The 211,408-nt window shown below is 38.6% G+C and overlaps 4 protein-coding genes across 11 annotated transcripts; all 4 read right to left on the minus strand.

The window, feature by feature from the left end:
- Positions 1-1,546: 1,546 nt before the first annotated feature.
- fbxo22 (F-box protein 22) lies at positions 1,547-10,809 on the minus strand. The gene is made up of 7 exons (XM_066701845.1): positions 10,623-10,809; positions 9,527-9,665; positions 8,946-9,033; positions 6,931-7,026; positions 5,246-5,398; positions 4,692-4,857; positions 1,547-4,284 (listed from the first exon to the last, which is right to left on the minus strand). The coding sequence occupies exons 1-7, from the start codon at positions 10,751-10,753 to the stop codon at positions 3,897-3,899; spliced, it is 1,161 nt and encodes a 386-aa protein (XP_066557942.1). The 5' UTR covers positions 10,754-10,809; the 3' UTR covers positions 1,547-3,896.
- A 2,104-nt stretch (positions 10,810-12,913) lies between these two features.
- lactb (lactamase, beta) lies at positions 12,914-25,388 on the minus strand. Its single transcript, XM_066701847.1, has 6 exons — positions 24,921-25,388; positions 21,235-21,301; positions 19,356-19,546; positions 18,741-19,086; positions 15,455-15,620; positions 12,914-15,280 (listed from the first exon to the last, which is right to left on the minus strand). The coding sequence occupies exons 1-6, from the start codon at positions 25,281-25,283 to the stop codon at positions 14,758-14,760; spliced, it is 1,656 nt and encodes a 551-aa protein (XP_066557944.1). The 5' UTR covers positions 25,284-25,388; the 3' UTR covers positions 12,914-14,757.
- Positions 25,389-30,699: 5,311 nt separating this feature from the next.
- On the minus strand, positions 30,700-48,961 carry tpm1 (tropomyosin 1 (alpha)). 7 transcript variants are annotated; one of them, XM_066701848.1, is made up of 10 exons: positions 48,740-48,960; positions 47,780-47,905; positions 42,177-42,310; positions 40,870-40,987; positions 40,431-40,501; positions 39,490-39,565; positions 38,863-38,925; positions 38,681-38,750; positions 37,816-37,894; positions 36,207-36,428 (listed from the first exon to the last, which is right to left on the minus strand). In XM_066701848.1, the coding sequence occupies exons 1-10, from the start codon at positions 48,851-48,853 to the stop codon at positions 36,425-36,427; spliced, it is 855 nt and encodes a 284-aa protein (XP_066557945.1). In that variant the 5' UTR covers positions 48,854-48,960; the 3' UTR covers positions 36,207-36,424. The 7 variants fall into 7 exon arrangements, with proteins under 7 accessions (XP_066557950.1, XP_066557949.1, XP_066557952.1 ...); XM_066701850.1 differs by lacking the exon at positions 47,780-47,905 and adding an exon at positions 48,076-48,201; XM_066701853.1 differs by lacking the exons at positions 36,207-36,428; positions 37,816-37,894; positions 47,780-47,905 and adding exons at positions 30,700-31,741; positions 48,076-48,201 and having other exon boundaries at positions 48,740-48,961.
- A 24,937-nt stretch (positions 48,962-73,898) lies between these two features.
- On the minus strand, positions 73,899-204,028 carry LOC136748257 (talin-2). Of its 2 annotated transcripts, none has more exons than XM_066701857.1 (58): positions 203,890-204,028; positions 160,586-160,634; positions 137,325-137,499; positions 136,207-136,304; positions 135,499-135,628; positions 134,497-134,649; positions 132,243-132,385; positions 129,680-129,807; positions 129,269-129,332; positions 128,796-128,900; positions 126,081-126,236; positions 124,369-124,470; positions 124,048-124,124; positions 121,880-122,060; positions 121,417-121,530; positions 120,788-120,896; positions 119,801-120,009; positions 118,771-118,869; positions 118,134-118,301; positions 117,183-117,477; positions 115,358-115,524; positions 111,033-111,161; positions 108,647-108,760; positions 108,037-108,150; positions 107,618-107,752; positions 107,045-107,173; positions 106,491-106,593; positions 104,916-105,124; positions 103,484-103,603; positions 103,016-103,213; positions 102,219-102,358; positions 101,598-101,691; positions 100,606-100,695; positions 100,364-100,486; positions 99,465-99,608; positions 98,765-98,926; positions 98,023-98,163; positions 97,504-97,685; positions 96,273-96,405; positions 95,905-96,006; positions 95,432-95,602; positions 94,851-94,997; positions 93,636-93,737; positions 93,381-93,500; positions 92,264-92,410; positions 90,033-90,199; positions 89,603-89,786; positions 89,308-89,433; positions 87,767-87,883; positions 87,061-87,246; positions 85,759-85,866; positions 85,435-85,540; positions 84,332-84,456; positions 79,841-79,966; positions 79,288-79,350; positions 78,771-78,953; positions 78,307-78,432; positions 73,899-77,773 (listed from the first exon to the last, which is right to left on the minus strand). In XM_066701857.1, exons 3-58 carry the CDS (start codon positions 137,458-137,460, stop codon positions 77,645-77,647), a joined length of 7,629 nt encoding a protein of 2,542 aa, XP_066557954.1. In that variant the 5' UTR covers positions 137,461-137,499; positions 160,586-160,634; positions 203,890-204,028; the 3' UTR covers positions 73,899-77,644. The 2 variants fall into 2 exon arrangements, with proteins under 2 accessions (XP_066557954.1, XP_066557953.1); XM_066701856.1 differs by having other exon boundaries at positions 117,174-117,477.
- Between the last annotated feature and the right edge of the window lie 7,380 nt (positions 204,029-211,408).

Consider the following 211,408-nt stretch of genomic DNA (forward strand, 5'->3'; position numbering starts at 1 on the left):
TCACAAATCTTTTCTTTCCAACTTAAAATACTATCTAGGTTGTGAACAAGCATCTAGAAATATAATACAATAAAAATAAGAATAATAATACAAATAATGGTTTAGAACTGGGGGTAAAAAAAAGTGTAACGTCTTCACAAAAGCAAACATTTTCTTTAGCAGCAGTAATGGTATTGTCTCTTCCAATGTTAAACTGAACAGGATTGATCAATAAACTGTGCAGCCTCCCCGGCAGGAAGACAGATATTCATCCTGCGCTTCGTTCCGCATGTCAGGAGAGTCGTGTGGCTAACTAGGCATGACTGATCTACGGTGAGGGTTACAACTGCGTCCCTGCTCGTGTAGCGAGACAGAGGAGCTAAAAGCAAGCATAGGTGAGACAGGCACGAAGCAAGGCCTGTCACTGGGACACACAACCAATATACCAGGCAAGGCCAACCGTACACACTTTATCAAGCCCACCAAGTAGGATCTTTGCAAGATAACAAGACTGAACAAGGGGAGGGTACAAATCAGGCTCTTTCCAACTAATGAAGAATAAAGAGAAGCACTTCAACCTAGACTTCTACCCCCCCCACCCCCATATCCATCCGAGACTATATAAAATAAAAAGATGAGCCCTTATTCATACAACTTTCAGCAGTCCTTTAACCACACCACACCCCACACAAAGGAACTACGAACTCCTAGGGTTACAAACTAAAAGGGAAATCACGTTCACTTATTTTAATAACTGTTGAATTAGCATATGTGTGCCACTTATCAGAGGAAAGAAACATAACTGGGTATTAACAGTGTGGTAGTAAAAGTTTTAAGAATGAGGCCCTGTGTCTTTCTAAAAGGACGTATGGCAGAGAGTGTTTAGGCAGGGGTGGCTGTCTGTCACCCTGCGATGCTCCAGTTCAGAAGCTGAAGGGCGACTGAAGTGTTGACAAAAATCTTCAAGTGACGACCCCATGGGCTTCCAGCAAACAACAGCCTGCTCAATGCACTCCAGGGAAAGGGAGAATGGGAGTGATAACTCCCAATAACTGGGCTCAAATCCAGTAGGCCACAAGCTGACCTTTGTACATATCTATCAATATAGAAATGACAGTATACAGAATACTGGGGATACTTCAAAACACAAAGGTAACAGAACTTGAAGTTATTACATTGGTAAACTAAAGCAGACATTTTCCATAAAGCATAGATTTGTCCATGCTCCCCCAGACACCTCCTTTAAAATAGATACGTTTTGGACCAACACGACAACAGCCCCTCAAAATAGAGGCCAGGACAAGTTTGATTTCTTTGTGGAAAGCAGGCACTGGTAGACTGGCAGATGCCAAGCAATGTAAAATAGTTGCAAGCCACTCATGGGAAAAGTCAAAGCTTGGAACATTATGCCCGACAGCATATAAAGCGACAGACATAAAACAAATTATATAGCAACACATTGTTGCGCAGGGCACAGGCTAGACAGGATTATTGCAAAAATGATTGTTGTAATAAGGCTGTTAAGTACACAACAATAATTCAGAACATAGAAAAGGTAGCACTTCACTTGAGTTATTACAAGCCACTTTATTAGAACCAGATGGATTTAAATGCAACAGTACCACAATAATAGGATATTAATTGCATGTGTTAACATGGTGTACATAAAAGTCTGCATGTTGGGTAATAGATCATATTTCTGTCATCTATACACACACACACACTCAAAACCGCAAAATGTAAAAGGTTAACAGACTATAAAAAGCTCTTACTACCAGATCCAACCCTTGATTGGCAGGACAAACATATAATTCCAGTCAAAATTACAAGAACATTATTACCACAGCAGTGCATAGCAAATAGATTTATAGCCAATTTAACAAAAACAGAGGATACTGCAACAAGCATAACCCATAATTCCAAAGCAAACACTGCAGCTCTTAAAATCACACTTGAAACACTAGACAGTTACACTCAGTTTGAAGTACCTCAATATCTGTCATAATAAATGTATCGAAGGGCACAAAAACCAAATCCTGCTTTGGTTTCTCTTACTGTGGAAAAGAACTCCCGTTCTCAAGTTTGCACAAGTGAACTCCTGCCAAGTATGCAGAGGGATAGTCATGTTCCCATTCCCTTCAAGAGATATCAGTGCCTTGACAAGTCAGAGCGTTTCTGTTTGATGCAAACACTTGGACCAAAACCACCATCTTCGCTTCTTTCGGAAACGCTCCAACTGCAAGGCACCCGTCTCAGAGGCTGCTTGTCTTGAAGTGATATTTTAGGAAAAGATCTGTCAAGAGCCATCTGTGCAAGTTTTCAGGACAGACTCAACAGACTTAAAAGGATGTGCAAAAGCTACAGGGGAGTTTCAAAAACTTAATGATTAAAGGAGAATAATCAATGATAATAGGGTGGAAAAACAAGACGACAATGATGACAAAAGCTCACCAGCTCTTACAATACCAGCTCACACTTGAGCCGAATAAAAGTCAGAATCAAACTTGAGTTTTGAGGGACATCAAATGCACGTTTCTCACTGCTGAAACCAGTAATTGTGCAAATATAGGACACATACAAATAAATAAAATGAAGCCTAATGAATTAATCTCTTTTTATAAGCATGCAACATATGAAATACCGAACAGGCATCTACTGCAAGGAAACTAAAATGTGAAAAGTTGCAATATACAAAAAAGGACATAGGGAAACATTATTCCCTTTTATCTTAAGTCTGTTAAAATTGGCAGTTGAAGCATTTTGCCCTAGGGAATGAATATTTTGGCTGAGAAATTATGAAATATTTACAACTATTGGTCAGGGATGCAGTCTGTAGCAACTGTGAGTCTATTTTGTTCAATGAGTCAAGTTCCCTTAACTTACATTTCTAAGCTTATGGGCCACAAACCACACATTTTTATCCTCAATGTATTTATGCACAAGGCCTTGCATGAACTTGCTGACAACTAGCTGGTGCAGTTAAAACTAGTAGTTAATTGCAGAATATCAGATATTATCCAAACTGGTTAAAGGAGGGATGAACGTAAAGGTTATTCGATCTTAGACTGAAGACTAAGTTTTGTATCCCCACAACTCTAACTTCCTTACATCATTATTCTCATTAATTAGCTTCACTCCAGAGATGCGGGGTGTCAACATACATCTGCCTTTAAAGAACCACAGGGAAGAGTGCAAAACACTAAATACAAATAAATACGCAAAACCTATTTAAACATTTGTGAGAGCCACATATACTGTGGTGTACATATAAAACAGACAGTGAGATAAACATTTAAAAAAACAAAACGAACACTATGAAAATGCTTCCCAAGCAATCCATGTCCCCAGTTGTCTTAAACTGAATCGATGTGCCCTTCAAGGTTTTGATTTCAGTAAACATCAAACCACACTATTCTGCAAAGGCCAGACAAGCCAAAGCAACAAAAGATATACACCGCAGTTGTTACTTGGAGGAATCTTGGTATAAGCACCACTTGTAATATAGCATTAGTCAAAACTGTGAAACAGATTAATAAAATAAAAATATTTCTACTTGGGTCCACCTGACTGGTTGACCCCCTTACTACGACAGATGCAATACACCACAATTACTGTGATTTAATTCTACTTTAGTTTTGGACTTTGTTATGCGCTAAATCATCTCTAATCAATCTGTGCTATAAGATTAGTCTTTAAAAACATTTTTAGAGCACTTCAGAAGACCTCAGGCACAGTAAAAACATAAAACTGAAGGGAATAACAGTACTAGGGATCTCACACAGTATAGTTGATCCACACATCTAATTTTTGGAATGACTTTAAAAAAAAAAAAAAAAGTATCTGTCTAGGTAATTTGCAATGATTTCATGTGTCTCCCGTTCTACCTCCAGGACAGAAGCCACCTCTTAAAGAAACAGCTATCCTAAATGCACCAGGGTCATCACTGTGGTGTAACCGTGCTGCAGGCTGTCAGTGTCGGTCAGTGAGTAGTTCTCAGTCACAATGTGGTCGCAGCCGATCTCTCCGTTGCCGAAGAAGCCGAACAGGGGGATGTTGGGGAAGACCTTGCGGAAGGCATCGGCCTCCACATTGTGCTTGCCATTGTAGTAGTTGTGGCCGCGGCCCACACAGGCAAACATGAAGGCCACGGTGTTCCTCTCAGGGAGGCCGGCTGATTTCAGGCGCTGCACTGCTGCCTCGGCAGACTTCTCGGTGCTCACATCCTGGTCCAGCAGGACTGACGCCCCTTGGATCCTCGGCCCACTCAGCGCCAGGCCCACCACTCCGTATGAGCCTGGGGAGCAGCTATCGAAACACAGACAGACGCAGAGAAGGGACAATGGTGCATCACAACCTCATCAAGTCTGCTACCCTGCTGCCACAAAATACATTACTCCCGACAGTGTTTATTTTTGGAGGTAGAGTTCATGATCTTTATTTTTATTTATTTTTAAATGGAATTATGTTCACAACCTCAGCAAGATTTCAAACCTTTTTGTAAAAATCTTCCCCTTCATGAACCTAGTGGCAACACTAATCCTGGTGTTATCAAGAGCAGATTTCCAGAAAGAACACTGGCAAAGTTAAGCAAACCTGGAGTAATCACAATAGATTTCTTTATACCAGTCACAACACTAGTCACTTTATTTTTATTTTTTATTCTCAGAGAAACATTTAAAATTAAACGTGTGTAAACCAGGACTGTCACCTACCATTCTGGGGAGGGGGAGAACACATTTTCCACATGGCCGCCTGCAATTAGGATTTTGGCTTGTGCCAGAGGCGCCAGGACCTCAGTCAGAAAGCGTGCTGCTCCTGACTTGAAGGCCTCATAGCCAAACAAGAGAACCACCCGCAGGTCTGGGTTATTAACAAGCCCTGCAGACAAATGAAATGCATGCAAGCAGACATCAGAAACCAGGAACATGGGAACAGACACCCTATTTACCACCACTGGCCTCCTCTCTTACTTCTCTAAATGTGTTATTTGGCTCCCATGCAAGATGCTTAAAAGGAAGTTGGAAGCTTGCATCAAAACACTGCCCACTGCCCATGTAACCATGTAATAATCAATTTCAAATACTTCTCTATATTAACACTAATGTGAAAATAATTATCACAATTAAAAACAGATTAGACCCAGCATGAGTGTCGTTAAGATTGAAAATGGTGAATTGTAACCAGCCAGTGAATGAGGCCCTTTACCCTTCATCAGGACCAGGCATTTACGAGGCATTTAATAGATATGGAGTGAAGGAACACTGACCCGCTTCTTCAAGAGACGTCTTGGTGAGGCTTTGCTTGCAGAAATGGAAGGGGCGGATATTTATTCCCTCCATGTTTGGGAACATGAGCGCAAAGCCCGCCTCTCCCTCTTGGAACTCCTTGGGTTGGGCAGAATGAGATCCTGTCGGCGTTACTGGAAAAGCAAGAGGACAGATCAATTTCAATCGGTATACTTTCATTGAATTAAGTCACTCAATTAAAATGATTTGGTCTTCCAATAACCCTGCAGTATCAGATTTCTTTTATATGAAAGTATTTTTTTATTTTAGAAAACTGAACACATTTTATTCAACCAGGATTTCTGATTAGCATGTTAACTAAAGCTTTTTCCTTCATCTTCTCCAGATGATTTGGACTTAATTGCTGTTAAATGTCTTGTTGAACTCTTCTGCCTTTAGAACCACTTGAAATGATTTATTTTCTTGTTTATTTTATCAAGGGTGTGTTTTAAATAATGCATATAGCCCTGCAAGTATAGAGATAATACAATGGCTCCAATTTAAAGATAAAAGTGAGATTGAACATCAACAAGAGAACACAATGTTTCAGATGCAGCATTTGTTATCAAGCCTGTGACCCTGACAGAACTGAATTTTCTTTCCTGTATCTTTAAAGCCAATCTGTGTCTCTCCAGACACCAAAACATCACCAATTATTTATCATCCGGATACAGACATAACAGTACACTGTGAATACAAGTGAATCCACATTATCCAGAAGGTATGTGCTTGTACAGTGTCAAGGTTTTTTTTTGAGGGAAGCAATTACTCGATAATAGATCTGATCTTGGGTTTCCAAAAAAAATAAAAAATAATAATAATAATAATAATTTACTTCATTATTACTAGAGAACATAACACAAATTAGCTGTAACCCTAACAGTAAAAGGAAACGGGGGAAGAAAAAAAAAATCGTATAATTCTGTATTGATATTTTTGGAAAGAGGTGTTTTGCGTCCGTCAACCCATTATATATAGGTATTGCTATAAGGATGTGTGATTGCAACCAACAAGTCTTCACAAATTATTCATATCATTAAAAAGGTATGTGCTCTCTAAATCTTTCTGAAGGACAATTTGCCAGAAGACCCAGACTGATCCTCACACTAGGCTGTGAAGGGTGGAGATTCATCTGCAGAAGACTGAGCAGACAGGTGACTTGTCCTTCTTAGATGCAGTTGAGTGAGCTGGTAAAGATTCAAGTGTTGCATTTCCAATGTTTTTAAATCACAGAGTGTTTTTGGTCATGGGGATACTCTGGAGAAAGTGCATCATCAAAACATTTTAGGCATAGGTTAATAATTATTTAGAAAAATATTTGTATTGGCCTGCTGTGATTTTATGAGTGTGGGTCTACAATTTAATTGGAACAAGGAAAGATAATACTGAGAGAAAGCTCTTTCCCAGTATAAATTGTAATAATCAGAGGAGTTATGTGTTTAGAAACTTAAAACTGTTGTTTGGATCAGTGCTTGCAAGTCTCATTTTAGCCACATATTGACACTATATATTGATGCAAAAAATCTAAACAATACTAATTTCAAGTATTTGGATGGTTCAGATATTTGTCCTAATTTGACCTGCATCTGGCATATTAAAATTAAGTATATAAATGGATGGATGTAATCAATGAATCAAAATAAAATACATTGATGCCTGTTCTTACACACAATCCCTGGAGCAGTGATCCCCAGCACCTCACATCCTTTAGGAAGCAGCTTTCTAAGCTCAGTGGCGGCCGTGGAGCTACATGCTGTTCTGGCTGTGGGAGACAGACACAAATAAATAACAGCAAGAATCCGTTTGCAGATGACCACAATTCAAGATACATCAAGATGTTTTATTAATCAGTTTAGTGCTGATCTGAAAATAAAATAAATTAAATACCAAAGACATTTTAATAAAGGAAAGATTCTGAAGCCTTTTCATTACGTTTCTGATTTACAAACTTTTACTCTATGCTAAATGAATACCACAACATTATCCACATCTAAAATGAAACCTGTGATTTAATTATTCTAAAGGAAAGATTATGTTCTTAAACAGCATTTACATTGCATTGGGTTAACAATTATAAATAATATAAAGCAGGACAACAGTCAAATAAGGGTACCTTGAGAAATAAAACATAAGACACAAAATTCACAAATCCTTATAGTGACAAATCTGGGTTATCAGCAGCTATTTACAAAACATTACATGGCTTTAATGTCAGAGATCAACCCCCGTTGATATATAAACATTTAACAACACACAGCTCTTGGGTTGAATTATCCAGCTGGTAATTTGTTCCACTTAAAACAGTTTTGCAATTTTATCTGGAGAAAATAAAGTTTTATACAGAGAACTGTACTACATAAAGAGTTTTTCCTGTCATGAACCAGGAAATGTGCATTATTATAATACATGGAAAAAGAAAACATAAATAAAAAGATACATTTTAATCAATCTAAGCAGGCAAAGAACTGACCACTGAAGCAACTGATAGGAAACAAAAGCTTGACTACATATGAGCCTACAGTAAGCTTTCCCTTGCGGTTTGCGAACCTTGCAGTTTAATATTCCATCCGCAGGCACAGGAAAGGTACAAGCTGTCGTATGCGAGTACTTTAAGCCTGCACAGAGGGGAGTGTGATAATAACCCTTGTTCCACAGCAAGGCCAAGTGTACCTGAGCGAGGGGGATAGTCAAGGAGAGATCTCAATCTGTCATCACAGATTGCACACATTCAAATATAGCCAGGCAGAAGCATATCTCGCCAAGTTTTAACTATTGCTTTGCTGAAATGAGTTTACTTCTGATTTTGTGTGATCGAGCAAAGGCTTTGCTAAATGGTAAAAACAAAACATATAAAAGGCATAGAGATGTGTGCAGATTGATTCCAACACTGCTGGATTTCCCATTTGTTTGACCTTGGCTCACACACTTCATTCACTGGATATGAGTTTAAAGGTTATTCAGTTTCAGTTCAGATTGAGAAACGTGACAGACTAAAATACTGTGCACAACACAATCAAATGAAAGAACCGGTGAGGTGACATAGTGAGGTTCTACATTACTGGCTAGTTTCACACTAGTCTAGTCATTTATATAACCGTAAGTATTTTATTAATATCAAAAGGAAAATACATTTTAAAAGGTATTTTGTATTTTAGGTCCTAACAAATGTATAACATACACTTCAGCTGTGTACCAAAAACAAAAACAGAGGAATTATGCCGAGGGATGTGTGCATCTGGGTACCATGTTGGGGAGTTGCAGACACCACCCCCCTGTGCATCAGATCGCCGCTGGTGGGGACGGGGACGAGGACGACAGAGTTAGCAAAAGCTGTAACACAGGGCTTAGGGCCACTACTCTGTTTCCCAAATAAAACAATCATCTAGCACTCTAGTCTGGTGGGCTGTCTCGTAGTCATTGGGGAGGGGGGACATTCTCCAGTCCAGGGTTAGTAATAAAAAAACAGTTCTCAAACAAAGCAGGGGCCATTGGTAAATCGATTTCTTCTCACACAGGTCACTTCCTGTGGGGTGTCGCGTAGTGAGAAAGCGGTGATTGACCATATTCCTTCAGTTAGGGGATCAATTTCAGAAAATGACAGCTTAGCTGGAACACAAACAGGCAGGTCAGTGGGAGCCCAGGACCAGGGATGAAATCCACTGGTCTAAACTGATGTCTTACCTTTTTTCTGCCTATTGGGGCAGTGCTGCCCGTTGAAGGTTTCACTGTCTGCCATTAGCAGGACCGTCTGGGGCAGCAAGAACACTTTCTAAAAGAGCAGGATGTACACCATGAATATATTATACAATGTACAGTGCCTCTCAAAAGTATTCACCCCCCTTGGACATTTCCACATTTCACTGTGTTACATGAAATCAGATTACTGTGATTACTTATGCATTCAATTAGGTTTTTGTTTTTTTTGGCTGTAATTAATTTAGAACACTTTGCAGATTATATTTTTCTCTTTGACATTTTCTGTTGATCAGTGGCAAAAACTCCTGATTAAACCCATTCTGATTTCATGTTGTAACACAATGAAATGTGGAAAAGTCCAAGTGAATACTTTTGAGAGCCACTGTAGCCTACTCTGTTGTTTTGTAAAGTGTTTTTGCAACAACTGTAAATCGCCCTGTGTAAAGGCCTCTGCTAATAAATAAAACGTCTAAAACAATCAATTCCTTGAGTCAAAAAACCTAATGATGTTCAAAGATTTCTTATCATTTGGAAATGATCACAGAAAGACGACTTTTAGGGATTACCTCCACTTCTTCCTTCATAGTCTTGCACAGAGCATGGCCGCCTCCGCCGAAGCTGGCCGAGCCCGTGGCGGAGACCCAGGCCATCCTCTGCTGCGTCCTCAGGACCCGGCGGGCGCATTCCTTCCACAGGCGGCACACACTGCGGGCGGAGGGGCGGAGCACAGTCAGCACTGCAGCCACATGCGCACCATCGACTAGAGCTCATTTTATTGTACAACACACACCGACCTAACCAGTGACTCTCCATATCGACAAACTAGCTGCCCATCACCACGCCATGCCTATCCAACTGCGCTCCATTCTGAATCAAAGCTCGCTTTAACTGGTTAAGACAGATCTTCCCAATTCCAACTGGAGATAAAATGCAACCCACTGCAGCACGCAGCGAGGGCTTTATTATACTAGAGAAGGGATTGTTAATGTGGGAATAAATGACAAGCCAAGCTATGACAAAGAAGTCTCAGGTGTTTCAAAGACGGTTGTTGCAGGATTGTGTACCAATAACCGAATAAGCTTTGCTCTGTGGATGATAAACAAGTTCGGGTGTAAAATCGAAAGTAACAGTGCATGCTTTGCTGATGTGTGCGTGGGGTCTTAAACACACACACATTATATATATATATATATATATATATATATAAACGTCAGAAAACAACAACCCACACAAAATCAGACATTTCTGTCGTTCGTTGAAAATGGGTTCAGCAACACATGTTTCTCTGCCCGGGCAAGAGGAAACTATTACAAAAATTACTACTTCCGTATTGGGCTAAAAACAAACTCGAGTGACAACTGACAGGAATTACTACAAAACAGAGCAGTGTCGCCTGCTAAACACTGCAGCCCAATGAATTAAACATGATAATTAACACACACGAAACTCCACATGAGCAAAAACAGTCCGACAGCTTTCAACTACTGGCTTTAATATATTCAATACGTTGAACAGCAATCTATAAAGATTAACAACAGGCGACATGGAGACGACACGCAAGATTACTAATAATGTGCCGAATCGGAGCTTTTCAATGAAACACAGTAAACTATGTTGCTTTGGCTAAACAAAAAAAAACATGAAGCAAATGTCTGAACTTACCAAGCGATGCGGAGCAGCGACTTGGTCGGGACGAAAGTCAGAATCCTCTCCACCACCTCGGCTACATTGCTAAGTATGTACCCAGCTTTGCTTTCTGATGCTGGGTTAACAAAATCAACATTTACATCCATGGTTCCCAAAACACTTCCCCGAATCACTGACCTCTCAACTTCAGCGCATGACCCGGAAGTAAACAGTCGCTAACTGATTGTCAAGTTCCTCTATCTTTGGTATTTGTGAGCAGATTTCCTTGACACACCAATTGCTTACTGCCACCTAGCGGCCAGATCTACATCCCCCCTCCAAGCCAATCTGTAACCATTTTTTTTTGCATCTTTCTTGTTTACAGCGTTTACATATACCGTATATTAATTTAAAAAACAGCATCACATGTTTTTATTAATTTATTTCTCACTGTATATTTGCTGTATAAAGCTGTATATTTGCATTGCTGTTAATTGTAGTGATTACAGTATATTGACAGTATATTGGAGGACAGCTAGAACCATTAGATTTATCAAGATAGCATTAATAGCAGCTAATACGTGTTTTGCCCTCTGTTGGAAAAAACGATAACCCCCCTGGCGTACCTATGTGGATCGGAGAACTTTCTTCATATGTCCGCATTGTCCCCAGATTCTGTATAACCTTAAAAAGAAACCAAAAAGAATTTGAAAAATTTGAAGAGGTATGGGGTGGATATATTGATTTCCTTATTTTTCCTTCTTATATAAATGCCACATAGTAGAATCCCCAGCCTGTTGCTATATTTAGTCATCTCCATCGCCATCTCTTCTGATTCCCTTTGCAATCAGAAGATGTCCAGCAGTGCCATCAGCTCAGAATTGGCAGAAAACAGTGGGACCCTGGTACACCCATCTACTGTCTGGAGAAGTCTGGTCAGAAGTGGCCTTCATGGAAGACTTGCGGCCAAAAAGCCATACATACCTCTGACGTGGCAACAAGGCCAAGCAACTCAACTATGCTGATGACTGATGAGTCTGATGAGCCATACACGAATGAGTATCTGCAGGCAACAGTGAAGTATGGTGGAGGTTCCTTGCAAGTTTGGGGCTGCATTTCTGCAAATGGAGTTGGGGATTTGGTCAGAATTAATGGTCTCCTCAATGCTGAGAAGTACAGGCATATACTTATCCATCACACAATCAGGAAGGCATCTGATTGTCCCCAAATTTATTCTGCAGCATGACAACAACCCCAAACATACAGCGGAAGTCATTAAGTATCTTCAGCATAAAGAAGAACAAGGAGTCCTGGAAGTGATGGTGTGGCCCCCACAGAGCTCTGATCTCAACATCATAGAGTCTGTCTGGGATTACATGAAGAGAGAGAAGCAACTGAGGCTGCCTAAATCCACAGAAGAACTGTGGTTAGTTCTCCAAGATGTTTGGGCCAACCTACCTGCCGAGTTCCTTCAAAAACTGTGTGCAAGTGAACCTAGAAGAATTGCTGCTGTTTTGAAGACAAAGGGTGGTCACACCAAATATGGATTTGATTTAGATTTTTCTTTGTTCACTCACTTTGCATTTAGTTAATTGATAAATATAATCTATGTCTATTTTGGAAAGCATTCTTACTTTACAGCATTTTTTCACACCTGCCTAAAACTTGCACGGTACTTTGTGTGTATATACTCTGTATATGTCTACTGCATTGTATGTGTTCTAAAAGAAAAACTCAATAAACATAATGTTCACCTGATGACAAAACCTTTTTCCACATCGCAGCTTGGTCACTTATGTTTTCAGATTATACTTTTTGAGTAACAGGTGCTTTCTTGCCAGTCTCCCATAGTGTTATGCAGAGCTCTTGATATGGTTGACTGGTGTGCCATGACCCCACTCTAAGCCACTGAACTCTGTAGCTCCTTCAAAGAGATTGTTGGCTTCTCTGTGGCTTCTCACAAGTCCTTCTTGTTTGAGCACTGAGTTTTGTGGGACGGCCTTTTCTAGGCAGTGCCTGGGTGGTGTGATGCAGCTTCCACTTCCCAATTATTAATCCAGCTGTGCTCAGTGCGATATCCAAACACTTGGATATTATTTTGTACCCATTTCCTAATCTATGCTTTTGTATTTATTTGTATTGTTTAACTTCCGTAGAATGCTCTTTGTTCTTCAGATTCACAGCCTAACCAATGATCCTTCAACAGTGAGGTTTTTAATGCAGAAAATGTGACGGTAATGTTACTGGTTCCCAGGTGGAGGACAATGGTAAAGTAACTGTGTAAACTGGGAGCTTCCACAGCACAGAGGTTGAATACTTATGCAAGGAAAATTATTCAGTTATTTTTATTTTCATTACAAATATTTCTCAACATAAAACCAATATCATGTTACAAAAATTGATTCTGAGATTCAATGTTATAAAATATCAAACAATAAAATTTCAATTTATCATTTGTAATTCTATATGAGAGAAGTGGTCAGTGGTCTTAATACTTTTGCAAGGCAGGTACATATAAAATATATATGTACAGCTCTGGAAACAATTAAAGAGAGCACTCCAAGTTCAGAAATCAATGTTAAGTGGTCTCTTAATTTTTCTCAGAGCTGTATGTATGTATGTATATATATATATATATATATATGCACAGTAATGACAGTAAGTCATTATATGCCATTCTGTCATATAATTGCAGTAGATTATGGTTACACCTTTTTATAATTTCCCAACTGCCACACCATTACTTATGTCCACATACAATACTTGTGAATGCAACTTTACATTGCTGGATTCCAATACTGTGTTTCCAGACTGTACCTACAATGTCTGTAATGGTTAATATATTTATATTGCCTTAGACACTAAAAGCCACAATTCTAAGGCTGTATGCAAGAATCACAAAAATCCCATAATGCAGTTATACACTTGAAAATAAAAGCTATTTTATGATTAAAATACTGCAGATCTTAAATCAAATTGAAAGAGCTTCACATTCAACTGAAGATATTCAAACATAACGCACTAATACAGATTCTGAAAAAATCTTGATTGATTTATGTATTTCATTGTTACTGTACTGTTACATTTCACACAGCAATTAATTATACTTTACAAAATATGGCATTGAAATGTGTCAGCACATAATCTGGGAAAAGTATTCATATATTGCAGCTAAAATAAGTTGTTTGTGGGGAATTATTACAATGGAAAATTCATACAATTAACGTGGCAAAGTTTACTTTGGACTGTTACTTTTGATTCAGTTTACATATTTAATTGGATCTGACTGCGTGTTGCGATTCTTATAGAAACCATATTGAGAGCTACAACATGAAGGAGTTTGTTGGTAAACCGCGAAAGCAAAATTAAAATTAGCAGAGCTGACAAACTGATAATTTAAATCCAATAAATCCAATGCAATAACTTTCAATAACAGCTTTCATAACAGTTTCAGGGGGAGTTCCTTCAAGGCTGTTGTCTGTCTGACCTCTCTCATAGCTGCTGGAGAAATTTAAACTAAAAGTGTTTCCACTGTGTCGTTGTTTTTAGGATGACATTGCTCTAGTAACCTGTGATGTCAGATGGACAGAAGAGAACATTTACTCCAAGCTGACATCTTGAACGTGAGAGCAGTAGACTTGTGGGTTACAAAAACTAATTTGAATGTCAAGAAATGGAAAGAAAAAATACAGGGTTCTGGCCTAAACAGATTAATAAACATTTGGCGATTTATACATTTCAAAACACTGCAATGTGTGCTTTAAAGTTATCAGTCTTTAACATGACTGTGTGACCATGTACAGATGAGCATGCATGGTTGTATACATTCTTTCAATGAGCACATCATGTTTAAACAAAGAGCTTGGGGTAAAATCCCATCTGGTTAGCACCTCAGAGATCATACTGTAGTATTATCAAAAGGATAAAAGTTTAGTTCAAACAATTGCATTGTTGGCAAAAACACAAAACAACACCAAGTCATCTCACCACCAGCTCTCCATTACTCCACAACTTTTCAAATGTATTTCTCTCTATTGGTAGTGTAAAGACATGAAAATAACAAGGAGAGGAACATCCTTCTCCTCTAAGAAAAACGTGTGATTGTAAAATATTACATCTGCTCTCATTTCAACGTCAAATCATTTTCAGTGACTGTGCGTCTCCCTCTGTGTCAGGTGCTCCTGGCTCTCTCAAACTCCAGCGCAATCTTCAGGGCTGTGCCATTGAGGCCAACAGACTGCATGTTGCAGATGATCGTTACCACCACCCCCTGTGGAGGGGTTGATGTCTCCATCTCGGTCTGAACCAGATCACTTGGTAACAGTAACAGGACACTGCTGGCCCCTACTGCGCCCCCTGTGTGTGAAACATAGTGGCGTCGCTTTCTACACAGCCCAAACTGCTGCTGCTTCTCCACCACTAGCCAGCCCATTGCGTACTGTCCATCCTTGTCCCAGGAACCCTCAGTTCTCTCCACAGGAGTCCACATGGTTTGAACCGTCTCTGGTTTGAGGTAGCCTGGCAGGAGGCCTCTGCTGTCCTTAAGCTGTGCCATTTGGTAGCTGTACAGCATGGCATTGCCGAACACCAGCAGGTCACCCACAGTAGACAGAAAGCCACCCCCTGCCCATTTGTAGGAGTTGTCCACATAAGGGCAGTTCACAATACGGCCTTTTTTATTGAAATGGTAAAACCTGCAATGATGATAGAGAAAGGTAGCCATTGTTAGATTGTTGTTAATTTTTTGGTTGAGATGCTATTTTTGGAACTTAGAAAAATATACATTTTCAAATGGATTGTTTATTTATAATAAATGGTGCTAACCATGTAACTGCGCTTCTGTGGCTGAGGTTCATTAAGATCATTACCTTGAGCGGTTGTATATAATGGGGTCGTTCTTGTCTGGCACAGTATTGAGCATGCCTATCTCCCGGAACATCTTCATCATGCAATCCAGGAAGGGCTGCCCTGCCATTCTCTCCACCACCGCACTGAGCAGGGTGAAGGCATGGGTGGAGTACAGGAACGTGCTGCCTGGAGACACAGGTGGTACATACTGCTTCAGCCCTGCACTGCAGCTTTACACACACATTGAAAATAAATCCAGCTAATATACAGCATGTCATGAACTTCCCCAAAGCACAAGGGTGTCAAAAACATTTTCAACAAATGATGGAAGTCTGTGAGCTCCAGATAGCTCCTGATAGCAAAAAATATATAGGAGACATGTTCAGCAACCAAACAATCATGACAGACATTTTAAGTATGCTAGTTAGAAACCAAGGTAACCCAGCTATTCCTTTATACAACCTACACTTGTAGAGCAGGTAACATTATTCTCTCAATTTCTCTCCATTTACATAGAGGAAATGATTTTTAGAACACAGTTTCTGAATATTTACAAGTTAACAGAGGGAAATTATCTTCCTTCTGCTCCAATGTTTGCATTAAAACCACATACGTTCATTCAAATTTGCAAAGTACTGAAATAGCCACTCCCTGATTATGTACTTGTCATCATGTCTTTTCCCTCTTCTGACCCTCTCATCCCATCACGCATCTCTTCCTGATTGTCTGCCATTTCCGCCTGGATGCACTCTCACCACCTCAAGCTCAACCTCTCCAAATCAGATCTCCTCTATCTCCCCCACTCTTCCTCACCTTCTGCTGACCTCCCTATCTCGATCCCCCGCATTCAGTTCAAGACTTTGACCCTCATCTACCGCTGTCTTGACCACACTGCACCAAGCTACCTTCAGTCACTCGTCTCTCCGTACATCCCCTCCAGACCACTGCGCTCCTACAGTGCCAGAAGACTAACTCTGCCTCCTCTCCACTCTCCTTCCTCCAGAGCCGCTCCTTCTCATCCCTGAACCTAAATGGTGGAACGACCTGCCCACCGAAGTCAAAACAGCAGAGTCCTGGACCTCATTGCGGCGCTTACTCAAGACGCATCTCTTCCGACAGCACTTGCAATATTAGTCCTCTATCCCTGCTAGATAGCACTTCACAGTTCTTATTATGCTCCTTGCATTCTTGATTGTTTTCCTCCTTGCTCCCTTTCCCGTAGCCCTCGTCTGTAACCCTACATCTTGACAGCACTTAGCTTTCACCGTCCAGGATGTAGGAAATCTCTTACTGTACTTGTGTAAATTGTAAATTGGAATTTGTAAAATGTATTATTTTGAATTGCTATGTTTTAGCTAAGTTGAATTGTAATGATTGATGCCTTGTACTTCTCTGTATTTTTGCACTTTGTTTGCACTTATGTTGTAAGTCGCCCTGGATAAGGGCGTCTGCCAAGAAATAAAAATAATAATAATAATAATAATAATAATAATAATAATAATAATAATAATAATAATAATAATAATAATAATAATCAAGTTAAAGAGATTATAAAAAATACAAAGTAGCATTTCTTAAAGGAAAATAAACCATAAAATAATAAGGTCTCCTTTCCTGTACAGCAATATGACAAAGAGGCCACCTAAGTTTTGGGTCACTTAGAAATGTAATTGTTTTCGAAAGAAATGCAATTTTTTTGTCAATTAAAATAACATCAAATTGATCAGAAATACAGTGTAGACATTGTTAATGTTGTAAATGACTATTGTAGCTGGAAACTGCTGATTTGTAATGGAATATCTACATAGGCGTACAGAGGCCCATTATCAGCAACCATCAGTCCTGTGTTCCAATGGCACGTTGTGTTTGCTAATCCAAGTTTATCATTTTAAATTGATCATTAGAAAACCCTTTTGCAATTATGTTAGTACAGCAGAAAACTTTTGTGCTGATTAAAGAAGCAATAAAACTGGCCTTCTTTAGACTAGTTGAGTATCTGGAGCATCAGCAATTGTGGGTTCAATTACAGGCTCAAAATGGCCAGAAACAAAGAACGTTCTTCTGAAACTCGTCAGTCTATTATTGTTCTGAAAAATGAAGGCTATTCCATGCGAGAAATTGCCAAAAAACTGAAGATCTCATACAACGCTGTGTACTACTCCCTTCACAGAACAGCACAAACTGGCTCTAACCAGAATAGAAAGAGGAGTGGGAGGCCCCGGTGCACAACTGAGCAAGAGGACAAATACATTAGAGTGTCTAGTTTGAGAAACAGACACATCACAGGTCCTCAACTGGCAGCTTCATTAAACAGTACCCGCAAAACACCAGTCTCAACGTCAACAGTGAAGAGGCAACTCCGGGATACTGGCCTTCTAGGCAGAGTTGCAAAGAAAAAGCCGTATCTCAGACTGGCCAATAAAAAGAAAAGATTAAGACGGGCAAAAGAACACAGACACTGGACAGAGGAAGATTGGAAAAAAGGGTTGTGGACTGACAAATCTAAGTTTGACGTGTTTGGATCACAAAGAAGAACATTCGTGAGATGTAGACCAAATGAAAAGATGCTGGAGGAGTGCTTGACGCCATCTGTCAAGCTTGGTGGAGGCAATGTGATGGTCTGGGGGTGCTTTGGTGGTAGTAAAGTGGGAGATTTGTAAAGGCTAAAAGGGATCTTGAAGAAGGAAGGCTATCACTCCATTTTGCAATGCCATGCCATATCCTGTTGACGGCGCTTGATTGGAGCCAATTTCCTCCTACAACAGGACAATGACCCAAAGCACAGCTCCAAATTATGCAAGAACTATTTAGGGAAGAAGCAGTCAGCTGGTATTCTGTCTATATTGGAGTGGCCAGCACAGTCAACCCTATTGAGCTGTTGTGGGAGCAGCTTGACTGCATGGTACGTAAGAAGTGCCCATCAAGCCAATCCAACTTGTGGGAGGTGCTTCAGGAAGCATGGGGTGAAATCTCTTCAGATTACCTCAACAAATTGACAATTTACAAGAATTCCAAAGGTCTGCAAGGCTGTAATTGCTGCAAATGGAGGATTCTTTGACAAAAGCAAAGTTTAAAGGATACAATTATTATTTCAATTAAAAATTATTATTTCTAACCTTGTCAATGACTATATTTCCTATTCATTTTGCTATATTTCCTATTCAAACTCATTTCATGTATGTTTTCATGGAATAAAGGAGATTTCTAAGTGACCCCAAACTTCTGAACAATAGTGTATATATAAACTTTCATATGCCACTTAATTCGTATCGATTCCTAAATTTATAAATATCCGAGCTTACTCACCTGGTCTGAAAATCAGTGGGTCATTTTTGAACAGGTCCAGAGCCTGGATGACGCTGTCAAACGTGTCTTTCAGATAGTACTCTTCCTGCTCAAATTCCTTTTTCTTGGTAGTTGTGTGCTTTGGGTCTTTACTCTTTGAGCTGCTGTTGTCAGTTTTTGATCTTGTGATGCTGGTTTTGCTCTGGTTATCTAGAGCATGACTCTCCTGACTCCCTGAGAGCTTCTTTTCAGCTGCAGCTTTGTGTCTGTTTTCTTTCTCTTTTTCCTCTTTCACTTTCTTTGCATCCTTCTCATAGTGTCGAATACCACTCAGGTGGGATAATAACAACCGTGTTGTAATTGTAACCTGAAATATAGAATGAGAAAATGCACATCATTTTTGGGAACTTCTAAATTCCTATTTATCATGGCACTTGTGCACTGGTACAATAACCTTCCGGGAGAATTGGGGAAAATTAATGCAACTTTAATAATTCCTTGATCTAGTATCAGTAAATAAATAAAGCAATATTACTCTTGACAAAGTTTGCTAGTGCTTCACCAATGGGGATAGCATCACTGAATTCAAAAGTTAAGAATCAGCAGATCTGTGACATCCACCCATTATTGACTTACAGGCTCTCCCTCAAACTCCTTCTCTGGGAATTCCGGGACGTATGTCTGCACTGGCACGTCGAGATCTAGCTTGCCCTCTTCCCAGAGCCGGGCGAGTGCTGTTGCGGTGAGGGGTTTGCTGATGCTGGCGATTCGCATGATTGTGTCTGCACTGCAGGGCACGCGGTTCTCCAGGTCTGCATAGCCCAGCCCTGAAGTGCAAACAGGAACACAGATCCCATGTTATCCTGCTCTAGTATTCATTCTACTTTCCATTCCCTCCAAGACAACAAACACAAACTTAAATAAACCCTTTTTAAAAGCAAACACACTCACCTAAAGGATTATTAGGAACACCATACTAATACTGTGTTTGACCCCCTTTCGCCTTCAGAACTGCCTTAATTCTACGTGGCATTGATTCAACAAGGTGCTGAAAGCATTCTTTAGAAATGTTGGCCCATATTGATAGGATAGCATCTTGCAGTTGATGGAGATTTGTGGGATGCACATCCAGGGCACGAAGCTCCCGTTCCACCACATCCCAAAGATGCTCTATTGGGTTGAGATCTGGTGACTGTGGGGGCCAGTTTAGTACAGTGAACTCATTGTCATGTTCAAGAAACCAATTTGAAATGATTCGACCTTTGTGACATGGTGCATTATCCTGCTGGAAGTAGCCATCAGAAATAATGCTCAGGTAGGCCGTGGCATTTAAACGATGCCCAATTGGCACTAAGGGGCCTAAAGTGTGCCAAGAAAAATCCCCCACACCATTACACCACCACCACCAGCCTGCACAGTGGTAACAAGGCATGATGGATCCATGTTCTCATTCTGTTTACGCCAAATTCTGACTCTACCATCTGAATGTCTCAACAGAAATCGAGACTCATCAGACCAGGCAACATTTTTCCAGTCTTCAACTGTCCAATTTTGGTGAGCTTGTGCAAATTGTAGCCTCTTTTTCCTATTTGTAGTGGAGATGAGTGGTACCCGGTGGGGTCTTCTGCTGTTGTAGCCCATCCGCCTCAAGGTTGTACGTGTTGTGGCTTCACAAATGCTTTGCTGCATACCTCGGTTGTAACGAGTGGTTATTTCAGTCAAAGTTGCTCTTCTATCAGCTTGAATCAGTCGGCCCATTCTCCTCTGACCTCTAGCATCAACAAGGCATTTTCGCCCACAGGACTGCCGCATACTGGATGTTTTTCCCTTTTCACACCATTCTTTGTAAACCCTAGAAATGGTTGTGTGTGAAAATCCCAGTAACTGAGCAGATTGTGAAATACTCAGACCGGCCCGTCTGGCACCAACAACCATGCCACGCTCAAAATTGCTTAAATCACCTTTCTTTCCCATTCAGACATTCAGTTTGGAGTTCAGGAGATTGTCTTGACCAGGACCACACCCCTAAATGCATTGAAGCAACTGCCATGTGATTGGTTGGTTAGATAATTGCATTAATGAGAAATTGAACAGGTATTCCTAATAATCCTTTAGGTGAGTGTATATACAACCAGAAATAGCAATAATGATTATATATTATTATACATGACATATAAGTAGTAAAAACAGCAATGACGATGATGATGACAAAAATAAATACAAGGAGTAGTGTTTAGGGCTCTGGAGTGGAAGGTCATGAGTTCAATTCCAGGTGGGGGACACTGCTATTGTACCCCTGACCAAGATACTGTACTGAGATTGCTCTAGTAAAAACCCAGCTGAATAAATGTTTAATTGTATGTAAAAATAATGTGATACATTGTTACAATTGTAAGAAGCCCTGGATAAGGGTGTCTGCTAAGAAATGTAATAATAGCAATAATAAAAATAGTAATACAAAAATTAGTCAAGTATTACATTGAAGGATAAACTCTCATTCTCTCACAGTACTCACCTTCAGCCCAGACCTGCGTCCCATCCACAGACACCCCAACAACTATCCCCGGAGCGGCCACTTCATCCTGCAGAACACAGAGGGCAGAGCAGTGATGGCACTTACCCTAACACTATACATATACAGTTAGGTCCATAAATATTTGGACAGTGACACAACTGTCATCATTTTGGCTCTGTACACCACCACAATGGATTTGAAAGGAAACAATCAAGATGTGCTTTAAGTGTAGACTTTCATCTTTATTTGAGGGTAGTTACATCCAAATTGGGTGTAATTCCAACACCATTCAGCCGATTTGGATATACAGTGCCTTGCAAAAGTATTCATCCCCCTTGGCATTTTTTCTATTTTGTTGCATTACAACCTGTAATTTAAATGGATTTTGTATTTGTACTTCACGGAATGGACATACACAACATTTTCCAAATTGGTGAAGTGAAATGAAAAAAATAACTTGTTTTAAAACATTCTAAACAAATACAAAAAACGGAAAAGTGGTGCATAATTCATTAAATGAAGTCTACCTGTGTGCAATCTGTGTCAGATGATCGTCACATGATCTCAGTATATATACACCTGTTCTGAAAGGGCTCAGAGTCTGCAACACCACCGAGCAAGTGGTACCATGTAGACCAAGGAGCTCTCCAAACAGGTCAGGGACAAAGTTGTGGAGAAGTACAGATCAGGGTTGGGTTATAAAAACATATCTGAAGCTGAACATCCCACAGAGCACCATTAAATCCATTATTAAAAAAACTGAAAGAATATGGCACCACAACAAACCTGCCAAGAGAGGGCCGCCCACCAAAACTCACAGACCAGGCGAGGAGGACATTAATCAGAGAGGCAACATAGAGACCAAAGATAACCCTGAAGGAGCTGCAAAGCTCCACAACTGAGATTGGAGTATCTGTCCATAGGACCACTTTAAGCCGTACACAACACAGAGCTGGGCTTTACGGAAGATTGGCCAGAAAAAAGCAATTGCTTAAAGAAAAAAATAAGCAAAAAAGTTTGTTTGCCAAAAGGCATGTGGGAGACTCCCCAGACATATGGAAGAAGGTACTCTGGTCAGATAAGACTAAAATTGAGGTTTTTGGCCATCAAGGAAAACACTATGTCTGGCACAAACCCAACACCGAGAACACCATCCCCACAGTGAAGCATGGTGGTGGCAGCATCATGCTGCGGGGATGTTTTTCATCAGTAGGGACTGGGAAACTGGTCAGAACTGAAGGAATGATGGGTGGTGCTAAATACAGGGAAATTCTTGAGGGAAACCTGTTTCAGTCTTCCAGAGATTTGAGACTGGGACGGAGGTACACCTTCCAGCAGGACAATGACCATAAGCATACTGCTAAAGCAACGCTCAAGTGGTTTAAGGGGAACATTTAAATGTCTTGCAATGGCCTAGTCAAAGACCACACCTCAATCCAATTGAGAATCTGTGGTGTGACTTACAGATTGCAGTACACCAGCAGAACCCATCCAACATGAAGGAGCTGGAGCAGTTTTGCCTTGAAGAATTGGCAAAAATCCCAGTGGCTAGATGTGCCAAGCTTACAGTGAGGGAAAAAAGTATTTGATCCCCTGCTGATTTTGTATGTTTGCCCACTGACAAAGAAATGATCAGTCTATAATTGTAATGGTAGGTGTATTTTAACAGTGAGAGACAGAATAACAAAAAAAAAGAAAAACGCATTTCAAAAGTTATAAATTGATTTGCATGTTAATGAGGGAAATAAGTATTTGACCCCTTCGACTTTGTACTTGGTGGCAAAACCCTTGTTGGCAATCACAGAGGTCAGATGTTTCTTGTAGTTGGCCACCAGGTTTGCACACATCTCAGGAGGGATTTTGTCCCACTCCTCTTTGCAGATCCTCTCCAAGTCATTAAGGTTTCGAGGCTGACGTTTGGCAACTCGAACCTTCAGCTCCCTCCACAGATTTTCTATGGGATTAAGGTCTGGAGATTGGCTAGGCCACTCCAGGACCTTAATGTGCTTCTTCTTGAGCCACTCCTTTGTTGCCTTGACTGTGTGTTTTGGGTCATTGTCATGCTGGAATACCCATCCACGACCCATTTTCAATGCCCTGGCTGAGGGAAGGAAGTTCTCACCCAAGATTTGATGGTACATGGCCCCGTCCATCGTCCCTTTGATGCGGGGCAATTGTCCTGTCCCCTTAGCAGAAAAACACCCCCAAAGCATAATGTTTCCACCTCCATGTTTGACGGTGGGGATGGTGTTCTTGGGGTCATTCCTCCTCCTCCAAACACGGTGAGTTGAGTTGATGCCAAAGAGCTTAATTTTGATCTCATCTGACCACAACACTTTCACCCAGTTCTCCTCTGAATCACTCAGACGTTCATTGGCAAACTTCAGACGGGCCTGTACATGTGCTTTCTTGAGCAGGGGGACCTTGCGGGCGCTGCAGGATTTCAGTCCTTTACGGCGTAGTGTGTTACCAATTGTTTTCTTGGTGACTATGGTCCCAGCTGCCTTGAGATCATTAACAAGATCCTCCCGTGTAGTTCTGGGCCGATTCCTCACCGTTCTCATGATCATTGAAACTCCACAAGGTGAGATCTTGTATGGAGCCCCAGACCGAGGGAGACTGACAGTTATTTTGTGTTTCTTCCCTTTGCGAATAATCGCACCAACTGTTGTCACCTTCTCACCAAGCTGCTTGGCGATGGTCTTGTAGCCCATTCCAGCCTTGTGTAGGTCTACAATCTTGTCCCTGACATCCTTGGACAGCTCTTTGGTCTTGACCATGGTGGAGAGTTTGGAATCTGATTGATTGATTGCTTCTGTGGACAGGTGTCTTTGATACAGGTAACGAGCTGAGATTAGGAGAGTCCCTTTAAGAGAGTACTCCTAATCTCAGCTCGTTACCTGTATAAAAGACACCTGGGAGCCAGAAATCTTGCTGATTGATAGGGGATCAAATACTTATTTCACTCATTAACAAGCAAATCAATTTATAACTTTTTTGAAATGCGTTTTTCTGGATTTTTTTGTTGTTATTCTGTCTCTCACTGTTAAAATACACCTACCATTAAAATGACAGACTGATCATTTCTTTGTCAGTGGGCAAACGTACAAAATCAGCAGGGGATCAAATACTTTTTCCCCTCACTGTATAGAGACATACCCCAAGAGACTTGCAGCTGTAATTGCTGCAAAAGGTGTCTCTACAAAGTACTGACTTTGTGGGGGTGAATAGTTATGCACACTCAAGTGCCATTTTAATTCCAGGTTGTAAGTCAACAAAGTAGGAAAAATGCCAAGGGGGGTGAATACTTTCCCAAGGCACTGTAACTACCCTCAATAAAATAAAATATAGAGTGGAAGGAATCAGTGAATTTGAATAAGAATGCTAGAAATATTTGCCAGGGGCACAGCATACGAGTTTATAAATCGATATTGCTCAAACCTTAGTCAAGGTGTAAACCAGGGCTGCAAACGCACTGGAACAGTTTTAGTTGTTCTGTACCAGCTGGAAACTTAAAATATGATGTATTATTGAATGTATCCCAATTATCCATGCGATGTTGCATAAACATGTCTTAATGAAGCCCAGCAAGACCGGATCAAACTGATTCTACAGCAATCCCTGTGGAGGATGGTTCAATTATAATTTATTCTTCTCTGCAACACAAATACTATCAATACCTGTACCTTTATCCTTTGAAGCAGATCTCGGCTGTTCTGCACCGCAGAAGCGTAGCCCCCGATCAGCGGCGAACTTTCAGCCTCGTAAACGTTGTCTTTAATTCCCAACGCGAAAACCAAACCCACACCCAGCCCCCAAATCCAAACCCTAGATCCCGTTGTGTTCAAAAACTGAGGACGACCCAAACGCCACCTGAAGGACCGGTTCTGTTGGAACAAGGGGGATCCCCCTGACAGCCGGCTGCAGCGGGGGTAAGCTTGAGTTGTTCCTGTCCAAAGAGACGACGAGTGCACTTTCTGTACACAGCATTGCTTACACCTGCCCATGCAGTATATATCCTTCAGTTTGCAACAGATAAACCGTGACATTGCGGACGGACAGTGGAGGGGAAATAATCTTGGAAAACGGCGCAGAACACAGCTGGCTTCAGCCCCACTGCTGCACCTTCCTCAACTGTGACAGGGACAAGGGCCGACTCGTCAGGCAGCAATAATCCATCTCCGTCCCAGGCATCACAGGGTGAACGCAGAGATTTGATTATGAATTTGACAATCATGTGAACCACAGTATAGAAAAAAGTCAATAACCCTAGAGCCTCATTTTGGTTTTATATTTACTGAAAGTTGCATAGAAATGTAACCTTGCACCCACACCCATTTTTTGAAATGATGACTTAGTGCAACTTTAGTGCAATATATTAGTGCAGCACTGCCGTAAAAAGTTATTCCACTATTGCAAAACGTAAAACAAACAAACAATCTTTACAATTGACTCCAACACATTGTAACAAAGTGACGTAAAGAATGCAAAAATGAGTTGAGACAGACGTGCATTACATTTAACTTTTTCCACTCATGAAGTGAAATGCACTCATTTTAAAGAAACGCCAGGGGGACACATTAAGGCGCTGTGTATGCCGCACATGCATATGCAACTACCACTAGAAACGTGTCATGTCAAAGACTATCCTCAAGATGTCACTCGTTGACTACCAAGCCTCCTTGTCTGGAGACACTCTGAAACGTAAATACAATTAGATTATATATATGCATACATACAACCCCTCACCCAAACACACACACACACACACACACACACACACACACTAATAAAATAATTTGGACTGATTAACTCTGTTTGTCCCAAAGGTTTGAGGGAATCCCTCTATGTGATATACAGTGTACAATAACATTTGTTAGGCTTCTGTTTATAACACTCATCTGTTTTCATTTGATAATGAGTGGCACACAGCAGTACAGTTCTGCCAAAGTGCTCTTACTAAACTGTGCAGCTTAGCAGTAAAAGCTGAAGGCCTAGCTCCCAGTTTAGGAGCCCCTTTGATAGCTTATATGTTTTGCATTTACAGTGCTAGTAGAAATGAGTGTACATCTCTGCCTGTGCTGCGTACTGTACAGGTATATTGTATGTAAAGTTGGGAGCTAATGAACATTATTAAATTATTAGCAAATCGTATTTAAAGAAAAATGGCTCCCCTTTGCACACTAACCCATGTGTGTATGAAAGCCACTGTTTATTTGTTATTCAAATTGCTGTTTTTCCCATAAATAGACTTAGCTTTAGTCATTGCACAGATGGAATTCGACCTTTTTCATGGCAAGGTTATTCATTGCAGAAAGATAACTTGCATTTAAGTATTAATCGAAACAATTGACTAAAACGTGGTTTGAAAATTCTCGCAGGATTTTAAGGCATATCATCTTGTCATACTGATATTAATAAAAATATATTTAATTACACATTGAACTTGAGGTCTTTTGTAGATGGAATTGATGGTGTTTCGTCTCATTTGTAACCACTGTTCTTGGAGTCTGTTATAGATGATCTCTCTTCTGGAATGAAAGTGAATAAGAAAGCAAAAACCACATTCTCTCCCTGCACTGCAGAATAAATAACGAACAGCTGTCTCCTGGTATTGGGCATTTGTCCCAATACTTTTGGTAATACAGTGTTAATGGCAACTATCCAGTCCTTTAATTATGGGTTTCAATCACTACAGACCTCACACATGATACGATCTGGTATAATCTCAGGGTAGTACGTCATATAAAGCGAAACAAAGAGCTGTTTTATATTGTCACCTAGCAAGACGCACATGTAGAATTCCATTGGCATTCTGGGGTGAAATCTAGAAGATATTCTAAATGATATACCTTCATCACTATCAAATATCCACAGAGACTCTTTCCTTGTTTTCTTTGATCTGACAAGAAAGACAAGAAAACCTGCCGGGACACGGAGAGCAGTGGTTTGGATTCCAATTCTCTGAAAACAAGTTGAGGAATCCTGACGTCTCTGCCATGATGAAAAAGCTCAAACTAAATGGCACTTACAGTTTTGGAGTTATCAGTAAATCTCTGTTTACAGGTGATGTCAAATGCTTGGTAATCCCACACTGTCATGGGTTTATGCTTTTGTTATTATAGATAACCTTGCTTTTCACCTCGAGTCCATCCCTTTAAAGACTTAATATTTCCCTTCTGAAATACAGTTAGCTCACATGCAATACATGTGCACAGTAAACACATGCTCGAACCCTGAACATTGCTACTGTGACTGCAGAATACACCTGGCTGACGGAAATTTCTGTTATAAATAAATGACATTTTTATTACAATTCTTATTGGCATTTTTTGTATGAACTAAACATTTGAGCAAATAAAAGCAGCACTCTGAGATTATGACAAGGGATGTTAGTAATATCTTTCAGTGATTCTCCATGGACCATGCCTCCATGCCAAGAGTGTGCATCTTGCAGAGTACAGCCATCATCACAAATGAAAGCCTTTGAAGCACATAAGCAGCCTATTCTTTCTTGTCACCTCCGTCCCCCACTATCAGTGAGAGCTGAGATGTGTTTGAGTGTGAACGCACTTGAAAGGTCATTTAAAAAGCTCTTGCATGCAAATGGCTCTAATCCCCCCCTTTCAAAAACGAGAGCAGTGAAATAAATCATACAAAAAAAACTTTCTAGTTATCTTTATTGTTTTATATGTTATTATTCAACACAAAAATAGGAAATGGGAAATAAATAAGACTATACAGTAGTAAACATTTACAGTAGTAAACATTTATGCCTGTTTGCTTTAAAAGATTGCTGGCGTGAATTCATTTAAATAAGGACAGGCCTTTTTAGTTTCACCTCCAAATTAATCTAGACCTTGCTCTTAAATCATGTGTCTGGCAACTGTTTACATACTAGTTCTGTGACTATACTGTGCACTTCAGCTTTGTTTCACTTGGAAACTACTGTATACATGAAGATAAACATTGTGAAAAAAAAAAGTTCACTACAGAACTAGTTTGATGTCCCACCTTTCTGTGGAAAATATCAAAGCAGTTTAGAAAAAGTACAAATTCTTCATTTCTAAATTTACACTTGGCATATACCATAGCAAATAAAGGTATACAAAAACTACGCCAAGCATGTCAAAATTATTATTATGTATTATTTTTGTAATCCTCCATACCATAAAGCAAGCAGCTTTCAGACAGACATTACATCAAATAAACTTTACAGCAGATAGCACTGAAGTGTTGGTGTGTCCTTGAACACAGGCCTTCATCCAATCTTAACTATAAACAGCGAGTATGTGGATGAGTATCTTGTCTGGTGAACTTGTCTTAAATCTTTGTTAGCTCTGCTTTCTTTATTTGAAAATAATTACAAGTTTAAATCTTAGTATTTAGTAGTACCCAACTTATGTATTTCTGTCTCAGGAGTTCAATCCAAAAATCACAATTGCAGAAGAATGACATTGTAAGGCTTTATACACTGCCAGAATTTGTGTTATAATAGGTTTCACAGATTAGTCCAGGACTAGTGTTTATCTGGGTCTGTGAAACCAGCCCTTTAATGTAATAAAACCAAATTTGGCATTCATCCCCCCTCCAGTGGTTGTGTGATATTGTTTAATGATTCACACCATTTTCAATACATAAAGGGACTATAAAATAAGAATCTCTCTTGATTCTAGCACTCCAATCTAGAAACATTTGCATGGGTTTGCAATTACAGTGTTACATATTGGTAAAATGTCAATAAGGGTTATATATAGCTGTATAAAATACTCTAAAGTTTAAGGTGCATTCTAAGCATCACACTGAAGACTCCAGAAATTAAATTCACATCGTACTGTGGATTTTATACAGAAAGAGTTTGGAATTGCTTCATACATTAACAGCGAAACAGACTGACACTAAAACACAGGTGAGTGGTTTCACAGACTTCGATTAGCACTAGTCTTGAATTACCCTACCTTAAATAACATTTGATAGTCCAAGCCAAGAATTTTTCTGTATATAAACCAAAGTATGATGTGCTTTTAATTGATGTAGTCTTTGCACTCATTCAGTGTGATGCTTTGAATGCACCTTTAAATTTAGTGTATTTTATACAGCTTTTCATAACCCTTTTTGACAATTTAACATATGTACCACTGCAATTGCAAACCCAACTCTGTAACTAGCTTCTTCAGACTACAGTAGTAAGGATGGAATTTGCTCTTACACATTTTATTTCTAACACACATTTTTACAGTTGTAGTACAAATTCTGCACACCCTCGATTTGCAAGCGTTGGTGATTAATTATGTCTTACCTTAGTTCAGCTGGAATCTTTTGTTTTCTCTAGGCTGAATCAGTGTACAACAAACTCTGAAAACATATAACTGATAAAGAAGTATACTGTAATGGAAAATATTTTGTCAACTAATTAAATCCCTGAATCAGATAGTTTCAATTCAAGGGTGTGAATACTTTCAACTATCTGTATTTTAATCATGCTTTCAAATATTCTTCACAGAGACAAAACAATACCCCCCATCAATGTTTTATGCAACTTGTGAGACAAACTGCTTGTATGTTTAAGTCCCTTTCCCCCAGAAAAGGTATAATCTTTTGAGATTGTGTTCATATCTTATTCAGATCAATTAAAAGAATTCACAAATAAAAAAAATCAGAAACCAAACAATACAAGTTCAGTAGAAAGCATGACTAGATTGTTTCTAAAAGGCCAAGAGTTTTATTCTGGCTTTTAAACCCTGATCCAGTGAGCTGAAGTAATCCATAAGCACACTCGTGACAGACATTTTTCCAGCCCTTGAAAGCTAGGCCTTAGCAAGCACAAGCAAATTGGAAATGTAATAATGTTGCCTCCTGGGCACTTTGCCATTTGCCCTACAGCACTAAGCATTTAGCTGAAAGTCTGTTTCCTGTAATATGAAATTGTTTGTAAAGTATTTGGATGTTCCAAGGGCTAAAAGTTCATGTGACCAAATTCACCATGTATAATTACCCAATTAACACATTGGGGGAGGGGGGGCTGGTCATTAACATTTTAATTGAAGTTTGTTAACCCTTCCTTTGGATGAAAACTTGTGATCATACAATAGTGCAAAATAAAGCAATGGGCAAATTAAGCAATTATAGAGGCCACTTCTGTGCCCCTATACTACAGATCACCCTCACAAACTTCTAATTAATGCTACTGTGATCATACAATTTTTTGTGATTTCTCATTATTGGGCAAACAAATGTATTGAGAAGAGAAGGATTTAAAATTACACTTTAAAATGTTAACCATGATGTTTACACTTACAAAAAAGGTGCCTGATCAGCTTTATATTCAATGTCATGAAACCATGAACTGCTGGAATGTAAATTTTACAATAGATTTCTATGGTCTTCAAATGGGGAAGTCATAGAAGTGCATCTTTTGGATTTCATGTAGGACTTAAAAACAAAAACAAACACATTCTACAAAACTTCAAAAAACGGTGAGGTTTTATTTTATATTTATTACATTTATACATTTTATATAAGGTTTATATTTAAAACCTCTCAAAATAAAGTGTAAAATAAGTGAGGCACTACCAAATTGATGTCCATAATGAAACCAAAGTCAATAATTTTCCCCCAAGGTAAAATTATTGAACTTTTGAACCTTAGGTTTAAACATAAAAACAAAATATGCATTTTTTAAGCTAAATGCTGTCATACATTTTGTAATGAGTTTCAGGTTTAAAATTTAAAAAAAAAAAAAATGTACTGGAGTGTGAATCCCTTTCTAACCTTAACTAAATATTGGCACTCAGCTATTCAGAAAATAGCCAATGTAAAAAAATATTTCATTCGTATTGCATATGCAATGTAAAAATTATCTGAAGCTTTACATGTTCTTTTCATTCACAGTAGCACCAGTATACACATGAACGGTTTTCTCCAATGTATACACACACAAAACAGAGACATACAAAAAAAAAAGCTTTTACAAAACCTTGGCTTTCATCAGGAATTGGCTTCAAAGCAGACATGCACATCTTGACAGCAACATTGAGACAAATTTACAAAGGAAAATTCATATTGTAAAACTAGCGATATACAAAACAAATCGGAATGTACCATTCTGGATTGATGAATAGAATTATTTTATTTAGAATTTTTTTTTTTCCATGCGATGACTTCTCAAAACTCCTTACAAAATGTAGACATCATTAAAATTAGAAAATCAGTTCGTATCAATACTAGTGTTTCTTGTATTCGGCTTGCCAAGGAGCAGTTGGTCCTATCCCCAGGCTTGTTCCTTCGTTGAGCTCCAATGAAAGCAGGACGGTGCAAATGTAAAGCTTCTTATGGTTATTTCTTTTCCAGCAAGGAGATAGGGAATGGAGGGAGGGTCATGGCAAGCGAGGTGCAAGTAAAAAGGTGGGCATAAAACAAGCCTTTCACATGTTATTTAGTTCCAGTAGAGTCTGATCCAACATCTGGTGCATATTGAGGTTTTCTTCCTTAGCATGTGCAAGTTTCTCTGTTAGAGTACCAAATAAAAATATTAAAATCAGGACAGATCACCTCTGACAAGAGTCAACATCACACAGCACAAGCTTTCAGTCAGGTTTAAGAGCACCACACTCCACAGCACGGTCTTTAACTATCCACAGAGTCATGAAAAACTACAGATAACCTCGACAAAAATAAAACAAATTAAACACACAGCCATAGTCTAGTTCATTACACTGTACAGTGAAATCCTGCATGCAAGCATTATTGAAGCAGAACATATTTGCAATTGCAACAAAATCCAAATCTGTTCTAGTGCAGTCACAGTCTTCTATACAGTATGAAATGCACTGGACTTTTCAATTTCACTTAAAAGGTTAAGATTCAGGCATGCATTAAATTACTTGTAAAATATACATGTATACATTTACATATTATTTTGGGGGGAGGGGATTGGTAACCCTCGTTCTTAAGAACACATTACAGTGACCATCCCCACCTCTTAAATATGTCATTTTTGGTTAGTTATGTTAAATGTAACTCCTGCATTAATTCTTTGCATCCAAGAAACAATATGCATGTTTTTCTTGCACACCACTAGCCACACTTCAGAAGCATTACAATGGTAAATGGTTAAAAAAAAAAAAAAAAAAAAAAAAACCAGACTACATTCAATCCTCATTTAAGGCCAGCCTTAGTTCATTAGTAAGAAGGCGGTTTTTCTCAAGTTGTTGGTAGAGGCGATCTGGACAGTCGGAAAGCAGGTTAAGGAAAACGGAGAGAGAGAGAGAGAAAGAGAAAACAGTGCAGTGTTAAGCATAGAAAAAGAAGGGAACAAAAAAATGCCAATGCGGTTAGGATTTCACTCAGAAAACGCACATCAGTTTATACTGTACCTTTTTCACATACAGTAGGGGAAGCAGTCCACTCAAGTGTGATTGGTTAAACAAGTCTGACCTTTGCAGTTCCGAGTTTCATAGGCAATTTGTAAAGAGGGAATTGTGGAACCAAACTGGACTCTCCCAAGATGATGTCACTAATTTGCTTTGGCAGCAGATGTGCCATTCCTTGTGTGCAACCGTTTAGGTTATTAAACGTTTTTTTCTCCTTACTTGAACAGATCACCCTGAGAAAGTAATCGGATTAACAGTTGGACCAGGGAGTGGCAGTCGCTAATTACCCAGGAATCCTTTTTCAGATTGAAGCTTGTGAAATATTCAGAGCTAGCAGATATTTGCATTCAACCATTATAGTTGAGAGTTGAGATCATGATGTAATGCCAAGTCATGAGGAATATTCCAATACGAAAACTGGTTCTGGTATTGCCTACATAATAACACACGCACGTTGTGGTATATACATTATGTGTTTTTCCCAATTTAGCACTTTTTGCTTTTTATTAGAACAATGATAATGATGAAAGCCAACATAGTATAGATTAGTCCTGTTGAAGCAGACTGCAGTACTCTAAAGAAACCTCAAAAATATTAAGAAAATACTGCATCTTTAGTTAAATTCTCAATCTGACTACAATACATCTCATTGTACCACTTCCCCGTTTATAATGCCATTTCCCCTTAGCTCACCCTTCCCCAAAATAGAAAACTATTTCAAAATGTATTTTAACTCATCTCTTCACAATTGGTTTTACTGCATTTGAAAAGTGCCAGTATGTTTATTCTACAAGCTAAGGAACAGTCTACTAATGACTAGTGCTATTTTTGCAACCTGGAGTCAGAAAACTGAGTTATGGTAAGGCCTATAAAAAAAAATCTCCCTTTAACCATAATGTCTTGCAGCAACAGGTTATGTAAAGTATAACATCTGTACTTTAACAGAAGTTGCAAAAGTTGCAGGGCTGTTCAATAAAATACTGAATCAATTTTTATTCAGCACCTTTTTGTTTCGAGTAGTATGGATTATTAGGTATGCTTCTGGATAATGTAGTGCTTTTTAAATGTATATGAAATATCAATAGTTGCCTTGGTATTACACACTTTTAGTTAGTGGTTGAGCTGTACTTTAGCTTCCTGGGAGTATATACTTTTGGTATTGGACACATCTAAACTTAAGGAAGAAAAACAAATGTACTTCAGAAGTAGTCACTACACACACCATGGTATGCCAAAAGGTGATTAGTCATTTTAGCCTGCTGACTGCTTTAATCTGAATTGTAGTACTGTGCTTAGATGAATGAACAACTGTACTATAGTTAATGGTTTTAGCCGACATATTGGCACAGCCAAAAAAACAAAACCTGCATTCTGAATGAAGTATGAAAGTATTACAAGACTATCTGTACAACGTTAAAAACACATAGCAAGTGAAACCTCAAGATAGTATAACTGTTAACCATCTCATTCGGACAGTAAGAGCCAGTTTAAATTAAGCAATAGACTTCTCTGGGGTTTACAACTGCACCACTGTACTTATCTGCTATAATATACTGAGGGGAAGATAATTCAATATGACTATAGTCACTTACAGAAGGATATGAATATCAAGTTAAGGGAAAAAATGTACATTTTAAATTGAATGTCCTGTCTTAAGTATTACGAAATGCAAGACATTATACCCTGCAATTGTCAATCAACTATAAATATTAGAAGGCCATGAATTAAATGAAATACCCAGATGAAAGTAGAAAACCTTCCTTTTTCTGGAGTTACAATGTATGCAAGAAAGTACCTACAATACAGCAGGTAACGGTATATAATCCTAAAGTAGGATTCAAGAACAGATTGAAAATGCTTTGTACTACATTTGATCATACTACAATCATGCGATTCCAATGCTTGCCAGAGATTTGAGCCGCTTATATGCAAATACACTTTCACACCTAATGTGAATTGATCAGTCAACCTGTACAGGCCAAAAGGTTGCAGACTGGTGACTGAAGTGCTCCGATTTATAATCCAAAACCCATTTGAGTTTGACCAAATCATGAAAGGACTAATCACGGATGCAACGTTTGGTATTTAAATATGAATTGGCTGTCTAATTAAAGGTTTGTCTGCATGTACAAACTACATTTTATATAGAATACAATGGTCAACCCCTTCCTGACATGAAGTGATCTTGTGGATAATGTAACTTTTTAAGTTTCATCTTAATTTGTTTACAATTTGTTTCGTAACAGTGCTGATAAGCAGCAGGACACATTGAGTTGTAGTTACCATGGCTGCCATTACTTGGGGGAGGAGGAAGTTATCCAGAACTGGTAGCCAATACATTGTCAGATTGCTCTTATTCCAAAGAACTCCATTCACATTTAAATAAATAAAACTTTATAAAATATTGATGGGAAAGCCTTGATGCAAGCCTATAATTGTAGACAATGCTGCATTATCTGCTGAGCAACACTGAAAGCCATCAGTCATCTTTGACTCGCATGATATTAAAAATCTATGCGCATTTTAGAACTAAACGTTTGGTCATGACACAATATGATCAAATTAATATTAAAAACAGTTTCCCAGTTTGTATCAAGATCATTGCATTTTTTTGGATTCTGGGATGCAAATTTGCATTATTTATAAATGTGCAAATACATCAGTCATAACTGCTACCCTCCACAGTTTCACCTGAGACTACTCTGCTGATGTCATAGACCTTGATCTCTAGAAGCTTTGCAATGAACATTTTGAACACAAATCCTACTTTTCTTTCAATTACATTGAGCATTTTGGGAAAGTTCTGCACTCTAGTGTTGGAGAGGCCAACCATGTTCCCGGAGAGCTGCAATCCTGCAGGTTTAATAGATCTCTCAATCATAAAATCATTGGATACGCATGAAAATGTTGACCAAGTCATTAAGACCAAATATGGCCAGATGAAGCAATTAATCTGAATAAAACAAAATAATGCACTGTGGCCCCACAGGACCAGGGTTGGTCATCCCTGCTCTAGTGGTTCATTTAATCTGTAGTAGAGAATAAGGAAGATCAATCGTTTTTACTTACGGATTACCAAAAATATAAATTTGCATTCAGGGTGTCCAGAATTCAGGTCACTCCTGGAAATAGTGACCTGTGACATCAGCAGATCAGTACAGTGGAACTCCGCATTTACATATTTATAAGCAATACCACATTGCTCTTCAGTAACTGAAATGTTGCAGTTAAAAGGCTATTTAAAAAAAAAAAAAACTGACAGCCTGAAACAGGTTATGAAATCTGACATGTTCCTGGGTTATCACTCAGTTTCACACTGAGCCAAATGTCAAATGCAAACAAACTGGAATTCTACAGCGCCTGGCTGCCCAGGGGGCAACAATATTCAAATGGACTTCCTTGATGGCTGATCACTTGTACTACACGCAATGCAAGTCAATATACTGGTATTGTAAATGGCTGACAAAAATAAAAGAAAAAGGTCCCTCAAGAGTCAGAAAGCGGCGCTTAGCTTTATTAAAGCCACTCGACAATAAATTAAGCACATAGAATTAACAAAAACAAAACTAAAAGGAAATGGAAAGAAAGGTATAGCTTACATAGATGGAAGGAAGTTTATTTTACATAGAGCAAATGAATTCAAAGGTTCTGTACAAGAGATGGAATACATGACAATGGCGGCCAAGTTCTGACACTGGGTGTTAAAATGAGGAAAAGCAAAGACAGAAGGGTTAAGAAATTGAGAAATGCTGGAGAGCGCAGAATGAAGGCTACTCAGCCGGCAGGAGACGTCTTTGTTGCGATGCAGAGTAAACAATTTATCTGTTTGAAAACAAAAGGGTAGATAGAGCATGATGGAATAGCAGAGGAAAAACCAAATGCAAAAAAAAAAAAAGAGCAAGCAAGCAAGCAAATCACGCAACAGAACCAAGGTGGATGACAGCTACATATATCGTATAGGCCACCAATACTGTAACCTCTTTTCAAATCATAGACTACAGATTTGTACTGGACCAATCTTTAAAAACGCAAGTCACTCATTCATTCATTGTTCAATGAATTGTGAAGAGCACTGTTTCCTCCTCTACATACAAAACTATCACAGTCTATAAATAAAAATTAAGATTACAATTTACTCCTCTATGGATCATGGACAATCATGCCACTTTCCAGAAAACGGTGCTCATCAGACTTCATAAGAAAGGATTAAATTCACCAATTCAAGATCCACTATTCTATTGGTTAGGAGTTGGTTGATGTACAGAGTTCACACAAGTCAAAAAGGAAAACATGACCCATTCAACAAGAACACATAGTGAACTACATTCACCCTGAATTCTGGACTATTCAGGGTTGAAGTAGGAATAGGTTAGTAGGAAAGACACCACAACCTAATTCTGAACAACCGTGACACGAGGAAAAACCGGAGAAACACCACACTCAAAAACAAAAACCCAGGGAGACATTTATTGAAAATTATTTTCTTATGTCCACACAGCATACACTGATGGACTACTGCAGTAGCTCGAAGCATGCATTGTGAGGGACGGTCAAATTTATCTAAAGGGGTAAAAATATAAAATGGGAATTCGATGCGTTAGTGAAAATACACTTCAAACTGTTCCAAAACAAGTCCGAAAATGAAGTCCATGTCTAAATTATGTTTATACAAGGAATGGATCTGAAGCCTGGAGTCAGATTAATTGAATCAGTATCCTTGAGCCAATTGAGTTACAGAATACAGCTTGCCTTTTCACAGTACAGATAGATATTCATTAAGAAATACTTTTCTGCAGGAGTGTGAAAATTACGGTTATGGGTTTAGCATCAGGGAAACAATGGTCTCCATGGCAGCAACTGGATGTAGGTAAACAATGGGGCCCAATCTGAGGTATTACTTAGTTTTATTATGCTATATGCCACACAGCACTAATGCAGAGAATTGGATACGATGAAACAATTTTGTAATCATTAAGACACCTAAGGAAGTTGAGCCTTTTAATACCACAACCCAAGAGACTCGTCCATTTCATATTGTATAAACAGAAGATGCAGATGACTTGAGGATAAACAGGGTGTAGGGAGGAGAGCTAAGGGGAAGAGTAGGGGTTAATGAAAGGGTTACCAGAATGAGGGAGGGAAGAGGGACTAGTGGCCAGGGGGAAGGGGGAAGGGTACAGGCACAAGCAGACAATAGATCGAGATTTACATTGAAGTCATGTCGTTGAGAGCGTGGTCCAGCTCCTCGCTGATGGCTTTGTACTTCAGTTTCTGGGCATACAACTCATCTATTGAGTGGGGGGTTGCAGTGCAAGGCGGAGAGGTGGAAGTGCAGGGAGATGAAGAGGGAGGAAAGATCAGGGGGATGGCGTGTGGAACGAGAGAGCACCCAGTCCGACAGCAAGAAAGGCGACAGACAACCCAACATGAAAGTAGAGAAAAAGGAAAGAAATGACAACAAAAAGGGTAAACCAGTTAACGAGGAAAAAAAAGTGACAGATGAGATCACCAAATGGACAGAAGTCACCAGTTCGGTATTGTGTCACCTGTGCCAGTACTAGATATTATGCAACTGCAAGCCTACCCATCTCACTTTTGTACATTACAATCCTGATCAAACAGACTATGCACTCTATACAGGTTTGCACGGCAACACTATTTACTGCATTACACATTAATATCACTGGATACTACAAATTCACCTTTCCAGATTTAACCTGCAAACACTCTTCCCTCACATCGCAATACAACAATGCCATACCATGGAGATTAAGGAGCCTTTTACCAGAATACAACAGAGGTAATTCTGTCTATATTGAGATTAAGTACAATACAACTGCTACAAAGAAAAGATGAAGTGAATATGGGGAAGCTGCAAAGTGAGTTATTTAGGAGCAAAGGACAGTAAAGGTAAAGCAAATAAAGAACTGGCCTTTTCGTCTAGGCTGCTTGAAGATGCAGCTCGAACAATCCGGTGTGCATTTATGATGGACCCATATGGTGGCAGACTGCTTTAAAACAAGTGTACAGGTATTTGACTGGACTGAAGAGTGGACAAACTGGTAAAGTCATACCTTCCAGGTCATCAATGGTCTTCTCAAGCTTGGCTACTGATCTCTCAGCAAACTCAGCACGAGTCTCAGCCTGCAAGGGAAAGGGGATGCCAAGTCAGTCTTTCAACTCTCAAGAGCATCACAAAATGGGCAAGAAGTATAGACAGGAAGAGCCGTATTTCAGGCTGCTGCTCAGCACTTACCTCCTTCAGTTTGTCAGTGAGGACCTTGATCTCCTCTTCATACTTGTCTTCCTTCTGTGAGTACTGTAGACAGACAGGAGGACACATGCAAGCCAGTCATCAAACCACTGGCCAACAACCCTGAGCAGAGGATATTTTGCCTATTGGCTTTCAAAAACAATGCCATTTGACACCAACTTACACCCCCAGGCCACCTCCCCAGCCCTGCTTTATTCGCATGTCATTAAAAACAGGATGGGCCCTTCCAAACAACATCACTTGAAATGTAGAATTTGTTTTCTTATATCTGCATTACCAGAATATTGAACACATTTCACTCTGAATCTAAATTCTAAATATTCCTTGTTGTAATAACCATAATTATTGGGGACCAAAAATGCAATCCTTCATTTGGAACTAGAACTGAAGTTACAAGTCCTACAGAAATATCATAAATCAAAGATCATATGAACTGCAGGGATGTGGAAGACTTAATACTTAAGCCATAATAGCCATGTGTATGGAGGCAAAATGCTTGTGGAATTGAACTAACGATCAATTACTTGATATTGACATATACAGCCGGACCAAATGAATAAACTTTTGCAGGGACACGTGCAAAACCTTCCAAGTTGGTCACAGACCTACCTTCTCAGCCTGTGCCTCCAGTGACTTCAGGTTGTTGGTCACAGTTTTCAACTCTTCCTCAAGCTCAGCACATTTGCTGGTGTTTTAGACACAGGGTGGGGACGGAGGAAAGGGATTGGATGAAGGGAGGGAGACGGACAAAAGGGGTCCGTGTAGAGGGAAGTTGTGGAAAGAGACCAGACACCGAAGAAAACAGAAGCAAGACGGGGACAGCAAAAAGGGGGGGGGGGGGGGGGGGGGGGGGAGAAAAACAATGAATAAAAAGATACAGGGAACCAGAAGGAAGGGCCGCAAAGTAGCAAAACAGTAGGATTGCACTGGAAAACCGAACCAAAAGACTAAATACCTTTGGGACTATTAACCAAACCCAATTTCTCTTTACATTTGAATTGACTTTGGTTTATTTGAAGCACTTCATTATAGGGCCACTGTGTACCAATTGGAACTAACCTGTATTAAACGAACAGCAATCCTACTGAAATCAGAGCAACTTTGAGGCCTATGTCCATGTAGAGATTATTGCAAAGAGTGAAACGGCTCAAGGAGAAAGCGGGAAGAAAGTGGAGAAGACGCATTCAGCAAAGTGAATGGCTGTGGGGGCCATTCAGTCAAACAAATGGGAAGGGTTAGTTATAGTACCTTTGCTTCTGCAGCCACTAAAGATTTTAAGCTGTGGTCCAAAAGTCTCAGCTCTTCTTCTGATTGCCGTACCCGCCTGTTAGTGAATGTCAGGCGTGCAAGGCCATTCAAGAGAACAAAGAAAGACATGCAATTAAAAACATACATGCACTGTAGGAGGAAAGGTTTGCCGCTTCAATTGCGTTATATCATGTCATTAGCTTTAGAAAAGACAGTGGATATTGTTTCACTGAGAAAGATTTAGACATGCGTGTTAATACAGCCAAACAGCATTCTCATTTAGTGAAAGGCAGACCGCTTACCCTTCTGACAGCTCGGCACGCTCCTCAGTACGCTCCAGATCACCCTCAATGATCACCAGCTTACGTGCAACCTTTGGTTAAAGCAAAAGAACAAACATTAGGATATCCCAGTGAAGCATCAATCACCTTAACCTGCCCGTTTAAACTACTCTGAACTGAACTGGAATGGAAAGCGATTAAAACTCTAGTCGAATGGCAGTGAAAATGTACTGCAACTGAACATAAATGCACACAACAGACCTCACAATACAGATCAATAGGCTACATAAATTATGGCTTACCGAAGAAGTGATTTATCAGAAGAGATGCAAGGATACATACATGGAAAAACATATTGATGTGGTTTGCCTGAATTGTAGCATTTTCAAATATAGTGGGAGGATAGTCTTAAGCTTTTCTGACAAGAGAAGTTAATTTATCCTTTCTCCCTCAAACTTGCCTCTTCATATTTGCGGTCAGCCTCCTCAGCAATGTGCTTGGCTTCCTTCAGCTGGATCTCCTGCAGCTCCATCTTCTCCTCATCCTTCAGGGCCCTGTTCTCAATGACCTTCATGCCTCTGACAAGGAAATGGGCAGGAACCACACATTAGCATCAGATCGGAGACTAAGGATTGCTGTAGAAGCACACGCGCATACAACGACCCCTAATCCAGGCCACGTACCCTTGCATTTCAGAGCATTCTGAAGGATACGGTTCAAGGTCAAGTAACTACATAGAGCACAGGAAGTTGGACTGGTAACCAACATTTCAGTAGTTGCCCCCATTGAATTACAAAGGAGAACGTTCAAAACACTTTAGAACAGAGAGGGTCTTGAGTAATGTAAAACAGAAATGAGACGTCTAAATAGATTTTGGTAATGCATAATAAAACTGAAAAATCATAAAATCGGTGTTAAAAGGGTCAAATTCACTATGTTTAGACACAGACAGCTCTACACAGCAAGCCTGTTTATGGAAGAAACAAAGGAGTAAACACACAGGGTCAGCCCTACTGAATCACAATTTATTCAGAGTCTTGTTGTTCCTCCAAACAATCTCCTTTTGTTGATGTCTGTAAATAGCATCACTATGGTGCGGATTGAAAGCTGCCCTTTAGTTTCTACTAGAATTACCCAGAACTTCATGATCCTTAAAATAAAGGCTACTTCACAGATCATTTGAATTACAGCTGGTCTTGAACAGAAGTTCAGACTTGCAATGCATCTCTCTCTCTCGATCTCTCTCTCTCTCTCTTGATCTCTCTCGATCTCTCTCTCGATCTCTTGATCTCATGCAAAACCACAAGACTTTCGCATTCTGACACGCATGACTTAAAATGCCCCTCATTCGGTTCCGTTTTCCACTAGGTTTTCTGTACAGCAACAGCGCTGCACATAAGCCTTGGTCTGTCAGTAAAAAGCTGACATTCAAGATACGAGTCGTCTTGTCCGATTAGAAAAATGTCATCGTTGGTCTCATCGTTTCGTTTATGGTTTTGCGTCGTGCACGACAGCTAGGGGGGAAGTGGCAGCATGTGTTTGAACCGAAACCTCTCACTGAATATCGCACTTCAGTAAACTGGTGAGCAAAGAGACGCCCACGGCAGCCACAGTGAAGAGACGACACTACCACAGAGCACTGCAGCTCCGACACGGTCAGCTGGCAAACATGGCACTGTACTGAGACTCACAGAGCTGCAGCACACTCCGACACTGCACCCCCCACTCCCCGGAGACCGGTGCTGTAGGCCTGTACACACTACCCACCTCTCGCTCTCATCAGCAGCCTTCTCGGCCTCCTCCAGCTTCTGCAGCGCTGTTGCCAGACGCTCCTGTGCACGATCCAACTCCTCCTCAACCAGCTGGATACGTCTGTTCAGGGAAGCTACATCACCCTCAGCCTAGGCCAAACAAACAAGAGACCAGCACATCAAACTGCTGCACATTTACAGACAAACACACACACACAATACAGTACACAACACAGATGGGAGAGGATGGTTGCCTATGTAAATCATATACATATACAAAGCTTCCCATGCTGGATCTGCCAACCTATCTTCATGGGAAGGGATTAATAATGATCTGGTTACAGCTGTGATATGCTTAACTCTACTCTCAGAGCTAAGTTTAGAGTAATAAATACTATACAAATCATCCAAACTATGAAACTATATCAAGAAGAATGCATTTAATAGCATCAGGGTGTTAAAGTGCATGTAGAAAGCCATGTCTCTTTGCCCCTCAATGCAGCCTGGTCGGTTATTTATACTACAGAGCAGGGTGGAGGCCCTGGAGATTTTATTAAGCTGCAAACAGACCCGCATGTTCTGTGCAATGGCAACAATGCTAATGGACTCAAATGGGCAGCTCCCTGGTCCTGATTATGAGACCCCTGAGGAAATATTAATGTGAAACTGGCTGTCAATTAATGGAGCATAGTCTGAAGCTACTGTGAGATCTACAGACTTGGACACATTAAGGTGGAAAAAAGAACACAAAATATGACCTACTACTTGGAGTTCTCCAAAATTGAATTACAGAGAAGCAGCGTGTGTAGTCTTGGGCCTGAATCACTGACTAGTTCCCATAAAAAGCTTTTGATCATTATTTATTTACGCATTTGTCCAAGTGAACACCTATTAATGCTTTTACTTTTCGTTCTCCAGACAAAAGGTCTATCCAGCCATTCAATTCTTAATGCATGCGTTTTTTACATATATGCAAAGGTACACTAGCCCTTTTAGAATTATTTAAATGCATCATACACCAAACTGGAGATTGACTTCTTCCACTAAAATAAAATAAGATGTACCGGTTCTGACACACTGATATTTGCCTTTAAATTGTCTTGGTGTATAAAAATATAAAAGTGTAAGCCAAAGCAGCTTCAGATGTCCAACCATCCAATGAAAATTATAACCACATGCATTATATAATGCACATTGACCTTAAATTAAAGAAAGGAATTTCAGACTTTTGTTCTACTGAATTCAAGAAAGCCCACAAAATGTTGTCTTCCTCCTTCTCTAGTAATTTTTTACAGATGTAGCTCACAGAATGAACAAATTAGAAAGATTTTACTTTTTCGAGGGGCAGGGGGCTTCTGGTTAATCCTAATGGTTGTTATGCAGAACTGACAGTTTGAGTATTTGATCTCTGCTCAAACTTCCCTTGTGCCTCTGCACAGCTACAGCAGTGATAAGTGCTAACAGAAACATTTGACAATGAACAAGCAACATTTTGTTTCCCAGGAGGCGCCGACCTGTGTGTGTAGCACACTGAGGCAGTATTTGGTCAGCTCTACGCTGCTCGTCAGCTACGCATTTCACAGTGCAAAGTCCACAAGTCTCTATAAACAGATATGGGGAACCACAAACGAGTTCCGTTTTAGAGAAAGGAGTGGTGTTAGGCCATAGTTTTTATAAGTCGTTTGCTCTACACGCAGTTCCCCCAGCCAGGCAGAACAGTAATTATAACTTTTTATATTCATTATAACTTATAAAGCTTGTCACCTTCTTTTCAACCTCTGGATTATTTGTAGTTCACAGTGCTGGGAAAGGAAAAAAAAGCATCCTACTAGCACATGAAGTGCAAGCTTGTATTTCCTGTCTCACTGACTGCTGCTTAATCTGAAAGAGCTGGCTGAGCGTCCCGGCTCTAACCATGCAACACTGCTTTGCTAAACACTTATTGCCCTTATAAGGTAAAGAAAAAGACATTAAGTGACAGCCCTTCTCTTCACAGATAGTATTTTTGTGCATCACAAGTCTCCTGACTCGGGCTACTAATCAATCAATGGTGCCCATTAACCCTTCCCTAATGCCTAAGCCTTAGTGCAGGAACTTGCTTATTAGACTAAGTATTTATGATAGTTGAACTTGCAAATTAGATTAATTTTCATGGAACAGACCGATGTGTCAAGACATTGGGCCCTTTAAAATTCTTTCTAGGCCCCATACTGCTCTAACAGATTCCAGCTGGAAATGGTTTGATGAAGTGAAATAGATCTCATTGTTTGATGCTGCAACACATTGGATATTTACAAGGAAATCAATTTGACCCAGACCATTTCAAATGTTCTTATGGATGCATCGGCCTATACCATATTGAAGTTTTAATCTTGCACCTTTATGATAGGAAAGTCGAGCCTCCTTCAATACACTATCAAGGTTAAAAGGGAATTCTTAAATTACGCTTTAAAACCGTGTTCAGGAAATCATGGATTATATCGGCTTAAAAATAACCTGAAACTGATGCATCAAGAATTTTAGGCAGCATATAAAACAATTAGGCTAAATAGTAATCCTACTATCGTCACAGATCTACATCCGTTTTAAAATGTTGTCTGTATCGAGATTCGTGGAACGGATGTTTTCAGCTCAACCACGAGAAATAACCATCTGTGAGAAGTGCCAACTGAACTTGTAGGTCGGAATGATTTTTGTATGTAGAAGATGACAGGCATCTTGGATTTCACACTACGAGCCCGTCGGTGCAAGTCTCCCCTCAATGGTGCAACGAGGAAGAGAGCGGAATAAAGGAGCCGCGCAACACGGTTTCTTACAGAGGCAATAGGCCGCTACAGTAGCGCTGCACCTGTGACAACTCAATGGTTTCTAGGCGGGCAGTTAAATCTGTGATTACTCACGGTGTGCAAAACGTATTCCCTGGCAGTATGTCTGGATTTCTCATCCACTAACATCGCAGGTGTAAATGCACGGCAGGTTAGTAAACGAATCCGAGCTGACGCGCTACATTATTTTACTGGATAAGGGCGCCTGCTAAGAAATCAATATTATTAGAATAATAATTATTATTAATACATCAAGGCCGATATAAACACAATGACAAACGATCTAGGAAATAAAACGTGAAAAACGGAAGCTTGCATCTTAAATAATAGACTTCAATACAGGTCACACCGGCCTCTCAGACAATCAGATTTTGGTAATTGAACTTAAAGCTTACAGACTCCCTGGCTTTTCTCTCCACGTCCAGTTCTCTCTGTAGTCTTTCTGCTTTCTCTTCAGCACCGTCTGCCTGCTCTTGCAAGCATCTTATTTTCCTTTTGACTGCTTCCAGCGACGTTAACCCCGACATGATTTGCGATGCTTAAATATGTTGGTTTCAGTAGGTTGCTTAAACCCGAGCCCCAGCGTGTAGTATAACGCAGTGCTGGTGTGCCGCACTAGAGAGACGCGCAGCGACGTCTGCGCCGAGCCCCGGAAGTAACCTTGTTTTTATAGCCAAGCATCACACCAGCCTGTAAGACAATGGAAACCCTTTGTTTTTTTCGGACCGTTTATTTCCTTAGCTAGCAGCATTGAGAACAAATGCATGGGGTGATGTCATCTTCAATTGCCAAAAGAGAGTCTCGGTATTGTCACACAAGTGGGCACGCCTAGATTGGTTATTAACATTCCAGCGGCGCATTCCTAAGGTATGAGTTTAAATCGAGCGCCGCCTGCTGGTACAACTGGGACAATGCAGAAGGGTTCAGAGGCAGCGAGTGAGACGCTGCAGTGAGGATATATAGAGACGTCACTCGGGGTATCTACCATCACAGCTCACCCTGTATTACAAAATTAATCCATTGCATGTGATTCAATTAAAATTCGTAGGACGAGGACAATGTATTAGAATTGTGCATTGCTTAACTTAGTTTGCAAAACAACCTAGCCTACATATGTGAAAAATCTGCAGTTGGGTTTCTTATGCAAACTTCTAACTTACTAGGAATAGCTGGCGAATATCATTAAGAGGATATATATATATATATATATTAAATCCCTCCAACTACCGGAAATATGTATTAAGCTAGATTAATATGTTTGAAATAAAATGTCAATTATAGTCCCGTTGGTGCTGAAGTTTGCCATCTGGAATGTATTATTTCAGTGTAGCTTCAAAGGCAATAATCTAATATGCAGGTATGATTTTCGGACTACAGTTGTTTCTTATTTTTAACAAGACACAATACATTAGTGACTACATTTAATGGTTCTCAGTATGAGTGGCCTGCGAAATGAACAATGACCAATTTACTGCATTCACGAAGGAATTAAAACCACTGAAGGTTAGACAAAGTGGGAGCCAAATGGTGCATATCCTATGTGTAATTTGTAAATTGTTCTTTTGCATTTTTTTTCTAAAATGATTTTTTTTTAAAGCTTACATACTAATATAGCAACTGAAGCAGAGAGCTCGGTGAGCTGAGTTGCTGCAGCGCGTCCTCTTGCGTCTATCATCGGATATATGTATATAAATAGTTGGCATAGTTTTCCTTTTATGGAGTATGCGCTTCCAAACTATGTCTCACCCTGCACGTCTAAATATAATTGGCCAGTGATTATTGCAAGGATCTGAAGCTGCATTGTCCTAATTCGTAGCACAAACAAGAATCAGCAATACTGTGTTAAATGCAGCGCAGGCCGAGACGAAAATGATTCCTGCCTTGATTTGTGCTGCTAGGAAATCCCCCCAAAATGCAATAAAACTTTGAATGGCAGTGGAATAAATTAATTATAATGGGGTCATTTGCTTCAAAATAATAGCAGTCATAGTAAATTGACACCTGCTAACTAAACTCAAAGAGTTATATGTTATAGCTGTTTAATTTAGAGTGGCAAAATGTTGCAAATGTCCACAGTCGGGACTTTAATAAGCTGTAGAGCGTATCGGGGGCAGAACCCAAACTAGCGAGCTCAAACTTGACCATATAAAGCACTGAGCTATATTTAACCACCGGCTTGCACTCCGGAAAGAGTGCAGATGTTGCACATTTTATCTTCAGATTTGATTCTCTATTTCTGAGGTTGATTTTTTTTTTTTTTTAGAAGTAGTATGTACAAAAGTCAAAGGCTTTCGAGTATCCGTTTGCAAAATAAATACATAACGCGAACAGATTCAAAGCATCCTTGAAATAAATTTAGTAAAAGTTAGGTTTATCCAATGTGCTCTGTGATACACATGACAAATATACAAAATGACAGCATCTGTTTGTTTTTTTTACTTCTGTAGCTTATGTGCCAATATTGGGGACTTTTATTATTATTATTATTATTATTATTATTATTATTATTATTGAATTATCATCAATAATAATAATAAAACATGCATTGGTATTTGGCATACAGTAGCCTACAATCTAGAATCCAATATTAAGAAAAAGGTACAGGTAGACTAATACCCATCTCCACATTCATGGATGTTTCGACTTACAGTTTCGTTTTCCTGTGGCTAACAGAGATGAGCATTGAAACACTAAGGCTCAGGTACACTGTCATCTCATATCTAGAGAGCTTTGAAGTGAAGCTGTGCTGGAAAGGAGAGCAGTGGTGCATTGCGTGGGACCCCCCTGTACTTACATCGGTAGCTTTCTTCTCGGCCAATTCCAGTTTCTCCTGGGCATCTTTAAGGGCCTCGGAGTACTTGTCCAACTCATCCTCGGTGGACTTGAGTTTCTTCTGCAGAGCTACCAGCTCATCCTCGAGCTGATGTGTTTAGGGGGTCATTTCAGAGAGGTGGTGTGCAGCAGGAAACAGAGTGCGTGAGGGCGCACAGGAGCGCCGAGGCACAGGCAGACAGACAGACAGACAGACAGACAGACAGACAGAGAAAGGGAGATGAGAAGTTAGGAAGAGCTGCACCGGGAGACACATACCTTTGTGGCGACTTCTTCAGCGCTCAGCAGTTTCTCTTCAGCCACTTGGAACTCCTCATGCAGTTTATCTCTATCGTCTTCGGTAATTCGCAATTTCTTTTCCAATTGACTTATTTCATCCTCTAACTATATATGTATGTAAAACGAGAGGTTGGTTTAAATGGCCATACATGCACATCTCATTTTTACTGTAACATACAATTATCCGATCACTTTACACTAATAAAAAATATGCAAACATAGGTACTTTTATGTACTCATTGAAACATGCACATTTTCCGTATTCATGAACACTAAACTCTTTAAACAGCAATTTCATTTACACTATGTAGACCATGCATTATAATTACCCTTTAAAATACAACGGTTAAACCAATGCGTACAGGAACGTCCCAACAATAATGTATCTGATTAAATGCGTCTCCATTCTTAAATCCCTCCAATATATTCCCAGCATGAGAGAGTGAATGTGTGTCATATTCACACGGTCTGATTAGGGTCCTTATTATGGACGATCTTCTGGGAAACGTGCTATTAATCCATATCGCAGAGGTGATCCGTTAAGCCCTGTCTCACTGCACTGAAACAGTGACACTGGCATTTCGGGCAAATCTATTGCTTTTATTTTCCTCCCCACTAAAAAAAAAAAAAAAAAAAAGCAGACCTGTTTGCTCCTGTCCTCGGCTGCCTTCTTGTCTGCTTCAGCTTGCTCAGCTCTGTCCAAGGCGTTTTCCTTGTCGAGCTTGAGCATCTGCATCTTCTTCTTGATGGCATCCATGGCTGTTTATTGTGTGTGGCCGAACAAAATGCTCCAAAAGAAACTGAACTGAAGGAGAGATGGCTTAGAGCGACCGTGCCGAACCGAACGCCAAGCTGGAGTGCAAGCTCTTTCTGCCTGCACCCTCTCAAATATGTACTTTCGCAGGGGGGTGAATGAATTCCTTTGGACACCCAATACTTTTTTGGAAACGGTTTCTTCTGGTCCCTTCCCCGTGCCCTATCTTTTTTATGGATCTGTCAGGCGATTCGCTGTTCCCAAACATTTGACCATTGATATGACTATATATGGGATCTGATGGGCAAGCAGGCAACCCCCACTAAGACGTCTGTTCCTATTTCTAACACTGGAAAAAGTTGAAGCGCACAAGAGACCTTGCCTCGGGAAGACAGTGAAGCGCCGGAGGAAGAAGCAAATGTTTCCCAGAAGGATATAACATTACAGACTCCCTTCACTCAGCTTGTGTTTGGATAATGAGGCAAATAAAGGTGCACAAAACATGGACACAGTTTCAGATGAGCATGAGTGGCAACAAAATATTTGTTTCAGTTTGATACATGTAGCCGATCGTTATCAACATAAGTGTCTACAACATGCTTAATTGTAATCCAAAAGCCTGATGCCTTGAAAAGTGGTTTCATACAGATCTTAATTGTTTTATTGTCTATTATGTATTCAATAATTAAAATGATCTTTAAAGTAGTATTGCTTTATTGAACTATTTCAATTATGCGTTTTTTTTTTTTTTTGTCATTTCCAGTTAGAGTCATTTAATCCCTCTGCAAAAAATGCAACACAAATCAAAATTCATAGTGAGTGATAAGTGGTGCAACGGGGTATAAGTGATTAAATCCCTTCTTAAATTATTGTACTCTAGAGAGGTGCTATATTAGCCATGGTCGAGAGTGCTGTGATGCATGGCTGTCAGGGAAAGAATCATGTTAGCAGCCCCTCGGAGGGTTGTTCTTAATCTGTACAACATAAGATATGGTTGTATTCCTATGATGGTATATCATTAAGCTTGTCAAACTTCTCTGGTAGTTCATAAGTACCTGTGGGATCTATCAAATTCGTCTCTCTGGGAGAAACAAGTGCTTCAGTATTTCAACAGTCCCCCGTTCTCTGACAGCTATAAGAGGGACATCACGAAACAGCTGTCGCACATGCACACAACTGACACAATACAAGCCAAGTCACCAAACGCTACCTAATAGATGCACATGGTTTATTTAGCTCTCGATCCTATATGTCCTTTATTTAAAATAGCCACTATATATTTTTTGTATACATATTCATTAAGAACACTTCCTACGTTGTTTTGCACTGTAGGGGTGCACTATATAATTTATCTGCAATTTATTTTTACCCCCAAAATGTGCTTCTCCCCATTTTGTTTCCCTTAATGTTGGTCTGGATTTTACTTGTTCCTGTTTTAAAATGGTTCAACAATTACTGAAATCCATTGTCTCAGTGCTTGGTGGGAGGTTGTTGTTCGAACATGGATCGTTGCTCCTCAGCTCTCCAGGTCTCATTTCATCCTTCCCGCTTCTTGGAGTTCCTCCCTGTTTGAGGTATTTTTAGGATGGCCTTCCACTAAGTGCACCTGCCTTGATCTGTAAGTTCCAGCACAGACAACACACCAAGTGGCCAGGCCCTGACACCATGAGATAAGTCCCTAAAATAATCCCACAGAAGCCCCATTTACTTTCCCACTGGGGTTGGACCTTTGTGTTTATTCTCCATTGGTTTGTTTATTAAGGTGAATTCAGCACAAAAAGTGTGTCTCGTGAGCAGTGTAAATCCATCAATGAGTTTAGTGCTTCCCTACCATACCGTATTTAAATGTATTTATTTCTCAGGATTTCACAAATGATATCTTGTTTTTAGCCAAATGTATTAGGACAAAAGACAAATATCCAAATATACAATTAGATGTAAGCCTATCCTTGGCCTTCATGACTGCTGCAGTCCTTTTGGTAGAGAGCTAGAAGAAAATATAATAAGATGATATGACACAGTCTGTTTTGCCCTTACAGCTGTAAGCTATATCCCAGAACTGTCCTTTAGCACTGATGTCCGGACTCTGGTAGGCAATGAAATACCCTTATAAGAGATTACTTAAGTATGCCATGGCTAAACATTGTAAAGTGTGGGAAAGCTAAGTGAGCACACAGTGTTATTGGAAGCCATGACACAAACCATGGAAAACCACAAGAAGGTAAAGTACATGCATGGTAAAACCTTGGTTAACCATGGTTAACATTCACAATATAAGTATAAACACAAATGTCTTTGATCCACCATATTACATTCCAAGCTTTTAGTAATTGTATGAACTCTATGACAACAGATGTGCAAAGCAACAACAACAACAAAAATAAATAAGTGAAGAGTTACATATACCTAAGAATACCAAGATTAATTTGCATTGAGTGGTAAGTTTTATTGAAATATTCTGATGTGGTATATAGAACATCTGCATGTGGAAAATGTGCACGTTGGCCTCTAGACAGGACCCAAATGTTATAGGACAGAATACCTTTAGAAAGTATAGTATACAATGCAAATCCAATAAAAGGAAAGTCTGGCGGTAAAGTAAACTAATAAATCTGCCCTGAAAATTATTACAGTCCAATGACTACAAGCAGATACAAATTGGGTTAGATAGTTGGATGTTTTGATTGAAATCATATGGAAAGTGATCTGTTCCTTATAGACAAAGATGCTGGGCTGTATAAATTAGGGTCAAGTGTAGAACCTGAACCATTTTCTATAGGCTTGCATATATAAATAAAATACTAAAGCATGCTGGGTGCTTGCCCAGGAAAGCTGTGTAATAATGGTTACCTATTAAAAGAATTGCAGAGTTTCTATCACAAACTGAAAACAAAACAAGAACTGGTGCAGTGTTTCGTGCAGACTGGGGCATTTCAACTGATACCAGACTCAGTCAGGCTTAAACTGAACCAGCCATCAAATATTTGATATCCTTAGCGCTTAAACTTCCTTTCATCCTGGTAAAACTATTTAGCAAGTTCAAACAAGAAGATAATACACATCAAGATTGGAAAGGGGATTCTTTACAAACGGAATAAAAACAGAGAAATTGTATCCTACAGAAGACCTGGCGGTATATTTTATTTTGTAATTTATTATAATATTTTTTTTCAATTTCTTGCAAACCATTTTGTTTCTATGGAGTGGCAGGCTACTCTTTATTTCTGTAACATGAACCTCACTTCACAGCTCCTGATTGTCTCTATTTTAATTCAAGAATGCCCAGATCAGATGTGAGGGGGTTGCATTGGTATTTATGGAATGAAAATAGCCTCAATTGTGGGATATCAGTAAATGTTTTGATTTAACATATTGCAAATGTAAAAATAGACTTGGACTCAATAAGAATGGCTTTGAAGTAAAATAAAACCTTAATTAATTTTTTTGATGGTCTAGACAGAAGTTCTTGTTTCTCCACAATACACAGACAAGCAGAGTATACTAAATGATTTTTCTTTCAATAGAAAAGCAAACATATCCCATAAGAACATGTGATTTTAAATTATTCAAATATCACAAGTGATTAAAGAATAAGTGTTATTAATTAATTTTAAATATCACCTCTTTAAAACACAGCTTAAAAATTCAACTTTCAATTCTGCATTTAAAAAAGGGGATGCTGTAAATCAAAACTTTGACCTATTCATTAATAGAAAACTATAATCCTATAGTTTCCTGTAGAGTAGATGAAAGAAGCATCTGACAAACAACAAAGTTCTCCACTGATACATTAGGAGGTGGGTCAAAACATTTCTTTATGCTGGGTTAGAATTGTCATACAGTCAACCTCAAAAGGTGCAGTTTCTAATAAGTGTATTGTCTAAAAATAAAACTAGAGAACATGGAAGAAATTGTATCTATGTCCAGCAGAAGTTCAGTAAAATATAAGCATTTTTAAACTTTTGATCAGCAAATCTGAAAGCATGATTCCACATTATGAGCTTAAGAACACCTGTGGAATAATATTCTGTACTTAATTCAATCAAATGGCTGAGCAGTAGAAGAATGGGCTTGGCTCATAGCTTCCAATTTTAAAAGTTCCCAGTTCAGACTTCTGATGACAGCCTTCCCTTTTCTGTTATTCGCTTGGTTTGATTTAAATCAGTTAGTTTTCTGTGTAGGTCAGCTTTTTTATTTTTTATTTTTCAGTTTGAGCATTACACAAGACGTTTCTGTCTCACCCGCTGAAATTAAATTAACTATCAGCTGCAAATCTGAAGAGGCATAATTAGGAGTTTGCCAGAAATTAGAGCATGCAGATTGAATGTGATAATTATACCCTGCAGTACATGTCTGTAGGAAAAGTAAGACGATTCAAGTTACCTAAACTGAGAGAAAAGAGACCGCAGCGCCCCCCACCCCCAGAACAGTCCTGCAGATGATGTGGTTGTGAGAGCAACGTTCTGCAGAGAAATTGTACAGTAAAGAATGTCATCTATTCTTCAAAATTACATTTTATTGAAAAGTACACCAATAATATTAAGTTCCAATAAGGAACACAAACATGAAATGTGTCATATAATGTCTTAGTCATACATATTAATATCAATATATGTATCAGTACTCTAAAGAAGTTACATTGCGACAATGTGACTTTTTAAAACTTGTTGAGCAGATGGCCTTAAAATGAACTACTGTTCAGTGACATGTATGTGTAAGTACATGAAATGAGCACATTGAGACCTGTAATAATTGCTTTGCACACTTCTTGTTTACAAATGTAGTATTAATAGTAATGGCTGCCATTTTCACTAAAGCTGTTAGTCATTAAAGTATTACATTTGGAATGATCAACCTTTCTCTCCAGATTGCTGTCACTCTTCGTAGATTGGTCCTTCTCCAGCCCCGGCGAGGCACAAGATGCTTCACATATACTGAGATCATTGTGGCTCAACTCAGAATTAATAGCATTCCAGTACATATAAATAATAGATACATGCCAGACACTGAGTAAATAGCCTCTCTAAAGTGGAAAACTGGAGTTACTTTGCTGAAGTCTGAGCAGGACTGAGAAAGGAAACAGCACTACTGTACCATATATTTTTTAAATCTTCAAACCAGAAAGCTATAATTACAGACGTACAGTGCTTTAGAATTAACCAGTCTCTGGAGTGAAAAAAACACTATAGAAATATTTTTAAATACTTGTAAAAAGTTTAAAAAAAAAAAATGAAAAAACAAACTTTATAATTATGACATGTTAGGGTTTCCAATAATAAGGGTACATTTTCTGTCTGCCCAGCTCTAGATTTGGTTTCCTCCCTTTTCAGTCTCTCTCAGCTTAATGGAGATCTGACATCTATCAGGTCCCCAGATCAGGTCACGGCTTCCTGTGTTTATGGAATGTCTGTTAAAACATCATGGTTAGCTTGGAGAGATCTCTGTCCGTTTTGTTGTTGTTTCCAACATCATCTCAAGGGAAACCAGCCCTGTGACTCTGTTTTCATTTTGAATATTTTCAGGCTTCCCCCGTGGCTTTGGTGGGTCTTCTACATTGTGGAATGGCTTAAAGAATATATTTATAATGACCATGTTGATTTTGCTTGAGAAAAGAAAGAGTATTGAAAGTCAGAAATGCTAGTATTTACACTTTTCATAAGTTTCCATAGCAGTTTATATCATAGGCATGTCTTTTCATTGCTTATTAACAGTAAAAAGTATTTCACCTTCTTTCACGCGTTTTAGTGCCTATGACATTGAAATTAGCTTTTGTAAGCCTATTACGAGGTTGGCTGAGGAATTTTAATAGAATTCCATGTACTGCTACTTTGGGTTTTTATTGTTTGTGTATCTGGAGAGAAAATAATTAAATATGTATTTTAAATTGTGGTGTACAATGCATACATTATTATTTTAGTTTACCGGAGTCAGGGATCTTGGCTATTCCGTAGATAAAGCTAGTATATCAGGCCTTTAGTTATCTAAACACACCAGTTTTGTGTATGAAATGGTATCACAAGTAATGCACTACGTCTATTAGCTACAATGATTGCGAGTCATCCAATCACAGCTGTTAACCTCTTACAGTTCTTGAAGTGCCCACTTTTTCAATTTTCAGAGCTCATGAAAGTGTTGGCTGAATGGATCTCTACCTGTTACTTCCCTGACACGAGTCTACCTTTGAAATCTGGTCAGAAGGCCGTTGTGTAGCTGCAGCTCACATCACATCTGTTGAACACAGTGAGAAGCAGCACTCACTAAGCAACAGCAGGAGGGAATTTCATGTTACAACATATCTGTCAGCTGTAAACGTATACTAAATCAATATACAAGTTCCTTTCTTAAAAAATGTTTTATAAAACCAAAGAACTCCCAGGGAAAAATTATCAAAATAAATAATGACATGAATGAATTAATGAATAATAATTTAATTGAAAACATATGAAACAAATCAGTCTGATTAAAGCTTACATTTTTCAGAACGTGTTGTAAGTGGATGTTCAGCAGTAGTTGGCTGCAGGGCCAAGTACTTAATTAAATGAGCACTTGGGATTTCTCGGAGAGTTTTGCTGGTACACAGAAAACAACCTGTTCTTTGGGAGTTCTGAGGAATTTGTTTGCATTTGTTAAACTATGTACCTTTGAGGCCCAACGCTTTGCCAACATAGAAAAATAAGTAAATACACTGAAATGCATTTGCTTCTGTTTTTTTATTTTTATTTGCATTAATAATCGTAATCCTTCCACTGTTCAGTCATATATGATTTGGTTATTTACAAGGTTTACAACATAATTCATATGCAATACTACACTCACCTAAAGGATTATTAGGAACACCATACTAATACTGTGTTTGACCCCCTTTCGCCTTCAGAACTGCCTTAATTCTACGTGGCATTGATTCAACACGGTGCTGAAAGCATTCTTTAGAAATGTTGGCCCATATTGATAGGATAGCATCTTGCAGTTGATGGAGATTTGTGGGATGCACATCCAGGGCACGAAGCTCCCGTTCCACCACATCCCAAAGATGCTCTATTGGGTTGAGATCTGGTGACTGTGGGGGCCAGTTTAGTACAGTGAACTCATTGTCATGTTCAAGAAACCAATTTGAAATGATTCGACCTTTGTGACATGGTGCATTATCCTGCTGGAAGTAGCCATCAGAGGATGGGAACATGGTGGTCATGAAGGGATGGACATGGTCAGAAACAATGCTCAGGTAGGCCGTGGCATTTAAACGATGCCCAATTGGCACTAAGGGGCCTAAAGTGTGCCAAGAAAACATCCCCCACACCATTACACCACCACCACCAGCCTGCACAGTGGTAACAAGGCATGATGGATCCATGTTCTCATTCTGTTTACGCCAAATTCTGACTCTACCATCTGAATGTCTCAACAGAAATCGAGACTCATCAGACCAGGCAACATTTTTCCAGTCTTCAACTGTCCAATTTTGGTGAGCTTGTGCAAATTGTAGCCTCTTTTTCCTATTTGTAGTGGAGATGAGTGGTACCCGGTGGGGTCTTCTGCTGTTGTAGCCCATCCGCCTCAAGGTTGTACGTGTTGTGGCTTCACAAATGCTTTGCTGCATACCTCGGTTGTAACGAGTGGTTATTTCAGTCAAAGTTGCTCTTCTATCAGCTTGAATCAGTCGGCCCATTCTCCTCTGACCTCTAGCATCAACAAGGCATTTTCGCCCACAGGACTGCCGCATACTGGATGTTTTTCCCTTTTCACACCATTCTTTGTAAACCCTAGAAATGGTTGTGTGTGACAATCCCAGTAACTGAGCAGATTGTGAAATACTCAGACCGGCCCGTCTGGCACCAACAACCATGCCACGCTCAAAATTGCTTAAATCACCTTTCTTTCCCATTCAGACATTCAGTTTGGAGTTCAGGAGATTGTCTTGACCAGGACCACACCCCTAAATGCATTGAAGCAACTGCCATGTGATTGGTTGGTTAGATAATTGCATTAATGAGAAATTGAACAGGTGTTCCTAATAATCCTTTAGGTGAGTGTATATCTGCAACATTATACCGCAATACATAAATATTTTTGTAAGGATACAAAGAGGAAATCTGAAACAGTACGAGTATTATTATAAATGTAGTGGAGCATGAAAGGTTTTAATCCACAGCTCTGTGGTTAATGAAATGGCTAGTAAAACCTGGGGTGAAATCTGAAATATTTAATGTTTGGTTTTACTTAAGAGGCTCCAGCATTTTATCCCACTCTGCCACCCATAGTGTGTAGGTTCATGTGGCAGAGATAGAGAAAACTTCAACAATTGAAGAGTGCTTATAAAACAATCAGTTTTGGAGATCTGGACCATAAACTCCAAAACCTACCATCGGCCCTGGATATGGTACTGCTCTGTTACACTGAGCACAGCTAGTGGGATGTGGAGCTAGGCAGTATAGTGGAACCATTAAATCTATCTTACACATCCACATATTTAAACTGCGGTAACACATAGCTCTCTGATTGTCTGCTTTTCCCTTGGCCCAGTGTATTCTAAGTCTGCAAGCCACGTCTAGGAGAGGGGGAAGGCACCTTGAACACCGTGTTAATGAGACCTGAGGATTATGCTTGGAATTTTTATTTATATCCCCTAAAGAGCGAAGCACATGCTTAAATGTTTTTGTAAGGCAGCTGCAAGGCTCTCCCAGCACGCTCACACTCTCTCTGTAGGCAGGGCAGCGCTCTGCTCCGGAGTCATTTGCTACCGAAATAAGAGATTTAATGGCTTTTAAAGTTTGCATTCTACACCCAGGGTATTTTCATTCATCCGCAGTGAGTAAGCCATCATCAGCTATGTGTTCAGAGCTTGTTTTTTTTTTCTTCTAACTTTCTCTATGTATTGGTACGCTGAATCGTCTCTGTCAGGGATGGATCCCCTTCTAAGTCTTCTCATTTAATGCACTTCACCTGGCTGGGAGAGTCAGAGCGAAGTGTTGGAGGGCTCCCTTCAAATACCATCTGCTGTTTTCTGCCGACACTGGGCAGATATATATATAGCCCCAGAAGACCTGCACTGGCTATATGAGGATCAGAGAGCACCATGCATGGGCATATTAATTTATGACAGCAAATGGGGAGAGTGGCTCAAGCTGCAACCTTAGCCCTTTGAAACACGAGTGCCTCTCCTTTAACTTTTTTTTTCCTCCAGTCTCTGTACTGGCAAGACAATACATTGTTACAGGATTTCTGTAACAAATTGAGTTGAAATTCCGACAAATCCAATTGTTTCATTTTTAATGTCTGTGTCAGTAATAATAACTTGCACATTTCAAATTTAATTTGAGTACCATTTATTTTAATAAAGCATGAAATATACTCAGTGAAGGAAATTGTGAACAGTATTACTGCCTTAATATGTAATCTTACGCCTGTCTAAACAGTGCATGGTTTATTTGCCTTCTTCAATTGAAATTGGATGTCATGCAGGTTTCTTTTATTTAATCTTAAAATGGTAATGTTATAAAAAAGGCATTAACAAATTAAAAAAATATGGATTACTGTAATTTGTACACCTGGGGGGTATATTTAATGTACAGTAAATCTGTATATGCATATACTAACATATTTATTATCAGTTTTAAATGCCTTAAAATCTGACAGGGAGACATGAATGTCCACAGTATGTATTTAACCTGTAATCAATACTGATCTATAATTAGCACATCGGAACCCAACATATATGTTTATTTTTTCCTTTCTAAAATTACAATAGTCAGTAGTTTTCACGCTTTTCTTCTGAGTTTCAACATCTCCCAAATGGGGGTGTTCCGGACATGGTTTGTATATATATTTAGTATGTTCCAGTTACGCTAAATGTAAACTAGATTTTCTGTTTTACAGTTTTAATGTAAATTAAGCAGGAATTGGAAAACAAAAAGTCCTTGGCAAGGTTTACTAAACACAAAACATAAACATGTAGAATTAAGCTGCAGATCCACAATGCATCTTGTGTAGATCACTGCAGTGTTTTATAGGTGATAGCCATTCCTATTCTATTATATGTCACACACTGTTTCATATGGTCTGTCACACAGAACCCTTTTCACAATACTGTAATCTTTAAGGGCTGAACAATAATGACTTAATGACAGCCTGTTTTATTTAAATGTATGGGTATACTGTATTACCAGAAGTACTGGACAACAGACCAAATACCAAAAGACAGCTGTTCACAATGAAATTAATAGTGCTATAAGCCCACTCTTGGCTTTAAAGGCTTCTGCAATCCATTTTGATAAATGGCTGGTAAAGCACTATGGCATTTCTCCTGCAGCAGCACAGTTTCCAGTACAGCAAGATAACCCGGCCTTATGCAAGTTTACTTTGGTAAATTAGCCACAGAATTTGAACACTTTTAACGTTGTTAAACAATAGTTTCTTATAGCTTCAACATACTATGTTTAACTACACTGGACCATGGCAGTAGCATGATGTACCAGGATAATTGTACATGTTTTGCATGTTTACCATATTACACCATTGTATTAGTTCTACAGCATGTTAAAGCACAGCAAAGACATGTGAAACCATAGGAAACTATTCTACAACTATGGTAAAACCCCAGCAAATCCATGTTTTAAGTGCAAAAAACCCATATTCAAATGAAAAGGATAAACTTGCATAATGGGAGGTTTTGTTTATGGTCTCTTTCTAATTTGTCTTTTTCTGTTCTGGTTCTAGTGTTGTTCTGTGGGATTGAGGTCAAACCTCTGAGCAGGCCAGGAGCTGTTGTGTGTGCAGCTACACATATCCCATTAGTGCTCAGAGTGCAATGTTGTCCAGCATGCACCATTCATACTGGTGGTCATGGTGCCCTTCAGAAATACCAACCTGTACATGAACTGTGGTACAATATCTATTTACAGAGGAGGGAAAAAACGTTGACTGTTAATATAGTACAGCATAGTATATAAAACGTTATATTTCTATTACAGGTTTGAGAAAGGTCTGCTGGCTCTCATCCCCCATCCCTCTGTGCCAGTGGTACAAAATAAACACCCTGCATTGCATTCTGTGAGCTGAGGTATTCTTTATGTGAGCTGGCTGTTAATACAAAGGGATATACTGTGTTAACACTTGAGTTGTGTGCTGGCTGGTGCTGAAGTGAGAAGTCAGGAACGATTCCAGATACTGAATGAAAGCTTGATACCTTGTATGGCTAAAGTCAGTCAAAGCTGAATGCTAAATTGCTGCCATTCTGAGCCCACCTTGCACCCATTGCATTGTCATGACTGTAGAAGTAAGCAATTCATCTAACCGTAGGAAGCAGTGCCAATTTCCACATTACAGTCCAGTTTAATCAATGCATGGACTGATGACTAAGTCCTGAGTTATCGATTTGGTCTCTCCACCAATGGACCTGCTGAGTGTAAGGTTTGTTTTCCGCTTATTTGACCAGGCTTCCCACAATTCAGGGAGCATTATGTTCCCTAGTTGTTACTATGTCTAAATTTCTCAATGAAATTTGAAGTGCCTCATAACTGTGACACTCATTTACATAGTTTTCGGCATGTCATTTAAGACTAAGATCCTTAATTTGCTTTTGGTGCAGTATAAATTCTAGCCGAAATCCTGACAGGCAATGACAATGATAAAAACAACAACACAAAGCACATGAGGGCAGGAGTACTCAGATAGCATTAAGAAAAATGTAGTGAACAGTGTTTATGAATATTTATTTTACGAATATTTAAAAATACAGTACAATACAAGATGATAACCGACTATCTTGTGTTATCAGAGAATGGCACAATTGTTTTTTTTTGCATACCATTATAGAGTTCTACTGTCAAGTTATAATTACTTAAAAGGAATCTTACTGAATTCTCAAGTAACTGTTTCCAGTCACAATACACAAAGATTAAAATTAACCAATGGCTACAGTATTAATTGGAGACATGTTCAGCCGATTCCAAGATCATCTATATATCTCACTAGCTTACAAAGATTATTCCCTCCTGGCTGCTGCCTATATCATTGTCTAAGGTTTCTTTTTTTTGGACCTTTAGTTTCTCTTGCGCATGTACAACATATTATGATAAATGCCAGTAACAGAAGTGGGGAGGAAGTTTGGTGTGAAGTTTGTTTACTTTTTCTGTCAGCTGAGTGAGGGCTACAGCCATAATGAGAACCATTTCTGAAAACTACACGGCTCCTCCCCGATATGTTTGCTTTTGTTTTGGTAACACACAGCTGTGGAAACATGGCCAAATGATTTCAGGTGTGTCTGATGCAGTTTTCTTTCCACTGTTGGTAAAGGAGCTGGTTAACCCTGACAAACACTGTTCACTGACTGCTATTTAATTAGTGCTTAATCAGAGGGTTTTCATTCTTTAGACCTCTAATGTGGCTATGAAATTAAGGGCTGCCTCCTAGCCTCCTGATCACGAGACATTTTTAGACAGAACAGAATTTTCAAGTGGCCCTGAAACTGAATTTAATTAATGCATAAATTGAACGTTAAAGATTTGTTAATTGGATATTGGTGGCTACTTACCTTGTAGTGTCTGACAATCCAATAGGCATTGACGAATTCAACAAAATAAAAAACAGCCTGAACATATATATATTTACTCCTTTATCTGAATAATTCCATAATTCTGGTGAGTCTAGATTAGGGTAGCCTACATTATTCAATATGAGATAAAACACAATGTCAAAAATATGGATAATTGCTAATGACCAAGGATGAAAATGAAAAGTTACATTTTCAAAAGTCTTTTTACTTTCTCACATGTGTAACTGACTATTGTATTTTCTGGACCCAGGTAGAAGTTTAATTTACACATCCATTTATTTCAGATTCTGGGCAAATGTATGTGTAAACCATGTGGGAACCGTAGTCATTACCAATCATTTCACAGAAGAGAAATTGCATTTGCTTACTGTTGCTATATCTAGTATCATACATTTATCCTCAAAATTGGACGTGAAACAACAGCAGAATATCTGTGGTGTGTGGACTTTTCCTTTCTTGCTTTGCCTGGCAGCTTCATTTTCAACAGCCAGGCAGGCTCCTTTATGATTGAGATAAAAGATTCCTTGCCAGCATCTGAATTATTTCATTTCTCTCTATGATGTTTCTTTTTCAGAGAATGGACTTCCCTTAAATGCATTATCTCTGATTTACTCCTGTAGAAAACAACTGATACCCGTGATCTTGTTGAGTTCTTTATAAGGCTTATCAAAGGGATTTTTTCTTTGTGTGTGGGCAAATATCTGAGATTTTTCAAATTGTGATTTATTGTTCTCTTTTTTATTCCACAAAATATACTCACAAATTGCAAGACCTTTTAGGATCAAAGACATTTTAAGAAATCTGTAGTGTACCCTATACATGCTAGAACGTGATGTTCTAGTTAAGAATGTATCTTTCGATTCATGGATAACAGCTTATCGGAATTACTACAGATAAAATGTAAGATTTTTTGTTCTATGTACATGTTTCACTTACTATTACACCTATAAAAGCTTTTAAACATCTCACAAAATAAACCACAAATGCAGCTTATAAATAAATTGCAGTAAAGCAGATGTCCTTTCTTATAGACACCCAAAGTACCCTATTTGTCATTAAAAACTTCAAAGGCAATTCATTTTATTTAATCAAAATTAAGCAAATTAAATAGTACCTTCATATTTGGGATCATATCAAAATTAAATTTCAAGAAAGATTCTAGACCCCACATATCCCTTCAGACAGTATTTTAATTTCACATCTCTTACCTGCTGACTCAAAGCTGCATTGCTGGTCTCAGTGCCCTGAGCCCAGAGCTGATTTAAATTGAGTTGCTATAGTTATGCGTACAAAACATGCTTCCCAGAGACAACAATGTCAATAATGCCTGTTACTTCAGTGACAGTGATCAATTGCTCTCTGTGAGAAGAATGCCATTCAGATAGTAACGTATATTGTATTGGCTCCAACCCATTTCATGTTAAACAAACCCTTTGAAGCTACTGCATTAAATGTCCTTTATCTGAATAACTGAGTTTGCCTGCATCAGAGGCATTAAAGTAGGCTACTTTGGCATTCTTTTTCAGGCAGTGACTGTGTGAGAAATGTGTAATACAGTCATGAGACACTAGTACCAAACTGAAATAGGCACAGAAGATACTGTATTATTATTATTATTATTATTATTATTATTATTATTATTATTATTATTATTATTATTATTATTATTACTAATATCGATACAACCCCCTGCCATACATAAAATACAATTGAAATATAATTACAGATAAATAAAATAAAATAAGAATAAAATTTTCCTATACAAATATAATGGTAACATTTTATATTTTGGTGTCATTAATACATTTTTAATAAATAGTTTATGAAACAGTAAGGAACCATTGGTACCATGTGGTACCAAGATAATTTAGGTTGGGTTGGCCATTACTCAGAGCTATCAGCTGTCACTTCATACTATTCCCATGAATAATGTGAGCTCAGTTACATTGATCCAACATGGTCAAACAAACCAGCAGTTGTTTATTATTTTAGAAACTTGCAGATGTGAACAATTATTGCACAACAAACCTGTGACCTGTTACTGATTACTTTGTTAACCAAACACCCAGACCGAGTGATGCCAACATTAGCCAAACAGTTGCTGGATTCTGCTTTCAAAGCGACTGATCCCTTATATGCTTTACTGGGTATTTAACCAGCCACCTCTTGGCCACTAACCTGTTATATCTGAAGGATGTTAAATCATTTCAGTTCATGTAATGGTCTACTTTCACTCTCTTATGAAAGATGAACTACAATCAATTGGGCAGATGTACGTGAGTCTTCAAAAGGATACTATTTATTCTTCTAGTTCTTAATGTCACCAAGTTCAAATTTTCCTTGGATTCACACATACACTATCTAGCAGTTCTTCCATATTTGGTGTCTCTGTGTGATGAGATGCACACTAGATGAAGTTTGAGAGGCCCTTTGTAAATATTTATTGTAAGTAAGTATAGTATTTTCCATTTCACAGGCCAATAAAATGGTTTCTTATGCACTTAAAAAAAAAAAACATCAGTTGTCTAATCACTTTATACTTCTTAGAAATTTTAGAAATTTAAATGTATTTATTTTATATGGACTTATAAGGACTTTAATATGGACTTGAAATAATTATAATTATTATTTTAATTAAAAAACACATCACAACTTAGGGCTAAACATTGACCTACCCACAAATTGCAAACCTGTGTGCTATTGTGTTTAAATTGACTGTCATAATCTACTTTCTACTACTTATGAATCAAAACACATTAGTCTGTAGTTTGGAAGGTCAAAGTTTTGATTTGTTCTATCCCTTAATGTGCTATTAAACGGCTGTGTGATGTATTATATGTCAATTCTGCAATAACAATAATATACTCACACTCTTACGACCGCAGTCAAGGTGCAAAGAATAAATCAGTAATCCAGAACTGTATATTTTATTTTTACTTTACTTAACTTCTGACCAGTCCAAATGTGGTTCAGTTTTAATCTGCTTTATTTGTGTTTTTAAATGCATTCCTTCCACAGGGGTTGGGAAATTTCTTTTAAATCACCGGCAATCACAAAAAACACCAGTTGACAGAAAGGGCAAGCGATTTTTCTGCCTCTAGTAATGAACATCCAAAAATCCTTTTCACTCTGACTGTCACCAGCTGTTTCAATGGACAAAGGATTTCTGAGCAATCTGGAGAGAGTGTTTATAGCAAGTCAGTCTGATTACAGGTTTGCTCTTGCCTTGTGTCTATTCATATCATGAACAATGGGCAGTGACCGTGGTCTTATTGGCCCACAGGTGCCATTCGGTCAGCCTCAGTCTAGAGTAATACAGGTAAAGGTGTTACTTTATTTCCAACAGACAAACCAATGATGATTCATAAACAACTGACTGTTTGGTCACGATCAGCTCATGAGAAATGTTAGGTCGTGGCGTCATAGACAACAGCACATGAGGACCCTGGTTAATCCTTCCAGGCTGTCGTGTTTATAGATAAGCACCTGATTGCATCACTCGTGTCATTTTCTCTCGCTGAGGTACGCTTACCTCCGGGGAAGAGGATCACTCCCTCCTGAAGATGAAAGGAGTGAAAGAGTGGTTGTGATTTCAGCCTCCTTCTCCAAAATTGACCTCATCTGTGTATTAGTCATCATGACAAAGAGGAGTACACAGTACAGTAGCTGAACTATGACCTGAATGACTGGAAAATGCAGTTTTGTTTTCAGTTGATTCATGTCCTGTACTAAATTGAATATATAATTATATGATTATATAATTCTTAAACACTCTTAAACACTTTTTAAATAACTCCCAAAGTACTTTACGTATTTATGAACACTGCCCAGAAAGTCTTCTGTATTGAATGCCCTGTAAAATACTCCTTGAGATTCTTATGACAGTAAGGGAGAAAGCCTACTGCATGGGAAGCTACCATTGTGGTTTTTTAAGTGTGTCTTTTTCCTGTTTTTTTTTTTTAAACTAATTGGAAATCTTCCTTCCCAGACTTAGAAAGGGAACTCTCGGCATTATATTACACTGCAGACATCTCATATCCCATAGGCCTCAGCACAATTCAAATTGCACGGGGCTTTGCCAATATACAGTGCAGTCTGAAACACACCCCACCATCCACACTTCCCCTGCCGCCTCTCAGGAATCAGTGTCAAGTACTGCTCAAAAATTTGTGATCACACAGTTAGAGGGCATAACAACAATGTAGGAAATATTTAGTTAGTTATTTATTAATTTTCATTTCTCCATTTTAAACATGAGAACAGCTGTGCCAATATAATTCACGGCACCTCCTCGTTTTTAAACCAGGATCTGTCCAAAATTAGCCACGGGTACAGCACAGGCTCAATATAGCTCGGCACTCAGTGCTGACTCAGAAATGCCAGCTCTCCCTTACACTTCACTGACAGTGGCTGCTTAAAGTGTCCCTGCTTGAGAAAGGCTATGAAGTGAGCTTGAGGATACACTAAGGCTTGAGTGTGATGAAAAATCAGGGTGCATCAATGATCCATTTAAAGACAAACGTTTCTGGTCCATAAATATAGCTTTTATTCAAGGCTGTTTTTGTTTTTTATTACATTTCCATTTTTACATTTTTGTTTAGATTTGTAATAAACATTTTACAGCTTGCAGAGAACATTTGTTTCAGGATTATTAAAGAGTGCTTGTAAATATTAACACACACACGCACACACGAAACACACCATCCAGTTTCTGGTAAGAAATTTGTGATTGGCAGAGGCATTGGATTTTTTTTATTTTATCTGGGCCAAAATGGGTAATTTTAAACAGGAAATATCTGCTCCTGTGGTCAGACAAACACTGTCAATGTTGTGTGTTTCAATGTTGTCTTTCTGAAGAGATCCTTCAAATCTTATTAAACTAACTAAGGCAGAATGTTGCAATGTCTTTTAATTGTAAAATGGGCAGAGGTTTTGGATTCAAGCAAGATCTCTTTTTAAATTGTTTTGTTTGTTTTTAAAAAACATAACTTAAACTTTTTGACTGAATGAGAGTATTTCATCTGTGGCAATGCAACATTTTCTAAGAGCATTACATTAATTTGCTCTGACTCTGCTTTGACAAAGGAAATGAAATCTTGTTATCTAATCTTCCCACACCCTGCTTTTGGAGCAGCCTATGTCTTAGTGAACTGTTTTAGTGTTATAATACTGCAACTGAACCACAGAAGTCTCTTATACTACCAGAACATTTTTATTTTTTCGAGAACAAGACATGTATTATTTTCATATTTGTATTTCCTGTTTGCATAATATAAGCAACACTTCTTTAGTATTTAGCTTTTGAATTCTTTCCGTTATTCCAGGAGCATAGTCTGGTGGTTTGCCCTGAAATTAGAGAAAGGATCTTTTGTTTCCTACCACAGCAGCACATATATTCAAATATATATATCAAATATTTTGATAAAACCCTGGCGTTTATTCAAGACACTAGTTTTGTTAGACAAAGGCTAGGAGTGAAATGACTTGCAGGGTGATAAGAGGAATGGTACACTTTGTCTGCTTTCAGTGCCTCATCATACTTAAATGCATCCCACAAAGAATGGGCTTTCGACAGCACTGTGCTCTACTAATACAAAAAAACAATCATAATTCCAGCATGGTTCACATTTACAGGAGTTGTAAGAAATACTCCTAATTGGAGCAGTGCCATCTTTATCCGAACTGTTCTCTGCATGATTGTCCCCACGAGCTCTCCACAGTTATTCAGGCTAGACTCTTAAACTTTCTCAAATTCTTCTGAGGAAAGTATGGAATAGTCTTTTGTATAAAAGGCTCCATACTTGAGGAACTCTGTGCCATAGTCCCCAACACTGAAACCTCCTGAACTCCTTTTAAACCACATGTAAATCACATTTCAAAGCATATTTGTTTATTCAAAGGCTTTTAATTAGTAATTATATTGTGCAATCTGTTTCTTTTTGTAGAGTTGCTCTGCTCCAGCTCTTTGAAGTGGCCTCTGTGTTATAGCTCTGCAGGAATGTATGCTGTACTGTATTTTTATTGTACTGTCTGTATTGCACTGCACTGTATTCATGTTGCAGGCAGAGAAGTGGTCTGTGATATCTGGATAAAGACCTTTGACTCTTACAGGCCTTTTCTTTTGAGAGTTGCCAAATGACCACAGTGAAGTGGTATTACAAACAACCTCCAATCCCTGCTCAACATCATTCCCACTGAATTCCTCCTCTGACCGTGACCTCTGGATCAGCTGTATGTCCCGTTCAGTGCCTTATTTAAAGGAAAGGGAACAAGAGGTGAAGATGGATTGTTTTGAAAGCTAGGCAAGGACAACCTTTTCTGTGATTTATTTGTTTTTTCCATGTTAATGTTGATATAATCGGATGATGTACTATATAATTCAAGACTCAGGGGTATTCTTGAACTATTGACCCTGAGCTCAAGTCTAACTGAGGCCTTCGTAAGTTTGGTTAACATTCTCAGCCTTTGATGATGCAAGGATTACACATTCTGAAACCTGTCTAGACAATGGTATTCAGAGAAGTCAGGGTAATTAAATAATAATAAAAAAAAGCTCAGTGAAGCACAGAAATGAGACAATTCTGTAGTCTGTGAAAAAGCTGAATGAGCAATGTCAAGCTGTGTCAACTCAACCAATGGCTTCCACACATTATTTTCTTTATTTTGAAGACAGTTGCTGTACTGACATTAGTCCTTAATATCTCAGGGGTGCTTTGGAAATGTAACAAGGCACAAGTCAAAAAATTATGAACCAGCCCAGCATGAGGTGTCACTAGCGTTACCAAGCAGGGCGAAGTGCTGACATAATTAAGGAAGGGGTTTGCTCTTCTCCTCAGGATGATATTTCTCTTCATTCCTGGGTGGCTTTAGAAAGAACTGAATGTGTCTCTCATTGAAAGCCGTTGATGGAGAAGTTATAAAACCATGGACAATTAACAAACTTCACATTTTCATATAATTATTATTTTAATATGGTTAAAACATAGAGATGGAAATGGTAGCCTATGCTTAAATAATGTAATAACTGAGGTGAGGAAAAAGAGAGATATTACATACCCATCAAATGAAGGCATGATCTGTGCCATCTCAAACAGGGGCATGATTACTCTTTAAAAGTACATTAAGATGGATGACATCAGCCAGTGAGCAGGGCAACCTCCCCGTTCATCTACCTAAAATAGTCATGTATATCACAGAGGATGGCAACGTGCTGCTCGGGTCTATTAATGCTTGTCATGATGGTTTATGTTAGAGTGCAAGGGTGTTCACAGTAGAATTCACTTTGTCTATACCAGCTCGGGGGACTGATCTTACAAAGGCTTATAGATGTCATTCCTTGGCAGAGAATGTACTGCTATAAGTGGATTTTTGATGACCTCATTATGATTTTTTTCACTAAGAGAAGCCTTATTTAGTCACCATGCTGACAATCCATTGGAATTTTACTACTTGTGTCTCTCATAGCATTAAAGAGCCATTGACACAGTGCTGGTCAGAGCGGTGCTGCACAGCGTTCTCTTACACCCACAATGGGATGGGAGATTCCTGTCTCTTATGGAATTGCTCAGCTGAAGAACACAGCACCCCCATTTTAAGGAAAATTCAATGCAGGTTGATGTAGGCATACCAGCTGTAAAAACATTTCCTGAATGCATGAACACGAAGGCAGTGTCTGCTTGAGCACACATGCAAAAGATTTAATAAGCTTTCTTTTTTTCCCTGCAGTTGTTTCTTTGCCCTTAAGGATTTCAGAATGTGTCGGGACGTTTTCCTGCTTAAAACCCTCCAATGGGCCACTTTAAGGGAAAGGAGATTTTTTTTACATGCAATTTCATATACATTTCACCACCACATTTTTTTTCTGAATAGTTCAGCTAACTTGGAAAATGTGAGTGTATCCACATATTATGATGCTTAGTCTAGCACTAATTCTAGGCTATAACAAACCATACATTTATACTTGAATGTATAGCAATATTACCATATTCCCTGTGTTGGTATTACTAGTTTTATGCAGATTGTAATATGGTTAAGGGACATTATACAGCTTTCCTGCAACTTCAGACATCAATGTGATAGTGTCAATCCCTTCCCTATTCGGCATGTCTAGTTTTCACTTCCTAGGTCAGAGGTTATAGTCTAAATAACTGTCCTTATTTCGACTAGAATTAAAAGTAATTCAGCAATAGTTTCTTTGACTTAAACATGTAATGTATTAATTTATAATTGTGAAGATTAAACCAATAAATATTGATATGACAATAGTGGAATCTCAAGAAAAATCTTAACTTGCAGGTTATATTTTAAGCAGGCAGCCACTGTGTTATTTTATCCAAGTAATGCATTCTAGCAACAAGGAAAACATCTGACTTCCTTCAAATCTATTTCCCTATCTTAATTAATCGATTTCAAATCGTATTTATTTTTTCTTGCCATGAAGGCCACCTGAAAGGGCAATAAAACTTTGTGTGCTCATAAAATACATTGTTTGTAAAGCGTCCCTGGGAAGGGAAGGAAAAAAGCAACAACAAAAACATAATATCAGAATGATCCAGCCCATTCGCCCAAACTGTGTCTCTAGAGAATTCTATAGGAATGATCTTTTCAGGAGTTTCAGAGGGGTTTGTTATGCCAAAGGGCATTAGAAAAAGCTGAATTCCAGCTTGAAAGATCCTTCTTCCTCTCCTCTTGGCATTTCTTCCACACATTCCATCTCTCTTTCTCAAATTGCCGTGTGTTATGTATAAATAGGTCCACAACTGGCACCAGATACTTGATGGTTTAGTACAAAAATTAATGAGAAAAAAATATGATGCTATCTGAACTCATTCCAGTCTCAGCCCATACTTATTTTGGATGGGTTTGCTGTAGAAATATCTGCACAAACCAGACAAGAAAGAGATTCTCGCAGACACTTTGGTATTCTTTGAACTTAAAGAGAGGAGAGAGAGAGAGAGAGAGAGAGAGAAAGTGGGGTTTCATAAATGTCAATCCATGTGTATCTTCAGCTGTTCAAGAAACATTCTTATATTTTTTTCTACCTTCTGTGTTCTGAAATCTGATTTCTAAACTAATAAAATGTAATAATGAGACGAATGTGGATTTGTGTGGGATGCGTCTCTTCTAACTAAGGAAAAGCTATATTTTTTAAGTTTGGAGAAAGTTGGTGACTTCAGAAAGACTGCAGGCTTGTGGACACACCCTTTGCATTAATGCAATCTGAAATATTGAAAGTCAATGGACTAAATTATTTATGGGGTCATGTTGACTTGCTAAAGATAAATACAATTTATACGTAAATTGACCTTCTGTTAAATTAGGCGTCTGTTACATAACTGGATGTGATGTTTTTCTGTCGAGGTCAGTACCCTTATTTTCCATGCCAAGCAACAAACCAACAATTATTTCCCGCTAAATAAGAGAAGTTTAAAACAAGTTATTGCTATAATCCTAATTTCTTGATAATATAAATCATCTGGATGTGCATGCTATGGGTTTACAGTGACTCCATAGGCACTGTGCTTGAACAAGTCGTGATTACATTTGCCCCGTATGTGAGTTTCTTAATACTGCAATCCATTGTAACCTCATAAAAATGACACGGAAAAAACAACACAACATTTTCAGGATTCTCATTAACTATGACCTTTATTCTTAAAACAATGTGGCACATCCTCTTTGAAAGACCCTATACAATCTCATGTGTTTTAACTTGTTCTTTTACTTAGCAATACAGCCATATAATTCCTGTGGTTACACATACAAATGTGCCAGAGAAATTCAGCAGTACAGGGCGTCTACAAATGGTCTGCCTCCTCTTTCACTAACCACAGCCCCACGTTTCCATACTGGCAAATTTTATGGATGCAGTAATTATGAGAGCTAAGGGTTTGGTAAAGTATATAACATCCTTTTAATAATAAGTAATAAAAAAATAGATTATAGAAGTAGGGAAGCATAATTCATTTCCCACTTAATGATCCACAATAAAGTTTACATACAACTTGTCTGTTGCAGAAAACTAACACACCTAGATGTTTTCCCTAATACTATGCTGTAATTTTCTGGAATGTTTTTACTCTCCTCTCAGCCTTATATGCTGCCTGACATTCAATAACAGCACCAGTAGTTTTGCACATACAAGTACATTTAGTAGGTGTGCAGGAGCAAGGCCCACCCCTTTGTTTAATACAGTGACTCCTTTAATGGTTTGTGTACTCTATTAAAATAGTAGGTAAAACAAAGCTCCAATAGGCATAAAGGGTTAGTTTTATCAATGATCTTAAAACATTATTGAAGGCATTGATCAGTTGGTTCTGTTTTGGGTTTGTTATGACCAACACCAATAAATGCTGTTTGTTTTGGACACTGCTGCCTTCTTAAGATCTGTTCAAACCTTCGTAACACCTTCCCGCACGGCCTACCACAGAACAGTGTTAAAGTAATTGTTTGACTGGCATTATTATTATCCTGTTAATATGAATATTAAGCAAAGAGATTAAGCTATAGTCTATACTCCTGAGCAGTGTGTCTTTTCTCTTTCGTTTCATTTGAATCAATAAGAAAAATCATATATTTTCAAAGAAATCAGAACCAGGCTCGAGGGATTAAGCAGGCCTTTGCCCAAATGTGTGGAAATGCCAAGATATTATTTTAACACATTTTGAAAGGGTGAAGCCCAGGGGTATGTTTACAGTTGTTGTAAAATGTCCCATAAGTTTCACAGTCAAGCAGGCTCAGAGCTGAATTTGTATTAATTTGATATTTTTTTCTATGAATAAGATCACAGAGGTCCCCTTGTTAAGGTGCAGCTGTTTTCAATACGTTACAGAGCAGGGTGGATGGGAGGGCTTCAGACTGCAAATACGTTGGTAAAATAAGAAAAAAAAAAACTTGTAAGGTTTGAATATTGATTGCAGTCATTTACAATCTGTTGTGACTTTGTTTTGATTAGAAAACATTCTTAAAAATATGTATTTTACAATTTAAAGAAAATGTACCACCTCCCCAGCAAATAAAAGAGTTGATATAATTCATGCCATTTACTATAAAAGCTAATAAAACAAAGTGTGGCCAGTGGTGACCACAAAACAAAGACAACAGACTTGCCATTGCACTGACATTGTACTAGTCTTTTACAGTAGTTCCAGTAACCATCTAGAAGTTTAATAATTCAGTTTAAATATATTCCATATGGACAGAATTTGAACTTGATGGTAGATTCTACGGTTTCTATATCAAGTGTTTTTATTTTATTTTTTTACTTAAATTCCATGGATATCACGTAACAATAATGGTCCTGTAATCTACCATTCATTCATGCAGAGGGTCCTGGATGGTGTTTTTTTTTTTTTACTTAAAAGCCAAAAAACAATCATACATTTTTATTTGCTGATAAGAGATGGCATTCCAGTGAACACATGGCTTTAGTTTCACATCCTGCTCGGCTGCCAAGGGGCTTCCAGTGGCAGGTCTGTGAGCTACTGTGAAATGCCCAAATATGGTCTTCATTAAAACAGTAAAAGGGTTGGTCTTTTCCCCTTTGCCCACCTTTATATTACAGACTAGGCAGGTACAGGACTATTCAGCCAGCACACGGGTTGTGACCCTGATTGGGTCTCGGTCTTCTACAGACAATTCCTATACATCAGTTTTCTGTTTGGCATGTCCACTGAGAAAACAGACAATGAACATTTATTTTTGTATGTGCTACTCAGAAAAACAAAGCCCACTGCATTATACAAAGCCCAAATCCTGAAAGCCCACTTTTTCAGAATGTCTTTGTTAGAAAGGAACCACAGATTTCATCGTTTGGTTTTGTTTCTGTGATGTGGACAGTTCTGCCTGGTTGCATTGAACTCCATTGAAGATCTTAATGGACATTTGCCTCCCCTTTAAAGAAAGGTTTTGCATAAAACTAATGGTTTAAGGGCTGGCTTTGGTATATTGGGAAGAAGTACAGATCTCCATATTAGGACATCAAAGGAGCCCTGTGTTCTTGAGTCTGCTATGCACACTAGTTCTCAGACTATTCCTGTAGTGTTTTAAAAGTGTTATACTGACACCTGCTGGAGTGAATGCAATTGATCTTTTCATCCCCTTTGTTCTAGTTTCTCTTCTTGCTTTTGCAGTTTTGCTCTCTACAGGGCAATTTTGAATTATTCCTAAATACAGAAGTCTTAACTACATTTTGAGTAGTGTCACTGCCCAGGAAAACATGCCCATTAAATGTAGTTGTCTGTTCCCATAATCAAAGTGTTCTTGCTAAGTTCCAGGTGACCAAAACATACAACACAGTACAGCTGCTTTATCAGGGTTGTGTTTTCCTTTTGTTTTAATGTAGATTCACTGAAAAGTAGAAGAGTTGCATTGAGCACATACTGAGATTAAATGGAAATGATTCATCACAAGTGAAGAAAGACAGATGATGGCATTTAACAAAATGGCAGTTAAAGAACAATGAGATACACAAGAAAATAAAGCAAATCACAATGGATATATACTTTGAAATCCTTTATTTTCAATGAATACAAAAAAATATTTTTTGTGGCCAGATAAATAGTATACATATAGCATCACTTAGTGTCTGTTTTCTTGTAGTTTATTTATTCTTGCGTTTTAATTCTTTAGAGTCCGCAAAACCAAACCAATTAAAATAAATGGTAGGATATTTTTTCAGCTCCAGTAAAATACAATCACACTAAATTGTGTCGACAGATTTATATTTTAATATCTTCATTACATTTATTTAAAAATCAATAAACAAAAAAAACAAAAATCATAGTGGTTTAAAAGAGAAAACAAATAAGAAAAAGTTCAGTCCCATTTTGGAGATTAACCAGTCACATACAACTGATATGACAACGGCATAGACTTCACGGTCATTATTCTAAAGCATCTTGGCACATGCTCATGGAATGCAGTACAAAAAAGGTGTTGTTTATATATATGCATTTAATAATATATATTTATATATATATATGTTTGATATATATTTTGTATACACCACCACATCTTATTCAAACGAAATTCACTTCTCTGCCTTGCAAGGCAACCACAGTTTTTTAAAAAGGCAGGTAACTAGGGATGCTCATATGTAATTGTGAGAAAAGTGTTGTCAAGTGGCCAACCATGAGAGTCAAGCCAAGAAGGCTGTGGAGAATCCAATTCATCCCTTTAGCAAGGACTTTATGGGTCTGCGAGAGATATTGGTTTAGCAGAAGAGGGGCTGTAAGTGCTACAGACTAAGGCACTAATAAGCTACACAGAACAGATGGAGAGGAGGAGGTTACAAAAGCAAATATTAAAATGAAATAAAATGACCCAGTGTTAAAAAGCTAAGCAGCATTTTGTGGCTCGATTTTTCAAAACAACAACATAACCTACCCATGACTATAAGCAATTTTCATTTTTTGCTGAAACGCAACAGTAGCGTGAACAGAAACAATCTCCACAAATGGAGCTTGATCTTCCTTGTGTGCAGTGCTTCAAAAACATAAAATGATAAATCAGTGCATCCTACAGTGTTTGCAGTGTTAAAAATAAAATCTCAGTCATTTGTTTTTTCTAACAGAGCCATGCACATACAGTAGTAGAAGTAACATTTCTTGTACTATAAAATACTTCAACAGAGGCCTTCTCAGAACTGTATTCTACAGATGTGTTTAGAGACACTTAGTTCTCCTAGACAATGGGTGGAAAAAAGCACTGAATTGTAAAACACCAGTATAAGGTTCCTAAAGAAAGTAGTACTGAAAACAATAAGAAATATAACATCCACGTCAATTCTGAGGTGTACCCTCTTCTCAGCATTTCAAAACCATGTCATAACAAAAAACAGTATTAAACCCTTCCATGTATATTGTAAATTATATTTCCTAACCCTCCACCCTCTCCTCTTCCTAAACAAAGGTAGAAAAGACTGCTCCTGGCTGCTCCAGACATCTGGCATCTACAAACTAGTTAAGCCACTGTGCTTCATTGTTGATTTTCTGTTGAATGAGACTGAAAACGATAGAAAAAATAAAAATATACATATGCATATAGAAAATGAAGAAAAAGACCCGCACTGTAAATACACTCCCATATCAAGAGTCTAAGAGACTCGCACAGAGCACCATTTGATTTCCAGAGTAACACAGAAAAGCAACTAACATAGTGGGACCCAGATAACACTGTTGTAAAAATGCTAAATATCCTTGATTTTCTTCACTCCTGACTGCTACCAAACAGACTCCACAGCAGCTCTCTGAACACCCTGCCCGTGTGGAAATAAGGCCAAATCCAGCATGAAGGGGTTTGCAAAATGGAAGAACTTGGCTGCAGTAAGAATCTGGAAACACTTCAAGACTCACTACCTTACTAACAATAAAGAGCAATTGCCTTAATGTTTGCAGATCATTAGTAGTAGATACAGCAATAATAATAATACATGTAAGGAATTCTTCAGTTGCATCTACTTGGGAAAACATTTATTTATTTATTATATAAGTTTACATATTTTATTTTTTTAAACGTAACTGTACATTTTTTGCTTTCTACCTAGAGTTTATTATTTAGCTAAGCTAACTGTTAAGTGGTCTACATTGCCTCCCTGATATGTTCTGTATGTGCAGTGCATGCAAGGCAATGGGAGGTGCTGTGTGGTATCTTTGGGAAGCAAAAGTCATTTAATCTAAACTATATATGTCAAGCCTGCTTCCAGGTACACTGTGATTGTTAGTTGTATTGCATGGCATAGTAAGTACATACTTTAGAACATATATGGCTCAATAAGCACTGCAGAAGGTAGATGAAATGGGAACAGAATTTGCTGTTCACTCCACTAATCTTATACAGCACACATGTTTTTAACTGTAAGGGCACTGCCACAAAGATGAGTGAATTACAGGGATTGATACAATGATGTAAAGTTCCCAGTACAGCAACTAGCCTATTCTTCAGACATCTAAAGCTGCAGAATTCATCAAAACAGTTGCGAAATGCTAAAAAATCTCAGTATGATCCCACTTATTAAGCTAAGGTTGAACAGCGGTTACTTATAAACGAAGTCTGATTAGTCAATAATAGTACTGCCCAGCTAAGGAAGGTAAGAGTTCAATCTAAGCAATTCATATGTTTTCTAATGCATTCTTAAGCTTAATGAAGATGTATCATTAATGTTTTCTTTATTAAATGCATGTTTGTGGATGAAAAGAGTAAAACTCTTTCCCAAAAGAGTGCTGTGGTATTTTATTATGTTGCATTGTGATGATGCTAAAGCAGGTCTGTATATTTATTTCAAGCATCCAAATGAAATGGGGGGAAAAAGCATTTGCACACACAATTTAAGTATATTCAAATACTGTAGTCTGCTGTACAACACCACAGAGAACAACACTGCATTATAGAGGTCTACATAAAATTCAGATGTATTTTTTTCTTCTTAATAAATCCAGTATCAGAAAATTAATATTGCCAGTCTTTGAAGGATACCTAGGATTTCCCATGTAAAACACAAGTAGAACACTCCTGATGTAACGCCATACCCATAAAAAGCTCAAAATACCAAATTTGTCAAGCTCTGCTAAAGCTATGCATAAAGTAAGTACTTGTGTGTATGTGTGCACATATATATATGTCCCCAGAAGATTTCTCTTCAACTGTTTCTCCTTTATTTTATTGAGAAAAAAACATGAGAAATTAAAGACCAGCTATATTTATTTATTTTTAATCCCCAGATATTTTATAACATTTAAAAAGTTTAATGCATCTATACTGAATATGACAGGTTAAAAAGGTAGGTAGGTACTAGTGTGGTAGTAGTTATAGGGGTTTTGGGACAAATTATATTTATATACTTTTTTTTTTTTTTTAATCAAAAGATTGCAAGAGCTTCACCACTTACACAACATACCCAGTTCTTATATATAGATGAAAAATTCTAGTCAAGCCAAAGGCAACCATGATTTTTTTTTTTTCATAAAAAAAAAAAAACGTATTAATGGCCCTTGTACGGCTCACTGTGTAACGTGATGTCACTCACAATCTTGGCTTGCAAAAGAAGAGAGGATGGCCTGATGTAAAAAGAGAAGAGGCTAGGGTGTGTGCCAAGATGTTTGAGCAGGACAGCTCCATTCCTGTCCCGTGGTATCCTTCGCACACAAATACACACAAACACTCCCTGACTGTCGGCTGTTGTACCAGTAACAGCTACACTGCTACGCTGTCCCTTTTTCAAAAGGGAAAGAAACAAACGCCAGCCTTCAGTTCTCATCCTCCCTCAGCTCTGTGGGGAGGAACTTGTACTGCTGCTGCCGGATCTGGGCCAGTTTCTTGCGCGCCTCCTCCAGCTCTCGCTCCTTCCTCAGCATCTCCTCCTGGGCAGCGATGATCTGTAACAGAGAGTCAGGGTTACTCTCCTCTCCCGCAGAGCCTGTACCCTGCACAGCCCTTGTTCATCCAGCACACAGCTCATCATGGGTACTCTCTTTAGCTATGCCACACTATCATCATTACCCGCACCCCCCCACACTTCTCATGTCCTGTAAAATTTCAGTTACTCCTCTTGGGTTCTGTACAGTGAGGTACCAGACAGTGGTAGCACGCCCTGACACGTCAACCATCAAATTTCAATAATGACACGACCACCCTTAATCTTTACAGAATGCAAACATCTACAGGATTTATGCAGATGAAGTGATAGAAAGACAGGAAGGTTTTGGCAAAAGATAATAACCTTCCTGTAAAGTGGATCGCCAAACTATGAGAATGGCTCAAAACATTTTAATTTTAATTAAACATTTCGTTCAGAATAAGAGGATGCTGTAAACCACAACATTAAAAGCAATGAGCAAACTGATATGCTTCTATTAGTGATGTATAATATACTTTTGAAATGGGACTAGATAATAAAAATAAGTCATACCTGAGCGATTCCACCGACAAATTTGGTTTTGACCACAACGTCATCGTCGTCCGCCTTATCGAAGGCTGCTTTCTGAGCCGCTCGCACCAGGTTATCAGATGCTCGTTTGACAGCATTCCCAGCAGCCTTTGAGAACAGGATCACACATTAATGCCACTGAGCTATAGTGAAGTACTCTACTGCTTCTCATAGTTCAATAATGTACATGTCAACGGATCTTAACAGATTACACATAAGCATGCTTGGGCCCTCAGCAGGAATGGTAGGAGAAGGAGTAAGGTTGACCTCAGTATGAGAGGTAGGTTATCTTCTTGACACCAGAAAAAGTTTTGCAAACCGCCTCGCCAAAGTACTCATATTTCAGACAGCTTTACTCAAATATACTGGCTTCCAGGACACATATAGATAAAGAATTGAAGACAAATACACCTCTGTTTATCAGATGGGCATCATTCGAGTCCTACCTGTAGTCTCCTCATAGCCTCAGAGTCCTGGTCTGCTTTTACTTTGCAGGCAACCAGGAGCTGTGCTGTCGATGCTGCCACCTGTTTGGCAGAAGAAATGAGCTTCTCCTCACTGGCATGGCCCTGGACGGAGGCATTGGCAGCCTCACAGAGGTTGCTGGTAGCAGCTGCCACCATACGGGCCTGAGAAAACAGAGAAAATTATGAGTATTAAAGGCATTGACAGTCCCAGTGCCATATAGCCCTACAGAGCTCATATTAAGTTTAGAGCACTATTTAAAGGAAACATGCGTCTGAATGTTGGTTCATGTGTCACAGAGAGGCCACCAACATTGAAAAATGCAGATGTCCATGTTGTTTACTAAAGTGTGCCCCCATTTCCATTTCTAACTGTTGTTGTCAAAATATTTTAAAACAACAAATATCCGAGCACAGTTCAAGAAGAACCCCAAAAGAAAGATATTTCTGCCAATACTTTGCCATACACACCTCTTACAGACAAATGGGAGGTACTCACCGCTGAGATAAGCCCTTGGGACCACTGTCCATCATCTATAGCGTTGGCAGGAATAGACCCAACCTGGGGAGAAATGGTAGTTTTGTTACCACACGTCTTTGCTACTAAACACCACGTGTTGTGTCATTTAAGACTTCCCCCCACATCAGATGTTAGGTTTTTGATGGATATATTTTTCCAAAAATGTCATATACAGTCCTACTGTTGTCATACTTCTCAAGCCTTCCATCCTATGGGTCCAAGCAGTCTTTGAGGTCACAGCATTCTTCCACAGAACAAAATGGAGCTGAACTAGAGAAATCTGCATGGGGTGTACTGATAATAAATATCTACTATGATGCTGCAACTCATGAATCTTGCCAGAAAGTAATTAGCTGTGGAAGAAAAACAAATCCGTCTTCCGTTCTGGACCAAAAAGGATAGGCAGTGAGTCACAGAAGGTTATTTTTAGTGTCCATCTTGGTAGAGGTCAAACTCTACTTGGTTTCGCGGCTCAGACACACCACAGGATGTGCCAGCAAAGCCAAGTTCGATTCAGCCTCCCTCCACTTACCTTGCCCTGTGCCACCAGCTCTCTCTGTGCCGCGGAGGCTGATTTCACCAGGGCACTGGTTGCGGCTGCGATGGATTTGGCAGCTTCCAGGATCTGCTCTTCGAAATCCAGGTTTTCATCTGCTTGCTGTGAGCAAAATAAAACCATCAGTTCCAATACAGCAATGAACATGGAAAATAAAACATCGTCCATATGGTTTTTGAGGGAATTCAAAATATCTATTGAAATGCTGCTCGCAATATCAGTCTATGCCAAATTAGCTCCATATTTCAACATTCATTAAAACAATAAATGTGCTAAGTGGTATCAATTCATGACAGGATATTCAGTATGAATATGGTGTTGCTGCTAAAAACAGAAAAACATACACACACTAAAAAAAGAAAAAGCACAACAAGGTTGCCTGGGGAGGCCAAGATAACGCAAATTGCAGGAATTAGAACACCTAAGACTACCAATCAGCAAATTCAATTAACAGCTTGCATCCAAGAAAATCCTGCTGCTTATGGGACAGATGTAAGACCCAGCTTGCTTTCCCAAAGATGCATGATTGTGGGTTCAAACTAAAATATTATGTGAAGATAACAATTCACACAATATTCCAAGGTACAGAGACTGATTATATCTATCTCTATCCATCATCAGTCTCTGTTTCCACTTTTTATTTAAAGTGTACCTTATATTATATAAACAAATACAAAAATAAATGCATAAATACATAATCACACACACTAATAAAGCTTTTACAATTTTAATTCAAAGCACAGGAAAATTATTGCTATTCACAGTCAAGAGTCTGAAGTATGGATGTATACTTTGTATGTTTAAATAACTGTACTTCTGCATATTTGTAATTCTTAAATTATACTTTGTATTAATGCTTAATTTGAAATTTGTATTGCTGCACCTTTGTAATGCTTCTATAACCTTTAAGTCGCCCTGGATATGGGCATCTGCCAATAAATCAATACATAAATAATAAAGTACAGCACTCTGGCTTGTACATTCTTCTGTGCTCTGTCTCTCATGTTTGTAAATAGAGTGTTAATGCTTTGCTGCATTAAAATAAGCTAATTGAGTTATTAAATATAGGTTTATAGTGTGGGCATAGGGTTGCCAACAACAGAGGTGTGTGTTCCTGTAGTTTGTAAGATCACAATATGGTAGATGACAACTGAGCTATCCTACACATTCATTCCGTGACTATCAAGCCTTAAACGGTGTCTTGTACATTCTGCTGGTTTCCATATACATCTAGCACTGCCGGCAGACTGACTTACAAGACAGCCCCCACACCCAATAAAACCAAAAATAAATCTTGTAGCAACACTCTTAATTGTACTATTGTGGTAGACAAAATAATGGCCTCCCCTCATTTGTACATCACATGGTGATACAACTGCACTAGTTTCACCTCAGTGATGCCACTGTTAGAATGTTTAAATATTGATTTGAATATAAACACACTCAAAATACACTCACCTAAAGGATTATTAGGAACACCATACTAATACTGTGTTTGACCCCCTTTCGCCTTCAGAACTGCCTTAATTCTACGTGGCATTGATTCAACAAGGTGCTGAAAGCATTCTTTAGAAATGTTGGCCCATATTGATAGGATAGCATCTTGCAGTTGATGGAGATTTGTGGGATGCACATCCAGGGCACGAAGCTCCCGTTCCACCACATCCCAAAGATGCTCTATTGGGTTGAGATCTGGTGACTGTGGGGGCCAGTTTAGTACAGTGAACTCATTGTCATGTTCAAGAAACCAATTTGAAATGATTCGACCTTTGTGACATGGTGCATTATCCTGCTGGAAGTAGCCATCAGAGGATGGGTACATGGTGGTCATAAAGGGATGGACATGGTCAGAAACAATGCTCAGGTAGGCCGTGGCATTTCAACGATGCCCAATTGGCACTAAAGGGCCTAAAGTGTGCCAAGAAAACATCCCCCACACCATTACACCACCACCACCAGCCTGCACAGTGGTAACAAGGCATGATGGATCCATGTTCTCATTCTGTTTACGCCAAATTCTGACTCTACCATCTGAATGTCTCAAGAGAAATCGAGACTCATCAGACCAGGCAACATTTTTCCAGTCTTCAACTGTCCAAGTTTGGTGAGCTTGTGCAAATTGTAGCCTCTTTTTCCTATTTGTAGTGGAGATGAGTGGTACCCGGTGGGGTCTTCTGCTGTTGTAGCCCATCCGCCTCAAGGTTGTACTTGTTGTGGCTTCACAAATGCTTTGCTGCATACCTCGGTTGTAACGAGTGGTTATTTCAGTCAAAGTTGCTCTTCTATCAGCTTGAATCAGTCGGCCCATTCTCCTCTGACCTCTAGCATCAACAAGGCATTTTCGCCCACAGGACTGCCGCATACTGGATGTTTTTCCCTTTTCACACCATTCTTTGTAAACCCTAGAAATGGTTGTGCATGAAAATCCCAGTAACTGAGCAGATTGTGAAATACTCAGACCGGCCCGTCTGGCACCAACAACCATGCCACGCTCAAAATTGCTTAAATCACCTTTCTTTCCCATTCAGACATTCAGTTTGGAGTTCAGGAGATTGTCTTGACCAGGACCACACCCCTAAATGCATTGAAGCAACTGCCATGTGATTGGTTGGTTAGATAATTGCATTAATGAGAAATTGAACAGGTGTTCCTAATAATCCTTTAGGTGAGTGTATAAACCATCATTAACTACATAGTCTGATAATTGCATCCCTCATACAGCTGTACACAATGGTGACACCTTGTGGAGATCTGAGGAACATACTGTGAGGGTTTAACCTGGAATTCAACCCTGTTGCTGCTTTAACTAGGAAATGCTACTAACTGTGCATGTCCCAAAAATCATTACTCAACAGGCCATGGACTGCTGTACTGGATCAGAAGGGGTTTATACATCACAATTTGTTGCATGTAAAGTGGTCACTGCTACATATGCATTTGTTATTCCAACAACTGTCTGCTGATGCCAATGGTGTATATACCTCCTAAGGATATAAAACTTGTAATATGAAAAACTCCTGCAGGAAGGACTCCGAAACAACATATGGTTCATGCAGGACCATTAAAACACGCCTTTGCAGGGATCAAAAAAACAAAACAAATGCAATAGGCCAACACAATGACTAAAACATTTACTCGCATTCCTAAAGCAGCTGTGACGAACACACAAACATCCATGGGACAGTTTACAACAGTACACACAAAGTACATGTGTCTGGAGACAGGGCGGGACACTGTAGGAATATGTTTGATATATAGTTGGATTGAATAACAACCTAATATATCAAACATATCAGACAGAGCCCTGCAGAGAAGGCTTCCAGGTTTAAAATCGTCTCAAAAGAACAACAGTGGAACATGCTGCTACCTCTGGAACACACAGCTAGGAGGAGAGGGGAAGACGGCAGACCAGGGGAGGGGATTTAGGGACATAGGAAAAGGGTGTGTGTGGGTGTGTGGGGGGTGGGGGTCTCCCTGACTTTGTGGATTGTGTTACTGATACAGGTCACTAAAGGTATCTGAATAGCCTCTGTGTTACAGACTAACTTTTCTGCCACTGATAAAAATATCTATACGCAAAAACATAATATAAATCAAGGTTAATTTGACCCTCTCAAGTGTCTTAGTCTAGGTTTGCTTTAGAGACAGGGAAGGGTACAGTAAATTCTAACAGGGCAATATATAAATAAACAAATAAATAAATAAATAAATGCCATGAAGCTCAACAATATAAAAACAACCTTGAAAAACAACCAAAAGCTCCCCAGAGAAAACAGGATGAGATTTTATTTTTTGCTCCAAGGACATCCTGAACTGGGACTTTAGGAGGGGAAAGAGGAACAAAAAAAAAAAAGGGAAGGCCAACGACTGGAACAGATGTGGGGGGTGCATGAAAACTTAAAATTTCTGTCTTTAACCTTACTTATGCAAACTAGACAAAGAAAAATCCTGAATGGTCCAATCTGGTTTTGAACATTTCCTTTTCAAAACTTGAACATTACACCACTTGTGCCAGACCCCACCCCCTTTTTACATTACATTACTAAAAAAAAAAATATATATATATTGCGTTAACTAATCGAGCTGAGCTCAGCATCCCAGTCAACAATTATAAATGCATCACCTCCATTATATAACACTGACTGCAGTGTCAACTAGCACAGTATTAACGGTCATCACACAGACAAACAACCATCATCTCTCCTTCCTAATCCATTACAGCACTTATACAATAGGTGCATAGCTTAAGCAGACAATTGTCAATATTTTTACCGCCCGCTTTGCCATACCACTCCCAAATGAAGAGTATTAAAAAGACACCTTCATCATGACTTATGTCCATGTTTGTTTGTTTTTTGCTCGTTTCAGCAGCTTCCGAGTGCCTACAAAAGCTGTCTAGAAAATGTGCTTTGCAAATGCATCCAGAAGTCAAGCACGGAAGAGCAGGATATTGTGCCGGCCTCATACCTTGGGCTTAGCTCTGGGTTTGAGCTGTTCCAACTTCTTCGCCGCAGCCTCGATGGACGCTGCCGCCCCCAGCAACTCGGTCTCAGCGATGACGGTGGGGTCTTCAGGATCCACCCATTCATTACCTTAAAGTATCCCAGAATAACAATGAGAACCACTCGTCTGACAAGAGCTCCACTTCATTACTATGCATGCACCACCAAACCTCCAAAAAGAACATGAGGAACAGAACAGAATAATACACATAACGAAAACGCAAAGCGACCAGTGGATCCACAAGAATCACCACTGCACTCTCATGCTACAGGTCCATGTCTTCCCATGTGTGACTAATGCTCAGATGCTTCCTTTTCATCCCCTCTTCACCCAGCATTTGAAAAAGTAAGTATTAAAAACACATTGCTTAATGGATTATATCCACTCCTTGCAGAGCTTAAAGTGGCATTTAAGTGTGACTATTATGAACAGCTTGTAAAAACAGATGGAATGGTTGTTTTTACAGATTATGTGGTGCCCCAGGGAACTAGAATTCTCCCCCCCCCACATGCACTCATCCTCGTTCCTCCCTCCGTTAATGAAAGGTGATGTATGTGAATATGAGACGCATATCAACTTACCTCCATCTGAGGCAAAAGAAAAACAACATACATTACTGTAGTAAAATACTGTATAGCAATATTGGATTATTGATGGAGATTACATTTAAAATGGATGAATTTACAGCAAAACAAATATCACCACCCAGGCTTCCAAGAAAGCCTCCAAAAATAGTAGTCTCTGAACACATAATGAATGTGATTTTAATTGAAAACTGTTTCACATTATCCTAAAGTTCTGGATTTCAAAAACCATGGTCAAGCAGGCATTCATGGTTTCTTACATCCACCGAGAATTAGTTTCACAATAAAAGCGAAAATGTGAATGAAAAGAAGAAAGCTTTTGTTGTTAATGGAAACCATTCTCTGAATATGAGACGCTAGACAAAAGCAGACATTTCTTAGGCTCTAAAGATCCATTAGTACTTTCAGGGGGTCCGAATCCTACTGTAAGGGTTATTAGCCTCGGAAAGCCCCTCGGCAGCACAGCGATACTCTTGCCCTCACCTTTCATGGCCTCCGCAGCCTGAATGAGCTCGGTGACCGCCCCCGCCACACGCTTCGAGAACTGTGCCAGCTGCTGCTTCAGCTCAGGGGTGGGTTTCTGAAGAACCTGCCGTGACAGAAAATAAAAAATAAAATCAATACATTCAACACATTTTAAAACATCAAGCAAATGTTGCACAATCTACCATACAGATTATTTTAATATTTAATATTTAAGTTTAAAAAGTTCTGTACCATATAACTTTTACACTATGGAACATTTCTAGTGTTACTGTGAATAGATCTCAGCTCAAATTCAAAACTAAAGGTGTGGTACCAGCCTACCAGTAACACATGTTCCAGGAGGTCAATGTATCCCGAGGTACATTCTGTTCCAAAACGAAGGGCCCGGATTCGCACATCTTCACTGACCTCCTGGTGATGGGCAGCTTGCTGAAAGTAGACACATCAACAGAACCATTGATTTCCATTCAAATTTCGTTATATAACAAAGGGATGCATGTTTTGTATTTCTTAAGTTTTTTCCTTCAATAAAGTGCATCCATAGTGTGTGTGTGTATATATATATATCAATATCAAAGTTTAAATCAATGGAAACCACCATCAGATTGTGCAAGAGCTCATTTATTTTTTGTTCTTCTATTTTATTGTGAGCAAAACCACTGTACTGCATAGCCAAGTCAAACACTTCTGACAGGAATGAAGTACGGCAGCTGAGGCACAGAGCAGAATCTGTATTCACTACAGTGGAATTCAATCTGACAAGTGAGGCAGAATTTTGGGGATTTATAAGGAATTTGGTTTTGGCTCCTTACCAACTGTTTAAGGGAGGCTGCCATTTTTACATAGCTGGGACAGGTTAGACAGAGAAGAGTGTTATTTATTTAGTCGGGGAGATGTGAAAGCAAAAACAAAAGACCTTAAAGTTAATGACAAATTCGGAAAAAGAAACAACTATAAATACACAAAGGATGAGTAGAACAGCCTCAGTACAATGAATAACCACTGCCCTCGAGTTAGAGCTGTGTATTTGACACAAAGTGCAATTCAGCACTTTCGAAGAGCAAGTTAGTGTTATCTCTCAGCACTTGTGTCTTCATCCATATAAACAACATCACCTTGTTTTAGGTAATTTTTTTTGTATTTGTGATTAGGCCAATGCAAACTCTTAAGATGTCAGTTTGCATTTGCACAGATTGGGTGTCCTTTAGGCTACTGTCTGATGTCGCTCACAGCTGATGGAGCAATGGCAACTTGAACATGATTCCATTAGACTTGCAAGTTGAAAATCTTGTCAGGATGTGAAAGATTAAAAGCAAAATTACATACACATTATTGAAACGAGCAGGCAGCGATTACTGAAGTTCGTCCAATTACACTGAATTGCATTCGTCCTACTTTATGACATTTAGAAGTATGAATGTTTTGAGAATTCACACTGTTACCCTATTACTAGACTGGAATAAAAATCAAGAAATTTCTGCCTGATTCTATTTGTACAAACCCAGAAGTCACTGACTAATACTATGTTCAGCGTTTTATGTTATTCAGTGCATGTCCATGAAAACCTAAAATGAAGTGTATGTGCGTGCATGCGAGCAGTAGACTTCACAGATTGATTCCTACCTTACAGGACATCAGCATGTCTGAAATGGCTTTGCGGCTCAGGTTTGCGGTTGAGATAACGTCCTCTTGCCGTGCAGAGTTGCCTGCCGCCACTGCTTTGGCTGTTGCTGTAGTGATGCCCTTTGTCATGCGGATGAACTCTTCCGGTGTGGAAATTCTCTCTGGCACCTCCTTGGACTGGAACACCTGTGAAGAGAAAAGTGTCAGTTCAGTGAATCAGCTGTTTTGTTCATGAAAGACAGATCTTTGTATAGTATGAGGGACACTCACTTGCCATAAATGTAAGTGGTCAGCAGAAGCCTAAATTCGCTTACAGTTTAAAATAGAGAGATTTTAGCCATACTCGCCGGACTCAAAACTTTGGGAACTGTAAAAGCAATTAATTCCTTGTCCATTTGGATACTGTGATTGTGACGGATCTAAACTCTCCTGTGAAGGGACACTGATAAAGAACAGGAGGATGTTGTCAATAGGGGCAGGCGGATAAAGATTGGTGTGCGTCTCTGCCACACAAACCCTGAAGCTGCTGCAGCAGAGGCCAGTCAGCCAGTGTCAGGTACTTCACAGCATTTTAAAAGGGTAAATGAAGTTTGTATAGATCCCTGGTGGAGCACAAAATGTGGCAGCTGAACAAACAGAAAGCCGCTTTTTATCGTGCCAGGCCTTGATTAATCTGTGAAGGCGCCGCACACTCTCGGCATATTACCGTCAACTCTTGTTTGATGCACTCAATGGTGGCCTCCAGTGCTCTTGTTCCGCGAGTGGCTTCATCCTCCACAGCTTTCACCGTCTTCAAAAGAGACGTGACGTTCGTCACCATTACCTGCAATGAAAATTGGAAAAACAAGGCTGTCTTTGTCATCAGTCAGAATATAATCATGTGAGGCTGCAAGGTAATCAGGAGAAGTGGCTTCACAGGTCACACAGTCTGCCTGTCAACAGTGCTATGCAAAGCTGAGGATTCACAATAAACTCTCTATAATGGGGCACTAGGTGTGGACAATTTGCACTGTGGGTCTTTTTTCAGGAGGGAAGCCATTGTGAAACAAGTGAGAAATCTCTTGTTTACCATTACCATTTTAACCGTTGCAGAATAATTCTAAACTCAGCAGAAATGTAAAGCATTTTAAGATGCAAGCAATTTCGACTGTCAAATGTTTTGTCATCGGGGAGATTGGACACAAAGAAAGCCACTCGAAACATATCAAAGAAACCAAAGCATTCAAGGATCTCAACAGGGCTCACATCTGCCCGCACCACATGTGCGAAGAAAGGAAAACAATCCAAAAGTGTGGTTATGTGAATGGGGTAATGATTAAAATGAAACTGTTAAAGAAAAGTCTACTTCACTGCAGCTAAATTCGCATGCAGGGTATAACACGGGGAATTTGCTCCACTTACTCTAAAGGTACAGAGCTGAAAAATCATTTATTTGTAGTGAGATTAGAAACGTGCATGTGAAATGTATTTATTAATGTACTATAGGACAAAGGTTTTGGTATGCACACCCCATGCCATATTCTATCTGCTCACCACAACGCCTTTAATGTTCATATCTGAAATAGGAGGAATCCCGCATCCTGTGGCCATGTTTCTGGTGCCTTTGTATAACTAGAGGCAGATTATATTATTGCAAAGAACTATTTTTTTATTTTTATATACAGGAATCATAAATTTTAATTTACTTTAAGTTCTGATTAAGTGAACAACAAGTTTACAAAAATGGAAACAGATTCTGTAAATCCTCCAGCATGCACTCTGCTATGAACCATCAGCTACCGGACCTGAAAATTGAGCCTTCTGCTGTTTCTGTGCACTCTATGCACTCTATGTTTGAGAGGAAATCCTTATACATTGAATTCCAACTGACTATGGAACCGCATCAGTTAGGCTTAGGTTAGGTAAACCTTTTTAAAGTGATATTAATCTGCTGACATCCTTCATAAAACACTTTGACTCCTGGAGTGAGAGAAATACAAAGTCAAATAAAAAACAGGACAGTTATAGATTCTTGCCAACACCTCATTCCCATGTCTCTCACAGGAGGCAAATAGAGTGAAGCGCTATTTAAAATTGCAAAATGGGAAATCTGTGATGCGTTACAAGTCCACTTCTTCGCCGTACTTCTGAGCTGCTGGCTCCTACCGAGACATCAATATCAACCAGAAAACGTGGTTCCCAAACTCTCTGCAGGTTTTGATGAATGAAGCAACTCAAATATTGCCATCTGTGCACAGTATGCGGTACCTTGGCAGCACTCTTCAGCTGATACATGGATGGGTCGTCTGCAGGCTTGCCGGCAGCACACTTTGTGGCACCGATCAGTTCGGCCAGAGCTTTGGCTACATCTTTCACAGCGTTAATCAGCACGACCTGGAAAAGAGTCAAACCACTAACAATTCGAAAATCTAATGCAAAATTCATAAGCAAAGGAACAAGTATGTGCAGTGATGTCAGGGAAAAGACAAATGAACAAAAAACAAATAAAAACAAATCTTGTTTCATCTGTAAATACAAAATAATTACCCTGACCCCGTTATACCTGTGTTTCGGGGTCGTCAGAGCCAATACTAGCAGCCCCCAGCTTTACCACGTCGGTCAGCTGAGTGATTGTCTTGGCGGAAGACTGGGCTGCCTGGGCCAGTTTGTCCTGACTGGAAGCTGCGCCGGACACCAGCATCTTTGTGTCCTCCACCAACGCCTTGGCAGTCTTCAGTATATTCTCTCTGTTTGAACAAGGTACATGTTCAGGACAAACCTATCGTTCACTGCCCTGAAAGTACAACTAAATGTGTGCTCTGTCTTTAGATTTGTATCTGATCATTAACAGAAGTTCACATTTAGTTTGGGGTTGTCTCTGCTTTGTGTGATAGCATGCGCAGTGTATGTTGGGAGTTTCATTATCAAAAGGGAAAATGTGCATGACAAGCTTGTGTTCCCAGGGTGCTTTGGGCTTCCTTTGATGTTCTCACCTGTGGTCAGCAAACGACTCCTCATTCTCTGCATTGAGCGTGCCTGCTGAGGCGAACATGATGGTGGTGTCCAGGTCAGCGATGATCCCAGAGACGGCGCTGGCGGCCGTTATGCAGGCCTGTGTGCCTTTGTTCCCAGCCTGCAGCGCGGACAGAACCATGGACACCTGTAGAACAAAATGGAAGAGCATAAACCCTCCTGAAGACCCATGGATCCCCCACATTAAGAGCAAAGAAAGCAACTTTCCCCAAAGCCTTCTCTTATAGAGCCTTAGATGGAGTGCCTCTTCCATGAAGTTCCCATCCCAAGACACCATTACACATTACATGTTATATAAATATAAATATGGTGGTTTTAGGACACCATTCTATTTCGCAACATGTGGGCAATCATGTCTTGGGCTTCTTGCCATAATTAAAAGCTACCCTTTCTTTAAAGCTACCCTGGTCTTTAGAGATGGGTAAAATTAGATTATATTATTGTCATGGTGTTAGATTGGGGGATTAAGGTGTATTATGTAGACAATAAAAATGTGTTATGAATCTTTAGACCCTGCAAAGTTAAAATGTATGAATACCATAAGCACCAAGATGGTGAAAATCAACAGCTCATGGTACACAGAAAAATCAATTAGACATCACAATTAAATGGAACCCGAAGGCACAGAGATGAAGGGGGGGGGGGAATTAAGAGTGAATACTCAGAGAAAAACCCTGAATGCGGATGGCTGTTAAAGACTGTTATAAAAACATATTTTGTGAATTGGTGAAACAAAGCATTACAGATGGACTATAGAAAAGCACCATGTCACTCTGACAACCGTCTGCAGTCTCTCAGAAATGAATGAATTGCAATGAAAAATACATTAAAACGAGCTTCAAGGTTCAGTTCTCCTTACACATAAAGCCACAAATTATTCATATCTAGAACAAGCCGACAATGAAGGAAACCAGAAAGCAGAACTAAGCGAGGGAAATGCAAATCCTGCTAATTGAGAACTAGCAAAGTCATCAAAGCTGGCATGCCTCGGAGAGAACATTTGGGTTCAGATTGCGATACAGTGCAAGAAATATGTTGCTTCTACTATTAAAATATTTTCAGGGAGGCAAAAAAAAAAAAAAAAAACAATTTCTAACTGTCTTGCTTCCTGGATGTTGTCATAAATGTAGAAAAGGTTGATACACATTTAGGAAAATATTAAGAAAATATAAATATACAGGGAAGGTGGTAATAGTATCATTTTCTTAATTCCACTTAATTGCCTACTACCCAATTAAAGCACAAACAAACAAAAAGATACATGGAGCACTTTACTTCCAGTTTTCTAGTGGCATTTTGGCATCCTACTTTAAGAAAATGTTTCCTTCCTCAGAATTCAAACTTCCTTTCGGTATACATGTTTAACACAGACCTGAATATTTTCAGTTGAAAAGGTTAAGTCTCGGATTTCACCAGTGGTGTCAAGTGGGTCCAGCAGCTATTCCATATCCTCCTCCTCTCAGCACAAGAAATACTTTACTTAAATAAGAGGGGATATCGAGGAGGGTAAGACCATGAAATACAAATGTAAACATCAGGACAAAGACCTTTTCTCTCAGACCACATGGAAAATTACTATAAATTTGTCTTTTTTTTTTTTTGCCATGTTTAAAATTCATCAGCATCTTTATTTCCCAAGCTCACTCCATTTCCCTACATTTCAAAGCGATTGACCTCAGCTAGCCCTTCCATCTGGACCCACTTTCGTAAGAGACCCTGGCAAATGGATGAAAAGACATAGGAACTGCTACTGAGTGACCTTTACAAACCCAAATACTCTACAAAACACAGATTAAAGCACAAATCGTATATCTATACCAAACAGTTCTGAAACGATGCTCCTTTTCAATCTGAAACCCAAGTAAACGAGTGTGGTTCATGGATTTTATGATTTCGTTATTCTGTTTTTGGTTAGTAAGAACACGAGCACAAGCATGAGCACAACAGAACACAGTATTCATTTAGTGTCAGTAAACAATTCTCTCAATACTACCATTCACAGTCATTTTCATAGTCACATGATGGTTTGTTTCAAAATGTAAAAAGGCCAAGCTGGCTGATCGGATTCTAATGTCGACCACAATGACCCATAACAATCTCTCTGCACAGAAAAGGAAAGCATCAACATATGTGACCAGCTTGCTTGGGGTCTCGGCCATAATAATATTGCAAACAGGGATTGTTGGCCTACCTTTTCAGTTACAGCACGGGCACATTCAATGAGCTCTCTCTTGGTGAAGCTGTCTGTGGGGGTGATCTGCAGGGCCCCTGCTTTCTGAACCAGGAAGATACAGCCGTGCCCCAATTCTTGCACACGTGTCTTGATCTGGAATCCGATCTGAAACGACAACAACACACAAAAGTGAATTCTTAATCAAGTTTTTGCATCCCCTATTTTTTTGGGGTGTTTGGTACTTAAGAACTGATAAGTGTGCAGCCTCAATACATTGAGGTCAGATACTGGTGTGGGGAAACGAAATATCCACAATTTAAGCTACAATGGATGAAATATGCAGACATTCTTTCCAGGATAACTTATTTTGCTTTTTAAAAGACTAAGCAAACACAGGTGCATGGACCAACTGCCTTTATTGCAGATCTGGTACCACAATGTGCAGTATTTCAAGAAACAATCTCTTCATTCTGGATTTAAATTCATGGGTGGGTGCGAATTCATTGCCACTCTTATTTTCCGCTTCTGGGCTTGAAAGTATAGAGTCACCATGGTAACAAGGCATTAAAGCAGTCTTATGTAAAGTGAATTGACAACAGCTTGTGGATACTGGACTGCAAATTTTCACACAGTCGATCATGGAATCCATTCCATCATCACCAACTTAAAACAGCCACCGCCAGTGTTAGCTGAGTCACCAGGGAGCTGCACCAGGCTGTGAAATCATTGTTAAATTTAGAGCAAAGAACAGCAGTCTGAAATGGGACACTTGAAGAAGCTGCAATAATATAATCTCACTGCATAAATTCTAGCCAAGGTCATTCTTTCAACAGCTGGACTTGGAGCTTCCTGATAATTTAAATCACATCCCTCAAGAATGTAAAAGTCATGTCTGTGTTTGTGCTAAAGGAAGGAATGTTGACCAGACAGAGAACTGGATATCAAACATGAGAGGTCTCCATGAGAATGAGAGAAAAAGTTGAGCAGAAAAGCTGAACAAAGACCACTGCACTGCCTGAGGTGCACAGGTAAACAAAGAGGGACCCTCTGGAAGCGCAGTCTGCAGACTGGTGTCATGACCAGATATGCTGCCAAGATCCAGTGCCATTTTTGTGAATGACAACTGGCTCCTCACCTCTTCAGGTTCTGCAGTGGCTGCAGCCAGGCGGCCCTGGTGGGCCAAGTGTCCGTAGTCACAGGTCACCTGAGAAGCCAGGCCCCCCAGCTCCTCTGGACTGGTCACAGACTTCGTCATCTGGAAAAGAACAAGACTCTCACTGGAAAAACGGTTCTTCTATTTTCGAATTCCACATATTTTCCCCACAGGAGTTAAATCAGAATTTTTTCAAAATCCAAGGGTCATTAACATTATAACAATTGTCTTTCTTACCATCTCCTGCGCAGTAACTGCAATGGCCTTGGAATACTTCACCATTGTTGTTTGATAATCCACAAACGAACCTTCTGGTTCTGGAGGTGTTCCTTCATCTAACTAGGAAAAACAAATACCAATAAAGAACATGTTGTCCCTAGCTCTGCTATCTGCTGCCAAGGCAGGCAGAGGAGATGCAAAGTCACAGTTAAATAGCTGAGTGTCTGATAGTATTTATGTTGGCGTATTTCTGGTAGCTGAATTATATTTTGGATAGTTTACTATTTAAGTTCACTATAAGTTCTTAAAGGCATATATGCTGATTTTATACAGTAATTGCTGAAAAATTTAAAATACAAAATTCATTTTTTTTACAACATAAAATCAGAACATTAAATTAAAGTTGATTTACATTGAAGGACATATCTGTAAGTATTTCCAAACACAAAGTCGTGCACTATTTTGGATGCATACAAACTACTTTTTTGTCGCTAATGCAGGATTTCGAAGAATCAAGGGACACCGCTGTTCTATGATATGAAAGTACTCTATTTGATAAAATCATATTTTCAATATGTGGTATTAAGAAATGTTTCCTGTTCTAAATTTCAAGTAACATATTGGCTTGGGAGTCAGCCAGTTCACAATCTGTGAATACTAAGAAATACTGTGTGTGTGTGTATGTATATATATATATATATCACAACATTGGCTATATGATCCCAAAAGTATCTTAATTGACATTGCGTTTATGTTGAAGTTAAGAACCCAAAGCACTATGCTTTGCACACTTTAATTCATAATCTTGACCTGATGCAGAGGAATAAAGTCTGATATGTATGGCTCCAGACACGTTTTAACAAACAATTGAGAGTACTAGGACTCAGGAGTCATTTCTAATGGTTTTGCATCTGCCTGCTAAGCAACAAAACCTACCACTGCATATTAAAATGCAAGATTCAAGACTCTGAACAAAAAGATAAATTTTCCAACCTTGTAAAAATTATAATTTGATTGAACAGAAACAGTGACACCTGGTATATTTGGAAAAGATGCCAGATATACAGCATATGGAAATTAAGTCAACCTAAACAAAGAAAGTGATTTAGCCTCATGCACCATGAAATCCTAGTACAGAGAGTGATCTTTGAGAGCAATAAAAGAGCAAAAAGCTAATTTTCCTCTGATTTGCTCACGATCAAACAATCCACTAACCCTGCCACCTTTACTCACTCTGCCCATGGCCTCAGCTATGGAGTCCACCATTCCGCCAACCATTCCAACTTCACTGGCTGCTTCGTTCAGGGTGACCATGATGTCATCAACTGCCTCCTTCATCAACTGGGCAGCTTCAGCGATGGCATCGTGAGTGTGGGCCGCCTAGTCAACAACACAAAATACAGCCCCTGAACCACAAAGCGACCCAAGACATTGTTACCTTATTGGCTAATAAGAAAGAATGTCAGATTTCCACCTTGACTAGACCGATGCACATGAATCGAGTGTGAACAATTTATATGAAAAGCTGCACAGAAGTATAAAGACTAAGACAACAGATATTGAAAATACTGGAATTCCAATCCATTCCATTGGGCTGCAGGATTTTGGCTAACTTTTCCTATTTTGATTAACCATTAATTCATCCAGTTATAGAACAAGCAGATGGATTTGAAAGTCTGGAATTTGAACATCCCTGACCTAGAACATCCGTACCCATCAGGGAATCGTTCTGCTTTAGTGCCATTACCCTGTTGGCTCAGACACTCAGTGCAAGTGGTATTACTCTTTTATTGCATGCCCAAATGGCACAGTACCTTTGGGTTTCCCCCTCCTTCTTTTGCTGCATAAAGCATCTGCAGGGCGGACTCAGCCAGGGTTTTGGTCTGGTCCAGCACAGTCATCTGCTGCTGGTGATCCAGGAGCTTTGATGCAACACCCACAGATGCCAGAATGAGTGGCTCAAAATAGCTAGCCAGCTGAGTGACCTGGGAAACACAGTCACATGTACACTTCTCAAATCTGCAGTATACATCATCTACATTGAATACACACAATGAAAATTCACACAGTAACACAATGGGAAAACTGAGCTTATATGGCTTAGGCTTTTATATTATAATGTTTTTCTTGCATTCACACGGCTACAAAAACACTTTTGGATATTAGCAAACTGAATATTCATGGGTCTTTAAAAAGTTAATATATTCCATAAGTTTCCATTAGATCACAGAGCATGTGTAAGTTATACAAACAGCATGTCATTTGTTCTTGTGCGGTTGAACGGTACCTTGTGTCCTAGCTGGGCAGCTTCTCCTCTGGCTGCTGTAGATATGGGGTCAATGAGATGCCCAATCTCCTGCACTGCTGATGTCAGTTGATCTTGCAAAGCCTTATGGGAAGGTATATTGTTCAGACTTACGGTAAAGGCAATAGAGTATAGATATTGGGTATTGAAGTATTAATCATTTTTAGGTAGGGGCAGCAAATTACATGTATAATCAGTGTTCTTCATTTACACAAGAGACTGCAATATTCAAAATGTCATGGTTAAAAATAGACTAAGCAAATTCACCAAGTGTAAGTCATAAACAGAACAAACTACCAACAGGAATGGTAAAGTAACAGTAGACAGGGGGGTTGTGAAGGTGCACTTACCTCCAGGGAGATGTCATCCCTCGTCTGGAGGTTCTGGCTGACGGCCGCAAGGGAAGCCTGCTCGATGTCGCGGATGCACTTGTTTATGTTGTCGATTGAGTAGTCGCATTCTCTTTGCCCTGGAGCTTTGTCCCTGAGAGAAGATGTGAGATGATGACAGGACGATGCATGGTGTGTACTGGTGGTATTCAAACACTGTATAGACACTGACATTAATTCCAATCCATCACGTCTTTGTTGAAACTCCTTTCACCTCTTTTTTCATTGAAAATTAAAATATAGTTGAGCAAAAGTGGGAAACACATGAGAGTTGTCTGGGTGGAAAACAGGTTTGCAGATGGGCAGTCCGGTCCACGTTCTGCAGTTGCTTTAAAGGTTTTTGAAGTTTGGGAGAGGAGGGGTTCATCTGTAATAGCTCAATAAGACACTAGTAAAAGACAGCTTGTACAGAACGTGTCCGATATTACATCCATATATAAAAGACAACAGCGTGGAGCTGATCACCTGTGTCTTTTAAACATCTGGAAGCAAAGCATAAATCCATCTCAGATTGCCAGTGAGAACAATGTCCCTGGATTCGGGCCAGGTGGGATGTTTATCGATGTTGTGATGATACTCTGAGGCCCCATTCATACAGAGCCAATATGGCAAGTCAGAGTTTCTACTGAGGCAACATATTTTGTGGTATAGAACAGGCATAGAAAATGCAGACATTATACTAACCACTAAAGCTGCTGATAACATCACCACTTTTCAGCTTCAACATGACAAGGTTAGAGACACTCAAAGCGCAGGTATGCATACCAATACATTATTTCAATTAAGCATACTTAAAGCGGTGGGGTTCAGCATGTACAAAGAGAAGCGGATAATTCAATGACATCATTTAGTGGCTAGCTCCTCTGCTTTGAGAACAATAGACAGCCACCCACAGGACTGTTCCATTCCACTCACAAACAGTGTGGACACTGTCACTTCCTTACGATTCTCAGGTTGTTCCACAGAGTCCCACTTGTTCAACATAGAAGCCAACAAATACAGCCAAGTGATCAGTTATAGGGCTGGATTAAATCAAAACTTTGACCCACGCACTACAAAGCACACTACAGACCTGTACTTCATAGCATTTACATTTATGAGTAGAAAAAATAATCACCTTACAAAAAAGTATTACACCTTATGGCTTGCAGCAGCGTAATCAGTGTTAACACAATAGCTTCAGCACACTGACCTGATGGATGTGATGAGGCTCTTGATGGAGTCTGACACGGTGCGAGAGTGGCCTGCCAGTATAGACCAGGTTGGGGGGTCCTTTGGGTTGATGACCAGGGAGCGCGCAGTCATGATGAGGTTTCCCGAGCTGTCTAGCATGGCTCTGGCAGACTGCAGGATCGGCTCCTGGGCTGCAGACCCCTGTAGGCAGAGTGAAAAACAGGCTAGAATTCCTTTGCCTTGAATTGAAATGTTGAAAACACTGCAGATGATTCAAGTAGTAAGTAGTGGCCCATTGAATCGTTGCATTGTTTTATGCACTTCCATAATAAAAACAAAAACATGCAAAAAAAGCGATTAATGATTTTTTTTTAAACTGTGATAAAAAGTCCCTTCACCAGTAAAATACAAAAGGAAACTGAAAACTATGAGTCCTTGTTAATTGTAGTCACTGTAGACTTACCTTCTTCTATGGAGACCTGGATACAATATTGAGAATGTCATAATTTCTGAACACTTCCCTGCTGGATAAAAGTACCTCATTACTGATCTGTGCAGGAATACTCGCGAACTCCGGATTGGAAGCAAATGCTGTCAGGTTTTCCACAGCTTCGATCAGGGGAGCAGTGGCAACTCGACACTTGTCGCGGTTCTCTTCTGAGAAATCCCCATCCAGAGCCTAAAGAAACCAAAACCCATGACACACCACTTCTGTTTTCATTTGCCTCCCAGAAAAGAGAACAGACATGAAGATGTGAATTTAATATAAAATATAGTACAGTTGAAGTATATAACTGCTTTCCAAATAAGTAAATAAAATTACCTGTTGGAAACAGTATTTATACATTTTGGCCATCCATCCCAGTGCAAAATGCTCAGGGAGAGACTAATCTGGTTTCTTGATTTACAATTCAGACTGAGCAGATACCCAAAGCCCACCTTATTAACAAGAGATCTGAAGAATGACCGACTCAAGCAGTTTTCAGGTCAGCTATACAACTTTTAAATCAAACTAGATTAGACACGGATCTAAAGAAGGTTAGTTGGGATAGCGTGGGAAATGGTGCATCATGGATCCATATGAATATTTTAAAGACTGCTAAGCACCAACAAATCAAAACATGGATGTTGTAAGTGGTATAATGTCACTGGTGTGTTCATTTTATAAACACCATGGTTTGCAGACAAAATTATGAAACAATTCAGACTGTTCTGTACAGAAAAAAAAGCAGATTCCCTTGCACAAAAATAAAATCAGACTTTCATGAAGGACTAATTACCTTGATTGTTTTTACGAGGTTGGCAGTGCTGTTTGCAACCTCCTTAGCAGACTGTACAAAATGTCTTTTGGCTACAGGATTGGCGGTTTTTGATGAGGCAAGGCGACAAGCATTGCACAAAGCAGAAGTGTGCTTTGCTACAATTGTGGCTGCAGACAACACCTGCCAAGGTAATAAACACATTGAAATGCAATTAACCACATTGTCTCACAATACATTACTTGCACTCAGATAGAAATCTGAATTTGGTAGGTTATAGGTCAATTGATTTAGAGGACACCTACTATCCCCAAAGAATGAAAAAGGAGAAACAAATAGCTACAGCTATTTACATTTTTTTTTCTGACCATTATACATAAAACTAGCACTGCATCTCTTAAACATTCCAGTAAAGAATAAAACAACCTTTAGTTAATTCAACTCTTCATTCTTTTGCATGTTTGCTGTTCAGAGAAAGTATAGGACTGCAGTATATACAGATTGCTGTGGTTAACCAAACTACACCTTGCACTGTCTTTGGTATTAGATTCCCTGTGTTCAGCCATTTGCAGTAGGATTCTGCCAGATGCTGTAGTTTCTTGGACCAATCTAGTGTTTTGAAGCTACAAGGAACTTCTTGGTGAGGTGCAATGCAATGGTATCAGTGAGTCTAGTTCCCTTTGCATTAATGTGCAGCCACATGAATAAGTAACATACTGACCTGGGAGGGGCTGCTTGCAGGATCCACCAGATTCTGACAGGCCATCTGAATGGCTTGATTGGCACGCGCAAACTGGATAGGGTCCACTAGGCCTTGGTGACCTGCCTGACTGTTGGGATCAGACACACCAACCAGATATGAAGCCTGAAAGAAGCAAAGGAGACAGATTAAAATTTGTCCTGCAACATATTATTTTAACAATGCCATTGGTATCTTGGGCAGTATAAACCACTGTATAAACTACTGTATAAACAACCATATGCTCTTTCCCACACATTGGCAGAGCCTCGTCTGACACACAACTGATTTTGTGCGCAGTATAAGAAAGATAAATCAACACATCAGCTCATCAATACATGTGCCTGATCATTTCGCACATGGATTAAGTCAGATAGGTAATCATATAGGAATATATTAGAAAAGTTACACAAATTGTTTTATACAACTACATGACATGACAGGGACTGATTCAAATGATAAGAACAAAGGCAATGTCTAGTAACATAAGCCCATAAAGGCCACTACCCTTAGTACATGTTGGGCCCTATAGTCTAGTGATCTTGATTTAAATCCAGGCTTTGACCATTCACACAGTTGGATTTGAAAGTTCTGGGTTAGAATAGGCAGATTGTGGTAAAAGAGAAACCCCAGTTGCTGGTTAGGTGCCTTTGAGATTGCAGTGTTATCTGAATATCTGTCTGTTCTCATGACAGAGCATGAGTATATTATCTGCAGTTTGTGTTGGTAAACGGGTTGTAAAAGTGGGCAGAGTTAATTAAGAATAGCAACTTCCAAACTAGGGAGCAGTACACTAAAGTAAATTAAACGTACAAAAAATAAATGCAGATCTGGGATTGCATTTGAAGAGCTCATCCCTTCCAAAATGAGCCCAGCCTCACCTGTCCGGCTGCTTCTGTCAGCCCACAGAGAGCTTTGGAAGCAACACTGACGCAATCTCCAAAGGCTGGCAAGTCGCCAGTCTTACAGTTCTGAGAAATTCCTGCCATGGACTCTCCCAGGACCTGTGCAAAGGGAAAAAATAAGGCCCAGGAATCTACAGTGTAAATTATAATGTATAACATCAAGGGGGGGGGGTGGAATCCCATCCCATGTCCATGATATTTTCTTTGCATGTCATTACCTTGGAATTCTCCATCACACTTTCGATGCAGTCGAAGTAGGAGAGATCACTGACTGGCTCGTTAGGATTATCCAGCATTCCCTTCACCGCCTACACAGGAGATGAGGTAAAGTGCAGAAATCACACACTGCTACTGAATAATGCGAGAGAGGGGAAACGTTTTACGTTGATACTAAAATTCACAACAGCGCTTGTGTACAGTCAGCAATTATTCAAGCAGTGCCACATTCCTCGTTTTATTTCCAAATTTGATTTGAAACAATGACTGTTTCAGAAAAACTGCAGCACCCTTCATTGTTACCAAGGATGCAAAATATTTTCATTAAAAGAACCCAGCTGAAGCTACAATCATGAACTCTGCTGTGGGTGCATATGAGATTTACTGTATTTGGCCAAGAACTTCAATATAGAGAGTGGTCTACAAATGTTGCCTTTTTAAAGTACATTCCATATTTCTGCCACATCTGGCAACTCTCTTCAGGGTTAGGGGCATGCTTGATGATGGAAAAACAGCTAACGGACCATTTACTGTAAACCATGCAGTCAGGTGATGATCTTTTAGGAAGTGTTACTGAACACCAGGGAGTAGGGAGGTGATCAGTGAGTACAGGGTCTGACACATTATGTACAGAACACTGTTCAAACAAATTAGATTGTAGTCACATAACTAACTAGGTTGCCATGGCACTATCAGTAAGGCAATCAGCTTAAAAAACAAACTATATGCAAGAAGGTCATTAGAATATTGGGGCAGCTGTTTTTGGAATAATGTAATATTGGTTATGCAAGTACGAATAATGTTTAGTTCTAGATATTGGCCTGACACTGATGTATACACAAATCTGGACCAGTTTACAGAACTATTTACATACCACCCATGTGATCTGTAAATATGTCTGAAAATTGAATTCACAGATCTTTGATTAAACTGGAAAGGCCAAATGTGTAGACAGATCGACAAGTATAGACCATAACTAAAAGACATACAGTACCTCCAGTTCTCGCAGAGCATTATCACACTCCTTCTGCCCAGGTGCCTGCTGGGTACACAGGGTGATTAACTGGTTAATGCTCTCCGTCACCGCTCTGAAAAACAAGGGCAATAATAGGACTGAAAGAGACTTCAGGGCTGCTTCTCCAACGCAACACGGGCAAGACGTGTAAGGCAATGTTCCACTCAGTTTGTGTGAATAAACTTCAACCAGCACTTAAGTCTCCCCTTTTGTCTCCAGAGCAAACCATCAGCTTCAATGTGCACACATATTGAACAACCACCTTTCTGTACGATGCAGTAAACAAGTGTGGCACCTTTATGTCTAATGGGATTACAATGCATCCATGTTGTTAACAGTTAAATGCGGAGGCTTAAAACAAGGTCACAAATTCTAGTATGTAATATAACCAAGAGTTAAATCATAACAAAAGGTTTAATGATATTGTCTGGAAAGGTGTAACAATGCAATAATCAAGAATTAATCCACAATTTCTCTACACACACTTTGTAACATGCATCTATCCATTAAAAAGATTTGTATGCATGCTGAAAAGTGTAAACGGTTTCCAGAAGCATACAAAAAGGTGAAGCATTAACATGAATTATTTAGGATTCTTACCTTGCCGCAGCTGCCAAGAGATTCTTGGCATTGGGCGCTCCGGGATCCACCGAGAGGGACTTGGCAGCCAAAAGCAGCTTGCTGGAAGCCATGGAAATGTTCTTGAGATTGCCAATGACCTGGATCTGGTCCTGCTTGCACTAAGATGACCAAACCCAACAATATGAATTGAAACAATACATTTATTCCTACGACTTGATGCAGAATGGACATTGATACGGGAACACTAGCATTTTCCTTCCAACCTGCTCCTACAATGGTGACACCAGCCCCTTCACTTAATTTTAAGCAAGCACGTGGTTTAGAGCTCCGTCAAAACAAGTCACACGCTACAAAACAGCATTTTTTATCTAGAATAGTTTTGTTGACAAATCAGTCCTTTTATGAAGGAGGATCTGTCTTCAGCCATAGCACAGTCGTCCCATTCATCTGAGCTGGCCAGATGTGCAACTGATTCCCCCTCTTCTGTTATTCTGTGCCAATCCATTGTTTCCTTCACCATCCCTGCCATCACCTGCAGCAACTTTGGTTGCGACTCTCGTACCACAAAATCCCATCCCTTCACAATACTCATTATACATCAGAACACGAGAAATAAATCCCTTTGAAGGTATGTAGAACCAATTGTGTCTGAATCGGTGTTAAAAATGTGTAATCAACAGTCACATCGGAAAATACAGTGAATATTGGATGAATTAAAATTCACTCGTGTGGTCTACTTATTGTACTGATTTACATACAGATTAAATATGTATATTTTTTATTGAACAAACATCTGTAACTGGCCATTGGATTACCTGTGTCTGGCCAGCCATTTCAATCCCAGCATCCAGGAACTCATCAAAGTCCTCGCTGAACTTTCCAGAAGCGACAGCCAGCTGGCTGCTCGTGCCCCGCGACGCGTGGACCACCTCCCCAGCCGAGTGGTTGAGGTCTGCTGCAGCCTGGTTCAGCTCACTCTGGGCTTCCTGGAAGGACTTGGTGCTTGGAGGAAGCTAAAGGATAAGGGAGACAGAAAGCATACAGTCTTCATATTGGTCTGAGCAACTGTCAAAACCAAAATGAGACAATTTGTTTTTCAAAACAGAGGAGGCATAACAGTGCAGGGTTTAAGAAAAAAAAAAAAGGATAATTTTGAATTTGAACTTTTTGTGAATCATACATTTTGTTATAGGTTTAATAATTTCTGGGAACCGATTTCTTTCATTTATGCCACAAAGGAACATATATCAGAACTAGGTTGTGGCTGCAGTTGCCCAACTCACAGAATCCACCAGGAGTTTCTTGCTGGCTTCTCCAATGCTCTTCAGCGCCATGTCTACATCCTTCTGGCCGGGCAGACAGTTCACACAATTGTTCAGGGAGTGGGACACTGCCTTCGCCACCTGCAAGTCAAAAGAAGTGAACATCAATCTTCACAGCTCTTCAACAGCACACGCGTGTCACCCTTGCGGTGTTTCCTTATTCACGACTGCATAAAATGAATGTTTGAAAGTCAAGTTTGGGAATTCAATCACAAACATAACTTCCAATAGTCAGATATTACAGTCTTTCATCAAGAAGGCATTTCCATAATATACAATGTTTTGTACAAGTTTGGTCTTGAAGCAGGGACTCCAAGGGCAGTATTTTTATTTTTTGTACACTGCACACTAGATAGCATCAAGTGATGATATAGTATAGCACCACCTGGAATTATGCTCCTGCTGGTTATCAGTCAATCTCAAGTTGTAGGGTGGGAGTGATCCAATATCTATTCAAAAGTATGCAGGTTCTCGTCCATTCTTAATTATTTGGATTTTACATTTCGAATGTAATAATCTGTGGATTATTTTATATCCCAGTAATTATTTAGGTAGTGGTATTAGGGGAAACAAATAATGTAATCAAACAGAAATATAAAGCTATGATATACAACAATTCTCAATTGATTCCATTACAGTCTTATATAAAACCTAAGAGACATTTCAAAGCATCTAATTTTAGAAAACATCAGGAAAGGCATAGCATTGTATTACATTTTACATATCATTGGTTATGTACATGGTAGATTTGCTTATTTTTGTTTTGAATCCACAAATCAAAGAGACCAGACTGGGTTGAATTTATTTTCTTCCGTTGAATCAATTTGATATGACTTGTAAACCTGACTTAAAAAAATATAATAAAATGAGAAGAAACTAAAATAACAATGGGAGTGCTATATTTCAATGCTACATATGAAAGTAAATAATTTGTATATGGCTTATATAAACACTCATGAATAACTGAGCAATACAATCCAAATCTAATTAACAGGATAGGGATAAATTCTACTAATGAATCAGCAACAAAATGGCCACAAGTGGGTCATGGTCTCCAAACTGAATTATAAGAATACATCTTAGAGCAAAATTAAAGTTTAAAATGCAAATTAACAAAAGCAGATTCAAGCAACTGATGCTCGTAATTTACACTTCTGTTACAAACATATGCCACCCAATATGTTTATTTCCCTAAAGGCCTGCAACGAAACAGGAACTTTGATGCTGCATTAATGAAACCCTGAAAAATGTCAGAGAACCTTTGAGGATACAGGAACTGGAACCGTATGAGCAAAATGAGAAAAATAACTATAACACGAGGGAGGCATTTAACAGTGGACCACAAAGAAGTGTGTTTGTGGGGAAGGACATTTCTCTGGTCAGTTTTCCTTACCTGTGCCAGTCTTTGCTGGCTCTCTGCGTCACCAGGGGAGACCAGGGCCTGCTTGGCCTCATGTATCAGCATGGCAGAGCCCTCCATCACATCCCTGGCTGAATCCAACATGGCAGCTGCTGACTGGGGGTCTGTGTTGGAGGCTGCTACACCACGGGCCGCCTGGGCTAGTGTCTTGAGGGCCTGGGCGGTCTCTCTGGCCGCAACACCTGCACAGGCATTTAAAACGTGATAAAAAAAAACTGAAGATGAAACAGAAAAACAGAACTTTTCATCATCATTAAATACATTTACTGAAAAGCGAGGGTTTTTCCTACATGCCAAGTAAGACAAGTCCTCAGATTCTGAATTCAAAAGGTATAAAGAAAAATGGAGAAGAAAAATAATTCATAAAGAGGATTTCAGTTTTGCATATCATCTCCAACCCTGAATAGATCAAGGGAGAATTCACTAATGTTGACTTTTATAATAACAGAGGTCCATATCAATAATTAGGGAGGAGAGCCAGGTGAGCCAGGCGAAATGGACATGCGTGTTAATGAGTGATATTTAAAAAGAAGCCGTATTGACTTAGAATAAAAGAAAGGCTTTTGTTCCTGATGGGTTGAGGGATGGGCGGAAAGAAAGGAAACCTGTCTAAAATGACAATACTGTTTTGCTACGCCGTTTGATGCCTTTGTAAGCAGAATATCAAGGTAAAAAAAAGAATTAAAGAGCAGCTTTTTTCCGAGGAGTGAGTCTGATAGTAAAATGAGGCCCCACTGGGGATGTGACCTTTCTATACAATATAAAAAGCTGGGATTAATGAGATGGAAAAATAGTACCTTAGGCTTTAGTGCAAGTCTGTACTGCCAGATACAGGGAACATTGTATTGGTGGGGATTTGTTCAGTGAAACTTATACTTTTTTTTAATTTTATTATTATAATGACGTTATTGACAAAAATTGCAGACTGTTAGACGATCATACTGAGGTTTCATTTAACATCCATAATGACATGGCTCCAGCCAAAGCAGGAAGTATTTGTGATGTCTGAATGATAAGTCAATTGTCATGGCAACACTGCCTTATATTAAATGTGTGCTTTCTCCCTATTTAGCAGCTTAGCCTAATTAAGAGTGGGTAATATTCACCTTCTGCACCAAACAGCTGTAATGTAAGGCCACAGAATACAGGCATGGAACCTGTTCCAACATCCTCCTTCTATTAAACCGGTTAATTTACTTCAAACAGGCTGTCAGCATTCCTGGCTTTTACATAGCTCAACGAGAAAAATGTTTAGGAGAGAATAATGAGATTCAGTCATCATTTTTTTTTTTTTTTATTTTGTACATTGAAAGTTTTTTCCAAAAACAGGCAAGCTGCAGGAGGAAACGTACCTAAAAATAATGAAAGTTGGTGTCGACACATTGTGAGTGGGCATCATGCTTTGTAAACACTATTGCTCATGTCTACCACATCTTGCTAAAAAGTCGCACACCAGTAGATGCAATTCCAAAACCAAAAATAAATAATTCCTCACTCTAAAGGGGTGGGTGTAACACAGGGAGTGTTATGCAGCACACAGTACAGTACCTGTATAGTGCTCGTTGCCTTGTGCAGCACAAGTCAGTAGCTGGGCCATTGATGAGCCGACCGCTTTGGATGTGCTCCCCAGATCCTGGGCACACTTCTCCAGCTGTAAAACACACACAGACCTCTCTCACCAGACGAAAACCTCTCCATGACATTCTTCATATTTCAGGCTTTTAGAATAATGCACTGAGACGTTAAAACAGGCATTGTGAACATTCAGGTTCAGTTTCTTTTCAGTCACCTTGGGGTTTCCACCTTAAGGCACAAAAAGATTAAACTCAACATGAGATCAGCAGACCTATATCGGCATTAAAGTTGAAGTTAGCATAATATATAATATAGGCATTACTATAATGTATTTCTTGTTAAGATGAATAACCACCTACCTCAATGAATCGGATAGTGGGTTAAGTGTTTTGTGATGCATGTAATCCAAACAGTAACCGTAATTGTAAGATAACATGACTGAAGCATCAGGTATGGCTGCCAACAACAACAATTATATAAAAAAAAAAAATAATAATAATAATAATAATAATAATAAAGACACTAACCGATTCTCCTGGGAGAGGTTTAAGCTGTCCGTCCATGGCAGCCATCTTGGCATCTTGAAGTTCATTCTTCAGTGTCTGGACCGCAGTGAGAGCTGAGTCGATTTCCATAGGTCCACAGGCCTCATGGGCCTACAAGACGAATACAAAAACAAACAAAAACTTTATCTTCATTCTTGTTCTTTAAGCTTTATAAGCCTAGGAGAACAGGTGCATCATACAATCAGTGAGAACAAATTATTTGAAAAATGTGTTTGTTGATTCTGTCTGGTATTAATTTTTCCTAGAAATGATGCAAAGCTTGTAAGATTTAATTTAAATCCTTTTCTATCCTGACAGCCACTCTGTTGACATCCTGCCTGTAATCTCTCAGTAAATAATCTGATAAACACTAGGGAGTGAAGAAAAAACAACAATACAACCAGGCATTTGTGGGAAATCTACTTTTCAGATTAGTTTGCTTCTGTGCACTTTTTTTTTAAATAAGGCAAACCACATAAACGGCATGTTAAAGCAACCAGACTACTTGTGGTCAGTCTCTACACTGCCCCCAGTCTGCAAGCTCAGCTCCAGTACCTTCTGTGCGGCCGTCCTCAGTTCAGCCAGGCTGGTGGCCAGGTTTTTGGCGCACTGTCCCAATTGCATGGCTGCTGCCTGGTCAGTTACAGTCGGGACTGCAGATTTTGCGGTTGTCACCATTCTACTCCCCGGCTTTAAGGAGAGCGGAAACAAAATAAAACCAATTGCAAACATATTTCCATAGCTGTGTTGAGTTTAAATCTGCTTTTCACAGAGAAGATATTTGCAAGCATAAATACATATAATACATCTGTGTGTATTTTAGCTCCAGAGTGCAATTACAGAGACAAAGAGCAGCAATCAGAGATTTATATAGGGAGGCAGGGATATTTTTATGCATCACGCTATGAGCACCATACTTTTGAATACAGATGGTCTGAGCCGTGCTGTGAGCTCCACCACAGTGGGGCCAATACCTGTAAAAAGTTTTGGCTGGCAATAATGAGAGCGAGCTGGGAAGTGAGGTCCTCTGCCTGGGCCTGGCTCCCTCTCACTCCCTGGACCAGCTGTGGAATGTGGTCCGCAACAGCCTGCAAAGTCACAAAACACAGCTGGTGGGCTTTACGGTAACTCTGAATTATTGTTCTCTCACACACATACTCATTGATAATTTGTAAAAAAAACAAAACAAAAAAAACAGAAGTTGCATGGGCTTTCTATATTTATCGGAGTAAAAATGACTAAGCTCTGAATTTGATGACACTTCATGGCACGTCATTGGCACAGCTGGTTTGGAAGCCATGTCTGTTAGGGTGTTATAAAGTAATTTGCATGGAAAATGTTGAAAACTGAAATGACATGGTTCTGAATACTTAATTTTAAAATCTAGCAAATGTATAAAACTGCCTTCCCATGTTCATTAGTTCCTCAAGTCTGTAGAAAATTCCACTTATTTATTCTTATTAGGCTATGGTTGATGAAATTCTAAAATCCAGGTTCTTTCATTTAGATATGCAGTCATACTTCATACCCGAGTTCAACAGTTCAATAGCTCAAGGAGTGGACAATAGTGCATGTTTATAGTACCTTACAGCTCTGCACAAGTTGCTGGTGAGCAGCAGTGTTCTTGTTGGATGCTGCTGCATTCTGGGATGCAGCGATAGTCTGGGTGGCAGCTGCGGCAGCCTGCTTCGCTGCATTCTGAGGGGGGAGAATAAACATAAAGGCACTTATTTAATCAATAGACAGCAGCATACCATAAGACTTTCATTGGCAAAACAACAACAAAAAAATCATATACCTTAAGAAACCATTGAAGGCCTGGCTAAAAAGGTGTCTTTTGTTGGCTCAGCATTTTCCAGTCTAACTGTGCTGTGCTAAGCTGAAGGATGATTTTTTTTTTTTTTTTTTTGGGAGGGGGTTGAATGAAAAGAGAGTCTCATAGCTCAATGTCCACACGACATATTCAAGAGTAAGTTGCAAGGTAAAATACATTCATGACATATCAAATTGGACATGCTTTTAAGAAATAAAATCCACATTAAAAATGACTGCCAATCTGCAAAGTATGCTCTTCAGAACTGCTGACACGAGTAGACCACTAACTGCATTCTTTCACAGAGCTTTGAGGAAGAAAAAGAGGGAAAAAAAGGAATTCCATGTTCTGTGGGTGGAGGGGCTGCGTAGGAAAACGAGTATCAACAACAGAAATAGCTTTGTCCTGTGGTGATGGAAAAACAAAGCTTCAGTTGCAGATTTTGAGAGCAGCAGTGGAGAATTGGCCATGTTAAAAGATTTTCAAAACAGTAGAATGTTTTTTGGTGTTTTTTTCTTAAGCTGTTGCTTGAACCACCATAAACAAGATCTACTTTAAAAAAAAAAAAAAAAAAAACCTCAAAGCCCAGAAGCAAAAAAATAAAATAGCAACTGCATAATCACTTACTGTCAGGAAAACAACAGATTCAATTTAGCTTTAAAAGCTTGTGGAGATGAGAATTTGGTGAGAAAAAAAATGAGCCATCATATAACAATTCTCATTTCTGTTCTCAGTGATTTATTAAGGCCAGAGACACTGGCATTCCCATAGCCTAGAGATACTACATAGAGGAATGAGCCTTTACCAATACTCTGGCCTGGAACAGTAAATGCACAGTGACTAGGACACACTAGCACACTGGCAACCAAAATCAACAGCTGGTTCATGGACTCCCTCTGAGAAAAGCTGCTTCCCAGACCATTAGTAAATCACCCCACACCATGTTATGAACAAGAGCAAGACCAGAACAACGGGCAAATAAAAGCAGCTTAGTTCCAACCAATTGGGAAATGCATTCCGCAAACCTCATCTATACCAACCTAATGGATTTACAGTCTATGGCAGGGCTGGGCAATTGCAGTCCCTGATGGCAACAGTTTTCATTCCACTGCAGGCCTACATTACTTAAGTGAAATTATTTATTTGAGGAAGAATTCAAATGACCCGCTTTTTTCCAAGATATTAAATCAGCTGTTAATTGAAAGGTACACATAAAATGCATAAAACCCCAGCCCTTGAGAACTCCACTGGAGTCTAAGGTGTAACTCACTATTTAAGTAATTCAGTTTATGTATAACTACTTTATGATCCGTTTTCTATTTTAATAGTGAAGAGCAGCGATGTTTAAACATTTGGGACCATAGCATTTCAGCCCATTATATTGCCTTCACACCATCAACACGGAAGTGGTAAGTCTGTTCTGATCACAGAGTAGCTAGTACCTAGTTTTGCCTTTCTGGTCCTAATAGATCATACAGTCTTGTAACAGTTAGCAGTAATGTCATCTTATTCAAAACATACAGGCCCACAGACATGTATACAGTGACCTGTGCGTTAGTCACTGGTGGTCACAAACTAACATAACAGCCATACCCATGCAATTAGCTGGAGCAAGACCCGTCATTTCAAAACATTTAAAATCTTGCGCTGCAAGTCAGTGCGATCAGTGATGAAAGACTACCACTACTTAATTTTTTTTATTTGAAAACAGTAATTAAGTTTGAACAAACACGAAGCACATACAATTGGCAAATAAAGTAGAAGTCGACTTCAATTGAGACCATGCACCCTTGAGGCTCTAAACAAATGGCTAGCCATGACAGATCATGTGGTGAACGAGGCAGACTGTGGGTGTGAACAGCAGCTGCAGTTTGTATCTGTGAAAAATGATGTACGCTCCAGTGACACCAATCAGACATTTTTTTTTTTTTTTTTTTTTCCTGTAGCCTCCGCATTCATCTTCAATTAATCCTGGTTTCTCATGACACTGTCCCAAATGGATAACACCAGCATGCTCATATCACCCGTCAAACCTGATACCCCACCTTTAAAATGACCAACAGCTTAAGCGATGTGGTCAAATAAAAATAAAATCTGACAGGTTATACCGTATCGTACATGACATGGCACACGATTCTGTGCTCCAGCTCCACTCACCTCCAGTCTATTGATCAGCTTCTTCTTGATGGCGTTCTGGGCGGCAGCGTTGGTGGCGACTCTCAGCCCTTCGGCCGCCTCTCTCAACCTCTGCTGCTGGTCCTCGTTCTCCGGATTGGCAGCGGCCCCCTGTGCACACAAACAGGCCGCTCGTCCTTAGTCTCAGTAATAGCAGCGGTGTACACATCCAGAAACTCATGGAACTACAGTGGTAGGACAGCCTCTGTGGACTGAGGAAACACTGCAGCATCAGGTAATCTGTTTGTTTTAATTTCTGGGTTTTACTTTTTTTGGATGAGCACTGGGGTTTATATACACTGATCAGCCATAACATTATGACCACTGACAGGTGAAGTGAATAACACTGATAACCTTGTCATCATGGCACCTGTCTGTGGGTGGGATATATTAGGCAGCAAGTGAACATTTTGTCCTCAAAGTTGATGTGAATAGAAGCAGGAAAAATGGGCAAGCGTAAGGATCTGAGCAACTTTGACAAGGGCCATATTGGGATGGCTAGACAACTGGGTCAGAGCATCTAAAAAAAAAAAAAAAAAAAAAAAAAAAAAAGTGTTCCCGGTCTGCAGTGGTCAGTACCTATCAATAGTGGTCCAAGGAAGGAAAAGCGGTGAACTGGCGACAGGGTCATGGGCGGCCAAGGCTCACTGATGCACGTGGGGAGCGAAGGCTGGCCCGTGTGGTCTGATCCAACAGACGAGCTACTGTAGCTCAAATTGCTGAAAAAGTGAATGCTGGTTCTGATAGAAAGGTGTCAACACACAGTGCATCGCAGTTTGTTGCGTATGGGGCTGCATAGCCGCAGACCAGTCAGGGTGCCCATGCTGACCCCTGTCCACTGCCGAAAGCGCCTACAATGGGCACGTGAGCATCAGACCTGGACCACGGCCTCCAAGGTGTTGACTTGGCCTCCAAATTCCCCAGATCTCAATCCAATCGAGCATCTGTGGGATGTGCTGGACAAACAAGTCCGATCCATGGAGGCCCCACCTCGCAACTTACAGGACTTAAAGGATCTGCTGCTAATGTCTTGGTGCCAGATACCACAGCACACCTTCAGAGGTCTAGTGGAGTCCATGCCATGACGGGACAGGGCTGTTTTGGCAGCAAAAGGGGGACCTACACAATATTAGGCATGTGGTCAATGTTATGGCTGATCGGTGTATATTTTGAATAATTCTTAGTCAACTTAGTTGACTTACTTAGTCAACACTGCTGACAAATGACAATGTTCCTATATTTTTTTTCTTCATTTATTTTGCATATATAAAAGATCCATAAGTAGAAAACCAATACCATTAATAGGGTCACAGAACCTACTGATATTTATTTGTGTGTGTTTTTTTTTTTTGTTTTTTGTTTTTTAATATGGATATAGGGCTAAGCTGGGTAATTGACAGTTAACGTAGCCAGGACCTTATCAGCAAAAGGAATGAGCACAACATTTGAATGCATTGCATTTAAAGCTTTCAGGTGATGCACAGCACAAATTAATATTAATGAGTGCATGTGCTGCCTGCATACCTTTTTGCATATATTAATGGCATTGTTGAACACACAATGATGTATTGCCTTTGTGAGGTAGCCTATTGCAAGGAAAAACACTATGGATGCCCTTGTCAATTATAAAGACAAACACATTATACTGCAGCTAATAGTACAGTGACTATATATTAGGCATCTTAAGAAATGGGGCAAATATCTGATTCTTTTCTTAGGTTAAATGATAATTGCTATAGAAATGTAACCCTTCTAGAGAACCCACAATGAGGCAACAGATCCAGAGTAAAGTTTGTATGTTTGTGTATTAACTATAAAAATATGTTCAGAGTATTAATGCAACCCCAAGGGGCTGCTGCACTTCAAATATAAAGCAAGTCAAACCTGTTAAGTGCTTTGGGTGCCTGTGTGAATAGCTCTATGCAAGTGTAAGGTATTATTATTTGTTTCAAGACTTATATGAATTTTATTCCAATGCAGGGATAAGTGATGGCTTATACCATGGATACTTTGAGACTGAATAGGATTTACATATTCCCCCAAAATTGAAATAAATTAAGGTATAGAGTGGCCATTAAATCTTTGTTGAATTGATAGCTGCTTAATTACCTTTTTTTTTTTAACAACTTTTTCCATTTCAATCTATTCATCACATGTACCTCTTCATATATAAAACTTGCTATTCCTCTAATATCATCCTAATTTGCACTGCTTATTAAATAATCAGCTGTTCATTGTTGCTTTTACAGATTAACACATTAGATTGGCAGTCAGTGCAAATTAGGGTTATACATTAATAAAGACAATGCCACTTGCAAATGTTTAAATATTGATAACTGTAAATGCTCTATTATATGCTCACAATCCTAGAAGACTTGTGTGGGCATGCCCCCACATAGCAAATTAAGTAGTACTATCCATTTACCAAAGGTTAATGTTTACAAAGGTAAAGGTGACAAATTCTCTCATCTTTCAAAATAATTCATATTTAATCTTAAGACTCCAAATTCACAAAATCTGATAGTGGAAAAAGGGACGGTAAGGCAAATAACCTAAATCCACAACAAATATTTACACATGCCGACGATGACATGCCAGAAACCATGTGGGGGAGACGCGTGAGACACTGAAAAGTCAGCGACAACATTTCATTGCTAGCTGCTGCCAATTTCCTGTCCCAATTCAACAGCAAGTCAGAATTAATGATACTGCTGAACTGCTGCCGGAAACGTCAAATCCACACAATGCTGAATACATAAATAAATACAACATGGCAGAGATGGCAATTTGCAATTAGAAACTACAACCTTTCTCAACTGATTTTAAATAGTATATAAAATGGATTTGCAACATGTTCACTAACACTAAAATAACCAATTTCACTTGCAAAAGCATTAAATGCTCTGGAAAAGAAAACCAGGATTGCTCTCAAGGTGCTGTAGGATTATTACATCCCAACACTGAAACAATGTCAACTCCCTTAGCACCACCAAGGAAACGCATTTCATTTTCAACTATGTTCGCTAAAAGCAAAGAGGCATAAAATATTGTCTGCTTTTTGACAGTTACCAAGGAAACCATCGACACAGCATCCTTGTATCCCTTAATAAAGCCAGCGATGTCGTGATTAATGTGTCACAGATCTAAAGCGTCTAACAAGCGATCAGCTATCTTTTCATTTGCCTCGGTATTTCATATTAATAATATCCTAGTAATTTATACTTGTTGGAGATGGTGAAAGGTGATTAGGAGTAATTTGTGTTGTTTAATATACACCCCCCCCACCAAAGAAAAAAAATAAAAAAAATTTAAAAAATGAACAAAATGTAGTGGTGTGAGCTTTTCTACATAAGCTGAATGTTAAATATTTGTTATTATTTAAGCCTGTTAAATAAGAAGAATAATAAGTCTGTTTTGTCATGTGACTCAGACTTGACTACTGTGCTTAATGCAGACTATTTCATAACCTCAAATCTAAAACAAATTCATTTGAAAGAATAGTGAATAGCCGTCTATTATAGACTACAAGTTCAAAAGAATACTTCAATTTGCAGTGTTGTTTGAACAACCGCCTCCTAAATCATAAGTTACTCAAACCCAGAACAATTAAATCTCTCTGGAAAAAGGTTCAAGACAAACAAGAGGGAGAAAAAAGTGAAGAGATTATCTTCTTCCATTATACATGCATGCATGTAGTTTTACAATTAAGTTATTGTGATGCATCTTAAACTCAATGGCTCACGAGGTTTACACTATGGAGGGCCATTTCAAACAGATCCAGATTTCAAAAGCTCGACTGAGGCTGCAGGAACACCATTTGTCACATGTTTCAAATAAGCTGAACGAGTGAGATTTCAGTGAAACAGTTCCTCTACAAGACACAGACCTTCCCCATTCAGCTGTTCAAAGGCAATGCTTTCTCAGGGATGTCAGTTCTTTTTTCACTGGTGCATACATTGAAAAGGTCACCTTGCTTTGGGAGAAAACAACAGACTGTGCATCACTTCAAATTCTGCAAAGGATTCTTGAGTGGAACATTCAGAGGTCCCTAGAAGGAGGTTTACAATGCTGTCATCTGAAACAATTTCCATTGTCTGAAAAAACAGAGCACGAGGGGTCTCAATCAAGTTAGTTTTATAGGTGATGCCATATCAACAAGGGCCCAAAAAGACATGGGAACATCTTTTTTATTGATGAATAAAGCATATTTCTTGTTCAATTAATGGAAGCCCAGGTCCTTGAGGGCTGAAGTGAATACAGGAGTTAGTTCCCAGTAAATCTAGGTTTCTAACACTGGATCACATTACCTTTGCGGCTTCCACCATTCGGGCTGTAGCATCTGCCAGGAGTTTAGCGGCAGCAAGTAGTTTCTTTGAGTTGTCCACATCTATTTCAGCCTCAGCATCCGATCTCATGGCGTTCACTAAATCAGAGGTGGCCTGGGCCAGGACTCGAGCTTGCCGTACCATTTCCCCTACACATGCAAGCAGAAATTGGGAACTTAATCCAACGTCTGACATTACACTTTCACTTCAGTAGCAAGAAAGGGGAGGAAAGAAATACACGTACTGTTCAGAATATATGTTTGGTATCAATTCACAATCATCTGGCATACTGTTTGTCAGTGGCAGAGGAAGGTGGCTGTGCATCTGAAGGTTTGGACTGAAGACCAGCTCTCCTCCAGTGTAATTTTAGATTAGCACATCAATTAAATAAGATTTCTAAAATGCACTGAAGCATTTCCTAAACTAAGTCACACTTTAAATTGGAGAGAGGCCACTACATTTTTTTCTTCTTCCCATTCCACATTTTCACCCATTTCATTCATGGTCATGTATAATGAAAATGTAATGTTAATTAATTAAACTGGGACCAGAAATTTTCTGTTTTGGATAAAAATAAAAATCAACAAACAGATTTATTAATTGATCAAGTGTTCTATTCTATAGTAAGGGATTACATAGATATGCAGTTTGAAATAGTCGTTCTTACCTGGAATCTCTCATCCATCTCGCTCTCACAATGTGTGTAAACATTTAGCATTAGACATATGCATGGTATATATTGGCATCTTTTCTCTAGCAAGCACTAATTTTATAGATTTTAGATTTTGTTTTAGAAATGTATACATTCTTAGGGTTAATTCATGAAGACCTAAAACTATGATTAAGTTAACTTTTTAGGGTTTTAATATATTCAAAAAGAGGTTCTGTTCTGTAAAAGTGTCTATAATTTTGAAAGATTTTATATACATAACAGAGTGTTTTTATAATCTTTTCAAATGGGTACCAGTGAGAAAAATATGCAATATTTCACAGCAGTCTGTATTGCTATGTGTATCCTAAAGAAAAAACAAACTTATATTGATTCTCCTTTTTTCTCCCCTTTTAAACACTGAACTATAATATCAGCAAATCAAAACTGTCAAACATGTCAAAAAATTGTAGCAGGCAGAGCTTCAATTCTTTCATGTCAGTTGGTAGTATGATTGTTTGCTTTGAATCAAATCGAATGTGACAGGTGTCTCTGGAACGTGTAGATGCGTCTTATCGCTGCCAATCCCTGTCAAAACTCCCCAAGATGTGAATCCTCCACAATAACAGAAGCCTAGAGTCTGAATCAATCTAAAAAAGTAAGTTCCCCCAAACCGCTCCACGTCTATCTTCAACAGTGCTTTTAAGAGTTTCAAATAAATACAGACCAGACATAAGTAATAAGATGCTGCAGTGTGGAAAGAACAGGTTTATTCTGCAACTGTGCAGAGTTCTGGCACAATGCGAGTTTTACTTTATGGAGTTGTAATTGCTTGACCATCAGCCCCAGGCCTGCAGAGCCAGTTCAGTTTTAAGGTCACCCAAAATCCACAGTTAATAAGAACTGAGGATCAGTTAATTAGTGATTCATTAAGGAAGTCACTTATTCAATTAAGGGAAGAGGGCTCATGAGTCAGACAGGTGTTTGTTTCAATGGTCTCCAACCGACTGAATTTACCAAAACACCTGCTAAAATGATCAGAATTTATTAATCAAGGAGTCAGTGGGATGACCGTGTGATCTGCCCCATTGACCCTGTTTTTGCACATCCTGCAGCCCCACAAATTAGATAGTAGGTCGTGATCCTCACCCCACTCACCTGCGTCTCCCATGGAGCTGAAGATGCTCTCAGTGACCGTCATGATGGTGTCGGTGGCCTGGTCGTAGCGGCCTATGGGCTCCCCACGGCTGGCGTAGTGCCGGACGTGCTGCAGCAGGTCGCTTAGGGCCTGGCCCACCACGCTGGCAGCCGCGCTCACCTGCTTCAGGAGCTCTCCATCGTCAGTGGCGGACTGGCAGGCCTTGACACAGCCCTCCACCGAGCGGTCCACCAGCTTGCCCGCCTCGATCAACTGCTCCTGGCACACGGGCGAGCTGATGGTGGGGCTCACCACCTGAAGACACACCGAGAGAACCATCAGGGGCAGGTGGGAAATGAGGCCCGGTGGGTTAAGATTTATGATACAGGTTTAAAGTCACAATATTCAAATTTCAAATGTGTCACAGATGCCCATCTGCCACAGGCTTAGAATAGACACACTTTGGCTTCTCTTAAATTTTCTAGCTTTCAAAAGTCAGAGAGGGGTGATAGGGAAAGATATCTCTTATGTAAGGTGAATTAGGAATTATTGACAAAACAAAACAAAATGCTGTGTGTACTTAAATTGTAAATCAGTGGTGTTAGTTTTATTAGATTCATTCTCTTATTAAGCCCAATGGGGCATCAGGAATAAAATACTTATTCTTCAAACAAAACACCAGTGCATATCACACACAACTTCTGATCAAAAACAGCTTACTGATTAAAAATGCTTAGAAATGGAACATATTTATCAAATGATCTCAAAGCGAGCTGGCACTTGAGTTCACTGGCTAAATTCCAATATGATAATGATCAAATCCTACCCATATGTACTCTGAGGAACTGAAGAGTTTCATACCATTCTAATCTAATACACCTGTTTTTCTTTGAGCGTATGTTTATGCGCTATAGCACTGATCTTGGCTATACTGGTGTGGGTATCAGGTAGACCTGTAGTGGCATACGTACCTTAGCACAGGCGACCAGCTGTGAGGTGGAGAGGGCGCACTGCGTGGCAGCTGCAATCACTCGGTTCTGCAGGACGGTATCCTCAGCCACCTGTGCTACGTTCTTGGCCTTCAAGACCAGCATGGCAGCTGCATTGGCCACTGCTTTAGCTAAACTCATCAAAATATCCTGAAATGCACAAATGCCCGGCCATGGGGGAGATTAGATGAGCACCTAATGAGCCAAATCAAGAGTTAGTCAAGTCCACTTTAGTGTCAGTCTCTATCTTATGGTCAACAAGGAGCACTGACAACTTCCATAAATAAGGAATAGTTCAGAAGATGCAAATAGGATAGATGTGATTAAAAGAAACCAAGGGATTGTATATATAGCAAACCCCTGGTAATATCAGTAAAGCACAAAACTTAAATCAACACTATTTGGCCCTCATTGTGGACATAGGCTTTGACTTGGAAATTCAGATTCAAAAGAAGGCAAAGCCAATAAACAGGGGAAATAATGAAAATGTAATGTTAATTATTTAAACAGGGACCAGAAAGTTTCCGTCTTGGATAAAAATAACAAATCAACAAACAGATTTATTAATTGATCAAGTGTTCTATTCTATAGTAAGGGATTACAAAATAATCATTCTTACCTGGAATCTCTCATCCGTCTCGCTCTCACCGATGTGTCGGAGCAGGTCTCCACTGGCCTGTCCAATACTGCCCGCCGCTGTGAGCACTGTCTGGCGAGGCTGGGGGATGAAAACAGTTACAGCCTCAAACCAGGGCTAATGAAGAGAAGCACTGGAGTGGCAGTCAAAGGTTTACCTACCCCTGTTCAACCAACTGGAGTCTGTACAGTTTTCCCTAGCTGAAATCAGTGCTCCATAACATGTAACTGATAAATAGGTGTGGATTAATGAACAATGTAGATTTCACTTAATGAAGCAGCAATTAAGTGTTTCAAATGAAGTGTGTGAATCCTTTTAGCTACAACTGTATGATTATTTCCTGCTAAAGAAACTGGATATTAGAACAATACAATTATTGAATAAAACAAAAAGGGGGGTGGGGGGATGAAAATAAAACTGATATGGCATATAAAACCATTTTGGTACATATTTGTGTAATATGTTCCGAATTTTATATTGCTAATTCCCAACTGTTTCCTCCAGTTCGCTGCTGATTACATTGGTATGGTTTTGTCAAGATATGCCTTAAGATGTTGGTTTTTAAAAGCAGCAAAGGAATATAACTCAACTGTGAGAATCCTTTGGGACATACATTTTCAAATTTCACCAAGTACTTGCATCCAAAAGATAAAGTCCTGTGGTTGTCTCAATTAGAGGACCAAGTCTGACAAAGGCTCTGTGTGTGCTAAAAGGTACCGCACAAACTCCACATGAAGCAATTGGAATACATCAGACACTCTGAGAAGCACGTCAGCTAGAGATAGTGTGTTATGCCAGGAACAACCACAGGGGCTCAATTTATATTCTTTACTTAAGTCTTTTAAAGTCAAAACATTGGTTTGCATAAAATATTCTGGAGTTGAAAGCTTAGCAGATTACCCTGTATATGTATGTGTGGTGGGGGAAACTGCCATTGTGAGGGACAAGCATCATTCTTTTGGGGTTTGAAAGTCAAAGCATTTCAAGGAACCAGCCCACCCCCATGTCTCACCTCTCCTGATGCAGGCTCCACAGCTTTAAGCAGGTCTGACACTGCGCCAGCCAAGGTCCGCGCCGCACGCATTAGGTCCTGCCCGCTGCCCACCTCATCCTCCATCAGAGCTGCGAGCAGCTTCACCCCCTTGGACATCTCAGTCAGGTTGGAGGAGATAGTAGTGATGGCACAGCCCACAGCAGTGTAGTCCGTATCTGCCGGGTCACCTACCAGATAAACAAATCCAGGGTTAGCCCTGTCCTACGGAGTCTTTCTGAGGGTACGCGATGGCAGCAATCCCTGTAGGACATCTTGGTAACACATAACTGCATCGAAAGTAGTTAGAGCCATCCTAAGGAATGAACAGCCATCTTTTGAAAGTTAATATAACTGTGCCTAATTCCTAGTATACCACTATTAGATCTTAATCTGCACACATATACTGTTCTCATACTGTTCTGCATGTTTGTTTTAAATACACAGTTACTGCAGGTATGTAGATTTGATGTTCATGGAATAAATGTTCAAACAATGGAAAACGCTTATATATTCCTACATTGGTGTCCATCATAAAACAGACAGTGCCAGTTTTAAGATAAAATAGAAGAGAAACCAGGAATTCAATAGATGTGTATGCAAATGTTAAAGGCTCCATTAAACACGCTAATTAAGCATCTTGGGAAGACGTGGAGGATGACATAACTGGTCAATACCAGCAAGAGAAGAGGAGCAGGGCATCTCAGCAAGACATCAGCTATGCCAGCCCCAGTACCAGTCACTTTGTAGAACCATCATCTTCAAAGACAATATTAAACTTGCAACTTATACACAACATCCTGCAGTTTTTATTTATTTTGTATGAAGTGAAAACCATTAAGTCAAATGTATAGTCCATCAGTTCTCAAATATCATTGCAGCACATACATTAATAAGCACTGCAACTTTTCATCATAATGTTACAGTGTGGTTTATTGCAGACGACTCGTAAGAGTTCAAGGAGCTCACCCGCTGTAAGGTTGACTACGGAGGCCGTTCCCGCTGTGATCGCATCGACCTGGGAGTGAATCTCGTGTTTTGACTCATCCACTTTGTTCTGAATCCAAACCCTTGATGCCTTGAAATATAGAAAGACAAGACAATATGAATGAGATCTCAAAGGGATCAAAATGAAATACCTCACTGGGGATTTATTAGGCATCCTTTATTGTTAACACAGTCATTGCTTCCCTGTATTCCTCCGACTTTGAATACTTAAGCATTAATGGCCCTCATTGTCTGTTTCGTTGTAGGCAATTTCCCCAATAACAAGAGCAAAGTCTATATTATTTCCAATGAAATTTATTATTGAAATTATGATCTGCCCTACAAAACACTAATGATATTAACCCATCACATAAGGGGCATTTTACTTTATATAACTATATCAAACCTTTGTTTATTTTGTATAGTAAATGCATTGTATTGTTCCATATATGCCTTTGTATTATTAACGGCAAGATGTCTTGGATAAAGGTGTCAATCTAATGAATGAAAGCATAAAGTATTAACCAGTGCAATACTTGCAACATTTTGTGAAAAGGACTGGGGAAACTGGACATCTTATACAGCACGACACTCATGCACTGTGGACTCACCATGTCCTGTCCCAGAGGTGGGAGGTCATCCACTTCACTGAGGTCGGACTGGGCCTGCTGAACTGCCTGCATACTGGTGTTGATGGTTCCCATTAGAGCTTGCTGTGCTGAGCTCTGATATTAGAAACACCAACAAGACAAAGATCACCAGTACTGTATTCACTTGGTCACATAGTACTGCATCTTATGTGGACAAATAAAGTCACATCACCTTTTCAATCTTCTGAAATTCTGATCAAGTCCACCCTGGTTCAAAGAAAGTGAATACACTCTAAGCATCCACATTAATCTTCCTAAGAGTACATTCGCATGTGCATGCCAAAGAGCTTATTTGCTTCAGTGGACCCTTTTCCATAACCACTTCCTACAAACATTTTGAAAGTAAAGCTCCTTATTGAATGGTTTTCAAAAACAGCAGCTTGACTTGTGGGCTTCATTATGGTATTGAAGGGCTTCTGCTCACCAGTGGTGGCATGTGCCCTCTGTGCATCTGACCGGTCATGATTTGTTGCTGAGCAGAGGGCATGCTGCCCATGTTGAAGGTCTCTGGCCCACTGGATCCTGAGCGCATGACGGCTGGCAGCGCTACACACCCGTGCTCCACTCTGCCCACACGGTTAAACTGCTGCTGCAAGATGGTTGACCTGCAGGGAGGACAGAGGCTTGTAAAAGAACACAGACGGGTTTCTACTCCCTAGAGTTTAAGTCTAAGGGTTCCCATGTGTGGAACTGGAGGGATCCAAGCAGGATGGGTTTCTGCACATGAACGCTTTAAGACAAACTAATTTAATTCAGTAAAAAAAACAGACCAATTATGTAATTAAAAAATAGGGGGTGGTGATTTGGGCAACCCTGGTTTAAGTGAACTACAAAGTCCAAAATAACATAAGGCATTCATTAACATTGCTGCACAATATGGGGTTATTCACTCTTTTCACTTCCTGACAAAATATCAAATTGCTTTCATGTCTAATGAAAGATATCTTACAGCAAAGGTTCGAAGAAAAACTTGAGATAATACGTCAAACATAATCAAACCTTACTATTGCAAGTAAAGTAAAGTAATTTATTTAAGAAACATGGAATCAAATGGAATTGTATTGAGAGTTTTATAATAAGACTATACATTATTAAGCAATTCCCTGGGGAAAGTGTATGGATCTTTTACATTTTTGCTATTTTTAAACAAATATAGTTTTATGTATTTATTTAAGTTGAGGAGAAATGTGTGAATATTAAACTAACAATTATTTAATTGTTATAAAAACAATAACAAAAATGTAGCAATGATAATTTGATTAAATATTGTTGGTTTTCTGAAAAATACATTGGACAGGAATCCAGTATTGTTTCAGAAAAGTGCAGTGAAAGCAGAAACCTCTCTTTAAAAAACAAAAGCATGCAGTCTTCAGCCCCTCTGCTAAAATAACCAATTGCTTTGGACTTTATTTAAGCAAGGAAAACAAAACAGTCCATGAAGCCAACAATGCCACACTGGAGTTTCTGTCCAGAGGGGCTGCGGGTAAAACAGGACTTTCAGACTTGTTCCAGATTATGCATGTTGAAAAACACATCTAATTAAAGCCTGCTGTGTAAAGCACTTTTGACTTGAGTGCCAAGACAACCCCATGATCTATAAGGCACGCAGCTATGATATCTAATATTAATCACAGAGCTCCTAGTGCGGCAGCTGCTGCTTTCAGGCTTTGTTTTAAAGGATGGCAGAGCGGATATCCTCTAAGGCCAGGCTGCTTGGCCCACCCAAACAAGACAGACAGCAGCTGCTAGAAATGACTGTAAAACCATCATGTGGTTTTACAATTTCAGATATGTATTAATAAGATCACATTTTTAATTATTAGGATTTTTTATTATTTTTTGCATATGGTTGTTACAATAATACTGCTCTCTCACCCTGGGCACAACGTTTGGCAGAGCTCCTAACTAAGTTAATCTGGGAAAGCAATATCAATAGAGGCCACTCTGCAAAATAGCTTCCTTCATTTAAGGATTGCTACCTGCAGGTATATTCTTTCAATGTGCACACAATAAGAGAGGTTCAATTTAATATTGTTCCTGTAGAAATGTACTTAGTCATATTCATAAATGATCTTTTGTAAATCCATTATACGTGATCAGAAATTAATGAGATTAGTCTAATCCTTCACACTTGCAGTAAAAAAAAAAAAAAAAAATTATATATATATATATATATATACATATACATATACATACATAAAAAAAAAAAAAAAAAAATGGTAATGTGATTTTTTTTTTTTTTTTCTAGTTTCCATCTGGTTTAAACTTTAATGCAGTTTAAGGCAGGGATCTTCAAACTGCTAAACAAAATGGCAGACCAACAGAAGGAGGTGACTGTTTGAGGGAGTACATTGCCTTAACGGTCTAATGCAACAAGGGCCCAACACAAGTCAAACAGATTGAAACATTTTTACAGGAAGGTGACACCACTGTTGCAATTAGTTAAGCTTTAAAGACACCGACATGTCTCAATAAAGAGAACAGAATGGGGGCTTTTGTCAGCACCGTTATCTATACGCTGAGGTGTTTGAATAGGATTGTGTTGGGCCTAGTCGGCTGTAAACTGGGGAGGATGTCTGGAGAAGCTCTTACTTCTTTGGAGATACAGATTCTTCTAACATGGTGGATTCTTCATCTCCCTCCAAGCCAAACCGGTCCTTACTTTGTTTCTGTCGAATAAGGAACACAAGTTACAACACCGATTCCTCCTATTCTATAGCAAAGTTAAGCACCAGATCTCGATTTCTTTACATTCATCAAATATATTGCAGGGTCATATTCATACCTGATTTACAAACACTCTAAAGGCATCTTTTACAATTAAACACAGTTCATTGTACAATCATGCTTAACGCCCTTTTCAAATGTTTACTCCACATGCTTATTCATAGTCTCGGCATTAATGGTGCTTGCCTTTTTAAGGATGATGTCAATGTATCCAGCAATGAGTTGTGAAATCTGTTCACCTTCTGTGGTCTGGACTGAGTAGTAACTTTCCTGATATTCCCCAAAATCCTGCAGAATGAAAGCATTTTTCAGGCATATTAGAAAACAAATTGCTCAACATAGACAATGCGCAAATTCCTTAATTTAAATATGTATTCAGCAGTGGAACTCTCTCCCATCTGTGTAACTGAAGGAGAAATGTATGCATTTGAAATAATGAGGTCCTGTTATTCAGTGAATAGCTTTTCCACATTGAGTGAGATTATCTGGAAAAATGAACGACGAAGTATGGCTTTTTGAAGATCCAGTGAAGTAGCAATCTGTAAAAGCATGTTCTGATAAAAGAAAAATGTACAAGGGCATATAGAAGCAACAACAAACTGAAACATTCATCATCTATCCTAACTTCAATAAATAAACGTCTGAAATACATAAATAAGAGGAAAAAGTTAAATGATTAAAAAGTAATAGAATCACAAGTGTAATGAGCCCATATTACCGATATCTTTGTTTATGGTTTTGTTGCATTTACAGTAGGGCGTCGTCAAATAGTTTAAAGCAAATGCATCGGTATCACTTCCAAGAATATAAAATTAAGTATTTAGTGGAGAATATAAATTTGTAGGTGTCAGAGAGGAAGTTATGCTTCCTTTTGTGCTACATTAACATTCCTAATGTTGCTTTGTGCCAGGCCTGAACATAGAATAAATAAACCACCTCTTCCTCCGCCAACATACTGAAAAACAGAATCTATGCGGATGGAAGATTGAAGTAAAACACTTTGATGGGAGGCCGAGACACACTCCATATATATCCACAAAGAGCAGTGGGAGATCTTTACGTTTAGAGAATAAGGTTATACCTTTGAAAAGTCTTTATAAAAATATATCAATACGCAAGTACAATTTTGATGCAGTGTATCAGCAAAATTACCACTTATCCGATAAGCGTATTTAAACTTAATTTTGGATGTTCGTCTTTCCATACGCTTCTCAGGGAGGTCACTTAAAATATCTGCCTTCATCATCAATATAGCCTTTTCCGTTTTCCAGTTCTTGTCGTCTTGTTCACTTCCCAACATTGTGATCGTAAATTTGTCAGATTCATAAAAAAATATATATTATTATTATTATTATTATTATTATTAAAAACAACTGAAGGAAAGTGCAGATAAAGCATTAAGTAGGCCGCAGCCAAAAGAACACAAGTCTAACTTCAAAGGGCTTGTCTTTATGAAAATGAAAGGAGGTGCTCAGCTCAGTTCTTTAGCAAGTGGTTCTACAAGGAGATTTTGTTATTAGCGCTAATTAGGTATCAATGATTTAACAAAGAATTTCACTAGAGCATAGACCCCCTCTCCCTTCTATGCTGGCAAGTATTTTCCTCCTGGAAAACATAGAAAAATATTTTTCTTTCTAAAAATGCATTTTTACTTTTACACTCTAACCTAGTCATCATTAAAAATGTAACCATCCTTTTAAATGGTTTAGGATTGCCTTCTCAATCAAACAATATCTTGCAGGGTTTGGTATTTTCTAGACAATGGCCCTCCATTACAAGCTCACTGTTGCTGAAGCAGAGGGGTCTCGGCTGCACTGCAAAGATGTCAGTTCAAGGTGTGAGTGTGCACGTGTGTGGAGAGCAGCACATCTTCTCATAAGGAATTAGAGAGGGTGTACCAGAGTGAAGCTCTTTGGTGAGGCCGCCCATCTCTTCACGGTAGTCAGCGGCCACTCCTGAACCACGTCTTTGGTCTTCTCCTCCACGCGCATCACAGAGTCTTTGGTTATGCCCAGCAACCGAGGGACTAGTTTGTTCTTGCTTTTCATTTTTTCCTGAAGATAAAATGAAAATATGATATGCAGAAAGTGAGTATGCATTGGGGGGCTGAGTTACACTACAGTATGTATTTAATATTTATATCTTTATATATTTTTTTAAAACCTTACTCTAATACAGCCCAGGCCTATTGAAATCAAATGCCTCACTTTTGATGTTCCCTTTCATCTGGATTCTTTCAGCAACTCACAATGTGTTTTGCAGCTGCCGATATTCTAATGTGCTATGCAGTGGGTTAAGGTGCCTGCATATTAAATCAGAAGATGTGAATTAGATGTAGGAATAATTTATTTTGTAACACATCAGACAGACTCCAAAAATGAGTCTCTCCTCTGATTTTTAGTAAAAGTGATGCAAGACCAATGGTATTTCTTTGGATTAGATTTAGAAAATTACACAATTCACTTTAAAAGGTGAGTGCTGTAATACCAGCAATTTCAGATCTTCAAACATCACCAAGTAGAAAATACATGAATGTGCATTATCCTGATACAGTTTCATTTTTATTTATTTTACATATAGGATCCCAAAAAGATTTACTAAAAGTATTTACAAGTACTAAAATTATTAACGGGTGTAATTATTATCCCCATCTAAATATGTACACAAACAAAGCATAAAAAAGGAAAGGAAAAAACAAAACAAAACAAAACAAAATGGATCTCAAACATCTAAAACAAAACAGAGGATGCTGGGATCGTGAAGCTGTTAGGGCATATAGATTTGGCACTAAAAAGTATATTAAAAAAAAAAATGTATTGTATTATACTTGTATTAAAGGTTCATGTTATTCAGTAATTGTTAATAAACCAATATAATAACCAGCACACTGAGGAAGGTCAACCCATTTCCACTGTAACTTCAATTACACCCACAAAAGGAATTGGCATGGTTTAGCGGGTTGTTCATTTTTTTTTTTTTTTTTTTTTTATAAAAGCCCTTAACTTTTATTCTGATCAAGAAAAATGGTCTCCTAGCGAGCACACCGATAGATTATTCAGAGACCAACTGCTTAGAACACACAAACGATTTTACACAGCTAAGCTGCCCTATGAGTCTGTGCTCCGTGAAGTCAGGACATAATGAGGTTGCCGATGCCAAGGGAAAAGCCATGTTGGCAGAGTGGCAGAAAGCAGACTGCCACTGCCCAGCTTTCCGTTGCTATGCCCTGTGAAAAATCATTATACTGTGTTTCCCAGCATACACAGTTCTTGGATCCCTTCCAAAAGCACTAAACTTGATATACATTAAGGGCAAAAAGAATACCTTACACAGCCTGAGGCTATTGTATTATTTTTTTCCCCACATTCAAAATATATGTTCGCCAGAAAAAGATCTTAAGTAAAGTTGCTGTCCATGTTTATAGAATTTTAAGAAACCTACTGCTTTTCATCTTGTAAAAAACAAATTAAAAAACATTGTTCATATTAAAATGATACATAATTTGTTAAAAGTAGATGCAGTGTCTGGATCTAACAACTCCATCGACCTACTGTGCTACACTATACATTACTTTTGCAGATGCCAGCACTAAAACAAACAGGATTTTATAAGGTTTTTTTTATTACATTTGAACAGACTAAGTTAACTTACACAAAAACTGGGAGGGAGAAAATGCTGAGATAGAGTTAAAGCCAACATCAACATGTAATACAATTGGAAATGGACAGAGCACAGCTAAAAGGGAATGACTAGAACCTAGAGTCCCTTTTAGCATTAGTTCAACTGAGATACAAACCCTGAGACAGTACTAATTTTGTTCAACTGTGTTATGGATCCAAATCCAAATATTAACACCCAAAGAGGAAAGGGAAGAACCCACCTTCTCTCCCATAAAACAAGGCTACTTCAGACTATTTTCAAAGTGCCAGTTAAGTTTATTTTACAGATGAAGCCTGAAGATTATATTTTTTGTCAAAGCTTAAAAAAAGCCATCTGAAATATATTTATTTCCAATCAGAAACCTAATGCACTTTGAGGAGGCATTTTTGCCCTGATTATTTTCTCAAAACCTGCCTGTGCTTCAAATGTTATATAATTTTATATAATGTTTGGGGGGGGGCAACCTTTGAAGCAAACCATTCAGGTATTTTCTACTTATCTTTTCTTTGGAGTGAATGCCAGATGAGCATTTTTGAAACATCTGGTCAGCTTAAAACTCACTTTGCAGGTGGATTTGAATTCTTTCAAAGTGCTTTCATTGCCTACTCTTTTTCAAAGTCCACCTGGAAAAAATAGTAAATTTTTCTCTCATATCTAGCAGCCTGACATAATTTGTTAGTTTTAAAAAAAGGTGTAACTGAACTGCACAAGGCCCTCCATAGTCAAACGTGTTCTGTTAGTTTTTCCCTTTCTCCCACCACTTTAGAAAAACTGAATGGAGAACCAACACCTTCTCTCTCTCTTCCTACCAGACCTACCAGACCTGACAATTTTTATTTATAGCAATTGCCATGCATTGTAAATACTTAATGTAAATATCAAGCTTTACCTGTCTTGAGTTATTTAAGCCCCCAATCTGACTAATAGACAGGTTTTCTCCAGCTAAATCTCACCTTTACAAGGAAGAACGATACACCGTACGTCCTCAGAGACCTTGCAAGCTTAACGTATTTGACTTTCGCTTCTATTTCTGTCATCTCCCCACAGTTTTTGTGATCCTGTTGGTTAGAAAGAGAAACAAATTATTCTACATGTTCTATTACTGTGGCATAGATAAACTGCTGATCTCAACGGAGACAACACTACCTTGCACTGCTTGCTTCATGTTACTATGTGTCACTGATAAATGTGCAGAATTTAAACATTACAAATTAATTTATAGAGGCATTTTGAATGTCTCAGGTCCAGTAGTGTTTGGTTATTGACTGCATTTTGCTTTGCCTGGAGACCTGAAATTTGATCTCTGTTTTGTCTTTCTTACAGGGAAGCTCAGTAAGTGAGCATATAAGGAATGTCCCATGTACTATACATTCCTAATTAATGTTCAGTAATCAAGAGGCATAATTCAAATTATTAAAAAATGCACCTGAAAGATTTTCTTTTCAGCTCCTCTCTGCTTGATATACTCTTTGGGCAGGAACTCCTTTAGGCTATATATATATATAAAAAAAAAAAGTTCATTAATCCATATTCAGAGGGAGATATAACAATGCATCAGTATTTTATTATTCAGCAATATGCCAAGTCTTTCCTGTTATCTGGACTACACCCAGGTAAACACAATGGGGGGCTAAAGAATAGTTAATTTTTTATATCAACATTCCTTATTTAGAATTAATCTATTTTATGAAGTCAGCATTGGGAGTTCTGTAAATCCTAAGGGTATGGTAAATTAATTCTGAAATCTGATCAAACTAAGAAGCTGAAAGCTATGAAATTACTAAATAGAAACAAACACAAAAAACAAAATATATATTTGCTATATATAGAGGCTTACTCCAGGAATCCAGGCTTGTGTTTGTGTTCCACATGGGGCCCGAACTGAATCTGAGCCTGAATTCCTGCAAACTCGCAGGCTTTATCAAAGGAGACCGGGTGAGAGCCATTTAAAATATCATCTCGAGCCTGAAAGACAGATGAGATAAACAGGTAGTTATACATACTCCCCTCCCCCAACAGTTAAAATGTATACAAAAAAAACCCTATAATTTACAAGACCATCATTCAAGATTTAAAATGACAAGGATATTTTTGCCGAGTCCTTATTACTTTACGGTCACTCCAATGCATCTTGCTTCCATATGGGTTTTTTCAGTGCAGCTCAGTGACAATTATAGTGTTTAAATTAGACAAACTGCGTGTGGGCTTCCAAGACACAAATGGAGCCGTGCACAGCAGCTAAATACCAATGTTACATGTTTTGTAATCTAAAGCCAAACGCTCTTATCATTTTTAAATAAAGGATTAGTAAACTCTACATAGATAACCGCAGAGACCCTCAAACAAAACAAAACTACAATGCTGCACGTATTTATTTAATGTCCTGTTAATTGAAATACTATCAGTATCTCAGACAAGCATGTACACAAGAGATGAGGCAATACGTTTAAATGGTACACGTCCCTGTAGGAAAGCGCAATGGAGGCCAGAGGACAACAAAAGCGCTAAAGACTTGACAGTGCTCCCTGAGGGGATATTTGACACATCTGCACATGATGTCATTTATTTTTGCACAGGCAGAGCTGTCCTTTTTAACCATTTACCCTTTCAATTATTAACACAAAGACCCTGTGAGGAATTAAAGAGAAAGGAACAGGATTAATCTTCTTTGAAATGAGGGCACTGTCCTTAATGGCGTTTAAACTGCAATAGTCCTGTGCACAATGTTATTCAGCTTTAAAAGGAAGTTAATAAATACATAATTATCCAATTGCAAACACAAAAAATGCCGTGTGCCCCACCGCCACCAAACAGGCAAAGACACACAGCGATGCCAATGGGCAAAGGCTTGAGCTATTCATGATGAACTGTAGGAATTTTCAGTGCCATTAGAACTGTTGGGCAGAAAACTAGGATATTCCCAGTAGAGGTAATTTAGTCTGAATTGAACTGGAACACAGCTGGAGCCCCTTAGAGACAATCCTAGTTTTGGAGCCTGCATACAGATCATGAATAACCATTGGTGGTAATTTATAAGAGGCTCCCCCTGGGGATTTTGCAGGGAACACTGTCAGAAATTGTGATGGAAAATGTACTTAGAGTATGTCAGATGAAAACGACAACTGTTGGAAGAAATCATCCTGCTGGAGTGCTGTAATGATCATCTAGAAACCAGAAGTCACCATGCCAAGGAGAGCCCGTACTTTCACTGCAAGCCATAGTCCTCTATGTCAAAACTGTAGACAATGTGTCTGAGTAGAGATTGAGGGGTACAGATAGGGATGTCACAAAATATTGGCAAGCCGACTCTTTTGGGCATCAGATTCTTGTCATATTTTTGTTCTTGCCGTCAATGGGTTTGTATGGAAGAGGTTGAACTACTTGGAATAATGCAGCAGCAGCTGTAGAGGGCTTCTGTAGTGTGGCTCTCCCAGTTCTCCCCTCCGATGCCTTCCAACCACTGGTCTGTGCGTGAATGGCTTACTGCTCCGGAGCCGATGGCTGTTCGATCTCCCTCGAGAATTTTGATGCCCATTACAACAGCTACTAAGCTAATGTTTATGTGCTGAGCCTTGTAGCAAGTGAATCTTTCCAAACTGTTTTTTTTTTTTTTTTGCTGACCCCCTGGGAGCTAGATGTTTGAACAATTTATAAGGCTGCACATGTTGCAATACGGAAAAGGGAAAGGTCCCAAGAAAACATGCTGCCTGACAACACTGAATGCCAAGCAGATGTCACCGCTTTGTTTGCCCACTCGCTATCCATGATAATCGCTCCTCTAATATAGAACGGTGAGAGTCTGATGTGGTCAGAAGCACAGCTAAGCACATCGATACAGTGCATAATGTCTATCATAAAAGCCAGACTCAGAAAAGCAGCATTAACCATACATAGAATTAAATCAAACAAAGGAAGATTGGCGCTTTGACGTCAACCCGGAAAATGACTTGTTTTGTAACATCTATGATGAACCTGCAGTAGGAATCAAAAAAAGGACTCACGACAGAAATAAATTAATAGCCATCTAATGGCACACTGATTAAACTGGCATCAAATTGTTTAGTAGGATGATAAAGTGCCTGCAATTTATGTCTTGATTTTGAAGCTAATCACTCTAGACTGAAAATACTTTTACAAATATCTGTTTACCATGGTCATTATGTGAATGAAAGGAGCATTTTGACTTAATGGCATCTGATGAATTCATCGCTTATTTGCGTACGACTCAAATTGACAATGCCTGGTTAATAGATGGTTCGAAGTGAGAAATGTAGCTGTGCACAATTATACAACTAATAAGTTATGTTTTAGTGAAGGAAGACTCTGAGCTTTAATAGAGACCCGTAAGCAACAGAGTACCTGGATCAGAGCCCTGACTGGAGCTAAAGCCTTAGATTTACCTGCACATAAAGCAAGTTGAGCTGGACTGGATCTCTGGAGTCAACGTTCTGGTCAGAATAGAAGAACTTGCGTCTCAGCAGCAGCGTTTCGTTCTCGTCCACTCCCTGCTCTCGGAAAGTGCGACTGTGATCCAGCCAGTTCACTGCAAACGAGAAACAGGCCGTCAATACACAAAGCAGACAAAGAGCGCTATTTTTTTTGTCTTGTACATAAGTCCTGCGGTAGCCCAGGATGATTTTTTGTTTTGACTGGTAACATCAAACAATGGCCATGGGCTCATGCGATGTAATGCAGCAGATAGTTTGAACATCCTCAGATAAGGCAGGGTCCTCAGGTACTCTGGTGAGATCAGAGGCTGCCAAGGAAAGGCCACAAATGAACTACCGGCATGTGTCTGGCAAAGACTGTGATATGCCATAATGAACTGGACTTCTGCATTTCCTGTTATTGCAGTAGTATTCACCTTAGTCACATTATCCATATTGTTGCTTTAGCACCTTGTGGGGTAAACTTGAGATTAATACATTTAGCTGTGAAAACACTACATTAGTCGGATTCTTTTGTTTGTCCATTAATTTCCACTGAAATAGCAGTTTTTTTCTTCTCGCCCCAAAGACTGACAGGCCCTTGATGTAAAAACAAAAACTAGCAAAACTAAAGGAAATTGAGAATTAAATAAGCAAGTAAATCAATCTATGGCATGGATGTATAATTTGAGGATGTGATTCCCCTAGGCATCAAGCAATGAGGCTAATATTAAGAAGGGGGAAAAAAAAAAGATAATTTTGGTACTTCTGAACTCTATTTGACTCATCTAATTAGAGTTTGTAGTAGTATGCACTTACATAATTAACACCGTTGGAAAACACTCTACTTATAATCTCAAGTCACACAGATAGGAAAAGACAGTTGGAATTGGAGACTGCCTAGATTAAAGTACTGCTGCAAAGGAAGCTATTCGATGGGAGTGGGAATTTCATTTTTTTATTCTGAATTTCTGGAATCCTTGAGTTCCAATTGATAACTTAATGGAGTTTTATTGTGCCAGTCACTAAATGGCATTAGAATATACCACAAAACCATCATAACAGCCGGGTGGCCAAATACAATCAAATAAATTATCGTTTCAGGAGAATGGCTCCCTCTCTGGGAAGTTTTTTTACATCCCATTGCCACAGCAAGGTAGTTTAATGGATTCTTAAATTCAGTTCATCAGACTAATATGTCAATAATAAAAGGATGAATTGTGATAAAGCTGCATGGAAGCTTTTTTCCATCATAACCACATTGGACACAAGACCTTTAGAAAAACACAACAAATTCAAATAAATGCACCAATTATCGCATAGAAATTCCTGTGCAAGGTAAATATCTAGCTAAATATGGATCTAATTTAAGCAGGAGATATTTTCAGTAAACACCATATGCTTCTTCCAGATGGAAAGTAGCTACTATGTTTCAAGAATAAAAAGGCGATTAAGACAGACAAGAATCAACAGGTATAACAGAGAGAGACGCTTGTTGTGTCGAGCTCAGTGCGAATGTTTGTCAAAAACCACTAACACCTTGCCTTAAAAACCATGGCAACTGTGGTAGCCCCAGTTCTACAGAACAGCTGTGCATGGTTACATAATACTAAAGAATATGGCTCTTATCCAACCCCAGCTCTTGTTGTATATGACTGATAAGTATCAATGCATTTTACTCCCTAACTGCATCAAACCACAATTCACCAGAAAAGGTTAAAAACAAGCACTGGTTTGTCAAATTATGCACTTATATAAAAAAAAAAAAAAAAAAAAAAACTGCAAATCTTTTTTTTTTTTTTTTTTATCCAGTCGATTCAGTCATTGCATTGAACAGATAGGAAAAATATCACAGAAGGGAAACGATAGTAAAAAGATTTCAAGAATTATATTGCATCTTTCTTGCGTTTAATTAATTGTGTGTTAAAATATTCTACTAATGCACATATCTATTGCTTCTAGTTTCAATGTGATTTAACTGAATGAGGATGCTGTCAAAAATGTGCTTCTGGGAAAACAGGCTGGCGGAGGCAAAGTGGGGACATGCAGCATTGTTACACCCTCTATGCTCTGGGCTTTCAGGGCACAGTGTTAGGCTGATGTGCATCTCCCCCTTCTATTACAATTATCAGCAATATACACCGAGACACCAGCAGGGAATCACACTATATAGAGAGCAACAACAATAAAACATATAATGCAACCAACAAAATGGTCTTTTCCTTACAGTCATCATCCGTGTGAAGCTTAGCTTTCAACTTCTCCATTTTTCTCTCGTCTCGCAAGAGAGTTCTGTCCTTCTTGAGGGTTCCGGTTCCATCTTCCTTCTTTTCTTCCACGACCTCCTGGATTAAGGAGTATTCTTCATAGTTTGTGATTCCTGAAAAAGGAGATTAAAAAGTGCTCAGAGACGGAGCTGTAGATCACCGACAGCCTGGGTCACTGTGTGAAACCATTTTCATCTTTCCGTCCAGGAAATAGATAAAGGAATATTGGAGGCCAGCCAGAAAACTAAAGTGAGAAATCAAAGGAAGAGAAGCTACGGAAACCTCAGAACAACTAGAAGTGTGTATACAAATCCAGCGGGCATCTTTCTCACTTTTTGCTCACAATTTCACAGAGACTCAGCCAGGGTAATTGAAATGTATGGCTCCGGCAACACTTTGCAAAAAAGGAAAGAGTAAAGGGCATCTGTGATTGAACTGTAATTGTCTACAATCTTATTAAAAAAGAAAGAGAGAGAGAGAGAGAGAGAGAGAGAGAGAGAGAGAGAGAGAGAGCACTTTTCAGATTTCAGTCTAGTAGAACATAATGATTAAATGATTTTCTTTCAGTAGCTCAGAATATACATTCAGTTCCTTGGGATGGTTTCAGCGGTTTATGTATATACAAGGTCATGAAAAAGAACTCCAGCAGTTCAAAGTTATTACAGTTGGAAACCAGAGTTATTTGTCGATGACCCTGTATGGCAAATGTAAAATCATTTTCTTATTATTAATGCTAACACCACTGCACAGTGCCACATCATATGGCTTATATATAATGAGGTGTTTATATATTTAAAAAATGATCACATTCATTCACACCTGTATCTCAAAATACAATCCTGCAAAAGTAATACTACGGAAGCTTGCTGAAGCTTTTATACATACAATTATTTCTCTAAGTGTTTGAACTATGGTGTTTCAATAACAGGCAAATTAAATTGAATTGTAGTAACAATACAAACCTATTCTACTGCATATAGTGACAAGCAGCTCTCCCACAGTTTTGGAATCATCCACCATGATGGTTTTCACTGCACCATCAAGCATCTTTATCTTCTGTGGCCTCTGTTTCTTCTTATACTCCAGAATATCCTGAACCAGAACCAGGAGTCAGTTAGAATAAATAAAGATGAAAGGAAAAGGAATGCCCCCACCTAAGTATTATCTAAATGTAGCAAATCAGCCCCTACACCCCCTCTCCCAATTAATTTAAAACATATTGTATTGCAGCCCTGTAGCTGTGCTGCTGTTCAGACAAAACAATGGTGAATTATATTCACTTTCATTTTTTGGTTATGGCACATTAATTGTCAATTCACTCCTACTTGAAACCATAATACTTTATAATATACAATATGCATTGGAATATAACTCCAAAGGAGCAACGGCTTATGATGCAAGGCTTGTCCAATTCTTTGAAGGCAGACTTCAATGGAGCATCAAGCCCGAGTGTCAGAATCGGACTGAGTATTAATGAGGGATGCTCCTTTCAGCCTCAGACTAAAACACTTGGTATTCTCTGCCAGCTGAACTTCAGTTTTACCATCAACCCATAGCTGCTGTGGCAGGTAAGCTAAAGGCCATGTGTGACAGGAAGATACAAGACTGTGTCAGGATTGACACTGCTCATCTATCAGATAGACATGTCAACTGTGAGGTCCTGGTTTTACCCCATTCCGTAGCATGTAATAATCCAAGGTTCTGCCTGATTCCAGCCAGATTCCTTTCCGGGGGTCCTCATCTGAGAGGAATAGTCCATAATCGGAAGCTGGAATAAGAGAGACTAAGTTTAATACCTAGCAATGCTGTCATCATTCTATTGGAAGGCATTGACAGTGATGCAAAGTGTGGAATTAAAATGAAATAAAATAAAAAAAGACTCATAATAAACATCCCTTTTGATCACCTGCAGCTTGTTTTGACAACTGTGTATGATTCCACATCTGTGGGGAAAGTAAAAGCCTTTTCTTCCATGTTTACAACCGCTCATAGCACTTGGTAATACCCTCATTTATTCATTCCATAAAAGCAATGATGAAACAGGATAGTTAACAAAACCCACCAAAAAATGCAGTTCCCGCTCGCTGTCGAAGAAGTCTTCTCAAAATTCTTGACATTTATGTTAAACATGAAATTTATTACCATACTAGTAAAGCTGCCGTTACTCCCTGTCTGCAAGACATTGATAAAAATCGGATTCAAGGTTTAATAAATGTGCAAAACAGCAAGTGCTTGAGTCAGCCCAAATTTGTGAAGCAAAAAATAATCCTTTATGCCAGAATGTAATGCAAGATTATAATAGTAACTACTGACAAAATACATAAGATATTTAACTTTAGTTTTGCTGACATTAGTTAAAGATGTAGAATCTGATTTTTATCTGCCTGGCTTTGCAGGCACCATTTTTTTTGTCAGAAGTAGGCACTTATGATGAATTGTATAATGTATATAGTATCATTTTCTATCCATTGTGCTCTTGTAAAGTGGCCTAGGATAAATGGGTCTGGCAAATTCATTATAAAATAAAATAATGACACAAAAGGAGCACAACATCTGAATGCACAAATGGCAGGAGGTGGGAGGATCCTACAGGCTTTCAGTTTGACAGTTGCCACAGGTATATGGACAAACAGTCTTTATTTATAGGAAAAATACATAAATAAAAGATAATGAAAGGTGACTGGGATATATGATGTGATTGTAAGTCTTGAAGTGTCATGTTTTTGTTCTTGTCCGTTATTACATTACAAATGGGAATTCATACGCCGGCTATGAATGGGCAATGTACCTTGACCAGTCTGAGCTTCAGGGACCCGTTCTCTTATGATCCTGCAAGCATCGTACACAGCAGTCGAGGGCTCAAACTGCATGGTCTTCACCACGTTGCACTGGCGAACACATATCTTCAGGGAGAGGGCCACCATCTTGACAGGTGAGGTGTGGAGAGCTCCTAATTTTTACACCTGGAAGAAAATAAAGAAAAAGGCCTAGCTTAAGGACAATTTCCACTGAAGGGATTAAAAAGTAACTTCTACATTTTGTCTGGAGAGCAATATCTGGGTTTTAAAGATATTACATTAAAAAGTGAGAGAGAGGCCGAGAGAGAAATAAAGTGGGATTTTAGTCTCCATCAACCTTGTCTAACGCACCACTGCCTCCTTGCCAACCCGACCATTACGGGGTGATTTCTTTGCTTTGAAAGTGTTAAACCCTGCTAGGAAGCAAGGGGCTACTCTGCTTGAAACTCATTCAGTAATGAGCAGATGGATCTTCAGACCTTTATATTTGAAGTGAACCATGAAATTAATGCAAAGAAGTCAAAGCTGAAAATAGACTTCTGCAAAGTGGCTCAAGTGAGTGGAAAAATAGACAAGCAAACACTAGATGCCCAAATGTCTAGTGGTACAGTTCATAGAATTGGGAAAATACAGTTGGAAAGCTAATTTTGGGGGCACTTAAAGCATTCATTCTGAGTTTTTGATTGCTCAGGAATTTAGTTTATGGACTTAAAAGGTCAAGTGTACTGAATGACTAAATGTTTTTACTATCACAGAGCATGTAATTATGATCAGTCTCTGCAAAATACTTCAGCTGAATATTATATTATCCAAATGAAACTTAGAATTCCCTGCAATCATTTACAATTATAGGTCACTGCAGACAAAACTAAATGTTGTATAGATACAATAACTTCACTGCATATCATTCCCATCGCCACACCTGTCACTATACAATGTTTTCTAATGTTTCCATGTGTGCTACTTTAATCTGTGTGACTTGAAGATTATTACAAGCATAGTATATCTTATAAAGATGATTGAGATTGGAAATAATCTACAGATGTATATTACAAATACTTCCCATTATACTTGCTTTGATACAATTATGTAGGATATAAAAAAAAAAAAAAAAAAAAAAAAAAACTGTACTTGTGTGATATAGGCTTTATAACATGTTTCAGACAAGTGTTAACCCTGTGACCTGCCACAAATCTGCATGGATTTACATCAGATTCAGTAATTTAATATTTGCTATGGACAACAAGTGTATACTTCGGTCTTTTACACACCTACACTGTAGAAACAGCAAGGAACACACTCTTTATACAGTCACATTTCTTCTTGCGCAGTATGCGTAGAGAATGTGCCTTTAACTTGTAAACTGGTTTGTTATTCCTTTCATATAAATACTAGTTAGATTTAGCCTTCCAAAATCTTTAGAAACAATTACAGTTTGTAGCTTTCCATTATTTTTTAATTAAAAATAGAAACATTAAGAAAATAAACCTTTGTTCTGTAATAGAATAGGCTTTTATTACAGTTTCATGTAACACAAAAAGGCATCAAATCTATGATACTGCAGAACAATTCTCATTAATGAGCTTTTTCCTGTTACATACAAAACTGTACTGCAAGAGCTGATAAAGGGAAACAAAAGCCTTTTAAAACTGACAATCAGAGGTCTCTGTGACCCTGGTGTAGCCACATCAGTTTACAACAAGGGTCAAATTAGTAACAAGGAACACATTAATTCCATAGCTGAAACCTCTATTGTTACAACAAATGTAGTACATAATGAACAATTCTGGATCCCATGGGCAATTCTCCAACATGAATGCCATTTATGGCAGACCAGACTGATTCATGATTATCATACTACCAATCAGGGAATAATTTAACATAATTTAACATCAGGATTCACATTCTGAAGAGCTTGGTAGAAAAATAATTACACAACAGACATTTAGAGAATTGTGAGGACTCATAGCAGAGAGGAATTGTAATGGAGAATCCAAGTGGCCTGCTTTGTGCATTCATGTACATGGGAGAAAAAAGTATGTTACAACTGGCTTATCAGACTTGCTGCTGTGCTGATGTCTAGCTGTATACTGCATTGCAATGCTCTGACCTACATTTTCAAGGAGAAACCCCCCCCCAAAAAACTGCTGAACCATCTGTAGTTTCACAAGAAATTATAATATTCCATGTCCTAAGTTGATTATAGCCTATTTGAAATGAGAAATTGGGCTATATAACACTATTACTGACCTGTTTTGCAGACATTTAATATAGACTTAAATTCATAATGAGCTTATCTAGTCTCCCATTTTAATGGATCCTCTTGGTGACTTATGTACAACATTGCACAGTAGCAATTCAAACCTTGAGACTACAAATTCACAGTAAACTTTCCTAGGCTACAGCATGCTGCCATTAGTTACAACATGCACACATATATAGATACACATACAGTGAGGGAAAAAAGTATTTGATCCCCTGCTGATTTTGTACGTTTGCCCACTGACAAAGAAATGATCAGTCTATAATTTTAATGGTAGGTGTATTTTAACAGTGAGAGACAGAATAACAACAATAAAATCCAGAAAAATGCATTTCAAAAAAGTTATACATTGATTTGCATGTTAATCTTCTGGAAACATTATGCTTTGGGGGTGTTTTTCTGCTAAGGGGACAGGACAACTGCACCGCATCAAAGGGACGATGGACGGGGCCATGTACCGTCAAATCTTGGGTGAGAACCTCCTTCCCTCAGCCAGGGCATTGAAAATGGGTCGTGGATGGGTATTCCAGCATGACAATGACCCAAAACGCACAGCCAAAGCAACAATGGAGTGGCTCAAGAAGAAGCACATTAAGGTCCTGGAGTGGCCTAGCCAGTCTCCAGACCTTAATCCCATAGAAAATCTGTGGAGGGAGCTGAAGGTTCGAGTTGCCAAACGTCAGCCTCGAAACCTTAATGACTTGGAGAGGATCTGCAAAGAGGAGTGGGACAAAATCCCTCCTGAGATGTGTGCAAACCTGGTGGCCAACTACAAGAAACGTCTGACCTCTGTGATTGCCAACAAGGGTTTTGCCACCAAGTACTAAGTCGAAGGGGTCAAATACTTATTTCCCTCATTAACATGCAAATCAATGTATAACTTTTTTGAAATGCATTTTTCTGGATTTTTTTGTTATTCTGTCTCTCACTGTTAAAATACACCTACCATTAAAATTATAGACTGATCATTTCTTTGTCAGTGGGCAAACGTACAAAATCAGCAAGGGATCAAATACTTTTTCCCCTCACTGTACATATACATATATAACAATATACAAGTCTTACAATTAACCAGATGCACTCACAACTCCAGGGACACACTTGAAATGGTACAGTTAATGCATACAGCTACCTCAGGTTCCCTTCACAGTAAAGTGACCTGCACATAAAAATAAAACACAGGAGAAGCAGGGATGCCAGGAAGTCAAATATGTGGTGTACTGTGCTGTGGCTCCATGCCTGCCAGGACTTCTGGCAATGAAACAGCTGTGACGGCATGGTCTGCGCACCACTGGGCCAATTACAAACAGAAGGGAACGCAGAGATTTCCTTTTCTGAAGCACATCCACCAGCTGAGCAAGAGAGCTTTTACACTCAACACAAAAGCACAGCTTAGTTTATTTTGTCTTTAAAAGTGAGGGGTGTAGTAAACATAGTAATGTCTTGCACACAAGAAACATACATTTGTAGCAGAAGAAACAGGAGTACTGTTTCTCAGGTGGTGGGGAGGAGATTATTATACACTCACCAAGTGGCTGTTTATTTAATGCATCTGATCTTGTTCACATGCTGGCAAGTTTTAAACCTTTAAACTAAGGCCAATGTACTGCATAGCAGCTTCCACCTGTTGCAGGAGAGATGCCTCCTCAAAGCTGCCATGTGTCTAATAACCCAAACTCCAAAACCGTTCACACAGCACAAGCGTATATAGCTGCCTTGCCTTGACAGCTCTCCCCTACTACACCCAATACAAGTTGACATCTTCACAGTGGACTAATAAGCTTAAAACCCCTCAGGATGTGAATATTACAAATATTTACAGTCATATTACTGGAAACGTAATACCTTATTTTCCAGAACATTGCCCATTGCTCTTGCTCTTTAATGCAATTTAGTTTGTATTCCAGAAGCCCTTCTAAATGCTCCTTTATCTGGGGTTGAAAATGGTGGCCTGTTAATATACACAGCCATTTAATACTCTTTTATATACTACAATCATACTACATTCAGCCTAATGTGCTGCAAGGTTATGCACATGAATATCTTTTTTCAAATAATGAATAAAGGCACATTCAGATTAACATTATAAAATATATATCTAAAAATAATGTCAATATCTAAATAAGGGGTCTGCCTCGCCTCAACTTGTGGAGAGGAGTATGAAAAGTGATCTTACAGCACGAGCATCAAGAAGCCAGTTACAATCCTCAGGAAAGACCACGCCAGGTGGCTTCATTGTTATCAAGAATACAGAGTCTTTTTAAAAGATTATTTTAACAGTGAAGTATGTTAACTGAACTACTTCATTCGGGGCCTGTCAGGGATTCAAAAAGCCAATAAAGATAATTATTGGGCACTGAAAAGTACCCCAACACAGCATGAATTTTGCAGGCCGGCTGTTTTTTTTTTTTTTCTTCAAGTATTCCTGAGACTCCATTCTTCATACAGTAAGTCTCTGAACAAAACAGCAGATATAATTACCGTCCATGTGACAGTGTTCCCACAGATGTTCAGAGCCTCCATCCTGCTGTGCTATTGTCACACAGATGCACATCACTTATCAACCTACCATATTGCCTGCAGCAATGCACAAACCATTCACATTAACCACATCAGAGCTGAACAATTAGCAACAAAACCAGGTCCTGATAGCAATCACAGGGCAGGGATGAAAATTAAAAAGCTGTACATCAAACAGCAACAAAGTAACCACACTGCTGAGGAAAGAAAGATAATGTGTGTTCAAGTTCTGGCTGACAGAAGGCGATTTGTATGCCTTTGTAGGATGCTTGAAATGCATAATTAGTCAGTTTTTATTGCTTTCCTACATGAGTATACTCTAATCATTGGTGCTCCGCAGGACAGAACATTTTAAAATGTCTTCCATTTCAGCACAGTTACACATCAATATCAGCACCCAACATTTTATGTATCATTTTAGGTTTAACAAGAGAGCAAGAATGACTCGCACCTTCATAAAACCATCAGAGACATCTTAAATGGTACCTAATCGGCAACAAATGTACAAATATAATAAATGTATTTTTATTTTGCGTGCATCTGCCTTGTTAATTAGAATCCAGTGAAGAACGTTTATTTATTTTTTAATGTAGGGCTGATTTATTTTACAGGAACTAGGAGGACCTGAAAAGTGAAGAGATGCAAAGTGACTCAATAAGTCACCCCTTTTCTAAAAGTGTCTGCCTGGCCTAGACCTTAACATATATTTCCTGACATGTGTGTTCTGAGCGCAGGGCTGTGATGGAGTTGCTCTCTAACACTGGCATTCAGGAAACCTGTCATTCATTACGTCACCCACACTGTTCACAGGCAACAGCACGAGAAAGATGACCAACCTTTTCCTTTAAATAAGCACCCTCTCCCTGTGTGCTTACAGAAAGTCTAGAGGACCCAAACGGGGGGTGGGGGTGGGGGGGCGGAAGGAATATTTTGTACATGCAAGCCTTAAACAGTAAGTAGTCATAGATTAACAGATCAACTGCATCTTTCTAACAATCAGAAGGGTACGGTATACAAACAAGGCAAGGCAATTGAAACCAGGAGTGTTTTGACAGCACTGAATAATCAAAAATGAAATACAAATTCTGAACTAGATTTGCCCCCTGCAATCAAATACTGCACAAGTTTTTCTTTTCATTTTTGTTTTGCCCTAAATCTGCTGAGCACACAGTAGATAACTTTCCCCTGGATCAGAAGCACCCATTAGCCAGACAATACAATTGAGGAAATTGTCTGCGTCCAGCAACAGGACATGAAACAGATGTGCCATGCCCTTCACTTGCTTGGAGAGGCAGAGGCTCCATATGGAAGGAACTTCAAACGCTAACATCTTGTCCCTCCCACTCATTGTCAGGAACAGCCTGCTGGATCACAACGAACGGCCACACGCAATGAGCAAGGGGTCAGAGGTCAGAACAGGTCATGCTGGGTGAACACTGCCCATACCAGTGTAACATCGGAGAGCTTCTACCGATTCCTAAATGAGACAAAAGAGGGATGATAATCTCTTCACTTTCCCCCTGAGAAAGTCATGCATGAGGTTTTTTATTTCACCCATTTAACAGCTATGAAATCAAAAGGGCCCGTAACCTCTGAGGCAGAATCTCAAGCTCACCTGAAGTGTGATTCAGGCCCCCCCTGCCGTTCATGCCTCCTGCTGACCGAATTATCAAGTTGTTTGGTAGTGACTGCACCTCAGGTAACACAAAGCAAGAGACTGAGAGCAAGCTTATTGCTTATGTGAGAAGGATACAAATGATCCAGGAGTCTGCTAGATAGAACGATATCTTGTGACATCTATCAATAATATGTTCCATTTATTTTATTGTAGTGTCAACTGGCAATATTATTCACTCCATAAACTGGAAATGTCTGGGTGAATCCACTAGAGTAACTGGCTAAAGGATACCTATTTATCCTTTATTATTACATATTAATATTTTGCATGGAATAGTTGAAAATATATCTGCCTTGGAAAGATTAAAGTTAATTGAGAATGTGAATTTTTTGGTTGTGATGTATTAAGTATCTGCAAATGCTAATGTAGTTTAAGACTGAATTTCTTGGGTCACTTCGGGAGTCCATGGAAAATTCCTTTTGCTTTCGGGTCAGCCCCATAGAAAAACTTAATTCTAAAATCCATTTGTAGCTTAAAAACAGGGCCTACATCGCTGCACTTAAAGTATGTGTAGTCAAATTAAAATAATTGTTGGTTCTTCTTGTATCATTTACCACCATGGTGAAATGGGTACTATATTAGATTAGGTTTTGTAAATGTCCTGTTATTTTCACCTTTGGAACAAAGTGGCGTCAATCACATGCAACTTAATTAAGGTCAAAATCCTATTGATGGCAACACTCTTCCTCGTAAATAATGACTGTGAACGTTGTTTGTTCTTTTGTAAATGGCAGGACCTTTCCAGTGGCTCAGACAATAATAAATTGCTATCATTTATGGGTCATACCACACCTCCCATTGATCCACACATGACTATTACATCTGCAAAGTAATGGGTTCTAAGAGACATTCAGCCGAACCGCAGAGAGCCAACTTAAAAACATTGTCATCATGAACTGCTACACATGTGAGAGAGATATGGCCATTTGTTACTATCTCTTTTCCACCCACTCTCAAGTTGTTTGTAAATAGATTGTATGACATACTATTACTTTTCTATGCCAGACATTGCTCAGAAGAACAGGCTTTAAGAAAATCTTGATGTGCGCATGTTTATACATCAAAGTTCAAGCTCAAGGTTACCAAAATATGGTATTTTCTTTTAGACAGTGAAATGTTACAGATGTGCCAAAGGTCAGAGATACACGGCAAGGTCTGTGGCAAGACTTGAACCTATTGTAGCAAAAGTCCTTCATGCTCTCTTATACCATGAATTTGAACAATTTAAAAAGATGTAAGCTTGATAAAGCTGTGAACCCTGAAGTAAACTGCCAATGGTTTTTGATTTACCGATTTCAGTCATGGGTGGACTACAAAACAGATTGCTAGATCCTCTGAAAAAAATTAACGCAATCGAATTTATAAGCAAACCTCAAATCAGCAAACAGTTTTGACAAGTATTTAAAAAAAATACCAATGTCGTAACAGTTCCTTCCTAGCCATCAGCAGGGTTCTCCTTCTACTAAAATAAATATTTAACTTAGGCTGGTTCATTACTCAAAAATCTGATGTTTTATCAGATCGGTAATGTAATAATTTAGACATTTGAAAAAAGTGTTTAATTACAAATTACGGATGTATTGTTAATATTGTTTAAACTGTGCTTTGGCAAAAACACATCAACAACAAATACAAAAATGGTTGACCAATGAGAGGTGGTCAGCTGTGTTTTTCCTTTAGACAAGCTTGATGACAGACTGCTAAGTCATGTGGATACCCAAATCTATTACTGGGCTTTCACTCTTCAGCTGCTAATCCAAGGTCTGAAAATACTTTTCAGTAGAAGTAATCAATGGCATATTGACACAAAATATCTATTATATTTCTAAAATATATGTGCAAATGTTGCCACTTACAACATAGCTATGTCCCGTTTTAAACCAAACCCATGATTAGTTGGTACAATTCTCTGTATGGTAATGCTAGAGAAAACTATATTTAGGTATCTAATCATAGCATCCATTCCACTCTATGAGGAGTCAAAATCCATTCTGGTTTAGGTCCCCCACACCACTGAATAAACACCTGCTTTGAAGCTTTGCAGCTGAAACATTTCACTAGGACGTTTTGAAAGGAGAGGTGAAGAGATTTATTTTATCCCACCCCCCACGGAACAAATTCCCTACAAAGCCTTGTCAACCCCTTCTGCAAAAAAGAATAAATACATTTAAATAAAATACAAAATTGTAGACCATAGAGAGGTATTTTTCTAGCACTAAAAGAGCTGTGACGGCATCTGTGGGATTTAGGAATCCGTGAATACATCAGGAGGCATATTCATTGGAAAACAACACTATTTTACTATTTATTTTGAATAGAGACAGATTCAGTAAAAGGACTATATAAATATAGGTCTAAAAGTATATCCTATCCAAAAATGGCAACATACTAAGTTTTGATCAACAACCTACTTAATGAAATACAGTGAACTCTGATGTTAGTCTCCCTGGGTAAAGGTGTCTACTAAGACATTATTATTATTATTAATAATAATAATTAGTGAAGGGTGTATAGTTTTGAGAATGGGTTTAAACTGAAACCCAACAACCCTCCACCACCTCAAAAAAAACAGTAAGAGAATGAGATGTGCAAGGCTGGTAATCAATGACCCTTGCAGCAAATGCCATTAGTACTCCTCTCTCTATAATTCATGCGTCTCTTCAACGTAACGTCATCACACTAATCTCTATCGATTCAATTATTTGTGGTCAATATGTTGATGCAGTAGTGCACAGCTGGCTGGCCCCAGGTCTCTATCCCAAGGTCACCCCTATGCAACAGCAGGGGAGGAAAGATGGGAACAAACAGCACTGCACTCTCGTGGCCTACTCTCTGCGCCTGCCTGCCAGATTCGACTGAAGACGTACAGCTACATGTCCTACAAAGAAAAAACATGACAAGCATGGGATATTTCTGTGCCACTAAATAAGGAATTCATCAGTTGCAAGACCTCTGGCATCAAGTAAAACGATCAGAGAAATCGCAGAGGGATACAGAACCACCACGAGTGAATGAGATGTTACAGAATACGCAGCATGTTTCATTGATTGTTTATTTTATTTCCTCCCGCACCCCCTCGATGATTGCTGTTTTTATAATTATGAGAAATACTAGTGTGTAGCTTACTAGCCTTGGAATCATTATTCCTTCACTCCTTGCAAATGAAACCTATAAATGCCTTCCTTCACTCCACATTCCAATATCATTTCAACAAAGCAAACTTTGTATGAAGGAAGAATGTGGCCAGATCTGTAGGCTAGTCAATAAAAGCAATCTCCTATCGCTGGAAACTTTGCAAGAATAGACTCATAGGATTTTTTGTTTCTGGGAGGCCAGCACACTGCAGTTCGTGTACTGAAAGACCATTAGTAGTAAGGGGACTTGAGAAAGGTTTATTACTTGGTCATAGAGTAGAATATCTACTAAAACCACCATCGTTTAGGGAAAGCAGCAGCAGAACACATTACAATCTTGTGTCTCAAGGAAGAAGCCCAGATTGATTTTCTTCAAGGCATGGGATTGAGAAAGGCAGTGTTCAATGGCTTTCAGGGTCTACTGGCCCTCCTGGGGATGAGTTCCTGGCACTGCTTACGGTCAAGCAGCATTAATAAATGCCAGGGAACACCATAGGGTGATCTTCATAAAAAAATGGATGCAGGGTTTAAATCCAATTAAAAAAGTATATAAATCCACATATTTTGTCTGACAAGATGGGTACATTAAAATAGTTGTTGCCTTAAGTAGGATTTTAAGAAATAATGTAGACCAGAAGTCTTAAACTCGATGCAATTTATTTTGGCTTTTGGCCTAGTTACTTAATTGGTCTGATTAGCCGATTAAGTGGATGAATTAAACACTTCACTGCAGACTGCAAGTTATGTAGTTTACCTTGTATGAAAATAAAATTAAGGTGTAACATTATATTGATGTTAAACTAACTACATATTAGAGGTCCAACTAGAATGGAAAATGAAGTGCAGTTTTAAGTCCCTGTTGTAAAGAGGAAAATTAACTAAAAACACTAAAGGGTGAAATATTTACACACACTATGTAAGCATTATTTAGTGTTTTTTTCTAATAATGGGAATAACGTAAAGTGGCTAACACTGCTTCAGTTGGGTTGCTTAAAGTACCCAATATGCATTTTGTTTGTTTTCAAGTATTACATTTTCTTTATGGAACTAGTTCAAAATAAGAATAAAATACATAAAATACATCTAGACCATATTAGACATGACTTCTCTGTTCCATAATTATCCTGAGATATTAACAATGAGAAAGTCCCTTGTAACTGGCTTCTCTGAGGAGATTATGCAAGGGGGTTCTGGGTTTTGGAGTATTTTTGTTTCCATTCAGCTTGAATGCATAAGTAATAGACCAGTTACTTCACATCCCAAGTGCCACATTTAAATCACTTCTACGTCTCTGATTGGAGTGCATCTTAGCTAAATTAAAAACCTTAGTAAATCATTAGAGAAAAAGCTTGCTGCTTGCGATACATTTATCACCCATCTTAAAGATATTCCTAGGAAAGCACCAACATGTATCCTTGATTTATTCACAGAACACGCATAAGATTATTCTACATCTATTTCAGAAGCACTGCAGCCGAATCCGAAATGGGAAGGGCAATGCATCATTTTGTCAGCACTATTTTACACATTCATAACTGAAAGTAAATTCATACACATAAAAATTGATTGCATCAGTCATTAAGGCCAAAAGGGAAACTACATCCGATTTCATCCATTGTGGAGATGCCTCTTTTGCGTTTTTGTCGGTCATTCCAAAATGTTTGGCAAAACAGCGTATACTACAAAAATATATATTTCTATGTCCAGAGGAATGAGAAATAAATTGTCCATGCCAACATTAATAAAGTGAAGTGGTTGGAGAAGGAAACTGGGCAGGGGATCTATGCAAGGCAAAAAAACAATGTGAAAATCTGTGCCTGGCAAATTAGAATTTCCTCTTTTATGCTGAAATTTATTTAGTCTTGAAATGGATAAAACAATATAAATAATGAGACCTACAATCTGAATCATTTACTCATTGCCTCAAGGTCGGAGATCTAAAACCAGCTCTGTAGGTGCCCCTCTGCAACCACAAGGCAGATCTGCACCGCGTTTCTGCAGTTCACCAGCGTACTTCATATACTGCTGCAGTCAGGTCAATGTGATCTATTAATAGACCTGACAAATAACTGCGTCTTGCATGACCTTATGGATACCCGGATGCAATACAATGAAACTGGAAAACACTGATTTCTAAACACAAGGCCATGCAACTAAAATGCAATTGCACCCAATTGTGTCGGGGGGCATTTTCTTGTTTTAGAATCTGGCCAGATTGAAAATGAACATGGAAAATTAAAACTGCTGAAGACACAGTAAAACAGACAGGATTTCAAGTTCATACTCAGGATCGCACTCATGGTTTTCAGCAAAATCTTATCTTGTTTAAGTAGGCTATATTCTACATTATATCAAAGATCATCTAATATACTATAGCATCTTCATTATTCTCTTCAATAATTATAATACTAATACAAGTTTTAAGGATGAAATCTCGTCATGAGTAACACCTAAATGCAAAGTAACATACAAAGTAATACAAGACGACCTGGTTCTCGAAAGTTGGATAAAAGCAGCAGTAAAAGGGAAGTTTAATAAAGCATCACATAACATAAATGACTGTGGGGAAAAGGGAGACATTTAAAGAAATTAACCTTACATTTACATGTACCAGGAGGAGGAGATCTAAGTATTAGCAGGATCTACAAAAAAAAAAAATGTAGGCAATTAATGAGCCATGAATCCTTCTTTGAAATCTCCCTCAGTACTTACATGTTCAAATGAGTACTAATAACATTTCTCAAGCCCCATGCCCTGGGTGCAGAAGTAATGACAGATGCAGATTTAACTCTCATTAACTCATTAAAAATATTTACATATTGGATATTAAAAACACAACTTTAATTCTGGTCCGCTTAGGGTAAGACCGCTAATTAAGTCAAGGATGCAATTTTATAGCTGTCCTTCATTTTGGTGTGGACAATGATCCTACCTTTGCAGCTCGCTCAGTGAAACAATGGTTTGCACTGTTGCTTTTAAGTCGAGATGATGCAGTTATAACAGAGGTTGCTGGCAAGAATAAAAATCCCACCCTTGTCTATGGGACAAATTAGCTCTCTTAGTGTATGGGCGTTTAGGATGTTCTAAAAATATCCAAGAATGTAGAACGTCCTCTAGCACTTATTTATCCAGTTCCTCTGAGACATTAGTACAAAGTACATTCATTTAAGAAAAGAGTGATTTTACTGCACTAACCAATATGAACCTTCTGTCCTGACACCATGTAGAAACATACAGTGTTCTCATCTGTAGAGATGTACCTGTGTTGTTATACAAGATGTTTGCATTGAAACATCCAGTTTGATTTATTTGGGTCAAGATTAATGGAAAATTAGTGCATTAAACCAAGTAAAAATCTGAGAAGCACATTTAAAATCTGATCTGATAAACAAAATTAGAATAACTAATCAATTGCCAATAACAAATTCAATACATTTAAGAATTAAAACTTTCTGGCTCTTGAAAGCTCTTCCATTACACTAAAGCACTTTAAGAGCTTTTGATTTCCTGCATTCCAGTGAAAGGTAAAATGGTATGTGCTAACAATCCCCCCCCCCCCCCAAACACTGATGCGTTATAATGTTTAATCTATAGTAGGGCTGCATCAATCCAAATCCCCCAAATAACAAGAACAAACCAAAATAAATAAAGGACACCTGCCACTATGAAATGAGTGGCCCAAGGACAAAGGATTCTTTGGGTATGAGAGCATGAAGGGTAGAAAGCCATCTGTTGCAAAATCCCCCTGTGCTCCAGGCTGGTCTCCCCTCTGGTCCTGATAATCTGTTTTGCCCGGCAGTGATGCTTTCTTCAGAAGCTCACAGACTGTTTATGGCAGTCTCTGCAGAACCAGACCCAACACACACAAACAAACACACAAACCTCACTCCAGCATAACTCAGCCTGCAAGTTACACTGCAATACAGGGAGGTCGCTCGCTCGCTCACTGGCCTGTGACTCCTGATCAAACTCACATGCGACTAATCAGGTGGGCATCAGGAAGCTCTTAATTTTCCAGGACTTGAAAGCCTTGCTGCTCCCTTTCTGCCCAGGATTTCGTACGGGGCGAGGAAGTCGAATCTATCTTAAGGGAACGGTCCTGGCCTTTCACTTTGAGCACCTCCAACTGGAGAGTGCTCAAATCTAGCACACTCTCTCATGGACGAGGTGAAGTAGAGAAAGAAAATGCATTTAGTGGAATACCCATTACCCTTTGAGATGAGGCCACCTCTCACTGTAGACTCCCAGAAAATAAAGTACCTCTTGATCAAAACTGTATGTGGATGGCCTCAATTGCCAGGGATCCTAAACTAGGAAGCAAGAGGTTAAATTATGCCCAGCCAAGTTATGTGCAGGCAGCGGCTGTTTACACACTGGGGCAGGATTTTCCATAAAGCACATCAGTGAGAGGCTGGAGGGCTCAGTATTAAACAGATGTAAAGGATTTCAGGCAAAAGCAAAAGAGAACCAGACAGATTATGCTAAAGGGCAAATGGAAGAGTCTCACACAGACCCAATTTCTAGCTCGGCACCATGTTACACTGCTCGTACTTGGGCTAGATTCAAGCCTCTTGATTTCTTTCCCTTAATTAGGTCAGTAATATATTAAATCTCAAAGTTGCATATTTCGAGTCACCTTCGATACATCTCCCAGGAAGAGTGTGTGTATGCAAGGGAACTGCAAGCCGTTCCTTCTTTGGAAGGGAAAATTATTGCTGTTCCAATGATTCAGAGTCATTTGTCAAAGTACATTTTCTTTGCTTTGTCTGCTTCAAGGCAGCCGGATCCTCAGCGTAAGGTTATCTTATTCAGCACACAAGACTTCTGTTGAGGAGAGAAAACTCCAGCAAAGAGCACCCTTGCCTGGAGGGATGCTTCCCTGTACAGTACTTTGGGGACAGGATGGCAATCCCAAGTCAAGGCACATTAATCATTTTGCCTATGCATTACAGGACATAGAAACGGTGAGTAGTTTATGATGCGTAAGAAAACCAATACACATGGTCTACCCAACCTCACCCCACCAAAAAAAAAAAAAGTTGAACCGCTTTGTGTAGTGATACAGATGCTGAAAAATAGATACTGCTACGGCTATTTATACAGACAAAACATCTTCAGTCATAAATTTCAAAGCTTCCCTCTAGTTTCAGCTGGTCAATTTGTTATATAATTTATTGCTGTACTTGGAAACTACTGAAATTATTAACGAGAATAAAACAAGAACAAAAAACAAACTGGGGGGGAACAAACGTGACATCTCCAAGTCATTTCTCACCCTGGAATATGTCTGAACTTGCACCCTTCCTTTGTGAGGTGTTCCCAGACACCAGTCAGGTCATGCACTTTCTTTGTAACCCCCGGCAGTGAAAAACCTATTGTACAAGTGTAGACGTTATTTAAAATCACCAGGTAAATATAGAATCTTTGAAGAGTATGTAAATAACATCTTTCTTATGTCTGGGCAGACAGCTGGCACAGTAAATCAGGCAAGTCACTGAAAAGTACAGGTATGATGCGTCTCAGGCTGCTCGAATCACAGTCATCTGATCATATCATCCGCCAACAGACATCTGAATGCATTGTTTGTTGCGCGTAGGTGCTTAGGGCTGGCAAGAAGCCTATTTAAATGGAGGGGGGGGGGGGGGGGAAACTAACCTCTCCTCTGAATATACTATAAATACGTAAACTTGCTCATGGACTCCTTTTGAACTTTATTTAAAAGACAATGCTGGTCCCACTGTACAATAATACTGTAATCCCAAATGAGACAAGCACTATACACTACATTACAAAACGTACTGGCAGAACACTCAATATACAAAAAGGAATGGAAAGGGGGCAGACCCTGGGCCTGTAAAAGGATATCTTATCTGCTACCTATTTAGTGGGGAGTTGTTAATTTTTTCCTCCAGCAAATCTGACTCATATGTTTATGCCCTAACGTAGGATACAGGTTATAATTGCAGTAATACACTATAATCAACAGGATAATAGCAAGGCCACACAAAACCAAATAGTGCAACAGATTTGAAGTGACAGCAGTTGAAAAGCACTCATGTGACAGTAATGCTAAAGAAACAAACGCAAATCGCCACTGATAATTTTTACACCACTTTGCACTGCTACAGTATAACAGATTAAGATTAACAGTATGGTTTTAGGAAGGAAAAAAAATTATCCAGTTTTGCTTGCAGATTTATTTCAGAGTTTGAAATTAATATGCCACTGATCCCCAAGGCAAAAGTTCTCAGTTGTTTCTCTGGCCTTTGTATATAGAAGCCATCCTGCACTTACAGTAACCTTGAGTCAGTTGCTGCCAACTATTCCTTCCTCTAAGATCAGCCTCCCTGACGATACTTCCGCAGAAAAAACAATATTAGCCCCATGGATTAGGTCTCCATACAGAAAGTGAGTGTGGATAGCGTCTGGGAGAGCACACAGTACATCAATGGATTAACTAAATACATGTTTTAAAAAGAAAATCACAAATATTAGTTTACTGTATCAAGTAATTCCTTCTTCCTTACAGGCTGCGTGCTGCCAGTCTTGATCCCTCACACAGATATTAATCTAGTATTGAAAAGCATGCTTTGTAGCATATGAATACATATTAAAACACTATTGTTCATGTTTTTATACATTTGTAATTATGTCAATATTGCTTGGTACTGTGCAAAGCCCAGAATAAAAATGAAAATGATGCTTTAATAGGAACTGCTCTTTTTAAGTTCAGCAAAAAATCATTGTGTGACATTTGTGTTTGCTTTGCCATTTGAAAATGCAGAGTCAGTAGTCTAATCGTTGTAATGAAAATAAATGAGTCACTTTCAAACTGTCTGGGGCCTAGCTTAGTTCAGGTTAGTTGGGCAAACATATTTCTGACTTTGATCTTATTCCTTTAAGTTGAGAAAGCCCAGAAAACTGTTGGATGTCCAGTTTAAAAATACAATACGATGTCTTAAGGCAGGTTACAAAATTATTTATTCAAAACATTTTCAAAAAAGCATTGATATCTTAAGATGTGTTATTAATCAAAAACCTGGTTTCTTTCGAAAAACATAACTTATTCAATTAAACATCCATCAGAATACAGCTATGCTACAATGTCCAGTGTGGGTGAAACTTACAGCATTTTTTGCTTATTTTGCACAACTCACTCACTGGTACAGTACTGACATTCCAAACTGAAGAAACAGATTTCTGAAGGTGTTACAAGGCCCATAAAACTAGGTTTCACAATCTAACAACTACATAAAATGTTACATTGACTACAAGAATTTCAAGTACTGCATTTCCATCATTTATCATTCATCAGTAATGATTCCTCTGGTATGCAGAATCTGCAGGGAATGAAGACTGAACAGCACTTACACAAGTAACACAAAATTATGTTGAACTGTTTTCATGGTCAACTTATGGGTAAATTGCAATACTACTTGACACCAAACTGCCACAGGTCAATTGAGTTGTATTTCCAAGAGCAGATTAGTTGCGTAAGATGCAATTAATTTATTTTCCAACCTAAGGCCATTTTTCCAGCTATCAGTGCTCTTTCAAATATAGTACTGCCTCTGCAGTGTGCCCTGAAATGTAGGCAATGCAAATCTCTATCCATATCTATGTCCAGGCCATTAGCTACATTGCTATGCAGCAACTCCAGGGGACAAAATAGCTCAATCTGTAGGTGCTAAAAGAGCCATCAAAGCCTAATGTCAGCTTGAGAAATGTAGAGTGAAACAGTGGATTGAAACCTAGGCACAACCCATGCCAAGACTACCATTAAAATTATAACCACATTTTAGGAACATTTCTAAGGACAGGCACTCTGGAATCTCCACTCTAGACAATCTAGAGGAAGCTGCATTAAACAAATTGGATTGAGCTATTATTTTATCAGTGCATTCCCACATGAATTACAGGCACCTGAAAGTTATTTGAAGGCATCTGTGGGTATCTGTGCTAAGCCTAAAAATGAGCTGCATTAATTTCAAGACTATAGTGGAACACACACTTGAAATTCGGCTAACTAAACATTTAATTTCTGATGAGCAAGGCTGTGTAGACCGTTTTAAACTCAGTCTAGTTTTCCCTACGATTTCTATTTAGTTTACCTTAGATTTCCGCCGAGTTCAAGCTGGCCACAGATCCTGACAGAGCAGGATGTGTGTTGCCTAAGCAGACAGGACTCTAAACCATCATCAAAAGTTTCCCAAAGCAAGCTTTACATTATAAAACATTCAAATGTACAAGTGAGAACACCCTGTTAATTGTAGTTTTAATGAAATAACTACAAATGATAGAACATTTACATTGCTGGTCTGAACATCCATGCCTGAAGTTATTTGTTAACTTTAATATTACACATGAACTGAATTAAAAAAATAGTACCACGGAAATGTATAAAGCACAAAACATTGTATAAGCTTTTGTTGAGAATCCTTAATAAAATGTTTTAACCAACTTTGTCCATCTGTGAAGCAGATGATTGGGTGGAACTTGATATTGCACAAATACCCTTCCAAGAGGAGATGAACTGTGTTTTCAGGTAAGAAGACTGTTTGTGAAAAAGAATTGTGGCGGAATCTGTAGTGCACATGTATTTCTTTTTGCATTCCAAACTTAAATCAACAAACAAAACAAAACATGCTGGCATAAATCTACACAATATTGCATGTCTTCTTTCATCAATATTTGCCTCTAACCTCTATGACTCCCGGGGGTTTAAAACAGTTTTCACGAGGAGGAAACTGTTCTAGAAGAGCTGTTGTTGACTAAATATGTCTGCATCACGGACTCTACTTTTAGTTGCTATGGTTGCTGCAGTGAATGGGTGGGCCGTTAAGCCATTTAAAACGGGGGCAACAAGTGATGCCAGCTCAGTCCATAACCAAGTAGGATACACTTCTTAACAGGTGCAGTCAAAAGGTAAAATAATGTTTAGTATCACGTAAAAAAAAAAAAATTAGAACAGACATAAATACATTCCACTTGTGGAAGACAGGTTAAACTTGCCCTTTGAAAGAAACACGAGCCTGTTTTAAAATATTTGGCCTATTTTCTTTAATATCCCCAAGAGCAACTTAACCTTTATTTAAGACTACAGAACTTGTCATCCAGCAAATCTTGTGACTTCTTTGAAATGCGTAACTCAATACAAGTCAGTCTCGCAATGAGGAGCTCAGGATAACAAATGGCTGTTGGTGCACCATTGATGGCCTGATTAAAAATAAAAACTCAGATTGATTGAAAGCACATGGAAAAGTCCCAGCCATACCAGTCCTTGATAACATGTTTGACAAACATACAAAACAAACAAGGAAGGACTGCAGTTTAAGCAGAAGACCTTTAAAAGCATGCCTGATATCTCCTTAACACTGATGTAAGCTGCACCTCTGTCTCACTTGCACATTATTTCTGGGAATGTGGAGGGAACACAAAAAATGTAGGAGTGCTTAAATTCTTCAATCCCACATCATTCACCCCCAGCAGTCTTTCATGGTTCAAGCCCAGAGCGAAATAAAGAACCAACTTTTTTTTTAAGGTTTCCATCACAAAAATAAGCATGTTCTATTTTAGCTGGTCGTAAATTGCTGAATTAGAAGGGCATAATATGCAGTTCGAATGGAAGGCACAACAGACAAACTGCCCGGTGAATGCAGCTTTCATAATTTGACATTTTTGCATCTGTGCGTTGAACTAAATTACATTTTCAACAACGTAATTAGGAGTGATACAGCCATTAAGTCGGCTAAATCAGAATAATATTTACTTTCATGACAGAGCAATAATGATTCATATTTGTCCTGGCTGCTGTTATGCAGCAAACATCTGTTTCCAGTGCCTAGGTGTTTAAGAGGATTGAGTTATTAAGAACTATAATGAACTTCAAATTGTATTGGAGAGAGGAGCTGGTATGTGTGTGACTTTGGACTTTGTACCGTTACATTCAAATTTGTGGAGGTTAATGAAGCACTGATATGCAGGATGTTAAACACACTGTAGATGTCCTGTAATTGTACAAATGGAATATATACAGACTGTGCTTTGTACAAAACAGATCAAAGCATTATTTCTGAGGTCACTAAAAATTACTTTCCCTCTTGATGTATAATTAGATATAAAATATAATTCCTTCAAAAGGCTACATTTGCTATCCATGCTGTATCCTATGGGCAACACTGGCAAACTGGCATATTCTAAAAGTCAATCAGGTTATAACTTATTCGGCCAAACAGTTCCTACTACACATGCATTTCTGATTATATTACGAAATAATACACTGCACTACTACCTCATTTTGCCAAAACTAGAAAAATTATGGAAACAGTCATAAAGTAAGGCTTGACAAAGTAAAACCCTCCTCTGCAGTTTAACAGCAAACACTGGCATTTGGTTTGCAGCTGGCACAACCTGCGCTTTGATACAGTTAAAGCAGAAACTACAGGCACATGGAGCCTGATGCTGGCCAGAGATAATTAGTGCTTGAGACCAATTATCAGAATCAGACTTGGCATGGAAACAAAGCAGAACTTCGCACAGCCAGGAGAAATAACACAACCAAACAAAACAAGACAGCAAGTAGATAAAGCAGTCAAGCAAGAAAAGGCTTCAATTCCCCTCACATGCTTAGTATACATTGACAGGCCATAGAGTCTCCACTGACATGACTCTCGACTGTTCTGAACTGTAATCTGATGAGATAAAGGTTATGCAACTGCAGGGTAGAAAATAAAATAAACAAAATTAAGAAAGTAAAACCAGACGACAAAGAACATACGCATTTGCAATTGTGCTCTGGGAGTTGTGGTTTTCCTTTGCTTTGCCATTGCAGTTTTTTTCTTCCTACAAAATATGGCTTAAGTTTAGTTTCCAAATGGCCAGGGTCCCTGATGTTTATGTACAGAGAGACATTTACTGCAAGTCACAGAGACACTCCCCTAAGTCAATGACATTTATCCGATTCCCAACATTTACTTCAGACTGCACGTTTTATTAAAGAAAAGGGCGCTACTCAGAATAATGCAGACTGCAGAGGCCAGTAGATCAGAGGAGAACTAAAACCAGTTGACTTAACACTCCTCCTCTCCTCTTACACACAATCCATATAATGAACTGTAAAGAAGACCCTGCTGGGCAATTCAGTTAGCCAAAGCACAAGCCTGTTTAGCAGAGAAAAAACATTTAATTTACAAAGATAAACGTTTAAGTTAGTGCCGTGCACTTAAATAATACTTCTAATATACATCCCCGTCAGGGAAATACTTCGTTTTTAAAGTTTGCTTATTTGTGTATCCACCCACTTCTCTCTTTATGACCTCAGTCATAAATGTTTAATTCAGTCCTGCTTTATTTAAGGGGGTATTTTTTACATATGTTTTGTTTTTCCAAATCAGGTAATAACAGTTTCAGATTCAGGTTTAAATTTTTGCTGGGGTCAGCAACTGTTCACAAGGTAAGGCATCCATTTATAAAAAAATATTTTTCAGTTGACTGTTTTAGCATAACCTGTTAAAAACCACCTGGCAGGGAATAAACAATTATAACAAAAATAAAAAAATCTTAATAAAAAAAAATAATGACCTTGTTCCAAAAAAAAAAGGCCCTTATAAAATAGTAAGACCGATATTGGTCAGCACACCAATTTTAAGCTTCACTTACACACGCGTATGGGTAAACTACAAGCTAAGCAGAAATTGAGAACATCTTCCAGGTCCTGCACACTGCACTGTACTGCAGGTGTCGCTTGGCAAGAGAATGCAATACCTTCAGGCAGATAACAGAAGCTGGTGGGAGGATACCGTCCAACTTTACCTTCAGTAACGCATGGAATGCCATCCGATAGACTGGCAACAAATCAAAGCAAAAGAAAAAAAAGATACGACTCCTGTTGTTTAGCATGCTTTCCTTTAGAAATGAAAGTGTTTTTTGTTTTTTCTCGAAGGGCTCTGATGCTGCCAGGTTTTGTACTGCAGTGACAGATGAAACCCATTACAACTCACATGGCTTGCATTTTAACTCCAGACCCCTCCGACAGGCAAAGAGTGCTACAAGCTTGTACTGCAGGTATGCACTCTTTTTGCAACCGACATTTCAAATCCACAACAAACAAAAACATGTTCATAACCACATATATAAATAATAGAGATATAGGCTAGATACACACACACACCTATGCATCACTTTTTCAACCAGACAATGTAAAAGTGTGCCTCGAGTAGACATGCTCGATGAAAGACATGCTAAAGATAAGAGTCACTCAGTCTTGATGTTCTGTAACCATCTGGTTAAAAAAATTCTTAGGATTACAAAAAACACTCAGAGGAAAAAGAAAAATAAACACCTGAAAATAAACCAGTGAAATTGGTTATGTGCAATAATTGCTTCCAATATGAAATGATACCACAACTGCAGAGAATCAGCAGAGAGACTGTCTTTCATCTTTCCACATGCAAACCTTTCACTTTGCACATTCTACCTGCTTTAACCTTAAATCATGGCGATTCATCTCGTGCAGGCATTGTTCAAAAGCTTCAACCAGATCAAAAAGGTACAACGGCTCGATTCAGGGTCACTTGGTGCCCAGGCGCAAGGTTCACAGAAACAGTCTAGCCCTGGCATTGCACAGACTGGACCTGGCTTTGAAACACACATTAACACCCATAGCTCAAACAGTAAAATAAATAAATACATAAACAGACCACAAAAACAAAGCAGGAAACATTTAAAAAGGCCCACTACCAAAACTGTGGCACTTCCAATGTAACGGTGTAAAGTGACACGATCACTCCAGAGAGCATCAATCCTAGCTCTGAGGAACCCGCTCAAGTACAGGAGTGTGCTTAATATACATCTGTACTAACCAACTGCCTGGAACATGTTAAGAGCCTAGAATATGACTGCAAGCCAGGTAACCAATAGAAAATGGTTTCCAAAACCAACAAGATGTCCTAAAATCAGAAAACACTTATACATCTATATAAACTTAACCACAATTTGAAACCAATTATTATTATTTTCTAATGCTTTGTACGCATCTAAGTTAGAAAACCTAAAACAATAAGCAGATGCCTAGCTTCATGACTTTCTTAAACTGTAACAATAGCCAGAGGATTTAAAAGAAGCAAAAACAGAGCACGTGAAGGAGGCTGCCACGCTCAGTTAATACTTTCTGGGCTCAGTATTTCATGCTCCACTTCCGCAGGTTTCCGAGGCAACCAGAAGTTCAGCAAATCCCAGCCATGGTTTCTTCTGTCAGCTCCAATCTGGAACGTCAGGCCATTTTATATAGAGTGCCATGCCATTAAGAGGATTGAGACCATGTTTAGTACAAGAATGGGCCTTTTAAAAAAAAAAAAAAAACTAACAATATATTGTATTCCATTACAAATCATTACGCAATTTTAACACCAGACTCCCATGTATTAAACGCATAGCAGTTTGAGAGCTAAACAATATTTCATGAGTATTGGGCCATTTCCACAAACACCTAAAATACAAAATTCAAGTCATGTTGAAAAATAAAGAATACATTTTGGGGGCTGAAAGAAAGACTTCCTAAGCCTTGTTAAAGCTTTTCATAGATTCGGGCCGTTGTTGAACATCTGATGGTTAGAATACAACAATAATTGGTCAAAGTGTAAATCAGATTATTCTTACCGTAATGCAGGGGATAATGCAGCACAAGGATTCTGCAGGATATTTACAGCTGAAAGAAACAAAACAGAGCTAGTTAAGAACAGAAAAGCAGAACACTGATTACTGAATAAAATAATTACATTTAGGGACAAGCAGCATTTCATTGGGAATACTTGACAGGTAATGCAGGTTTACCACACAGTGTGGCTTGTATATAATCAAACTCTAGGAAGAAATTTGTAGTCTGAAATGTTAGGCTTATATTAAAAAATGGTCTGGCTTGTCAACACATTTATAATACTAAACGCCTGACATGACCTTTTCAAAACGTCAGATGAAAACCTGTGCACAGAGCTGAGCAAACGCCCCAAGAACAAGCAGGAACTAAAGACAGCTGCAGTGCAGGCCTGGCAGAGCATCACCAGGGAAGAAACCCAGCATCTGGTGATGTCTATGGGTTCCAGACTTCAGGCAGTCATTGACTGGAAAGGATTTGGCACCAAGTATTGAAACTCACAATTTAATTAATGATTATGTTAGTTTGTCCAAATATGTTTGAGCCCCTAAAAATTAGGGGACCACATATAAGAATGGGTGTAATTCCTACATCGTTTTCCCAATTTGGATGTAACTACCCTCAAATTGGATTCTACTCAGATTGGATTCAACTACTCAAATTAAATATGAAAGTCCACACTTAAATCACATTGATTGCTTCCTTTCAAATCCATTGTGGTGGCGTACAGAGCCCAAATGACGACAATTGTGTCACTGTCCAAATATGTATGGGCCTAACTGTATATATCAAATACTTCCAGTAAGAATACGTTCTACTTTATTTCACATAAGTATTGGTAAAAAAATTATAAGCTTGGAATGGACTGTCAATTTAAAAAGTTTTGACATAAAATTATAGTCACACGAGCTGTAGTTGGAAACATTAGAATAATAGTGTCACCCTTTGGCTACCTTATCAGAAATTGTCTACAAACTAAAAACAGTCTTTACAGAGCTGAAAATGTCATTACAGGAGAAACATTTCTGCCAATCTGTTAGATGAGAAAGTGAGCTGTCCTATGCAGCACAATGTATTTATTAAGCCAATACAGTGAACAGTTATATATTGATTTAACTGGAATACCTCATTTGACAACTGGGTACAGCATCACCACAGCCTACTAAATCCTGTAATTTCTGCTTTAGTAGTTCATATCTCTAGTGTACGGGCAAAAAATTGCCATCAGCCTAATAAGGACCCCGGTTACCAGTTATCAAGTCAGATCATGCCATTCACAAATGCCATTCCTCTGCCCCAGACAATAACTACAGGTCATGGAGCCTTGCAAAAGCACATTTCAAGGATTTATTTCAGCGCTGCTTGATACTTATCTGTTCTCTTTACTTCAAGTCAGATGTAATTCCTAATCTAGGCTCAGAGCTCCTTCCATACCGGCTTCCTGCAACTAAGATACTGCTTTCAATTGCATACCTGCATGTGTCATGGGTTTGTGGAGTATGCCTCCAGAGCAAAATTAGGCACTGATTTGGCTGAAGACTATACAGATGTAGTTTGTAAGAACTAACAGGACTTTTCAGATGCTGGATTGTGAAGGAAGAGGACAGCAGTGAATGAAGTTTATATTAATTTCCTTCATCTAGTTCTGCTCTACTTTATGCTGAGTCAGTATTACTGAACTCAAAATTAAAGTTTGCCTTTAATTCTAAAATAAAATAACCAGTCAGTAAAAGAATATTGATAATAAAACACCTATGTCTTTCTAACACATTTTCACTGTGAAGATGCTCATATAAAATGTAAGCTCCCCATTATTATTTTTGTTTGTTTGTTGTATTTAAAATAACATCAGCTAAAAACTGGTGCACCATCCCTAGGAGACTTATACCAGAGCAAAAGTAATACAAAGCATATTCATAGCCCAAAAGCATTTGAAGTTTGCAATATGTCATTCAATTTAATAAGGGGCGCTCAAGAACAGAGACATACTAGCAGTATAATGTTTTATTCTTGGTGGCCTGACATTAATTAGAAGTAGGTCATTATGAGAGAAAGGCTGCAATTAAATACCACCGTGTGTATTGCACACTAACACTAATTTCAACAAGACATTTAGAAATAAATGTTTCAGGAGTGTAGCTTTATTGCCCTATATTTACCCTGATTAGAAACTATTTCCCTCATGACGAGAACAAGCCGTTAAGGAAAAAGAATGGCTCCCAATTTTAGGAGCTTGTCAGCCGAGGAGCTGTCGAGGGCCTTGCATTAGAGAAGTGCTAGGTTTTCTGAAGGACTGTGGAGGAAAAGGGAACACTGGAGGAGCCTCTTAGTTTAACCTGATTAAAGTAATGAGCTTAAAGAGCGGTAAATGCAGAAAACAAGCAAAGTGAAGGACTTACAGTCCAGAAATTCTGGGCTCAATCAAGGGCCACAGTCACTAATTTTTCTCTTTTTAAATGGAACAGACAAGCTGAAATAAGGGTCTGTTTTAAGCATTGAAAAAAGGTTCAGAAGCTGGCACAGTGTTTATGCATCTTATATTCCCCAATTAATAATAAAATGTTTGTGTTTATAATGATACCAATAGAGATCTTGCAGAAGGGTGGGGCAGCAACGACTCTGGTGTCAGCTTTCTAAACTGGCTATCTAGACAACAAAATTAAATACAAATGTAAGTTGAAATAAAGAGCATATAAACCATACTCGTATCAAAGACTCAATCAGAACTTGTTGTTCTCTCTCACCGGTTGGGAAATCTTGGAAAGCTGCAACCTACACACAGGAAGCTGCTGATAACAAAAATGGCAACACTTATGTGAATAGCTGAGGCTGAAAGAACCAGATCAAAGGAAAGTAAAAAGCAGAGCTCTTAAGGGTGCATTTGAACACCAGTTCACTAAAAGCAAATAAAAAATCCACTTAAAACTGTAGTGCAGAATAAACAGCTTTTTCTCATGACCATATTAAAACACCTTTTAACAAATGCTCACCAGCCAAATAACATGAAGACAAGAACACTGACTGCAATCTGGGAAGTTGTAGAAGAGTTAAGTGCTTGTGAGGAATGTTTGCTTTCATTTGAAGACGGTTCAATCTGCTAAAGACAAAGATTGTGTTGAATACATTTTCCACAAGTTTGGACACCACACATGCCCCAACTCTGATTTTCATGCTGTGCATGTTTAGCACCAGTACATCACCACTTCACACGGTCCTTTAATAAAGGCTGCATCAGAAGCACCGAGTTTCATTACTTCTAGTGCTCACAATTGAAGCGTATTACAATCCAGCACCTTATTTGCTATAGTTGCTGTGACTCCATCTGATGTACTATCTTTAATTTTCATGTACAGTACTGTGCAAGTTTTAGGCAGGTGTGAAAAAATGCTGTAAAGTAAGAAAGCTTTCAAAAATAGACATGTTAATAGATTATATTTATCAATTAACTAAATGCAAAGTGAGTGAACAGAAGAAAAATCTACATCAAATCCATATTTGGTGTGACCACTCACTTTGCATTTAGTTAATTGATAAATATAATTTATTAACATGTCTATTTTTGAAAGCAATCTTACTTTACAGCATTTTTTCACACCTGCCTAAACCTTTTGCACAGTACTGTATGTATGTTTTTGAATGTACACTCACCTAAAGGATTATTAGGAACACCTGTTCAATTTCTCATTAATGCAATTATCTAACCAACCAATCACATGGCAGTTGCTTCAATGCATTTAGGGGTGTGGTCCTGGTCAAGACAATCTCCTGAACTCCAAACTGAATGTCTGAATGAGAAAGAAAGGTGATTTAAGCAATTTTGAGCGTGGCATGGTTGTTGGTGCCAGACGGGCCGGTCTGAGTATTTCACAATCTGCTCAGTTACTGGGATTTTCACGCACAACCATTTCTAGGGTTTACAAAGAATGGTGTGAAAAGGGAAAAACATCCAGTATGCGGCAGTCCTGTGGGCGAAAATGCCTTGTTGATGCTAGAGGTCAGAGGAGAATGGGCCGACTGATTCAAGCTGACAGAAGAGCAACTTTGACTGAAATAACCACTCGTTACAACCGAGGTATGCAGCAAAGCATTTGTGAAGCCACAACACGTACAACCTTGAGGCGGATGGGCTACAACAGCAGAAGACCCCACCGGGTACCACTCATCTCCACTACAAATAGGAAAAAGAGGCTACAATTTGCACAAGCTCACCAAAATTGGACAGTTGAAGACTGGAAAAATGTTGCCTGGTCTGATGAGTCTCGATTTCTGTTGAGACATTCAGATGGTAGAGTCAGAATTTGGCGTAAACAGAATGAGAACATGGATCCATCATGCCTTGTTACCACTGTGCAGGCTGGTGGTGGTGGTGTAATGGTGTGGGGGATGTTTTCTTGGCACAGTTTTGGCCCCTTGGTGCCAATTGGGCATCGTTTAAATGCCACGGCCTACCTGAGCATTGTTTCTGATGGCTACTTCCAGCAGGATAATGCACCATGTCACAAAGGTCGAATCATTTCAAATTGGTTTCTTGAACATGACAATGAGTTCACTGTACTAAACTGGCTCCCACAGTCACCAGATCTCAACCCAATAGAGCATCTTTGGGATGTGGTGGAACGGGAGCTTCGTGCCCTGGATGTGCATCCCACAAATCTCCATCAACTGCAAGATGCTATCCTATCAATATGGACCAACATTTCTAAAGAATGCTTTCAGCACCTTGTTGAATCAATGCCACGTAGAATTAAGGCAGTTCTGAAGGCGAAAGGGGGTCAAACACAGTATTAGTATGGTGTTCCTAATAATCCTTTAGGTGAGTGTATATTAGCTTAGATGAAGATATCGGATGGATAGATACTACATATACATACAAACATCTGAGATAGTGGAGGTGGGTGGACAACGATTTGCTTAAAAAGCATGTGTTCTTCGCGATAGAAATGGCACATTCATTCCTCCTGGAACACAATATAGGCACCTTGACCACCAAGGTCAATGTAATGCTATTTTCATACACCCTGTTGTCAGAATGTGTACTTCATAATTCTGAATATAGTATATTACCAGTATACCCATCTTAAACCAAAACCAGTTATTATGAGAATCTCTGAGTAGCGACAAACCAAACCATCTCACGGTGGTCAGGAGGCACTCTAGTACGACAGTTTAGTCTAGAACATTTTCAAACCAGAGACCACGAAGAACAGAACGATAGTTCTTTTTTTTTTTTTTTGCTCTGCTTTCATCACCAGAACATCTAGTCCCTGATTGGCCCTTTGACCAGAGTACTCTCAGAAAGTACTCTCAGTGTTGCTGCAATTCAAACTTCTACTGGGCTTCATTTCAAAGCATCGGTCACCTTTAACCTACACGTGGACACCGTCAGAGACCGTCCTCTCTTTCCATGTCATTTGGCAGCTTTGTGCAGAGTAGCACTGCAAAGCCAGCACTTGAGAGCTTAGCCATTTGACAGGTGGCTGTCTGCTTTAGAGTGCAGCACCCTGTAAACAATATCTGCAACATATACAGGGTCTCTGCATTTAAACATCAAGCAATGTTCAAGATGTCATGCAAAAAAAAAAAAAAATATTTACAATATCTATTTTAATATATTCTGTCAATCATTTTCCTGAGGAACTGTCAATCAAAAAAAGCCTTACCAAAAATAAATATATAAAAATAAATGCAATTCCAAATCCCAGAATACAGGTGTCAAACCTTAACATTTTCATAAATGCCACAGCTCGAAACATTGTTGGAAACTAAAGAAAACCGTATACATTCAGAGGCTGAAGAATGTCTATTAACTATAAAAATATATATATATATATATATATATTTTTTTTTAACTACGTGCAGCATAAACCAAACTGAACTTATATAGTTTAACCTCAAAATTATTTAAAGCACAAAAAAACATCACTTTTATCTGTTATCACATTCATAGCACATGGGGGGAGGCGGCAAAATAACCTTAATCTTGATCTTGTATTGCCTGAAATAGCTTGTTTATATACACTCACCTAAAGGATTATTAGGAACACCATACTAATACTGTGTTTGACCCCCTTTCGCCTTCAGAACTGCCTTAATTCTACGTGGCATTGATTCAACAAGGTGCTGAAAGCGTTCTTTAGAAATGTTGGCCCATATTGATAGCATAGCATCTTGCAGTTGATGGAGATTTGTGGGATGCACATCCAGGGCACGAAGCTCCCGTTCCACCACATCCCAAAGATGCTCTATTGGGTTGAGATCTGGTGACTGTGGGGGCCAGTTTAGTACAGTGAACTCATTGTCATGTTCAAGAAACCAATTTGAAATGATTCGACCTTTGTGACATGGTGCATTATCCTGCTGGAAGTAGCCATCAGAGGATGGGTACATGGTGGTCATAAAGGGATGGACATGGTCAGAAACAATGCTCAGGTAGGCCGTGGCATTTAAACGATGCCCAATTGGCACTAAGGGGCCAAAAGTGTGCCAAGAAAACATCCCCCACACCATTACACCACCACCACCAGCCTGCACAGTGGTAACAAGGCATGATGGATCCATGTTCTCATTCCGTTTACGCCAAATTCTGACTCTACCATCTGAATGTCTCAACAGAAATCGAGACTCATCAGACCAGGCAACATTTTTCCAGTCTTCAACTGTCCAATTTTGGTGAGCTTGTGCAAATTGTAGCCTCTTTTTCCTATTTGTAGTGGAGATGAGTGGTACCCGGTGGGGTCTTCTGCTGTTGTAGCCCATCCGCCTCAAGGTTGTATGTGTTGTGGCTTCACAAATGCTTTGCTGCATACCTCGGTTGTAACGAGTGGTTATTTCAGTCAAAGTTGCTCTTCTATCAGCTTGAATCAGTCGGCCCATTCACCTCTGACCTCTAGCATCAACAAGGCATTTTCGCCCACAGGACTGCCGCATACTGGATGTTTTTCCCTTTTCACACCATTCCTTGTAAACCCTAGAAATGGTTGTGCGTGAAAATCCCAGTAACTGAGCAGATTGTGAAATACTCAGACCGGCCCGTCTGGCACCAACAACCATGCCACGCTCAAAATTGCTTAAATCACCTTTCTTTCCCATTCAGACATTCAGTTTGGAATTCAGGAGATTGTCTTGACCAGGACCACACCCCTAAATGCATTGAAGCAACTGCCATGTGATTGGTTGGTTAGATAATTGCATTAATGAGAAATTGAACAGGTGTTCCTAATAATCCTTTAGGTGAGTGTATTTTGAAGGATCAATTATATATAGCTCTAACAGTCCACAAACTGTATCTGACAACTAATAATAGCACTGAATAATGTTGTTTAATTATTGGGTAATTACGTCATGCAATTCCAAGTCAGCATGGTGGCAAATCACAACGTTGGTAGCAGAAGCTCAGTGTGCTGAACTTTTCAATAAACAGTGGGCTACACATCCAGCAGCTGGAGAGATGAAATCAAGATTGATTAGAAGGAAAAATATATCTCCAACAACACCAAATTGCAGGGACAATTCCTGTGTAGACTCCATTATCTCTGGTAAAAGTCAGTGATGTTTATTATTTGTTTTAAAAACCAAGACCCAGCTACATGTCTTTGGCATCAAAGCAAATATGCAGTACTTGTATGCATTTCATTGCATCTATCCTCCAAAGTTTAAATTTGACTTTTTTTCACCCTCCCACTGTGCAGAGCCTTACTGTTCTTCCTCCAAAAGGATCTTGCCTTTAAGAAATCTACTGTGACATTCTGCTGCTTCTTCAGTGTAAAGACAGTCATGCAGAGTCATTGTACAATTCCTGCAGTGTAAGCCTTCAGGCCACGTTTCTCCAAATCGGTACTGATACGACACATGCAGTATAAAGCCTACAGTCAGTAACACAGAGGTTGTCCTGAGTCACTGCCCTGGTTTGCAGTCATATCTTGGTACCATATCAAATCAGCCACAAAAGCAGGACTTGACAAGCTTTCCAAGCCAACGTGGTGAGGTCGCTGGGCCACCAGAATGCACTACCCATTAAGCCCAACCCAAACGATAGGGGTACCGTGCCAAAGGAGGTGACCGCCTATGAATGCCGTAAACTGAGCAAAGAATCTGCTGCAGGCTGTGGATGTTTATAAACCTCTGTACTGCACTGAATTATTGTCACATTGTTTGACAGCTACGTGTCCTCTATGCACAACTGGCTCTAATATCTCCTGCATCACCAACATTAGGCTGTAAACTGATGGAATATGGAGTTTTCCCTCTTTGCACCAAACCTTTTAACAAATCAGTGACAAGTACTTTTGAAACCATCAATAGTTTTTTTTAAATCAATGGTTGATTAATACAACTTTAGCTTTTCCACAATTCCCCCAACAAACATCTAGCCTAGGCGTCAAGTAATTTTCTCTCCAAATTCAATATATAGAGAAAGAAGGCATATTTAACATTGGTCTGATGATGCAGTGCATGCTTGTTCTCCAGGCAACAAAAGGTACAAGGAGACAAGAACAGAGATTTGCAAAAGGTAATGTATGATTTTGAGTTTATTACTGTGGAAGCAATGGATCATCTCTGGAGGAGAAAAAGTGTCTGGCTTCAGCTGAATGAAGGCATAACCCTGGAGAGATCTAAAGTTAATAAGAATAATATCCTTGCAAGCCTGTTTAGTAGTTATCACTGGGAGTTACAACGGAGGATACTGATTTTAAATTAGCATTTCTCATAGCATGATTGCAATTTGGAGACTCGTATTAATCTCTTAATACTGCCACATGTCCGGAAAACCACATCTCTGAAAGAGAAAGAAAAAAAATCCTACACAAATGCAAGGATTAGCGTTTTCTACCAAATTTCAATTCTTCATTTAAAGAATGGTATGAACTACACTTGATAGATTTAATAAAGTAAAAAACAAAAACAAAATCACAAAGATGTTACCCATGATCTTTTTATTCTGTTTTGAAGCTGTCCTCTGAAATGCGCATTTTTCAGAAGATGAGGACACTACAAGTCTTCAGAAGGACAATAATGTATATGTCCATAACCCACCGTGCTACAGGAAATATGAAAGCCACAAAATGTGTACATTTTTCTATTCTATATAATTGTTGAAATAAAAATGATACGGATTACAGGCTTCTTAAACAAATGTACGAACACACAGGAAGGCATAAACAATGTATAAGCTATTTATATGTATAAATCTATTGCAGGTTCTTTAACCTTTAAAAAAAATATTGCTACTGAATAACTGGCATGTTTATACACCGTTGTTAGTTACAGATTAAAGCAATTATGTAGAAAGAAAAAAATATTTTTAATTGATTTGCAATTTTCATATTTTTAGTGTTTTGTTCTTTTTAAATCAGATGCAAATGCGCTTACGCAAATATATTTAAAAAAAGGCCGTCTTAAAATTAGAGTGCAATGTTAATTAACTTCTGTGGTGCTTGGGTGTGTTCCGTTTGTGGAGTTGGTGGAATATTTGTGCTGCAGGAAGACTAAGTATTTGCATGTAATGTGTCTGCAACATTCATTTTAAATTTAAATTTGTAATTCCAACTATCATTTAAAAAGAAATGTATATAACAGTACTATGAAAGTGAAAGTCAGTACTCCTGCCCCCACTGTTCTCACCATGCACTCTTCCCTTCTTTTAAATATTGCTATTTATTTTGCTTATGAGATACTGTCACTTTAGTTGTAAATGATTACTAGAAAGATCCTACTTAGTGTGCGTATGCTCACGTGATGTCTCGAGGCAGCAGAAACCCAAGACTATGTGGATAATGGGAACTTTTGTCTCTGTTCCCGATGGTGTCATCAACAGAAACCCATTCGCTGGCACTGCTGTGACTGATGCAGGGTGGCTGGGGGTTATGAAAGAGATCCCTCTGCGTAACCAGATCAGTCCCACAGCAAGTTACTGAGGCTGTCACAGGGAGCGGGCGTGATGTCTGATAAACAGGAACATCTTCTGAAACCCTGTGCTATCGGGTACAGTGCGGGAGTGTGTGGACTGCTGCAGAATGAAACTCATGGACTGAAGTATTCTATAGGATATGCGCTTTACTAGAAGATTGACTTCAGTACATTAAGAGACTTTTGTAAAACACCCTTAAAGTCAAGAAACACTAAAGGGGAAAAATGAATTGTATATGAAACATGGTGGAGGTTTTTAAAATATTTGTTTCAACCAAGATCAGTAATGGCATATTTATTGTCACAAAGAACAAGGAGAAGCTTCACCAACTTTCAGGTGCTCTACACCTCCATACAAAAACTCAAAAGTAGCAGGAAACATCACCTCTGCAAGTTCAGCCCTGATCCATCCAGTCACATTTAAGAATACTCGGTCTAGAAATGAAACACAGCATTGCTACCTGATGCAGTCACTTCAGAGCTGCAGGGAGACAAATACCGAAAACACGGCCCCCGGGCCACACATCAAAGTTCAGAAAAATATTAAAATGTGTTGGAATGTGAAAACAATTTAGGAGTGAAGGGTGATATTTCAGCAAGAATTTCACACATTTTAAAGATTTAACACAGACATACACATTTTTTGTTTAGTTTATTAGATACGCAAACTATTCTAAAGACATGTCAAAAGGGACAAACCACATCCCCCACAGTACCGAAAACAAAAAGCATGGGAGAAAACATGCATGTTCGTATGTATGCATGTACGTATGCACATATAAAACTTTACAATGTAAACCACAAAGAAAAATCACAGCAATGATAAACTGAAGTAACGCATTAAGAAGAATGACTATTTGGAGGAAACCGGGCAATTTTGCATTAAAGCATTCACTTTTAACTGAAGTCAGCTACAATTAAGTTAAGGTTGTATCAGTCATTCCTACAGGCCATTGTATTACAGATCATTGTGCTTCAAACAGAGAATGAATGTAGTGTCTGGCTGAAGTGATGCTTTAATACACAAGAGGAATTAAGGGATGCTCTGAAGAAACAGTAGCTTTAACCTTGTCGTTATCTAACCAGATTAGAAAACCTCTTAAAAAGTAATTTATCAGTCATTCTGGATGATCAACCACAAGGGATTAGGATCATAGCTCCCAATGCTTTGCAAAGATGGCTAATCAATCCAGTGAAATGTAATCCCCTCTGCTAGTTAACCTTTGGGCATCTGAATGCTCTGAAAGAGGACTAGAAAGAACAATGCAATAAGGTAAGTTTTTTTTAAACTAAGATGCTCATTTCCATAGATTTACAAATAAGACTCAATAAGACTTGCAAAAGCTTCCTTTCATGTAAGGAATGGTCTGAGATGGTAGCAGTTATGGTATGGCCAATTCTGGTAAAACTAAAATTTCAAACCAGAGCAATATCCAAACACACCATTACATCAGAAATACTCTACAAGTCTCTTTAGGTTTGAGGCTCATCACAATTAAAGTCAGAAATGTAATTAAACCATGTGGGCTTCCTTGTATACTTATTCATAGCAAATGGTACTAAAATGTCCCCAGTTCAAATTTGTGACATTTTCCTTGCATCAGTCACAACATAGCAGTTTAGACCAGGGATATCAACATCTCAGTGTATCTGTTCAGTGAATGGATTGCTACAGCTTTTTGGCCAATAAACAAACACCCACATATATATTATCAGAAAGGATATGCTCTGCTCTGGAGTAGTGCTTTGCACAAAGCTTTAAAACAGACTATTTCTGTGATGCACTACCCTTTAATAGGCCTGTAATAATTAAATACCAATTTGGATAAGCTGATATGGTTCATACCTTAAGCATGCAGAACATGAACTTGTTTCAGATCAGACTGCAAAGATTACCATGCTCATGGAAGGGGATTTTAGTCAAAGCTGGAAGGATTACTACAGGGCACAAACTGCAGAGATCAAATTGTCAGATTTCCACAAATTGTCCAAGGAACAATTTGAATGACCTACAGTTCAGCAAAAGAGATGTCAACAGGACCCAGCCCCCCTTCAAAACATATTTTACTTGCAAACACATAAGTACAACCCCCTCCAAAGTCCTATCATATCAATATCCAATACACTATCTGATCCTGCTCCGTTATGGCGTTTGATCTCATTTCATTACTTTCGTCGGCAAAGCATGAACTCTAGGGAGTATTTGCCTTCTGAATACTTAAATAACATTAATTTCCTGTTCAAATGCTGCTCACTCAAGCTTTAGTCAAAAAGATTAGACGAGAAAGCTATTGACATTGTGAAGAAAGCGCTATACTTCAGAATGAAAACAACAAAAATTTTCCCTGCAGACCTGGGCTTATAAAGACCTGCAGAAAAAAAACTAAAGCAGATGATTTAGTGTGCTAAAATAAAGCAGGAGCCTTCAAAATTCAGACTTTACCAAGATCTTTAAATGGTCATTTGATTTACCATCAATTTCCTGAACTTCCTTTTCTTATCGCTCATGAATGTAGCCTAACTACTCTCAGCCAGAAAAGGCTTCATTTAAATCCAGAGCTGAACTTCAAATTTGGAATAATCCCAGTCATTTTTACATTTTACTATTTACATTTTTTTTTGACAACTCACTTGTAAGAATGCTTCCTAAATCACTGTGCAAAAGTGTGGAGAGGAACACAACACACATTGACCCGGAATGCAAATACTGAATAATGACTGCTGTTCTTCTTGGAAATGGGTCAATCTTGTTTCTCCCAGTTGTATCGGGTATTTTCTTCTTAAATATAAATTTTATTTACATGTTTTACCGGTTTATCTCAGAATACATACAAAAGACTACAACATTATACAGATTCCCTGAACGCAGACAGCGAGATGAAGAATTTTGGTTATGTAGCAAGACTTTAAAGAATGATAGAGGATTTCTTGTTCTGGGAATACAGCAATCAGTACATCTCAACCAGAGAAATGAAACGCTAGTGCACAGTGTGGCTGCTAAATCGGGGAAAACAACTGACATGATGGCAAGACTCTTAAGGAAATGAATGTCACAAGACTATAAAAAGGGAGGAGATCCACTAGACAGGGTGGATGAATATTAATTAAATATTGCAGCCCACTACATAATAAAGGTTTCCGACCATTGTCACAGCATTAAATGATACACAGAGCTTAGAGATACTTGCTTTAACATGGAATTGGTACAACTAGACACAGTATTTCAATTAAGTTTCAAGATACTTTCCATATCTGATGATTGGGTCTGCTGATTAAAATGGTCCAGATTTTCTCCATATAGACATATTATACTTATTATGTTGTAGGATACTGTACAGACCGTTTTATTCCTTCTCCTACAGAAATCATCCTGTAATGAATTATGCTTTGATTGGCATGGTTCAGTTTTTTCCCCCCCCATTATATATCTATAGCTAAAACTCATCATAAAAGTGTAATACAATTATCATGAAAAGAGAATGAGAAAGGGGGAGAGAGAGACTAATTTGTGGAAAAGGGCCTTTGGCTATTTTTGGCTATCAATCTGTTTGTTTGAAGGAGATGACTTTGACACAAGTGTAACCTATATGTGACGCCTTTATTCATTGTGGAGTTTTATCAGCTCTTTGAAGGGAGAGGATATCCTTGGAGTTAACACAGATTCAAGAAAAGAAGAAAAAAATAATCTCCACTCATTCAGTATAACAAGAACTATTTCTGCATTAGCACAGTTATACATTGCTGGATATACCTGTTGCTAACAGTTGCATCTACTGTTCAGTCCCATATGGTAAGCAGGCGCGGACATTTATATAATCACATCACTTTAAAGTGTTATTCACTTCTTGCTTTGAATACTCACAAAAAAACAAAAAACAAAAAAAATGATGTGGGATGTGGGACAGGGATGATTCTATATGGGGTCCAGCTTACAACCAATGTAGACCGTTTCTTTCAATCATGCAAGTTCGTAGGGGGGGGCGGGGGGAACAACTATCACCTATGCAGCATGGGCTTCGGCATCCCATTATGTGAGCCATCACTCAGGAGATGGGAACAATGATACATGTGGACACTAAGGATCATCTCAAATAGAAAGTGCTTAAGCTGGTGGGAGTCTACAATGTGGCGTGGCTTAATGAGGTAATTAGTTAGTTTCTGCTCAGTGAACTTATTAATCTTCCACGTTGGCAACAGCCTAAAGTCTGCATTGTTTCCAGTTGATGCATTTCATTGGGAGTCAGAACGCTTCAGTAGATCTGGCCTGTTGGATTCAGTCGAACCTTGGGCCACCCTCCAGCAGATGCCACACAGACTGAGAACAGACCAAGGGATAGCCTGACTCAGGGCACTGCACCCCAGTCCATCACGGAGTGGGTAAAACTTGTAAAAGGGAGCCTCAACTGATCATTGACAATGATTTTTGCACTTTTGGGTGTCTTTGAGTTATAAGGATGGGTTTGGTCAACATATGATTTCTCCAAATTATCCAACAAACCTGAAATAACAGGACTTTGCCTTGAACCAAAACAATAAAAACGAAAGTGCAAACTTGTCAAGTGCATGTTGTTTTCTGAGCTGCTCCAGCTGTTGGAATAACAGATTTTTCAGAAAATGCAATATAGTGAACTTCAGACAAAAATGAAGGAATTAATACATAAAACACAAATAACGCATATTACATTTAAAGCAGATTAAAAACTGATCGTTTGCAAAAACAGAAAAACATTTTCAAAACCAGTTGCTTAAAATGTGCTGTACCCAACTAAGTGCTCATCAACATCACTGTAGCAGTGCCTTGATTATGAAGCATTCATAAGAGCTTTCTGAAGAACACAATGTGACTCCATCATTTCTGTTATTTGTTTATGGTTTTTAAACACAGAGGTAGAGCAAATGAGTGTGATTCTGTCTTCTGTGGTTGCCAAATTACCAAATAATGTAAATCAGGTTGTTCAGAAAAGTTAAAATGAATCCACCATTACATCATGGCATACAGTTAGGGTGAAATAAAGCAGGACTACGCAGCTCCAGTGTAATTCCTGCTCACCAGGTTATGGTGACATCTGGGACCAAAATTGATTTATGTACTTTCTTGCCCTTGCATTCTCGCCAATTTGCTTGATGTTACAGTTTGTGGGTGGACTAAGCTTCATCACTGATGAGGTAATTATGTGTTGGAAATGCTTAAAAATAACACCTCTCCCTTACCTACTTTAACCTCAAGAAAAGCTAGGTATGCACAATGCCAATGCAGGGAGATTTTGTTTACTTTGTTACACGTAGGGTCATTTCAGTGGCAGTAATAAGGAAACCAATTTGAAGTCCGCCTTTTCCTTCAGGTTGTGCAGAAGCAGTCATCCAATATTAGACTTGGACCTTTTCTTAACATATGGCACCACAGCCACAAATCATGCTATTATAAGTCTGCTGGAGAGCATTACATAGCATACCTTATTATATTTAGGCTCTTTTATGCTATGCTGAGAATTCAGTCAAGGATTTCATTGAGTTACTGTGTTGGAAAAAATAAATTAAGTTAGTTATTGGAGGGAACTTGAAAGCTACTCCAAAATATATACAAGAAACAAAACAAAAAATGTATTTCAGAGATTCAGCTTCTGGCTAAACTCCATAAGCTTGGTGTAAAATTACTACTTTAAACATGATCTGATTACAATGCATTAGTTGAGATTCATACTCCACAAACACTCCATTAGCAAAACACCTTTATTTGTCCTTGGAGTCTGGCAAGGGTAATCCAATCTAATCATCTTCAGTCCCTGGACTCAGCAAAACCTTTTCTCAACGTATACCATCCAACCAAATAAAACAGAACAAGGATTTTCCAGCACACCACATATTAATACCAAATGTGTCTTGTTGGTTTTGTTGTAAACCTGTCAAGTATGATTAAAATGTTTCACAAATACTGAAGCAAAATCTGAAAAATCTAAAATCTAATTAAAAGAAGCTAATTTGGTATTTTATTCTTGGTATTTTATGTTTGCCTTACTCAGTTTCACAAAGAGATTATCTGTCCACAGTTTTCTATCTGGGGATTTAAAAAAAAAAAATTAAGCAATCAAGGGATTAACTAATCAACTAAATAGATAAATACATTGTAAAATTCAGTTACTCCATTCTTTTATAAAGGCTTGGTTTAACCACTGCTGCGATAAATCTCCCATTCCAAGCAACACATTTGACTTCAGTTGTTCATTAAGGTCTGCTAATTGTCCAACATGTTTCACCACTTGTCAATGTATTATTGCTGACACAGCAGAGTAATTAGCTAAGTGGGGTCTTAGCAATGCAAGCTTGGTAAACAATGGTAAGCATGGGAACAGGGGAATTAATCATTACAATTAATACAACCTCATGTATTAAAGCAGCAACACAAGAGAATAGGCTCCGTTAACAAAAAAATCATTTTCTGAATATAATCTAAATATTTTGGTCCATTTTCTGAAGAAAGGAAATCCTTGCCAAATTGAGAATTATCGTCAGTAGTGTTCATATCTAGTGTTAAAGGATTGCGGCATAGCTTTCAATCAGAAAAGCGGTGAACACCTGGACATCAGGTATATTTTGTCCAATAAAGGAATGTTATTTCAAATACACAGTAGGGTTTAGTAAAAGATCTTCCTTTAATAACATGCTAAGATCCACGACCACAGACTGCATATTCAGTCATACTCAGGGTCCATAAGAGCTCTCGTCAGAGGGACTAGTTAAAGGGGACACCTACGTCTAGTGCAGTTAAAAAGAGGGGAAACTTAAAAATGTGGAGGAAGCAACCAGCACATTACACTTACATCTGCAGCTATAACCTTCTCTTCACTTTTGTTTTGTTTTGTTGTTGTTCATAGCCAAGTTAACATTTTACCTACATACCTTACCATTCTTAGAATCCCAGCACTAAACACAGAAAACAGTAGCAGACCGTAACATCCACACACAACGGAAAAGTGATAATTGCCAAATTGGATACATTTTTTTGTTGTTTTAAATAATGATGGACAAATGAAAATGTTCCACTTCTGTCTTCTTTCTATCCTGCCCCAAACAACAACAGACAGTTTGGCGCACCAAGTGCACACATTTGTTTCAAACTATTTTTAAGGCTGAGGTCACAAGAAAAATGCTTTTTTCCCCACCCCCCTTTCAATGGGTACATTCACATTGAGAGACAATACAAAAGGAGCTGGTCAGATCATTTACCCCAGCAGCCTTCTTCTGCACCCTGGGGGGGTGAATCCAATGTAAGAGATCATACGAACAGATATAACCATGAAAAATATTGAGGAAAAAAAGCTTTCATGCCATATTTTCTTTCAGAAATGTGTTTGTTCTTTTTTGTATGGAGACAGAATGTAATATTGAAGTTGCTGTACATTTAACAGCTCTTGTCTGAGAGGAGAACAACTAGCCTACTTATTGACTCATGAGAGCTTACAGTAACAGCATATGATCCATATTGTTTACATCTACAGATACAATAAAATGGAAATTCTCTTATGATTTTAAATGGAATGATTTCTAACTATACATGTAAATAAATAAAAGCTACACTAATTTGGTGATCAAAATGCATTTCCTCTATTGCCTTAATGGAGAACTGTAGGCTAATGCTTTGGAACAAATGCATCCAATTACGCTGTCCTAGTATAATCGATATTACACAGAAAGTAAAAAAATCAAGCAGAAGATCTCTTTTAAAGGATTAAACAACCTATTTGTTTACAGATGATATCTAATAAAAAATACATCCCTGCACTGTAACAAAGAAAGGCACAATAGATAGTCTTAATGCTTTTCCCACACTTTTTCAAATATATCCTGGAATTTAACCATAGATGTGAATTATCCCATGGATCACAGCCGAGTTAAAGTCTCAATGAATAAGAAACAAGCAGAGAAGTTTGGGAGTTGGGAGTGGGAAACCACAATTACTGGATTAAAACAAAGGTGTATTCTAACATGCTTTTTCAATTAAATATCATAACATATCGTAACATTGCAGCTCAAAATCTGCTAACTAACATTTTGCTTTAGCTGTGTAGACACAAGGTCATGTTCTATGTCAACAGGGTCTAACAGGGCATTTTCAAGGGCAGGGAAGGGATCAAGAGACTTTAGCAGAGGTCTCAAAAAACAGAGGTTAACAACTGCGACACTCATTGTTTAATCAAAAGTCGTCTTCTGTTTGGAGATGGAGAATGCAATAATTAAGAAGAAAATGCTAACATGTTAACTAAAGAGCAAAGTGAAGGATGAATTATTTTCAGTAGTTTTCATCAGTCTTACTGGTGCAATGATACAAGAGAGTTGTCTTTGCAATGCTAAATATTTGTGTGGAAGGAGACTGTTCAGGTTTAATATTGTCTTAATGGGCCTGAGGACAAAACAGAGACAGAGAAAAAGGTAATTAAATCAATGTGTTTGCTGTTAAGAGTGGGTAAGTTACTTTATTAGCATCAAGGCTACAGATGCTGCATTAAAGTTAATTTATGAAGGAAGCATTCTAAAATGCAACAGAGTAGTACTGCAGCTAATTGATGTCACTTGAAGGAAATGAAATGTTTGTAACACTTTTTCCAACCTATAGGTTTTCAAAGTAATAAAAGACCTACATGGTAAACTTACAAGGCATGATATATTCTAATGTTGCCCTTGTATAAATACTCAAAACAATTATTAATTTCAAACTAAAAATGTAATGGTGTCGAGTCAGGATAGATCAGATCAACGCCCAGGATGAGCCTCTGCAGAAGCACCTAAGGCACAATCTGTCAAAGGAACCTTTTATTCTTCCACTAAAGTGGAGTCAGATTCTAAATCCATACTGTATCCTTCTGTCATAGGAAAGAATTTCAGCATCATTAACTTAAGACGTATCTTGGAAATGGCTAAAATGGCTATTGAAGGCTGCATGTTATATAGTTTTGCTTTTTTTCCCCCCCTTCGCTGAAGTATCGGCTTTCATCGTGGATTTCTTGAAGTTCACAACATCTGTGCACCAGCTGTTCACAGACCGCTTTAGAGGTCAGTAGGTTAGGAGTCTTGAGAAGAGACACCATTTAATCCAGGCCATGTAAAATCAGTGGAAAATGAAACTACCAAATACCCAGCCTCCTTTTCTACTATACAAGGTATGCTACCCTACACCCCCCACCCCCCCCAACAACAACAACAAAAAAATATATGTGCGTGTGTATATATATATATATATATATGTATTTCCAAATGAGTAGTCTGCCCTCCCTATTATGGCAGAGCACATCTCTGTAATTCAATTAGGCCGGCTGCAGCATTCTTAAGAGCCATGAATGGAAGCAATGGACACATCTGAGTGAAATGCATTGGCAACTTCAGCCTCAGAGTGTTTATAGCTGAGGTTTATACTAAGAGCAGCCCTATATGGGTCTTGTCGCCCAGCAGGTATATACAAAGGCTTTAATAAACCTTTTATAACAGGCAACTGGAGAAACTGGAAGAAACCGTTTTACTCCACACTGTATTCTGCTCCTTCTGAACCTTATTAAGTCAACCGCTGCAGTACCCTGAAACCGACCGACTTACGTAACAGCCAAGGCACATTTTCAGGCAACAATTCTACCAAGACTTTAGCTTCATAAAACCTTTACATAAAAAAAAGGTTATAAAATGTACATTGTAAACGGTGCCTGGAGTTCTGGAAGTCTTCTCTTGTGTTATTGGTACCTATTAATGGGTTCTGGGCCCTAAAAACCACATACTTATGTTACAATCAATCCTATGATGAAACGGTGATACGATTAGGAAGTTCTTAAACAATTTTATATCAAGTTTAGGGGGAACAGCAACAAACTACGGCTGGGCGATATGGCCAAAATACAGTATCACATTATTTTTCATATTTTTGACGGTGTGACGGTATTTTTTAATGACAAAACCAATGACGTACCTTTTTTCAGGACAGATTCACTGGGGTCACTTTGCTGTGAAGTTTCATCCACACTACTCTCCTCATCTTCATTCATTGTGCATTTATCACATTTGTTCATGTCAACACGCAATACACATGAAATTTATTTTCGATATTTGGCTGAGGCGCATTCATTCCAGAACAAGGGTAGCGTTGCAGAAGCGCAGATCTGTGCAGAGATTCAGAGATCTGCGTTCTTGGAGTGTTTCTGCTCGACTCCACTAAGCCCCGCCCACAGGAATCTGCACAGAATCGCACAGCCCAGCACAGCTCTGAGTATGGCTAGCCAAATTATAATTTAGATATATCTCTAAATCATTTAAAAATATCTGCAAATATTTCAAGATATCTTCAAATAATTCCAGATATCTTCAAATATTTAAAGATCCCTAAATCATTTAAAGATATCTGCAAATCATTTAAAGATCTCATTTAAAAGTACATTGAGATATCTCTAAATGATTTGAAGATATCTCTAAATCATTTAGAGATATCTGCAAATGACTTCCTGTATGTAGCCCAAGATTATCACTTCCTGTTCATTCATTTCTATGTAACTGAATAAGGAAACAGGAAGTGATAATCTCAGCTAAAATACAGGAAGTCATTTGAAGATACCTCTAAATGATTTGCAGATATCTTTAAATGATTTAGAGATATCTGCAAATCATTTAGAGATCTTTAAAAAGCACCTTATTTAGATCTCTAAACGGTTTGCAGATCTCTAAATCATTTATAGATATCTTTAAATATTTGAAGATATATCTTTAAATGCATTTAGAGATATCTCTAAATGATAATTTGGCTTGCCATACTGAGAAGCTGCTGCAGGAAGCGAGCTGTGTCCTCGAGACAAAAGACTATGTTAAACTGTTAAACTGAATGAAAACTACTACTGCCCCTTTGTTAGCGGACGAAGCTGTGAACAGCATTGTCAAAACCATAGATACAGAATTCTAGATCGACACTTTAGCATTGTCAATGCTTTATTAAATAATCACATAAATTATTAAAAAAATACTGAATGTAAATCTATGAAGCACAATAGTTGTTGGCAATTCTATTTTTTAAATAATAACTAAAATATAAAAATAATAAATTAAGACATCCAATTACATCGATTTCTGCAGGGTTTGTGGAGAAAGGTGGTCGCGTTCTTTTAGCACAGATTTGGGCAGTTCTCCGCAGATTTGCAGGATGCAACCGATCCCATTGGTGGAGCTGTGCAGATCTGCGACGATTAGCGGAAAATTGCATTACACAAACACTATCACTGTTCTTTGATCAGATGCGTCTTATGTCAGACAGCGCAGTCTCAAGCAGGCAGAGCAGCAAGTTGTGGGAGACATGAACGCGATCAAGTTAATTGGTAGCTGAATGCTATGACTGAATGACATGGTAATTAGTACATTATTCAATTTAGCATAGAAAACTTACCGATAATACCGATATGAAGGTATAGGAAAAGTCCAAACCGGTCCATAAATGAGTACCGGTATTTAGTTTTTTGTACGGTATACCACCCAGCCCCATACACACACACATACACACACACACCACCACACAAACACACAGCCATTACTTTATACGAGAAGCGGTTTGTTAAGTTGAGCAGTCGCTTTATTTGTTGGGGAACCCTGTCACATGCAGTGGAGTGTCACTCTGGCAACTTAATGCAGTCTCTTCCCTGGCACAGAGAATTGAATTAAAATTATTAACAGCACCTTGCTCTTCCAAGTGACTTATTGCACAGGGATGAAAAAATAACATTGATGCTGACAGCAATAAGGAAGTGCCATCATAATAAGATCTATAATCCAGTGTCAGCGCTTCATTAGGTTCTGAGGACTATAAATAAATAACTGGGGACCCAGAAGACTTCAAAACATTCCTGCAATGAGAAGGAAAGGAAGCTTTTCTGAAGCTGGTCGAAATGCAGGCATTAACACAGTGGAAAAGATGCTGTAATAACCACAACTAAGACAGCTTGACTCACATGGACCTTTAAAAAGCTAAATCAATGACAAACTTTACTGTCACAGTCAGCTTGGGCGCAGGTGGTGAGTTATGCACTGTGTTAAATTACACTTTCCCTTCCAGTCCTTCACAGTCTGGCAAACTGACTCTTCTCAGGGTATGAAAGTAGCAACAATTTCACTATAGGCTACAACAGCCTCCTAGAAATGATTATCCCCATCTAGAGCCAAACCTTTTCATCCTGCTCTCGGTGTAGGGTATCCACCATGAAATGCTGGGAAAGTGGCCAAAGAACCGCTAAGTAAACACAGAACCACTTGTCATTTACAAACTCAAACCTTTTCGCTTGCATAACATAAGTCAATCACATGCACAAGGTACGGTTATTATTAAGCTGAAACAAAGGCTGTTTAAAGCATTCTTATTGTCAAGAACAGCAAAATGTATCCTGGTATTGATTGTACATTTTTACTTTTACTACGTTTTCATTCTCTCTGGTCTACTGCATGGCTTCATCACTCATCACTCCCAAAATATTTTTTCCATTCTTTCGTGTGCATCAGAAAGAATTATCATAGCCACTGTAGGAAAGAAACTGCTAACGGTTTCAAAGCAGGCTTTTTCTTATTGGGTCAGTTTTTGTCACAGCAGTTTAAAAAATAAGAAGTCTAGGGCAGCTGCTGTTTAACACGTTAGCTGGACTAGACCACTTCAACCAGAATTTATTTGGGCAGCATTGTCAGTTATTTCCTCCATCCATTCAAAGCTACACGTCTCAAAATGTAGCAGGGACAACATTAAGAAACACTATCTGTAAAACAGCACTTGAGACGCATGATGGTTTATCTTAGTTTAATAAATGAGTAACACTTTACATTAATAGTTTATAAAACAGTTAGGAACTGTTAATAATTCTATTTATAAAATTAGCAATAAACTTTGATATATTTTAATAATTTATTAAAAAACAAAGCTGCCAAAACAATTCTTTCAAATCTCTTATAAAGGTTTATTGATAATGTATACATTGAATTATATTATTAAATTATTAAATTGTTCCCACTTTATAAACTATTTACCAATCATGTATTAAATGTCACCATAATATAAAGTGTTACAGATAACTGCGATTCAATTAATAAAAAATAACTTAATACAATCTCGCTTAGTGACAACTTTTAATCAGTGCCCAGTAGGTTTAAATCTATCGATAATTTTTCTAACTATAAACCATCAAATCACAATTACATAAGACGAGTGCTGCCCACTAGACTGGCCAATCATGTCCAATTAATTATGACGTAGTCACGTTTCAAATATGCACAGAGGACATGGATTTTATTAATACAAGTCTAAAAGAAAGTCAGTGCCATGGAAACTAAATAAAATGGAAATTAACGTTTAAGTTTCTTAATGCAAGGATAGCTTTAAAAATAGTTGAAAGACAATTCACATAATGAAAGCTTTCATACTGCTCAATGTATGCATGTATGCTTGTAAAATATATAAAGTTAAAACAAAAAAAAACTAATCTAGCCACATGTCTAAACAACCCATTTTAGAAGTGTTTCCAGAAAGGTTTGTTTGAAAAACCTTTTCACTCAAGAAAATTCCAAACTTTAAAAGAGAACACTTCAGGTGAAGTAGGCATAATATACAATATTCAACACAATACTCTTTTCCTGACCTTGAATGACGAATAGCTGTAAAATGGATTTCAAAAATTAAATAAATAAAATGGACTGAAACTGTCCTTTATATGATCTCATTAAAACAATTTCTATGGGAAGTAGACAGGGGATTGAGAGGATTTGACAGTAAAGTATGAATTTGGATTATGCGGGTAACAGTTCAGTGGGAATCAGTATACTGGCAAATCAAAACCAAAAGAGAATATTGCACAAAAAGCAAAAATAAAAATGCATAGTCCATATATATGATATTATATCATATCTGTCTGAATCATAATGTAGGGACAGGACACTGACAGGGATATGCATGCCTCAACATTTGAAGGCTAATATATGCTGTACGTATATATACCTAATATTGACACACAGGAGGTCTTGTAACGGGTGCTTTTGAACACTTCCGAATGGATGTATTTATAGGCATATAGATCACATTACCTCACACGATATCTGCACAGTGTACTCTACAGCACATGGCACCAAATTATTAGAATACATACTCCCCCTCATTGCCACTGGCATAATGGAATATAAAGTACAACTGTTCCAGTCCTTTTCTAAAGAAGTCATGGTTAGGGGAAGAGCTGTTATAAAAGAAAAGGAAAGATTTTAAAGCCAAGCCTTTTTGTGTGGAGTACAAGGGTAAGGGTAACACCATAAAGAGTAGCGCTGTCACTGAACTGGAGACTAGAGTGAATAAGCAGGTTATGATGACACCAAAACGTATGCATGAAACAGGGCAGACCATTTTAGGCAGCCTACAGCTAAGCTCATTTTACACATACTTACTTCATACATAAACAGATTTCAAATCGGTTTCAACATTTTATTTGGTGAAGTGTTTTTGTTAGAGACAACCCCGGAGCTTAAAAGTGCTGCATATATAAAAATCTAGAAATTGTTACATTTGTTCCCAATCAGAATCGTGAAAAACTTTGATCTGAATAAAGAGGACTTCGTCAGAAATCATGCAGGACTGAGAAATTGGCACAAATTATTTAATGCAATATGAAACTGTTAACACAAACATAAAACTATGTTTAAGTAACAGCGAGTCAAAATTACTTCTGGTTTCAAAACTGCAATCCTGCAAAAAAGCAGCTTTCACTTAAAAATACCTGCAGACTCCTGCAGTGTGGATTATTGGTGTGTCACATTACACCAGAGAAGCCATATTAATTTAAATATTCCTTAAGAACCGCAAAAGCACCTATAACCCTTAAATGTTATTTGTTGGCACATACAGCAAATAACGTTCAAGGGGATAATCCTCTATTTTCTTGACAGACATATTTATCTCCTCCCTTCTCCCTCTGTATCATAAACTAATTATGAATGAATAAATCAATTTGGAACCTGTTCGCAGCACTACTCTAGCAACAGTAAATGCTATTAATCCCCTCCTTCTCCCACTCGGCCTATATCTCCCTAACTTCCCTGTGTTTTACCAAGCCAACCCCCGCCCGCCCATCCTCTTCCAACACATCTCCCCGGGAGCTCGGCTTGTTCCTGCTTGAAGCCGAACTCGGCGCGGCGCGGCTGTCACTGAGGAAACACCGCGGATGATCATGTCAGTCACAGAGCGGCACTCACACTCGCGGCCTGCCAAGAGGAAAGCCTACTCGAGAGCACTGATGCTCACAGCCCATTCACTTCACTGGCTCCAGCTGACACCGCTCTCCTGGCAATGAGCTTCTGTGCACAGACTGTTACACGAGCAGCCTTGGCCATTCATGCACCCACACAATCACTTTAGTTAAAAAAAAAAAAAAAAAAAAAAATCATAGCCACCACATGCAAACTAATTTCTACACCTTTCCATCTCCCATTCTGTTCACCATTTTTTGTGCCTCAATTATATTTATAATGCGGGTTGGACATGTTATTGAACACAAATTTCAATGACTATCAACACTAATGTAAAGCTGCAAATGTAATTAAACAGAAACATATTGGCCACTAACAATTGGGTTTATTTGTTACCATAAAAAAATATATATTCAGTTTAAATCTCCACCAATTTCAACAAATAAAACATTTAAAGATTAACTAATAATTGTAATTTATATGGTCATGTCAGGGGGCACAGCATTTTACTCTGAATCCATAAAGAATTGCCATACAGTTCGGAGGCTTTTTTTTTTTTTTTTGCTTCATTTTAAGCTGCACGATAATTGCCACAGTGCAGCAGCAGACCCTTCTCGGGAGTCCTGCGAAAAGGAGACGGGGAGCACCCGTCAAAGAACAGTGCATATATGCTGCAGTTATTCAGAGAAGACCTGCTCAGAGACTCTAAACATACTTCTATTGTGTTTGGAGGGGGGCGTTCCACAACAACAGAAACACATTCCCTTAGACTGGGTTCTGCTCTATCTTGACAGAGGTGAAGACTTGTGTCATATTACTGTTGCCCATTTTCCAAGCAGCGTTGAGCATTCTTTAATACTGCAGTCCTTTTATGTCTTTACCTCCCATGTGCTTCCCTATTAAGGACCATTCTCAGATCACTTCTTTAATGGAAAATCTTGTGATATGGCATGCATACTGCATTGCGAGTATATATCTGTGGGGGAACACTTCAGAAACATCCTCCCAGTTGTACAACTCTACAACACGTCAAAGCTCTTTTAGAGGACAGACATATGCTTAAACAGCAAGCAGTGAAATAGAGGTGCAAGACTGAAATTGTTATCACGGGTTTCAAAAGGTGACCTCTCGGGGGCAACATGCAGCTGGTAGGCCTGAAGCTGGGAGTGGCAGTAAATTTATTGCGAGTGTTCAGTTCCATAGTTGCAAATATGCACAACATTATTTACAAGCTGAAATGGTAAGTTGTATAATGAACAGGGATCAAGTTCCATCCTAAAGGACTTTTATGGAAGCCATCAAGACTTTACAAGATGGGTCTTGGCTCAGCAGAGATACTGTCTTGAGCCAAGGTCCTGTTATACTTCCCAAAAGGGCTTTCAAATTGATCATCACCAGAGATCATTGGTTTCTCCTGCGTCAGCACACAGCCCCGTCAGGAAGAGAGTCAGGTTCTTTTGTAGCCATTGTTCCTGCCGAGGAAACTGCAGATAATCGCATGCATTGATTTTAGGAGCATACTATTTGGTACTCCACTCTGTACTGCACCACCACATTCTGATATGTTCTTCAAAAGACAACAAAATCATGCCAACAACTACATCACAATAGTCACAAATATAATTTCAAATACAGCAGTTAAATGTAAAATGGAGTTTTAACCCAATCACTTAAGTTGGGTTAATTTAGCGCAGAAGCAATACATTTTTTTTTAAACAGTTAATTATCACTCAAACAATTGTTTTAGTGTTTTCTTAATTGGTTTAATGGTGAGGGAAGCTTTAATAATAATAATAAAAAAAAAAAAGCTCAGCAGGAGTTCCTATAATAAAACTCCACACGGTGTAAGCATCGGTTCACCATATAGCATTTGGCTGCAGCCCAGGAATCCATGTGGTCTTCACAGACACTGCAGTGAATTCAACTTTACATATTTCTGCGAATGGCACTAAGCACTCTAGGCATTGCATGCGTCTTTAAATAGTAGACCATTTTTGAATTATGTGCAAAAATAAAAAGCTGCTAAGTCAAATAACATTTCATATAATAAGGAATTGAAACATGAAAAAGGAAAGCTATCCAGGAAAGCAAAACCGTCACATTCTGTGCCCACTCAGAAGAGAGTTGTCTTCTGTTCAAAGCAGACCTTGCATTTTCCAACAGGGCATTACACTTGTGCTGTGAATTAAACTAACACTCATAAAGAAGAACAGGTCTATGTTGCAAAGATTTGCACAATACAATACACTAAGATGACATGTCTTCAATCTAGAGTTAAATTATTTTTTTCCATCAAAGCACACAAGTGAGGCTCCTAAACATCTCATTACAGGAATATTTGCACTGGCAAGAAACTCAGCCATCACCTGCTAAATTCTGAAATCATTTTCACCACTCCCTTCTTTTGGAAGAAATGCTGTCTTTCATGAAAAGTCTCATGAAACCCACACAGTTCTCCAAGAATAATACCAATTCATTCAATAAGAAGGGTTCATACAATCATGACTTTTATTATTCTTCAACCATTATCCTGCAGCTGTGTGCCTAAGAATTGTCAGTCTACATTAAGTACATTTCAAAGTACTTGGTACTGTATTCAATAGACCAGTCATATACCCGATTCAGGGAGAGTCTTTTAAACCATTATCCTCTGATCAATTGGTTTTACTGTTCAAACAGACTCCGGCAAAGAGACCACTGTTTGTTTCAAACATTTTTGTTGCAAACTCTTGTTATACAGTTATGTTTTTTTAATTTGTTAAAATGGTCAATAGTATACACAGATCAATTTCAACAATGAACTCATAGTAAAGATATGTCAATTTGCAGTGTCCTCTATAGATCTACAGAGTTTTTAAACTTAAAATATTTAGACAAACCCTATTTGGAATTTTAAACAGCCTTTTTTTATCTTTTATCATTATAAAACCCCATTCCTGTAAACACAGATTCTTCTTTTTTTGTGATAAAGGACAACATTTAATGAGCTGCAGATTTTTCCAAATGAACACTTCATTAATAGTAAGCACTGAAATGACATACTGTATGCACAACCCTGACAACACCACTGTTGTTCTCTTCTGCAGTTGGTCTGCAAGGGTAGCCATTACTCAAATGTACAGTATACCCTTACCAAATGTCCATCTCTAGAGAAATACCCGATCCCCAATTATTCTTTCGGTGTTCAGTTTTGGATAGAAGAACACAAAAGTGGACTCAGATTCACCACTTACACATTCCAGTGTGATTTATACTAATCTCTCATTTTTTTTGGTACCATGTTCAATTGCTTGATTTATCCCATCTAATGCTCTCAGTAAGCATGGCCAGTGGAACAGGCATTCCTCATGAATGAATAATGCAGCCAGGCTTTGCATTCTATCGCTTCCACTAACAAACCAATTACATGGTGCACGAGAAGTCCTGCAAGGTCCCGGTGACAGATATTCAAGATTGTGCCTCTGTCAGTCAGACAACGAATACTAGCCATGTGCGAAACCCATGAATTACGATTGTTTCTCATTCATTCCCTTCTTATCCAAGCTAAAAGATGGATTGTTAGACAAAATAACTCAGAAAGTGCACATATGATGGATTAAATAAAGACGGCTTATGAACACTGCAGGGAATCATGAGTGAAGCTTCATCCTATATTGCTGAAGCGAAGGCCGAGTGATAAATATGTAGCTATGAACTGCAATACGGTACATAATGATGATAATGATTTGGGGATGCCTCTCTCTCATTGTGCCAGTCCAATACAAGACTTTTAATGAATGTATTTTAAGGGGAAGTTCTATTGGCTGAAAATGTGCTAGACAGCAAGCAGGTTAAAGCTTATTTACTGCAGTTCAAGGCAAATCTGTCACTGTATGGAATTGTAAGAGTAGGTGCTAAGACAGTGATAGGATACAGTAGAGTAGGAAGATGAAAATGTGATGTAAACGTCCCATTTCATAACTCATGACAACTTTTAAAGACATCAGATTCACACGATAGACAGAGGGAGATGATGAAATGAAAAATGAAAAGATGTTGACCTTTGCATTACTTTACCTTATTACAAGTCTAAAATAAATGCATTATATGGCACTGTAATGCCCCACATGTTAAAGCATTTAAAGATTCATGAATGTAATGCAGATGAGTTGATGACATTAGAACCACTAGCCCAGCAGAATTGCTGTGTTCTGTTCTTTATAGGAAACTACAGTTCTCCCTTCGTCAGCAAGATGCTCACAGCTCTAGCAAGGAAGACAAACTCTGGTGCATCTTTCCGCTACGACACTGTCAACCAAAGTGGAGCTGAAAAAAAACACATGGCTGCCGTAATATGTTGTATAATTTTTATGGGGGCTAACAGAAAATACAAGGGGCGGCTGATTGTGTTTTGTCAGACTGTTTGACCGAGCCGTTACTTCATAAATGTATTCTTTTTAGGGGGGGGCTAAGATAAAATACAGGGGAGCTGAATCCCACCTAAATAGGGTCTAGGTTCTTTGCACATCACACTGCTCCAGACCCGGCAAAACCACTGTTGACAAAATCATCTGCCACATTGACTAATTATTCTTACTGTGTGGATGTCTTTTCTTTACAAACAAAAAAGGAAGATTGGGATCATCCTAATCCTTTGCCAACTAGTATATTTTTTAACAAAGCATCTGTTTTATGTATTTAGCTTAAATATATAATAATTAAACTCTCACAATTTGTTTTTCTTAAAGTATTTTTTCCGGATTTGATTTGTAGTCTGATCCCACCCCCACACACACATTGGGCTTCCTGATGAGTAATTTCATGAACAACCTCACCACCATGCAACTGTTGCTGACCTCTTAACTCCTCAGAGTGCATGCCAATTGGGACTGGTCCCAATGCACTGATTAGCAGAAGAAATCCAATCAGGCCTTGTGTGCTTCTGGTGTTGGGAAATTAATTTAATTTTGAAATATGATAACTTTGTTCGATCCCAAGAAAGGTTTGATTAGGAACCAACAAACAATTAATTATATGCATTTTATTAACACATATTAGGTTTCTTGGTCAAAGAAAGGTAAATCACCCTATATGCTCAGTTTGTTTTAGTGAAGTTCCCCCTTGTAGAAGTAAACCTTAATTAAGTCAAACATTTAAAACAATGAATACTAAATTCGGTTACAAAGATGGATTCTAAGCATATGTGGTGACTTACACTGTACAAAAGACAAAGTAACACACACTCAACAAGGCAGGGCTTTTTTAGAGAACAGAAATAAATGACAATGGTAAATTTGAGAAATAAAGCTGTTCGGTTCGCCCTAAGGTTAAATGTATGACACAGTTGGTGGGATTGAATTTCTACAAAGACAATACATAACAGTTTAATGTCAAGTAAATACCTTAAAATGTTTGTTTATATGTTGCACACCAAAAAGAAACATGGTCCCAAAGTGAAGCGGTGTTGTGTTCTGGGTTAAGTTGAAGGCTGGTCCCCACGATTTACAATTGAAGAGTTTTTCCCAAGGCCAATCCCATGGCAAATATATTACACTCTGTAAACTATATGGCAACTTACTGAAAGGGCTGCAGTACTTTACTAAAACATCTGGATTATTATAATAAAACTTTACTTTTTATTACTATTATTTTTAAATCAGCCAGTCCAAATTCCCACCAGTTTCAGCTATTTCTGTTAAACACTGCATCCTGATCTCCTTACATTTTTATTCTCTACACTTCCCATTGAGAAGAGTGATTCCAGTCGGACCAATCAGCATCATGCCAGGAAAACTGTGCTGTGGTAATTACTGTATTTCTGTCTGAAAAGGCTAACTGTCAGCAGGTCTCATTAAATGGCTTAACTATTTCAACAATGCAGACATTTAACCCTATCTTTCAAAAACAATACCATTGATTAATTACAGCCTGCAACAGTCAAGTACATTTCTTTTAACAGACTTGTAAAGGCGGCTGTGTTTGTATGCTGCCAGTTCGCAGTCAGGAATTCTACACTGAGCTCCATTTTAGTTGTGGATGAGCCTCCAATGCCTGTGGTTTGAGTATTTGCATAAAATGGACATTGCAGAGCATCAAAATACCAATGTGGGCTCCAATTATACAAAATAAAAACTACACTATACACCCATAATTTGTGATGTTAAGTAGTTATTCCTTAGGAAACTGGGATGCCATTTTCAAATCAGCAATAATTAATGAAGTGGGTAATAGAATGTTTTAAGTTTGAACAGGAATTAAGGGTTTTTATCATTATGTTTTATCATTATGTAGCGCACGTAAATAAAATATACATTTTACAAGTTTAGTTGAAATATACTCGATGAAGATCAAGAACACAACACTTTGATCAATAGGATAAAAGTGTTCTGATTTTTTTTTTTTTTTTTAAAGAACAAACACACAGAGAGTCTCATTGCCTTAATGAGAGAGAAAATGTAATAGTCTGCTTTTTCTCAATGGAAAGAGTCAAAATACACATTCTGAACCTATAGAGATTTTGCTTGTCAAAAATATGTTCAGGCTTTCACACAGATTAGACAAATTAATTGATCATTGGGGAGAAGAGGTTTAAGAACGTAGACCATAATGACAAGCATTTTCAACAAATGCATTGTAATATTACACACATTTCACATGGCTCTTAAAGTACTTAGAGCGTGATCTTGGGATATAAACAAGCTATATTCCAATAAACAGTGTCTGATAGGATGTGAAAAACATGGTCAATACGTGAATGATGGATGCTCAATAAGACGTAGGCTACTTCAAAAAGACATCTGGATGGAATAGCATAAATATTGGCAGAAGATTCAAAGAGGCTTTTATTTTGGAAGGCTGGTTTTAAATCGGTGTACCATTCAGGGTTTGTCAGTACGCCACAATTTGGTTAAACTCAGCAGGCTCGTTTGGCTTTAAAGGTTTACCGCAGGAGTAACACTATGGCACCATGCTTGACCCCTAAGCCATGAAGCTGTCAAGCAGCTTACACTACCAGCTGAAAATATTACAAAAATACAACAAGGACACTGAAGGGAAATAAAATCAGACTTCAGTGGATACACTTTACTCTGGCCAGATTTTTTTTTCCCCACCAGTGGCAAAACAAATGACAATATGAAATGTCTTGGTAAATATTCAAAAACCGCTTGGTCATACATCTTTCCATTGTGAAATATTTGAATGCAATATAAAATAAAGTAAAATAATTTTGACAAACAGTAGCCAGCAGGGACCAACATCCTAAGCATTTAACCTACAAATTAGCTTCCAGTGTGCAGCAGTGCTTTAAAGTGAAAAGCACAGGATTGAAGTCTACTGACCTAGTTTCTTTGATAGATGGACGTTATGCAGGGTCTAAACTCTTTTCACATGCATGCAGAATATGGAACATATGCAAAACACTTAATTTCCTTTCCTATTTTTTGTATCACAGTGAGTGGGGTGGGAGGGGATACAAATGCAATGGTAAGGCTCCACATTTTCTGCATTACTACATCAAAGCTGTAATTATTTGTGTAAAATTAGCAGTAGAATCCAATCAGTGACATTGACAAATTCAAAGGCATCCTGTGTGCTGACAAATAAAAGGTTATTTAAAGACATTTCATTAACAGTCCAAATGTAAAGGAATCCAGCTGCCAAAAGCATGAAGGATGCTTTAAAAGCATTTTTACTTGCAGTGCAGCGAGACTTTGTAAGCACTCGCCCGGAGTCTTCTGATTTTCAGTTTGGACTCCTGGCTGCTCTCCCAATCACTCTCCCCTAACTAATAAACAAAGACTGAATTCCCTTATATAGCTCTATTGTAGATACAGAGACTTAAAAAAAATGCTCATGTGGCAGAATGTGATCCTTTCTGTGAGTTGTGGTCATAGAAAGACAGGCAAACAGAAAAGAGACTTTAGTGTGTAACAAAGTATAAACATCAACTTATTACCCTAAACAACATCCACTAATGAAATAAGTCTCTACTGTTCTTTAGTGCTTTTAGATGGCTGAGGTTAAAGACATTTGCAAGCGCCACATAAACGAACTTGAGAACATAGGCTCAGGCAGAAACAAAAACAAAACGGAGGAACCAAAATAACAAAATATTATCCTCTCCCAAAATCAGATAAACCTGACTTTATTGACCCAGCACAAATAATGATGTAAAGACATCCTGATATTAAATTCCAGGTTTTGCTTTTGAACTGAAGATTAACTGCACCCTTTTCTATGAGGAAGCTAAACCATAGGACAAAAGGACAGAAAACCACAGACAGTGCCAGAGGCCTTAAAGGAATCCATCAGAGAAATGCTTTTAGACTTTTAGCAAATGTTTAAATCCTCCCAACAAATATAAAAATGTGATCCTTCGGTAACCCAATGCCAAATTTGTGTTTTTCAAATTACACCATATTGCTTCATCTTTCTCAATTACAAAGCATTATAGACAAACCTTCTATCCAAGTGGGCGCCAACGGAGACTGAAGGTACCTGGTCCTGAAGAAATCACCCAGTTCATTATCATTTTCTTACTTCTGTATTCTGAACAATTCTCAGAGATTTATGATCCGTGTTAACAAACTAATCCAACCGCAGTCCCTTGTAGGAGCACAATGGGATCTCTGGTTAATAGGTGTAAAGTGGACTGGCTCCTTAATTGGCTTCTGATGGATAAAAGGACAGAAGCGTACTTTTAAGTACCCTGAGCATTTGTTTTGGGTTAGTTCATATTCTTATCTAGAATGCACGCTTTACAAAAAAAAAAAAAATGAAAAAGACAGTCTAGGCTATATAAACAGCTTTTTTTATACTTCATGAATGAATCCCAGACAGAAGTTGTGCTTTTTTTGATGCGAGACACAACGCCGCCTTAAACTTGTCATCATGCACTGGCTTTACCATTTCCTAGGCCGTAGAGCAACGCGACAGTGAGAAAAGTTGAAATGGCTACAATGTTTGATATTCACGCGCAGAGACAGGTCATGTCCCCCTTGGCTGTGGGAACCCCGGATGAACGGGTCAGTAATTGCTCTTCAGACTCCCACCGCTGGCATGAGATATCAAGATTGTTTTATTTGGCTCCTACAATTCAGTCAGAACCCGGCGTAAATCAGGATCTGGGGAGCCTGACAGGCGATGCTTAACCGGCTAATGGAAACCCGTAATGAAGCCATTATCTCACAAAGCAACAATAATACATTTAACAGAAAATCTATCCTAGTGGGAAACAGAGAAAACAGAGTGAAGAACACAAAAGATGATGCTCACAAAGGGCATATTTCATTTAGAGCCCCTAGACACACTTTACAGTACTGTACTATACGATTACATCCTCTCATGATTTGAGGCACACATCTCGAGTTTGTTTGCAAATTCTCCCTTCATACAAAACATATTGCCTGGGGAATGATGGGGAAAAAACTTTTTTTTTGGTTTAGGAAAAATTACTAATCACAGGGACTGAATAATAGCTAAAAATTAGAAGCCTAATTATCAGATATAAGTCTATGTATGAAATACCATTCATATATGTGAAGCTCTGCTAAAGAGAGATCTAGAACTTTTTATTCAATTGAATAGCAGAATTTGTTCTGATAGAGAAAGGAAAAACAAAACATGGTAAAAAAGCATCTATGTCAGCAGTCTTACACACTGAAGTCTTCACTGAAGTTGACTTAGCATTGACAAAATGCAAGCATTCCAATAGCATCAGAAATAGTTCCCGTTCTTATTAAAGTATTACAAAATCACAAATGCATTAGCCCTTTACAGCTATTTGAATATTATAATTATGACAGCATTTTTATTTAGTTTTAAAGGTAGTTAGCCTTTGGATAGATTCTAATTTAATTAAAAGCAGGGTCACATATTATTACTGCTTCTCCAAGGCCAGGTGACAGATGCTCTTGTTTATCCTTACGACAGTCCACATCCAACATAACTAGTGGTAAAACACTTGGTTACATTACTGTACCAGTGAAAAAGCAGTATTGCACAAGATGGGTAATCAAACCAACAGATAGTCAGGCAGGTTAAATGGCACAACATTAGCTACACCACTTACAAACCTTCCACTACCATACAAGATCTTCTTTCAGCTGTGTGAGAGACGGTCGTTGCCTGGCCTGGGGCAAACATTTCCAATAAATAACCTGGGTGTTCAATGTCAAAATGAACTAGGCCAAGGTGTCCACAGGCCTTTAAAAAAAAAATTAGAAGAATTGGTCTTAGTGTACTGTAATGTAACTGAACTCCACATATTGAAATTCAAATTCAAGAAGGTTACAGGTTACAGTTCCTAAGAAGGACTTTATGACAATTCATCTGAGCTTACCATCCTCTTACACAATGTGATTTGAGAACAGCAGCATGAAACATCAAGTTTCATAAAGCTTACATTCATGGCCTTTGTAGAAGGCTTCTAGATGCTTTAATAATGTGGACAACTGTATGCTGCATTCCAGACATAGTTTAAAAGGCATTTTACACGCTCTGTATACCCTCTTGGTTTTTATTATTTCTTCAATGTATTTATATACTAATTTTACTACTGTAATTTTCTCCTTGTAAGCACAGCAATAATTATGATGGAAGTCATTTTATCGGATTTACTACCCCGCCCTTATTTTATTGTAATTTGGCAACATAAAGCCTGCTAATGGTTCTGCATTACCTTGAGATGATAGAAATGTTAATGACTGACACAGCATAATCAAAAAAGTAAACAACAACTTAATTTTTAATTACAGCACTAATGGATTCAACCAGTATAATAGTTACCTATTTTACCATCAGCTGGCTTTACTTTGTAACTTACATACATTGAGAAAACAAAACAGGCTACATGCAGTATTTTGTGTGTTAACAAACAAACCATGGATCACTTTGTGATCACAAAAGCATTGGTTGCACCTTTTTCCTGCTTCAAAGTGAACCTTCCTATGTAAGCCCTCAGGCATCCCAGCAATCTAAAGCACCACTTTTCAAAGCCCACTGCAGTTGGAGCACGGAGTCAAGGTCACAGATAAAAGCCCATATGAAAAGGATAGGAGGTTACCAGACTTACCTTTTCCAGTTCTGGCAACACTGCTAACCTACATCTGTATTGAGCTAAATGTATAGAAAAGAACTTGCATCTTACTCTACACTTTTGGATTAACAAATGCTTTCATGTACATACTGAAAAGAAAAAAAGACAAGCAGCAATGTTCTTGATAACTTCCAAAACATGTTCCAGAACATAAACATTAAATGGAAGGCAATGCATTTTCAAAGGAATTGCTCCCCTAAGAAAATGCATATTCTCCTTCCAAAGTAACTGATTAAGGCTAATTTTATTTTAAATCTACCTCTGTAGAGTTACTGACACTGTAGACATGACAAAAGGTTATGGTAGCTGCCTGGGGATGAACATAGATGTAATCTCTGAAGAGCCTTTGAACCACTCTCAATGCCTTTTTATCACCAATTAATGAATATCAAATGGACCTTTTCATAATTTGCTGGGCTGGGCAAAATATCAAGTATGTTTCCTACATATTTCTGGGGAGGATTGCAGATAAACAACTAAAGGTAGCCAATACAGAAATCGGTCTTGACAGAAAATAGGATTACATTTAACAGAGAGGTAAATTAATTAAATGTGCATACTCCTAGTTTCTACAACTCTGCTATTATATGTGTGGGGAAGAAACTATGAAACAATGGAAGCCATTAAAAAAATAACCTTAAGCATATTGAAAAGTGCAACAAATCTCCAGTATTAGGCCTACTATTAGAATTAATAACCTTGGATAATGTGGTTTACATTAAAACCATCTGGTTTAATATGTACTGCAATATGTTTAATAGTTTGACTGCAACAGTTGTACAAGTTAGATTGCAAAACATACAGCTGTCATTAAATTGTACCACAGCTTTGGCTTGCAGAAAAAAAGCATTGGAGAGAAAAATAAAATAAAAAATGAAAAGCTTTGAAAACAAATCAGGGTTATTGTCTCATTACTGTGAGCGCACTTCAGAAAACAGACGACCCGCACTGAAGAGGCAATTAGAAGACCTTAAAAAAATAAAAATAAAATGTTCATTTCAAATCCACTTCTGATTAATTATTGGACTAGTCTTATCGGGAGAGCAAGCATAATCTACCCTTACCGTGAAAAGTCCCAACTCATATGTATGCAATTCATTTGAACAAACAGTTTGCCTAGGCCAGCCAAGCATAAGCAACAATGAGAATGCCTGGCACCAAGCCATACACTAATTTGCAATGCAGAAGAAAGTCTACAATATTCCAGTTCTGCCCACATGTGTTTGCAGGGATTGTGAACTGCTGTTACCAATACTAGTTTCACTTGCTTTTTGGTTCATGAACACTATGATCTCATAAATGCTATACTCTGCTTTTAGATGCTGTAAATGTCTGAGGTATAGTGTTTCATCAATTATGGTTGGCAAACTGATAGTCCTGCAATACTGAGGAAGCACGGATGCATACCATTAAACACCATAATTATAAGTGCCATAACAATTTTGCTACAGCATTTAAAAAAAAAAAACTGTAATACTCAACTCTTCAGAAGTACTGTGACTCAGGAACAGACTCCCATGTCTTGAATCTAGAGCTCATGTAAATGTCACAGGCAAAAACTCCTCTTGGTTGCCATCTGCCACAAAGGAGCAGACATACACAGCTAACATGTTTGGACTTCACTTAACCCCAGATGTTTCGGGTTTATGCATTCCTTAGCAGAGCAAGATCATTGCATATGAAGTTTATAATGGTATTACCATTGAGCTGGTTACTGGCCACTAATGCACAATAGCATGGCACGTAACTCAACAATACCATGGGAGAATAAATAAGTAAAATAGCCATGCATTTGAAGTATTTTTATTATATCATTCACTGGACAAACCTTGAGTAAATGTAGACCAACATACCTTAAAACTTGCTGAATGTCAGGAACCATGATAGTCTGAGAATTTCACCCCCACCCCCACCTCCATTTACAGTTTCTTCAAAATCAAAGATCTTTTTCGATTTTTGAGCCATCTACTCGAATTCACTGGGAATCATCCAACCTGATGCGCACATTTCTGTTGTCGCAAACATAAAGGCTAAATTGCCAAGCATTGTTAAAAGGGAAGAAGGAAAAAGTGAAAGCAACACATCCTGTGGTTTCCAAGTGAGCTGGATTGTTTATTTCCCCTCCATAAGGAACTAAGGAGATTTATCTATGCACGTTTTCCTTTTCAAGTCATCATAATCTTGCATATATTGTTTATCAGCACGCGTCCCGCAAACTCTACAGGGAGTCATTTCAGCCTTCTGTGGCAGTGACTAACCTTCATTATAGCAGACCAGCATCAGTCCTCTTCCCAGTACTTAAACGCACCACTAATCCGCTACGCCTTTGGCAGGAGAGAGAACTAGCAGTGACTGGCCACTAAGAGCAAGTGCTGCAGTCTTCGAAGAGGTTGTGTTTACATGGCACATCCTGTAATTACGCTGACTGCAATGCCCGTTTCCCCCCATAATTATTTTGAGTTGACGGCCTTTGATGACAGTTGAGGAATTTTCTTCCCTTTGCTGCTCACAGGCGCACAACGGATCAATAAATTAGATGAGCACTTGTGATTAACTCCTTAAGGACCAGGTGTCACCGGACGTTTGCATGTTTAAAGCAGAAGCATCCAAGAAATACCTATATATATATAAATGAGCTAACCAAACAAGCAGCTTACATGCAAGGTCAATATTATGAAGAAAAAAAAAAAATAGGTCACTGTCATCTAAATCTTGGGCTTAGATCTCAACAAGCATTCAACCAAAATGCATCAAACCTGACAAGTGCTTTCCTTTGCTCCTCTAGTATTATCTGCCATTTCCCAAGCAGTATGATGTACACGCTATATTTTATTGAGAACAATTATTTAAATTGACTGAAAGCAACCAAAATCAAATCAAATTAAAACCAATAAAATTGCATTATTGCATACTGTGCTACTAAAAGTCACAAATATGGTTTATGGATGAAAACACATCAGGAAACATATTCAAAGTAGTACTGTAACAACACATTTTTCCATCCCATTCATCGGAACAGTCTTCTGCCAAAGACAGCAGAGCTTCTACACATTCTAGATAAATTGCCCACATCTCATTACTCTTCCATTAATGATCATGTCATGCAGCATAACTCACTGATGTTATGTCTATATACAGTCACTGCTATTCAGATGTACCATTTATGAAAAAATACAAAACATTTGATTTGCTAAGTCATGCCTCAGCTGCAGATTCACAGGGATAATCCGTGAACCAGATAAAGTTCTGAGCTCATTTACGTACTAGCACTGAGCCTCTTATTGAGAAGTAGACAAGCAAAAATCTTTTTTAACATTCTTAGAGAGAAAAGAAAATGGATATCAGTTTTTAAAACAACAATGCTTAAAGTAGCCACGATAAATTATATCAAAATCAAATATATATCTTTATTAAATAAATACAGATTAAATGATGTGAGATATGTATAAGAAAAGTTTTATGAAGGCTTTTGTCTTAGTCTGACAAAAGATGAAAAGCACACAACTGTCAATGACAATGCAGAATCACAGGTCCAATGCACAAGTAAAATCAGTGTTACCATGGAAATAGAATATGTTATCAAGAATATAGGTCTAAAGATCCTGAATGTATCAGGAACTTCTAATACTCTAAACAGGACAGGGGCAATAGACTAAGGAAAAAGCAGTAACTAATCAACTAAATGACGGACAGTCAAGAGAAATGCAAAACAACATTTTAAGAAATTGCAGACAGATGACATTTGATTTATGCCACTAAATGGTACCATTCTTGTTTTACATAGTGTGTATTTGTTTTCCATTAATGCATCAGCTGTGTTTTTTTATTTTTCCTAAGGATTACCATAAATATGGCAATCTTAACTTCCTCTAACCAAATCTACCTTTACATGGAATGAAATTGCAGCTGTGGCAGCTTAAATATTCTTCTGAAGCAACAGGTAAGCCTAATGCAAAAGTGGCTACTGCATGAAGCCAAATACAATACATTAGCTGGTTTCTGAATAACACAGAGTTGTCAAAAAACAATGACATTCATGTGATGATATGTACCAATGTGTCCTGCTTTGCAGGTTAAACTGCTTATACTACATTTGACACACCAAGGACCTAGCAGAAAATGCACAAAGGACGATTTACTTTTCCTCATAAAACTGTCAGGGAAGTCACTTGCACAGCAATTCCAAACCTCCCTTTCTTCCTGTCAAGCAACACATCACCCAGTGTCAACTTCCTGCACAGCTCATGACTAACAGTATCTGACCACTTTCTGTTGCACAGATGTCAACCAACCTAAAAATAATTCAATTCAACATGTCTAAATTAAACTAGGCAAATCTGTAGACGGTGTGCTCTTTTTCACAGCTACATAGCAACTAAATAGCAAGCTCATACATTTTAAGAGCCAGCCAGAGAGTATTATCCCCATCATTTAGATGAGTTTGTAGCATGTATGCATTTGCTTACTGGTTTATTTATGTATATATTAAATATATTTATAGGTTTATTTTGTTACCCCCTGTCTGACACACTTTTACAAACACCAATCCTAACTTTCTAAGAAAATATGCACATGCTTCATGAACATACATAAACCAAACAGCTAGAATCCCTTCGCCACCTCACATTTTGACTAGTACCATGTGTGTAGATACATACATACAAAACAACAAAACAAACATTGAGAGTTTACCACTTCAAGGAGCAAAACATTTTCCTGTATTGGTTATGTAGCCTATATTATTTACAATCTAAGTGATAAAGAATCTATTCATATCCATTTAATCAAGAAGTCATTGGTGCATTATCCAACGTGCATGTCAAATACTATTTCTTACAACCCACATGAATAGACTCGTTAGTCAACAAAGATGTGTATCACATGCTGCATGATCAAACTGGCAACATAGCAGTACAGTATTTACAAGGTACAAGAAATGTTTGTGAAGCTTATAATTCAGATGATGCAGATAATTATAGCTCAGAAGTTTTAAGCACCAAGTGCAGATACAGAAAATGAAGTGTAAATGCGGTCTGTTCATTGCTACACTAAGATACCAAATACACCGCATGTCTGTGCCTTTTCATACAATGCACATAGCTAACTGGTTGGTAGAGGAAGAAAACTCATTGTCTGTGATTTTGTTTGTATGCCAACAACACACAATGGTATTATGTTATGGTTTAACTGGGACCAGCCGCACGGATCTAAATGTAATGATATTAAGTAGCAGATCCCCTGCTGCTGGAAGCGGAATCTAACACAGGTCGTGGTGTCCCCACCTCAGCCAGTCGTTCTCGTAGCCGCTTTCCATCCTTCAGATTAATTTCATTCATTCCTTTTAGTCTAACAAGCCTAGCCTTTGACTTTTGACCTCTGACTTTCTTAATTACAACGCGGTCACCGCCAGGCACTTAAAACCTTCACATCTCGCCATGGGGCATTGTGAGCCTTTGAATTGTACCCTGGTGACGAAGCATATCTCTGGCCATAAAATAATGTTAAAGCATGGTCTGTAGTGTCGTCTATGTTTGACATACTCCTTTTATCGCTATGTGCATGTATCAAGGGGTGTGGGCCTTGGTATGGCATCCACCGCCTGCAAGAACTGCACGACACGTTTCCTACAACTTTCGCTCAAAGATGCAGAGGTCATCTACACATGTGAAATCTGCAACCGACGCATCAGAAAGACCCCCGTGGGCCGCATTCAAATAGCCGAGCATGTGCACGGCTACAATGTTTCCGCTATTCGGTACAAATCAAAGGGTTTCACTCGCTACTTTGATAATGCGGGAGTGGTGTCGGGTGATGGGCTCATTCCATTTTAGAATGCAAAGTATTGGCAACAGACGACACAAATGATTTCGTCCAGAAACACCAAGTGGCAGATTACTAAGTGAGGGCCAGAAAAACTTCATGGATATGGTCGGTCAGCATGAGTTGCTTTAAAGCGACAGAAACATGCCAGTTACCATTTCCCACATGTCTAATGCCTTGTAGTGATTCAATTCAACCAATAATAAAAGCGAAGTGTATTAAGAAAAAGCATCTTATTATTAACATGTTACAAGGAACATGGAGGTAGCATCATGCCTAGAAAATATAAATGCTGCCAAACAGTATTTTGTGTGAAATGCTCAGGCTGTGGTTCTTGCTTAAAACTGCTGCAACCCGTCGTTTATCTGCAGCGTCTGAATTGTAAGAAAAGCGGATTGCACATCCTATGCGAAGCTTTGAACGCCCACTTAATTGCATGAAAAGTTGCTGGTTTTGGGTGCTGTTTTTGCTGCATCTAATCCAAAACGCTCCAGTACCTAAAAGACCCCTGTGCTAAATGGAAGATCCATTAAAATATGGCGGCTTCAAATCTGTTCGCCCTTATCCATGCAGGTATCTTATATAGCCAGTAAAACACACCACAATTACTGGGAAAATATATCTAGACACAGATCATTCGCAGCAAAAGTTTGACTTCTCCCAGTGTATTTTAGGGTAGGCAGGATTAAGCAACCCCGCTGATCTCCGTTTTCGCTCATATGTTTCTTATTACTGAATGCTCAAACACTCCCGTTATGATTTGATTTAATTGCCTCGGATTAAAGCCATTTTCAGGAGCTTTTTTTTTTTTTTTTTTTTTCCCCCCCCGTGTCCCTGGCTTTGCATTTTCCGTATCTCCAGCTGTCAGGTTCATTCATCATATCAAATAAATCAACAGGCAACATCACTCCGCAAACAACATTTCGGGAGCGTTCACGCAATGATCTCCCTTTCACTTTTTATTATTATTATTATGATTATTATTATGATTATTATTTTAGTAGGGCTGATTTTTTTTTTTAAACAGGAGACGCGAATCGTAATGAAGAGCACGGGAAACAGCCACTTTATAACAAGCCCAGCAAGTATCTGAACAGGGATCGCCGCTTCCATTCATCTCATAGCCATTATCAGTACTTTTTCGTGGGCATGTTCACGGCAGGAATTGAAAAGCATTCGTGTCCAATTAAGAAGAAATCACCAATCGACACGGGAAAAGGGAAGGCAACCAAGTCCGAGAAACAGCGCAGAGCAAAAGCGGTGGAACACATAAAATCCTACCTGTGAAATTTGCTAGTGTTTCATTGCAATCTGGCAGATTTAGGATGTGCAGCGAGCAGCAGTCCCTGCCTCTCCAGAGTCAAACCCCTCCTAGCCGAGCTCCTCCACCTCACGAAGAGGGCAAAAAAAGAAAAGCAGCGGATTCCTGCACTGGGAAAAGAGGAAGCGCGTCATCTTCCAGGGACACACATGCTGGTCGTTTTACGGAGGCTGGGAGCGATCCGTGTCCACAATCTTCGGGATAACGTTTTATTCCAGCATAAATTAGTTCTCTGCATTTAATATGACACAAAACGTAGCATGCAACTATCCTTTTGTGTATAACTGTAGCCTATACGGTTTTGGTTACATGAATACATGCATCCACGTGGTATAATAATCTTCACCTATTTGATTGCACTTCAACAGATTTAGTTTACTAAAGCAAAATATGTGTCTTATCAGTTATCAATAAAAGTGACATATGTTATGCATATCACAGTAGATAACGATATCTGAGCTGCCACAACACGTGGAAATGGATTGCAAAAGTTGCATTTGAATTAATGGACAATATCTCAATCTTAAAGTCTCGGGGGTAAATTAAATTCCCTTCACACAGCACTTTCAGCTGGGTCAATGAAGGGAAAAAGTACATGGTCAGTACATGAAACAAAAAAAATGCAAACATTGATGGTGATGGACGTGCTGACTTGGGAGTGCTATTGGAATAACGGTGCTACTGCGCAAGCGTCGGTTAGGAATAGCTAATATTGACCTTATGCTGCGTCAGGTCTTAGGCTAAGTACATTGGGCTTGTGAGAGGCATCGATCCCCTTATGGCTTTTCTTTTATTTTAGTTGACCTTCTTGGAATAGAATCTATCATTTATCTTTTTTTAAATTATATAAAGAGACCATACCCATATATTGAGTTGATGATGGTGATGATGAAATGGGATTTAATAAGTATTATTAGCTACTAAATACTATTCATCATTGCTCTAATTATTTGAAAGATAGGCAGTGTTTGTAGAACTGGTAGCATTTGTGGCGTTAAATATCTTTTTATGATTTTGAATACAGAAAAGACCGCTATTAAAATGCTGCTCTGTTTGAATCCCTAATATCCCAGAATGTCCTTTGACCTTACATGTAGCGTGACTACTGCCAAGGTCAGCTGTGCCTGTGAAGATGCCGTACACACACAGACAGGAATTGTATGCTTAAAAGTAGGGGACATTAGTTATAACTGACCTTGTGTCTGGTGGCAGTCTTATTACATATCTAGTGTAGTTGTATAAATTATCTTTCATATCTAGGAAGTGCATGTCCCTCAATTCCTTGTTGAGCCTGCAATGTTCATATACATACCTGCCATACATCCTATTGCATAATTACAAGTGTTTCCACAGTCCAAAAGGTGCCTTTTAGACAGGTTGTAGTTCTATATGTGTCCTTCTTAGTGTTGGCTTCTTTTATTTTGATACAGTATCAGCTCTTCTAGGATGTGAGGTCAGTACTGGGCTACAGTGTCTGACCGTTGTGTGACAATCACTTGGTTTATGGGGGCCTTGTTGTTATGGGAGAGGAATGCAGTGTTGGAACCAGCCTGTGTTCAACATGAGCTGCAGACAGAAAAGCAGTGGCGTAGCATTCCAGAGATTCTGTGGGTGCCATCCACCTTCATGCCAACTCCTCCAAACTTCCTATCTCCTGGCTTCCAGTGGTTAATCTGTTACTATCCAGAGATGGTCGTGACTCGTTATGCTCCCATTGGTGGTTAAATGGGATGAGCATTCCTCTCTTGAAATACGAAACCATCTCTCACTGTTCAGCATCCCAGTGTAGATGCCAATATGTAGGAATTAAAAGCAAAATGAAACCTCTGGGTTTAATAAAACACATGGTAGGGTTGGGTTAACTGAAGGACTGACTTTTCCAAAAGCACTTAATGCAAATTTACAACAACTTGTTATTAATATGTATGTACAATTCATGCGGCACATATTTTGCATCTTGCATGCTATTTCTTTGAGAAAATAAACATCCCAATGATTATAACATAATTGTCATAATTGTCTCTATTTTCTCTACAGGTAATATATACAGCATATGTGTAAAAAAATGAAGCAAAAATGGGAGAGATCGAATGACATTGCTGAAATGAAATGGGTGAAAAAAGAGCTGTAATGTCCATAGTGTGTTTTTGTAGTATGGTAATTTTCACCATCACAGCATGATTCCCTCAGCAGCTACAATAAAGAGATTGGCTTAGCATTCCTACCTTAATGAGCTGTCAGTTTTGATGTATTTTACAGATGATATCTAATCAGGACAGCATGATCTACGAATCAAACTGATTTAAGATGAGAGTGAACCATTCAGCAAAGTTCTCATCAAGATTTCCAAGGTCTGACAATAAAAAAAATGACAAAAAGCCAGTCTACAACCCTTCTTGGAAGCTGTATGAGATTTAATCACCAGAAGCTTAGAACAGTATCCTCTAGTATGGAAGGGATGGAAGTTACTTATTCTTTCTGAATTTGATTGCTGAAACTATTTTCTCCACTGTAGTTGGTCCTTTTAATTATGATTGGAGGCTTATTTTTTTCACATTCAATCATTTCCATCTGTGTTAGTAATGGAGAAGTTCATTTCCATTGGGAACAACAAGACTCAAAATGGGAAATCTGCACCATAGGGTTTTAAAATTGAATCAACAAAATGGTCCATTGTTGAAAAAAGCAGCTTAGGATCTGGATTAAGTGGGGGTTGTTTTATTAACACAACTAATAGCTTCTCCAGTTTTCCAATATACATTTAATTTTATCCCAATGGGGGGGTGCATAGGCCTTTATGTGACAACAACAATGGGAAACATTCCTGTAGAAAGTGAATGACAACAACAAGTTAAATTACTCTGTGTGTAATACACCACCATCTAACAGATGAGACCTGGAGTTTGACATAGTAGTTGTAGCCTTCTTGACTATGAACTAAGTGTTTATGTATGTCCGCCATATTTAATTACTGTTGGGACAGTGGTTGTCAAGGTATTCAATCTCAAATGGAAATTATTGCCAACATCTAAAGTAGTGGTTTTATCTCAAAGAAACTGGAGATGTGTGCATTGGAAGTGTTCGTCTCACCCATCGGTGCTGTGTTTGACATATCTGGATGGCAAATATAAGGGCACTGCCCGGAATTAACAATTCAGCTGATAAACATTAATGACTTGCTCTATTTTATGATCCAGATTAAGTGAATTTGTAAAATGCATTTGGTACAATAAATTCAGTCCATAGCATGAGATGAAGTGCAGTTGTGCTTAAGCAGATAAAGCCTTCTTCAGTCTCAATATGTGCTCACTGGAGATTGTAACTACTACTCTTTATTGAAAATATTTGTGTATGAAATGCCCCAATTAGCACAATATTGAGATTAAGGTTTAAACTGATTACAAAGAGTCTGATTCAGTTGTGTATTCTGCAAGGACAAATACAGTTAAATAAGAGGGTACTTGAAGATGAGAAGTCACTTATAATTAATCAAGGGAACAATTTCATTTCATCAACAATTACTGTAAACAGCATTTTAAGTTCATGTCTTGATTTCATATGGTTTGTTTGTAGTTTTTTTTAGGGTGGGGTGGGGGGGGGGGTTCTCACACAGAAGACAGTGAAGTGTAGCACATTATCAACATAATTAAACTAGGTAGAAATGGAACCTGGAAAACACTGAACCTATGAACTTATTGCAATTCCCACAGATAACAAACTAGAATGATGAAGTCATGGGACATGAGGCGTGAAAGGAGTTTCCAAGACTGCAAAATCTGAGTGCCATTGTTAGAGAAAATTATGTTTTCCGATCACAATGGGTAAGGACATTTACTGTACATTACGAGATCTCTGTCAAGTGAAAAACTGGCACTGGTGCTCACTAAAGAAATTATCCAGTTTCAATCTTTCGTGTTAAAATAAAGTTTCAGATCACATACTGCTGATCACAACAGGTATCTCATTATTTTCAAATTGTATTATATTAAAGGAGAATGCTTTCAGTCCAGAACTTTGGTAATTTAATGTTTATTTATTTTATTTTATTTTTTGTAAATGCATAATGCAAACCAGCCTTACATTGTCTTCCTGTGATAAAAACTGAGAACTTATAGATTTTTTAATTGCTGTACAGCACATCTTAAAATTGCCCCCAAAAAAGTTCTCACCAGCAAAAGAGTTGGTTGAAGAGTAATGCTGGCCGTGTTCAATTTGGATCTTCTAAACAAGTAGCTGCAGGCAGAGAAGAGGCTCACGCCAGCTTTTCAACAGCCTTGAGGCAATAAGGCATCAGTGCAGACCTTAATGCCAGAGATATCAAATATGACAAAGATTAATGGCATTTGTGAGATAAAATAGTTTCATGGAAGATTTACTGTGAACAAGGAAAAGGAAGTTGGGTGGGGGGGAAGAGACATTTTCAAAAGAGTTACATTTATATGAATGTCTGTGATGTCAGTCTGTCAGGGGGGAAATTGTAGCTCACTTAACTGGCTGTCTGAGCAACTGGATATGATTATTTTGCTTGCCAGATTCTGTGTTAAAAGAGGACAGACATTTCAATAGCACTGTTTGCTACAGTGTTGTCAAATAGGTTAATGATGATTGAAGGAAGCTTAAAAACTGCCAGGCAAGATTGCTATCCATCATATTCATCCACTGACATTTGATTTATGTTTAGGCAAGAAATGCTGATTTATTTAAGGTGAAATAATGACAATGTCTATATAAATGGCTAATCCAGCAATATCTATACTTTTCTCATGTATGATTCATTTCTAAAATGTATTATGTTTAAAATGTTTAAAGATAGACTATGTCAAAGTAACTTGCAATGTGTAAATATGGTTTTGTATGAATGGTTAATTTACATTTACATTAATTTTCTTTCTTTCAAAGTATAACTGAAAGGGTAAGAACTTTTTGCTGAACAAAACAAACACCACAAAACTTGAAAAGCAATGTGCACACACTGTACCTAACACTATACTATTATATGTGCCATTCCCCTATTGTTCTGTTTCAATTCAGAACAAGCCAATCATATGATCAAGATAGTGGCCACCCGCTGTAGTCAAAGCCTGTTAAACATATGCTTGTAGGAACAAAATATATTTCACTGTCTTCCAAACCTTAATTCTTGAATTTCCCTTGAGGCTGCAATGTTAAACCACTAAATAAACCATTTTGAAAAAGACTGTCGGATTAAAGTTGAAAAAGAGTCTGGATCATGTTTGATGTTTGCAGAAATTTCTCAACTGTTAAGTGCCTAAACCACAAATAGACTTATTAAGTAGTGGAAAACTATTCTTTAAAGCTCTCGCTGTTTAATGATCCCACTACTCTAATCCCTGGGTGATCCGTTATTTCACACCTGACTGTAATAATTTTAGCACAGAAACAAATCCTGCAGACTTCCATTGATTGTGCTCCGTCTCAGTTACAGACAAAGAAGAGTAGTTTTGACAAGATTTATAAGGTTTATATCGTTTTTTAATGAAAGGAAATGAAGTACAGCTTTTTTGAGCATTGGTGTAGCATGTTGCCTGAGGTACTCATAAAAAGGCACCCTCATGCATGGCAGATGTATTGTAAATGTGGAATTAATCACTATAGTACACAAACATTACATGCCTTTAATTCTTTAAGACACAAAACACTGACCATAGGAGAAAAATATGGGGTGAAACTTTCTTTCTTTTTTCTTTGTATTCCTATTTTTTAAATATGTCATAAGATCATAATAGCTATTAGGAGTTTAAATATGTCTGCGTTAAGGAAATACTTGATATTGCATTGTTCTTCCTCCTCCTATCCTGCTTCTGTTATTAAATGATTAAATCTGAAATTCTGGGTACTCTATTTTCACATATGAATGTGATCTTAGGTATAAAAAACAAAACACACACAAACACACCCACACACACACAAATTCCATTTACTTCTCAATCAAGCTAGTACTGCCCTCTTGTGGAAGACACAACGACTGCTGGAAAAAGTGGAATGTGGAATCTTAAAAATCTCTACTTATTTACATTCAGTTTCAGTGCCTCCTCAATGACATTACATTATTTGACCTATTCATCTTTCTGTCTCAGTAAGAAGAAGTCCAGTATACAGAATGTACAGCATGTACGGCAAGCAGTATAAAGCAGGTATATACACACCTGAACCTCATTGTGTAGCAGCCGGTATCATTATAGATTAGATACAGATTCAAGATCTGTGTGTTGCACTTGGGACGCTGTGTGGGAAGTGTCACCAGAAGGTGGCTTTTCAGAATCAAAAATCTGCTCAGGTAAGAGAATGTGTGTCACAGTGACGGCACTTTCAGTAAGACTTCAAAACTTGTAATACTGTGTTTTTGATTGTGTGTGCATATGTCTGTAATGTTATTTTTCAGATCTTAAATCTTATATGCAGGATTTAGATTGGATATTCAGGGAAACTAAATTTAGCCCATCCCATTGCAGACTCATTCCAGGAACGTGGGTGAACATTAAGTGGTTGATTAATTGTTTAAGATAGTGGCTGTGTATGGAACAAACTGGCCAGGCTTTTTTTTTTTTTAATTATCAGTAAGATCTGTCAGGAAGTGGCCTAGTTACTGAATGGAAAAGCTAGCCGCAACAAGCAGATATGGAAGATTTCCTGTCCTTGACCTTATGTTCTATTCTATTTTTTATTATTTTTTTTACCTGTATTTTGGGACAACATTTTGTTCAAAGCTGGTTCACAATGTAAATCGAATTTGTAGGCAATGACTGCTGCAATTCATCTGTTGGACAGGTGCGTGAAAAATGGGCCATGGCTCCTGTGGTGCAGTTTCAAGTGGGAAAAGTTGATCTATGCAATATCTCCTGATTCTGACCAGTCCCTCCTCACTCCAGACGTCTCCTGTGGGATTGAAGTCAAAAGTCAAAGAATGTTAAGGAATATTTAGAAACCTATTCTCCTTCAGTCTCCATTTGCTATTGTGGTTAAGTAGTTAGTACAGGCCCTTACCATAGATAGACCATCAATGCTGGCAGTCCACTGTTTTGTATAGGTAGATGAGCTATATCATCAACAGGCATAATGGTTATGTGTGATCCAAATCTTTATTGATTTAGTTGTTCGTTTGCTTTTGTTTGGTTTTCCATGATCAAATCCTTTTAATAAAAAATGTGCTTGTATTTTACCATTAGAAATTAAAATGTATTCTTTAGTTGACCAGTAGATGGCAAAGTAAATCATTTTTTTTAAAGGGAAACCTTTCTAGGATTTGGAACATTTTGAACATTGAAAATGGGAAAGGGAAGGATTATTCTTCTCAACTCATTTGGCAGAATGCAGCCTTTTTCACCAATTCCGTTTTAAATGATCATGTGAATAATTCTACAATACAAAGTCAATCAATAACTAATAATAATCCTCGATTATTTAGAAATCGAGACTAAAATGCAGGACATATTCACTTATGTGCTTAACAGAGCTGTA

Source organism: Amia ocellicauda, chromosome 4 (assembly GCF_036373705.1).
Source record: "Amia ocellicauda isolate fAmiCal2 chromosome 4, fAmiCal2.hap1, whole genome shotgun sequence".
NCBI lineage: Eukaryota > Metazoa > Chordata > Actinopteri > Amiiformes > Amiidae > Amia > Amia ocellicauda.

Excerpts from the sequence above, each read along its gene's own strand:
- fbxo22 (XM_066701845.1), bottom strand. The coding sequence starts at position 10,753 with ATGGATGTAAATGTTGATTTTGTTAACCCAGCATCAGAAAGCAAAGCT. Across the intron at positions 4,858-5,245 it reads GACGTCTCTTGAAGAAGCGG|GGCTTGTTAATAACCCAGAC; the intron begins GTCAGTGTTCCT and ends ATTTGTCTGCAG. Across the intron at positions 4,285-4,691 it reads TTCTCCCCCTCCCCAGAATG|CTGCTCCCCAGGCTCATACG; the intron begins GTAGGTGACAGT and ends GTGTTTCGATAG.
- lactb (XM_066701847.1), bottom strand. The coding sequence starts at position 25,283 with ATGTCACGGTTTATCTGTTGCAAACTGAAGGATATATACTGCATGGGC. Across the intron at positions 21,302-24,920 it reads ATCTGCTTCAAAGGATAAAG|GATGAAGTGGCCGCTCCGGG; the intron begins GTACAGGTATTG and ends TGTGTTCTGCAG. Across the intron at positions 15,621-18,740 it reads CCCACTGATTTTCAGACCAG|GCAGCACGTTCCTGTACTCC; the intron begins GTGAGTAAGCTC and ends CTGTGTCTCCAG.
- tpm1 (XM_066701853.1), bottom strand. The coding sequence starts at position 48,853 with ATGGATGCCATCAAGAAGAAGATGCAGATGCTCAAGCTCGACAAGGAA. Across the intron at positions 40,988-42,176 it reads GCTGCTGATGAGAGCGAGAG|AGGCATGAAGGTCATTGAGA; the intron begins GTGGGTAGTGTG and ends TTTCCTTGTCAG. Across the intron at positions 31,742-38,680 it reads GACCATTGATGACCTGGAAG|AGAAACTTGCACATGCTAAG; the intron begins GTATGACTTTAC and ends GTACTCTAACAG.
- LOC136748257 (XM_066701856.1), bottom strand. The coding sequence starts at position 137,460 with ATGGTGGCCCTCTCCCTGAAGATATGTGTTCGCCAGTGCAACGTGGTG. Across the intron at positions 106,594-107,044 it reads AACCTCTCCCAGGAGAATCG|CTGGAGAAGTGTGCCCAGGA; the intron begins GTTAGTGTCTTT and ends TGTGTTTTACAG. Across the intron at positions 98,164-98,764 it reads ACCTCGTAAAAACAATCAAG|GCTCTGGATGGGGATTTCTC; the intron begins GTAATTAGTCCT and ends TGGTTTCTTTAG.